This window comes from Astatotilapia calliptera, chromosome 1 (genome assembly GCF_900246225.1).
Source record: "Astatotilapia calliptera chromosome 1, fAstCal1.2, whole genome shotgun sequence".
Classification (NCBI taxonomy): domain Eukaryota; kingdom Metazoa; phylum Chordata; class Actinopteri; order Cichliformes; family Cichlidae; genus Astatotilapia; species Astatotilapia calliptera.
Genome location: NC_039302.1, coordinates 27,870,047 through 28,113,839, shown reverse-complemented (window position 1 = coordinate 28,113,839; position 243,793 = coordinate 27,870,047). Strand labels below are relative to the sequence as shown.

Genomic DNA, 243,793 nt, shown 5'->3' with positions numbered 1-243,793 from the left:
TTGGCTTTAGATTGAAAAAGAGTTCAAACTGTGAGACCTAAATCTCTTCTGGTGCATAGACTCATGAATATGACCAATAATAATAATATGGAACCTTTGTATAGTAAGTAGCATCTGTGATTTCAAGCAAAGCATCCCTGCTCGTGCCAGCTTCTCATTTGGCAGTGCAGTCCAGTTGGCATACTCAGTCATTTTAAAATTCTTTGTACTTGTTTTTTTCCTTTGAAATATAATCTTTTTTTTAAGAGTTGAACGCTCCCTTTCATCTGTGGTGATGACTACATGTTACAGTTACCATGCTTGGAATACTTCAGAGGTGACACGAGTGTTTATGAAGTCACTCAAACACGAAATGAGGCACACTGATGTAGACGAATTCTGAATTGGGACAAATTCAGCATACTTTTAGATGACCTAACAGTTGCAGGTATTCTACGTTTCTACTTTGTCAATCTGCAAAGGCGTAGGAGAAACAGCTGAAGTTCTAGTACATAAGGTTTAAATAGTTGTGACACAGGCACACTTCACACCTTGTATATACTTATATGTTGGCTGTTTGTCAAGTCAAAAAGGAAAAGAAAACTTCACAATGAAAATCCAGTGAAAAATGTATAAATGTTGCTGTCAGTGCAGACAAGATGAAACCGTAACTTATTTAAAATAGTATCTATTTTTCAAAAAGCTCTCCCTCTTTTACTTTCCAGAGCACAGCGTGCCTCAGATTGTGGTCCAACCCCACAATATATTTATGTAAGCACTTCTGCTACTCAGCATTTAACTTAATTTGAACATGAGGTTCTAGGAAAGTAGTAATTTAAATGGGGACAGCTGTGCTCTTTAAATTTTAGTACATGGTAAATGCTCTTTTGGAAATGTACTTTCTATCCCTTTTGTTTAACAGATTCTTCTGCGTAAGCATCCTTTCATTACAACATGAATAATTTCTGTCACATCTATTAAAAGTAATGAGTCTAATAGGAAGAGGCAAATGGCAAATTCACCCTTTCATAGTTACTGGTGATTTGTATTCTGTTTGTGATGAAACACCTGAGGCCAGTGACTCCCAGTCCAAGTACTCTGGATCTAGAGTTCGGCTGATTTCAGTCTAATCATGAACTGATTCACACCAGGGACTGCAAGTGACTGCAATTAAGTTGGCTGTAGTAAAGAAAACCAGCTCTGCAACCAGGATTGAAGACTGCTGTTTAATTGGTTTATTCATGGAACCATGGGACAGGCCACTTCATCACAAGTTATCAAGATGCATGTAAATAATTTGTGCTCTAGCCATCGGTCAGCTACCCAGAATTTAAGCATAGCGTGTAAACGCCTACTAAGAATTCAGCTCACTGCGAGCGTCCTTGCATCATTTTTACGATCTGCTTGGTTTGTTCACCACTTAAGAAGAAAACACTGCCAGCATTTTACACTGTGTTTTATTTCTCCTGAGGAGGTTCAGCAGTGCATTTTGTATGCAGAGGTTGGAGCAAAACATTAAACAGGCAACTGCTGTGGTGTTTTACCAATATGCACTCTTGTAAGCTAAGACCAGCACTTCAGGAACAAAGCTGCTAATGGCTGTGATGTTTGATGAATTTTTGAGATGCCATTCAAACCATCGGCCTCCATCAAAATCCACAAAAGCAGGCTTGGTATTGTGTCAACTTCTATTAAAAGTGGCTTTGTGTTTATGTTAAATAGTAATCGAAATCCAATACATTGCACAACCAGACCAGACCTAGAAAGTACTTGAAGTTAACCTGAGCATAATGCATAATATATAATGTGTAGTGTAAGTGTAATGTTCTGTCAAAAGGCTCAACATGTTACTGCAGCTTTAAAAACTGCTACAACAGATAGGTTATTTAATTAATAACAACAATGGATTTTAGAGAATTTGAATGTAAAATACTGACATTTTTATTATATAAGTCAGGATGCTGTGTACACAAACCCAGCTGAACCATCTTGTTAGATATTTGTTAAAAAACAAACTCTTCAGGTCATAGTTTGTGTTGTGGATTTTCAAGGATGCATACCCAGCTGCGTCCTCAAGGACAAAAGAGTTTTGAGTTGAGGTTTTGAGGTTAGATCAAAATTCCTTGAATGGATCATTATGTGAAAGTGGAAGAGGAAACACGCAAACAAAATAAATTACTTGAAAGTAGCTGAATAACACTTCTCTGTGAATGACAAGCAACCTTACTGGGCATGAAATGCCAGTGCAAGGATTTAATGGAGTCAGAAAATCAAGGTTTTCTATGGGGGGGGGGGCAGAAAAGCCAAGCTACAATGAAGGAGAACAAAAAGAAGCTTGGGTTGTCAGAAGTAAAGCCGTATTCCGAATTTTTCAAGAATACGAGCTGTGAATATGTACTGTAAAGTCTTTGAAGGGATTTTTACACAGCTTTTCATAGTTTTCGTAGCTTTACTGTTCAAAATATGACTAATATTTACAGAAAGGAATCGAATCAGGGATTTATACAGCACTTATTGTGTTCTTTGTACCAGGGATCTGTGGTAAGATTGAAATGAGCCTGAAGGCAAAGCTCTTGATTTAACTTGGATAGAAAATAAATTTGAAGATTCAAGACCAAAAGAAAGAAAAGGTATAAGGGGGGATAGGCTGAGGATATCGGATTTGAGTTGCACCACTGGGCTTTTGTTTTAAAATGAGCCAATTGAGGCCTCCAGTCAGTGGCCTCTACTGAATTCTTCCCTGTGGAGTCATCCTGAGGATATCCAGCTGGGAGGAAACCCACCTGGGCAGACAAAGAGCATGTTAACCTGGGATGGTCTTTGGATCTCCCTAGGTTCTGGGGTACGTAGCTGAGGATAAACACCACGTAACTACTAGAAGTAGATAATCAGTAAAAATGGATGAATCACTGGAGCCACACACTCAAGTCTTTGTGTTATCCTCTGTTGTCAGAATCGTGTTATTGGCTGCATATGTACACTGCTCAAAAATAAATAAGGGAATACTTTTGGCATTAATAAAATTAACAACATGTGCACTAGAGGGGCAACAATTAGAAAACCCCCAAAATAGAAAAGGTTTTGCAGGTGAAGGCCACTGGCAGTTTTTCCCTACATATTTTCTCTGACTGACCTCCAGGATGGCACATTAATATGTGCTGGTGCCAGAAGGTTTGCTGTGTCTCCCAGCACAGGCTAAAGATCATGGAGAAGATTCCAAAAGACTGGCAGTTACTCTTGGAGAGCTGGATAGCTGGCCATAAAAGGTCCCAAACCGTCAGTAGGACTGGTATCTGCTTCTTTGTGCGAGGAGGAACAGGACGAGCACGGCAAGGATCCTACAAATGGTCTGGTATGAATATGAATGTCACTGGTATGAATATTTCTGACCAAATAATCAGAAACCTCATTAGGGTGGCCTCATTAGGGCCAGTTGCCCAGCACTGTGTAGCCCAACTGGCTTTTGACATAGAATAGCAGAATAGGCAGGTCCACCAATGGAGACCTGTGCTTTTCAAAGATGAGAGCAGGTTCACCCTGAGCCTTTGTGACAAACGTGAAAGGGTCTGCTGCTACTACTGCACATTCACCCAATGTATATAATAAATATAAAATACACACACACACACACACACACACACACATACACATATATATATATATATATATATATATATATATATATATATATATATAAGTATATAAAGCATTTGTAAAAATATAAAACCATAATATACATAAAACACAATTACTTAAAATAAATCAATAAACACACAAACACTTTAACCAGTGCTTTCTGAGACTGGATGAGTAACGGGAACCACTCACTGTCGGATCTGTAAGTGCTAAAATTATACTGTTACTCGAACCATCCAGTCGTTCTCTAAAACTGAACATTAACTTTCTTAAAAGTGCTTTAAAAGTCCAGACACCCACAGCTACAAACATCTGACTGGCACTACCACTTCTAGGTATCCTGCAAAGGATTCTCATCGCATCATTATATGCAACATGCAGCTTCTGCATGCTACATTGTTTGTAGGATGACCACAAGGGGGCAGTATATAGTGGTGTGCAATACGCTTTAAACAAAGCCACTTTAACTGGAAGTGAACAAAAGCTGAATTTGCGTGCAATAGTATTTGCCTGCACATAGAGCTTACATCGTTGTCTGTATATGTCATCATCATCATTCATTTGCTCAGTAATAAAGTGACCGAGGTATTTCACCTTTTTATGAACTTCAAGAGTTTTTTGTGCCAGTTTAAACAAAGGGAAATTTAGCTGTTTATCCTGCTTGGTTCTACATATCAAAACAGCACTTTTAGCAGCATTGTACTCAATGTCATATTGCACACCATATTCAGTACAGACATTAAGAAGATCCTGTAACCCAGCACTGCTTGGACTAAAAACAACCAGGTCATCTGCATACATAAGATGATTTATCAGTGCTTCACCTAATATACACCCAGTGTTACAGGCTCTCAGCTGTATGGACAAATCATCGACATATAAATTAAATAAAATTGGAGACAAAATCCCACCCTGTCTGACACCATTGCTGACACCAAAGGGGGCAGAAATACTGCTTCCCCATTTAACCTGCATGTTCTGATGAGCGTACCAGTAAGAGAGAATCCTCACGATGTATTGAGGAACTCCCCGTGTCTTCAATTTATCAAAAAGTTTTCTGTGGTTCACTCGATCAAAAGCCTTAGAGGCATCAATGAAACACATGAGGACAGATGAATTTTTAGCCCTATACAACCTGACTATTTCCTTGAGTGCATATATGCACATGTCAGTGCCGTGCTTTGGTTTGAAGCCAAACTGATTATCCAGAGAAGAGATAAACACACTAACTCTATCAAACAGGATTCTTTCTAACACCTTAGATAAAATACTGGCTAGTGCAATCGGCCTGTAATTATCCAAACAGCTCACTTTTGCAGCTTTGTCTTTCATAACTGGTACCAGTAAAATACACAGCATTGAGTCTGGTAATATGCCATGAATCATAAACCCAGTGAAACAGAGTGCTAAAAGAGGAGCTAGCCTTAAACTAGCATGTTTTAAATGTTCTGCAGTGATGTGATCCAAACCAGAGGATTTATTATCAGACAACCTATGAATGGCTTCATATACTTCATGTGTCCTTACACTTATTGTGTCATTACTCATGTCAAGATTGTCCTCATATGGATCACTTTTTATACAGTTAAACAACGCACTGTAATGCTGTCTCCATAATGCTGCAATGTTATCTGCCCCAGAAACACCTTCAACAGTTGATGGTAGAGATGGTTTACAGTTATTAAGAGCTTTCACCTCTTTCCAAAAATCTGCCGTATTATTACACAACATTTTCCTGGCCAAAGAATCTGCTCTCAGCATTTGCTCATTTTTAGTTATAAAGCGAACAGCGTACTTATATCTGGCATTCGCACATTTTTTCTGTTCAAATTCTGGGCCTTGTTTAGGTCTTCCAGCCATGGCCCAACATTTATAAGCTATGCGAGCTTCATCATGGTACATGGATACATGTTCTTTCCAGCCAGGTCTGATGTTAGGTTTCTTATGCTTATATTGTTTATCAAGCAGTGTACCACTTTCATGCAGAGCAGTCACTATATCATCATACATGGAGCAGAGTAAATGTTTATGCACAGCATTCTTACAGTTGACATCCTTGCACAAAATAGCTTCTTTCGGCAAAGAAATGTTGTTCAGATGTATATCGGTATTACTATGATAAGCTAAGAAATCATCTTCACTACAAGCTGACCAGTCTAATTTTACACTGGTAGCAATATTAGCAATATTGTTTCCAGTTGTTGCTGGCATTTGTTCCACATTCACAGTAAAACCAAAAGGTATATGATCTGACACAGTTACCTCATACCTAATAGTCATGTTTGCTAAAGCTGCATGTCCATCAGCTGTACAGATACAGTGGTCCAGCCATGATGTACTATGCCAGGCTTCACTTATGTATGTATAGCTATCTGCAGGCAGTAACACTTTGGTAGACAAGATAAGATTATTAACTTGACAAAAATGAGTTAAGTGGTCAGCAAACTGAGAACTGCTGTCTGTGAGATCAGCATTAAAATCACCCAAAACATATATGCTGTAAGTATCATTGTCTTGAATAAATGCATTAATAAAAGCCAGCCTACTGAGGTATTCTTGCTCATTTTGACAAGATTCATAGGGAGTATAAATATTAAGAATGATAAAACTACTATTGTTCTGTGTATATTGTATACCAATACACCAGTCTACATCCAGTCTAATGGGCTTTATCACAGGGTCTATTTTTTTGTCCCAAAGCACAGCAACCCCTCCAGGTATTCTGCCTCTGACTATAGCTGTGCTGAGATCAGTTGTTGATTCCCCCACTCCCAAAAAACTTGCATTTAGACAGTTAAGTTTTCCCAGGTCCTGTTTGGACAACCATGTCTCCTGCAAGCATAAAATGTCACATTCTGCAAGCAGACTGTCCACAACAATCCGTCGAGCTTTGTCCCCTGCACTCTGTCCCAAACGTAGACCACGACAGTTGTAAGATAATACCCGAATAGACATCTTCATGTTGATACGTTGGTACCAAAAGGCGCAGTTATCTCCCCTGCTGGATCCACTGAGCTTGGCACCACCGTACCGGGCTTACGAGGTTCATAAAAACGCCGGACCAGAGCCCCTTCAGGCCAGAGTTCAGGATTGTACATTTCACCCACATCATTACATTCAGCAGTAACCTTGAAAGAGCCGAACCTGCTACGTTTACTAGCAATTTTTTGACAGGTCACATCTCTTAAGTTTCTCTCTCAAATACAGAGCAAGAGTTTCTGCATCTACATCCAGGGCAAATTTAGTGGCAAACACGCTCACCAATTTAGTTTTCACAGTTCTGATTGTACTCACAGCTCCAGTGCCGATAATCGATACAGGTCCAGGCCTCTTATTGTGTCCAGTGGTAGCAGCATGCATTCCTGAACCTGAATTAACCTTCTCCAGCTTGAGACGAGGCTTGCCATTTTTCACAACTTTACTCCATTGTGGAGAGCATGTAGAAAGCACTGTCTCAACGGGATCCTCCGTTGTTGCTGTAGTTTCCATATTACGGCCTCGGGCTGTCGTCGGAGCCCGATCTTGACCACATAGCAACATCTCCGGACAAAACGCTGACACTGTGCTTGTTGTCCCAGTCCTTGAAGCAGCCAAAGCTCCGGCTCCCTGCCTTCCGCGCGGGCCGCCTTTACTTCGATTCCCCCACCGCTCCTCTGCGTGTTTCCCCAGGGGAAAGTGGGAAGCGGTCCCCGACCCCTGAGCATTCAGCATAACAGGCTCAGCCGGTACCTCAGGCTGACACTCAAGAACAGTCACACGTTGGTCGACCTCCACAGCATTGGTCATAACTTGCTCGCAGACATCCGCCTGTAGTTTAACTACATGTTTTAAAGCACCCACCTCAGCACACAGCTGGTCCATTCGCCGTAGTAGACAACACACATCCATGCTGGAGTATGTAACAGGCGGCAGATCATCCAGGTGATGAGAGACAAATCTTGGGATATTCTCCCCACACTCATTCAGCACTTTAAGACAGAGTTTAATATTGTTGGCGTCTTTATGCTGTCCTTTATATCCAACGCACCGCTGTGAGGTAGTGGGGCAGAGCTCAAACAAAACTTTCTTGGAGGCTTCAATCCCCTCGGATTCAAATGTGTTCGTGGCCAACAACACAATTTCATCCTGACTTAAAGTTTTGATTTTTACAGCAAGGAAATTAAGTAGTTCATCCTCTACAATTACCCTTCCATCAGTTGTTTTATATATCTCTGGTTTTAATCGTGACCGTTTGAAAGTCGGAGCTACGTCTGCACCACCACCTGCTACATCCGCCATATTAATCAATTAATATTAATATATATATATATGTGTGTATATATATATATGTGTGTATATATATATATATATATATATATATATATACACACATATATATATATGTGTGTATATATATATACACACACATATATATATATATATAAAAAAAAACACCCAGCACGCCCCTGCGGGCGGTTTATCCTTCAAGCTCGGGTCCTCTACCAGAGGCCTGGGAGCTTGAGGGTCCTGCGCAGTATCTTAGCTGTTCCCAGGACTGCGCTCTTCTGGACAGAGATCTCCGATGTTGTTCCTCGGATCTGCTGGAGCCACTCGCCTAGCTTGGGAGTCACCGCACCTAGTGCTCCGATTACCACGGGGACCACCGTTACCTTCACCCTCCACATCCTCTCGAGCTCTTCTCTGAGCCCTTGGTATTTCTCCAGCTTCTCGTGTTCCTTCTTCCTGATATTGCTGTCATTCGGAACCGCTACATCGATCACTACGGCCATCTTCTTCTGTTTGTCTACCACCACTATGTCCAGTTGGTTAGCCACCACCATTTTGTCCGTCTGTATCTGGAAGTCCCACAGGATCTTAGCTCGGTCATTCTCCACCACCCTTGGGGGCATCTCCCATTTTGACCTCGGGACTTCCAGGTTATACTCGGCACAGATGTTCCTGTACACTATGCCGGCCACTTGGTTATGGCGTTCCATGTATGCCTTGCCTGCTAGCATCTTGCACCCTGCTGTTATGTGCTGGATTGTCTCTGGGGCATCTTTACACAGCCTGCACCTGGGGTCTTGCCTGGTGTGATAGACCCCAGCCTCTATGGATCTTGTGCTCAGAGCTTGTTCTTGTGCTGCCATGATTAGTGCCTCTGTGCTGTCTTTCAGTCCAGCTTTGTCCAGCCACTGGTAGGATTTCTGGATATCAGCCACCTCCTCTATCTGCCGGTGGTACATACCGTGCAGGGGCCTGTCCTTCCATGATGGTTCCTCGTCTCCCTCCTCTTTCTTGGGTTTCTGCTGCCTGAGGTATTCACTGAGCACTCGGTCAGTTGGGGCCATCTTCCTAATGTATTCTTGGATGTTCGTTGTCTCATCCTGGACTGTGGTGCTGACACTCACCAGTCCCCGGCCCCCTTCCTTCCGCTTAGCGTACTGCCTCAGGGTGCTGGACTTGGGGTGAAACCCTCCATGCATGGTAAGGAGCTTTCTTGTCTTTATGTCAGTGGCTTCTACCTCCTCCTTTGGCCAGCCTATTACCCCAGCAGGGTACCTGATCACGGGCAGGGCGTACGTGTTGATGGCCCGGATCTTGTTCTTACCATTCAGCTGACTCCTCAGGACTTGCCTGACCCTCTGCAGGTACTTGGTGGTTGCAGCTTTTCTAGCGGCCTCTTCATGGTTCCCATTCGCCTGTGGGATCCCCAAGTACTTGTAACTGTCCTCTATGTCTGCAATGTTGCCTTCTGGTAGTTCAATCCCCTCAGTTCTGACTACCTTCCCTCTCTTTGTTACCATCCGACTACACTTCTCCAGTCCGAACGACATTCCAATGTCATTGCTGTATAGCCTGGTAGTGTGGATCAGTGAATCGATGTCTCGTTCACTCTTGGCATACAGCTTGATGTCATCCATGTATATATATATATATATATGTGTGTATGTATGTTCTTTCTCTACACCCCCCCCCCCCCCCAATTTTTTTGCACATGTCGAGGAGCGTGTCAGGCTACATTTCACTGTGTGTTATACTTGTATAACTATGCATGTGACAAATAAAGAACCTTGAACCTTGAACCTTGGAGAAGCTGTGGAAAATGCATGACCAGGTTAGTGGTGGATCAGCGATGACGTGGAAGCTAGCCAATTCAATCCTGACTTTCATTAGGTATCAGGATGAAATCACTGGACCCACTGTCAGACCCTATACTGGAGCAGTGGGTCCTGGGTCCCCCTGATGCACAATATGCAGGCAGTTCCTAGAGCAGGGGTCCCCAACTCCAGGCCTTGAGGGCCGGTGTCCTGCAATTTTTAGATCTCACCCTGGGTCCACACACCTGAATCAAATGATTAGTTCATTACCAGGCCTCTGGAGAACTGCAAGACATGTCAAGGAGGTAATTTAGCCATTTGAACCAGCTGTGTTGGATCAAGGACACATCTAAAAACTGCAGGACACCGGCCCTCAAGGCCTGGAGTTGGGGACCCCTGTCCTAGAGGATGAAGGAAGTGATATTGTTGACTGGTCCCCAGACTTGCCTGACCTGAATCCAGTACAACACCTCTAAGACATTATGTTCATCTGACACCATCAGGTTGCACCTGAGACTGTGCGGGAGCTCAGTCATGCCCTGTTCCAGATGTGGGAGAAGATCCCCAAGACACTATCCATCGTCTCATTAGGAGCATGCTCCAGTGCTGTCAAGCACGCACGCAAGCAAGTGGGTGTTATAGAAACTGAGCACTATTTTGCCTATCCTGACATATCTTTTTTTTTTCACTTGGATTTTACAGTTGCTTTTGAATTCCGCCCTGTGTAGGTTGGTCATTTTCATTTCCATGGTTCCTAAAACAAACCAAAGTGTTTTTTGAATTTGAATTTTGAATTGAACATTACCCAGTCCATATCAATATATATCAAGTATGGTCCCCCACCCGCACTGACATCTCAAAGTGTTTAAAGCATTTCATTTATTTATTTATTTATTTTGTGTCCCGTTTGGATCTTTAGCCATCAGAATTATTGTCTTAAGGCCAAGAAAGATGCCAAGCGGATTTATTTTACCATTTATTTATTTTGAGCAGTGTATTTTTCCCTGCTGTGATGTAGTGTATGTTAATCTTTTGCTCAGTTATTTCCATAACATGGCTCTTGACAAGTTCATTGTCTTTATCAATGACATGACAGATATTTTTGTAAGGAGTTTTGCAGTATCAAACATGAGATTGCTTTGAACAAGCAAACATACAAAGCTGCAAAAGTGACATCAAAGAACATTTTTGTGATTTTTTTATTTTTATTTTCCACGTAATCAGCAACAGTGAAAAGTCTAATACCTGACATGATGGTGAGTTCTGATGTTTTTGCTCTTCCAAGAAGCACTGTGTGCCCCATTTTCTGCATGCAATTAATAGTATTTGACTGAACCTCTACTTCCCTGAAACACACTTTCACATCCAAGTTATTTTTTGTTGAGGTAAATACTTAGACAGGTGCAAACTGCACCTGACCATATTTCATGTTTGGTACTTGTTTGTTTGAAATCTTGGCCACTGAATCTGGAAGCGAGCCAACCTTTGGATCCTCCAAAACAGAATGAAATGGCTAAATCCCCGCTGCTAACTGAACTCGACATGCCAGTTCATCAAAATGCTGTCATTTGCCAAACGAATGTGTGAGTCAGGGAAACATGCCGTCCATACCAACATGAATGTGCCTTTTTTCCCCACTCACAAGCTGCTGATCAGTGAAAATGTACTGTGGTTTAAGCAATGCAGCCTGGGTCTCTGAAGCAACCAATAAAAAGAAAAGGTGAGTTTTGTTATTGTTTGTTTGTTTTATTTTGGTTTTCAGTCCTTTATACATTACATAATATACTACACATTAAAAATATGCTAATAATCTGTTAGTAAAGACAGATTATTAGCATTATTATTATTATTATTATTATTATTATACAGTGACCACAGAGAGATAGAACATACATTTTATACATAATCACAAAACAACAGACATTTTACCCATGACTGACTGTGACACCTTTCTATACCTTTCTAGTACTCGGGTGGATTCCCTTTTTGTTCAAAACTACCTCAATTCTTTGTGGCATAGATTCAACAAGCTCCTAAAAACATTCCTCAGAGATATTGGTCCATAATCAATAGCATGAACAGAATGGATAGTATCACACAGTTACTGCAGATTTATCAGCTTTGTCACGATGCTAATTTCACTTTCCACCACATCCCGAACCAAAGATGCTCTACTGGATTCAGATCTGGGGATCATTTGAGTACACTGAACTTGTATTAAAAACTATAAATCGAGATGTTTGTGACATGGTGCATTATCCTGCTAGACACAGCTTTCAGAATATGGGTATAGTGTGGTAATCAAGGGAGGTCAGTGTTTGGAGATATATAGAGAGAGATATTGGAGCTATAAAAGAAAAATCTTTCCTTAGGTTTACTTCAGGGTTTCATGAGTTTACTGTAAGGTCCTGTTTATAATTTGGTTTAGCAGTGTACCAAAGCACATGTAAATATAAATGAATTGTTGATTAAAATAATGACATCACTTTTAAGGTTATCTGTAAGATAGGCTGAGGTAGCTTCAGCTGTTGCCTAAACTTTTTCAGGTTCAAATGTCGCAAATCAGAGTCTGTTTTACATATGGTATTTGTGTCATTGCAAAAGCCTCTTCACATTTGTCTAACATCTCTCTTGTGAATACTGGCAATCCGATTTTTTTTTTTCATGAGGGTCTGCAAATGTGGCTCTAAAGAGTGTCCCCACTAACTTCTATAACTTACTAATTAACATAAATGGAGATGCTTTACTGAATAACCTTTGTCAGTATTGTACAATAAATGCACTCAGTCAGTGTTTCCTTTTCTCTACTGTGTGCAGAATTGAATATAAACAATTTAGATTTTAGTTGTATTTCAGTTGTACTCTACAGTGTCTCCTCTGGGTAAAAGTATTTAATAAATAATGATCAATCATCAAGTGTGCTGAACAGCAAATAAGTAATGACACCCTTGTGGTCGGCCTATTGAAACTGCAGCTTTGACTGACTCCATATTGCATATTTGATTTCCCTCCTAAATTCTATTTAGAATTTCATTACCTTTAATAAGAATGAAGTGATATCATGCTAGATTTTATTCCCTTTCTAAAACAACTTCTTCAAATGTGCTGAAGTAAATCACTTGCCCAAACTTGGGAAAACAAAAGACACTGCATAGGCAGAGGCTTATTTTAGTAACTGGAACGTGTGCTTTGTCAGACTCATTCTGTTGTGCTGGGCTAGGCCGTCCCTAATTAAAGTGTTCTGCTCTGTAGAGCCCCATACTGGTCCTGAGCATGCAGAAGCTGTCTTATTCTTTCCATCCATCACATCTACTGTAATTACTTTTGTTTACAGTGGAGGAAACGGCAGCTGTCTGATTAGAAGTTATTGGGGAGATAACTCATAGGTAATTTAGAAAGAGCGCTTAGCTTCTCTTCTGGATGCAGATGAATCATCATATGAAGGGCGGGGACGATGTTGAGACGATCTTGGAGAATGACCCTGACAAACTACCACAGTGCTGTCAAATTTCCAAACCATTTTCCTCTGGAGTTGTACCTTGTTGTGTTCTTCCAGTAGTAGTCATGATGGCTTCTCTTTTCCTGAGGCAGGAATAAAATCTTTGCAAAGTGCAATTAGTAGTGCTCACTCATGGGTTTTTTTTCCCCTCACAGAGTGAAAGGATGTTTTTTTATATTGTTTTGAGGGGCAATCTTAGCTCTAAGAATTTTATGATTTTACTGAGATAGAAATGATGGAGGATAACAATAATCAGTTTAAACTGTGAATTAAATGCATATCAACAAACAAAACACCCAGCACGGTGCAGCATTTGTTTTTAGTATGGAATGCCACTTGCTCTTTTTGAAATATGCACTGCATGGGTATATATTACAACAGATTTATCAGAAAAACATACCTTTGGGTCAACAGACACTGAGATTTCCATTACTGATATCGAAAATCAATGTGCAGTATCAAAATGGAAAATTGATACTGTAATATCTACTTCCAATACGGGAAAAACGATACTGCAACAGCAGTATCTTATTGGATTTTTTTTTTTTTTTTTTTAGATCCTGCTGCAATTTTAGAAAATGCCAAATACCTCCAATAGATATTTTTGCAGCTTTCACTCGTGCATTACATATATCAGATAGATGATGATGATTAAAAAAAACCAAACAAAAAACATGAAGTGCGGATGATCTGGCATGAATTATCAGTGATGTAACCTGGAGTCAGCAAATGTTTTTTCAGCATCATACATTCTCTCCCAGGTAACCCAGACGAGAATCATCCTACCCCAACTTACATCCCAGTAACAGTTGTTCACAGATGTGCCCCCTTGATCCATAGCCATCTAGTAGCTTTCTCTGCAGCTTCAGTACATGATTTAATGACCCTCCTTTTATCTTGACCAGTGATGCCTATAGAATCACCTTACAGAGCAAATGTGCAAATGCTTGACAGCCCATTGCCACATTCTTGCAGGGGTTCACCACCGTTTCCTTAACAATGCATCAACAAGTTCCTGACACATTTTCTGGGGTAGTGTTAATTCCATTCTTTGGTGGATTCAGATACAATGATCATAACTGGATTAACTTCAGCTGCTTCCCTAGGGTCACTGCACTGAGGACCTAATCTTGAAACAAATGATAACAACTGTCTCTAAGGCCTTCTGGGCAGCTGCTCAGAAGGGGTTCTGAGGAGCTCTTTCCAAAGCCGATGGGAGGAAGGTGTCTCACTCCTGCCCCAGACTGATTGGTCTGGAGGATTTGGTAGTGCATCATATACATGCTGGATCAGGAAACTTATACAGCAGTAGTTGGATGTTAGAACATGAGATTTTCTGCTGCACCTTTCCATCTTGTCCAAGCTCATTGTTGTCCCACCCCGATCATCTTGTTTGTTTGACCTTTATCTATGCTGAGTCACTCTTTGCCCTGAAAAAGTTGTCACTGGTTTTTGCCCATAGGTACTTCTGGTTTTAGTGAAGTAGCACATTACAATGGACCCCACCTAAACCTTCTGTCTCAGCCATGACTCTGCCACCTCCAGAGATTTGCTTGTGTTCCACTTCCTGCCTGTTTAAATGTGGATACCCGTGGTTGCCATTTTTAGGTTTCTGGGTTCCCTGCACTATAAGGCTTCCTACATCTGTGACACCATGAACTCTGTGGTAAAGCCACTAAAACCTTCAAGATGTAGATGCTGATCTTGCTCTCCACAAAGACTGTGGTAATGAGCACCTCAAACACTTACAGAGGCCACAAGATCTAGGGTAGTATGAAGTGCTGGTAAATTCAGGTCTTGAATCTCCTGGGAAGGTCTGATTTGTCCGTCTTGGTGAACCAGGCCTCAAGTTATTCTTCAACTTAACTTAAACTTACCCTAGCCCAGGTTATGAGCTTCACTAGTCCTTGAAGGATCCATCTGCTGCTTGGGATTGATCTGATGAACATAAGGTAGGCCATGACAGCCTTCATGGCCTACCTTGAGAGAAAGAGAGTTGCAGTCTGCATTGATGCCCTTTTCAAACTGATGGTAGTCTGATGTCCCTGACCCAGCAGTGACTGTTTGTCTGAAGTTGTTATAATAATCAAGGATGAGGTTTTTGATTTCACTGGGAATATGGTGTCAGTGTGGAGCTAGCTCAAGACGTTTGCAGGGTATGGATCTATACGGGTTTGCCAGATACAGCCACAATACAGTTAAGTCCCCTTTTCCTTTGCATGCCACCCGACAACTCCCGTACTATTTTTAACAGAGAAGAGACTGAGCCTGACTCTGTTGTTATAGGATACTTTTGAATGCACAGTTCTTGATGTACCATGGGTGCTGTATGACCAACAATATCAGGTACAACCAAAAACATTTTTCCTCAGTGGCAAATATACTGCAATTATTAATTTTCAGCCTCTAATAACTAATGATTAACAAATATGGATCTTTAGTCATACTGCATCTTGGGATTGACTGTTGTCCTTGAGAACTGGCTAGGTTCGCCCAGTTAATAGCTATAACTGGACTATCGGCACAGCTAACATTGCTTTCACAGTGATTTAATCCGATATGCTAATCAGGCATCAATATAGCTAGGACAAACACTTATATGTTAACAAGGGATATAACATTCATACTAAAAGCAGGCAAATGTGTATATTACACAAGGGGTTATGTATGATCATAACATACTTGCACTTTGTTTATTGCTCTTTTTATCTGTTGTGCCAGGAGTGCTCTGTTGATCAATGGGACCAGAAAATAAAAAGAACTGTCTGAAGAAGGCTTCTGATAAACTATTGTGTTCTATACATCACATGAGTATTTTCACTTCTTTGTACTGCCTCAGTTTAGTCCTTGTTTGGACCATTAATTTGTTGTTCACTGCCTCTTCATGTATAAATATTATAGCTCAAAACCAGTTTCAATGAACTTGCTGTTGTACAGCAGATCCCCTCCCTTGCCAAAGTGTTAGATTAATTACTTTGCTTTAATGGGCCCCACTACTGGGTACTAGTAATTAAAAGATAATGATTGGTCCCTTTGAATGTTACAAATAAAGATGCACGAACTCATTTGTGTTATTCAGGTTGTTCAATAAAAGATTAAGCTCAGTGTGGGGAAGTGGAAGCTGTGGTGGGGGTGTTGGAGCTACTTGCTATTTCAGCCAAATTATCCAAGCCTTCCTCTGTTGTCTTTGCTCTCAGGAATCCACATCTGATAAACTTTGGATTGTCACACTTGATAAGAATAATGAATGAACACTGCTGTTCATTGGCATTCATTTTCATGACCCGCTATGCTTTAAATAGCTGGAGGAAAATAAAAGTGAGGTCATTTGACTTTTATATTGGGCACTGTATCTCTTTCCTCTACTTTTTTTTATTGGAAGTTGACAGCTGTGTTTGGTCATGAAAATTAGTTCAGTTTCCCTCAGGAGGATTGTTAAAACTCCTCATGACCCTGCTTTAAATATGAAAGTGTGGCATATCACAGTGAAGCCACTACATGTTTTTTTCATTCATGTTTTATTTGCTTATAAATGAAAGCTGGCAGTTTGAGCTACACAACAACAATTGGCGGACTAAACATAAGGATCATATGGAGCATGTTTCTATACACAAAAAAGGTGTGGCATACTCTACTCCTTAAAGAAGTAACCAGAATGAATTTAAGGTGTTTGGATAGATGTTTTAATGCCATCACTTTATTCTTCTGTTATAATCTCTTATATACCTGGATGTTTTTTCTTTGAATTGAAAAGAAGACTTTTGTGTGAGGTCACATTTAGGGTTGTTTTTACATCAATACTGCAAAGTTGAAAATCCACCAATCCCGTGACAGCTCTTTGCAAGGTTGACATTTTCTATGCATGGTCTAAACTGATATACTGTAGTTTTGATGTGTAATGTTTTTTATAGACATATAGACCCTGCTTTGAAGGCATCATTTAGCTCAGTTCTCAGATTCTGCTCAGCTGCTCAGGGGAACCCTAGATGTTGAGGATCCATCCATCCATCCATCCTCTTCTGCTAATCAGGTTGCAGGAGGGCTGGAGCCTATCCCAGCTACCATAGGGTGAGAGGCAGGATACACTCTGGACAATGTACCATTCTAATGGAGGGCTAAGACAGAGAGATGGACAACCATTCACACTCACTTTCACACTCATGGGCAATCTAGAATCACCAGTTAACCTAACCCCACTTATTGTATGCCTCTGGATATTGGGAGAAAGCAGGAGTACTCAGTGTGAAGTTGGCATAAAGCAACAAAATACATAAAAATATATACATTTCCCACTGAGGCCCAAACTTCAAGACAGACTCTTTGTGAAAGTTATGAAATCCCCCAAAGTCAAAGGCAACTGGGAAATCTTCAGTAAGCATACACTTAATTTGTGATCAGTCAACATGGCTCTCAACGTGTCTCAGGGGCTCATTTTATTTTGAATCAAACATCCCTGTCATTGTCTTGATTAACTAGAGGAGAAACTGTTTGTCAAGTAGCTGCTTTATGAAAAAAAGAAGAAGAAAAAATCGTGCTTAAGAATGGAACTTTCTATCTCAGTTTCACGGCCTTTGTTGCATTTACAAACCAGTTAGTATGATGAACTGTGCTTTGGTTGATACAGTGCATTTTCTTCCACTGCTCAGTCATTTATTGTCCAGCACAAAATATGGTGGCTAAATGAGACAGATTTAAGAGTATAGATGTAAAGGAAACATCTAAATGTGTTTTTACTCTATGTGGTCATATATTACTGTAGTATAAGAAATACTTTCTGCAATCCTTATGGGAAGCTTTAGGGTATGTATTTACTGGAAACAGACATGCCTGAGACTGGTACTGATTTAACTTTTGCACAAAAAAACAAAACAAAACAACTTTTTAATAACTGTGTGTGTGCTGGAGGGTGGGGGGGGGGCCTCATTTTTCCTCTGAGCAAGTCTAGCACATTAGCTCGACACTTTTTCCTTCAATTATATCTATATTAAGCCTGACTAAATCCAGATTTAATGCCAGAAGTCTTCTTTTGTCATCTAGAATGATAACTGAAGTTATATATCATGCATCAGCAGAACTATGTGGATTTCATTTGCGAGTTTTCCTCAAGTCCTAAAAGCAGCATATTTTTATTTTATTTTATTTTTACCATAAATGATAAATAGGTTAAAGGCATCAAATTTGACGTCAAGAAGTGCATCTGTTAAAGGAAATGACATTTGATTTTCATAATTCTTAATACAACACATATAATGCTCAGTACTTTAAACAGGAAATGTAATTTCTTGCCCACAGAGTTCATGTATTACTCCCACTAGCCAACTGCAACAAGCCACAGACAGATGGCTAGATTTGCCATTTGTGAGTAGTGTGCATTATGTGACTTTGAATTTTTGGTAATTGAACATCAGATTTTAAAAAAGAGACCAAAGGACTGCTCACGACTGATTGGGCAACGATCCACTATCAGGTGCCACAAAAATTGAGACGCAATGGAAGGACTCACAAACAAAACAAGTAATTAATGCCTGCACCTGAAAGGCACCGTGTTATACGTAGACTAGCACACTTGTACTTGCATCTCAGCAGGAGAAGAGACATGAGGCAATGGAAAAGCACTGCTGCGTTCAGTCCTTCTTCCTACTGTTTGTCATCACCGGACACACTGGGAGCGTGAAAGAAATGCTTCCCAGCCATATGACAGCATGTACCTCTGTGATGTCGAAATATGCTCATTAATTTTTTCGCGCTGTCATATCTGACCAAATAATTTTTTTCCTTTTATCTAAACTTGCATGTTTACAGCCAAAGTTAGGATCCTATTTTTACATGTTATTTATATTATTAATTTGTGAGTTCCATATTTTTGTGATGAATACAAATGTGCAGTAACACTGATTGGTTTCTTGAGTGAGTACCACTCAAAGCCAACAAGTGTTCCTTGTTTGCCTTTAAATATTCATTAATGCTCTTAAATTTACAACACCATGTGAAAGAACACACAGATAACTAAAAACTTCAGCAACTTTTAAGGGTTTCAGCTCTTTTTAAAACAACATTCCAGCCAGTAGCTGAAGTGGTGAAAAAATACATGTGTATGAAACTAAATACTGAAGCAACCTGTTTATTTTTAAGTTCTTTATGAAATGTGTTTTTGCTGCTTCTACCTGGGTGTTTTTTTTAAATGAATCAATGAAGAAGCATTAGTAAATGAACATATCATTTGAGACACTTAGAATAACCAAAGTTTACAAAAGAGAGTTCATATTCTACTTAACATTTAAAAGGAATGACAGTTGATGGGCTCACATCAACTGACCAGGAAAGTGTTTTAATAAGGTCAGCATTGATGCATTTTCCCATAGAGTTCTATAGGATAGGAAGCCTGTTTGCACACACTGGGGTTGCCTCCTGGTGGCCACTAAAAAGCATGCAGATATGAGGTTGATTTGGCTTCTCCTTTCAGACTAGTCTGAAAGGTGAAAGGTTAGCACGGGTTAGCACAAAAAGACAGATTTGTGCTTGGTCTATTTGTTTCTTTCTTGTAACAATGCTTCTTGGCAATACATCTTATACCCTTGCAAAGCCTTTTTATGTCCTCTTACTTTTCTCTAGATTTTTCGTGTTTTCTCCTCTCGGCATGAAGCCCCGAAAAAGAAATGAAGTTCCTCTGATGACCACTTGAGGCTGTCTCTAAAAGCGAGTCAGTCTCAGCAGATTCATGTGTTAAAATTCTCAGTTTTTGAAAGCGTACTTTTACAGACTAGTAAAAAAAAATTGGGCGTCTTAATTATTATTTTATTTTTTCAAATAAAAATACATCGTGACGTGGCAACTTTCCTTACATCTGCTGTTGAAGCCAGTCTTGTCTGATACGGCTCACCTCGCTAGTTTGACTTTTGTGGCGTTTTTGGAGGATTTTAATGAAATCGTCTGACATTAAGCCTACGTTCACACTGCAGGCGAAAGCGCATCAAATCCGACTTTTTTGACCCTATGCGACCCATATCCGATCATGGTATGACAGTGCGAACGGCACAAACGATATTTTCAAATCCGATTAATTCACTTTCGTATGTGGTACTGAATCCGATACATATCCGATGTTTCAGAAAGCGACTGCTGTTTGAACGGTCATGTCGCATTAAATCCGTCTTTTACGTCACTGAGACAAGACGCCAATTATCAGCGCCGGAGAAGACATCGTGAACGCCTCCTGGCCATCCAGTGTAGATGTCAGTGAAACTGTTGGGAAGACAACGTGAACATTTTATTTGTACTGTATAATCTGCAGATTCTGACAGAAATCTGCAACTAGCCTTTGAAGCACCGCTCCTCTAAAACAGCAATAAGGATAATTATTAAGTTATTTACATTATTATGTAAATAACTTAAAACAAAAACTGGGAAACGTAAAGTCCGAAGTCTTTATATTAAGGGCCATCAGTCAAACAATACTGTTTGCTCTGGGTCTAAACAGAGCGCGTTGTGTGTGACGTCTTCTTTTGCGCATGCGGGCCGCTTTAAGCGTTTAGACTAGAGCACGTTTGCTGTCGCATTTTATTTGTAGTGTGAACAAGCAGACAAAAAAATCGGATTTGATCAAAAAATCGGAATTGAGCATTAAGACCTGCAGTGTGAACGTAGCCTGGCTTTCTGTATGTTACAGCCTGACGAAGAAGCGAGAGGTGAGCTTTCAGCTGTCTAATTATGTATCTCGGTGCACCTGTGCATTTATCGCTGCAGCTTGCTAAGCAAATTAGCTAGCACGCACGAGCAGCACCCTGTAAAATATAATTAATCCTAGCTAAAAAGAGAACTAGATTATTAAATTAATAAAGTAAACACTAAAATTATACTTAGCTAGCATTAGTGTATTGAAGAGCTTTTTTGTATATCACTTGCCAGTAGATGATGGTCCAGAATGACGCCAGAGGTCAAAAACAGTAAACTAACCCATAAAAGGGACACTTGTCAATTTTTTTTCTTTTTGTTTGTATTTGAAACCATTTAAGACAGTGTTCTTGCAACTTTTTGGTTAAGTAAAATCCATATTCTTCTACATTATTTTTGAATTTTTGTAAACAGGAAATGCGCACAGGATGTGGGATCTCATTCTGTAAGACTTTTCTGAGGTTTGGTTCAGTCTGGTCAGGTAGGCACTTATTTCTTGCATCTTTCTGTGAATATTGTGTCTGAGAAATTGATTGATTTTCTGACACTATTGTGTATATTTTGTACCACGATAACCATATCTGTTGTAATGTGTGCATCAATCAGACTCGTGATGGATGGTAGACAAACACATTTTTGAAAGATCCTGTTTTTAGTGTGACAGATACAAGATTGCCAACCATTAGCCAAGATGGGATATTGCCATTGTACTTTTAATTCAAAGTCTTCTGAGATTTAAAAAAAAAAAAAGTGTTAGAAAAGTGGTTTTGAAAACACTGAACAGGTAATTGCAGATAGCACTCTCAAGTGCCTCCATAAATGGCTTTTGATTTCAACTCCAGGCAAACAGGAGCTTTCCATTAACAGCATTTGGCAAATCAACATCTTGAGGTATAATTATAAACATGTTTCCAAGAGAAAATGCTGTAATGGTGGCTAGACAGCATGTGTTGATAATTACATTGTGGATAATGGACAGAGGATAGTAGCACATTGCAGGCGGTGCTGGACCCAATGGGCCATGATAATTAACCAAAATCTTAATGACATCGGGAAAAATGATTCCTCCCCAGCTCGTATATGATAAATGTTTAATGTTTCATTACAATAATGATGGGAATGCAAAATGCCAAACCACTGAATGTCAAACTTTTGTCACTGTTGTCTTGTAATTAGAGAAAGCTCCAACTGTCTTAACAATTTCCCAGAGCAGCCTCAGCCAGCATTTAGCGCACTCATGAATACGTGGTGACAGGGAAGGGAATTGTATGGAGAGCATAGCCAGTTGCAGAGTCTAACAGTAATTTAGCGTTTGTGTCCACTGTGTGAATCTTAATCCTTTTGACAATTAAACAGTTAAAAATAATAGATCTTTTTACAGCATGCTCTCCTTTGTGTATATATGTTTCTTGTCATCTGCAACTTAGTCTGCTGGAAAGATAGAACTTTGTCTATTGTAGTATATTGTAGAAGTGACAAAGTGAACCACAGTTGTTTTGTAGAAATGCATTAGTCAGGTTATTTTGACCATCCCGCCTCTCTGTAAGATTGCTCTACACAGTCGAGAAATCCCTGTTCAATTTCCGAGCTGGCTGTTTTAACCCACATAGACTCCAGTGGGAGATGTGATCAATACACTGTACTTGACTATCATTATCAAGACTTATATCTCCTTCAGTTCAGGGCTCATTAAATCAGAGGACCACATTTTTCTGCCCGGTGTCTCACCAAGGCTCTTGAGTCACATTAAGGTCTGATTTACGCGTCTTTAATGATGGGCCACTCTTAATTAGCTGGTGGCACAAAAACGCAGCCGCTTCTGAAAAGGATGACCATCTAAGGCTCTGGAAGATGTTTGCTTCAGGCCACACTCAATCTGTCATCCGTATCAAATCGTGCTCACTTTGCAAAAACAGCTTCCACTGGTGACTGTGGCCATACCTCATATGTTGAGAGATGCCAGAGGCAATAATGAATCCTTGCTGAGATTCCTCCTTCCCTTGCATCAATTCAGAGTGCCAGTTATGCAAGGCTTTTGGTCTGCAGCAAGGTCTCTAACTTCTCTTTCCTGAAGTATCTGCTGTCAGACAGAGGACACTGATGAGTTCTTCGCTCCTTGTTTTGGTCACAATCCATTGGCTCCAGCCTGAGAGGCTTTCTATATCATTAGCAAAAAAATAATTTAGTTAGTTTAATGGAGTGACTTAGACTAACAAGTTGTTGCAACAAGAGTACCCTGAAGTGACTTGAGATATATTACCACAGTAGTAGTGGTTGCTCATTAGCTCCTTGCAGTGTTATTGCAGTTTGGCTCATGAGAAACCTGCATAATATTCATGCACGGCTGTAAAAGAGAGACGGCTGATAAATTGCATAATAACCAGATTAGCAATATGTCACACTAAGCCTCTGGCAAACAGCAAGGGAATTGGGAAGATTCTACCCTTCCTGTGAGATGAGAAAGATATAAATAGAAACCTTGAAGCACAATTTGTCAAGTTACATGAGCAGAAATGCATTCCCCTTTCTGCACCACCCAAAATATGTACGCACCCTTTGAAGCAGATTTCATCAAGTCGTAATGAAAATGTTGATGTATCTGTGAAAGCATTGACAAATATCTTGTTAAAGGTCACATTCATTTCATAACCTTTATTTTGTGATCCTTGGCACATTGGGTGACTTGAAACAATCTTTTATAAGATGAAATAAACTCTGGTCATTGTAGTGTGATAATGTGTTCCATTAGGCCAAATTATCTGTGGCTGTTCAAAATGATAATTCTGCCTGTTTGGAAGCCTAGAAGTGGAATTGTATTGTGCAATTTAGTCAAGGTTGATGGCCAGGCACTTTGTTCCCAATGAAGTTCCAATTGTCACAGAATCTGATGTAAGGCTTCCAAAATGACTTTGTCTTTTTTTTTTAATCTAAGAAGGGAGTACACGAATAAAAGAACATTTCACTCTTTGAAACGCTTCATTCTCCAAAACACAATGAAAACAGTACATTGCAAAGCGACTAGAGCAATTCTGAAGCACTGTGGAAAAAGGGCAGATGGCAGTCTGTAACTGTAGATCTAGTCTCTGTTTGCTTTGTAGTCTCTTTATGAAGCTCATTTATTAAATGAGCTTCATTCATTCTTTTAAAGACCAAGTTAGACCTTCCCTTCCTTTACATTTCACCCTCACAAACTTGGCCACAACACTTTTCTCCCACTTTTTAATTATATGTAGCTGTTTTCTGGTGCACCATCAGACTCTGCAATTCACCTGTTTACTTTCTGTCATAGTACTATTAAATATTTGCGGGTCCTCTCCCTAGTGGAAGTGGTTTTTAGAAGGCAACAAATGAAAAACGTGTGTGTTCCAGTGACGTTGTGAACAAGTCAAGCCATGAATTTAGAACAGGATATGGGCTCGAGGGTAGCTGTTTGGAAAGTAATTACATCAAAGGCTGTTGAGGGAATATTTGCGACACAAAAATTGCTGCTGATGATAAGCAGGGCCCCACAAGGCAGTAGTTATGGACTCCTTGTGGCCAGTGCACTGTTGTGCTTTCTCTTACAAAATAATAATTTATCTTACAATGATGAGCCCACCTGTCTATAGTTACTATACTGAGGAGTGAAACTGTTGGGCTGCTTCTTGTGCCTCTTCTTGTACCCAGATGCATAAATTTGTCTGTGTGGGTTGTGAGGGTTTTTATTTATTTATTTTTTTAAGAATGGCAGCACTGATATATTATACAGTGTATGTGTTACATATGTTTCTTCATATCATCTGGCAGAACAAAAGGCAGAAAAGATTGTTGGGCTAAATGAAAAATGTTGTCAATGTTTTAAGAGTAGTGTTGTTCTGATTCTGGTGTTATACCCTTAGCACTATCTGCTTTATGTTCCAGTTTGCATCATTGTAGCTGGTGGTGGAGAGCCATGCGGTGTCTAAATTGTATGTAAGTTGGACACTGAAATGATAAAAAAAACAACCAATTAATGAATAAATATATATCAGATTTTTTTTTCAAACTCCTTAAAAATGGCTTTTGGCCATGAAAATCCAGTATCACTGATTATTTTAATCAGGATTTTGTTCTTATCTTTGAATAAAACTCTAATGTTCTGCTTGATTACTATCTCAGGAGATTTCTGGATTCTTATTCCTCACTTAATGTTATTGTTGTCAGTTGAGATGATGTAAGCTGTATGATGTTGTTGCGTCCTCCTCGTCGATGTTGCTGTATTACTGGATTAGTTGTTAGACGTTCATGACCTCTTTCTGTACATTTACTGACTGGGTTTCGCCTTTAATAGTTGAGGTGTGTGTGTGTGTCTGCTTCTGTAATGTGCAGTAACACCCCCCAAGCATTAGAGCTTGTCAGACGGTGCTGACCTACATAGTCACTGTTGAGTCATGGATGCAGAGGTTGGTTTTGACAACCTTGCATAGTTTTGGTTGGCAAGAAATTGTTGCCCATTCTGGGTGGCCGTCAGTGTGCTGTGTAAGGGAGTAATGAAATCTGTTAAACTTGTTACAGAGGCAGTCAGAAATTACATCATCATCATTTCCATCATCCTTTGTTTGCCCACACATATTATATAAGCCATTATGAGTTCAGACAGAACAGAGTTAGCAGTGAGTGATGACAATCAAAAGATTTTAGCTAAGACAAACAACTGTTCATTTAGTATGCAAGTTATATTTATTATATTGCAATCGTTTGCAATTCCACTGCACCCCTTCAAGTTTCAATGATAGGAAATATAATATTCTCTGTTGTTTGGTGGGATATAGGAAGTCCTAAAGCACAAACACTGCAAAACTATAATATAAATGACCATCACTGCAAATATTTCCTTTTATTTATAAACTCTATAGGCAACGTTGAGTAGTAGCATATCTGCAATATTGTTATCTGTGAGTACAAGACATTGTTCTCTTGATCGTACTTGGGTAATTATAACTGAGTGAAATAATGCCAGTGTTGCAAATTCTTTAAAATTGAAATAGAGTCAGGCAAAGAATTTACAGTACATGGTTCCAGAAACTGAAAAACATCTGGCATAAACTCATTTGCAAAATTTAAAATCTGATTTTCATTAACCAGAGAATATGTGTGGAATTTTGTTTCAGGGAAATTGGTGTGAGAGCTTAAAGGGGGCTCAGTGTGCATTGATCCTTTACGTTATCTGAGAGACTGTGATTTTGGAGTACAAACTACCTAGAATAGCCCAACAGTTTGATGTACAGCACAGTACAGAAGGTCATCTTGTTATTCTACCAGAACTTGTTGCAGAGTTGAAAGTTTTAATTGAGGCTACTTTCTTTGTGAGTTGAGATTGGAAAACTTGAAGCACAAACCTCAAATTAGACCGTGCAGATGGATCACATATATTATTCCTGCTTTAACCAACTTAAATGAACGACCCCTAATACATCTCCTGGGAAATGGCGAAGAACAGATTATCAGTATCCCTGCCTGGGACACCTGAGGCCCAATGTGAAATCATATCTACGAAAACACACAGGTGTGGTTCATCTTGTGTAAGGAGACAGTTCTTGATTGGTATAGATTACATATTGCTTAATGCGTATCAGAATAGTGAAAGTGTATGTTTTTGAGGCATTTAAGTATAAGACAGTCAGTCAGTGCTATTTAGGTGGCCATTAAAGCATGGTAATATTCTTTAAATGCTACGTGTGTATGTGTTCCTGTGTAGCTATCTTTGTGAGGACCGAAATTGCATTCTACTATACTTGTGAGAATCAACAGTCACTCACCGGTCCTCACAAGTTTGAAGGCATTTTTGAGGCTCAAAATGTGGTTTTAGAGTCAGGCTGACAATTAGGTTATGGCTAGGTTTAGAGTAAGGGTTAGGGTTAGGCATTCATTTTTGATGGTTAGGATAAGGGGCTAGGGAAAGCATTATGTCAATGAAGGTCCTCACTAAGATAGCTGAATGAGTGTGTGTGCGTGTGTGCGCGCCAGTACCTCCAGTAGCTGTACAAAAATTGAGCCTGTTATGCTTCCATAAATAATTTCTTATTTACAGTAACATCTGATTTTAGTATTAGTAGTATTTTGATTAAAAAACTGAGGTTTGGCCACATCATCCTTTATGGTGAACTGACTCTCATAAACACGCACACACACATAGCTAAATATATGTGTGTATATATATATATATATATGTGTGCATCTTCTTTAATCTAGTTACTACAGTATATCTATGCTGTGTTTTATTGATGTATTTGATTTACTGCTTAAACTCTTGATTGAACTTAATGTTAACAAGACATCTGACAGTCTCTAGATTTCACTGAAAAGAGCAGCTGGCATTTTTTTTTCCAGCTTCTATCTACAGATTTTAATTTCTGAGGAGAGTGATGCATGTTGGTCACATGTGAGTCTAATCTTAAATCATGGACAGAAAAGTTGTGAAAATTTTTAGAAAATGGTTTGTTCATTTTTAAGAAAAGAAAAATGATGAGAAAGATTAAAGAATTATTATTTTAGTACTTTTGAAACAAATTTTAATTTCACAGTCAGTGAGCATTTGGATAATGGCAAAACAGATATGAATTACAATTATATTTTATTCTGACGGAAAGAAATTAAATGTGCTTTCTTATTTTAAAAAAGTTCATTTATTGTTGTTTGGAATTTATTTATTGTTTTGTGTGCGTGCGTGTGCACCAGAGTACATGTGTATGTGGGAGTAGAAATGGGATCGGTGTACAGAAGCAGATGTTTTCTCAGGGGGTGTGTGGCACTCTCAGCAGTGTTTGGAATGGGATACACGCTGTGCTCACTGTAATTGGTGCATGTGTTAAAGCCAAACCTTCCTAAGGTCCCTTGTGAAGTTTGTTATCCTGCTTCCCCACCTTCTTCCCAGTGGATTGGAATCCAGGTCGTTGCACTGCAGACACTGAAACTTGCACATACTGGCTGAAGGAAAAACAAGAAGGCAGATTATACTGAAAGGCACTGACATTCCCAAAGCAGTTGTTTGTTTTGAATTCACCATATATCTTCTCTATGTGCTGATCGCATCACTGTTGGATTATTTTTTTTAAACCATTATTTAAATGATCTAGTAACAGTTTCATGAACAATTTATATACTGAAGTGTTTCTGTTCTCCTCTCCTTCATCTTTCTTTTGATTAGCTGCAACTATCTCTTCCTGACCCAATCTTGCCCCTCTCTGCTGCCACAGCAGCACTGGTTGATGCCTGACAATGTCTGAAACAGTTTAATTGGATAGATAATCATTCTGACCAGACTATTCAGCTTTCCCATGCGGGTTTTCTTAAGTTTTTAGGTACCGTGTAAGTGAAAAAGATTAAGCTTTTTACATGATAAGCTGTGTTTTTGAAATGATCCCACACTTTTTGAGTTTGTTCTCGTTATAATTACTTGCCTATTATCAAATGATACCAGGACCTGCTGTGTCTGTGAGTTTTGACTTTTTCTTCTTTGGTCAATTGCTTTCAGAGTGGAACAATCCAGAGGTGTGGACTCGAGTCACATGACTTGGACTCGAGTCAGACTCGAGTCATTAATTTTATGACTTTAGGCTTGACTTGAAAAAATGTTCTAAGACTTGTGACTTGACTTGGACTTTTACACCAATGACTTGGGACTTGAATTGGACTTGAACCGGTTTACTTGAAAAGACTTGATATTTTACCCCAAATATAAAATTTAACATGCATATTATATAGAGATTGAAAATGTGACGTCATTCACGGGTAGAACCGCAAAGGATTCTGGGAACTCGTGGCAAGCGGTACTAGCGCACGCAGGCTTTCAATTAAAATCAGTCACACAGCGATAAAAAGAAACACAAAAATGTCAAGAAGCCGTTGTATTATTAACTGCAATAGCCGGTCGCATGACAGCCACGGGAAGCCGACGGGTAAAGAGATCGGTTGTTATCGGATTACGTCGTTGAAGAGAAATTGTTCGAGCCATGTTTCCGAAGTAACAAAGACGCGACTGGATTGCAGCCATTCTAAGACCAAATATAACGTCCCAGAACACTCCAGCTCACAGGTTAGTCTGCTCCAAGCATTTACACGAAGGTCAGTGTTTTTTAGTAGTTAATACGTCATTTTTCTTAACATAATTGGTGATATAGGTTACAAGTAAGTCTGGCGCTGAACAGAAATTGTCGCGCTATGCTCCTTTATTTATTGTGCATAAATAGTGAATTGTCCTGACACAATATTGTGTTTCGCTTCTGTTATTATGGTACATTGACAAAAACATATACTTTTATTCACAGGATAAAACAGGTTTTTTGTATCACTAATTGCCCAGTACGATTACAGCATACAATATTGTTGTCACTGCTACATTTCTGTGATGGGTACCAGAAATTATTTCCACTTCTAATTAATTACCATTGAGCTCAAAGGTCCTATTAATAAACGGTTAAGGAATGTGTATTTATGACGACAATTTGTGAGACTGGTAAACTTATGATACGTACGATGGTCTTTCGTTCTACACGGTGCATTTCAAGGTCCTGTACCCATCCGTCGGTAAACTGTACCTGGGCTTGTTGCAGTGACCTGAAGTTACTAAACTTCATGAGTGTATGCACTCACTCCAAGAACCGTATAATTATAAATATGCATATAAATATGCTAAGATGAGATAGTTGACTTCATCTAACTAGCAAATGTTGTCCAGGCTACGTTGGTGATGCAGTTTTTTTTTAATGTGTATGATATTTTTGTCATGCGATTTTAAAGCCAGTCCTACAAGCGCATCCAAGAATAACATGCAGCTTATCTCAGAACTGTCGGTGAAAATTATTCTTGGAGCTAGGTTTAATTGAGCTGCATTTTAAAGAGGTGCAATTTCACAATTTGTGTATATTTTCTAAGTTCACTATTTTGTTTAAAAGACTCGAAAGGACTTGAAATTCAAAGTTTCAGACTTGTGACTTGACTCGGACTTTTACACCAGTGACTTGAGACTCGACTCTGACTTGCCTGACATTACTTGAGACTTGACTTGAGACTTGAGGATAAAGACTTGAGACTTACTTGAGACTTGCAAAACAATGACTTGGTCCCACCTCTGGAACAATCAACCAAGGAGTCAGATTGACTTATGTTTGCATGGCTGTGACTACAACCCTACTTTCTACATCTGAAATATTTTCTCTTAGCAATTGCAGTTTGGACTCTGAGACCTTCACAATAGATTTTTACACCAGACTGCTGGCTTTCTAAACAATAATTATATGCACGATTATTTGAAAAATAAACTGCTTGTGCAACAGAAAAGTGAGTTTTTAGCAGTCATCACCTTTCCCTTAGCCATCCATAAATTTTGTGGATAAGCTGAGGCTGCAGTATATTTATTACTAAGTAGAGACTGTTGATAATATTGTCATAGTCTTATTTTTAACAAGCTTTGAATTTTTCTAATTATTGTGGTTCTCATCAGTATGCGTGTATGTCCCTTTCAGATGCCTTTAGATATTATATGATTTCACAAATGTGATGACTTTCTTTAGAATGAGAAATCATTTTGTTATTTTTAAAACAGATATTACAGTAGAGCAGTGGTTGGCACCGTCACTGCAAGAATGCCCTGTGTTCAAATCCACCTGCCGGCTGATGTCTTTCTATGTTGAATACTCTGTGGAAGTTCTTCCACAGTCCAAGGACATGGTTATTAGGATAACTGGTGATTCTAAATATGCCATAAGTGTTAACATTGATCAGTCTTTATGCTTTAGCCCTGCAATAGCCCTGGTGACCTGTCCAGGGTGTACCCTGCTTCTCACCCAATGACAGCTGGAATAGGCTGTCACCAGACAAGAGGCTATTTTCAGAGTATTGCCACTACTGATTAGGGATTCAGTCGATAAGATCCCTCTTACTTGTAAAAACTGAGGTTTTTGTCAGAGCCAAGATAAAATCCCCAATATCATAATAAAGTGTATGTGTAACTATTTTTGTTAGTTTCCTGCACTCAAATAATACACATTTTTGTTTATCGTGGCTAGAAATAAGTATCAAATGCTTTACTGTCAAATAACATAACAAAGACTCATTTAAAGGCTGCCTTTATTCTATGCACCCTTTCTGAGCCAGAGAAAAACACTGACTGCCAACGCTCCACTAATTTAGCTCCAAGCCATTGTTTTGCAGAGTACAACTGTCAGAAAATGTGTCAGCAATGATTTGATGTTAACTGATGAATTGATAATTTTAAAGTTTTAATATTCAAAGTTATTAATTCTCATAATGACTGTTTATAATACATGTGAACTGCTGTTCTTAACATAACAGTAACAACATTTCTGTAAGAATAATGAGTGGATAAAGGCTGGGTTTTATAAAGGGCACCAATGAACATTGATACAAAGAGTGCAATAACAAAAGACAAATGTTGGTTTTTTTTTTTTTGTTGTTTTTTTTTTTTTAAAGAGAGACCACAAAGTGAATATAAATGAAAAAAGGAAGCTATATCTGGAGGCCAACTGTAAATGTACAGCAATGTGATCTCATAAGTTTCTGAGAAATGGAAAATGATTTCAAGCATTTGTCTTGAAAAAACAGTTAGGAAAGCAGTACCGTGATTATATAAAGTGTGACATGAGACAAGCTGTGGAGGTCTTCTCATTTTGTTCTGGCAGTGTTAACGATCACCAAGAAATTTTTCCTAACAACTTCTGATATTCCATAGAAGAGTTATAATTTAATGCCCTTATTCCTAATGATTTTCAGTGAAGCTCTGGCAGGTGGCTGGTCGTGACACTTGCTCTGTGCTTGCCAGATTACAGACAGGATACACCCTGTAAATGGGAGAATATTTTCAGAAAGATGAAAAGAATTAATTTAAAACGGTGCCTTCAACTGAAACAATATGTCAAGTGAAAATTACCTTCAGGAAAGAAGATTACTGAGAAACATGGGCAAAATGTTATCCATCCATCGATCAATTCTGCGGAGGGGGGCTGGCTATCCCAGCTGTCTTATGCTACGTTCACACTGCAGGACTCAATGCTCAATTCCGATTTTTTTGTCTGCTCGTTCACACTACAAATAAAATGCGACAGCAAACGCGCTCTAGTGTGAACCCTCAAAGCGGCCCGCATGTGCAAAAGAAGACGTCACACACAACGCGCTCTGTTTAGACCCAGAGCAAACAGTATTGTTTGACTGATGGCCCTTAATATAAAGCCTTCGAACTTTACGTTTCCCAGTTTTTGTTTTAAGTTATTTTGTTATTTACATAATAATGTAAATAACCTAATAATTATCCTTATTGCTGTTTTAGAGGAGCGGTGCTTCAAAGGCTAGTTGCAGATTTCTGTCAGAATCTGCAGATTATACAGTACAAATAAAATGTACACGTTTCTCCAATGTTGTCTTCCCAACAGTTTCACTGACATCTACACTGGATGGCCAGGAAGCGTTCACGATGTCTTCTCGGGTGCTTCTCCGGCGCTGATAATTGGCGTCTGTCTTGTGTCAGTGACGTAAAAGACGGATTTAATGCGACATGACCGTTCAAACAGCAGTCGCTTTCTAAAATATCGGATATGTATCGGATTCAGTACCACATACGAAAGTGAGCCAGATCGGATTTGAAAATATCGGATTTGTGCCGTTCACACTGTCATACCATGATCGGATATGGGTCGCATAGGGTCAAAAAAGTCGGATTTGATGCGCTTTCGCCTGCAGTGTGAACGTAGCCTTAGTGCGAGAGGTGGGGTACACCCTGGACAGGTTGCCAGTCTGTCGCAGTAACACATAGAGACAGACAACCATTCGCAAGAACATGTAAACTCCAAAAATTTCTAATTTGTGTTGTACAGTTGTTTCATTTTTAACCTTAATTTATATTTTATTCCTTCCTAGTTAAATTTACCCTTTTTAATTTTTCATATTTATTTCCTATCTTATTCATAGCCTTTTCCTTTTTGTTTTCTTTAGGTCACAAGCAGTTGTCTAAGCATTTCACTACATATCGTACTGTGTGTAACTGTGTACATGACAAATAAAGTTTGAATTTGAATTTGAAACGAAAAATCCTGGCCTGATAATGGAATTGAACTCAGGACTGCTGTGAGGCAGCAGTGCTCAGCAAAATTATAAATTATTATAATTTTTTTTTTTACTATATAAAAATTGAGAGTTTAAAAAGGATCATCTATTACTTGTAGCCCATGTGAAACATTGTCTTGCTGTGGTTTTCAGTCATATCACACTGAACTACAGCAACTGTAAGTGTCTATTGTATCAAATAAATATTTCAAGCTTCAACATGATAAGGCCCTCTTCCTCTGTGTCGCCTCTCCAAGGCAGCTCTTTGATAACAGATTCCTCTCTGCTCAGAGACGTCATGATCTGTCTTTGACCCAAAAGCATCATCCAGATGCACTGCAGTTTCACACGCTGCGGACGGCTGTCATATGAAGTTCAAAAAAACACATCTGAAGCATGCAATATTTATTGCAATATCCACAGAGGGGCTTCCAAAGACACAACTGTTGCAAATAGCACTTACGCTTTCACAATAACCCTAAGCCATTTCTAACAGACGTTGTTATACCCAACTGAGTGCCCTTGTCTTACTGGTTTAAAGGGATAGAGCTACAATAGAAATATGACACATGTACTACCAAGCATCAACAAGAAAAGGAAAGTTTAAATCACAATTTGATAATGGATGGCTCTTTACTTATGAATCTGTGCCAATTTACTAGTGGTGTGACAAGTAACTGTTTCCTTCATAAGCCCTTGGCTAAAATTACTTGAAGATCAGCTTTTTAGTTTACACTAACCATTTCTGATTTAAAAAAAAAAAAAAAAAAACACAGCTGATTTTTGTGGAAGGGGAGAGAAGACAAAAAGGAGGGTCGTAAACAGGCAGGTAAAAATGTGTAAAGTAATGGTTAGAATGCAATAGCATGAATCCAAGGCTATTTTAGATAAATTTAGACAGGTAGCACATGTAATGAGGGGATAATGATTAGTGTGACTGGTGTGAAGAGACATCACTGGGATGTGATGTTGGAAAGATAAATAAAACAAGTAAAACTGTGTCTACACTGCTGTTTGAATGTGATTTAAATATTAATTAGGCACTTTTAGTCGACATTTGTCGTTGTAACTTGCTTTGATATAATGCTGATAAGGATTGAAGTGTCAGCAGTTGTTAAGTTCAAAGTATACCCTTGTTATCATGTCAGTTTAATTGTCATTTGCAGCCTGAACAGTGAATACAAGAGTTATAGCAATGGGCAACTAAAATTATAGAGTAAATTTAATTAACTGAGCAAGAGAGATATGATAAAGTAGATAAATAATTAAGGATCTGAATTTAAAAAAAAAAAAAATGAGAGTGATCTTAAATACATTTTTAGATGTTTTTACAACCTCATTGGGTATACAGAGATAAATCTCACCAAATCTTGCAAAGTCAAAGAAGCAATGGGTGGACTCTTGGAAGGGGTTTTGCCTTGGGACTCCATAGTTTTCCCGGAAAACTTGAATGCTCATTTGGGCAATGCTGTAGACGCCTGGTAACTGAGAGAAAAAACAGTGGTGTTTTGTTGGTTGACTTCTGTGCTAGACATAGGCTGACTTGAATCAAACCATGTTCAAGTACAAGGTGGCTCACGTGTACTTGTTACCAGACCACAAGTCAATAATTGATTTTATGGTATTATCTGAGTCGATTCTGTAATTCCTTGGACCCTCGATGGAAAATAGGAGCAGAGCTGTAGAGCTGCAACGATAGATATATCTTGATGGAAAATAAACTCTACAAGTCTTTGTTTTTCCCTTATAAGGAATATCTAGTATGGTGACGTTAAGTGCTAAGGTAGTTGATGTGTCTCAAATAAGCTCTAGATGCATAAAACAAAAAGACTGATGCTACAATAATTGGCACATCTCAGAACAATAGCTCCAGTGCTTTTTGTTTACTAATTATATGAATCGTAGAAGGACTATTACACAGCTGTCCTGAATTATTTTCATCTAGCTTTGTACTTTTTGTAGGGGGTGGGGGGGGGGGACATGGCACTGTGCCATAACTTCACCTTCAAGTGCTTAAACATCAGTTGGATGGCTTGCTTAAAACCAGCCTTCAGGAAATGTAGCTGTGGTTAAAAAAAAAAAAAGAAGAAGAAAAAAAGAACAGTTGCCATGGTGACGCAGTGGCAGATGGGTCAGGAGAGCTGGATTTTGGTTTCTATGGGCCACAAGACTTCAGATGGGGTGTGGAGTGGCTAGAGCTGTAATGAGTGTTGTTAGGTATGTTGACAAACCTGCTGATAGGCCTCAGTAAGGTAGGCGTGGGAACTGACTCTACAGCACCCTTTATCTCATTAATCTTTTGGAAAGAATATTTCAGAACAGGGACAAGGTTTGCATGGAGTCAGCGCTGATTCAACATACTTTTCATCATATGCAGATGGGTGTCTTTAATTGTTGCACCTAATTTCTAATGCGAAGAGGAATTGCATACGAAGATGTGCATTCAAATGAAATATTCAAGACTTGTAATGAAATATTCTGTCAGTTTGGAGTTTCTATCGGTGACTCTGCCAATAGAAATGCTTTCAAGAAGAGAGGCCGGCTGCTTTAATGAGCCTCTGGGCAACAACAGCCAGCCCTCTAAACTCTGCCTGTTTGTTTAGTGGCCTTTATTTTTTGTCTGCTGTGGACTTTCATAGCAGGATGATAGACCAGATATTGAATTAATAGGTTGTTGAAATTCTGTGTGTCCCTTTTCTGTCCTGACGGCATGCAGGAAGATCATCATCTTTTTTTTTTCTTTTTTTTTTTAAATACCAGATTCTCTGTCTTGATCTGTACTTCTGATATGCACAGTAGCAAAGATAATCATGTCTTGGGGGCATATAATGTATTGCATTTTATCTCTAAAACACATTTTCAATTAATAGGGAGATGGGAAATTGATACTCCATCAAATTTGATAAAAAAAAAAAAAAACAAGCAACAATGTTCTTCTGTTTTTTTTTAATCCACATTGCTTAATTAGAGACACACTGGATATATTAATTATGCCAAGAGGAAAGGAACTGGGATGTTAAATTAAATCACAATGCAATGGCTCATCTACAAAAAACAAGCACCCTTTTCAAGGTTTGAAATGTAATCACAAGAGTTCAAAGAGAAGTTGAATTCCAGTGGCCTTGATTGTATCTGGAGGTGAAACTGCAGAGAGGAAGAGCAGCTTTTTCTACTCTTGGGATATCCTTATCAATGTTGGCTATAAAACATTACCCGTTAAGAAACTACTTAAGTCCGCCTACTAAAAAAACACATAATAAAGAATTTATTCTACAAAGCAGATAAACTTTTGATATATTACGTAATCAAAACTCTTTGTTAAAAATCTATTGGTAGTATTTTACATTCCCTTTAGAACAATTACATTTAGTAAATTACCTTCTAATCACCAATTTTCTTGCATTGACCTTGATGAAAGTTGTTTTACTTTGCAAGTTCTTTGTTAAAATATGGACATTTTTTCAGTGCCACACAAGACAAATGATGTTGCCTCTAGCTTTGTCTTTTAAAAACTAAAATGAATAAAGAAATAAATAGAAAAAAATACGTAAATAATTACAGATTTAACTTGATATACAGTCTAGAATTTTTATTCAAGGACAGGAGACAATCTTCACTTGGTAAGGACAGGAATTACATAGCTGATAAGTGAACAGTTGCATATAAGATACAGGCTTGTATGTGGTAGTAGGTAAGGCATGAGACAGGTGAGACAACTTTCACAATGGTGTCTGTCTCTGTGTGGAGCTACAGTTGCTTCTGACAGTCTGCGTTGAAGATTTGTTGTTGCACACTGGCACACTGAACCAGAAGTGTTTATTCTGAACAATTCAAGCCTAGGATTTTTTATTTTTATTTTTGGCAAACATGGGTCAAAAAGTCAGCGAAAGAGACAAGGAAAAAGCCAATGCCCTGGATAATAAAGTAGATATAAATCTGCTGTGCAATATAAAGCGCCTTGAGGTGACTGTTGTTGTGATTTGGCGCTATATAAATAATATTGAATTGAATTGACAAGACGTACCTTTTGTGAACTATAATGAATTAATAAACCCTGAATGATTATTTAAAGCCACATGTTACGTAGTTCCTCTTTATTTGTTCTGCATTACATTAATTTTGAATTTCAACTGTGTTGAAATAAAAATTGATTAAAAAATGTGTATTAGACAATTACAGTGATGTTGTCTGCATTTGAGTCCAACCTAACCCTCTTTAAGGTCTGCTAAAAATTCTTGTATGAAGGAAAACCCCTGTGTCGAGTTGTGGAAAGCATAAAACCTGGCTTACAAGTTTGAGGCGATGGGTGATTAGGTCGGGCCACCTAAACATCAGTGAAAAGTTTTTCAAGTGTTTTGCTTAAAGTTCTCTGGTCTAATTTATCTAAGGACAAAGATGCAAACACGTACATGTTTGAATCTGTAATACAATAATATTATTTAAGCAACATAGGCCCTAATAAATCATTGCAGAAAAGAACCCGATCGTATATATAGTGTAATGTAATTGGCTTGTCTGCATGCACAGAATGAAATTAAGGTTACTTACATTGGCTGTTTAGTGATTACAGATGATTTATTGGGACTGTTTAATAAGTAAACTAAAACAATAACTAATGTACAGAACATCCTACTTTTTCATCCCAAGAACATTGAAAGTTATTACAGAGACTGTTTTTAAAAGCTGATGAAAGAAAAATGTTCAGCTGTAACACTCTTTCCTACTTCAGTATTAATTATAATTGTAATATTTTTTTCACTATTGGTCCATCTACAAAAGGTTTCTATGACATAGGAATAGCTCAGAGTATAAAAATCACTCATCAGTGTCACTGTGTCAGTGTATAGCATCGCTGGGATTTCATATGTTGCAATAGCTGTTTCACAGTGAGTGTATGTTTGCTATATTTATTTGTGGACTTAGAGCCTCCGTTGTGATTTCTCCTGTCTTTTAGCTTTAACTGCTCCTCTCCAATATTCAAGCCCTCCATCTTGGCCTTAATAGGATCAGTGATGTAACACATGTACCTTAGAATCCTGCGTTTCTGGAAAATTGATAGTTCTGAGGTGCAGTGTGTTCCATGATGCTTTTACCAGTTAACAAATATTTAATATGCCATTGTGAGGAGAGAAAATATATGAATAATGCATGGATCCAGACTACTGTGTTTTGCTAGCTAGATATTTAAAGTAGGACTTTAGTCAGTGCTTGAAATGATCAAACCTTTTCACTCAGCTGTGAGGGATACATCTCTTTGGAATGTGTGAAAATAGGTGTTTTATAACCGGCTTGTCAGCATTAATGTAAGGGCCTGTATGCACTAAAAATCCACTGAGTGGGGCCCAAATCTTGTCAATCAAATCTTGACTAAGAATTTTAGCTTTATGTCACCACTATTACTACTAGTATGCTTTGGGCCAATAGCATTACTGGTGGTCCTTTGGTCATGGTGTGTTCCTGCATAATTTCTGCATTGCAAAGGCAAATTTGAACACTGATAATGGAAACAAGATAATTGTTTAATTTTGTTCAGATAAAACATTGTAATTGTGTGTTGTTGTTTTTTTTTAGTTTTTTAGTTTTTTACTATTATATTTTTTTCTCAGTTTACTTGAGAGTTGATGTATTGTCAGTTTGAAATGTTTCAAAATTTTCATTTTCCTGCTTTTCAACATAGTTTGCATTTACTGTACTAGCAACATTTCATTAGGGCTGGAGTCTATCACACCTGTCACAGGGTAAGAGGCAGGGTGCACCTGGGACAAATTTCCAGCTCACAACAGGTAAAAAAAAAGAAGAAAAAAAAGCATGCTTTATAATTTTTTTTAATGTAACTATTACTATTTGCTATGCATTCCCTTTTTATTGTGATTGAATTTGAAAAAATACTTTTACATTTTAAAATTCCTTACTGTTTTTTTTTCATTTTTTAGCTTTAATATATATCTGTTTAATCTGGACATTGGCAAAAGCACTACAAAAGAAACCTTCATCTGTAAGGATGAAGGTTTCTTTGCCTTTCTTTGCCTTTTAATCTCTAACTGCAAAACAACTTCTCTTGTGATTTCAGTATCTGTTCTCTACCTGCCCCTCATTTTACCTGCTTCTTTGTGTTTCTCAGGTGCAGCTACCTCTCTCAGCATCCCAGCAGAGGAGACATAGTTGCTGCATTGGAATGAAGACTTCTATTTGACATTGATGCACCTTTGTGGTATTATATGCAAATTGACTGGGATAAAGGCGGAGGCTGTTTGATGTGCAAATGATGAATTTGGGGCACTGAAAATGTGCATACCACTGCTTTTCTGTTAATTGCCTTCCCTGTGGAGTCCTGAAAGTTTATTAGAAAAAGAATGAATGTTAGCATACAGAGAACAGTTTTTGGATATCACACTTTAAACCAGTGAAGGATGTAGCTTATTCAATATCACAACTCTGAATAAAATCATACGCTGTAATTTCTTTTTTTTTGGTCAACCAGAGTCCATGTCTTACAGTCATATAGGGGAAAGGCTTTTAGCCCTTTTTGTACTGTTGCAGTAAATGTAGCCAGTGTAGGAACAAGTTTGTTTCTTGTACTGGTTCAAACTGCAGTGAGAGCCACAAAATCAGATACATTATCTCACTTTAATTGATTCTCACCATACATAAAAGTGTAATAACTTGATGTACTTGCACTTTCTATCCATCTCAGTTATCACCACAGCCTAATACCCTACACTCCGAAAGAAACAAACAAAAAACCAATAGTTCAGTCTACATACTGTCAGTACCAGTCGAAATGCACATACCTAACCAAGCTTTGATCAGTTATAGATGTGTGTGATCAAAGACATAAAGTGCATATGACTTGCATAATACATTATCCATTGTTCTGTTTAAGTCAACTAAAGCACATCAAACGGGTTGCATAGAGGTCTGCTTACAGGCCTCTATGCAAATCCTTTTTGATATTACTTTGAAGGCAAAAGAACATGGCTTCCAATGCATAGAAATGGATTGATTCATCCATTGCTTTATTTATTTTCTGCTGCTTCTTATCTGAGCCTGGGTGATAGTCATGGGGGCAGCAGTCTAAACAGAAGCCCAGACCTCCCTGTCTCCAGTCACCTCCCCCAAATCATTTGGGGACACGTAGGTATTCCCAATCCAGCAGAAAAATGTATATCGTTCCTGCCTCTCCTAGGTTTGCCCAGGACCTCTTGATTGGTAGCTAAACTCTATAAACAGATATCTACAAATCGATATATTCAACCTGTGCACAAGAGACAAGTTCATTTGAAACTTCGCAGTGTTAAAATGTTTGATCCATTAGCATTAAACAGTAAGTGGTGGATGTCACACAAAGTCAGGCCCAAATAGAATTGCAACTAGATAACCAGAAAATTATAGCACCATCTTTTATTCATTGAGTAAAGTAAGTCTTTCAGTGCGTGCGTGCGTGTGTGTGTGTGTGTGTTTTTTTTTTTTTTTTTTTTGTTTTTTTCCCCCTCCAAAAAAAAAAAGAAAAAAATCATAGCATTCACTGATGATTGAGATCCTTAGAGCTATCAGCAATTGTTCTGAGCTGAAAGCATAAAATTTTCTTTGACATCAGGGTTTGCTTTAATCCAATATGACATGTATAGTGAAACGAAAATGTATATGGACTATTGTGTGCCTTTTTTATAGTCATGTCTAATAAAAAGATGGTTCGATTAGTCAAACACAACTGTAACTAACAGCATTAATAGTAGCTATATTCCATTTTCTATTCCTGGTGCCAGGGCCCTGAATGCTGTCTCACTGGAGCACTTGCGTGGAGCTGAGACAGCATTCATGCTATTTTCTTTCTTTCACTTTTCTTTTCTCGCTACATGCAACATTAGCAGTAGTGAATTTTGCTGAAGCATGAATTTTTTTTACATTTAATTTTATTGGACTTTTGTATAGGTGGGTTTTAACCACATTTTAAAGGATGAATGATTAAGAAAGTTAATCTTGTTACAATATACTTAGAACAAAGAATTGATCTGTATAATTTCTAAAATTCAGGGTATACAAGAGATTACGCACTTTTTAAAGGATTCATTTAGGATTATATTTTATTTTTGGTATTTAACAAAAAATAAATAAATTAAAAAAGAAAATCCAGTGAAAAGGTCATAACCAAAAAAGGTATTCAGTCCATCACTCAGCACGCTTGACTGTTTGTTATGCTGAGTTGCTTGCAGAGGGGTTTCTATTTTGTTACTTTTTGGTTCCTTTTTTGCAGGTAGTGTATAGGTTGACAGACATCCACTTGAACAAGTTTAGTTTTCCCAAAAAAGTCAATTATCCTGCCACAGTTTGGCTTGTAGCAAGCATTTACAGTAGTCTGTTTGTATTTAGTTTTTTCTAGAACCAAACAGTTCTGAGAACATGCTGAGGGTAACTACCCAGCTGTGGGCTGCTCAGAGAAATCATGCTTCAGGGGCTTTTTTTTTGGTTCACATTTGCACCACCAATGGAGTGTCAAAATGATTTAACATGCAGCCAGGAGTTGGTACAGGAGTATATAGGCTTGATAAAGCTGGCTTTCACAGTCAGTCCAGTAGTCTTTATCCTGTTCCATTTTAAGACCGATGTCAAGAGCTGTTGCTTGGCTAAGGTTTTACTTGTGTTTATAGAGGGTTTTTTTTTTTTTCTCCAAAAGGGAATCATTATGCAGCATTATGTATGGTATCAATCAACATATACTTGGTTCACCCAACGTTTCCTCTCTGACTTGGTGAGAAATAAAACCTAAAACTGATAATTGCGCTCTTGGCCTACAGTGAGGAATCAAAAAGGGCGTCTTTGGAAGAGATATAAAAAGTATTAAAAGCTCCTCATCTAAAAGGGTACTGTCTGGTCAAGTATACCAACTGATATAAAATGGTGCTATTTTTAAAGTCAAAAGGTGGACACAGAAAATATTAGATTGATGTTGTTTATGTCTGTTTATTTACCAAAAGTGCAATAAAGAATCTGGCAATTCATTAATGTTTCAATTTCTATTAAGGCTCAAATAAGAGGCAGAAAATGGATGAATGGATATTTGGACGAATGGGTAAATTTTATTTATTTATTTATTTATTTTAAGTTCAATAATGCATTTCTAGGAGCAATTGTGTTAAATATTCATGATTTCAGTTATGATCAAAATAATTGTGATTATGAATTTTGCTCAAGCCCAAGAGCAGCTCTAGATGTAGTATATTCTGAAGTTCTTGTTTAATTATTACTTTAAATCAATATTTTTAGGAATTTACTGTGTAAGTAACACCCAAGAGTACTGCATATGAACTCGCATGCAGTCTTAAATCATACAGTACATAACCACTGTGATATTGTTCTAATTGTTCAATTTTTTATGTCTGGAAAAACTGATTTATTTTGAGTGAGAGTGCCCCAACAGCAGATTGTCAGAGAGGAAAACAGGCAATTTGTGAATTCTCAATGATGTTCTTGCACTGTGCTATTGGTCCATTGCTCCAGCCCCACTGTGATTTACTTTCTTGCTGCATTGAGACTGTTTACTGGCAATATGTTAAAGACACCAACTCTGTTCTTGTAACATTGCATGCTTAGTTGCTTGGTTGTCAGATTTGATGATATATTAAGGTATTGTTTATTAGCCTACAAGCCTATAAAGAAAAAAATTAATGTTTTGATAGTTTTGGTATGTTGAAATCTGTATTCATTTTAAAGTTGCACATGTCTCTTATCAAGATTTATCTAGTATTTCCATTCAAAGCAGGAGAGTGCACTGTCTCCTCAGTGCTGAGAAATTCAATGCATCACAGGCCAAGTTGCAGTGTACTGAGGAACTAAATCATTTGCTCTCTTAACACGCTCACAGCTGCTTGTAGATAAGGGGTTGTCTTGTGTTTTTAAGCAGATATTTGACGAAAGATGGTTGTTTTCTGTGCCCACTGAGGAGTGAGCAGTAAAAGGAATGCAGTAAAAATTGCCAAGGTTGACTAAGGACAGATAAGAGTCACAAATTTATTATAATTAAGTAGGCTGCCCCTGCCTCTCAAGCTGTTGTACTCTTTACTTCCATTAACAAAATAGCAGACATGAAGAGCAGAGAAGAGTAAGGAGAGATAAATAAATATTGATCAGTTATTCACTGCTGAATCTAAATAAGAGGAATGTGCCATGGTGAATCCTAGCAGTTTGAGTTTCAATTTTACTTGAAATACAATGGAAAGATTACTTGTTTGACAGCTATACTATACTATCTTTTTAGTATGTATAGGGACAAGGTTGCTCACTGATTCTTACGAGCACATATATTGAAAGCAAACCCATACCCTAACACCTAAGGATAATGGCAGTGATGCTTTTTTGTAGCCTAACCTCTGTAGCTAGCCAAGGAATTGCAGCTCATATAAACAAATCCAGCTTCACTAACCCCTCAGAACATTGCTTGTATTTCTGTTTCCATCGTAACAGCAGTGTACTTTTCAGCCAGAACATTCCATATCATCGTTATTGAAAAAAAAAAAAAAATCTGTGTACAACTGTGTTTTTTGTTTTTGTTTTTTTTGTCCTGAGTAGACTGGTTCATGTATCTGCACTTGCCTCCAGCATTTTACATGTTGTTACTGTTCAGTTTCTGTGGTAGCTACATCATCTTTGATACTATAGAAACGGTACGTGTCTTGTTTTTAGAAATTTGACATCAACTTAATTTTCTTATGACATAATCTCTGTACATGAGCCAAACCTTTTTGCCTGAATGAAATAAATCACAAAAATTGGCATTAAATGTGATTGTGTGCATACCTGCTTGCAGGTGTGTGTATCAGTGCAGTGGGGGTGTAGTTATGTATACAGAACAGGTGACAACACAACCCCTCCCAGAAAGAGAGGACTGACCCTGCAGTATGGTGGGCTTTGTGATTAATGGGGGGGGAGTGCAGGAGGGCTGAAGCATGATTAATTGAGCTCAAGACCTCATCTGCAATATTTTGATGAAAATGAAGAGAGGAAGTAGGGTTGTTTTGTGTGCAAGTGACAGTTGTGTGTGTTCATGTTTTTGGGGGATGGAGGGTTGTATGGTAAGGACAAAGTGTCCTTTTGATTGCATGTGTTCATATACAGGAGTATACCTAAGTAAGTGGTTTTGTGTGCGTGCTTATGCATGATGATTCTTTTTTTTATCTTCTCCCTTTTCCATATTTTGTAAAACTCAACAGTAACAGGCATTCATTCTTCTCCTTACAAGTGTACAAATCATTTAACCTTGCCAAGAACAAAACTACAGTTTACAGTTGAGCTTTTGATAAAGTTTAAGTTACCCTTGCCTGAGGGGAATGACATTGTGCTCCAGTAACTTTTATCTTATTCTGTTTCACGACTTCCTCAAGCCGTGCAGAGTTACGAAACCGATCCAAAATGGTGAGGATACACCTTGAGAGAGAGCATTAAAACAGCCTTTACAGATGAGCTGCAATTATCACTCAGCATGTTAAGGGCTGAATTGTGCTCAAGAGGAAAGTCACTCTACTGCATTTGCCTGATTGAAAATCAGTTCTCATAAACACTGCAATCACCTTTATAGTCTGCCCCAGACAGTTTGATCCTCAGGGGCTGTAATAAACACCCATGGGAATATGAGGTGACAACACAGTTGCCGTTATGTGATAAGTGAGAAGTGATAGCTTACATTGCCATGAATGTATTTCCTTCAACTGATAGACCGAAGGATCTAATTAGTATGTAAGCTGCAATGGGTACTGGTTAAGTTTTCGTACAGTATATATAAACATACAAATTTTTCTGCTCTTTCAACCACTAAATTGCCCTTTTGAAAGCTGATGAGTACATGCCACCTCCTTGTTTTTATATAAATAAACTGTAGTAAAATGAAATTTCATGTACACTGATTTTCATAGTGTAGTTACTATTTCTGCCTCATCTGTCATTTACTCAAGAATACAAGAAGCCTAATGGCAGTGCAGTGCTCAGCTTGGCTCAGTCCAGTATGATTCAATACGACGATGATGTATCTGACTGCATCCTTTCCTCTTGTTTTCAGTGATAGTATTATTAGAATATCACAAACATAAGATTTATGAGACTGAAAATATAGTTTTTATGCTATACTACCCCTGTCTTGAAATTGGTGCCGATCAGGCCTGGCACAAGAACAACTTGCTGTTGTAATCCAACCTCCGTCTATCCATTCTTTTTTTTTTTTTTGAGAAGCAATTAATACTCAAAAATAAAACTCACAACATATGCAGTGTTTTGCATCATCTTGTGCCATCAGTCAAAATTCTCCAGATGGGGCTAATAATATGAGTTACCTTTCGTTTCCTGTAAAAGAAAAACAAACAAAAACAAAGTATAAATAGAAGCTGAAAGAATTATTGAGATTTAGAATGACATGTTGCATCTGTGCTCTACAACTCAATGTGACAGGACTAACTGCAATGCTGTTTTGTTTTTCTTCCAGGCCAGTCTAAATGCAAAAGGGATGCAGACTGAGAAAGGATGATGAATTCTCTTCTTAGGGTTGCTCTGACTGTATATCTCAAAGAAGCGGGCTTTAAACCCCCTAAAATGGATCCAATTACGAAGAGGGCTTTTTGGTGATGCTTGTGGAACTGTATGTAATTGTGTAACCCTAATTTTCCTGGCACGGAGGCTCTGACAGAGGCCTGTCATCTCCTCTAAGGCTCTTCTTTCAGGCACGATGCTGAAATGAGATCTCGTCTTAGCTGCAGAAATGCTGAAAGTAATATAACGGACACCAAGAGAACAAAATCACCTTCTTACAGAGAAATCCCTTAGAAGAAGGGCTTTAGCTTCCATATCTACACTGGTCTCTCAGCTGACATGATGCAGTGAAGAGGGCTGTGTGATATCTACTTATAGTGCAGTCTTACAGATGAGAAGAAATTTTTCATCTCTCAAAGCACTGAGAAATTTAATGTTGTCGCTTTAAAAAAACTGTATTCAGTGAATAGTTGTGTAAATATATGCTCTTGAAAAAAGCAAAATTTATAAAAGCCTAATGATGGAAAAGGACCAGACGGGCTTTGGTGGCTGTCTAAATTCACCTTTGTGCACCCATTCCACCTGCCTGTGTCTCTCAGACCTCATAATCGGCAGCAGCATCCTCTGGCACGGCAATCTAATGGCTCATAAATGTTTTATAGCAGTGCATGATCTAGCTGTTCTGTATCTACCTCTGCTATTATGTGTTCTTTGAGAGAAAGAGATGAAAAACAGTCAGTTCCCTATGAATGAATGGATTTTAGTAATATTTTTTTAAATTCATATATAATAATGAAACTCTTTCATTTTTTTTCTGTCACTGAGGAACAAGAGCCACGTTAACCATACTGATATTCTTCTGATGATAATGAATTGTTTTGAATAGTTGGTTTAAGTGTGTGTGTGTGTGTGTGTAAATTACTGCAGATAGTAGTAGCAAATCTTCTGCCTTTGATCTTTGTAACCATCAAAGAGATCCGACCTCCCAAAGTCAGACAGCCAGCAACATGCAGTGCTGAATTTCATATGCTTTGAGAGAACGTCAAACAGCATCTCTTCATTTCTCCCTTGCTGGTCAGTAATCTCTGTAAAAGAAATACTATGAGACTGCATAGATAATAAACTGCCAGCTGCTAGCACATACTTAGCACAATAACAAATGTAAAGGCGAACTACTACATGTAGCAGTGAGTGTAAAAAACCAAAAAAAAACAAACAATTCAGTTATTGTATGGCCCAGTTTGATCTTTTCTTACACTCTTATGACAATAATCCTTTGTAGTAAAAATACCCATTTGCTTTAATTGAATGGAGTAGAATGGAATGCTTGATCAAACTACCGTAGCTTTTTGCTTCACATTAATAATTACTGCTTTTAAATCTCTGTGATTGAGATGGTTAGATTTGTGTTTTTTCTTTGGTGTTGTCTGCCAAGGTGTGCTAAGAATTAGGCACTTAAAAATCAAAAACTATATACAATCTTCCTTTTAGGGCAGCGGTCCCCAACCCCCGGTACCGATCCTGTGAGTCACTTGGTACCGGGCCGCGAGAGTTGAGGCTCAGGTGTGAAATGTATGGTTTTCAGGATTTTTATCAGTTTTAGTGTTATTTTGTTATCGTTTTTATCGTTAACTCGGTTTTCCTGGGTCTTTTCACTTGTGTTATGAATTGGTACTGGTACTAGTTTTATTTTGTTGTATTTATCCGGGACACCATGAACCGGCCCGTGGCGCAAAAAAGGTTGGGGGCCGCTGTTTTAGGGTACTCTTCTTGTGTATATCTGGGTGGCTTCCAGTGCAAGTTCAGTTTTTAGAATGATAAATTGTAAAGTATTGTGATCATGTCTATATTTTCATCAAACTAAACATAGATAGTAGTCATCAACTGTCTCAGAAACTCAATCCATTTTCATTTGGTAAATCACCACTGGTGGTAAAAGTGAGGTCTCTGGCTGTGGTCCAGCAGTTTTCAGCTTCAGTTCTCAAAAACATTCACAAGGATGTGCAACTTTATTTCATCCTCCAAGGTAAAACTGTCAACTTAAACACGTAACATCCTAACGTATCTGAGTGTTACGGTCGCTGACCTCTAGTGGCTCTCCCTCTGTAGAAGAGTTGTTTTTCTCCTTTTCTTGTGTTGCAGGTCTGCCTCATGAGCCGCAGCTGAGGTGTGTTCCAGCTTCCAGGATGGAGTTGATGGCATCAGTCACCCGGTTTCCTACTTCTCAGCTAAGTTCAAGCCTCATCAACTCAACTATTCCACCATTGAGAAGGAAACCCTGGCCATGTTGCTTGCTCTGCAGCATTTCGACGTGTACGTGGGGTCAACCACCACCCCTGTCATGGTTTATACTGACCATAACCCTCTGGTATTCCTAAAGCACATGTACAATCATAACCAAAGATTGATGAGATGGGCGTTGCTTGCTCAGGAGTATAACATAGACATCCGACATCAGAGAGGTGTGGACAACGTGGTGGCTGACGCACTGTCCAGGACCCAGTATTAACCCCTTAACCCCAGTAACGGACCTGGTGGCAGTTGTTAAAGGTGTCTGTTTACTGTATGTGATATTTTATGTGGGGGGGTGTTACGGTCGCTGACCTCTAGTGGCTCTCCCTCTGTAGAAGAGTTGTTTTTCTCCTTTTCTTGTGTTGCAGGTCTGCCTCATGAGCCGCAGCTGAGGTGTGTTCCAGCTCGTCAGCCACGGCATATAGGCTGCCATCCTAAACTGCCACACCCCCTGCCATTTTCCCCATGTTGCCAGAGCTGTGAGCTGTAGAGTTTTGGGCAGCGGGCCTTTGTGTGTATGTGTGTGAGAACTTACCCTCTGTGAACTTTGGTTTTCCTTTCTTTTATTGTGAGCGAAGGTGTGCCCTTATTGTGATAATTAGTTTGTCATTGTGGAAGCAGGTAGGGGTTCTCTGCCATTTTTGTTTCACCTGTTTTCTCCTGGTTTGGTTAGACAGGGAGCTCAGCCATTGTATTTTGTTTTTGGTTAGTGAGTACTTGGTTTTGATTTCTAGCTAAAAGGGGGTGTTTTGTTTATTGTTTTGGCCTTGGAGACCCTGAAGAAAAGAGCTTCCCTGTGTTTTTGTACTATAGTAGTTTTAGGCAATAAATCTTGTATACTGACATCTCTTTCTCCAGTAGTTCATGTGTTCCCTTTCACTTTGTGTTACCCCTCACTCCAGTCGACACTCCGTTCATTAAGTGGGGCGTAACACTGAGGAAAGACCTTATCTGTGACACATGCTATTGTGTGCCAACACACTGTGCATTGGAAGAATGTTTTTTTGGTCATACCAACACAATCTTTGCTAACCACCAGCCCACTTGGCTGTTAGCAAGTTTTTTCACTTCTCCAGAATAAAAGTCAAGCTGATGGTTCACTGTTTTGACACACTGGAGGAAATCTAGTGCACACAACAGAGGCACAAGTGCAAGGGGACAGAACAAGACCTACTCTGAGTGATCTAAATATAGCCACCGTGCTGGAAACCCTCTCTGAACCTGCTCATGAAGATGAACTTCAAAGGTAGATGGACCAAATTTAAATCAAAGTATACATTTCATTTTTATTGGCTAATTCTTTGGTCACACATTATTTTTACAAGTTACTGCTGGAACACCGTATTTTCCCAGTGGAGACCATGAAGATTATACTTCATCATATTGTGTAAATATCCTGCCAAACTAAGCCAATGTGTTGTGTCCTGGTGTATGATTTTCTAGTGTATGTCTAACTTGTTAGATTTATGCAATATCCACACTTGTTCTGCTTTTCTGTGGTGCAGGTCTCGACCAAAACAGACAAAGTAACCTCCTAAAACAATCACTCAAATATGATTTCTGTACATATGCTGCACCAATCACAAATATTTGTGCACACAATTTTCAAGTAGGAATACAATTAAATGTATGATAAAGATAAGTCTCTTCACTGTAGGTAAAGATAAGTCTTCCTTATCCATTTAAACTTCATTTGCATTAATGTGGTGTGCTGTTTGCCTTTGCCAAGCAAATTGAAAAGCTGTTCCTTCAAACAAACACGTTCTGTAAATAGTCGGGGAAAAAAAGGTCTCAATCCTAAATTAACCAATTTTTCATTATGCTCTAATAGCAATGGCTTTTAATTAAACATGCCTTTCCCAAAATAAAAATGCATTAAACAGGCATGTGCACTATTAAATTGTTATTTTCCCCACTACTAATTTGCTGGACTGGAGGCTGGTGGTTGTAAGTTATTTTTGTCTTGTCAAAGTTACAAAAGTATTTAAACTTTTCTTTACCTTCACCCGAGCATATTTTTCCACACATAAGCTTTTTAGGGTCAGAACAATATTTACACTTTTGCCACCAGGGAGCTGTTAATCTGTGGCTTGCACTCCTTGCTGCTGAAATGACTCCTTCCCTGCGATTGCTCCAGGAAATTAAGCTTATTTGACTGTTTCCCATACAGTGATTCACTCAGAGGAGCAGTATCTCTAAACATAAACTTAAAAGTTATTATGCCTTTAGATACTGTGTGTGGGATTTATGCAACTTCTTCTTAATTTGTCTCTGCAGCTTATTTAATGTGGGGCGTTTGAAGAGCAAGTTTAAAATTAGTATTTTTTCATCCCCTGCGTTGCTCTTCATTTAGCTGAATTGCAGGCAGTCATTGAAATTCTGAAGACAATGGGTAACCCTTTAGCTCAACCAAGATTTGTAATTTAACACAGTGAAGTTCAACATCCACAATACAATCTCTGCGCACCCACAACAACCACCGACCTGTCTTCTGTTTGTGAGATTTATTCAAATGTTGTTTTGAAGCTTTCTCGAGATATTTGCTACAGGCGGCTGGTAATTGTACACAGTATGAATTGTAGACACTGATTACTTGTTTGTTTCATAACCGGGAAGAGACAACGAAGTGAAGAGACATTTACAATTGATCTGTTTGCAGAGCCACTGCAGGATTCAATTTGTTAACTTTGTTAATGTGTTGATAGTTAAGCTAAGCTTTTACCATTCACCTATATGTCATTTTGACTTATTTAAATACTTATTGATTGCTTTTTACGTAATGTAATTTTCAGGTTATTGTTTTGATCAGTCAGAATTCCTGATGGTAAAGCTACAAAATGTAGTGGCTGTCATACTTCTCCTTTTGAAGAATGGGCTAAAATGTGAATGGGCAGATTCACATTTACAGACTTCTGAAGACCCACCAGAGACCACAGTAGCATCTTTACATTCACTCGCATTTTAGGGTTACCAGTTAACCAAACCCCATGTCTCTGGACTGGGGGCAGAAGCCAGAGTACCCAGAGAGAACTCACGCAAACAGGGAGAACATGCAAACTCCACGCAGAAAGGCCAGATGGTGGAGGCAAACTCAGGGTGTTCTTGCTGTGAGGCAACAGTGCTAACCACTGTACATCTGTGCTGCCTCTCAACACATTTATAAAGACCTCAATTTCTTAAAACAGTTGTGAATTATTTAAATCCTTTTTTGTTATGTTGCAGCAGTTCTTATGTTGACATCACCAGTTATTCAGCAGCAACATCAGCGGCATACTTTTTTAAGTATGGCAATTTCCTGTGTGAGAAACAGAGCAAAAATTACTTTAGGGTAGTTTTTTTATACATGTAATGTAAAAGACTATCTCTGCAATCAAGTCTTGCCCTGCTGACGTAATGTTAACCCATCTTGCACAGCTGTCAGCCACATCTAGATTCCTGTGAGGGGAAATGACAAATATTTTCCATTAACAACTAAATCACATGATAAAGGAGAAAAAATAAATGTAAATTTAATTACCCTCTATGCTTTTGTCGGCATTCATGCGACATTGGGAGTCTACTTGTGGGAATTTTTCGTTCAGGAGACATTGATTAATTATGCCACACACAATTAGCCTATCAAATCGAGTGTGTCCTCCTCTCCTGTGGAAAGGTGATGTCAGAATTTTATGGGGCATTAGGCAGTAGTGCTCCTTGTGTTTTCTCAGAGCGCCCTGGAGAGAAAGCATTGGGGGAGGAGTGCATTTGCAGGCTGTTTTTGTATGAATAGGGAATCATGAGGCCTGCAGGGTAAAGAGAAGACTAACTGATCCTTTTAGACCAATGTCAATACTGATACCCATCACTGTTTGCACTCCCAGCAGGGTCCATGGCCTGCCTGTAATGTTTGTAGCATCTCTGTGATTGAGAGGAGAAATGACAGTGAGACAAATTAAGAGAGCAGGCAGAGATTGCTGCCCTATAGCTCCTCATTCCAGAATGCAAATTGTCTACTAATACGTCTACGTTTTTTATGCATTGCATAGATGGAATCGCTGGGAAAATGTAGAATAATCACTCCTAACCCCATCTCTGTGTAGAGCACAATATAATTTATAATCTAGCACATTTATCCGTAAGCAACATTTTTTTCAATATATGTGAGGTCTATTTAACAATTCTCAGCTCTCACCACGTGTTTCTTTATGGAGGGCCTATGGTCAGTTTGTCAGACTTACCAACATGTTGCCTCATCAGTTTAAAAAGAAAATCTTGTGAAAGTTGTAATCTGCAATTTTTTTTGGTGATGAACAACGGTTGTTGCACTCTGCTGAGGAGAGTTTTCAAACAGTGGAATGAGGATATCCACTGTGTAATGGCAAGTGCTTTATACTAAATGATCAGTTCTTGTATTAAAGTCATTATTCTTGTACATGAAATACAAAAGCCATTCTTTCAGATGCGTTATCAGTTAACACCTCAATCCTCAAAACCAAAGGCCGAACGTATAAACAATGTGTATACAAAAAAATGACCTGCTTCTTGTGTGAATGGGTGAGTGAGGCAAATTCTGTAAAGCACTTTGAGTGCTCAGAGTAGGAAAGCACCATATGAGAACCAGTCCATTTACCATTTACAAAAACTGTTACTTATAGAGATGTCTGGTGAGAATGTTGCTGTCTCTCTATCACACACATGGGTGCATCACACCATGCATACACCTGATATGATGAAGTGGAAGAAATTAAACAACATGGTATTTAATCAGTGCGTAAAATTCAGTGTAGGATTGTGTAAAACTCAACTGATTCCCACAAATTAAGTACCTAAATTCCCACTAATTTCCACACACAGTTATACCAATCTAATTAAGCCTAGTGGTAGCACCGGTGTGGAACACCTGGTTCTTAATATTGGTTTGGTGAGGTTTTTGCTCATGTTTTTCTTTTTTTTGTTTGTTTTGTGTTTTTTCCCTCTCCCCTTCTTCATCTAGGTCATTTACAAAGTGAATCATCTAAAGGCCTTTACACACCACGCAGGCAATTTGCGGGGATGCTGCGATATGAACAGGGACTCAAACCAGCGACCTACAGGGTTGCTAATGTGCAACTGAAACTTAGCTCCCCACCATTGCATCACAGGCTAGAAAAAACCCAGCTCTTGAAGTGTACCCATTTCGATTTTTAAAATGAAATGAATTCCAAGCCCTGTTCACTGAAAGCCAGTTTCAGAGTTCACATTTAACAACATATATTAAAATATTTTTCTTTCTCTTTGCGCAAACAGGAATATGTTCAATCCAAATCTAAATTAGTTACTCTAAATTCTCTCGGGCCTCTTTTTTTCCCCTGTTAATATTACTTATTTTGTAATTGGGGGTGCTCTAAGTGGCTCCAGCAGTGGCTAATGATATGTCCCATGTGTGGATGTAGTTTTACTGGCTCTCATTCGCTGCTTTTTTAAAAAAAAATGTTTGTGATCAAAAATGTAGACCTGAAACCATCATTTATTTTTTACCACCTCTTCAAACAGTGTCACGGTTTAATATTCACTGAAAATATGCTGATTCTTTGCTGCTGTATTAATTGCTGCTTGAAATGATTTGTGGCATAAAGAGCAATTTTTAAATGCAAATGAAGAATAAAGTGAGGAAAATCGGCATCCATGGGTAAAGATGGGATTGAAAATCAAGCTCTTGCACATGTGTAACATTTCACAATGATTGGGTTTTATAAAGGGTGCTTATTTGTACTCAGGGCTTTTTAAATCTAAAGGAAAAATGCATGTGCACATTCCTGTCCAGGATTTTATGTGTTGGAGCCTGAATGTGTTAAATAGTGAAGTGATGCAGTTATGATTTTACTGTACAGTGAGCACATTAATGGCCATTTTCTTATGTTGAAGGGTTGCGTTTTTGCAGTATGTATGTATTATTCTCCTTCTGAAGTCCCTGTGCTCTTTCAGTAGTTAAATTTTAACGAGCAGAGTAATGATTCACGTGTGGAATTAGTTTTGCATTTCTAATTTATGTATTTTACTGTAAATGACCACTGTAAGCAAGTGTGCCTTATTCGTGTCTTATCTTCTAATGAGGACATCATAAAAGAGCATCTTAAAGTATCAAATACATTTCTTAGGGATCTCATAACAAAATTCCTTCAGGCAAGTTTTGAGCTTTGTCTTTGATTTTGCAAGACTACACATTATGGTTCTTTGTCCAAAAAATGTGCTACAACTTCACAGCAGTGCGAGAAGCCTCAGTTAACCTTGTCGTCCTTCATCTCTTTCATATTTCACATCCATTTTTAAGATGACAAACCTGAATGTGAGGGTCTTTTCCCTTTCTGGGGCCTTGTTTTTTTTAAATAAATATCTAAAAATGTTTTGGCATGTCGTTCATTATCCATTTTTCCGTTCAGTCTCTGTTTTGAAGGTCAATTTACAGTTAATTGGTACAAGTCATGGTCATGGAAAAGTATTTCCATGACAACCATTTGATATATGACTGACTACAAATGCACAAGACAACTCAGCAATCTCCACACATCAGTTCTGCATGAAAGACAGTTGCTGATAAAGGAAAAAATTAAGAAAAAAAAACACTCCTAGTAACATCTGTGTTGATCAGCCAAGCAGTTTAGCTCTCTGAATAAGCTTCAGCTTTTAACCTACTTTACTGGGATCAGTTTGTGTGCATGTATATGTATCCTGTGTAGTATCTTTGCTGTTCATAGGACTGCAGATTCCTGGGATCTGCTAGAGCCACTCACCCAGTTTGAGGGTCACCCCTCTCGTGTGCTCCGATTACCAAGAGGACCCCAGAGCGCTTCTCTCAGCCCTGAGTATTCTCGTGTTCCTTCCTCCTGACGTTGCTATCACTTGGTAGAGATACATGTATCACTACGGCCATCTTCCTCTGCTTCTCCACCAATACTATGTTTGGATGGTTGGCTATCACCAGCTTTTCTGTCTGTATCTGGAAGTCCCACATGATCTTACCATGGTTATTCTCAACCACCCTAGGGGGCATATTCCATTTTGACTTTCGGACTGCCATACCATATTCGGCACAGATGTTCCTGTATATTTGCCATCCACTTAGTTATGGTATTCCATGTATGCCCTGCCTGCTGGCATCATGTAACAGCACCCTGCTGTTATGTGCTGGATTGTCTCAGGTGCATCTTGCCTGGTGTTGACCCCGGGCTTTATGAATCTTGTGCTTAAAGTTTGTTCCTGTGTTGCCATGATTAGTGCCTCTGTAGTGTCTTTCAGTGGTTGGACAAAGCTGAACTCTCAGTATCAACTACTTCTATCTGCTGGTGGTATATGCTGTACAGGAGCGTGTCATTCCATGATGGTTCCTCTCCTTGCTCCTCTTGTGCTTTTAGCTTTCCTCGATATCTGCAAGGGTAGCGCATTTCCCTCAGTTCTGACTAATTTCCTTCTCTTTCTTATCATCCGACTACACTTCTGCAATTCTGAATGACATTCTGATGTCATTGGTATAGATCCTAGTAGTATCAATCAGTGAACTGATGTCTCGTTTACTCTTGGCATACAGCTTAATGTAGGGGAAGTGGCTAACGATTGCTCCATTTTGTAGTTGGTACCTGTTGCCAGTCTTGTTGATGATCTGACGGAGTAGGTACAGGCCTATGCAGAAACAGGTGTGTAGTGTGGACAGGGCATCTCCTTGGTAGATCCTGCACTTGATGACTTGTGCAACTGGCTTGAAGCTGGCCTCAAGTGTTTGGCACATCCCCATCCAATTCATGATGAAGGCTGTTAGGGTCCTGTTGATCTTGTACAGTTCTAGGGATTCCAGGGGGCATTAGGCCATAGGCTTTCTCGTAATCAATCCAGGCAATGCACAGATTGGTTAGTCTGTTCAGTCTACCACTCTGTCTACCAGTAGCTTCTTTTTTGGCTCAAGAAGCATTTAGTTTCTGTGTGAATCATGTCACGGTCTGGTGCTGTCCAGCCCTTCATGTTTGAGACCCTTCCTTGGATGTCTGCCACTGTGATGGTTACTGGACTGTGACTGATCTTGGCTCCACTAGCCACTGAGCATTGTTGCTATGGGTTGCATCCTTTTCCCATACACTTTTCCAGTATTGCTCCATCTCCAGCCTTGGTGGGGTTGTTCTTATATTGTTCACCTGCCACTCCACTGAGAGTACACCTTGGATGGTTTGATGGACTCAGCTGACTCTCTGGTATACGTCCTCAAGCGGCTACTGCTCCTTGTGGCTCTCCATTTAATATGAAACATGGTAGTACACCTTTCTTTGTGGTGAAGGGTAGTGGCTTGATGAAGTGTTAACACCCCCCCCCCCCCCCCAAAAAAAAAAAAAAAAACCCAAACAAAAACAAACAAACGAACAAACTTGCCAAGCTTCTTTTCAGAGAGCTGTGATAAAAGTCCATAGGCATGGGCTGTTTGTGCCAGCATGAGCTGGCTAACATAAGTAATCATTAGAGCGATATTATATGATGAATAAACGAACACTTAGATGAATGTTGGATTTTATGGTGATGCTGTTCACCGTGCTCTGTCTTGTGCAGGTAGCCTCGGGGAATAAGGTCTTCTGTATTGTTGGGAGTAATAATTGTTTCATGCAATAAACATCACTCTGGTGCTGTTATGATAACTCCTTTAAGCTAAGACAAGTGTGCACACTTCCCTGCTCAATGTTGTTTATCCACACATTTAGTTCATAGAACATACCATGAACAACAAATACCGTGAAGAGACTAAAGTGACTACTATCTAAAAACTGCTTAAGTAGTCACTCTTGGTTGTAAGGCTTTATTTTTTAATAACAGAATAAATTTTATGACTCAAGAGAACTGTTGAATATATAGTGTTTTTTTTAATGTACCCTATGTGTGAAGAACAGGAGACATGATTATGGTTAATGAGATTTTAAGCATGAGAACCACCTTTTGTTTTATTAATGAGATTCTGTGTTTATCCTGACTTTGTTGTGGGAGCCCAGTGTCAACAGAGGTCTAATGTCCTTATTACCTTGTCCAGGAGGACTGTAATAGCTGTGCCTAAAAATGTAACGATATGGCCAAAAAAAGCAAAACTCGGCCTAATCCTCATTTTTTACCTTAAGCCAAGTTTTCTCCTCTTCCAGATAACACAACTGCTAGTTCTCCTCTGTTAGTTCCTGCACCTACAACCTGCTGTTGTTTAATATCAACTGCATAGCTTCTGGAGTTGGGTGGTGTTTAACTGATTACATTTATTTTACTCTTGTAGAAATTGCAGAAATATGAATTACTATCATAACTGTCTTTGGTGTGGCTGCAAGTAGATGAAGCTTTTGTGCAGATATATAAAGTATATGTTGCCAGATTTACTATAGCTTTTCTAAAATTGCTGTGTGTGTGTGTGTCCAAAATCTTACCTCCTCTGGCCTCCTTTCTGAGATAGCAGCCAATAAATATGTCACTCTGAGACCAAGGCATGGCTCTGAGGGAAATCTCAGATCTCTCTCAAATCAGCCGTTAGAAAGAGAGAGACAGAGGTCAGCGAATTCGCAGTTGTTTTCTGTGCATCCCCCACTTACCTACAACCATCTGCCCCACAGCCCAGCCCACTTAACCAAACTAAAAGCCTTTAGGAGAAGGAGTGGGTCTACAGTAGTAGGGGTCAAGCTGTGGCCTCTCCTCCTGTACTGTCAAGAGTGCTTTACTTTAAATCCACCTGAGGGATGTCTACACATTCGTATCTATGACATTATCTTCATACAAAATGGGCACTTTAAAATTGTATGATGAGCAGAATTTCCATAATAGAAATATTCAATTCAATTCAGTTTTATTTATAAAGCGCCAAATCACAACAACAGTTGCCTCAAGGCGCTTTATATTGCACAGTAGATCATACAGTAATAGTTACAAAGATAAACCCAACAATCATATGACCCCCTATGAGCAAGCCCTTCTGGCGCGTTAAAAAAGAAATATATGTTTATTGTTCCTTTAAAGGTTCTGTAGTATATTTAGTAACATTTCAGTAAAGGCAGTCCATTCTTTCCAGATTTGCCTGAAAATACAAATACTTACAGAAAAATGCTGTTTTTAAGGGCAAAAATAAATTATTGAGAAATTTAAGTGTGCCAGCATAGAAGTGCAAAATATATATATATATATATATATATATATATATATATATCAAGTCTTTAATTACATTAAGGTTTAAAAGGGGTGTTGCTAAAACTTCCTCTTTTTCTTTTACACTATTATTTATGGAATTCTAACTTGTATTAACACCTGCTCCAACTTTGGTGTGTTAAACTCCAGTGTTACTTAGTACTAATTAGCAGCTATGTGCTTTCCAGAGTTAGCTGGTGACTTGGTACTTTAACTGCAAATATATCCAAATATTGTAATTTCTGGCTCCACAAAGTCATCACCATTCACAATAAATTGGTGATGCCCCAAATTTATTTATTAATATATTGCCTTGTGCTTGGTTAGTGAAGTTCTGTTATGTTCCTTGAGCTGAGCATTTTAGCTCTTTATTGCTGTTTGGATAACTGGATGGGATAAGTGAGTGGTTGATCTTATTAAGAGGCACAATGCATGCTCGTATGATCAACGACAAGATAGACAGCACCCCACCCCCTCAAACGCATTCCCTGCTTTATTCTTTTCTACTATAATAGGAGCCATATAAACATCATTTTAGAATGATTACATTTTGAAACAAGCAATTGAGACCAAAAACTCATCAGGGAAGGGTCTAAGGTCAAAGGAACTGAGAGTGTTTTTCTGTAAATCTTTATCTATAAATCATTATCAAACAAAGCAGGTTAATGCCACTTCTATTTACTTAAGTTTTCCTACCCAGAAGTGGTCTATTTTAGTTTATTAGTGGTCTATGACCTAATATTTTTCTATTAACTTAAAATATTAGAGTGCATCTTTAAGTGAACAAAAGCAAAAAGTGAAGGACATTTTTGTTTTTGACTCTATAATAAAGTCTGGAAGGATTTTGAGTCCATGCATGTGTTTACTGATAGAGTTTTCTGTCTATTCTGGTCTTTAGGTGCTTGGCATGAACAAACTGGTACTTATATAAAACATTGCATTCCATTGATTATAGCTGTTTACCGGTTGGAATTAGTGAAAGATTTAAAAAAAAGCATAACTGATGTGTTGGTTCTCTCTTGGTAAACACCAATTACTGGCTCTAGCTTTTGTTTGATTACAGTCAACTAAGGTTTGATTGCAGACATAGCTTTGTTTACCACCTAATATTTGCATGACGAGGTAATCAAATTTCATAACAGAGGAGTATAGAAATGCCTCAGACAGGCCTTATTATTTTTTCATTTCATGTGATTTTTCTAAGCTTTGATTACAGAGAATTGATGGTACTTTGGTTGCTCTTAAGTCTCCTGTCAAATGCCACAAGGTTTCTAAAATTCCAATCTGCGAGTGGGATATTGGGCCATGTGGGTCATGACAAATGCACCCTTCTGAAACACTGAAATAGCAGCACATATGTCTCACACAGCTTCCACTGTATTGTAGCTTGTATGGCTCACATCCAGTTCTGTCAGCCCATGCGACTCAAATGCATTGCCTTTATTTTCCACTGTTTTGATTTGGTTCCATCTGTTACCACTCAGTGAGGGGCTTAAGATATTATTTGACACCCAAGCTTGAGGAAACATGCAGGCTGCAGACCTTCGTAAAATGCTGTAAGTTTGTCTTCGAAACACGAGTAGCTGAAATGCAGGAAATCTAACAATATGTGTCATCATTACATGTTAGTACTGGCATGCAGACCTGCTGTATAATGGCTTAGGATGATCAAGGGGCTCTTTCAAGATAACAAACTGTAATACTTCACAAACAAGATAATTACAAGTGTTTGACTGAAACCATTGATGAGTTGGACATGAAGTTCAGAATGCCAAGAGAGGACATAGGTTCACTTTGTAAACTTATCTGTGAGTGGGTATGGGGACAATACTTGCAATCTGTTCATCTCTTCTTACCATGCTGGTGGGAACGTAATTACTGTTGATGATACAAATAAAATGTGCCACTTATGGACTTCTGTGTCACAATAGCGTCCAATCAGACAGGATAATGTGCAGTGTTATTTTAGAGGGATTTTCACCACACTCTGCTGAAGTTTGTTTGAAGTAAACATCTGGCCTTTTTCATTGATCAGGTTTTTTGTGAAACCTGCGTCATTTCTCAAAGTCCCATTTCAGTGCAAGAAGTCTGTCAAAATCCATTTTATACATGCAAAAATTTAGCACTAAAGAGTAATATTATGGGTTTTTTTATTTTTACAAAAGTGAGTTGTGGATGACTGTATCAAATACCCCCAAAGGCCCAGAACTAAAGTGAGAGCTGTTGTAAATGTGTTAAACCGAGAGAACCTCGTAAAGTAAAACTAAGCTGGGAGTGGGATGACTTTTACTAGTGTGTTTAGAATCTAAGGGCTTTAAGTCCTCAAGAATTAGGAGGGAAATTTTCGTTTGACAGCCGAGGAATGCTCTTGGCCTCTCGTGTGTTCCATGTGTTAGCTCTACTGTGAAATGATACAGCAAAATCAAAACAGTGTCCTTACTGTGAAAGCACAATTTGGGTTTCTGTAATCAGGTTTTTCTCTCAACAGCTCTCAAAATATGTGCCGACAAACAGAAGAGGGGCCACTAAATGGGGACACTGGCAGGGAGTGTAATGCACGATGAAGATTTTAAAAAGGAGTAAGTATCAACTTAAGTGTTTCCTCCTTTCATGTCATATTCTTATTGGTCGTGTAGCTAAGGTACTGTTTTGCCAAATGATGAAGGGTGAAGTGTATGGACCGCTGTGAAAGGATGATATTCTTTTTTCCCCCTCCGTGAGTTTACGCTGGATCTCTACCACATATAATCTTCTCTCTGATTTCATTACCAGTCTTTAGCGCATCTGTTTAGTGATATCAGTGCTGGAGTTTACTCGCCATACACGTTTGAGAAGTTGACTCTGATTTTGAATAAGATGTGTACTGTTCTAATTAGCATCACGCAGAAACCGACTAATGGAAAACTTGAATTGACAAATTTGAATTGACATTGCTTTTATAATTTGAGATTACGGGTTTTAATAAAACACCCTATTCATGCCTCATTTCCACTCATCACCAGCTGCTGGGTCAATTGAATAATTAAGAATTTAATTAAACTTCAGTTTGGATCCCTATTTTCTAACACAGTCAAGTCTTGTAGTCTAAGCATAAGTAGCAGAGATCAAATAGGGAAGGGATGATGTGCCAAGCAAGAATTTAGTGATGTGAGCTCTATCATGCACTAAAATGGAAAGGTCTGAAGTGGCTTATCTATTTGATCTCTGAATCCTCTGGTTCCACTCCACAGAGTGGGGCTGTTATTTTTCTGCTTGCCCATATTATACTTCAGATTTCAGTGCAACCCTCTATGTATGCAGCATTTCAGTCTGTATTATCCCTCTGGACTGCTCCTCTCATCATTGCCAGCATGTAATACAATACTTTCTATTGACTTCTTGGGAAGCAGCTCTCGCAGTGAATTGACTGTGTTGCTGTGACCTAAAGTAGGCTAATTTTACTCAATGGTGCATGAGTAAATGTTAAGTGAAGCTACTTTCGATATGATAATATTGCATCAGTATGTATCACCATATACCAAGGCACTTTTTTATCATTTGCTGTTTTTCCAGTATTGACTGTCTTTGGGTAGGCATAGTATTGCTTTACAAAGACCCACAGAGTCCTTGTAAAGCGCTGAGTATTTAGTCGTAATAGTACAGCATGTTCTCCCAAAGTTCTGTGGTATATATATTTATGCATTATCATCAGTAAAGTGCATAGTAATTTTTTGTTTTCAAATAACTCGGAAGAGTCTAATTTAGCAAAATACTGAAAATGTAAAGTATTGGACTTCAGGTTTATGGAGGACTGATATTTAAGATAAACCTAGCAAACTGATAGATCAGCATTTCAGCACCTGAACTGCTGAGGGCAGCACTGCTATAAATCACTATTTTCCATCAACACAGGACTGCTTCAAAAGAGCTAATCATCATTATTTTTAATTCAGTAAAAGGCTATTATGAAGTTAAACATATATAGAGCCAAGCATTACCTTATGCTTGGCTCTATATATGCTTAACTTCATACAGCTTTAGGCTTTAAAAATCTCAAGTATTTGTTTAAAATGTAATTAAAAGGTTTCGCAAACATAAAATGTGTGAAAATGGTGTTAATGATTTTAGCGTAACGTAAGAAATAGTTCTATTTTTTATTTTTTGTAACAATGTCACTGCAACAAAAAAATAAACAAAAAATGTACTATCAAAATAGTGGACACAAAAAAATCTAGTTCTTATGGGCCTGCATTAAAAAAAACTTTTAAGTGCACGTTATTTCCAACCAAATCCAATTAACATGCAGCAGAGAATGAAGTAAGGGAACTTTTAATCAACTGTAATTGCACTGTCGCTTTCAACTTAATGTCAGTAGTGGGTCCTATTGGTGCAAAGTAACAACATACTCTTCAGACACACACACACATACACACACACACAAACAAGTACGTATGCATAAAGCCTTTCTGATTTACTGCTTTGTACACATTGTGCTGATACTGAAAATCACACTATGCATCACAGCACCTGATGAATAGACCCAGTGTAAAGTTATAGTTGGGTTGTAACCCTATGATATATGCAGGTTGCAAAGCTGCATGAAGACTGCTTACGAATAAAGTAGTATTTCTGGGGCCGATGTAAAACTGTATAAAAGTGCTTATAACCACACTCTGTCAGTAACTCCACGGGCTCAGTGACTGTAACCTGTGGAATATCCTCTTTATTCAAAAGTTTTTCAAAACCTTTTGAGTGTTTTATACAAGACTTACTGAAGAAATTATTATGAGCAAATTATCCTGTAACTGTATCTGTAAGAAAAGAAAAATAACAAGGGCATGCATCAGTAGATTTTGGTGTTATTTATAAGGCACTTAGACAGGATGGCTGCCTTCATCCTCTGTATGCATTCTCTAGGTTCTGCAAAAACAATTAAAAATAAAAACAGGGACTACACTAGTTTCTTATTCATTTTTTAACATTTTTTAGTCTTTTCAAATGATACATAAAGACCAAAGTCTTAGGACCAAATTTTAAAGCTGTTCCCCCAGGCTTTAACTATAAGATTTAGAAATAGCGGTGCAGTGCACACTATAGGTTATCATTAAATTTTCTTATCAGTAGCGGGTATACCGCCCTGTATGTAACTTCTCTCATCAGGCTTACATATCTGAGTCATGGATACACACACACACTTGCATGCTTTTTAAACTGCAAGTCCTCACCTCATCCTTATCTTTACATGAAAATCATTTTAAAGCAACTACAATATTGGCTTTATTTTCGCAAGTTTCTCCTCCACTGTATTACTGCCCTGCAGATCCCTAGATACCCCCATTTCCTTTTTAAACATTATTTTATTGATCTTTATTGCTAGTACCCTGAGTGATATAAACAGAAGGTTTGAATGTTTGTGTATCAGTTGGATATGAATAAGAATGATCCTAAAACCCATAAAGCAAAGCTAGAATATAATGAAATAACAAAATCAAAGAACCAAAAACACAAAACACTGGGTCAACGACCCAGGGACCCTAACAATTTTTAAGCTCCATAGATGTTCGGGCAACTCACTAGCTGGTTGTATTGTTTCATTTTCACTCATATGTATTCAACCTTGCAGTTATAGTTAGCTGTGATTTGGGCCTTGTTGGAAAAACTTCAGTTCAGCTGTCTTGAAAAAGAAACACATGTCAAAAAGAACATTTAAAAAGTGTAGCTAGATGTGCATTTCAATGTAATTTGTTATGTTTTTCATGGAACAATAGTTGTACCTCTTGTATTGTTGTAGATGGCATCATACTGTAGCAATACAGTGCAATAAATGTTTTCCTCATATTTTTCAGAGTGCACCCAGCAACTGACAAGTTGACCTTGAATGTATAATGCAGTAGATGAAGCAGTTATTCTAGACAAAGCTGGTTACAACAAAATTCACAACCTTAAACCTAAGAATATGCCGAGATTGTTATCTTTAAGCGTTCTGTCCTAAATCCTGGAAAAGATTGAAGTTATTAGGGGAAAAGTATCTAAAATCCTTTTATTCAGATGTCTAAAGGTAAGGGCAAATATGTGACCACAGTGGGGTTTTTTGCCAGTTAGGAATAATTCCCTACTCTAAGACGGTAGATAAATACGGGTTTATTTTATTCATCTGCTGGAAGCTGGAAGTCAGAAAACAAGCTGAAATAACACATATCACAACCCATTTCTTTGCGATTAGCCATGCTTCTCAGCCACTAAAGGGATTTAAGACACGATAATAAAGATAAAAAGGAAACATTAATGATTTTGTTATGTTAATTAAAGGCAAGAGGATTAGCAACAACACAGGAGCCTTGTAAAGAAATAAACAGACAGGGACTCTGACATTTTTCCAAAAACATTTATAATAATAAATGAATTTGGTCCATGCTGTGATCAAACAAATTGTATGGGAATGGGGGGGGGGGGGGTAAAACATGAAAAAATTAAATAAATAAATAACACTTCTCACTTGTCTTGAGGGGCAGTTAGAGTTTGAATTCTGTGGTGTGTAAAAGTGTAGCATTAGTAGTGTGCACTGCTGGTCAAAAGTCAGCAGCTACTGAGATAAGTTGTTAATTTGTAAAGAAAAACATTGATTTTAATAAAAATTAAGAAATTGATGAGAAATGTTATAAATTACAGTTAATGATTAATAATAAATAATATTGCCCTGTCTATACAGAAAACATTCAGATACTCGCTTTCTGTAACCACTTTTTTTTAATGTTTAAAGATATTGTTAAAGACTTTCTTATACATCTGAAAACTGTTGTAATGCAATATTTTAATGCAATAGATTTGGCTGTTTAGGTATCTGGAGCATCAGACTATGTGGATTCTGAAAATGATCCAAAAAGATCTAAATCTAAATATTGTTGGATTCATAATTACACCAGTCTCTGCATTCCCAATATACACATCTTAAACCTTGGGAGAACTTAAGACAGAACAAATGAAGATACAGAGTTCTTAATGCCATCTGTCAAGCATGGCAGATACTTTTTATTGGTTGTAAAAATGAAGATTTCTACAGGATAAAATTAATTTTGATCAAGGAAGGCCATCATTCCAATTTGCTGTGTCAAAGCCTTTGGATGTCACTTTACTGGAGGCAATTTCCTTCTACAATGACCCACATCTCACATCTCCATACTCTGCTGTAAACTGTTAAGACAAACTGCTAACAGCTTGTATTTTGTCTATAATGGTGTGGCCAAAGCAGTCACCAAATCACAGTCCTAATGTTGTCCCTCTTGTGGGAAGAGCTTGATCGTATGATATGCAAAAAAAATGGCAATGAAACCAACTTTCATTGCCAGGAAGCTTTTGAAGGAAACATGGGGGAAATGTCTTCATTTACTTTAAACAACTGACAGAAAATAGTCTTCAAGGCTGGCATATGTGCCGGTACAATAGCTATGTGCAGCTTGCTGTTCTTGCACAGTGCCAGGTGGCTATAGAGGGAATCTTTGGGGATGTGACTGTTGTCCATGTGGTGGACATGACTAAGCCAGCATCTGTGTTGCCTGAGCAGCCTGTACAGGCTGGTGTGGGACAGAGCCCGAGATGCAATGGAGGCAGTAGAAATGGAAGGTGTTGAGCCTGGTGCCACCATTCAATAGTGTGCTGATGTTGCAAGTGCAGTAGACTTTCATCAGAGAACCATCATAAGAGTACCCATATGGAAAAGATATATATAAATCTTATAAAGTTTGTATCTGTCTTGTGTGAAACTTGTATGAAAAGCATGTAAGAGTGAAAACAGATATAAGATCCCTTGAAAAATTATATAATGAAACGTGTATGTTTTGGATACTTACTAAAACAATGTATGAAAGTAATGAGAAAGTGGCCACTTTCATGAGTAAATCATGTAAGCCTTATATGATTTATATGGCCACTTTCATGAGTAATCACATATAAGTTTTTACTATTTCTTTTCCATATGGGTATGCACAGGGAGAACATGCAAAGTTGACTAAGAAGCTCTAGCTGGAGCTTTCCTGTTGTGAGGTGATCCATGCATCCATATGCCACGCTCACCCCTGTATATGAAGAACGATATTAATACTACTCAACTGATTATTTTTGTTTTTAGCATCATTGCAGTATGAAAATATACAATAAAATTTAGTGAAATGCACTGAACAGCAAAATTAAATGTAACGTGTGCTAACATTTATCTTTAAGTAGGTGTAGAGCAGACATTTTGACTTGTGATATTAATTAATGTACTTGTTTTTTATCTATATACACTGTCAAGTGTCTTCTTTGAAAAATGTAGTCTGTTGAAGCTTTCTTTATTCGCTTACCCAATTCCATTTTGCAATCAATGGTGCCCTTGTTTATTCATAATTTCAGCGCACCCTTTCCTTTACTGCAGTGCACTTTTTCTCTTCCATAAAAGCTCAGAGCCATCGCTTTTTACCTTATCCACCGGATGTTCTTTTCTGAATTTACTGACTGCTTGAAATGTACACCACCCCCTGATGATATCTCTTATACTAATATGACTGATCTCAAATTGTCTGAAGATCTTTTTAACTCCTTTGGAAGACTCATAGTACCCAAAGTATTTGTTATGCAAGGCCTCAGAGAACTTGGAGAACACTATACAGTGGAAAACAGAACCACAGACACTTTTAGAGGTTTAAATAAAAAAAAGTTCTACTTGACTCTCCTGAGATTCTTAACAGTCTCAACTAATCTCAAACACCTCATTCAACTTTTATGTTTTCTTTTTCATTTAATTACTCATTGTTTGTTATTTAAAAGATGGAAATAAATACAATTATAAATTGCTGTCATTAGATTAAGAATATTAAGTTCATAGATATTTTTTTGTTTCCAAGATGATTATCTGGAAAAAAACAAACATGAAATGCATTTTTGTGAAACAATAACTGTATGTATCTGTGCATTGCTAATATATATTTTTTTGTAATATATCAATTCCTAAAGCACTTTCTGGATGGATGCAAACTGCATTTCATTGCCTCGTAGAGCAGGGCGATATGGCCAAAAATATTTATCACGATATATATTTGAAAATTTGCGATAACGATATAACTGACGATATAATTGATGCGAGACAAAATACAACTCCACAACATTACTAGCGCAAAAAGACAACCTTCCATTTATTTTCACTTAAACAAGAAGCTGGTTTTTATGTACATTAAAGCTTTATAAAAATGTAACAGTGCAAATGCAAATTCCTTGCTGAAAGTTTAACCAAAAGGCATTTCCAGTAGAAATGGGCTGACATATCCTGAGCATAACCATGTATAATATCCACTGAAGTTAAAAAGAGGTGCTTTGCAACATTAAAATGCAGTGTGCAGTATGTATTTTTTGGACCATAAGGTGCACGGGATTATAAGGCACATTAAGCGAAACAAAGCAGTCAGATAAATCAAACTTTATTAAACTCATTCTTCTTGCTTCCTCCACTTCTGTACCATTGATTTATTAATGTTGAATTCTCTGGCAGCTGCTCTATTCCCATGTTGTTGCAGTATATTAATGACTAACCTTGTATTGTGGATGGATTATCTCAGTTGTTCTCCTGACTGAAGTTTGGTGTTTACAGCATCCTGCCATGCGATTGCATTTGTCTCTAACCATGAGGAACCTTCACGTTAACTTTTATAAGTGGAAAAGTGTTAGTGTTCGTCCTCCAGCTTCACTGTTTATGTTATGCTAACATAGCTGTGTCGCTAGCGATCACGTAGCACATCATACCAGCTAGCCCAACTTCAGTAACCCTACAAACGTCACTGCTGTTTAGTTTCCTGTCTTCATTTATGTTGGAAGTGATAGCAGAGCTGTACGTTTGAATTTTTTCAGAAATCTCTCAGTCAGAACATGCAATATCATGCTTAGGTAACTAGCGAAACTAGCGAGCTAACTTCCGCTAGCTTGCTGCTAACTTCTAACTCCGTTAAATGTAATAAATTTTGTTTTCATGGATGCCTGGAAGTTAAACTTCATAGTTACACCTGGTAAAGCAGCAATGCTGATCGTTTTATTAAAGATGAAAGAATTTAGACAGTTTTTAACTCTCAGTGATGCTGCAGTGTTGTTTGACCTGAAATATACGGAGTTTTAGACCCAGATTACTCCCAGATTTAAGAGCATCTTAGTCCGACAATAACGACGGCCGCTTGCATGTTCTGCAAAAAAATGTGCTTTGTCGTGTATCTGACGGACAAACACCAAACCAGTTCCACATCACTGAAGTTGCACAATTTTTACAAACCAATTCTGGTTCATCTGTTTCACTCAACAATCGGCCATGTGTGTATGAAAACAAAGGCACTGCGCATGCGCGTTTTACTCATACTCTATCGCGATATTTCATTTTCCTATCGTTGCCTAACATTATACCGGTATTACCGTGAACGGTATAATATGGCCCAGCCCTATTGCCTCGTACTTGTGACATATGCAATTACAATAAATAAAGTTGAATTCTTAATGTTGCATTAAGGAAAACCAATAGTTTGCTTAATTTATTCAATAGAAGTAGTGTAATTTGTTTGTTTTCAAGTGTCAAAGAGGAAACTGCAGTCCCCGATCACATATAGTTTGGGACTCTGAAACAAATTATGTTCATTAAGTAAGAAAATGATTACAACCCATTAGTGAGGCTGCTAATCAGCCCACTACTGTAACCTGCAGCTGTGCCTGCCTGTCTGAGCTGCTCTTTGCTCTTTGCCATTCAAACCGTTTCCCCATTCAGGTTTATACATACACCATTTCTACTGTGGAAAAATATAGCACTGTCAACACTATATATGTTTCATTATTTATGTTTGTGTCCTGGACGTCGTACTGAGAAGATTATTGGTATTAATATATTTATCCCATATTTATCCCTGTGACCTGCTATGTATACAGTGTAATCTCCTATAAAATTTAAATATGACTGTCCACAGACATTTAAACATTTTAATGCAATAAAACTTCAGCAATACTCTGCTGTTTAAAAAAAAAAAAGGCATACCAACATTCTTCTTCTTCTTACCCCTCTACTTTTGGAAATGAACACCTTTAACACCTAGAGCACGCAAACTAAACATAATTATCATAACTACCTGAGATTGCTCTCACAGTGCTCTCCTTTTTAAAATTCAGATTTGCAGCTGTGGCAAATGTGTTATTTTTTCCTTGTAATTTGTGACATCATTTTTTAAATATAATTTCACTTTTTTAAGTGTTATTAAAGGTAAATAATAGTTTAAAAACTTTGTTGATTTGACCTTTAACAGCTTTGTATTTATATAGAAGGTCAGTATTTGTTTGAACCAGTCTGTTGAGGGTAGGGCTGGGCCATATCATACCGTTCAGGGTAATACTGGTATAATGTTGGGCAACGATAAGAAAATGAAATATCGTGATAGAATATGGGTAAAACGTGCATGCGCAGTGCCTTTGTTTTCATACACACATGGCGGAAAAAGCATGGCGGCAACGGAGAATGAAAAGGGCGAAAACGGATCGTTGAATTAAACGGATGAACCAGAATTGGTTTGTAAAAATGCTGCAACTTCAGCGGTTCACTGGTTTAGCTTTTGTCCATCAGATACACAACAAAGCACTATTTCTGGTATCGCATGCTAGCGGACCGTCGTTATTACCGTGTTTTTGGGAAAATACGGCACATTTAAAATCAATCCTTTGATTTTTCTGAAAATCGACAGTAGCCCTTATAATCCCGTGTGCCTTATGTATGAATTCTGGTTGTGTTTACTGACCTCGAAACAACTTTATGTGGTACACGGCGCTCGAAAATCTGTCACATTTTAGTACGACTTTGCTACGCTACGAACCCGCACCGCTTGATGGATTGTCGGAGCATTACGGCTATCGTAGGCAGGAGCCTCGCGGAGTGATACGTACTGTACAGTACGTACGTAATATTATGGCTCCGGTAATATTATGTTGAAGCACGTGCTTCAACATAATATTACTATGTTGTATGTGTATAACCTCTTTTTTTTAAGTTTTGTGGATATTATACATGGTTATGCTGAGGATGTGTCGGCCAATTTCCACTGGAAATGCCTTTTGGTTAAACTGTCATCAAGGAATTTGCATTTGCACTGTTAATTTTTTATATAACTTTAATGCACATAAAAAACAGCTGCTTGTTTAAGTGAAAATACATTGATGGTTTTTTTTCTTTTTTGCACTAATAAAGTTTTGGAGTTCTAAAGTATTTTGTCTAGTGTCAATTATATCGTCAGTTATATCGTTATCGCAAATTTTCAAATGTATATGGTGATAAATATTTTTGGCCATATCGCCCTGCTCTATTTGAGGGTAATTTAACCCTGCTGTTGTTAAGAGCAGAGATGGGCAGTAATGCGTTACTGTAATCCGATTACTTTTTTCAAGTAACGAGTAAAGTAAGGGATTACTATTGCTAAAAAGGTAATGCGATTACTGTTACTTTCCCGTAAGCATGCCGCATTACTGCGTTACTAAAACCGTGATTTTTTTTTTTTTTTGCGAGAGCGTCTCATGACAATGACGTGTGTTTTATGTGCATCTATTTAAAAGAGTGAGTAAACACAAAAAACTATTTTATTTTATATGCTGGAATATGCAGAAAATAGGTTTAAATGTTAAACAAATTTCTTCCGGTCAGAGAATGTTGCATATAATTTAATGTTTGCTTGATGCATAAAGTTACAAGATTGTTTTAAAACTTTTTCATTTGATTACATTTTGTATGATGGATTATGCAGAAAAAAATAGAATTGGGCTAAAAGATCTATTGCTTTATTACCTATTCAGGTTGTAAATCATTTTTTTAAAAGTAACTAAGTAACTAATAACTTTTTGAAAATAAGTAATCGATAAAGTAACGGGATTACTTTTTTTTGGGGGGGGGGGGGGAGTAATCAGTAATTAGTTACTGATTACTTTTTTCAAGTAACTTGACCAGCACTGGTTAAGAGACATGTCAAAAAGGGTTTGATAGATTCAGTGAAGTATGGGAATCCTGGTTCATGGTTATGTTTACTCACACACCGGAAATGCACGGTCAGCATTAATGTTGTTCATTGTGCTTTTCCTGTCTGCCATGAGAAAGAGGTCTATTAGGTGTTTAAAGGTTAACGATGAGTATAGCGCCATAGATGCTTTTGTGGACACACCACCTGCTGTACACTGTTCGTCATGGTCACTGATTTGTAGACAAATGTCATGGAGAGCTGTGGACAAATGGAAAACCTAGTTGCTGAAAAATTACAGGTAGTGTGAAATGTATGAATCATACATGAATGTATGATTGGCTCACAGATTATCTCAATGTCTGAGGGGTTAATAATTTATGGTCTAAGTTAAAAGTTATATATACACTGATTATTTTTATGTATTTATTTATTTTTCATTTCCTAACATAATGAAACTGCCTGGCTTGCATGGTCTTTACCGAGGTTACCAAGTTTTGCTTCTGGGTGGATAAGGTAAAAATCACATATGAACGGTTCTGCTCTATGGAATATTTTATAACCTTTATCAGTATTCTAAATGTGTGCACATAATTTGTAAATCTCCTATTTTTAGAGATGGCTGTGAAGATGTGGGCTTTTAATTATTTAGCTGCTAAAGCTTATTATCAGGGCTGTTTAATGGGGTATTAAAGTATTAGTCTGTTCTTTAAGAAAAATAATATTTTGTCCTGCTCCTGAAAACATTTTTTTGTAAATCTTAACAGAACCATTATTGAAGTTATATTTCCACCTGGGCAGTGGGTGGCTCTCGCCATTTAAATTATTTTAATTTCCCAACCATTCGAATGTCACGAATATGGTCTTCAGCTTTGGGATTGGCTGCCTGCAACAGCTAGCACAAGCTGGTAGTCTGTGTGCCATAGCTGATTGTGCCCGGGCTCCCACTCCTTTTTTTATTCTCCTTTTCATATTGAGGAAAACTGTTTCTACATTATACAACTTCCCTCTAGCAGCCTTCTATTGAGGAAATGCAAGCTGATCTCCAGTGCTATCAGAAGCAGGTGTTTGGATCTGCAGGAAAGGACTACCTTGGTGTGTTCATCTCATCAGAGAGCAGGACTTGCTTAATGACAGACTGGCTGAGAAGAAACAAAATGACTTTATCTAGTGAGGTAGGGAGCTGTGAAGAGGGCGTGGGATAGGGAAGGTGGCTAGTGGTATGACACTTCAGGGAGCACACCCCATCCCGGACATGCCCATAAAATGTATGAAAAATGATTAGGCTGTGACTAATTACCCGTTTAGTGTCGTCGAAAGTTGTTAAACAGACCATTGCCTTTTAATACCTAAAGTAAGGAATGGGATTAATTAAGCAGAAATGTATTCTTCTACTCTGCCAAGTCTCTTTCTCACAGTCTGTAAAAACACTATGTGATGGGGTTTGCACCTCAGGGAAATAGCTGGTAATGGCCTGAGAAAGGGATCTCCTTTTCTCAATTCAGTACTTTTTTTTGGGTGACTGAATGAATGAATAAGTGCATGAGCAGCTGCCTCTATAAAATGGAGGGCATAGGGAAAAAAATTAAGTTTCTAAGGCATAGGATTTATGACTGCACAACTGTTCCCCTCAAATCTATGACTACTGAATAAAAAATCCATAATGGCTTATAATGTATTATATCATAATATACAGTGTACTAGACATATAAATGATTAGGGCACTGAAATAATACAAATTGTTTAAAAAAAACAACAGCAAAATAAAACAAAACAGTGTGCTGTTATAATATAATAATACACATGGGGTCCTTCTGCATTATTTTAAGGTCCTTACCTCACAATATAAAGTGCTTCGAGGCCACTGTTGTTTTGATTTACATACATAAATAAAATTGAGTTGAACTGAACCTGTCTAGTCACATGACGGCCACGTACTGTCACATGAGTGAGTGGTATTCACGCTTCATACCAACAGCAAGCATTTCATAATCACAGCACTAGATGCACCATCACCCCTATTTTAGGGTGAATTATGAAACACTACAGATGCTTGTTTAAAATGCTTTAAGACCTAAATAGTGTTTGAACTTGAGGCTACTAGGGTTCTCAGTTATTTATACTGTTTGAATGATATAGCCTAAAAAGGTTATTTAACCTCCTAAGACCCAAACTCTTCCACGGCATGCATTTTTAATTTCTCTTTGATTATTGGGCACATTAGGGCCCGATGAATGTAAAAACAAAGAATTACCAGATTTTTTTTTTTTTTGCCTGATTTTTTTTGTTTCTAAGAGAAATGAGAGCAACATATAAGGATATTCGTTTGAAATTGCGATAGAACAGTAGCATTATAATGTCCTTGTAAGTGGATATCAGGCCCTTGTAGAGCAAAATTGAGTATTGTGGTCTAAATAACCCAGAATGTGATGTCCACATATGTGGACGCCAGGTCCTAGGAGGTTAAACACACACATATGTACACAAGACCATATTGTATGGTGTAACCTCTGTGTACTTTATCAATTTATAAATTCAACTAAAAGAATTGTAAAGAAATAAGCTACATATGTTTCCTTAAGATGCTCTGATCACCAAGAGCCCAGTTAGTGAGTTACCTGTCAGTCTGGATGAGTTCATGTTATTTACACCTTATTTGTGGCTTAAAGGTTAGTGTGACAGTTAAGTGTTGCACTAAATTAATGTAACTCTACCCACTATAATGCTAATTGTAACAAAACTGTGGGAAATGTTCTTACCGTATGGTAAAGAATTATCCAGCCTACCATAATCTATAATGGAATCTGTAGTGGAAATAAGAAGATCAATATCAGCTGAACAGGTGAAAAAAGTATGAAGGTACAATACTTGACACCTTTTTAAAACTACTTTAAAAACTTCTTTGGAGTTTTTAAAGTAGTTTATGTTTTATTTTTTGTTTATTTGTTTGTTTTGAAATGTCTAAAACAGCTGCTAGCAAAGAAAAAAAAAAGAGTTCAGCTTTCACTGCTCTTTTTCAAAACTTTTACTATAAGTCAGAGCAGTGGGAATATATTTTCCCCTAAAGATTTCTATCAAATAAATTGATAACGAGTAGAGTATCTAGATGTTCAAGGTCTGTATTGGCTAACCGCGTTAACACTGAAGTATGCCAGTATGTGTGTAAGAAACAAAATCAAGATGAGTGTTGTGTGTGTATCATACTGTGAATAATTTGTCTGCCCCTCATTAAAAGTTAGCAGCTACCACATTCATTATTTGACAGTTTCTCATACAGTGCCTGGAGCATTGTGTTTTTAATTGCAATACTAATAGGCCAATGGCTGTGACAAACATGATGTGGTGCAACATTATCAACACAATCGGCTGTCATATAAATCCTGTAATTAATGAAAGTTGTTGCTTTTAAAAGTCATGTAACATAAAAAGTACAAATTTTGGTAAGTGTTGTTTCCCAGAATAGCTACATATTTAGCATGTAAAGTTTAGTGGCTGTAATCTGCTTTGTATGAGGAAAGATATTATGCACTCGGTGGCATAGCTGAGTTCGATTTTGATCTAGTTCTCCATTGTTATTGGTTCAGTTTTTGTTTGTATGAAAATGAGCTGTAGCTGGATGCGCCTTAAATTTCTTGTTCAGGAGTATGTCTTCCTGTGCCTATTATGATGACAACATAAGTTATAGCTATATATAGTATACAGTTTAATGTTTGCTTGACGATAATTCAGTGTGGAGTGAATTACCAGTTAAACAGCGCTTCTATTCCATCCTGTGCATATTAAGACAACATAACATTGATCTGGTACAGGTGTTGATTAAACTCTCCACACAAGAGCAAAACTCATTTGATAGCTGTTTGCTATTTGGAAGTTTTCAGCTATCAATGAAACAGTATAATAAGGTCCATAAGCATTTGGACATCTACAGACTGTACGCCACCACATTGACTTTTAAATGCTGTTTCATCACATATTGACTGTTTAAAATCCAGTGTAGTCATGTACAGAGGCAACATTACCATTCAGACTAGAACTTTTGTCTTCATGGAAGACTTTTCTTATGCACACTTGCTGAGCTGTAGTATTGGGGGTAGAAATCTTTGACAGTTATTACTGCACAACTGACTATTTAGTTAATTAAGCTTATAGTTGAAACTGATTAGCTAAGGAGCTGTATTGAAGTGATTTATTATAGTGCAATGCACGTATTCAACTGTGAATGGTATGGACAAGATAACAGGACTCATGGAACAGAAAAAAAGACCTCTGAACCGGTTTTGGAGTAAATTAGGGTCAATGTAAAACTATTTGTTAGCACCAGCATTTGCATATCATATCTGGCCAGGCCACTTATGCCCTATGTATTGCAGTAGGAAGTGTAGTAGTTCCTTCAGTAGTCTCAGGATGCTTATTATGTCAGGATTTGTGCTACAAAAGTTGCGATACTCAGCAGGAATTGCATAATAACAACACATTTCAGATCAGGAGACTCTGTAAATCAGATTCTTCAATTAATGTTAAACCACCTTGGATGAAGCTGGAACACAAATTAGGCTATACTAGCCAAGGGATCATCAAATAAGGCTTTATCTTGTTCATCTATAGCAACGAGTGAACATACGTGAACTAATATCAGCTGAGCAGTGCATAAAACCAATCAGTATCTTAGCTTTTACTTTTTCTCTTTACTCTTATTTATTTATTTATTTATTGCCACTATATACCCTGGTGAAATGTCATTTAGATATGAATGTATGAAAAATATAGATAGTGCTCAAACTTACAGAGCACCCACTACTAGCGTATGCAAAAAGGTATTCATAATTCGTACATTTCCCTTGGGAATAAGATGTTGATACAGCTAGCTTTTTATAGCTCTGTGCAAGGTGGTAAATTCAGTCTGGAGACAGCAGAGATAAGTCTGTCAGCTGCAAGATTTACATTTTACATGCTCTTAATGTCCTGGTTTGACTGCAAGGATGCCAGAAACTCTTGCCAGATTGCCAAACACCAGGCCAGAAAAGGGCCCACACAGCTACTTTACAGCTGGCCTTCTAGGCTTTATAGTCCATGGTGATGCACTGAGGACACAAGCAAAAGAGAACATTGATTGGCCAGCTGGACAAGGCCAAGATGCCATAACTTCAAACTTCCGACTGATTGATTTTTATCCAAGTTGCATTACAAGCCTATTGCTTCCTTAGGATCAATTTTAACAGAAAAGCAGTAGATCTTTGTTTATAATGCAGCTTGGCAGGTCACCAGTTGTGCTACATCACTTATTCCGCTTTATTTAACATTTTTTTTTAAATGTATAAAATTTAAATTATTTAATAATTTCAAATTAGTATCTATAAAGAGGGCCAGATGTATTTTCAACATAACAAATTTTTGTATTGATTTTGACTCTGTACATTAGCAATCATACAATCAGGTTTGATTGAAATGCAGACTTTGCTCTTTAATTCAGCAGGTTTAACTAAAGATTTGCATTAACTGCTTTGGAATTGGAGCCATTTTACAAGGCTCAAAAATAATAGGACATTTGACTGACAAGCAATTTTATGGCCAGGTGAATCATATTCTATTATAATTCAGAGTTCATTCTAAGTTTTGAACTTGCACATGGTAGCTGTTGACTGGAATTCTGAAAATGACATCCAAAAAAGATGCTAATGCAAGTGATCGCAAGTGGTTGTCACTGGTCTAAAATTAAAATGAAACCTATCAGAGCTATAGCAAAAACATTAGGATTGGTTAAATCAGTTAAGAGAGGGAATGCACTCGTCAGCTTATTAACAACAACATACCCGAAAGAGCGCAGGAGACAGCTAAAATGGATTGCAGAATTCTGTCCTTGGTCAAGAAAAATCCTTCTCGAAATCTAGTCAAGACAAAAAAAATTATCAAGAAGATACGCGTTTCATTGTCACAGTCTGCAATCAAGAGAAGCCTTCATTTATGTAAGTGCAAAGGGTTTACAAGTTGCAAACCACTGGTTAGACTCGAGAACAGGAAGGGCAGATTAGACTTTGCTAAGAGGGGATCTTTGTACAGATGAAACCAAGATCAACTTGTACCCAAATGATATGGATAGAAAAGTATGAAGAAACTGAAAGGGTTAGAGTTTGGAACAGTTTGTGATCTGAAGTACAACCTCATAACATAAAACCTCGTCATTAAACATGGGGGAGGCAATGTTATGGCATGTATTGCTGCCACTGGAACCGGCTCAGTGGTGTTTATTGATAATGTAACTTACTGATAGAAGTAGCAGGATGAACTGGAATTCTGAATATGACATCCAAAAAACATGCTAATGCAAATGATTGCAAGTGGTTATCAATTAAAATGAAACTTATCAGAGCTATAGCAAAAACATTAGGACTGGCTAAATCAGCAATCTGATGATGTGACTTGCTGATAGAAGTAGCCCGATGAATGCTAAGACCCATCCAATTTTACAGCTCAAGAAACGTTGGTAAAAACATTTTTACTGTTTTGTGTGTTTTATTCACCTTTGTAATCTAACAGTAACTAGTTTTTTTGTCCAGTAAATATAACAATAATTGCATGGTATTATAAGAGTAGTAATGAGCTTTAATGAGTTATGACTGTAAAGTATGGCAGGCCAACAAAATAATTGGCTAAGCCTAAAAAAAAATCAAAAAAAAAAATCTGTGTGCTTAATTATGGACTAAACTTACACGAAAGCACTGAAGTTGTAATTAATTTTGTTTATTCCTTCAGTTTCCTTCTAGCACCTTATTTAATAAAATCCCTCAGCTATTAATCTTTTGACATACCTCTGAGCTACTTTGTGCACTCATGGTGGCTCACTGACAAACCAAGCCTGACATTTGACTAATTGCAGTCATTTCAGAGTGATCACTGCTATAATGTATTGGAAATGCACAGCAGCGTAACACAACATGCAGGCACTTCTCTCTGTCTGGTGACCCACTTTATAGTTTGAGTAAAGGGGAAGCTGTTAAAATGCTAAAAGATTCTTCTCATTAAGTACAGTTGTAATTATTGCAATCAGAGCCTTTTTACAAGGTCCACTCTCATTTTTGCAAACAGAATGCAGGAATCAGTCTATGGTACATGGTCGTGTAGCACAGCTGAACTGTAGCTTTCTCCCCCTCCCTTCTGCTCCACAATGGAACAGCAAAAGAATGACTCTTACCTGTCCTTGCCACCTTTAAAATATCTGCGTTTTTGATGAAGACCTCAGTTAGAGCCTCCTGGGCTAGAGCGGAGAGCTCATTACAGCCAGAGGAGTGGAGGATAGCGGAGAGAATGAACAGAGGGACATAATTGCGTGTGTTAGTGTGAGAGAGAAGGAGAGAGAGTATAGGGTGTGGACTGTGGAGAAAGTACTAAATATGAGAGACTGGGAAAGCCCTTTGTAAGGTGAAATAAGGGGCACTTGGGGACTTGCCGTATACATTGCACCTGTCTTATCATCATTTGACTCTTATTTGTTGGTCTTGCAGTGCTAAACTGTCAGCAATTCCCTGCCTTCTTGGCCTTTACCTGTAAGATCTCATGGAAATGCTGACAGACTGCCAAACCAGAGCTGTCTAGAAAAGGCTGCTGCTGCTTTTACTTGACTTCCATGCGCTGTCAGAATTAGATCTATATGCACAGACCTGCACTTAGGTAGTATTTCAGACTGACACTCAATTAACAATGGATTTCTCTAAATTATTCTTTCCTTCCCGTAGTTTAGTAAGAACTTGGTAATATCTGTTTTGTGTTCATGGGGGTTCCCTGTAACATGCATCTCCCATTCCCGCAGTGTGTCAGTAATGTTTCCTGTAATTATATATTTTTCTGGACCAATTCAATTGTCTCTTGATGTATTCCTCGCTCAGCTGAGCATGTCATTACACACATCATTTGTGTGCAATTTAATGCAGTATGCAACAAGGTTATATTTCTATGGTGGTTCAATTTGAGGGCTCTTAGTTTTTCAGCCACAATCATTTCTCTGTCTTTTTTTTTTTTCTTCTTTCAACTGGCTTTCAAAAAATTGCCTCCGCAATGATTCTGCACTCCTGCCTTGCTCGGTCATGCCACATTTTAAATTCACATTGGAAGATATTCCAATTATCAGTCAGGTAATGTGATGAAAATGGTAACTTTCTGTCTTTAGCCTGGGTGTGCTGATCAATTATTATCAAGTGCATTACATAATGAAATTATATCCATCTGTTTGGTATTTCTCTTTCCCCAGATGGAGCAGTTGTAGGAATGATCATTTTTCGTTGGCTTTTGACTCTGTGCAGTAACAGGAAAACTAAATACACCCTTTAAGCTTCAATCCGGTTGTTCAGTGATGACGCGACGAATCCTACTTCCGGGTCTAAAGTAGTCTGCGTTTAATATGGCTTTTGTGTTGTTAACATGTTTAATGTTATGTATTTTCTTCTATTTGATCTCAAAAAGCTCCTAAAACAGTCAGTGATCACTGTTGACCTCCCTCGGCTTTTATTACCGCTAATCATTTATTTAAGCTCAGTTTTTAAAACCTTAGGATGTAACTACAGCCCAGCCCATGCAGCAATATATGAATGACTAACCTTGTATTATGGATGGATTATCTCAGTTGTTCTCCTGGCTGAAGTTTGGTCCTTTTACAGCATCCTGCCATGCGATTACATTTGTTCCTGACCACCGAGAACACTCACGTTAACTTTTATCGAGTGGAAAAAAAGTTAGCTTGTTTATATTATGCTAACATAGCTGTGTCGCTAGCGGTCACGTAGCACATCATTATACACCAGCTAGCCCAACTTCAGTAACCCTACAAACGTCACTGCTGTTTAGTTTTCTGTCTTCATTTATGTTGGAAGTGATAGCAGAGCTGTACGTTTTAATTTGTTTCCAAAACGCTGCAGTCAGGACATGCTATATTGTATTTAGATAGAAGCTAGCGAGCTAACTTCCTGCTAACTTCTAACTCTGTTAAATGTCATAAATTCCATTTTCATGGATGCCTGGATGTTAAACTCAATTGTTACACCTGGTAGAGCAGAACGCTGATCATTTTATTAAAGATGAAAGACTTTAGACAGTTTTTCAACTCTCAGTAATGCCACAGTGATCGTTTGATATATGGACCTGCAGCGGAGTTTAGACCCAGACACGGCTAGTGACGTCAGACTGAACAACCGGATAGGAATTAGGAGGTTAAGTAGCTGCCAGATACTGTTAATTAAATGCACTTGATTTAGTCTTTAATAACTGACTAAACACATTTAAAATATGTGTGTCTGTTATAAAAGCAGTTTAATTGTCTGGACTATTCAGGTGGGGAAAAAGCCTTTTCTCTGGAAAACTGAACGATAACTTCAGTTTTCAAAGTTGCATTTGAACAAACCACAAAACTTTAGGAATTACTAACGGTGGGTATGCACAACTCTATGCGTAAATTGTCTGCACGAGTGTTTCACAGAAAAATGTGTTTTTAAATATTTTTGCGTAATTATGCTTAATTTTGCTTTTTGGTCATCATTTACAGTTTTGCAAGGAATCATAACACGCAAAATGCTCAGAATTACAATAAAAAATGCACGTAGGGAAAACAAAATACTAAACGGAAAGGAGTAGGCTTTAACCTCCCTCTGTCCATTTTTATCCGCTTATCCGGGACCAGGTTGTGAGGGCAGCAGCATAAGCACAGAAGCCCAAATGACCCTCTCCCCAGCAACTTCCTGAAGCTTATCTGGTGGAACATCAAACACTTCTCTTTAACGATAAGCTCTCTCTTTACCATCTCTTTATCTTGCTTGACTAGTGTGCAGCATTTACATTGCAGCCTCAGTCAGTTTAAACATATTCTGTTATTCCATATCTCATTTCATTGTATCTTACATGTAAAAATGACTGTCATTGCTAGATGTTGTTATCTATGGTATAATTTTTTGGCTTCATCGCATTGATGCTTGAGAATCTGGATTTTTTTTTTCGTTTTTCTTTTCTTTTTTTTAATTGCATGTAGTTTCTCATGTGGAGCTAACAGAGATAACAGACTACATGACCCTTGTCCTTTACCTATATTCTTCTTTTTCTTTTAGTCTGTTAGTGTTTTTCATATCATCTTTGATTCAATTTTTTAAAACTTGAGATTGAGTGTCTAAGGGGAAATGATATTCAGAACTCCTGTTATTTTTAGTCTGAAAGTTTCTATTTATTCATTTTGTTTTGTTTCCATTCCTGTGGAGATACTTTGGAAACTTGTGCCTCTTCTGACTTCCTCCTTGGACCTCAGACAATATTATTGAATTTTCTACCGCCAGACTGTCTCCTTATTACTTGCCTTAGATGTGCAGTCTTCTTTCTTACAACATCATCACCAGTTTCTCAGCTTTACCAGGAGGTATGCATGTATGCATTTCCTTATATAGAGAAATTGGGTAAGGCCAGCATGCGGATAGTTAGCAAATTGTATGGAAATTCCACAGGTTATTGGTCCCAACAATTCAGATTTGCTAACATACCCATGGTGGTGAGAACAAAATGTCCTCAATGTCCTGTGGACGTGCAAGAGATGTTTGGCTGCACCTCTCTTTCAAAAACCAAACCACAACAGATTAGCAAACATACCTCATTTCAACTGTCAGTAGGTGGAGGGGAGATGATCTTTTGGGCTTGTTTTTCAGCCACAGGGCCTTGGGTGCCTTGCAATCAGTGGGTTGACCATGAACTCCTCTGTATAGCAAAGTATTCTAGAATGAAACATGAGGCCATCTGTCCCACAACTACAACTTAGTCAAATTGGATTGTGCAACAGGAAGATGAGCACAGCACAAAATCTACAACAGAATGGTTAAAAAAAAAAAAAGAGAATCAAGGTGTTGCAGTGGCCCATTAAAAGTCCAGACCTCAACCAAATTGAAATGCCGTGGTGGGATCTAAAGATCTAAAGGGACCGGTACATACTGTAAACAAATGCCCACAAACCTCAGTTAACTGACGCAATGTTGTAACTCCATCCTGTAAAAATAACTGTTGCATTAGACAAGTAATTTTACTTTTTTCCATATCGCAGATGATAAAAGGACAATTTGCCACCCAAAATTAAGAGTGATAGCGGCAATATGTAATTTGATTTCCTGTCAAGTTTGTTTCTAGGGTGCACATTAATATAGTGTTTCCTACCCATAGTCTAGTACAAACTCTAGAATTTATTGGGTATCTTTACTTGATCAAGGCCATATAGTTATCGTCTCTTTGACCTAGAATAATAATTGGGCTCCTTTGACCTTCCATTGTTTTTTATTACATATATATCATCCTGATAAATCATAATGGCATGGTGTATGCAAAAGTGACTCTCATTAACTTTAATTACAGTGTGCCAAGTCATCTGAAGGCACTGTTTCGTCCCAAGAATCACCCAGATCCTCCCTCATGGCCACAGGCCCTGTCCTTCATCACCTGTGAAGGTGTATCTTATCTATTACTCCTGAATGGCTATTCATTAATCATTCCCTGATTCCAATCAGATGGTACTTGATGGTTAACATGGCTTTGTTTGGCCATCCTTCAGATGGTGGTATTGGTTTTTGGTTGACCATGGCACTATAGATCCTGCAGCCTATTGCTACTGGTACTTCTGTGTGCATAAGAGCAGCATTCCCCTATATATGTAGAAAACTGAGCCATGTAACTATGTGCAAACTGTTCGTCAGGAGTGTTGTGTTCTTAGCCTGACTTTGATATCCAAGTGTTTTAAATATTGGTTGGAGACCATAATCCTCTACTCATTGACAAAAAAACTTTCTACTAGTTTGACCAGAAACTGAGATGCAAAATTACCATCCCATCTCTTTGTCAATCACTAGAAGATGCTTGATGTGACTAATTGCCACAAATAGAAAATGGTGTGTGCAATGGAAGGAGATTGCAGGTAAAGAAAAAAAAAAGAGGGAGATACAATAGAAATAGTTTGCTCTTGTGGCAGGATATCAATGGCACAAAGATGAAACAAATCAACCTTAGGTAGCCCCGGCTGTTAGCCAATCCATAGTAATCAGTGAGACTGCATTGAGCTCTCCGCTTCACGGACCCTTACCAATCAGCAGAGAAAACACAGATCTGTCATCTGTTTTCCTGTGCTCACTGATGGAGACAAAGGCCAGTGAGAGTAAAGTGTGGTAATTATTAGGGGTGCAACGATACACAAAATCCACGGTTCGGTTCGGTTCGATACTTTGGTGTCACGGTTTGATGTTTTTTCGATACAAAAAAATGTTCATGCCTTTTTAATTTGTCATTTATTAAAATTATAAATATAGATTTTTAACTTGAAAGTACAGTTTTAAATTTAATGTTGCTGAAACAACAAAATAATAATAATTTTAAAAAATCCATCTGATCGAGAAATCACTCATCTTTGGAAAAGAGAATTTATTACAGAGAAATGGCTCTTTCCAAAATAAAAGCTATACTATCCGCTTCTTCTGGGCTATATTCTCAGCAGCATATTAAACATATCAGGTCCCCATAAGGACAATCATGTGCTAACGGCTGTCTAAATGACTCGGGTAAAGTTTGTAGCATGCATGCTTTTTGTTTTTGTCTGCTTTCACTTGTCTTTGCACTAAGATGATGTCAGCGTAAATGTGCAGTCATATTCGTTGTGTTCCCACTAGTGCTGTCAGCGTTAATCTCGTTAAAATGACATTAACGCCATAACGCGGCAAATCTCCGTTAACGAGTTACCGCGGATCGCCCCGTGCGTGGGGCTGGACGGCGTCAACACGTTAACAAGCTAACTGTGCTAATGCACTAGTTCCCACCAATTGAGCATTGCGTGGCACATCCGAAATACTGTTTTACTTTTGTCCATGACACACTTACCATCAGGGTCATGCTTCACATGAAAACCAAGATAGTTCCAAAGGCCAGATCTGAATGAGGGTGGGGGAGGTTCAATGTCGGGTAGCGTTGAGGCAGTTGCCATGTTGCAACGAGCTTAGCTTCTGTCTTGCTAGCTTGTGCTGTGCTCAGTGGATCTGCACTCGACAGTGCAGCCTCGGCGGAGTAATCGAACGCAGATAACATAGGCAGCATCGTCAGAAGAAAAGCTGATAAAGTAAATAAAATTATCTTGTATTGTTCGATACATATGCGTACCGAACCGAAAGCACTGTATCGAACGGTTCAATAGGGGTGCAACGATAGTAATTATATATGAAGGGTGAGTAAGGAAACTGTGGCCCATGTATATTTCTGCCATAATGACCTTTTAAAGTCTTTTGTTCCCCACATTATTTGTCAGTCATTCAACAGTGTCCCGCTGGCTATCATTAGAAAATTGATTAGGGATTTGAACTAATGCATGCCCACTGCTAATGTCATAATACAGATGGCATGACTCACTTCAGCCTTGTTAAGGAGATTTTGTCTAATCTTGTCTTATGGACTAGTCTGGCCAAATGACTTCCAGAGGGATGTGCTGTGTCTATTTGTATTGATCCCCATTAATTGCTATGACAGGGAAATATAAAATTGTATGTTAGGTGTAATTCAGAAAATACCATGCATCTCCTCAGAGAGTGTGTAGACATAAAGGCAATGACGATACAGACAGAGACGCACATGCACACACACATTCACAAACACACATCTGTTTTTGTGTCTGGTGGCATCATGAAATGAACTTCCTGGTAGGCAGATGATTTGGCATCAGTGTGCTCAGGTTTTCATAACCTTTGGATGCCTCCCACCCTTGTCCTACAGAGAACCGAGGACAAAGCTCTGTCCTATTAGAGATGAATAATGAGCCTGTTGGCAAAAGAGACGTTGCTAATGTTTTGCCCAAAACTCTAAAATCTGTCCCCAATGATAATGTATTCTATGCCTGTGCCAAACAGGTCTATATTTGAAAAAGTGATTTCATTGCAGATATGACTTATAAAACCTGTAGAGTGGAAACGCATTGTAATATCTGGCAGGTGTGTAGGCATCAAAATAAGGGCTTAGTTTGTTTTCCTGTAATTGATGTCTTTCCTGTGTGGTGGCATAGCTTTGTTTGTTTATGCTAATAAACAACACCAACTTGGGAATGTGGAATAATTCTTTATAAAGTCTTTAGGGTAATCCTTTGAATACAAAGCTTATTTACTTCATATTTTTTGCAATATTTCATGTTTTTTTTTTTTTATTAAGTGGAATAAGAGAGTGTATGGTAGAATAGTATACTGCAAGCAGAGTCTTCCTACCGTGAAAGGTTATGGTCATCAGAGGCAAAAAGGTCAGCTTCATGGGAGACAAAGAGGGTTTTCCTATAAAGACTGCAACATTTAACTTTTTCTTTTGAAACTCCAAGTCAGGGACCATACTCACAAAGCTGTTCCCCAGGGTAGATTATTGCTTTGTAGAAGAAAATCTTTGAACGTTAACGTTCTCTGTTTTTTCACCATCAACTCTCACTCTTGGACACACAGTTTTTGAAATGTCAGTTCTTTAGGGCAACAGTTCTAATTTTTGTTTCGCTTAGTGTAAGTAAATAGATCTGACTGTGAGTTTTTGTTCAGAGATCCCAGGAGAGTGGCATGCATGCTCAGCAGAGAGACTTCTCACTGCAACCTCCCTCGAACATATTGATCAGGAATGCTTATTGGCGTCAGCCCTGTGAATAAAATGCTGCTCTATTGAGTTCAGTTCCCCACTGGGCAACTGAATGAAGAGACAAAAACCTTTAGCACTTTTTTGTGGACTGCTATTCAGCTCAAATCCTAAGCCTAATGACGTCACCGGTAGGAAGAGAAAAATTGAAAATGGCACCTTTGTAAACTGCACCTTTTGAAATGACAATGTATATATCTGTTTTTCTTTTCTTTTCCCCCCCTTTCTGTCAGTTTTATGTTATGTGTTGCAGCTTCTCCAGCAGATCGAGAAGAGCGCCGGATTTGGTGTTTATAAAATCAAGGGCAGATAAATAGTGTTGTTCTCCGGCTCTTCACTCAGAATCATTTGTTGACATCAGTGAGAAGAAGAGGCTTGACATGTGCATCCAGATACATATCCCTGCTGGAATCAACCATCCCATTAACATTTAAAACCCTGGAACATGAAAAATGACAGTGTTTATACAGATTCAGTGTACAGAATGAGCAACCTTCTGTATCCACATTATAGCAATTTTTAAGTTATAGTGTGGTGTGAGGAGTGGGAAATAAACTTTTCATATTTTTATTCTTGTGATTTTAAGCACTTAAATGTTGTGGGAAAAATGATTGTTTTTTTTAATCTCTGAAATCATTTGAAATAATCCAACATGTTGAGTCCACTCAGTATGTGTTTTAAAATTAGAACCTTTTGATCTGCCTCTAACTTTTCACCCTTTTGATCTGTTTGACTTCAATTCATCGTGTTTTCCCTGAGCCTCAGAATGACTTTATGTAGTCAAGTGATTTCCCATATATCATTTATTTATTTAGTAATTAATTTATTTGTGTATTAATCTATGAGCTATGTATTTAATATTAAATAATGCACAGTCCTTCATGAGATTTTACGATAAACTTCGGGCTTTCTCAGTGGTCCTTTGTTTTCTGTTTGGTTGGAATATAGGGCAGTACAGTTTGGGTGCTCTTGTCAGAGACAGTTTGTGTGCTGCTATTTCGTAACAGTTTTTTGCGGCAGCCGGGGTTTAAGAGACCTTTCCTGGGTAGTGTGTGAGCTCCTGTCGTCCCCTTCACAGGTGAGGAGACATAAGAAGGGTCCAGACAGTTATGGAGGAGTGAGTGCTCAGAGGAAGAACGTTTGGGGGCAACTGAGCTGGCCAGGAGGCTGGGCTCAGTATCGCTATCTGGTGTAGCATAGCCACTCTTATCCTCTTGTAACTCCTCTTGCTCCTCCTCTTCATCATCGTCACAGCACAATGCATGGTACAGAATTTTGTCACTGAAGCGGACTCTTTCTCTTGTGCCAGAGGTACGGGAAGTCTTGTGGCTGTGCGTGGAGCTGCTGGCCTCCTCGCTCGATGAATCTGGAGTAATAATGCGTGGCCCATTGGGGATGGGCAGCCCGCCATTCATCTGAGAGTAGACAGACGCAGTGGTGGGGGGTGGGGTGGGGGTTTGTGTTTGGGTGAGGTTGGTCCCACGACCCATCTCCTGCTGTGGATCTCCTGGTTGCCCGCAAGATCTGCGAGCGGCTGCACCAGCAGCCTCCAGATAACTGCAGAACTCCCAGCTGTCAGAAAGGACATCTGCATTGAGGAAGTCCAATCGGAAGGCCTCTCCCAAGCCCCGCTCACTGCTGGACGTGCTGCTGGCTGTGGCCACGGTCCAGTCATCTGGCTCCAGGTCAAAGTCAAAGTCAGACGTTAGTTTATCGATTTGACCCACCACCTGTGAAAGAGAATAAACAGTTTTAGGTAAAAGATTTTTTAACCTTAACAGCCACAAAGATCCAATCATAAATCTCTGAACAATGGTTCATATATTTAAGAATTGCTACTAAATTTTTTATGTTGTGCCAAGATTTCCAGAGAATGAATCAATAGCCAACTGTAGTGACTTTTACCTCATGACCTCAAGTTAATGATAAACTTCTCTAAAGCTAATGGATTAGTTTAAGCAATATCTGGTGCAATTATGTCTCTCTTAGATTGAATTGCATTTACTTTCCTAACTCCTGTTTTGGAATCAAGATCTAATTCTACTTCTTGTTCGTTTACGACCAAGCGCTTACAAAAATTCAACTTGACCTTTACTTTATGTTTAGTCCTATAGTAAGTAGCATAAAGTGCATTTTACCTCCAATATGTCCTTGTTATCATTTACCTCCAAAGGCCTCTGTGTCCAAAGGTAAGCTTACGAAGGCAAAATAATTAGGATAAAAGCTAAAAGTTACATTTCTGAAAAAATGATGCGTAATAATGTATATTAAGCTTTATATACATAGCAAAAAGTGCACGTATCACCTGTTCTGTTTTGGCTGGACTTTTATATGCTAACATAATTAGAACACATAGCATGTGCACTTTTGCCATTTTTGCATATTTATGTCATGAATGCATATTGAAAAAGAAATATTTTTGCACTTGTAGGAAAAAAATGCAACGAGGGGATAATGGTCTTACTTTTTGCAGACACAGTACATGAATAGACCGACTCCAATTATATGAAATCTCTAGATGTTTCGCATGCCCCTGAATTGCCCCCCACTGGGAAGTTTAACAAAAGCCAACATTTACTCAGTTTGCCTTTACAGCTTGCCATTACTCTCTTTTGATCCATAAATCTATAATTGTTTGTTCATAGTTTGGAAATTGTCTTTATTTCCACCAAGCTTTTCCTCAGACAGGTGTTAAAAAATTTGCTTCATGTTATATTAAGACAAAATTAAACAATCCTTTGGAATGAGCCTGTAGCATGAAAGAGACTTGAGACAGAAAAGGCACCACGTGCACCAAAGAATCCTCTCAGACCAAGCTGTGTATCCTAAATCCAGTAGCTGATTCATTTTAAAATGAGATAAACCTTCTTAGACCTATAGCTTTACAGTATGAACCCCTAATCCAGTGCTTTTGATGCCTGCACTTTGATGTTAATTGTAGTGCTATTGTAATGCCCATGTCAAACAAAATAAACTCAAATGTTCACCTGCTGCACAGAAATGTACCACAAAAGCATTTCATTTATTGTTACCTCAAAATTAACCTCAATGCCTTTGTCATCAGCTTTGTCATTGAGTGTTTGATGAATAGAAAGCACTTCAGTGGAAATCATGCTGGTTTGCTGACAGCACCTAAAATCCGAGCCCTCTATACTTGACATTTTAGCACCTTTAATCAGCATGTTCTGCTCTCAACAACAATCTATTGTGAAATGAAAACACTCAGCATTCATGTAGCTTGTAAATGATACATTTCCCCAAACTATTCAGCAATTAAGCACAGTGTTTTGAACTCAGAAAACTTTTTTTTAGAATGTGTACACCTCGATTTGCCCTGTAATTGCTGCCGAACAGCAGAGAAAGTGTAGTTTCACCCTGAGATTTGTTGAATATGATCTGTTTTCGCCCCCCCATAATTATTTGCAGTGCTTGCTTCTTTCTGACTCTTATGACTACAAAATGAGTATGCTTGTATCAAAAACTCCAAGTCTTATCTCTGTATGTGGAATTGCTATTGTAATTCATTCTTTGTCCAACTTTAAAAGCTGTAAATTCAAACTTGCTGCTCGTGTGCTCAATAAAAAGCTTAAGAATAAAACTGAATCAATCTTCCATCCTAAATTTGGCTCAAGCATGGTTAGATTCTCCTTGCTGCTGTTTTATCTCAATCCTGAATTTTTCTTGGTGCTGATAAGTCAAAGCACCTGCATTTTGAATCTGGCTGCATACCTCTGCACGCACAGCATTGGCTCATCTGTCAATGAGCTTCTCTGCAGATCTGCCAGTTATGGCATCATGCACCTCATGAGTACCTGGACTGTGCTTTTCCACTGGCATGCTGCCCGGAGGGAACTAGGCTGTATGAATCCTCTAATCCTTGAATTACTCCACCTGTTTGCTGTGTGATTTGCAGACTTTTACTCATGGAGCTGTTAATGTAAGATGTTTTCAGGGCCAGAGGAGTCTGAATAGCTTTGTTTACTTGATTGCAAAACCTAATTTAATCAGTGTGTTAAAAGAATAGCTATCAGATGTATTTCTCAACCCTGCTATTAAACCCGAATTTATTATTGTTTGGTTAGTAGTTATTGCCATGAGCAACAAGTCATTTTTATATATCTTCTAATTTGCGTTTAAACAGATGGAGCACTTACAGCATACCGTGGTAAGTTCAGAGAAAGGTAACAGGTAATGCACAAATCGAGATTCTAGTTGCCAAATACATAGTGTTTGCTGTACCTCTGCAGTGACCCTGAACCTGCTTATTTTCTATTTTAAAAGGCATTCCTGCATGCTTCAACTGTTTAGCGTGACCTCTCCCTGCAGTATGTAGTGGGCTAATTTAGCTTGATAACAGTTTCAGCCTGAAGGATCTGCTGATTCTTTTTGTCACAATGCTGCACATGCTCAATGCAACAACAAAGAAGTCTAGTCTCTGCTTTTTTTCCTCCAGAGTGTGTGATGAAGGATCTATGGATGGAATTGGATGAGAAGATTATTTTAGCACAAAGGATGAATGAACACATAAGGAACAAGTTATTAACACTGTGCACAATGTGTTGGAAATAGCAGATGCATTATGAGAATGCATTACGAAGTAATTATGAAACGTGTAACACGGAACTTTATCTCATGTGGACATCACTGCACGTGGGTTATTAATCATATACTGGAAAAATAAATAAATAAATGAAAGCATTCCAGAGATCATGTACACAAACAAGCTATAACCCCCCCGTGCGTATGGTTTTTATTGTCTGAAACATAGGCCTACAAGGTAAATAGTTGTTAGCTCATAAGGTGCTTATATTGAGTTCTCTTTTGTTTTTATTTCCTCCAAAAATGTAAAAATTCTGGAAGCTTAAAGTTGTGATAAACCTCTGGAGTCAGGCTGTGTATCCCCAACAGACTTCACGGCACATTCATACTACAAAGTTTATGATGCGGTGATGGCATATCCTTGTGACTGAAAAGACTCCATTTGCAACACAGTTAAGCAGTAATGTGTAGTATAAGCATGGATATAAAGTGCTGGGGATTAGACTTTAACTTCAGTCTATAATTTTCTCTCCATGCCTCTGCTGACAACTTCACTTACTTGCTTTACTGTAAATGCTGTCTTATAGAAGCTATTAAAAAGTATGATGACTATAACAATAACTATGATTTTCTGTGTGGGAATGGTAAGCAGAACATGATTTGTTTATTTTAGATTAACGGTTGCCCAGGAAGAATCGCACACACAAACTGAGTAATAAATGGCATTGTAATTTTTTTTTCTGTTTCATTGCACACTATCAGCCAGCAGTCACAAGTCAATTGAGAGCATATCACCTGATCAACAGAGAGTTGAGTCATTTCAAAGCTCTTTGAGGTGCTTTAAAAGAGAGGCTGCCTCAGTAGCATCAGGTGAGGTTTTATTACTGTACCTCAACACCTGTCTGAAATGATGGTCTGGGTAATTGAGGGTCAGACTGAAAGAGGGCACCCTCCAGCCTTGTCTGTAACAGAAAGGCAGAGTGACGGAAAAGACAGGCAAGGATTATCTAGCACAGATTTGTGTAAAAACTATTAATGAAGCCCCCCCTCAGGAGTGGTGATTTTTCTGTAATATTCAGCACCACCTGGTCTCTTGATTTATTTATTGTAGCTGGGCACCTGATTTCTTTCTCCCAAAGTGAGTGTCTTTTCTCTCTTACGGCTAATTAAAATTGTACCAGAACATTAGTACTGTAACATTTTTTCCCAGATCTGATGTTTAATATGTTGTTGAAAATTTCAGACAGAGGTCAAAATCAGCAAATGTGAAAATTTAGGTGTGAAATTGCCTCTGATGAGGAGGGTATATTTACCACATGTTCTAATCACTCAGTTGGTCTTTAAGCAGATGTTTAACTGGAATTGCTTGTTTTGATGCGCATTGATGGTTTTCTGTGTGGAAAGATTTTTGTTAGCTGTCTAGTAAACAGATGGGAATTACAATTCTTTGCAAGTCTTACATAAAAGTGCATCTTTAACATGTTTCTAATGATGCCAGTAGAAAGGGTATCTGGTTTTCCATATGCATTACATATTTTAGTGTTTACCAGAAAGTAGAAAACAGCTCTGAAATATGCTATCAGTAGCAATGCAGTTTGTACATATGTAAAAAATAAATCAGGTGTGAGTTACCAAAATAAATGAGACATAACACCCTCACTGGGTTCATTTGAAATGCACGCAGTATGAGTGAATTTTCTGTGGATCACTTCATTACGCTGTGTTCAAGTGGCCTCTCTCCATCTGTTCCTGTGCCACCCGTTCTTCCAGGAGTCATTTTCAGAGCAGACTGAGAGAAGTTTGCAGTGCTTGTTCGTTAATTATGCAGCATCCAGCGTCTAGCATAGCTTTGCTTTTTTTTCATGGGAAAATCTCAAATGTTCAGAGGCGCTATTCAAACAAATCTAAGTGTTATTTCTTTCTCAACATGTCACAATAGATTTCCAGCCCTCCACTGTGCAGCACTTTCAGCACTGAAAGCGGTTAATGCCAGTTAGGAAGTCTCAGCAATTATCAAAATGGCCTTGCATGCTGGCTTTGTAAGTAAAGGCTTCACAAATATTGTTTTAATGCAGTTAACTCCAGCAGTTTTGCAGCTCCTTCTTACTCTGTATCCTCTCCTTATTTCCCCTCAATTGAATTCTCCTCAAGCCGAGAAGAGGGAGGCATCCAAGCCACTCATATTTTTGTGATATGGTTTATCTTATCCCCCAGAACCTAATTTATCATCCCCGACTTACTCTGAAAGGACATATTTACCAGATTCACTAGCAAAATTGTCCAGTGACTTGTAAACTTGTGCAGTCTCTTCCAGACATCTTTATTCACTACTGGATAAAATGGAATTCTGGGAGCATTTTAAAATTTGTAATGTACTGAACATTACCCTGCTGTATGTGAAGAACATGCAAGTATTTCATATCTGCACAGAATGTTGCTTGGCTTGAGAGTTTAGACTTCATTGAGTAAAAGCTTCGGGAAGAAATTTACACATGACATTGTTTGCTTGGAGTGTGATTAGGGTTGCGCATCGGGACAGAGTAATGCAGTACCATTGATAACAACTTAACCACAGTGTCTCTGTTTCAAAACGGAGCAAACTGCAAACTAATTTATGAATCACTTTAATAAAGCTTAACATTTTTTCAGCTGCCCTTCAGAATATATTTTTCCAGACTGTGTGAACTTAGGTTAATGCAGAGGAATAGATGCTGCATCATTCCCCCCTAATCATATGCATGAAAGGAGACGGGGCTGCTTAACAGAGGGTTTGCAAACGTGATTCAGATGACAAATGAATATCCGTTACTCTTCATGTCAGATAATATGCACACGCAAGCAAGGTCTTGAAAAATCTTGTGTAACATAAAAAGTGGATGAGAGACAAGATCCAAAGCATTGTCTAGTCTCAGTTTTGTTTTTTTGTCTTGTCAGATCCCCCAGTTTTTATTTTATTTACAGTTGAATAAAAATGTTTTCAAACATACAAAGAAAATCTGTTGATATAACAGGTGTGAAATACTTCCGTTGTGCTGCTTTGCCGTTAGCTTCCCCCATGTTTCCTCAGCTCTCCTGCTAGGTGTGCTAAAGAACAACAGTGATTTGAACAGTTCATCACATTGTTACAGTATCTTATTTATGGTTTTGAATCTGGAGCAGATAGTTATCTGATCCAAATCAGTGCAGTTTGGTGCATCCCTCTAATCACAGCAGAGTCAATGGTGTCGCTGATTTACGGTATGATATATAATACATTAAGTATCTTGACAGACCTAATTTCAGCTTATTTATCACATCAGAATTTTCCCCCTAAAATCTGTATTGACATCTTACCCCAGAAAACCTATTATCACCCAGTGTGTAACTGAATCATTGTGCCACTGATCTTGGACCGTTCTGTGGGACATGTTACAAAAATTAAAGAAGACCTACTTGAGATCGGTTAGCTTCTCATGCATTTCCGTTGTACAAAATTCCATAGTACTTTGTACTAGCCAAGTATATTGAGCATGGTCGGGATTTGAATACAGTTCACTCTGCAGACCAATGAGTCACTGGGCAGAAGACATTGCAGACAAGCTAGGGGGACCTGATTAGGGTCAGGCCATCTTGATTGCTCAGATGTATTGCTTAGTGTTGGCACAGGGATAAATGTCCTTTGAAGTGTTCGCTGGAAGCATTTGGTGTAATTATCCTGTCATGAGAGGGGCTATAAGCTTGAGACTTCATTAGGCACATGCCTGCTGCTTTTTCATCTTTTCTCAAAAAACACTCATCTTTATGGAGGCCTTAAAGTGCTAAACAACGCTGTGATGAGCGTACGGCCAGTACCTCCTGACAACTCACTAATCAAAAGCATCATTACAAACTTCAGCACATAATGGGCCTCATTTATCCCTGTGGGGCTTTAGAAGAGGTGGGCTTCTGAAGTCCCTGTAGGCCTGGGCAATCAACCACTTTCTTGGCCAAATTTAGGTCATTAGACTGTTAGACTGGACTGTCTTGTATTCGAACTCTATGGCAAATTTGGAAGGTTTATCATATCATACTTCGAGCGGCTATGGGTTGTACAATCAGTGAGGGAGGAAAATGGGAAGATTGTCTTCCAGCAATAGGGAGGTAGCAGATGCAGCATGTGTTGGTGCTGGCAGAGCACACTGATCATTTATTGAGGTTCTCCTTCATTGCTTCTATCCGTGTTGAGAGGCCTAGTGCCGGTAATGACCAGAAAAAGATGGTAGGGCCACGCTACGGGGCTCCTCAGTCTGTCTGCTTCCTTGAGATAGCAGGTGGATTAGGCCTGTGTACCGTCAGGTCATGCTGGTCACATGCAAGGAAAAATGGATCATGTGAGTGCAGTCAGGCCACACTGACCCATTTTAATGACTCAGAGTTTTTATTAGCAACATGGTGTCTTTCTGTCAAAGGCCATTGAAGGTGTAAAGCGATAGTAGTTTATATGTGTTTTTGTGGGTTGGGTTGAAGGGTAAATGTATTTGACCTGCACTGGAAAATGGGGGGAATCTCTTGGGCAGAGGGTAGAATACCACAAACTGCAAGTCTGTCTCCATGCCAGCCAATAAGCAGATAATAAGTGTATCCCGACGAGGGGGAGATGGGGAAATACACAGTCCATTCTATAGCTGCATGCTTATCCCATTTTATGCCAATGACTAATCATAATTTCAATGTTTTAAATAAATTTAGATTTAGCGTACTTACAGTTGATCTGATTTGTTACAGTAACAATTTCTCATGTAATTCCTACTATGGCAGTAAATTGGTGTAAACATGTTACTACATTAACATATCACAGCAGAATATAAACACATTTTCTGGGCTGTCAAAGCTCATTTGCATCAGGCGATGTGCATAATCGAGCAAACAGTTAATGTTGATGGAATATTAAATATATACCCATCTCATTACTGACTGAATTAATATGTTGAAATAATTGAAGTTGGGTGCATCTTGGGGTTTGAGTTATTTATTTGTGCTGTATTTTAGTGGAGAGCACCGACATATATAAGCAGCAACAGTGGTAGTCCAAGCTTTACATCGTTTGAAATGGTTTTGATCAGCATTGGCCAAAATAGTCAGGCAAACAAAGATGTATATCTGCATGTTAGTCTCCATCTTCTAAATTTGTAAATTCTAATAATCACTTGTAAAACACCTCAGAATCAAAATGATTTTATGAAAAGAAACAGGAAACAGATGCATGAAGGGGCGGACAGATTGAAAAGCCAAACAGAAGGTGAAAGACTGACAGGGAAAATAATCATAATCTTCATGCAGTTTTATTTTTACTTTTAACTTATTTTTTTATTCTTCTGTCTGCTTTACTCCTGCTTTTCTATCCATCTGTGAGGACATATTCATACCTTTAAAAATATGTTCTACAATAAAACACCATTTGCACCTCTCACATTACCACTGACATGCAGATTCACACATTGCCATTGATCACCTGCTCTCTTTCTGTAATTAAAAGTCCTTACAATGCAGTCGTCTTTCCTGGGTTGTGGCTGAAAATATTGCCTAACAACACATCAGTAATGAAGCAGGAGTTACTTTTTTCCCCCCAACTCTAGGAGTGTAAATGGAATTGCAAACCCAGCACACCAAGTTGTTAAAAAACTAACTTGAAGACAAAGGGTTTTTTTAAACAGGAGACAACATGTTTTTTTTCTCTTTCCTTAAAAGAATCTGTGGTCAAATCTATCAGCTCAGTTAGTGGAGAAGTAGAACAGGCAGCTGTATGTGTGGTCAGCTTTTGAAAGATCTGATATGTGGATGTGTAAATCTCAATGACTCCACCCACACAGCTTGCTGTTAATCACCCGTGTATCATGTATGCCAGCAACTGAACTTTATTGCAAAATGTCTCATCTTCTGCCAAGACAATGGGTGGTCTATAAAGCCTTTATCATATCACAATATTTCAAGTACAGGTGATTACAACTTGCAGGCAGCAGCATTTATAAATGTATGCAAATTGAGGACATTTCCATCCTTCTTTTCCAATAAGCTACGGCCATTAACATACTACCTAATTTTAAGTGTCAATCTCTTGAAATAAGGTGCTGGGAGCAGCAGCATTATAGCGCAATAGTAGCAATACAGCACAAGTCAAATTTAAGCACAAACGTAGATGGGGTAGTGTTTTCCCCAGAAAGTATAAAATAACTGCTTAAAACTTTAACATAACAAAAATGAAGGTAACTTAAGCCTGTAACTCTTCAGGAACCTCATAAAATTATAAAAGTATTTTCTGCTTGTAATGATGTAACTCTGAGAAAAGTCTGGGAAAAGCCGGGCTTTTTAACCAGTTGCTTACAGCCCTGCTTTACCACCATATAGTAATGATTTCGATCCACTGTTTGCTCTTCCTGTCATACGGAGTGCAACTAGCGGAAGCATTTGGTGGAGTCTAGTCTGCAGTATGTGCATTGACAGTTCATTGTGATAGTACATATTTTGAAGAATGTATTAATACTTTGGACAAACCTACTGAAAACTGCACAGAAATACCATTTTCATATCATGAAATGTTTTCTGAACTATTCCAAATTCATTACAAGCAACATTTGAACCCCTACAATATATATTACACACTAAGTACTGAGAAAGTAAAAGAAGCTGAGAAACAGTGGTGTCTGACAGTGCATAGATGTTCTCTTCCTTTTTTCAATCCTGTCTAAAACAGTAAATAAAATCAAGCAGCAACATCAAAACAACATAAAAAGGACGCCTTACCAAGTAGAAAGGTCTACTAACATGCACTGAGCGCAGGAGATTATGTTCCTCCACCTCTTTGTTGCTACGTTATTGGTGCAAAATTAGTTGCCTCATACTAGATAAATAAGTGATTTGTTAGGGTCAGTGTTTGTTAATAATGTTTGTTTGTGATTTAAGTGATTTTTAACAGCTTGTCATTGTATGGCCACAGAACATTTTCTATTGTATGTTTGCATGGAAGTTTAAAACAAGCCCATTGCTGATAATCAGTGTCAATAAAGTAAAAATGGTAATGTTTTTCTGTCCGATTGATTATAAATGTCAAACATTCATAAATAAATAACCAGTAACACTATCTATCAGGGGTGCAACGATATTCGTATCGATATTGAACCGTTCGATACAGTGCTTTCGGTTCGGTACGCATATGTATCGAACAATACAACATTTGTAATTTATTTTATCAACTTTCCTTCTGACGATGCTGTCTGTGTTGAGCGCTCAGTGAATCTGCGTTCGACTACTCCGCCTAGGCTGCACTGTCGAGCGCAGATCCACTGAGCGCTCAACACAGACAGCATCGTCAGAAGGAAGAGCGCAGGGCAAGCTAGCGAGAGAGAAGTTAAGCTCTCCTTGCAACATGGACCTCCCCCACCCTCATTCAGATCTGGCGTTTGGAATTATTTTGGTTTTCATGTGACGTATGACCCTGAAGGTAAGCGAGTCATGGACTAAAGTAAAACAGTATGTTGGATGTGCCATGCAATGCTCAATTACATGGGTGGGAACTAGTGTGTTAGCGCAGTTAGCTCGTTAACGTGTTGGCCGTCTAGCCCCATGCACGGGGCGATCGTTAACGGAGATTTGCCGTGTTGTGGCGTTAAGGTCATTTCAACGAGATTAACGCTGACAGCACTAGTGGGAACACAACGAATATGACTGCACATTTACGCCGACATCATCCTAGTGCAAAGACAAGTGGAAGCATACAAAAACAAGCAAGCATGCTACTAACTTTAGCCGAGTCATTTAGACAGCTGTTAGCACATGATTCTCCTTATGCTGCTGAGAATATAGCCCAGAAGAAGCGGATAGTATAGCTTTTATTTTGGAAAGAGACATTTCTTTGTAATAAACTCTCTTTTCCAAAGATGAGTGATTCCTCAATCAGATACAGGGCTCGCAATATCGCTAGCCCGACGTCCCGGGGCTAGCGATTTTTTTTTCAGTCGGGCTACCAAAATCTATCTCTGCCCTGCCCGTAGGACGGAAAAATATATGTCAATGCTTTTGCATTCTTTCAGAAATGTAGCTGGGTAATTATGTCATTGGCATCGGTGAGCCACTGTCAATATGTGACATATTGAAATCGCGTTTGAATTTGCGCTTGTTTTTTTTGCTTTCAATTTGCAATCGTGCGAACTGTGTATAGAGAGCGACAGCACCGATCTGTGAGTGATGATAATTTGTGCACCAATTCCTCTGACATCGTCTTATTAATTGTTAGCTTACTATGCAAACATGACAAGTGAAATCTCCCGCAGCAAGCTTAAACATGTGAGAGGTTGATCGCGCAGAGAATCGCTGAGCTTATGTGAGTGCATGTGTAAAAGCAGCAGGAGAAGTTATGACAAATCAGACTATAAGGCAAAAAGAAAGTGCAGCTTTATGGTTTCATGGACAAATGAATTTCTTTGGCTGCAATATGATGAGCTAAATAACCAGGGCTGCACATAAGTGGTCCGCAGGTGCGCATTCGCTGTCAAAATAAAAAACACGCACAAGGGTTAGGGTTAAATTTAAAAACTGTACTTTTGAGTTAAAATATATATTTATAATTTTAATAAATGACAAATTAAAAAGGCATGAACATTTTTTTGTATCGAAAAAATATCGAACCGTGACACCAAAGTATCGAACCGAACCGAACCGTGAATTTTGTGTATCGTTGCACCCCTACTATCTATATATTTTTACATAATGCATCTGCCATGATGAAGTCTTGAACAAACATTGGGCTAAAGTACGATAAATCAACAGACTACTTGCTGCATGTTTCAGTTCACTGTGACTTTCAGTTCACTTGTTCTACATTTCATTTTGTTTTAACATAAGCTTAGTTTCCATTGCAGCTAAATGTTGTCTGACAATGGCTGAACTGTTCGGGGCTGAGAGAGCAGCAGCTAACCCTACTATTAATACAGGGCATGCAATCAATATGCCAGTGGCATTTCTAGGTTTCCTTGGCCTGCAGCGCTTATCTTAATGGAGGTGTGCTCCCATTTTCTTTTATAGTGTGAACACATATATCATTACCCAACAAATATAGCTAGATCTACAGGCCTTTGTGAAAACACTGAGGCACAGAGGAGAAAAAACCCCCAAAAAACTAATGCAATTTATTTTTATTTTAACCTTCTCTCTGAGCCTTTATGGAAGCAATGATGGACCTCAGGAATATTCAATTGCTGTTTCACTTCTGCTCCATCTTCTTTGGCCTTTAGTGAAGATTGGCTATCCAGTGTTTGTGGCAGCATTATTACTCAGAACCATACCACAGAGGATGATGCGGTGTGCATTAGTGGGCAGAAACACATTTCTGTGGAGAAGCATTTTCATTCATCCTCCTTCAAGCTTACCTGGAGTTTCCTTGAAATGATACATGCTTAGTCAGATAGTACATTGTCCTACTAAAAGAGTGTGACCATGTTCAGGTGCAACTGCTATGCCAGCCAAGGATGAATAATTTGTAGCTCCTGAAAACTTTGCAGCTGTTTGAAAGCAAACTCATACAATATGGACAATGACAATCTTTGCCAGAATGACAAATGCTAACCTGCTAATCTCTATCATAATAAATCAAATCATCTTATGACCACATTTTTAACTCCTGTTGTAGATCAACTCTTTTTTGGGGGCTACACTGTTTACCTGGGGAAAGAAAGTCTCTTCTGACCTCTTATCAACAAAGCATTTTCATCCGCAGCCCTTTAACTGTGACTCACTGTCTGGAGGAGTGAGGTGTTTAAAATAAGCGTGGTATCTTACCTTCCCACAATAACCGCTATGCTATCCTATTTACAGTGATATATATTATCTAAAGGTGTTATTGACATAATCCTCAACTTTAAAATAGTTCCAAAAACACACATCTAAAAAAGACACATCTCATTTAGTACAAATACATTTCCACAGTAAATACGTGATCTTTCAAAAGAAATGTCTCTTTAATAATTGTGCTAGTTTCCCCTGAATTACAGATTGAAGCAGAGAACCCTCTGCACTGAAGGCTTCAAGATATAACAACATGTGCCTGCTCTATTAAGAAAGACACTGCAGATTAAATTTGTGTACTCGTAAAATGTTTGTTTGAGCTCTTACACCCAAATGAGTTTTACTTGTTGAGGTGCTACCACTTATGAACCAGAAAATGTGCCCATATCTCTGTGAAATCACCCTGGCTTCTGTTACTGTGTTCGCAATGTCCAGTGGAACAAATCAATGATTGCTCTCTTGATGAGAGAGTTTTGACTATAATTTTTTTTTATAATAGAATTGTTCTTGTGAACATCCATTTAATACTTTTACCATCAAAGGTAGAGCCCAGTGTTTCTCTTGCAGGTGTGTAACAGCAGCATCATTATGCTGGAAATCAAACAAGCTAAGACCATGCACTTACACATGCTTTGACTGAACGATGATAGCGCCCCTCCTTCCCCACCGTGGTTATGAAGTAGGCCACAGATATTGGCGTGGCTTGCTCTCCTACCTCTTTCTCTCAAAACAATTTGTCATTGCTTCCAGGGTTCTGCCATTTCTATCTGTGACAATCTGTAGGGCGGTCGCCTCAGAGAGTGACAAAACCTGTCACAGTGCGTCACTTTCACTCTCTCTTTGGCAAGCGGCAGGACATCTTTGAGTTGGCAGCACCTTTATCAGATATGGCAGTTCCTAAAGCTCTGCCTATAACAGCAGGCAAGTTGGAGGAAAAGAGCTGGTGACTTTACAGAGACCTATTTGCAAACAAAATCACTGGGAGACATTTCCCACAAGGCACCATCTGGCTGCCACATATACCTGCCTCCATCACTCCCTTGCCACCACCGGGTTTCCTATTTATAGGAACTCTCCTGTCCACCCACCCAAAGAATGCATCTTGTAAAACAGCAACTAAAATCTAGCAAACTGTAGATATTCCTTCAGGCAATCAATCATCAGGGTGACAGATGTCAACACATCTCCCCCTTAATGTGTGGATAACATCTTCTTAACAGTCTGCTGTCGCTAACAATGGAAATGAACAAGCAGCCGGCTTCTTGCCAGACTTCGCAGAGATAGCAAGTCCAGCAGTGACCTTCTTTGTCATTATCTGAACTCTTCTCCTATATTTAGCTTGGCTCTAAGTCGCGAGACAAACTGTGAAAACGACAGAAACGCCTAAACTGAAGGTACCGTGTATGATATAATGTTTGTGTATTCTGGATTTTCTTTAGCAGAATTTGCGATGATTTTGGAAGTCAGCTGTCAACCATCATTGAAGTATCAGAATTATCAATAAAACAATTAGTGTTTCTGTAAGCGTTGTAGGTTGCATTCTGATTATTGGTATTATGTTATTGAACGTGCATCCCCAAACGAGCACAGAATACTGAGAGCGAAACAGACGTGCACTTGCAAGCTTGTTAGACATTTGCAGTATTTTGATATGGTCCACAGTGACTACGTTTTGAATGCTTTAAGGACACTCACAGCAATGTACTACTTTGATTGGAATGCTGAAATGTTAAATATAATTAAACTTAAGCAAATAAAAACTGCAAAATTCATCCTGACTAATAGATGTTCTCTCTGCCTCCATGCACTCTTTATCATGTTTTTATCTGCACATTTCACATATCCTCCCCTTTATTTTTTTCCTAATCCAAGGTTTTATCATCTGAGAGCAATACTGAACTTTAAACAACTTCCAATGTAAAATACAGCCTATGAATTAGTCATCAAAATCCAGATGTTTTGTCATTGTTCCCCATTAAGTAAAAGCCTCTTTCTTTCTTTCTCTCTCTCTCAGTTTTGGATAGATTTCATCAAGCATCTCGTCAAGAGAACAATTAGTCAATGTGCATGGATCAGTTCCTTTAATTACATATTGAAATACTACCCATAAGCCCAAAAACATATTGATTACGTGCCTGAAATGAGGCAAGAATACATATATGTCCCCCTTGGAGAAATATCACAGCCTATTTTCTGCTTAACAATTCTCTTGATTTGTGATTTAATGTGTCTATCTCTTTCTGTGTGTGTGTCTCTTGATAATTATATGTTGCCGAGTTGGCAGGGAAACACGATGGTGTTTGGAGAAGCGTTACCTCGGTCACACAACCCCTTTGGGCAAAAGGAGCCTGGTAAACACATCTCACAAAAGTGAGAGGAAAGAAAATATTTAACTAGGACAGTATTTTATTGCATATTTAAATAAATAAATAATTTAAAGAATACATTTAAAATTAATATATGCATGACTCATTTGTTTTATACTAAGCCAGAAGTCTGCCCTCGTGCCCTTTTTGGCCTGTCAAGCTCAAATACGGCATAGTAGACAGTTTAGGGGCAAGAAATCCACGGCTACCCAACCCAAATATCTTCTGAAGTCTGAGGGGGAAAATGCTGTCTGTATTGACCTCTGTAAACTCTCCTGCTGAGTTCTTGGTCTTAGTCACTCATTTTGAGCCTCATTGAATAAAAAAATAAATATGATTTTGTAAATCTTTAATAATGTTTGAAAATGGAGACTTAACAGCGGTATTGTTCAACTTGTCCATTGGCTACCAACTGGCCAACCACAATTGTTTCACAGTCAAACCCACCTCACCTTATCACATGCAGTTTTTTGCAACCAAGATGGTGACCTCATCTTAAAGCTTAAAGCTTAAAGCAACTTGTGATGTCACAGTAGCTATGTCAGTCGTTCATACTGCCCCTGGTTTTGCTGTGGTATTAATAAAACCAACACAAACACACAGTGCAGCGGGGTTCCCTTTACCTGCATTCTCCAGGGACATTAAAAGGGGCAATTACAGCAGACAAATAACCAATGTACAGTGAAGGTGAACGACAGGAGAGGCAATTTCCCATTCTTTTCTCCTCTCACTTCATCTCCGTTTCATGCGTTGAATTTCTAGTCCATAAACACTGGGCCCATTGTACTGTTGTGTTGACACAAATTGGAAAGAGTGAAGAATGGAGATGTATTGTTCTACGTAAAGCATATTCATCTTTTCAATAAACTTGGCTTTGGCAAGGGAAGAGAGAGTGCGAAGTCAGGCGCAGCATGTAATTAGTTGGTAGAGGTATGGTATGAGGGCCTTGTTGAGCCATCTGTGGAAAACATTTTTGAGGATCGTTCTGACTGAGATTTTGTCGCTTCGTTGTCTTCACCTGCACTTGTCCATGACCCCCTCTCCTATATGCTTTGCTTGCCAGCAAATCCCATCCTCCAAATCTACTGTTTGCAACTCTGCATGATACAACAATCGGTGTTCGCCAAAGCACCTTCTGATACATTCTCCTCGCTTTTCACACACACCGTTCTACAAGGTTCCTGGAAACATTTGAAAAGGGGCTTCATTAATAATCCATGGATTTTGTGTTCATGCATAAATGCGGCGCCAACCTACAAGTGCAAGTCCGTAGTTGGCCACTGTTTTGACACCTTTCATGGGTTTCTCGCTCTCTTTCTTGCAGCCGAGCTTTGATTGATGACAACAAAAGGAGTGGTGAAATCTGAGGGCTGGATGGAGAGATAACTGGCTGGCTGAGAATGACTCAGTCTGTAGCACAGAGTCAGTCTGCTGCAGCCTGGAGGAAGAGACAGCAGTGCAAGAATGAGAGGGAGCAGGAAAGGGAGAAGGTATCACAGGGTAAATGAGGCCTTGCAGTTTGGTAGTGCACATAGCTTCATCATCCTTGGCTCATGTTTGGGAGGCAAACATGACTGGGCTAATGTTGCTTTATTTGAGGAGAGAAACATCACAGAGTCAGAGTGATGTGACCAAACACACAGCAGGGCCTCGCCAGCAGCATTCTATCTAATCAATCTACTGTGGGAGGACAGAAAACACACAAACAGCATGCACTCACAGAACACACACACACAACACCCCCCCCCCCCCAAAAAAACAAACAAACAAACAAACAAACAAACAAACAAAAACAAAACAAAAACAAGACTACAGTATATACACACGCATTCTCATACTCATAGCTAAACTCATATCTTCTGGCAGATACTCATACACCCACACAAACACATGCATCAATCACTAGCTCTTTTTTCCCCTATAAAATAAAAAAACACTGTCATAAAGGCACAACGGATATATATGTACAGTGCACGCCAAGTCAGACTGACTGCCAGACTGGCTCATGTTACTTTGATCCTGATGGGAAATGGTGATTATTTGAATGGCAGCATGTCAATCTGACCTCAGGGTTATTGAGATGTTGTTTTTTAATAGACCAGATATAACCCAAAAAAAATGCATATGGCAGCCCTGACTGCATCTATGACATCATCATGCAAATTCCCCTCTTACGTGACCTTGGATTTATCTGCACGGACTCAGAGAACACGTGATGTGATCAGGTCAGTCACGACAGAAAAAAATGTCCCCATCCCTTGGCCCTTTGTAGTCATCGCTTATGAATCGTATTTTTTCTCAAAAGGTGATGGCTGCCAGTAATGTTATACTGGTGGGAGGTGCAGTGTGGACATTGGTGTTGGGGGCTCTGGCGTGCTCTCCCTCTTTAAATAGCCCCAGATCTAATCTGCAGACAGCAGCAGAGTTCTGACAGATCTTGCCTTGGTGCCTCCTCCCACTAGGTGACACATTCTTTATTTATTTTTGCTCTCCTCCGCTCTGGTATTCACTCCATGGAGCACTAGCCCCTCAAGCTATTGTCAGTTCTGTTCTCCATCCATGTCTGAAAAACCAAATGGATTTACAGGGTTTACTGTCAACCCCTCCCTTTTTCTGGGCTTATGAATGTGGCACAATCTTCTCTTTCCAATCTTTTATTTCCACACTATCTATCCCTTCATTATGACTTGTTCCTTCTTCACTTTGGGCCACTCCACTGACACTGCCTTTTCTTTGTTTGAGCATTTCTTTTCCGAAATGAATGTAATAATATGTCCTAATCTGAGCATGATATAGTAGATTATCTTAATAAATAAAGTTTATAATGCATTAACGGTTCTCATGAGCGTTTTAAACCTTAATACAAGAGAGTGCCTCTTTTTTTCCCTTTAAAATCAGTAAAAACCACAATTCTCTCATTACTCTGTAATAAAAATGATAACGTAGGTCTAACCTTAATGAAGTATTCATTTTAAATCAAACTAAACCTAGCCAAAATGTAACTATCATCTTGGTAGATCGTAATATGTATTTGTTTTCCAAATGGAGATTGACAACAGCGATGACAAATAATGTCATCTTGTTAATACGGGTGTCAGATCAGGAAATAGTTGTTGTTCTGAAGGGCAGTAATTTCGTTAGTCAGTTTGGAGGACTTGAGTGGTTGACACCAATGTAAAGCTTCTGCTCCCTTAGGCTGCAAATCCTAAAATCTGCAGTGAACATCACTTGTCGGATATAATCAATGCAAATTAATAAGTGGTGGTAAAATTGACATTTTCAGTTGCACATTTTTCATATACTAGATAGAAGAAGCACCTTAAGTGGAACCGCACACTTTATTATATGGCTGAGAAATGACCAGATCTGCAGATTATGATGGCACATAGAAAACTGTTCGCGCCATGCAATTCTAGTCAAAAAGCTGCTATCATTTTATAGTAGTGAGATATTTTCCTTATAATCTGTGTGAAGTCACTGTTCAGTATCAGGTTCACTATTGCACAGCCACAGTTCTCAAAAAGTTTGGGATCAGAAATTTAAATAAAAACTGAATGCAATGATTTGCAAATCTTATAAACCCATATTTTATTTACGGTAGAATATAGAAAACAAATCAAATGTTGACAATAAGAAAATGTGCAATTTTAAGAAAAAAATAAGGCCATTTTAAATTTGATGACAGCAAAACATCTCAGAAAACTTGGGACATTGGCATGCTTACCACTGTGTAGCATCCCTCCTTGTTTTAACAACAGTCTGTAATTGTCTAGGAACTAAAGAGAACAGTTGTTGGACTTTTTAAGAAGGAAAGTTGTCCCATTCTGATGTAGGATTCTAACTGCTCAACAGTCTTCTTTGTATTTTCTTTTATTTTCTTTTTGTTGCTCCAAATTGATTAAATTGGTAAAAGGTCTGGACTGCAGGGAGGTCAATTCAGCTCCTGGACTCTTCTAATGCAAAAGCCATGGGTTGTGTGATTTAGCATTATTTCACTGAAACCTTCCATGAAAAAGATGCCACCTGGATGGGAGCATATATTGCTCTAATAGCTGTATACATCTTTCAGCATTGATGGTGCTTTTTCTCATATGAAGGCTGCCAATTTTATAGACACTAATGCACCCCTGTACCATGAGAGATTCTGTCTGAGTGAGAGGGTCCTTCACCACCTTTTCCATGTTTTCCAAAAAGAATTTCTGAGTTTAACTCATCTGACCAAAGAGCAGTTTTCCACTTTGCTTCAGTTCAATTTAATTGAGCTTTCCCACAGAGAGGATGGCAGTGTTTCTGGATGATGCTGGCGTATGGGTTCTTTTCATGATAGAGCTTTCACCTGCATTTGTGGATGCAGGTGAACTGTTTTCACAAACAGGGATATCTGGTGTTTCAAGTGTTCCCGAACTTATGCAATGATTCCCATGACAGAATCATGCCTGTTTTATTGTTTTTTGGCCTTTATGTGCAGAGATTTCTCTGGATTTTGATTTTTTTTAGATGATGACTCCAAAATGCTTTTCTTATATCAAATTCAAAATAAGATTTTTTTCATGCAAAGAGTTCTTGTTGAACCTTTCACGTTTTCTTTTTGTATTGTAAATAAATATGGGTTTATGACATTTAAAAATCATTCTGTTTTTATTTTCATTTTAACAGCATCCCAACTTCTTTTGGAATTTGGATTTTAAAAGCCCTGCAGAGACTGGCTTTAACTAAGGTGCAGACATGAAGTTGGCCATAAATAAGTGCAGTCACTGTAGAAATGCCTTATGAGGAGTAATACCTACTGTCTATGCTCCAAAATAAATTAGCAAACTGGCAGGAAAAGCAATATTTCTTAAACTATATTTTTTCAGACTTTGATTTCTTCATCCCAGAAAAACAAACAATTGGCAATTGCGAATAAAGATTCTGAATCATACAAATTTGTTTGTAACATCAAACCAACATGCACATTTTTCAGTCTGTTTCTGTCATTTAAGGCAAGTAGCCCTCCATTAATAATTCCTGCTAAGTTTCATCTAGGGGTTTAAGTGTTCAGGCAAAAGTAACCACTGCATCAGCAGAAGACTTCAAAGCCACTAGATAATCCTAAGGCAGTGGTCTCGTCATGTGTTTCCTTTTTATCTGTTTCAATGTAAATACTGTACATACCACCCCTATTTATTCTGTGGTGACAAGCCTGGAAACGAGCTCATATACAATGCCGCATCATATCTTTGCTTTGCTTTTCCGTGTTTTAGTAAAGGCAGCGACCATGTGCACTCTGCTGTGATCAAAGACAAGAAAACAAAGACTATAGTGTGATGACGTGGTGAAATCCATTTCTATGAGATATTCTCTCGACCCTCCTCACTCCATGCACAATTAATTTGATACAAGCTAGAAGCGTAAATCCTAGATGATTATGCTGTGTTCAGGACAACAGCAATGAATATTTTCATCTTCCCAGGACTCAAGAACAGCAGGAGATGAGGAAATTAGTTTTGTTGTATTATGTAGATGCCTGCTCATTTTGCAGCATCGGCAGGATTCAGCAGTTGAGACGGCGGTATTAGGGATGGGGTGGGAGGTTAGGCAGTTAAGGTTGTTAACAGTAAAGCACACATCAAATTTCACAGTACACACTTTCGTCTATTTTCTTTGTTTTTTTGGAATGAGAGGTATTCCACGTGTGGTCTGTGGATGATTGTCAGATTGAGTCTCTTGGGCAGTATATTATTGGAATAAGAATATAATCGTTGCAGACCACCCAGTCTTCTCTCCTTAGACCACAAGCACAATTAAAGGCACAGTCTTGCAAGCTGGGAAGTGGCCAGCTGTTCTGGGTTAATAGATGGGTTTGGCCAGACGTCTGCGAGGTGACCGCTAGCTGGCAGCCTGCTGCTGGATAAGGTTGCAGATTGTAAGTGGACATGTACTTTGCTTCCCTCTGTGTGCAGTTGTCGCTGAAGATGATGAAGCACCCTGAATTTTCCCTCCTTCACTGTCTGCAGCTCTCTTGTCTCGCCCTTATTCTACCCTTCCTTACCCTTCTTTCACTAGCCAAGGCCGAAGCAAGCATGCTGACACGTAGGCACTATCCTACTGTACCAGCTCCCTGACTTCAGACCCCAGATGGAGTGTCTCTGTTGACTCAAGGGAGTTCAAGGACTGAAAGAGCATGATAATAAGAAAAGCAGAGCATGAGAGAGACTGCAGAAGGCAGAAACCATGCCCTTTCATAACCCACGTCCCATCTTTGAAAAGAATAACACATAGTGTCAACAGTGCTTACTTGGCACTGTCCTACTGTACTTATACTTGCACTTGCCCTCAAACCTGGAGTTAAATCAGTGAAGGCACAGTCATGATCCACTTTAACCTGGAATCACATGAAAGGGCATGCTAAAATATGTACATTGCTCTAAATATTCACCCAGTGTGTCCTGGTTACAGCTATTTCTTATTTCAGCACTGCTCTGCTTAGCTTAGTGGTTTCATTTGGCATCTGCTCTCATTACCAGAGCAAAAAAAAAAAAAAAAAGGAAGGAAGAGAGAACAAGATGGGGGGTTGGTGTGTTCGGTCAGGCACTAATGTTACTCTAGCTTTTCCTGTAGTTGTTGGAGTAGTCTTGTTATTGGTGTTGAACTGAGGCCTTGGTCAGAAATGAACAGTCCTGTGGGCTTCAGGCTGCACGAATAACTAGCGAGGGTTCCCATCCAAGCACTTAGAGTAGAATGAATTATCCATGTGTTACTTTTATGTTATTAAAAATCAAAGATTAAAACATGCTATGTTTGATTGACAAGTCTTTTAATATGCACAAAGGGTTACCATTAATCACAACACAACAGTTTTATTATGTCAAAAGTTTGTCTACATCAGCAGTGTCTGTAAATGTTAGATTACAAAAAATTCTGAATCCAGAAATATGATTGATCGGGAAAAACAAAATGCTGATTTTTTTCCATCTGCAACTCTTCAATGATGTATGTGACTATACTGTATCTGCTCAATTATTTACATAGTCAAACAAATGGCTGGGCTTCAGAAGTGTTCACTGCATCTAATGCAAAATGAAAGGAAATCAGCGTATGCTAGTGGAGCAATGAATAATAGGTAATGTTTGCAGAGTGTCTGATAGATCCCATCAAAATGCATATGAAATATTCATTTAATGGGCTACACTTTATTTGGATAGTCCAGTGGTGAAAATCGGCATCCCATTAAGTGACTTTAATGTGTCGCTAAAATGCCTAAGGTGTTTCAAAAGCTGCTCATAATTGTGTGAGAAGGAGTCAATATATCTCAGGGCTACAGTTAAACTTATGGTTCGGGTTACTTTAGTTGTACGATGTTCTGAAAGCCTGAAAGCTTTAATGCAGTAAAAAAGAGGGAGGAATACAGGAGCGGAGTCTCTTGCAGCTCTCTTTGGCTTTGCACTGGCCTTATTAGTATTCTGTCTGCAGCAGAGGACAATGGTCTAAATTTAACCAGAAAAATTTAGGGAACTGGCCTCACCATCTTTAAGAGAACAGAGCTGACCAGACCTGCATTGTTCCCACACCTGCTGGAGGACCAGTGTTTGTGTTTTTTGCCTGTGGTCATAATTCCAGTACTTGAGCAACAGTCCTGTATCTAGACTGGATTGGGTGCTTCTAATGACATGCCTCAGTGCTGTTGGCAGGGTGCTTCAGGCCCACACTTACACCAGCATATCCTACTGTTGTATTGCTGGGATTTTGCTCAGAGATGGCTCATTAATAAATACGTACTCTCTCAAGCTGCATGTCATTATTGAGATACACTGATTAGTAAGTAACTTGAAAATGTATCTCAAGACCTCCAGTATGCAGACGATTGTGATTGGTAAACTTGTGTTTACAACTGCAACCATTAATAAGTCAGCACTTAGTGATAGGTATTGTATATAACCAATTTTAAATTGGTTCCAGTACCAGACTTGTCTGCACTAAATTGCTGATAAACACCTAGACAACAGTAACGGGTATCTGTTAGGGTTAGAATGTTACATATTCAAGAAGACATTTGTTTTCCAGCGGAAAGGTTCTAATTGATGACATTTTCTGCAGGTATCATTTTCCTCTCTCTGACACATCACAGGCATCGAAGAGATGATGAATCATGGGGACAATTCAGAAAAAGTCAACAATAATATTCTTCACGTCTTAACAACTACTCCTTTTACAAAAATCTTTGAGAGTAAAAGGCCAGTAAAAATCATTTTTTCACAACACCTGCCCAATAGCGCTTAAATAGTTACCAAAATGCTACTCTGTTTTACACAAACGCAATGGCTTGTTAGGCTTATTGAATCAAGAGCAGGCTGACATGAAAAACCCCACCCCAAATAGTTTAAGCTTAGTGTGAGATGTCTAGACTAGTACCAATAAGAATGTCAGTGAGGAGTATCTATTGATAAAGTCCTAACAGTACGCAAATAGGACAAATGGAATAAATGCGAGAAAAAAGAAATCAGAGTATTCTATGTAATGTCAGAGCAGCCATAGCTTTTAGTCACTCATCTTTCTATTGTCACCCTGAACATGTCACTACTGCCAGATAGCAAAGGCATATCCTCATGCAATCACTGCAGTCCACCCAACTCATTAGCCTCCAGATATCCAGCACTGATCTCAGAAACATACCGTTCTGCTCCGAGTAATGAAAGTGGCGATAAATGGAGAGCTATGTGGGGAGTGGGAGAAAGTGAAAAAAGAAAGAGCTTCCATCTATCAATTAAATGACAGGGGCCAGAGTGTATGTGGTGAATTAAGAGAATTCGATGGCCCATTTTTCCTCTCACAATGGAAATCATCAACACTAAATACAGCAATAGCAGATGAAGGCAGGAAATCCAATAAAGTATAAAATAGATGGAAAATACAGCCACTGGCTGCCGCAAAAGTTTATAGCAGGTTTGTCATGAGAAAAATTCTCTTCTGCTTTAAAACGAAGTGTCACTATAAGAAGTTGCTTAGATGCGGTGTGGTGCACCTTTCATCAAAGTAATGATGTTGCTAAATTGAACTGCTATGTCAGATTATTTCTTTCTTTATTGCCCTCAATATTGTGAGCACACACCACCACTCGCAAAGGCCAACATTTTCTCCAGCAGTTCTGAGCAATGAAACACTTCTGACAGTTATTTTGACAATCTGGTGTGAAAGGAGGGTAAGAAGTGGGTGGGTGGGCTGTGTGACAATGTTGTTAGCAGTGCCAGCGCTCCTTTTTCCGTCCTTTCCTTGAAGCTTGTTTTCGCTTTTAGTGGTTCGATGCCCCTCAATGAGATGATACCCGAGGCAGCCTCCATTTGTTTGTTTTTGTCTTTCCTCTTTTTCTTTTTTAAGATTATCAAACTGAAATTATCTGCTGCTTTTCCCTTTGTCTATCAAAGTGAGTTACATGCATATTGAGAGTGCAAAATAAAATCCAGTACATTGATCTTTTTGGATCAGAGGTTAGTAAAAAAAAAAATCTAATAATTTTCAACCTTTGTATATCTTATTTAAATAAACTGTTCACAATGCCTGCATATATTATTTATTTAATTGTAATTTTGTTCAGGGATGTGGTAGAACGCATTTTGAAGCCCCACATACAGATGATGTGTTTTGATAGGCTATGTAGCTTAGTTTAGCTGTGAAACAAAGTTTATTCCTCAAGGATATCCACTCGTGTCCGAGAGTTAGAGATCAATAGTGTATCCTCCGCCTCTACTAGGCTCACTGATTTTTAAAAAAAGAAAAAGATGTATATTTGTGAAGTGAAAGTAGCATTTATTGATCTTTATCCCTTTTTTTGTGTCCAAGTGCATAAAATCTGATGCAATCAATTTTAAGTAATTACTCAGATTGCAATTTTTGCAGCAAACAGCATGACAGGTCAGATGATATGTATGAAAGAAATGTACGATGAATAGTATTAAGCCAAAAAACATGTATTAACCCGTGTCAGTAATAGTAACCACCTCTACATTATCTATCATCCATCCACCATGATTATCTTATCTATTAAGACAGCCTCAGAAATGAGAAAAGCCATAGTTTATGGCTGGTTTGGTACTCCTTTCCACTTTGTGAGCACAAACTCATACATATGTATAGGCTTAGGCAGGCAGGCAGGAGTGGGCTGAGAACAGCATGAGGCTGTGTTTTGCACTGTGTATATCTAATTGCCTGACCACCAACAGTTATAGCCAGATTCAAATCCAACACTAAATGTTTCCTGAGCTGTTCCCTGCTTCCCAATCCCAAAGCCAATCTCCCTGGAGCCCCATGGTGGCGGGGCAAAGGCCCATCTACCTGTGGCGCATAGAGGCCGCAGTCAACCTTTAGCAATCTGTCAATCAGGCAGTGACTGTCAGAATGAATTTCAGCCCATCAAGCCCCTGCTACTTCTCCTGCAGAAGTTGGCTTCAGAATCCTTGCCCAACTGCCAATGCTATGTCCCTGCAATTAGGCTGAGGAGAGGTAATGGTGTCGCCCCCCTCCAGGTGTCTGGATGGGCTGCATCTGGTCAAAGGAGGATAGGGATGTTGACAGAGTGCACATTTCTCAGAGGTGTACTTGTACAGGAGTGCCACAAAGCCTTCATGTGGTTACGTCAAAGTAGCAATTTAAAAAAAACAAATCTTTTTGCTCCAGGCATCAATTAGTGGAGTTAAAGAGCTTTGTGTGAGATTTACATTCACAGCTATGTTATGTTCAAAGGTCATCCTGTCTCCAGCTTGTTTCAAAGCAGAGCATTAAGAAAAGGTTTTAAAATTACAATCTTTAACATGTCTCTTACTCTTTTATTTACACTGAACAAAAATATAAACGCAACACCTTTGTTACTGCTCCCATTCCCCATGGGATGGACGTAGAGACCTAAAATTCATTCCAGATACACAATATAACCATCCCTCCCAAACAGTGGTCACAAATCAGTCCAAATGTGTGGTAGTGGGCACATCTGCTATATTGAGATAATCCATCCCACCTCACAGGTGTGCCACATCAGGATGCTGATCTGACATCATGAGTAGTGCACAGGTGCACCTCAGACTGCCCACAACAAAAGGCCACCCTGGAATGTGCAGTTTTGTCTCACAGCAAAATGCCACAGATGCCACAAGCAATGAGGGAGCGTGCAATTGGCATGCTGACAGCAGGAATGTCAACCAGATCTGTCGCCCGTGCATTGAATGTTCATTTCTCAACCATAAGCCGTCTCCACAGGCGTTTCAGAGAATATGGCAGCACATCCAACCGGCCTCACAACCGCAGACCTCGTGTAACCACACCAGCCCAGGACCTCCACATCCAGCAGGTTCACCTCCAAGATCGTCTGAGACCAGCCACCCAGACAGCTGCTGGAACAATTGGTTTGCACAACCAAACAATTTCTGCACAAACTGTCAGAAACCGTCTCAGGGACGCTCAACTGCATGCCCGTCGTCCTCATCGGGGTCTTGACCTGACTCCAGCTCGTCGCCGTAACAGACTTCTGTGGGCAAATGCTCACATTCGATGGCGTCTGGCACGTTGGAGAGGTGTGCGCTTCACGGATGAATCATGGTTCACATTGTTCAGGGCAGATGGCAGCTGAGAATGTCCCAGTTCTTGCATGGCCAGCATACTCACCGGACATGTCACCTATTGAGCATGTTCGGGATGTGCTTGTACCAGTTCCCACGAATATCCAACAACCTCGCACAGCCATTGAAGTGGAGTGGACCAACATTCCACAGGCCACAATTGACAATCTGATAGACTCCATGCAACGATGTGTTGCACTGCATGAGGCAAATGGTGGTCACACCAGATACTGACCGGTTCTGGGTCCCCAGACCCCCAATAGCGCAAAAAACTGCACATTCCAGGGTGGCCTTTTGTTGTGGGCAGTCTGAGGTACACCTGTGCACTACTCATGATGTCAGATCAGCATCCTGATGTGGCACACCTGTGAGGTGGGATGGATTATCTCAATATAGCAGATGTGCCCACTACCACACATTTGGACTGATTTGTGACCAATGTTTGGGAGGGATGGTTATATTGTGTATCTGGAATGAATTTTAGGTCTCTACGTCCATCCCATGGGGAATGGGAGCAAAAAAAAAAGTGTTGCGTTTATATTTTTGTTCAGTGTACATATGAGGCCTGATGGTTAGATGCCTTTCCCTGAACTTCACTGACAATAAAGTAAAAAACACTTTGTAACAAGTTATTAAAGAGTTAAGAATTAGCACCAAGTTATCTTTCTTTAATACATTTTAGAGCATCATAGTGACAGCTCAGCAAAGTTGGGGCTTTATCTTAAACAGAATGAGAGGGCACATACATCAGAACAAATTTGTATGTTAAGTGCTGTATGTACTATGTGCACTAATATTTTATAAATATCACATATTAAAAGGAAAAAATAATCTCCAGTAAAAGTCATTGTGACTTTAAACGCTTTTTTTAGTGTTTGCATTGTCCTTCGTAATTTAAACGTACAGAAAACACAGATCCCTTTAAAGTGTGTGTGCGCTATCATAAATTTAGCCACTGGCAGCCCATTTAATATTTCCTCCATTTAGGTCATAGCAGATGTCATTGACTAAATGTAGACCACTGCTATTTATGGTTGTTACAAATGACTGTGCAAAGCATTAGTGACGCAAGACAGATGGATCCGATGCTTCTTGGGGGCAAAGGACTTGTGAATTCCAGTATCAGTTAAAATATAAGTAACGTCTTCAAACAAGCAAGCGCACAGATGGGTAAAGAGATTTTTTTCTTTCTCCTTTGTGAACCCTGGCAAATATGCTTTGATTAACAACCTCTAGTTGTCAGAAGCTGGAATGACGTGTTAAATGGATAGCTGTTTATTTTTATTCTTATTATTTTTTGAGCATCTGCAACTGACTTGCAATCATAGAATTATGGGATGAACTGCTGACCCTCTGGCTCATGCACCCCAAAGAGACACCCCCACCCTTTTTCAGAGCTGCGGCTCTGAAAAAGAACTGTTGTCTGCAGGCCAAGAGATAAGCCTTCACTGTGTCTGTCTCTCTTTTCTTTTTCCCCCGTCTGTCTGTGGCTCCACCTCTCTCCTCTTCGATTTCACACTGCCGCCTTCTCTACTTCATCTCTTGATTTTTAGTCTGTAAATATTTTCTCTCCACAGACAGACCCCTATACAGTCTGTTTTGGACGTCGGATGCTGTGCTGTTCTGTATCCTCGTCTTCTTTGTTTTGTGCTGACAGATGCCTCCCCAATCAAAACCACCAACGGGTGACCTGTGTCTTCACCCTCACCTGACTTTGAAAGTCCTGACTTTGGGCAAACCACTCCATCAAGCTGCCCTCTTTGCAAAAATGAACAGCTGATTCTAGAAGTTATAATTTCAGCTATGACCTTAGCAGCCGCTCCTGAGGTCATCAGTGCAGCTCAACTCTGCTTGATCATTCCTCACCACCTCCTTACAATCCATATCAATGGCTCTAAAGCCAAACAAGGACGGCCTCTAAACATTAGGACAATTAGTCACGTAGTTTGCCTTTTGGGAATTCACAGATGCACACAGAATTGGTAATAAACCTCAAGCAGCAGAATGAGCTTTACGATTTATGTGGTAGTACAAAAAAATGTATGACAGTCATTCCAGTCATGATTGACCCTTACGGTGTGTTCACACCGAACGCGATGGACGCGAATAGAGCGTCAGGTTTAGTCCTTGATCACATGGATTGTAAGGATTTTTTTACACTGGTCCACACATTGATAATCATACTGTTTTAATGACTAAACTATAAATCTACCATTTTTATTTTCAAGAAAGACCGCAGAATGGATTAAATATAGGATATAACATTTCTTCATTGTCATCATATGTCACCATAGCAGCAAGTGTGGTTTAGTAACTTAACACTTAACAAAACCCGTCCATATCTTCTTCCAGCCAAAAGGTCATTTTTAGTATCTCTACCAACCATCTGATTTCCATCTGTATTTGTATGTCTGACTAGAAGCCTCAAAACTGTGACTCATAGTTGAACTGAGGGTAGCAGAGAGGGTCTACTTGTCAGGCTCTTCTTTTTTTTACATTCCTTACCACACACAGCATGCAAATATAGATTTTACTGTGTCAAAGTGAATGTATTGTATGTGTTATGTATGGCTTTACACCTGAGTTGGTGTTTATGAATATGAATTTGTCATGCATAATGAATTCTCTAATGAAATGACCACAGTTAACCATGGACTACCGTAGCAGGGTGGAGGGTTTGATTATATTGTGTGATGTATTTTCAGTGTAAGCTGAAAGAATAAGTGAAAGTACTAATTACACGAGGTCAGTACAATCCTGCTAATCAGTCAGTCAGCCAGTCAAGCTTTAATGACAGGTATCAAGATGAACATCACATCAATAAAATCTTAAAGTGGCTTTTCTGTTTGTTTTTTTATCTTAAAATCAGTACACTTAGTCATCCAGAAGACCTTAAAATGCAGCTGTTGTTATTAAGGGTTCACTGTTTTTCTATTGGAGCATGCATAAGTGCATGGGTTACATCAGCCCATGCACTCAGCAACAATTTTTTCAGTTTAATATATAATATCTGGGAAAATATTTTTAAATTACCTGACTACCCGAGAGCACAAGATCTTATTGAATTCATTTTGTCATGTAAAACATTTAGTAACATTTAGTTTGGGGACATTCTATGTATTCTATGTACTACTAATCAGCATCTTCTCATTAACGTTAGCATTTATTCCTTTCTTTGTAAGTTATTTAAATTAAGATACCTCATTGAGTGATTATATGCCTAATATTCTCCAAATCCTTATTTCAGAGATGTTAAAATGCATTAATGGTTTAAGTAATAATTTAGATAGCTGGATGGTCATGCAATTGATAATTACAAATCTAGCTAATGAGGCTGAAAGTTTTTGTATATAATAGAGTCATTTTACAACAGAAAGGGCTTCCCAGAGATTTGAATAAAAAAAAGTGATCACTGGAGACACAAGTGGCCATAAACAGTTTCTTTATGTGACACTACAACACAGCTGTCACTTATTTCACAGTGAAATGAAGCGCCGGATCATTTGAATCCTGCTCAGGGCAAGAGACAGAAGATATTTTCTATAAAAATGCATTAATGAGCATTATTGTATCAAAAAAGAGTCCATGACATAAAAGAATAAAAATGCTTACAACAAATGATTACTGTGCCCACCTTTCTCAAAAAGGGGTTTTGTTGTCCTTTAGTGTATACGTTTTTATTTATAGTCAAACATTTGACATAATGCAGACATTGGGTCTGTGGATAATTACAAATGTGAGTTTGCTTGATGCCATGTAAAAAGGCTGAGGTTCAGTATTTGCACGATTTTATTAAAATTGGGTTCTGGATATAAAGCACGGAAAAATTATATTTCTTTTAATCTTCCTGTTACTTTAACCTCTTTCTAGGAATTAATATATATGGGGTTTTTTCACATGAAAAATGTATGAAAATATATCATTGGCATAGCACAATTATGAAAATAGAGCAGACACATAATTGTTATTTTTAATCTATTTTTGCATAATCATAATGAGTATTTTTCCAGTGTTTATCTCTCTAATCAGAACCTTGTAACTTATGGTCCTCACAGCCCACACAAACCTGCAGTCCCCTCGCCAGACAATATCCTTAAAAATAACAGCAGACTTAAGACTCATTATATTTTTACCCTCTTACACCTTGCTGCATTGCATAAAAGTCCGTATTCTTCGTCATCTTATCACCATAAACCGCCAACTACACAGGTGACTGCGCAGATGACAAAAAAAATTAATCACCCAAACAGTTTGTTGACAAGTTATGTCCCCTTCTGCTCTTAGCTGTGTGTCTGAATAATTAGCCTGTCCTCTCTGCTGTGCGTGTTTCATTTTTGCCTGCCCTGCATTAGATAGTGTGTTGTCATGCTATTGACAATGACAGTGGTGGCAGCCATCCATGCCGTGCTTCTGTCAGTGTGAGCTGCCAGTGCAAAGCAATGAGAGAAACAGAGTCAGAGGACGGCTCCAAAAACACAGAGCTGCTTTTGAAGGCATTGAATTTAAAGAGATTTGAAGGTGCTGTTCTTTAGAATGACTGTAGTATGTGTTAACATTACCAACATTATGAGACAGCCGAGATGTAATGACCTGCCATTACATCTTGCTTTTCAGAGAACAAAGTGTTTCTTCTATCACAGAAGAGCTGAATTTATTCTGGAAGTCTAACTCATTCTCATGGCCAACTTATTCACCTGCAGCCTCAGCACCTGCTCCACCAACACTTACTGGCACAAGCCTCAATCTATGTTGGATAGATGGCTTCCCTTTGGATACCATCCGCAACAAAACCTAATACCAGCTACCCGGTATGCAAGCCAACAACTAGCCACCTCGCCAAAACCGTTAAAGATGTAGTACACAAAGAAGTAGAGAGGAAAAAAAAACGCATTAATGTAGGAATGTAGAGTCATACACACGGACTCTCTTAAGTACTTGTTAATTCATTCAGCTCTCAGCATGCAAAAAGGCTCCCTGAGTGGACAGGTGCTACGCCTTGATGAAGATCTGTGTGTCATTCTGTTTTGCTTGGCTTGTTTTCTATATGAATGCTTAGATTTTGTGATTCATAGATTTAGTAAAGATGTCTATGAGGCAACTTTGCAGGATTCACTGTTTTTGTGATGATTAATATGGTTGGCTCTGTAGTACTTGGAGCACTGTGTAGCTGGAAGGTAATGATATCATCCCAAAAACTGCACATCACTTAAGGTCAGTAGACATCTGCATTCTTTCTCATTGTGAAATATAAAACTTGACTTGCATACTAAATGAAAACAAAAAAATTGAGATTTATTTGATAAGAAGGTTCTGCATAGGTCCACAATGGAGATTAGCATAGCATCAGACATTGTAGGCCACCTGCTTAAATATTCAGACAGATCAACTCTTTACAACGTGAAGTAATTAATGACATTTAGATGTTAAATGGATCCTGGGCTAGTTGGCATTAATTAGGGGATTCAAAATAATCCCAGTAAGAGAATTTAATGTTATGGTATTTGTAGAGTTCCGATGCACACATTGCAAGGTGTGTTACCTTTGTATTTCCTATTATTCCCAGAGCCTGTGATCTTGCAATCACAGAACCGAGTGCAAATTCAGCTAATCCTATTTGCCACCACACACAGTTGTGTCAGTTTTATGCTGAATTTCCAAAACAGTGGAAACAATATAAAAAAAATCTACTTGAAGTAAATGTTACGAGTCTTAAATTAAATTTCAACCTTACCAGACAAACTTAACTGGCCACTAAAATCCTGATCTAAAGAAAAACCTACTCTCAGACTGTGAAAAGCCCCTAACAAGCTCTTCTACTTCAAATTTAAACAAAGCATTTCCAAAGTGAGACAAACATCGACTAAAACCAACCATTTTAGGTAGGAACTTCATGAAAGAACCAAACAGGATGACACTAGGCATAAGCTTATCCCTCAAGAACATTTGCATTTCTAGTTAGCCGTTGGGGGAAATAAAGTAGCTGAGGTGTTTAAACATTAAAAAGGATAAGGGTGTTTCTCTGAGAACATTTTTCAAGATGTAATTTAATTTCCCTGTTGAGCAGACACTGAATTAAGAATTTAAACTAGTTTTTTAATAGTATTTGTAATCTGTTTTACTGTATATAGTACACCACATCTGCTGTGATTTGTATCAGTAAAAGAAACAGATCTTTGTGTATGTTCAAAAGAACATAAGGCCTGCATTGCACAGTAACGTAGCATTTTTAAATTGTATAGTTTAGTGAGGAATTGTTTCCATTCTAAATACTCAGTTGCTAGAAATGGGTCTGGTAGTTTTGTTGAGGAAAAGCACATGGTGTCCTCAGTGACTTTTTACTCCCATAGTGTTCTCATGTTGCCTTGGCAAAATGCTTTTCAAGAGCCAAATTGAGCCTTCGATAGGAGACATGCCTCTTTTATACACTCTGTTATCATAGTACTGAAGCAGTAATTTTTCTGCCGTCATTTATCCCCAGAAAATTCTCTACAGGTTCTGTACCTATATTCATCACATATCCAAAGTTATTTTGTGTAATAGTAATGAAATTAAAAATATGCAATATAAAAAACAAAAAGATAGTGGAAAAAAATACACTTGAGTACATATTGTCAGAAACTTATGTTTGAATGGTAATAAAACGGCCAGATTCAAAATTAATGTATAACTCAATAACTTTCTTACAGAATAATTGACCATTTGTGTTTTGTGATACTAAAAACTGTACAAGTTATCACATAAAGGTGTTTATGGGATAATGGAGAATAAAACCTGGCTTCACCTTACCAGAGGACTTTCATCCTTCTTAAACTCACAAAGTGTAAATTCATCAACTATATAAAAGAGTGAAAGAAGTAAAGACAACACTGGCTTGTCCCTGAATATGATAAATGTTCCTTTATATAATTATTTTTTGTGCAAGACCTTATTTGTTTAATTGTGACAGATTACTGCCAAATTTTAGAATCCTTTTTATTATGATTCATTCTGAGTGATACAGTTAAGTGGGCTGTTGCTCGAGCACTTTACAATTAAAAACTTTGCTCAGTAAACTTTCCACTGTACAAAATGCTACTTTTGGACTAATTAGTAAGTCAAGTAGGGATCTTCTTCTTGACTTACCTTGTTGCCACAGCAGCCATGTAACCCTAGCATCCTCCTCTATCATACCAACCATTGCAGGTACCTCTCTCTCTAAATCCATGACTCTTTTCTGTGGTCTTCCTCTTTTCCTTCTCCCTGGCGTCTCTCCCTCTTCTGTACATGACCAAACCACCTCAGTCTTGTCTCCAGAACTTGGTTTCCAAATTGCTCAACCTGAGCTGTCCCTCTGATATTTGTACACATGAAAAAATCAAGTTAGATAGCTTTACAAACTAATAGCTGATACTGATTAAAAATAAAACACCCAATTGCATTGTCACAGCTGCATTCTGGCTCTATATTGTAAACAACACATTTTTAATTATACTAAGACAGTGTGCAACATTACACATGCCAAGCCAGAATTAGAAGTGAGTCATACTGTTGTAACTTGTCACACAGTTTCTGGCAGGATTTTCTAACATGCATAACAAAATACCAGATGCACAATAATTTTCCTATGGTGGAAATATCAGAAATGCTGAATATCAACAGCACTAAAACACCTGTTGTGTGTTATCTGAGAGAACCTGTTTGGTGTTATGTGTCAGGACGGATGTGTAAAGACTTGAGCCCTTGAAAGGCTTTAGAAATGGTCCAGTTGCTTAGTAGTGTGCCATCTAACTTGAGCTATTTCTGCTAGTGAAAACTGAACAATCTCATTCGAAACTGGGTTGATTTACGATGCATCACAGACTATGGCTAAAAATAAAAGGAATGACAAAAAAAGCCTCCTGATGATCCCTCAGTATAACACAGTTCCAAAGATTGTAGCTGGATTAAGCTGCACCGCTGGTGAGTGGGTTGGTCCATGCTGCCCTGAGCGTTTTTACAGGCAATGGAAATAGAGAAAAATATAGCGCCTCTTCAAAATCTGATCATAATAGTAATCGGTTTATTTTACATTATGTGTATCTCAACAGTTATAAAATCACATATCCACACCTTAGTAAAACGCAATCTGATGGCCTAATGGAGAGAAAGCTGTCCCTCTGCATACAGTATGCTTTGACACAATGAAATGATGTAGCTATTCTTGGAGGCTGCTTGTGCACTTCGATGGATGCCATTTTTCACACCATTAACTACAGTCTACTGGTTTTATTCACAGCACAGAGATAGGCCAAAACAATCCTAAACACGCCCACGAACGAGCACAATTGCAACAATTGATCTAAGCTGTTCCACCCAGTCTATCGCAATTCTGTGCAGCAGGAGAAACCGTTATCTCCATCCGCCCTTCATCTCTCCCTTTCTCTCTCTTTTTTCCCCTCAGTATTTCTTTGCTTTGCCTGTAACACCCTTTTTTCATCCTGTTCGGCTCTATCCTTGCCTTGGGACAAGCAAAAGGGTTTGTGGCTGAATCACAAAGTACAAACATGCATGGTAAACATTTTCACTGTAACTAGCCCACAGTAGGTGTGTTAGCTGATAAAAATCACTGAACACAACAAGCACAATTTTTGGAGTGTTTATCTCAGCAGAGGTCTAACCTAAAGCCCTCATTACAGTCTGTGCTGAGTGCAGGGTTCATGGAGGGAGGCAGAGCTCAAAGGGCCAACTAATCCAGTGGGTCTCATAGGCACGGTGGGCTAGTCAATATGCTGGGCCTGCATCCGAAAGAATGCTGGAGCTCCACAGCAGAGCTAGGTAAAAGAGTCTCTGGGGAATGCTTTGCGTGGTGCAGTTTTTATTCTTTCCACAGCTCTCAAGGTTAGATGCCGTTTAAGTCTTAACACATTGTTTACCACTAGTCCTTTCCTTCTTTGATCCCGTTGCAGTTCTCAAAACCGCTTACTTTTAAATATTGTGATCGTGCAATTAAACTAAAAACAAAAGGTAATGTCCTTTTATTAAAGCAGTGATCTTTTTGTCACTTGCTAACAACTGTGGACATATCCGAATTCATTTAAAATCAGCCAATTGTTACGTGCGCGTGTTGTTGGTTTGTTTCTTAATGTGTGTATGCAAATTCACCTGTGCAGGGGCTCGGCTGTGATTGGTGGACCTAAGGAATGGCCTGATGTAACTGGTTCCTGCCGTGGACGTAACTATAAAAGGACGACTGAAGAGCTGCGGTGTGGGGGGTGTGGAAAACTTCCCGTGCACTTGCCTCAGGTCCAGACGGAGCAGCCGCAGCCGCAGCCGCAGCCACTTAGTTAAAGTCGGGCATGTGTGTGAAGTGCGGATCAAGTAGGGGTGAGCTGCCGATTATTTTGGGAAACCTTCTTTTCTCCTGTGTACTTTGACCAGGGAGGTCAGACTGTGTCACTTCTTTGTTTTCTTTTCCTTGAACAGGTCAAAGGGGAACCGAAGCCTAGGTTGGGTTTTGTTTGTTGTGTTGGCCTTAGCTCACCCTGAAATCATACACTTCCACTACCGTGTACTGAGTGCCACTGCTGTGAATAAATTATTGTTAAAAGTCCGATGCTGTGTCTGTTTGGGCGTGGGAAGTCGCGGGACACCCCGCTCTTGTTACGGTCATTTCGAGCCGGGTTGTAACACAGTCAGTAGATGATCTGGTTTTTCACTGAATCCAAAAGAGCAATTTCTTCAGTCCTGAGAATAATTGAACCCTTGCTTCCTTCCAGGAATGGACAAACTCATGGGGAGCTCAGCTCAAGGCAGCAACACAGATGTGGAGATGGCAGGGTGTTCTGAATTCAGCCCGAAAAAAAGGTACCTGCTTTTTCTTGTTTTCCTGAGCAAGGAGAACTCTGCTGGAGGCACGTCACCAAGTTTAATTTAGGAATTTAATTTGCACACACAAAAGAGGTCAGTCAAGGAAGAACAAATTGACAGACACAGCAGGCGGGTACTTGTCATTTCTTCCAAATGGCTTTTAATAAGATGAAACACTTTGGCCCAGGTATGTCAGGTTGAAGGGCACTTTTCTCTCTGTGTGTTTTTAAGCTTTTACTGTTGGCAACTGAGTATCGTTGACCTGCAAGGAGCAGCTGGTCGGCATGTTCACATGTCAGAGACTTGGCCCAACCCTGCCTCAATCTAAAGTAAATGGATTCTGTAGTGGAGAACAGGCTGGGCCATCCTCAGTGGAGATCACTGGGCTGTGGTTAACTGGGTAGTAAAATCCACAATGCAGTAAGCCAAGTCAAAATGGTTGTTTTGTGGAAAATGATACATCAGAACACAGCTTTGTGACTTATTACATTGTAATTTCTTATTGTAGGCGTCTGTTTGGACAAACAAAATGAATCCCATCCACGTGCCAAGTTGATTAGCTATCATGAGTATTAATAGAAATAGACTGTTTTTTTTGGTTTTTGCTCTGTAGTAAGTCCAGCACGATGGCATGGATGTCTTAGAAAAACATTTTAGTTATTATCCTGAATTTTCCCAAGATTTCATTTATCATTACGGCTATATTTTTTAATTTGTTGTAAAGATATTTCATTAGACACGTGTCAATTGGGGTCAGATCTAAAATTTGGAAATAAATGGAACTCATCTATTTTATCACATCACTCTGCAGTGGCCCATTTTCCACACAGGGATTTCCTAATGCCATTGCTATGCCCTTAAATTTTGCAAATATTCTCTAGTAATAGGCTCAACAATGTTATGGTATGAGAGTGTGTTTACCACTGTCCTCTATATTGTTCTACTCACTGAGTTAAAGTGCTAGTGATTGCAAGAGCCACTCTTATGGTTAAATGTTGAAGTGTTCTTGCTAAGCAGTTTTCTGCTCCCTGCTCTGCTCAGCAGCAGCAGCAGCAGGGGAGGGAACAGAGTGAGAAGAGGATATGGCTTCTTCTTCTTCTAAAAAAAGAGAAAAAAAGGCCCTTTGATTTTGGTTTGAGTCTCCCTTGGGCTGCCTCTGGGTTTGGAACAGATTTCATTCAGCGCTGAGCATGGTAGCTTCAGCAGAGGGGCACTGTGCCCCCACCCCCACTTCGACATGTGTCATAACTGGTTTCAGACTTGATCAGGAGACACAACTGGCTTGTTGGCTTGGCAGATGGCTCTGAGGCTGAGGCCAGGTGCTTGGTTACCTCACTATCCACACCAGGCTTTAATAACATGGCATTTACGTATGCCTCGCACATGAAAACAATATAGTAGCCTTCCCGATCAGATAATTTACATGGCAGTTTTCTTTGACAGACTCCATTTTAGCACAGATGTCTTGATTTGACAGCCAGGCCAGAGGGATCATGCAGATGGTATTGGGTGATGAATAGAAATTAAATAGACCACCCATTTGTGCCGCATGCATCTGCCATTTAGAGGCGAACTTAGCTTGTTGAGCACAAGTTCTCTTGTTAAAAAACCAGCAAAAATTAAAAAGTAAAAGATGCTGGTGCTAATCACAATGAAAAACGGTGATGACTGCTTTTTGTTGTTGTTTTTGTTTGTTTTTGGTCACTTGGAGCCTTTAATGACACACTGAAATCCTTATTATAAGATTCTGAAACGGCTTATTGACCAGTCCCATTAATGGAACTGTTACTTAATACATCATCACTGGGGGGGAAAAAAAGCTGACATTTGGAGTACACAGATTTCACCTGACGCTTGCCTTTTGTTGCTGCCTCTGTCCTCCTCCTTCAGGGTAGTTAGTCGCTCTTAAGCATTACATGAACATACGCATAAAGCTACCAAAAGCTACCATCACTCTTATTGCCTGTTCTTATAGTCCTTATCTTCAACGCTATGCTGCTCTGTTGTTTGTTAATTGTCCCTTGGGGATAAATAAAGTCTTCTGATTCTGATTCTGAAAAGGCTGACTGATCGAGGCCAGTTCTCTGGATGTGTTATCCTTCTGATAATTGCCTGTTTTTCTAGCTTATATTCTCTGCTCTCTTCCTGATTAGCTTCCTGTGTTTAAATATCTTGAGCTTCAATATAATTTGCCAAAACCTTTTACGTTAGTTGATGCCACTGGTGCTTTTTTATTAGTCCTTTATTTATCCAAAAATCGAATTCCCAAGAGTGACTCATGGCAGACGTCATGGCAACAAAAGTCAAAATACATGTACCAACATAAGTGCATTTAAAACAAATACAATACACTTTTCCTCTGCCTCAATTTTATTTCTGTAGCACTTCATTAAATTCTTTTAATTTTAATCTCCAATTTCCCAATTTTTCCAATAACCCTCACGGGTGCACTCTAACATTTGCATTTCTGTATTTGCCTTTTTTTTTTCTTTTAAAATTTTTATTTGAGCAAAAGTTAGAACTCAATAACTTTCAGAGGTTACTTTGCATTCTGTTTGCTGCCATTTTCGCAAAAAGTCCAAGGTTGACATGATATCCAAATGAATTATTTCCTCTAGTCTCGCCACTCCTGCCAGTATTATTACTACAAATGGAGTAGTTTATCAGTATATTACCTTCCAATGTCCTTCCTTTAGGTCCTTTTCATTTTACCTGTCATGGAGCCTTAATGGGATTCACAAGTAAGACAGGCTGCAGTTGACAGTAATAGGCTTTTGAAGGGAGCAATCTTGAAAAACTACTCGTGCTCCGTGTTACATTTTTCTTCAACATGTGAGGAAGATTTGCTGCCTGAGACATTGCTGCAGCATGGAAAGGAAAACCTTGATGTTTTACACACTTCCAATTTCAAGATTTGTACCATAATCACATTTTTATGTACACTAGGATTATTCAGAATTTATACTGGATAAGTTCACGGTTATATTGGAATGTGCTTATGGGTAGTTTTAGTAGTATTATCATAATCGGTTATATTTATGTGAGTATATAACCATATGGCATGGTTTGCTAAAATGTTTAACACAAGATCTGAGGAACTATATGTATTGTTCTGTGTGCAGCTGGTGCTTTTTCACTGACTGCCATGTTATTTAATTTGTATGACTTAAAGGTGATTGTAGTGTTAATGTTTGAGCCAAATGACTAGCGTGGAGAAGAATTCTGTATATTGTGTGAAGATTTTGCAGAAGAATGCCTTTATATGAAAATTTGCTTGAGATTGCTTTTTAATTTAGCAATCATTGAGTCTTTCCTGAAAGTTTCCTGAAATAGCTCCATCTTTGTGAAATTTGTTTCCAGAAATATTTTGTTTTTATAACAAATAAAAAAAAACTGAATGGCATGCACTTACTATACTGTAAATTTGCATAATACGGATTTACATTAAACTTGGTGAGTTTGTTTAGGCTGTATGGGTGCTCAAACTGTATCAACAATTGCGAACCTATATTTGCTGTCATTTAAGATGTTGAGCACATCCTCTGTTGAAAGAATCCTTATTGATGGGGATGGTGAGGTCTGAAAGTCAAAACCAGTAAGACCCAAAAGTGACCCCATGTTAAGTCTTTTTCTCGCTTTATGAGAAATGGTAGTCACTCGTGGGAAGACTGAGTGAAGGTGGAGAAAAGCACTGAGTCATTTTTAAACTGTGCCTTATTTTCCTCGTGTATAACAGCACATTGACTGGGTTTAGTGTTTAAACAGCAATTTAATGGATGTTTATTCGTGCCAATTATCTAGTGTTATATTGAGTTGAGAACCTAGATGGTGATGACGTCTCTTGGTGGAAGGCTACAATTCTGCAGTGATACTTATTTTTAAAAGAAAACCTATATTGTTCTCGAAGAGATTCCCCTTAGAATTTTTCTTGGATTTTCCTCGGTGCTTTTTTGACATCTTTTGACATCTTATTTTATATAGAGTATTGAAAGTGTTCTCCTTTTTTACTTTACCGTAATCGACTAAAAACGCAGAGGATACATTATTTAACTGTAGGTACATAATACTATAAAATCCAGACAGTATAATTAGAAAACCTCCCAAAAGTAAGTGTTTTAATTCATGTGACATTTAACGTCATTGACTAAATGATCTAAATGAACACTGCAGGCAATATGGAGGAAAAGAAAATTAAATGTAGGTAGATTTCTTTCTTTTTTTTTTGGCAACGTGACTAATAATGTGTTAAAATTAGATGTTTTAATCGCTTCTTGGTTTCAGCTTTTGACCAGCTGGCACAGTGACATGGTACATATGTGATCTTGAGCTTTGAAAGCGGTACCGTGAAGTAAGTTTAGTAACACACTCGTAGGTTCCCAATATCTGGGCAGCTTTTTCCTTTAGAATGTCAGCTTTAACTCCTCAGAGCTCTTTCTTCAGCTCCCCAAAGACCTTGTGGGTGATAATCAGTCATTACCGCTCCTCCACTGAGTTATTTATTTCACTACATTCACACTGCAATTCATCATTTATTTATATGACAGTTGTTGTCTATTATAGTGTTCCTTTCATGTGGCCAAGAATGAGAGATTTTGTGGAACATTAGGCTTCCATGCATCTGATAGCACAACACTGATTCTATTTCTCCATTTCCCTTTGATACAGACTCCCACCCCAAAGGTCAGTTAATTGTAGGATATTTATACCAGTATCACAGTTGCTACTTCAGTTAATATGATTCCTTAACCATTTTAATATGTGGGAATGTGCTCTTCCAATAAAAAATGACATTTGAGCCACTTTGCAGAGCCTTCTCTAATGGGGTCTGGGATAAGAATGGTAATATGCACTGGAGCTGGCAGAGGCACAGCCTGTGTTTTTGTTTATAAATAGCTCCAGCCAGCATTATTCCACTTGCAGTTGTCCCATAACCATCAATCACTTCTGCTCATGGGCCGACTTCTGTTGTTCACCAGAGAGAAGGTGCACTGCAAGCGGTGCCCTTGCACCTCCAACTGTGCAAGTACATAAAGTAGAGCGTAGTGAGTAGGACAGAGCTGGGAGTCAGGGAGAATGTGGGGGGGAAAGGTTCCTGTGGGGTGATGAACTCAGTTATGATAGCCACCCACACCCCCTCCTTCTTCGGGTGATTATATGCACCAACATCCACCATTTTGCCTTTTTAACACATTTAGACACACGTGTCGATCCCAGAAGCAGGTGGGAGGCTAATCATGTCATGAGCTTGGAGGATATGGAATGGGTCGGACAAAACTGTTTACTGAGGTTTCATTTGTCTCTGTCTATATCTGCCTTCATCTCTTTCTGCAGAAGAGCTTTCCAAGAAGAGCTCACATCTTTGAGGACACTGCAGGATCCTACAGAGATTTCCCACATAAACAGATGTACTACTGATTATCAAACATCACGCAGATTTTTTTTAAGTCTACGTGGTTGTACGTGCATATAACAACACTCACAGTGTCTCTTTGAAGATCCTTGTTCAGACCTTGTGGCGTATACACACGCACACACACTAAAATGCACATATTACAGTGTTACCATGGCAGTTTCAAAAATACAGTAAGAATCCAGCTGATTCTTAACAAAATGGTTATGTAACTATTGCAGCGCTAAGTCATGTATCTTATCTAAGCCTGTGTCTGTATTTCCTTTCAGCCTGGCTTTGCTGCTTTTCAGCAGCTTTTCACATCTACTGTACCTCCCACAAGACGCCAGTGAACACATGAAGGACATTTGTAATTGCCCATAAGCAACTGTGTTCTTGTGGGCTTATTGTAAGAGCAGAAAAGCCTTGGTGTGGTTGTAATAAACAACATTCTTTTGTTACAAACACACAGAAAAGTTAGATCTCATCACTGTCAAATCTTAATCAATATCTCTATGCTAGAAAAAGAATTTTACACTTAATTTAATGCAGCTTACAAGAGAAGCACGCCCACCTGGCACCCATTATCTCCCTGCCTGCTTGTCTTCCTTACTATAGTCCTCTCTAAATGAAAAAGCGTGATATTTATAAACTTATTTTGATGCTCACCTCCCGGAGTTCCTTGGCCACATCCTTGAGCTCTTTGAGAATTCCTTCCAGCTGATCAATCACCATCTTCATGTGGCTGCGGATGCGTTCTCTCGGGCTGGGGGTCTCAGAGGTGTCCCGGGCCGGAGCTCTGCTGAGGGACATCCTTTACAGGGTGACGTGGAGCCAGTGGCCAACAGGCTGAGGGCGTGGGGGAGCCGAGTCGGGGTCCATGTCTTTGGCTACAAGGAGCCTCAGTGCTACTGATCCGAACAGGGGCCCCGGCCACGCAGGGAGACCTCAACATCTTAAAAGCACCTCGGCAGCCAAAACACCTTGCCTCGCCAGCACTCTCGGCACAGGGTCACACTCTGGCATCCATGCCTTCTTGAAGACACTTCCAAAAATGAAGAGAAAAGGAGCATGGGAAAAGTCAAATGCTGTAAATCCATCGAAAAAGAAGAGGGAAAATTCATGGGCTAAAGCTGGTATGAAACTCTTACATAATCATGTTGAGCCAACTCATCTCATGTGTCAGTGTATATATTTGAAATTGTTCTCAAGGAGATGCTATTTAAAATGCCTGTCTATACAGGGAAAAGACTTTTTCTTTCTTCCATTTGTCCTGAACACTCTTTTTTACATGTAAAACACAGTGGCATAATGGCAGGCTAACATACAAAAGTGAAAACAGGAAAAGGGTTCACGATAACCTTTTTGAAATAGAAAAAGAAAACTCCCAGCAGTGGCTCGATTCTCAAAATGATCGTGTTCTATTTTATTGGTAGCGGGCCAAGATTTGCCTTCTAAAAATAGTCCATTAGTGAGGGCTACTGTTTAAAAGACAGAAAGGACAGCTCCTGTTTAAAAAAGAGATTATTCCTCTGTCAAGTGTGGTGTAACCTCCTCTGAGGAAAAAAAAGACTCTCAGTAGAAACTCACATCAAAATAAACTCTGCTTCTCATCCATTTTCTTTGCAGTTGATGACCTAATCATGTTGTCCTTCATTTCTTGTCCATGACAGGGAGAAATGTAAAAGTGGGTCTTTTCACACAGTGTCAAATCTCCTCCAAAATGCAGGGCTCATTCCAGGTGGCGTGGGATCAAAATGAAGTGATTTCTAAGCCAGTGCAGTGTGACTTGCGATGCGAATTTGTGGAGGCATAACAAAAAACTCATTGTGCCAATGAGACACAGTAACAAGCTGACTTGAAGGCAAATGAGCACCTTCCTCTGGAATTTCGGTGATAGCTTGTCTTATGTAAAAATGTTTTTGAAGTCCTTTCTCAAAAGACTGACCCACAGCTGTCCACAGGGGTGTGCCCAAAAACCAAAGGAGCAGAAAGAGAAAAGGATTCTCTCGTCTCCTTCAGTTGTTGCTAAGGGAACCCGGTCTGCCTGCTTGTGCTGTGATTGGATAATTATTTTACTTCTTATCCGTGTAATGTATGTTTTCTCTGTGGACTCTTTTCAGAGAGGCAGAGAGCTCCGTGCCATCCAGCAGGACAAGATAAATCCCATGAAAGCTTCCCAAAGGAGCCCCAGAGAACAAGCAGGGGGGAGAGCTTCTCGCCAAATCCAGGGCGATGCCACTGCCACAGGGTATGCTGGCCAATCACACATGGCACCTGGTCATACAGGAAGGAAAGCAATCACTTATTCGTTCATGTCTCGTCTTCTTTTCTTTTTTAAAGCTTGCTCTAAATCATAGCAGCATGAAAAGCAGCATCAGTCGGGTGAATAAGACTCAGATATGGTCAGGGATTAACTGCGTTGATTATTTCTTGCTTCTGTTAGAATGCATCTCGTACTTCAGCAGCACTTGCCTCACCTCCACATGCTCACACACGCTCACACACGCTCACACACGCTCACACACATCCGCTGGGACGCACACCTACTCACCTTTTCTGTGCATCACTTTGCTGTTGCTATGCCCAGAGCTTACTGTCCAGGCACAGCAGAATCACCGAAGCTACACACAACCTGCTGGTTCTTTAGAAGTCCCTGTGTCGCACACACCAACATCTTCTCTCCTTCTTGCCGTTCTCACTCCCTCTTTTTCCTCTCTGTCTTACACACGCAGACACACTCCCTCTCTCCCTTACACACACACACACACACACACACACACAGAGTTCTCCCCCCTCCTCCCGTACTTACTGTCTTGACAGAGGGAGAAGCTTCTATTAGCAGGGTTATTTCACTCTGAGGCTGTGGCTCATCAGAGGAGGAGTAGAAGTGGAGGATGAAGCTGTGGAGGAGGAGGAGGCAGGAGGCATGAGATGGGAACGATGAATGGCCCTGATAGCACTCTGAGAAGGGAGAGCGGACGCCGAAGATGACTAAGAGCCAGAGTGGCAAGAAGAGCCCCTGCTTCGGATTGTGATGCTGCTGCGGCCGCTACCATCACTCAGATAGCTATGCTGCCGTAACACACCACCCGTCATCCCCTTCAGCATTCGCCTGCATCGGGAGGCAGCAGACAGATCAACTGAGCTGCTACTGTGAAAAAGGAGCTGTGTGATTCTTATGACAGCCTCTCCCTCTTTGTCTATCGGCCTGGTTTGTCTCTCTCTGCCTCTCTCTCACACTTCCCTCTCTTTCTGTCACTCTTTCTCCATCCCTGTCCCTCTGCCCCTACGCCCTCACTGTGTCCTCGCTCACTGCCGGATGAAGGGAAGCTGATGCCAGAGTTTATCGTTGGGCTCAGGCTCCTGCCAGCACCACTCGGCTCTTCTGCTTGGCTCTGTGGAGGAGGGGCTTGGTGCTTTAAAGGCACAGTGTATCACACAGTCCCTCCTCTGCCTCCCTCCTGTCCTGTCTTCTCCTCTCTACTGGTGTCGACACTCCCTCACTATCTCCTCTCACACTGCCTATCTAGCCTTTGTCACAGTTCTGTCGAGGGTGTTATCTCTCTTAAATCAAGATGAAGTCTTCCTCTGCTGCCAGACAAGCAGTCTCCAGGGACAGGGTGTCCAAAGAACCCTGGCTGTTGCATCATTAATATACAAAGCAGGTTGGTGTTTGATGACCTCATCTCGCTGAGAGACAAAAATAGGAAGGGAGGACCAAGCTGACTTTTTTCCCCCTCCCTTGTCCTCTTTATCAAAATTTATATTTCTACACAATGCATAGCCACACATAACACAACCAGAATCAACCTAAAATGAAACTAATATTTTAAAAGCCAATTGAAAATGTCAGCTTCCTGAAAATGCAGTTTTTGGCAGATAGCTGTGGCGAACAGACAGAGGCTCTGTGCAGATGCTGATATATAGCTCTGTGGTCACAGAGGTCTGGTAATTGTTTTTAGAGTTCAGACATAAGGTCTGAACGGAAATACAACCAGAGCAACTATATTTAAAAAAATAATTAAAATCATCAGCTGTGACTGTGTGACGCTGATTTAAAAAAGTGATAACAGCTGCAGTGTCTACAGAGCATTTTTAAGCCACATTAGCTGTATGCAATGATGTTGCCCTCAATCTTTTTATTTTGTTTTTATAGCTAGCTAATGTAACCTCTAACATATAACGTTAGTTTAGTCATCATAATCATAGTGTCGATACTGTTTTCACACACCTGCCTTACAGTAAACAAGCAACTCAACCCTATCACTTCCACCTACAGTAGTATGCCCCAAAAGTTGATTCTGTTCATCTGGACGCAGCGTTTTCAGTGGGAGAAACATTTTGTCGCTCATCCAAGTGACTTCTTCAGTCTATACTGGTATATATAGGCTGCTATGTTCAGTATACTCGTATGGCTTCACATTCTTTGGTATAACTGTCATGGGAAATGCCGAGTTGATTCAGGGTACTTGGGTCTTTCATGCAGAGGAATTTGTTTTGAAGTCTTCTGTGGTTTCTAGTACCAGCATCACAGACATTATGCTGATGCTGTAATCCTAATTACAGTATTAATTATCTTTTGTTGTTTTCTTTGATCAATAAGTGATGTAGTTTGGCTTAAAAATAATGTCATAAAGAAATGCTTCAAAGTCTGCATTATACTTTCCTAAGTACACAGTCACGCTGTGTCATCCTAGGACTTCATCAAATTTTTAATATGTCATCACGTTCAAAAGTACATTGTGGTTCCATGTGGCGATAAGGGAGTGGATCCTGTTCCTTTTCTTTTTTCATTCACACATGACTGGTGCAGTGTTGCACAGACAAGATGCTTCTCACAAACTGCTCCCTGCAACGAACAGGTGTCCTTGAGCATGTTTCCTTTGTAGCTTCACTGCTTCGTTTCTCTGCACATATGGGAGGCTTCCTTCTTAGAACACAGCAACAGTTTGCAGCACTTTTTCCCCCCAGTCATTTTCTTTCTTCGTGACATTGCAAAAATCCTTTTTTGCTTGGGTATGCATGGTGTATTTAATAGAGCTGTGCCTAAAAGAGAGAATGTAAACTAATGACCTCTCAGTAGAAAGGCACAGGTGCACAACGCAGATAGCTCCATGACAATGATGCCTTGGCTGGAATGGAGTTGGATTATTCCCCCCTGTAAAATATATATTTTTAATGCTAAGATCATCACAAGTTGTGAGTTTTACTAGAAATCTGGAGTGAGTCCAGCAAAATATTGGTTCCACTTAATATTTCTGCCTTGGATTTATTGTGCCATGCCGTTTATAGAGACGTTTTATGGAACGTAATTTTTTTCTAGTTGGGCACAGGCTGACAAACACAAAGATGCATATACACAGAGATACACACGAATACGTGCAGGCAAAGACCCACAAACGTACACACCAAATACATATATAAACAGCAGAGTGGGTAGTATCTGTGAGAAACTATAGTAATAGTTTCCAACCATAAGAATGAAGCCAGGAGAAATTTTATTTGCATTGCATTGTGTATTTCCAAACAAGTTCCAAACCAGTAAAGTCAAAATATTTCTCATTTAAAAGACTCAAGATGCTTTTTTCAGGCTGTGGAGGGGATTTGATATCTTCATTACAGTTGGATGTCTAGGTAGGAGGAATACTATAGTATCTTGGAGTAAAATATATAACCGGAGGAAACAGAGAGGTTGGCTATATTCTAAAATAATGAATTCAACCTACCAGTGCCACAGAAATTATATGTTGTCTTTCCTTTCTTTGATTTCCACAAAAAACAAATGCATTGTTTCTTTTTGTTGGCCAGGTTCAGTCTTGGCAGTCTTGTCATCACCTTGAGGTTGCCAGGAAATTGGCAGAGACTTCAAGAACTTACTGTCATTTGGATAGAGGTAGGCTAGCTGTTTCCTCAGTTTTCCATATTTGTTTGAAACTTTGTCCTGGCTTGTAATTGGTCTCATATTTACAGTTCTACACAATAATACTGCAAGTACATATAGGCTACCCCATCTTGGATAAAACACTAGCACTCTCTGGGAAAAAAAGATTTGCATTGCATAATGAAAAACATCTGCAGAGAAAACTGCCCCAAAAGGTAACAGATGTGCAAACAGTTGTGGCCAAAAAAACTATCAAGCCATCAAAAACTTGGATGGCAAAGTGTTTTGACTAGAAAATATACTTACATATTATTAAGTTTAATAAAGATACATATACTGAAAAAATCTTAAAAGTAACTTTGTTTATCACCTTGTTGATCTGTATGGTATTTGTTCTCCCTCTATGCTTCTGATTGCACACCCTCCATTCCCTAGCAATAATTTTCTTTTCCTTAATTATCAGCTATTTACTGCTGATACGGAGCCATGCCTTCTGCAAAGACATAAGTCTTATGTGCGTAAACAAAACTTGCTTTTTAGTGGACCACAACTCTTAATGCTTTCATTTTTTTACAGTAGCAGTGGCTGACATTGTCCCTCTCCTATTCCATTGAATTTCAGAATACAGTATGTAATTATGCAGCTGCCCATTCATAATAAAGTGGTCCTTCTGGTTTGATGCTTAAATAAACTAGCAGAATTCGATTCTCTTTTTAGCAACTATGTTTGTTACTTTGTGTGTTGGACCTCTGCAGTAACAATCAATTTCTTTTGGTAGAGATCCCCCATTCTGATCATTCATCAAATAAATCCCGAGCTGGTGTTTTACTCTACTCTGATAGATTTGTTGTAATATTTTTGAGATTTTTAATCACTTGGAGACATATGAGAAAACACTGCCTCCTCCCTCATCTGCCAAGTGATAAGCTACAATCTAAGGTATTGTTCTTTTAATTAATCCTTATCCATTATGCTTTTCCCTCTCCTGACCATTGTGTGGCGCTGTTGTGCAGTTGTGGCATGTTGCATTTTATTTGCCTTGATTAAAGACTAAAATGGTCGACAGACATTAAAAAAGTTGAACGTTTCTTGTTTTTTGACTGATGACCTGAAGTGATTATTGTTACAGGGTACATCCACTGTGTTAATAAATCAGATGAAACCACGATGCACGAACTCTGGGGATTAATGGACGTTTCAGTGCACATTCACCATATACTCATGGATTAAGCGCCACCTGGCACTTAGTTTGTGTCATAATTTTGTTAAATGTATGTATAGTTATAGCATTTCAACTGATAATTTGCACACTCTCTAAGAGGTTTAAGTATTTTTCTATGTAATCTCTGCAAATCATAGTTCCATATTTGGATTTTTAGCTTTATGGTGACTGAGACGGATTTGAGAATCTAAGGAATTGGAAGGCGCATCTGGCATTTAAAATATGCATGGATAAACATAGACATTAAGGCTTGTTTACAATTTCCAGTGTTGTCCTTGATTTCAAACAGACAAACACTCGGGGACAGAGAGCTAGGACCCAGTCTGTCTTACAGTGGCACCACCATATCCTCTTGCCTGTCTACTGACCTTTTGATATTTCATCTGGCATCCTGTGTGTGTTCTATCTCTGGGTGTATGTGTTGTGTGTCTGTGTGTGTGTCTTTTTTTGTTGTTTTTCTTCCCCCATCTACAGAACTGTGCATGTAGACAAAAGAACCCTGTGATGGAGCAATGCTCTCAAACAGTGAAATGAAGCTTAAGTGTTTGATTGATTTTTCTTATTTAAAGTGTGGATGTTGCATGCAGCTACACTAGGGGCCCTGGCAAGAGAAAACCTGTTGTCTCATTATAAACCATAGCCCTGTTTCATATTCAAGCCACGTTTGGAGTTGAAATTTTCAATTGTGCTATGTCTGTTAATTGTATTTAATTATAGCCATGCACTATTTACAGTGTGGCTTGGCTGGGGTGGGGCCATTAACAGCAATGATAAATTTCATGCTAAAAGCAAATGAAATTTTTTTTTTTTGCATGCTATGGTTGTGTTGTGTTGGAAATAAAAACAGAATACAATGGCTTGCAAATTACAGACCCATATTTTATTCACAATAAAACAGAAAACAAATCAAAAGTTTAAAGTGAAACATTTTACTATTTAGTGAAAAAAATTGGATCATTTTGATTTTGATGGCAACAACATGTCTCAAATTGGGATTGGAGCTACAAAAAGATTAAAATGTAAGTAGTACTAAAAACAAACACCTGGAGGAACATTTTCAACTAAGCACGTTAATTGGCAACAGGTCAGTAACATTACTGGGGTTTTTTTTTGGTTTTTTTTAAAATGGTGGAATATCTAAAAAGTAAAGATAAGTAAGATACTACATGCATTACTGACTATATAAACTTCTGTGTGGATAACACTGTACCTACCAGGACTGTACGGTGTTTCTCCAACAACAAACCTTGGATTACCCCAGAAATTAAAACCGTCCTCAAGCAGAAGAGGAGGGCCTTCAAATCCAGAGACAAAGAGGAGTTGAAAAGGGTGCAGAGAGAGCTGAGGGGACTGATAAGGAATGGGAAGGAGAGCTACAGGCAGAAGATGGAGAACCAGCTTCAACAAAACAACGTTGGTGAAGTCTGGAGAGGCCTCAGAACCATCTCGGGCCACAAACAGCAGAACTCTCTGCCTGGGAGGGATGTGAGATGGGCAAATGAACTGAATCATTTCTTCAACAGATTTGACTCAGCCATGAGGCAGTCTGCAACATCGGCTGCAGACTCACCCACCCCCACTGCTGCTGTTCCACCTCAGACACTTCACACCTCCTCTATTCACCCTGCTCACTCCCCCCCACCCCCAACAACAGCATCCAATACACACTCAACACAAGGCTCCAGCCTGTCTCTCTCAACCACCCAGGTTAGGAGGGAACTGAGGAGGATTAATGGCAAGAAGGCAGCAGGTCCAGATGGCATCAGCTCGAGGGTCGTCAGGTCCTGCGCGGACCAACTGTGTGGGGTGATGGAGCACCTCTTCAACCTGAGCCTGAGGTTGGGAAGAGTCCCACAGCTCTGGAAAACCTCCTGTGTTGTACCAGTGCCAAAGACTTCACGCCCCAAGGACCTCAACAGCTACAGGCCGGTGGCTCTGACATCCCACCTGATGAAGACCCTGGAGCGGTTGGTCCTGGCTCAGCTTCGGCGCCTAACAAGCTCATCACTGGACCCACTTCAGTTTGCCTACCAGCCTGGCATTGGAGCGGATGATGCCGTCATTCACCTCCTACATCGTTCCCTCGCTCACCTGGAGACCGCTGGAAGCACTGTGAGAATCATGTTCTTTGATTTCTCCAGTGCCTTCAACACCATTCTTCCCTCGGTTCTAAAGGACAAGCTGGTGAACTCTGGAGTGGACCATCACCTCACTACCTGGATCCTGGACTACCTCACCGACCGACCACAGTATGTGAGGACTCAGGGCTGTGTGTCGGACAGGGTCGTCTGCAGTACGGGGGCCCCACAGGGAACGGTTCTGGCTCCGTTCCTCTTCACCATCTACACTGCAGACTTCTCCCACAATTCCACCCAGTGCTTCCTGCAGAAGTTCTCTGATGACTCTGCAATAGTCGGCCTCATCACTGATGGGGACGACAAGGAGTACAGAGGTCTGACCCAAGACTTTGTGGACTGGTGCCAGCTGAACTACCTCCAGATCAACGCCAGTAAAACCAAGGAACTGGTGGTAGACTTCCGCAGGCACAAGCATTCTCCACTGCAACCACTGAACATCCAAGGTATGGACATTGAGGCTGTGGACAGCTACAGGTACCTTGGTGTTCATCTGAACAATAGACTGGACTGGACTCATAACTCAGACGCCCTCTACAGGAAAGGGCAGAGCAGGCTGTACCTGCTGCGGAGACTCAGGTCGTTTGGAGTGGAGGGCCCACTCCTGAAGAAATTCTATGACTCTGTTGTGGCTTCTGCTATCTTTTATGGCGTGGTCTGCTGGGGCGGCAGCATCTCTGCTGGGGACAGGAAGAGACTGAACAGGGTGATCCGAAGGGCCAGCTCTGTTCTAGGATGCCCTCTGGACCCAGTGGAGGTGGTGAGTGACAGGAGAACGGCGGCTAAGCTGTCATCCCTGTTGGACAACATCTCCCACCCCATGCAGCAGACTGTGACAGCACTGAGCAGCTCCTTCAGTGGGAGACTGCGGCACCCACGGTGTGGGACGGAGAGATTTCGCAGGTCTTTCCTCCCCACTGCTGTCAGACTCCATAATAAAGACTTTAACTGATCAAGCACACACATCCACACATGTGCAATAATACTAAGTGCAATAATCCTTTCTGTCATCGTTGTATTTTTACTCAGTTGTATATAGTATTTGTATTTGTATTCTATTTTTATCTTATTGTATATTTATTTTATTTTATTCTACTGTATATAGTATTTTATTTTATTCTATTCTGTACAGTTGTGTACTGTATTTATTCTTATTGTATTCTAATTTTTGCCTCATAACTTTTGCACTGTCCACTTCCTGCTGTGACAAAACAAATTTCCCACGTGTAGGACTAATAAAGGTTATCTTATCTTATCTTATCTTATCTTATAACAGAGGTTCACCACACTGCAAAAAAGCCTTCTTCTGATGTTGTTTTGATTTGCCACTGTATAAATTGAATTTAATTGAACTGAATTGTGATCCAGCAACATTTGCCAGAGAAGGCCTTCCTTATTTCAGCAACACAGTACTAAACCGCATACTGCATCTAGTAAAACGCCATGGCTTCGGAGTAGAAGCCTCCAGGTGCTGAAATGGCCTGCCTGCAGTCCAGAACTTTCACCAACTGAAAGAATTTGGCACATCATGAAACAAAACTAGGAGAAAGAAGAGCCCTGGGGGCTGTAAAGCAGCTATAATTGTACATCAGGCTAGAATGGGACAGGATTTCCCTCCCAAACAACAACAACTGGTCTTGGCTTTCAGACATTTACTGACTGTTGCTAAAAGAAGAAAGGGTGTTACAAAGTGGTAAACATTGCCATGGGGCGGGCGGGGGCGTGGTGTGGCGGGATGGGGTTTCTTGAAATTAATGTGTGTTCCTTATTTCTTGAAATATATGACAATGTTGCTACTGTTAATTTCAGAAAATAAAGTGGAAAATTAAGTATTGATATATATTATAGATAAACTATTATGACAACTCAGCTACATATTGCTTTTTTTGTGTGATGTGGGCTTTAGTAGTGTATTAGATTTTATGTGACATTTTGAACAGAAATGTACGTGGTAAATGACTGCAACTGTAGCTGAGTGAAATGTACCACATCTGCCTGTGAGCTTTAAATCAAATGAATTCCAAAAGTACCTCAAACTGTACTTGACGCTTTTAATGTGAAATGGCAACAAAAAGTGCTCAGCTCCCATTAACTCCACCACAAGAGCATGAGCACACATGACGAGCCCATCAGTTAACTGTGACTTGAACACAGCACGATTGAGGATGGGGACTGTCATGGTTCTTCCCTGCTTATTATGGGTCACTGTGGTTATCTCCTCCTGTGAGGATGCAGTGGAAATAGAAATGAGCCCAGCACGTTGAGACATAATGTGGCTTCCATTATATATGCTTTCACTGCCTTAAGGATAGAAAGCCATATGCGCTGAAAAACATGATTGCAGTATTCTTCCTTCAGTAACTGTCATTGGTTGAGGCAGGGCTGGACTGGGACAAAAAATCGGCCCAGGCATTTTGACTAGAGACCGGCCCACCAGGTATTATAGGAAAAACCATAAAGCCTTTGAATGAAAACAAACGCTGTTGTCACAGTGATGTACGCTGTCTTGTTGGTATATATGTATCAATCTAATAAACTTAAACCTACAACATCCTCCCTATTCTGGTATTCTAAACAGTACCGAAAAGTAGACTGCTTGGTCGAGTTAACCTCCTGAACTATCTACAACACATGGTGAAAACCTGAAATTAAGACAGAGAAGGCTAGAGGTGAGACATGATCATTACTGATGACAGATTTAGATATATTTTCATAAACCATTCATTTGCCACATCAATAAACAGCATGGTAGGGCAAAATATTTTTTCTAACATGGCAACCTTTAAAAAGTGAAAGGAGATAGAAAGACAGGTGAGAAAGAATAAAACTTAATTGACTTTTTGATGGCATTTTACACACAGTACTGGTACATTATCTAGAAAATGTGGGAATATACTGGCATCATATACGGTACTTAGTTACTTCTGAAGAAAATTTGATGGGACCCTAAAAAAATTAGTATGTGCAGTAATGGATTTCTATACATTTTACATCAGATGAAAATGTTTGTTGTAAGATTCAGATAATTATTTGTTAAAAGTAAGACATTTTAAATGAGAATAAGAAAGAAAAGTATTTCTTTGTGCCCCCCTTTTCCCTGTTAATGCCCTACCTGGGCCCCTGGCAAAACTTTGCTAGACCCGCACCTGCACAGTTACCAGCTGTTGGCTACTTAGAAAAGGATCCTGGTGTTATTTGTCTCTCAGAAACAGTTCATAACTTCCCTTCAACTCATTCATGTCACCTAAAAGGTAAACCTGTTTCTCCATCACAGCTCTGATGATTCAGTAAGGACATCTCCTGGTTTCATCTTCATGTTTCCCTCTCACCACATATCCAAACCGACATCATGACCAGCAGCTTTACAGCTGTGGCTCCAGCAAACATCAGCTGATACTAGAAATTAATATTAAATAAATTCTAACAACAGCTGATCAAGCTTAAACGTGCTGCTGTTGTTTAGCGCGACATCCACTGGTTTCTTCTTTCTGGCGCAAAGTGAGCGATAAACAAACGAGAGAAAAGCCGATCAGCTGATCATTGATCAGTTTCATGATTGAAGTAGAAACAGGAGAGGGAGAGAATGAGAGAAGAAGAGGCAGCTGTGCAGCTCCAGCTTTGTGTCTTTTTCATTGTAGCTGAAGTCCGGGACAAACTGCGTTCCTTTTCACCTCAACACGAAACGCGCAATATTTTCTCTGAATACGAGACGATTCCGTTTTTTAAAACGGAAACTCTAATAACTAACCTTACGAATAAAATAAGATAAAACAAGTTCAACATCAATAACATCATAGCACCCGCCCAGCAGTATAGAAACTCCGTCATGCTAGCTAGTACGCAGTACGAGTTATTGTAACTGACTGTAAAAAGCCAGCATAACGAAAATAAACTCCACCTAAACTTGGTTTATATCTGACCCAGATAGACTGCAGGTCATAACTTCTTACCTGAAGTTCAGTTCACCGCCTCGGGTCTCTGCTCCTCCTGCCTTTCCATCATCCACCTGCCAGCGTGTTGCATCTGCTGGCCTCCACCACTTGCTAATGTTACTGAATCTGTGGAAGCTCTGCAATAGCCACCACCAAACAATTGAGTTATTTTTACACACCTCCCAGCATCTGGCCAATCCACCACCTTTCAGTGTTTATATCGTTACGGGGAAGAAAAAAAACAAAAAACAAAACAAAACATCGGCCCATAAAAACGAAAAATCACCATCGGCCCACCGGGCAAATGCCCGGTATGCCCGATGGCCAGTCCAGCTATGGGTTGAGGTATCTCTTGTGAATGTATTTACTGCTGTACTGAAAATCCATGTTGCATCTATCTATATGTGAGATGTGCAGACTGGTCCTGTTTGTTTAGGTGTTTTGATGTTTTTTAATCATGGAAAAGTTACAGTTTAGTCAACTAAATTCTTCCCATACACAGTTGAAACCATTAGTAATAGTGTATTAAAGGGTTAAGGCAGATAACCGGTAGGTTTCTTGGTTCATCTTTTCTTGTGTTGGCAGATTGTCTTTGATTTATTTTACTTACTTTTACTAATTGTAAAGTGAGTTTTGAATGAGCTTCTAAGAAATGTACAATTGAGCAATTTAGCAAAACAGTAGCAAATTTCTTCATCTTGCACTTCTGATGGTGTTAAAACTTTACATTGTCACATGTGTTTATGTCTTGTCAAACCATTGTCTGTCTTTTGTCTGTGATCCAAAAGATGAATGGGATATCTAAAGGAGAGGAATTCAAAACTACAGGTCATACAAAATACCTTGAATATAAAGTTATGCAATTTACATTCATTCATTGAAATTGCTGTTTAATCTAGCAAAGTATGTTTTGTCATTTTCTTTCATTTGCAATGTAAAGAAACCTCCACAGTTTAACTAATAGGGAAAAACTGTTGACACCTGCAGATGTAAACAGACAAAAACCACTTTTTTGTGTGTGTTCATATGTGTATGAAAAGAGTTGCTAATTTGCAGGTGCTACTCTCATCCCCAGTTTGCTGCCCAGAAACACTTACATTAGTTGTGACAGCTGGTATCTCTCATACGTCCACAGAAACTGGATGACCATTTGTCATTCAAAAACATTGTGTTCATGGAAACCAATGACATGTTTACCAAAACATTCACAGCATACGTAATAAAGGCCCAAATTTACAGAAAGCTTAGAAGAAAACATAAGCCAAAGTAATATTTAATCCCATAATTTTTGTTTCACTGTTTTGTCCTATTATCATGCATCAGTATAAAAGTCAGCCCAGTTCTATCTGTATCTTCCTTTCTAGTCTTTCTTCACTTCCCCCGCGTGTTCACTTTGCTCAGGATGCCCTCTGTGTCTCCTTGTGAAATGCTAAGTAGTCATCCCCCTTTAACCCTGCCCTTCTCTGAGAAGCTAAAGTATCTTTTGTGTTCGGTTTGCCAAGAGCTATAAACAAGTGTAATAGAATTGCAGAGGGGTTAGCCGAGGTAGCCGACTGTGCATCTCCCATCACCCCTGGCTCCCCAGCCGTGTGCTAACAAGCCCAGCAGCATCATTGTGAATTCATAACAACTCGCACCAATGTGGGTCATCTCTGCTGTCTCCACATTTTCCTTGTTGCCCCTCCTTCTCTCCCTTTTCCTCGTCTTACTTTTCTTTTTGCACACCTGTTTGCGTATTTGACAAGTATGTTTTGTCTCACTGCTGCAAAAGACTTGAGAAGACAAATATTATTCTTGTGTAAATCTACCTCACTCAAAGAGAAAATAATCCTCACTATCCTCACTAGGTGTTTGTCACCTGTTCACGCAAGCTTAATTAAACAGAGTGCTCTGAAGTAGGATATTATGGGGGAAAAGCTTCAACAGAAGGAGAGAGAACTGCTGTCATTTTTCTTGTGTCGTATCTGTTTGATCTGTTTGATTTGTTGTCCAACATACTGAATCATCTCTGCCCTCCAGGTATTCAGACATTACCTGTGTAATAGAATTGCACTGCTGCTGTGGCAAACGTGGTTTATCTTTGTTGATAAAAAGTAGGAAAAAGGTGTTGAACAGTGTTGATCTTTTATCCTTTGCATTAAGGGACAGAATGAAATGAGGTCTGATTAAGATTCCAAAACCTTACTTTTACTCCTCCAAACCTACCTCTTGTCATTGTGAACTATTTGGAAATAGTTCAGTCTTTGTCTTATCTAAGAGTTACAGACTGGATGTGCAAATATTATGTGCGTCAAAAATATTTTTCAGACTCACCTGTTCTTAATGCTGCCATTCTGACTGTCTAATCTTACAAGATGATATTTTTTTTTCTCGATCAAGCTCGAGTTTTCAGATTTTTTTATGCCAATAAACAGATTTGACTAGTTGGACCACTGCATCTGTAGTTAGTAGAAGTATAGATATGTGTGTTTTGTGCAAAGCTAACTGAACCCTTTGCTAAATTAATATATTAATAAAATAATATTAGGGCACTGAGGTGCTCTGAGGTTTACCGCTCTTTCTGGATTTTCTCAACTGAATTCAACACGACGTAAGCAGATGTTTCATGAGTTGTCCTGGCTAATTTCCACTACACTGACAGTATACTGTTTATGCTGTCTTTATACTAGATGCTATTAAGATAGATACAATGAATGAATCTAAGCATCGGCAGTTTAAATTCAAATCATTTCTAACCTAACTCTTATCATGAACACCACAGCAGCTGTGCACCAGTCCAACACAGTGCTTTGCTGTAAATTCCTCCAAGTACAGAAAGCTAACCTATAATATTTATCTTGCACTAAACTGAAGAGCATTGACATTCAACATTTGAATAACACAAAGTTTGTATGCCTCAGTTTGTTCCCAATATTAAAAAAACATAACTTCTCATCATATATAAATCCAATATCCGATTTAACAAATCGTGTACGTGTGTACGCTTTACATTTCCATTTGATCAAATACCACTGAGCAGGGCAGTCCTTTCATTTAACTATAACCTCTCTTCTTCCTCTCCTGTCTTACTTACATCTTACTCCATCTCTTAGTGAAGTCATATCTCATTCTTTTCTCTTCCTAGTAAACACGGCAGCTGTACATTTAGCTAGTAGACACAGTGTGCAACAAACTGCACACAAACAGTTTGTGTGTTTGCTGATGTTTATGAAGCTGATGGAAACGCTGCATTTGAAATTACTTGCCACTTAAAAACATTAGTCCCTTTATGCTCCTCTTCTGTAGCAGGACCTTAAATGCTGAAGTACCATAACCACAACTTATGGACATCTGCACTCCTTCTGGTGTTGTGCCAAAAAAAATAAAAAAGCCACCAGCTCACTCTGACTGTAGCTCTATAAATTATGCATAAATTATATGGTTTTGCTTCCTTCATCTTTTTCCACGTGATTGATTTCATGTGTTACTGTTTAGGCTTAAATCGGTTTGATGTTTGAAGGGGTGAGGTGTTGGGAAATAATACCTCCCCTTAAATGTTGTAAACCTAAAGTAACAAACCTGATTGAAAATGTGAGGAGTTGAAAGTACAAATATTTATATTAAAATTTAGGGATTCAAAGTAAAAAGTTAAATAAAATTTAAAAGTACTTACCAATATAAGAGAAAGTATTTGCACTTCATTACTTCTCACCACTGCAAGTATGAATATCTGAAGCTTACACAATTAGCATCAAACTTTAAAAGGTCTTTTTGTTAGTAATTGTACAGAGACAGAAAATATTAATTGATAATTAAACTATATTTTCGTCCAGTGTTATTGTGTTTATTGGCTTTTTGAGGGTTTTCTTTTTCAGTAGAATTGTGTTATCTGCCTCACTGATCTCTTGAAATACCATAATTACCATTTAACTGCTACAGAATTTCTGACTTTGTGTTGTTCTTTGTCTTATATCAGCAATAATAATTTGCTGGCACTATTCAGCAAAGCACAAGTGCACAGGGAAATGCTGTAAATTAAATGTGCACCTGGTGTCATTACTAATGGCTTTGCTCTAACAGATCAACCCCTGAGACAGTTTTCCTAATCAGCATCAACAAAGTCCTCACAGTACATCACACCAAACCTTTAGGTGGTGCCTTCTCTATTCCTCAAGAGGAGTCAGTTAATTCAGCTATTTTGGGTCTGAAAGGAAAGATGCAGTCAGGCAGTAGAGGAGGTAGCTTCTCAAGTGAACGTGCCAGTGAAAATGAATGTGAATATGAAAATGTATTGTGAGGCTAAATTATTCAGCTCAACCCTGATGTCTACTGCCAGTTTTGTTTCATGGCCTAAGGCACCCCAAGTTTTTCTCTCATTGCCATGGTCTGGAATCTAGCAGGAAACACCAGACACCACCAAAAGTGTGATCCTCTAATAAACATTTGCACTGTTAGGTTGCAGGCAGCCATGAATTACATTAATCAGTAGAACAGTGGATCAGTGGATTCATTATCATCTCAAATTCACTTTTTACTCACGCACTCCGCCTCATTATGGTTTCATGGAAAATCTTTTGTTTGAAAGTTTTTTCTTAATGATGTTCACAAGCAAAGTAATGCCTATATGCTCCTTTACATCAGTATTATCTTTGCCTTGGCTTGACTTACATGGTTGCAGTTTTCTTGTAAAAGCTTTACAAAGCTGTAAACATAGCTTAAAAAAGCTAAAATATTTCTGAATAATGTTGATCTGACTCACCTGTGGGGCATATGAAATATCTCCAATTGTTTCAACAACAAGATTACAGATTGTTACAGAATTGTCATGTTGCTGTGACATTTCTCATTTCTTTATCTGGCTTTTCTTGTCTTGCAATCAAGGGGCTCACACCTGCGGTTTGCTAGAATTTGAACTTTAAGCTTATAATAACAATATATAATGGTCCATGTTCACTGAATGGAGTGGAAGTAATTGTTAATGTTGAAATGTACTCACTCACTTTTTATTATTATTTGTAAATATGTGTACAAATGGTTGGTTTTTTGTACTGTTTTTATCAATAAATCTCAGCAACAAAGGACCTACACCCATGTGTGTTGATTTCTCCCTAAGACGGCAAACTGAAACACTCCAAGTTGGTGACTTTTGGAGATTTATTTCCCTGGATGATTGAGAATGCATCAAGATGAAACACAAAAGGAAGTTCACAGCTTTTAGCAGCTCCCCCACCCCCTCATCCACACACCCCCACTCCCCTCCCTCCAGAATTCCCAGCTAACAACCTAATATACATATGAATGACTAGCCAATTTAGCTTCCACTTGGCTGAAGCTAAAGCTTAGCTAAAAGCCATTTGGCTGCTCTCCGGGTTTTAAAGGTAGAAAAAGCCAAATGGCAGTCCGTGGTGATGTAAGTGTTAATGAATAATAGTGATCATGCTTGATGTAAACGGCCTCTCTGATCTTTCTGGTGTTGTCTGTGGTGTCCTTGTTAGTGTCATTAACTAATTTCCAGCTGAAATTACAACATGTTTACGTCAGTCTTATAGCCACTGGTAACAGGAGATTAATGTTTAAGACTCTTGTAACAGCATCTCCATGAACAACAACATCATCACAGCTGGGTTCAACAATTCGGTGCCTACTGAATGTGTCAGAAGAGTCGGCACCTACTGCAGTTCTTTATTACATACAGTTGACAAGAAGCACGGAAAGTAGAAGTAATCCACCATCAAGTAACATGCTTGTATAGGTAGTCATTAGATCAAATTAAGTTGAATTTGCCAAAGACATCACTAAAAAAGAAACAGTGTTTTATAAATATTTTCATTATATATTCATTATAATAATATCAGTTAAAATCCTGAGAGTTGGGTAATCTCCCCAGTAGTGATAAAAACTGCAGTTAGTCTGATCCAAATAACGTTCACTATACAGGTTGGTGAAGCTTCAGTCTGTCGGCAGCTGATTTCAGGCCAAGTGAGGCCTCCACCCTCCAATTCTCCCTGCTCTCATCAACACATCACATAGACAGAGTGCTGTGCTCCTCTATCCTGCCGCCCCTCTTCACCGACTCATCACAGCCGCTCAACATGTGTCAGGCTAGCCAGCAGCCTCCATCTGTCTCCCCTAGAGCCAGCCAGCCATGTCCATCCAGGGGAGCCACACAGGCAGAGAAAAAGTAATTCCCAAGACAAAGTGCGTTATGCCATGCAGCCGTTCCCCTTGAAAATGAGAACTCCATTTGGGGAGCTGGGGTAGTTTAGCAGACAGGCCACTTGCTTGTATGTCAGAGACTAGGAAACATAGCCCCGGCCATGCATTGGAGGGCTGCATGGCTTTAGATAGTGAGAGGAGATTAGTCATCCTGAGCCGCATGCTTTTATGGTGTGTGGCTTCTTTTAAATATAGAATAGTATAGAATAACAAACACATGAGCCCATACACACACAGACAAAACTGTGTGTATGTCTGTGTGTGTGGACAATACCAGCTGCTATAAGACTGTTTATTGCATAATAATAATAACAATAACAACAATAATAATAATAATGATGATGATGACAATGATTATGTTTGCATATTTGCGAGTGTTAATTACTGATGTTTTTCCCATTTATATGATTTTAACTTGATTAGGTATTAATATTGTTTTGCTTTTTGGGCTCTGTGGTGTTATGTGTGTGTTGATGCTCCGGTGGGAATGTAATTTCCTGCAAAATAATTTATAGAGGATTAATCTATCTTTCTAATAGATATTTTGCATGCATTCTGTACAGTGCCACAAATGTATAGCACCGATTTTGTGTATATCACCTTCGTCATTAACATCAATAACATCATTAAAACTACATTAGTGACACCTTTAAATATTTTACTAACTTGGCAACAAGTTTAATCTCTTCAAATGTATTTTTATTTAAAACATGCAGTTAACAAACTCTCAGTTGGCAGTTTTGTAAAACAAATACCTCTCATGCTCTTCTCTACCTAGTTTCTCTAATGCAACTGCTCGCTCTCTGTCACACACATGCAAAGCTCACACACAACATCTCAGTGGGTAACCAAAGGAAAAAAACAAAAAGATTAATACCCACTGTGTGTTGTCTTTTGGGATTTGAAATTTTAAATATCTAAATGCATGGAGCAGACATTAATGCCTGCATGCACTGTGCTAATAAGAGCATGAATAATATAGACAATAAGAAGGAGAAAACAGGGGCTGAATGTTACTGTTAAAGCTGAAAGATGTAGCAGCCAGGAAAGGAAAGTAGAATCTTCAAGCAAAATGGATGGACTTTTTCTTGTTCTTATCTATAATACTCATCCAAAAATTTACAGTAGCTTTTTTGATAACAAGCTGACATGGAACCACTGGCAGTCTCTTGGTTGTTATCGTGTCACTTGCAACAACCACATAGAAGGAATCCTCTGATTTCGAGTAGATTTTTGGAGCAAAGTGATAAAAGCAAGATTGTAATCAAGTAATTTTTAAGGCCTTTTCCTTTTTTGCTGTGACCTGAGCAAAGTCAATAAGTTAAGTAGAGTACTTTCACTTTCACAATTTGATTTATCTCTGCTTACAGTACAGATTGTCAAGAGAGATATACAGATAGGGGTTGGAGAAATGAAGAAAGGGGTGAAATCTTTCAGCCACAAAAAATATCAGTGCCACTTGCACAATGACAGCCATATAAAACACTTAGGGACACCTTATCAGTGTTCTGCTTAAAATTAATCTTGCAGTTTTGATTTATTTTTAAAGTCAGATTTTCTTGAAATCTCTCGAGGCAACTGAGATGCCATTTAAAAAGGTGACATTACCCCCATTCCACTGGCAGTCTGCTTATTTACTTATAAATCATATTTCAAGGCAGACTGAATAATTAAGTGACTTATCAAGTTGTTTATGCAGAGCTCATCCGACACTGTCAAAAACTTCACTTTGGGTGTGTGAAAGCTAAAGAATTATGAAAAACAATTACATTTTTTAATGGAAGGAGAGTAGAGTATGACATTTAGCTAAAAAAAACATATACAAAGAAGTCTCTGCACACTGACATTAAGTTATTTATAGTATTATTGTAGTCACATGTTTAAGGTGTTTTATTGTCACCTACCGTATTTTTCGGACTATAAGGCACACTTAAAATCCTTTAATTTTCTCAAAAATCGACAGTGCGCCGTATAATTCAGTGCGCCTTATGTATGAATTCTAGTTGTGCTTACTGACCTCGAACTGATTTTATGTGGTACACGGCGCTCAGAAATCTGTCAAAAACTGTTTTAGTACGACTTTGGTAAGCTACAAAGCCGCACCGCTTGATGAATTGTCAGAGCATTACGGCTACCATAGTCAGGAGCCTTCAGGCCCCAAAGTCAAACGAACACTGTGGCATCACTGAGAGTTAAACTATTCTTTCAACTTTAATAAAATGATCAGTTTTGCTACCAGGTGTAACAATTAAGTTTAACATCCAGATATCCATGAAAACAGAATTTATTAAATTTAATGGAGTTAGAAGTTAGCAGGAAGTTAGCTCGCTAGTTTCTACTTAAACATGGTATACCATGTTCTGACTGAGAGATTTCTGAAAAAAATAAAATGTACAGCTCTGCTATCACTTCCAACATAAATGAAGACAGGAAACTAACCAGCAGTGACTTTTGTAGGGTTACTGAAGTTGGGCTAGCTGGTATATAATGATGTGCTACGTGATGGCTAGCGACACAGCTATGCTAGCATGACATAAACATCGTGAAGCTGGAGGCTGAACGCTAACTTTTTTCCACTCGACGTGAGGGTTCCCGATGGTTAGGGACAAATGCAATCGCATGGCAGGATGCTGTAAACGACTCAAACTTCAGTCAGGAGAACAATTGAGATAATCCATCCAAAACATGAGGTTAGTTATTAATATATACTGCAAAAACACGAAATAGAGCAGCTGTGAGAGAATTCAACATTAATGAATCAATGGTACTGAAGTGGAGGAAGCAAGAAGAATGAGTTGAGTAAAGTTTGACTCATCTGAGTGTTTTGTTTCGCTTAATGCACCTTATAATCTGGTGCGCCTTATGTATGAAAACAGACCCGTTCATCGACAGTGCACCTTATGGTCTGAAGAATACGGTATGTAAAAAGCATTCAAGGTTATGCTGAAATTCTCAGTTTTCTTCCACTAATGGCCAAAAGGAGAAGAACATTATCCAATTTTGTTTTACGTATCTAAAATATCCGCTACCTAATTCTCCTGCACGAATCAGGGATCATAAAATTTTAATAGCAGCACTACACCCTTTATCTGAAACTGGAACATGCAGTAAATTCTGGAATGTTCTCGCTGTTGTTTTGTCAGCCTTCTAACAGCTGAATCTCCAACAGGCACGTATGCCTTTCCTTTGCACAGATCTCCGTCTATTACAGCATGCTCAGCGATGACGCTGATGGTTTTTCTGTGGAGAGATTGGGCTGGAAGAGAATCTTGCTGACACGCAGGGTAGTTTTTCTCATGTCTTATAATCCCAAAAAAGGGCCATTCATTATATTGCCCTCTGAATTATATGCTTAGTATTAATCACAGAACTCTTTAGCTGAAGCTCCTCTCAGTTTAAAGATGGTTTATTGTATTGCTGAAGTGCTAAATACATGAGCTTCTGGGTGTGTACTTCAAGCTTTGCTAATGTGAGTTGGTTTTCATTTTTAGATTTACCACTGTGCTCATATATGCATTCTTATTCCTTCATAAGAGGGAAAAGAAAAAGAGAGAAATGAAGTGCTTCTGAGTTCCATTATATGTGGTGGCTGAAAGCAGCCTCTGATAACTTGTAAGTGCATGGAGGCCGCAGCTGTGAGGAATATCAATAGCAGGGAGACAACGGAGTGATTGTTTGTCAGTGTGTGGTGATGGTATGTGTCTGTGCTCATGGGGATTTTGTGAAGTGAATACATCCATTTCTTTCTTTTTCTGCACGTGTGTGGCTGTGTAAATCTCTGCATGGATTCGAATCAATTTACATGTATGCAGTCAAATACCTCTACGTTGGCTGGTGGAAGCGGGGGGATGTGTAGCATAGATGTGCGGCTTTATTCTTCATCTTTTATAAACCACTTGAGTGTCAGGTTTCCCTTGAAGACAACAGGGGTTCTAACAGGGTGCAGTCATTCAATCCCAGAGCCTGTCACTCATCTCCTCACTGTTCATACAATGCCCTCTGCTCAGCTGTCTTACTGACCAGCAAATAATGAGAAGTGACAGCCAAGGACAACCCTTTGCTCAGCCACAGCCTTGGAATTGAGTCACCATGCAAAATAGAAGCGTACCCACAAACGCACACATGCACATACACTGAGGCAGCCAGATGCAAATTTCCTCAGACTGGCATGTGTGCATACAAGCCTGCACAAAACTTGCACAATCCCCCATGTTAAGAAATTAATGTTAATATTCAACATCAGCATTTCCCCTAGATGCTGGTCTGCTAAATATTTAATAATGCATTTTATTGCATATGAAAAAAATGCATTTTGTGTGTTTAGTATTAACAGTAGTAGTAACAGTCTGGTTTGTTGACTAGGGATGGGTACTGGTATGTTCTGACATAAACGGTAGTAACCAGACCGAAAAGCAGCACACATTTCGGTGCTTTATTTTGGTGCTTTATTTCGGTGCTTTTTTTCCCCTGAGATGCAGTGTTGCCAACTCCTCAGTAAGGAAAATCGCTATTGGTTGTCCTAAAAGTCGCTAGAAGTCGCTAAATGACGTCATCGCCTAATTTGCATAATTGGTCATGCTAATCTAATTGTAACCTATGTTGTTGGAGAGAGAAATAACATTGTGGAAGAGACATAAAGTGAGTAAAAAACGTCCTAAATGCATTTAGAGTTTATTTAGAACTACAAATTAAATTTCTTTTAGCAATTATTGTTTTTTTTTATGTCACAATTCCAACCCTGCTCCTTTACCCGGGCTTGGACCGGCAAAAGTGACCCGAAATAGGCACTCTGGTGGAGTTACTTTGTGTCTGTGTTTATAAGTAGTTTTAAACCTTGTGATCCACAAAACAGCATAAGAGTAAAAGAACTGACTGCGTTACAGCACCCGCTGCTTGTTGAGAGTAAAAGCGATACGCGCTTTCACGTCTTTTTTTAAAGACGAAAACTCGCTAAATATAGCGACAAAGTTGCTAAGTTGGCAACACTGCTGAGATGTCATACACTTTGGATTCTAGCCAATCATTTTACCTTTCCAAGGATAGGCAGGCCGATGTACATACGTTCTTTTAGAGCAGAGCTACAGATTAAAAATGCCCAAGGCAAAGTGGTCAAAAGTCTGGCTGTACTTCACAGCAAAAGATGCAAACTCAGCAACCTGCAACAAGTGCTTTAAGGTGATACTGTGCAAAGGAGGTAACACCTCGAAACTGATGAAACACCTGGCGATGCATAACATTTTTTTAAAAGCAGAGAAATGCACCGTATTTGATAGCTTGCTGCAAGACCGAGCATCGAGCACATCTACTCCCGTTGTGGTGCCTGTTATCGGACCCGGAGTTAGCAACATCCCCCAAGTGCTGCTCAAAGCAAAGTACCAGTATGCTAAGCTTATCTCTTTAACATTGCTAATTATTGATTAAAGGCAAACACATTAAAATGCACTCACACATTCACAAAGACTAGGATTGCGGCACAACCTAAATTATTGTCACGGTGTGACGATGGAGTTGCAATCTTGTTGCCTTTGAAATTGTTGCTTCAAAGACAGGGCAAGGTCTGCAACCACTCGCTGTCACTGCCCGTTAGATGTGGGAAGTAACTAAGTACAAATGCTTTGTTACTGTATTTAAGCAGGGTTTTCAGGTATCTGTACTTGAGTATTCATTTCTGTACTTTTTACTGCTCACATTTTCAAAACAGGCACGTCACTTTTGATTTGAGACAGTTGATGGAAGCTTTTATTTCCCAGCACTGCGCGCCTTTGAACATCAAACCGATTTGAGCCTAAACAATAATGCATTAAAGGCAATCCTAATGGTGTATCAATCACCAGGGGTTATTGCAAATCAAGAGATGAAAGAGGTAAAAATCATATAATTTATGCATCATTTATAGCGCCATAGTCAGGGGGGTTTTTTGCACTCATTTTTTTGAATGAGTGCAGATGTTCATAAGTTGTGGTTGCGGTACTTCAGCATCAAGATTGCCCTATAGAAGAAGAGCGAGCATAAAGGGAGCACTGAAAATACTGTGCAGTTTAGTGCAGGATAAACAGGTTAGCTTCCAGTAATGTGATGGATTTAAAGTGTGTTGGACTTGTGCACAGTGGTTGTGGTTTTCATGGTCAGAGTTAGGTTACATTAAGAGTAGCAGAGATTAATATGAATTTTAGCTGATGATACTTGGATTCAGTCACTTAATTCCAACTTCATACAAACGTTATAGTGTCTAGTGTAAAGACAGTTAACTGATCACTACACACTAAGAAAATCTACTGTAGCTTACAATAGAAATTATTGAGAGCCATGGCTGAGCCACTACAGATGATTTTAAGGTCCCCCCACCTGTTGATTCCCACTTTAACCCCTGACTGTACTCTTTTTCCTGTTTAGGTGTGGAGGTAGAGCTGGGCGATATAAGATTTTTTTCATATCACGATATGTTTTTTTCATTTCAGGCGATAACGATATATATCACGATATAAGCCAAACAACTATATTTGTAGGATTTAAACGTGCCGTTGCTCACAAGTAAAATGTGAAATAATCAGCAGCTTATTTTTATTTAAATATTTATTTCCCATAATAAGTTCAACAGGGTAGATGTACTTAAGGAACATGAGACTTTTTCAGATAAATAAAGGCAAATATTGCAAACTACACAAAAGGCAGCCGCTAAAGCGTTTAAGATTCAAAATAGAACAAACGAAACAGACTACTAAATTGTCAATTCCACTTAGAAACAAAATATTAATTCTAAAAATAAATCTTAGTTTGTTTTACAGAAGAACAAACAAAATTGACTAACTTTTGTCAATATCAAATAAACTGAGAACTAAAAGGAAATTCTCAATCTCTCCTTGTTGTATAGCTTAGCTTTTCAAACAGTTTTAACAGTTACTTTAGTCTGACAAAAGCCGAATGACGAATTAGCGCTTCCAGTCAGAGACTGAGGCTACGTACACGGGTATTTTTGAAAACTGAGATTTTCCGTTTTCGTTTTAAAAAATAATCCCGTCCACACATAAAGGCAGAAATGAAGGAAAACGCTGCTATGAACATGCCAAAGCAGCAGGTGGCGCTAGATTCCTAACCGTGCAGAAATGTTGGCCAATCAGAAGTTTAAAAGCCTCGGTGGGAAAAAGTAAACAAAGCTGGGGCATAGAAGCAGAACCGAGTCATATGTGTGGAGGGACAGTAACTGTGTGTATATGTAAGCATTTAAGCACCGCAGAGAGTAGAATTAACAGTAACAGTATTGTAGAAATTCATTTCACCATGAGAGCATGAGGGTGGGAATGGATGTTTGTATATGTGTGTGCCTGTATGTCTGTGTCTATATGTCAGGTTGGGTGTCAGGCGCCACCTCTCTGGGGACATTTCAGGCCCTCCAAGGTTTGGAGGCCTATCTCCCCCCACCACCACTTCCCCTGCCAGTGGCGGACTCCCTCAGACATTGGTGTGTTGGTGGTTCTTTGTGTCCGGGGATGGGCGTCCAGGTACACACCGGCTCACTCCTTGGCGGCCGCTTATCGGGGCCTGGAGCCTGGGGCTCGCTCGGGCCACTTCGGAGGTGGGGTGCCCCCGGCCTCTCGGCCTGGGGCTCGGTCACTCAGTCACTGCAACTCCCCCTGGCTTCTGCTCCGCGGCTGCTGAGTGAGCCCTCATCTGGGACTCTCCTCAGCTCTTTCTGGGACAGTGGCGCGGCTGCCCCTCTGTTGGTCTTCCTTGGTCTCTTGTGTTCTGGGGGCCTCTGGATGTCTGGAGTTTTGATCTCCTCCATACCTGCTTCATGCCCTGGAGGACGGGGCTGTGGCCCCCCCACACCCTCTAGCAGATCATTACATGAAGGAACCTTTAAAAAAAAAAAAACAAGCACGTCCATGCTCACAGGTGTACACACGGGTGATCACACACACAAACTACACCCTTTTTGGCTCCTACCTCAAAGCACACTGTGTTCTGTTGATCTTATGTGCTGCACAATAATGTTTAATATTTAGTATTTACTGTCATATTCCCATATATCATTGTGATGTTGTTTATTCTATTACTCTTGTTCTCTTCTGCTTGTTTTCTTTTTTCTTTCTCAGCAGGTGATCCAGGTGATTGATATATGCATTTTTTTTTCTCTGCCCGTTCTGTTGGTTTTTGTCTTTTGCCCTTCTCCCCCGTCCCTCTTCTCAGCTGTTTCTCTTTCCCTCTTTCTTTCTCCCCTTCTTTCCCCCAGTCAAGTCTGTCCCGTATTCAGTAAGTGAAAATAAAATTTAAAAAAAAAAAATGTGAATGTAAACACAAAAAACATTTTATTTTTTGTGCTGGAATGTGCAGAAAATAGGTTTAAATGTTAAACTAATTTATTCAAGTCAGAGAATGTTGCATATAATTAAATTTTTGCTTGATGCATAAAGTTAAAAGATTAAAACTGATAAAACAAGTTAAAAAAAGAGACTTTTCCATTTGATTACATTTTGTATGATGGATTATGTAGAAAAAGTAGAATTGGGCTGAAAGATCTATCGCTTTATCACCTCTTCAGGTTGTAAATCGTGTTTTTAAAAAGTAACTAAGTAACTAAGTAATTAATTACTTTTGAAAATAAGTAATCAGTAAAGTAACGGGATTACTTTTTTGGGGAAGTAATCAGTAATTAGTTACTGATTACTTTTTTCAAGTAACTTGACCAACACTGGTTAGGAACAAATGCAATCACATGGCAGGATGCTGTAGTTACATTGTAAGGTTTTAAAAACAGCTTTTAAATGAATTGTGGTAATAAAAAACAAGGGAGGCCGAAGGTGATCACTGCCTTTTTTTAGGGGCTTGTTCAGATTAAATAGAACAAGATACAAAGCATTAGAACATGTTAAAAACACAACAGCTCTGAGTATTTTGGACCTGGAAGCAGGGTTCATACATCATCACTTAAGGACCGGATGTGCTTCTCGCTCGTATTCCAAGGTAGTCTGGAAATTGGCCAAGGAATTACTTTTTCTTTCTATTTGTGCTGTTTTGTTTGTCCTGTTTTGGGTTGTTTGTTTTTTTTTGCTTGTTTGTTTTTTGTTATGGAGTCTCAAATAAAATAGAAAACCTAGAAAAAAAGAAAAAAAGAAATTCATTTCACCGAAACAATAACGTGGCGCACAGTGCGACGTCAAAAAATGCGCACACCTTTGACGCTGCGTTTTCTCCGTTTTTCTAGTCCACACGTAAATGCAAAAATTGAGTTTTCCAAAATATCCACCCTGGCCGGAGTTTTTAAAAATCTTCGTTTTCAGTGACCAAAAACGCCGTTTACGTGTGGACGAAAGGTGCAAACGCATAGAAAATTCTGCGTTTTCAAAAATACCCGGGTACGTGTGGACGTAGCGCACCAGTTTATTGTATTTCCAGACTTGTTTTCGGCACAATTTACAGTGAACGCTACTCTGTTTTTTGTCAGACTTGAAATAGCCGAAATACCTTCACACTACGGAACTTCTATGGCTCTTCCGTTCGACAATCTCTCCGGCATTGGAACCATCATCTGTTTTCTCTTCGGTAACCTTCGGTCACGCTCGGTTGATTTTTCTAGTCGGCACACTCATTTCCTCCATTACCCGGGCGGTACGGTGGCTGGCTGCTTCCCAAACAAATACACATGTGCGGCTTGGCACTAGTGCTGTACGTAACAAGTCACGTGACGTGACGCTGCGGCTGTGATTGGTTCGGCTCTGCGCTACTTAATTTGGATTGGCTGTTCTTTTTTTTTTCTTTTTCTTTTTTTTAAGAGGACAAGAGCGGCGAGGTCTATCGCAATAGTTTAATTTTTCTATCGAGAAAAAGTTATATCGCAATACATATCGTTATCGTTCTATCGCCCAGCTCTATGTGGAGGCAAAGTCACTTTCTACAATGTAGGCAACAGAAAATAGAGCTATTTTTAAAATGTCTCCTTCTTTTTCACTGCTCATGTTCTATATAGCTGATTCAAGCAGAGTGTATTTGAAATAATACATGGGAATGCAAATGTTAATATATTTTACAGTATTAATGTAGCACACGGTTCTGTTTGCTTTGTACAGAAGTAGCTGGTAGAAACTGAAAATGGGCTACTTCTTACTTTCTTACTTTGAGTACATTTCAGAGGCTGTACTTTTTGTCTTTTACTTGAGTAAAGGAATTGACTCAGTACTTCAACTTTTACCAGAGTATAATATAAGTATGTTCTCTTCCACTAAAGTATAGAATGTCTGTACTTTTACCTTTTCTGTTTGTCATCTTCAAAGTGACTTTAGTGGTCAAAATGGAGACAAAGCTGCAGTAAGATAGAGTTAGTCTGCTGTCAGTTTGCATTTGAATGGGGTCAAGTTGTCTCATTTTTGTCTATTTGTGATAATATGTTGATGAACTTTCATAATTCAGTTAAAATAACAGCAGACATTTGCATTCAAAAGAAAATCACATTAAGTACTTACATTTAAGCTCCTTTTCGATTCGTACATACTTGGATCAACACGTTTTTCTGTATTTTCCATTAGGTACCATGTGCTTTTTTTAGTACCTGCTTACCCGGGGTTCCAAGTGATCCGAACAGGTACTAAAATGTGAGTTGTCAGACTGCATGCCAACGATTGGCTGGTCAGTAGCATCACTCGATGAGTCATGAGAGTGCTTCATTCACGAAAATTAAAACTGCCATATTTGAAACAGTGCAACGAGGGAAATGGCTACAAAAAACTACGCCTTGGTCTCAGAGTCTGATGAAAAGCCACAGACCGAGCAGCAGGTATATTCTTGCCTCGATGTCCACTTTTTAAAGCGTTTGTTTTGCATATTAATTACATCGCAGGACACTCGGACGTGTTACTATGATGACAACCACACAGGTCAGGTAGTACCGGATTGTAATGGACAACCAGTCGATCCGAGTCGAGCTGTGGTGATCCGTGGCGAGTTGATTACGAGTAGGTAGTAATGAAAAAGGGGCTTTAGAGTCTAGCCATAGCCTCACAGATTTGAAACTGAAATTCATTCTTAAATCGTGATGCAGTTGCTGCAGGATGGTGATTTAACTGCTAAATGATATTGGTGCTTGGCAACCTTGGTTTTATTTAGGAATATAATAAACCTTTACCAATCAGTCTGTGAGTGATTTGCGTCAGAGTTGGGCTTCAGTTGTTTTTAGAGACATGTTGCCTCACACTAGGTGGCCTGTGTAGTCACTTTAAGATCAATTGCAGACCTCTTGCCCATCTCATGAAAAACTGCCTGTCTAGGATGATCTGTTTAACCTAATTATGGGCAAAATATTCCTCCAGCTGCTGATTGTTGTTAGTACCACTTATTTTTCCAGCCTTTTCTTACTCCAACTTTGAGACATGTTATTTTCTGTCTTTTATATCTTTTTATATTTTATTTCTGTCTTGCATATCATTGCATTCTGTTTCTATTTGTATCTTCATTACAACCTCCCAACTTTTGGGAAAAATGTACATTCTCAACTGCTGGGAGATCAGTTGGTCCCCACAACTAGCATGTGAAAAAATTTAGTGCAATCACTCGCTCAACCTGCTCCTCTAGTAGCAGGTTGAGCTTTGGATCCCATTTTACTTTAGTGTGCCATAAGTACTAGGTACTAGGCAAAGTGTTGCTGCCTAGGAATGACTACATGAAAGCCTACACTTTATATGCTTCAACATGCTAAAAAAATACTTTTTCACTATCCACAAGACCATGTAAAATAATAATAAAAGCCAAAAACTCGCCTTACTTTATCATAACCACTAACACACACACACACACACACACACTTCTGAATGGGTTAACCAGCCAGAAGTGGAAGACACTCGCTGTCATAAATGACAATGGGGACTTGATAATTACAGCTTACTGCAGAATGTGCTGCACACAGTTCTAACCCTGACATGCTGAATTCAACATCAAACATCTGCATATTTAACTTTAACCCACAGGCTTATGTTTGCTTCAGACACCCCTATTTGAACGATAACATGTCCATGTCTATCTACATCAATATTTTTTTAATAAGGGTAAAAATCTTGCCTGCAAAATGTACTTTTAATTATTTCATGTAACGATGCAGAATGTTTTTTACTAAACATAATATGGTTATTAAAGTGCTCTTGAAATAAACAGCAGGAGTGTTCTGTGTTTATCTTGTTGATGCATTATTGATCATCCCGCCTATTATTCCTGGCCAAAACAAGAGTTAAGGTGAATCTCGCAAGTCTCCCAGGTGCTAAAATTGATACTAATGGAACTGCATCTTATTTATAATGAGACAGTGCTATGGGCCCTTCAAAAGCAAGGTTGGCTATATTAAAAATTTATCAGTGAAAAGTACCTCTCCTACATTTAAGTATGGTGTGTTGCTGAACTGGTAAAACATGCATTATTCAAGAAACAACTCAGATCATGTTTAGGCAATCTGATGAAAGTGCAAAGCCCACATCGGGCTGATTTAGTGGTAGCATTGCTAAATACAGAGTGACATAACACGGCAATATGAGGAGCAAAATGCAATAAAATCACAAATTAATAATGAATGCAGACTTTTGTTTCTGGTGGTGAAATGGGACTTGACTTTGTAATTTTCCTCCCTAATTATGGCAGAATTGTGTACTTCTAAAAGCCAGTGCAAATTTTAAAAGCCATGGGAATTGTTGATACAGGTTTTAATGGCAGAATTTGCAATATCTTTGCATATGCTTTTGGGCACAATTTAAATGGAAGCCTTTCAAGGCACTTAATTTGTGGTGTGGGCAGTCCAGAAGATTCAGTAAAAAGGAGCAGACCTTTTACTGTTATGGAATTTTGTGCTAATAAAATGGCTTCATTTTTCAGACATGAAATGAAAAGAAAAATAAACCTAACCTTTATAGTGAACAATGACTGGCTACATTGAGATCTTGCAGAGACACTGACATATCCAGACATGAAAGTAGCGAGTCCGGGATGACTTCACAAACTTTAGTGAGCTCCAGCAGTGGCAAGCTCCCTGGGGCACGAAACAGATCGTGCCTCACACAAGCTGGATTGCGTGAGGCCAGAGAGATGCTTGGCCTTGGTACACAGAAGCTGAGGCCTCGAGGGCTAAAACACCAAGCAATAGACAATGATGTCCTCTATCCGTCTCTCTTCTCAAAGCCGATTAGAGTACTGGAGGGCCTAGGAGAAGTGACTATATCATCCCTGTCCGTCTGGAGACAGCTTTTTCTCAGCCAAACCTCCAGACATGGACTGAGAAACCTCTGCGGGATTCACTTAAAATCACACAAAGAGTAGTTCAGTTTAAGACACTTTGCATCAATGCTGATGGTGGTTAACCTTGAGGGAAAGTCTTTATTGCCTCAATCAATTAGTCAATATATTGACAAAAACAAAAATACATTATTGCATTTAAGTGTCTCTGAAACATACATATATATATATATATGTGTGTGTGTGTGTGTGTGTATATATATATATATATATATGTGTGTGTATATGTGTATATATGTATATATATATATATATGTATGTGTTTGTTACTTAAAGCCTGTCCAAAGGAATGACAGATGCTCGCAATCAGGGTGGTTTGTTGTAGTAATTGCCAACTTTTAGATTTGAGTGGGTAGAATAAATTTTTCATTGACGTCTTTGCTTCCTTGTCATGTGTGGACGCAGCCAGTCTTCTCAAATAGAACCAAATAATAGAAAGCCTATAATTCCTGTCAATCTCTCTGCAGTGTTGGGATGGAGGGAGTCACATGTGTCCAACAGGACTCTTTAGTGCTTCATCCAGTAAATGCCATAAATACTACAGTGAAAATTATACCCCAGTCACAAATAACTGTTGACATTATATTGTACACAATGCTGCAGGTGGGGGGTGGGGGTTAAGGAAAATTATGAAATAGCACTTACAGAACATGGTAACATGTACATGCCTTAGTCTTGATTTAATTATGTCCGTTTTTGCCTCAAATTAACTTAACAATTGACCTTGTCCAAAGAAAGTTCTGGCACAAGTTTGGTTTTCCACAGCACACATACAGTATTAGTTCAGTTAGCAGTAGTCAGTTCATTCATAATATTCAGTTCAAAATTCTATTGGAATTCTATTTAGTTGTGATTGTTATGTTTAGTATATATATATAGTAATAGTTATAAATATTTTGTTAGCAATTCCTGAGTTTGGCAGTTTATCTAAAAGACTTAATAGACTGTACTGTACAGCGAGTCTCGCATTTGGCTTTATCAAAATTATATAGTTTCTTTTATTTGGTTTTATTGCTATTATTACTTTTTACATTAATTACTTTAAGTTTTAAAATGACTTTAATGCAAGTTTACACTTTTGGCCCATTAAGTGTGTGCAGGTCTATATAAATGTGCAAATTCTTCTCCATCACTTCCCTTAGCCACTTGCCTGCAACTAACTCTGCTCTCTCCTCATGGTTCTTTCGTTAGATAGAAACAGTAGACAGGCCCACAGTGCAAACTGTTCTTAACTGTACTATACTGTTCTCACAGCACAGGGGAATGTAAAGGATGTTAAAAAAACCCAAAAGAAAACACCAAGTGCATCAAAAGAGCCACTGTACTACAGAGGAACAACTATGTGCTTTCTCATCGCAAAGCATCTAAAACTGTTACCGGTTGTTGAGAAGCTCAAACTTTGACGTAATATGTTGTCTCTCTTCCACTCCAAAGATGCCTGCTGTGTCATGCATTTGTCTGTTTCATCGGGCGAAATGGAGAAAATACTGAGTCACACTGAACTAAAATGAATTTGTGTACATAGATAACAGGAGACTTACTTTGATTACACACCTTGAGGCGACTGGTGTTTTGATTTGGTGCTAGACAAATGAAATTGAACTGATATCAGGCAACTAATGGTTTGCCAAAGTTACATAAACCTTGTTTTTGATTGAATGCAAAACATTAGCCGAGCTAGTTGACAGGATTTGTTCCTAAGTTCCAATGAAGCTTATCCATGGTGTTTTCAGCTCTTTTTTCTTCATGCTTTCGAGTGTATAGAGAAAACACATATAGAGAAATACCAGTTTCAAAAACGTGGTTTTCATTAGAGGGTACCTTAAATAGCATTTTCTTTAAGATAAAGCCCAGGAGGTTACACATTAGTCAGTCCTAATATTGTACAGGTCAGTATGTTTGCATAATAAAGGAAACAAACAACTGCAAATTGCTTCATAGCATTTGTAAGGTTTTTTTGACAGCCAAGAGTTATTGCTGTCATGGATGATGGGCTCAGAAAGACTATCTGAAAAATCCTAACTGTCAGCGAAAATAATTTTGACCACTTGTAACAGCGTAACAGATGAGAGTTTGACTCTGTAGCTAAAAGACAAGCTATGGGTTTTTCATATTACCATCATCCATGTTTCACTTATGGGGTTGTGCCATTGCTAGGGCCCCCTCTGTGGAGTTTGCTCCAGCTTCCCTCCACAGTGCAAAGGCATACACGTTAGTTTAAATCTAAACTGGTCCAGACTTGGATCATCAGAAGAGAATTGATGGCTGGATTTTCTCTGGCGTTTAGGACTTCCTTGACCTTGGATTAACAGTAGCTCATCTTACTTTCACAACAGTACTAGTTTAAGAGCGTTTACTTTCTCCGATGCAGTGGAATTTGTATTAGAATGAGTTGATTTCATCACACTTTTAAATCCCTGACTTCTTCAAGCATCCAGACTGTTTTTTAGAATAGTCAGTAAATTCAAATTCAAATTTTATTTGTACTTGACTACTATCTAACTGTAGCTACCTGGGTATGTTTGTTTGTTTGTTTTTTTTGTTTTTTGCATGCACTATTGACTACCACAAGGTTGTTACTCGACTTACAACATCTTGAATGCAAAAAGAAAGAAAGTTCTGTTAACTTTTTAAAAATCAATGCAATACAGAGCAATATTTTTCTTTGGAACAAACCATCTTTGTCTGACTCTTACTCTGTCTCTTTGCTCATCTGCTTGTCTAGCTGATGTGTCTATCTAGAAATAGCTTGCATAATAGAAAGGACCAAAGCAGTGCTCCGCTCTTTTGTTCCTTCTCATGTTGTTCTTACAGCTAAGAGGGAATAGCAAAATCATTCTGCTTTGTTAACACTCAAGTCAGGCTTGCAATACTCTGTTCTCAAGAAAATATTCACCCCGCACTCACTCTCTTTGTCTGGCTTGTTCTAGGTAACCTTTATCCTTTTTTGAGGGGGGGGGGGGGTCTTTATCTCACACATACGCACACACATACACAGCGAGACACTGCTGTCCGGCAAGGGTCCATTATCAGACTTGGCACACATGCATATAACTTGTTAGTCGAGCTAATATTATATAAAGTACACTGTAAAATGAACAACAAACAAGAGTTGTTTAAGGTTTTCTCTCTTTCAAAAATATGTCCCATACCTGAAATGCAATGTATAGTGCAGATTGCCATCTAGCTATATTTCTTATCCAGCAACACTACAATAATTGAAACCACAGACAGGAAAGGTAAAAAAAGTTCATCGGAGGAAGCCCTACTGCCAGTTGTTTCAGGAAATGACCATGCAGTACAGATAGAAGTGTCAACCTAATTAGACCCGAAAAAGCATAGCTCACCTAACAGATGGACAAGCTTCTGTCTTGGACGGTGCTTCTGTTCTGCTTTACTGACACATCTAAACCGTGCATGATATGTAGACTTGCATCTGTTTGCACACATAAATTTGCATACTACTTAGGTATGATGTTCCAAATAAATTCAAATTTGTTTCTGTTGTATTCTATCTTTTGTTACACATTGTGTTTCTCCTTATTTTCTGTTACATTGATGAATGTTCATATTAAACTTGGACAGACTTTGAGATAATGAGGTCAGTGTATGTCAAAGTATTCTCTGTGAATCAAAGATTAAGGCTTCAGACTGGTCTAAATGCTCATTTTTCTATTCGTGGCTCAATATGATGTCAAGGAAATTGCATATTTTTATAAGGTCTCAGCTGTTCCCACATACTCTTTAAAACCCACAATGTTAGAATAATATTTAACATTTGAATTATGTTAAAATAACCGTGGTCTTACAGGTAGCGGAAAAGGTGAACCTAAGCTGCCAAACAAGAAGACCAAAGACAGGCCCAGAAGAAACAAAGATTTATGTGTCTTCATTTGCTAACCTACCCTAGCGGAGGAAAGGGAAACATTACTGTGCTGAAGTTTTTTCCAATTCAGCATGTCATATTGAAAGGTATACCACTCCATGATAGGTGTGAAGTTAAAGGTGTGCAGCTTCAGCAGTCTGTTCAACAGGTTTATGCTGCATGTTGGATTTAGACTATGCAATATCAGCCCAGCAACATTATGAGATGCCTCATAATGTCAAAACAATATGTTTCACAATGTGTTCTGGTATTAATGGAATTCACTGTTGCTGTTTTTATTTGTTTCTTTTTTTTTATGTATGCTTTTCTAGTCCTTTCTTACACTTTTCCTGCAAGGTTGATACATTTTTGCTTTAGGTGGCATTCTTTATCTTTTTCTGGAGGCGTGTTCTTCACGCCCCCTTCCTGATAACAAATTGGAGATTTGTAAAGGGTTGCAGTATTATTAGTCAGTGACCGAAGTTTAATCTGTCACGTCTCTTGTGCAAGTCTTGATCATTTTTTACATTCATGACTCTGTAAGCCTAATCTAATGGCAGTTGAAGGGTAAACCTATCATTTACTTTGTGTTTTATCAGTTTTACATTTTCTTCACTTTTTGTGACATTAACTGATAAATCAAAACTCAGCATAATAAGTTAAGTAGTACAACGTTTATGAAATTGTCCACAGAATATTTAGTCTTTTTTTAATCTACTTTCTAGTGCTACTTGTTTTCTTATGCTACCACCTTGCCAACCTTCAGCTTCACTTACTGTTAATCAACTTTCCTTCAATGTTGAGGGACTTTTAGAGCAGCACAAAACAATAAGCAGAACAAGCAGAACGCATGGCCCACCCGTTAATGGTACTATTTCATTCCATTTAAAGGGGCTATATTCAACCCAGCTGTTTAAATAAGCATTGCTAATGTACCTCTGGGGCTTGGTGATGGGCATTATCTACCAAGCGGGCTCCATCTGGCAGGCATACTGATTTTTATTTGTATTCCCCTACTGTTTTCACTCAAGTTTGCTTTATAGAGAATAGGGCAACAATACCGTAGCTCTGCTGTAGTTTGAGGATCACAGGGGTTCTCCACCGAACAAAACAGTGCCTCAGCTAGGTCTAACGTGTTCTGCTCCCAACTCGTCGAATAAAAACAGATCAAGAATATCTTTCCAGACAGTCAAGGATATTTATGTTGACTGGAAGCATGCAAATCAGTGACTAGAAACAAGAGGCAGTTCCTCTAAAGACTGGCATTTGTTTTCCACAAGAGATCTTGTTGTTAGTTGAGGAAACGTGGACAAGATTACAGCCCTCTGAGCAGGAATGCCACATTTGTGTTTGCACAGCTACAGGGGTTAGATCTCGCTACAAACCAGGGAGTCCTAGACCGGGATGATGAGCTTGTGAGGTCTGTGTTCAGCTTGGTCGGTTTGTCTCTGACTTCAGTCTTTAGAGAAATGTAATTTGCATCACATACCTCACCAGTCGACTCTCCTGTTTTATCAAAGCATTTTTGGAGGCATCACCCCTTCTGACTACTCTTGGTCTGGTTGTAAATGTGCAATGGCATTTATGCTTTAAGATGGAATGCACTGGTGAAGGCAATGCCTCAGCTATTTTGTCTCAAAAGCAAAGTATCAGTTTCAATTTTTTATGATTCTATGCACTGTATATTGTGGCGCAGCTCAGTTATAGAGGAAGGCAGACATAGTGTCAAAATTACTTAACCCACTGGAGAGCTGATTCTGACCCAGTCTGTCAACACAGTCAGAGGTATGCTTCTTCCCTCTCCATCAGTTTGCCTTTCACAGAGAAGAGGCTGCATAAGGCAGATGAACCAGCATTAGCTAGCCTAATTGGACATGAAATGGTATTGGCCTCTAGCTATTGCGGTCCAAGTTGATCGTGGCTTGCCATTACACATTATCATCTCTTGATTGAGGATAGGTGAACATGGATTATCATTGAGGCTTGACATTATGATAAATGTCCTCTTTCTGATACTTAAAATCTGTACATGCTGGAACCATCCTGTGTTCTGTTATGGTGATATATGAGGAGGGGCATTGTTCTTCAGAGTGCATTCCACCTTATGCATACAGCATGTTTCCAGTTTCCATCATGCTTTCACAAAGTGCCCATCAAGCATGGTACCAAGAAGAAAATGACTCTGGGTGTTCAGTTTCTGCTGTCATTCGTTTGAAAGAAACACTGCAGAGGGCTTAGAGGCTGTGGGGTTATTTTACACTGCAACCGATGAGCACTACTTACATGGTGATTGCAAACTGCACCAGCATCCAATTTTCTAAAATGAATTTGCGAATGCCCTCTCTCTCGTGCTCATGCATGTGTTATAAGTGTGCTGTTGCTTAAAGATGACTAGATTATCTTATGTTGCAAATCACAGCTTGTATGTTGCAAGTTTCATGAAATTGGCCAAGGTTCAAGTCAGCTGTAGAAAACATGTAACATAGCTTTATCTCAGCCCTACTCATTGTTCCAGCACTGCACAAAACCGACAGCACATAGTGGCAATTTTGTTGGACAAGGCCATTGTGCATCTGTCTCAATATCCTATCTCCAAGCAAATCCACTTGCCCTCCCTTTTGCATTCTGATATATTTTCTTCATTTAGTACACGCTTACAGTAAGTGCCTACCAGAATATAATTTTTTAATCTGGTTAACGCAGATTCTGAGTTAGATTAATGGGGGATTCGTTATTAGTAATACAATTCACAAATACTCGTTGCAAATCATGTACCAGAGTTGCTATATCCATTTCTTTCATTCATCATCTGCTGTGATTTCTTGGATGAATCCTCTACAATTATGCAAGTGCTGAACAGAATACGTATCTGACATAATTAAGATAAAGCTTCTGACACAGCAGCGGAATATAACAATGGTTCACCATCCTACTATGGTTTTAGAATAAAAAATTAAAAACATTTTACACTGATTAAAAGTTTGGAACCTGATTTGACTGTTTTACGTGTCCTGGTCTCACTTTTTTCTTTGAGCAAGAGAAGATATTTCTCTTGGTTTACAAGTTACTGTAACATAAGAAATATAGTTTTTGCAGTAATTTTAGGGAATGAAAACAGTTAAATAGAAACTTGTTTTTCAAATAACTTGTGATAGATGGCAAGTTTCACTTACTAAAATTATATTATCGAAGCTCCGCCTTATTTCTTTATTTTTTGGGGGGTGGGAGTTTAATGGACATCTAGTTAGGGGATTAAAAAGCAATGGCATGTGTTTTTCCAACTGACCATCCAATTCAGCAGTCAGACATGTCCACAAGTGAAACTACTCAAGAGCAGTAACCGCTAAACATAAATGCATAAACTTGTAAATAAAATGCACATTAAAGTGAAGCATTACAGCTTTTTTTCGAAAAAGAGGTTCTAAACTAAGTGTAGTCAGTCAAATCATTTATAGTGGTATATTGTGTATTTGATAATTACATTGTGTGTAGTCTTATGGAACTCTGTCATTTTGTCCTGTGTTTTATGGTTATTTTAAATGTACAGCTGTTGTTTTTAAATGTGCTGTAGAAATACACTTGACTTGAATTGAACTTTAAATATAGCACACTGACAGTAGTGACCATGAGAGACAGAGATATACAGTATATGACTGACAAGCTTTATTTAGACAAATAGAAAAGCAAACTTCATAAATGCTTGTAGTAAGTTATAGTTTGGATAGAACACCATAACTCTGGGATTTGACGCTGTAGAGTCCTGTCATTCCTTCATTCATTTAACCCCTTCTCCTTCTCTTTTCACCTTTGCCTGGTATTGATCTCGGTTCATGGGAGCGGTGATGCATGGTGACTAGACGGAATAATTATCCAATTTCAACTCCATCGCACAGGAGAGCACATTACTTTGCTGTAACCTAGACCACCACAATACAGACCAATCAGCTGACAGATTACACTAGGGACAGTGTGATCTGCAGTAATTTATTTTAATTTTACCTGGGGAGCCCTGTGTGTCAACTGAAAGATTTTACCATCAGTCTGATTGACAGATGACATAATCTCTTGATGGATAGTTCAGAAGCAGGATGTTGATGTTGTTGCCAATGATTACGGCTTAGTTTTGTGTGCATGGGTGTTTTTGTGTGAGTGTAGGTTTGTGTGTTCAGCACACGCTCCACTTGGGCATCAGAGAGTGATGAGCCATAGAAAGCATTAGACATGTAATCAGTAAGGCTGTTCATCTCTCCATTTGGGTGAGTGAAATCCTGAGGGGCAAGTGTAGAGTGTGCATACCCCCCTGAGAGCCCAGAGTACTGCAGCTTCTCATGCTTGCCTTTTTAGGGCTATTTAATGTTCACACAAGAGAGGAACTGATGCAAAAAAAAACAAAAAACCCAAAGCCCAGAGTAGATTTTGCTTCATATCACTCTCTTTCTTTCTGCATCTGCTCTACATTGCGCACAATCTTGCACAGTCTCTTCTACTTTGTTCTAGACCACTCCCTGTTCGTCTTTCCTCACTTGCTTATACAACCCCTCCTCTTCCTGTTGAGCATTTCATTATGCAGTTGTTGAATATACTGCAACCAATTGTGCCAAAGGAGTTGGTTTGCTATAATATGAAAATCTGACCTCATCTTGCCGAGGTCATGGGCAATAAACACCTGACAAGAGGGTGGGCCGACAGCGCTTCAAATTCTAATTTTCTCTTAGCATCTTGTTGGTTCGCAGTGTTACCAGGGTCAGCTTGCTTTCCCCTCCCTGTGGTCAGTTCGAGCCAGAAGAGTGTGGAGCATTTTATTTCCAGGCCTGTGCCTCCCTCCCTTAGCATCCGGATTTATTGATATTGACCTTTTGCTGAAATTAAGCGTGTAGATCCCTGAGCAGCAAGAGCAAAGTTTAAACCAATTAAAGAGCACTTCACCAATCAGCAAGTCAAGGCTAGATCTGTCTCACAGGCGGGCCTGGTAAAATTAATATTAATTTGCACTGTATCAAAACCTGTTCACAGGGGCAACACTGCCTAAGTAATCTGATTAGGCGAGTCATCTAAAAAAGACCAAAGGATAACCTTGAAACACTGTGACAACAATGATAATAAAGAATCTGATCACATAGACCCCCACAAGGGACCTATATAAATATATCAAAAAATGGTTCCTGTCTGAATGCAAAACAAATGTAATTATATTAATTAAGACAGGTATATGCATAATTGTTTGCATTCCAAGTGACTTTTTATTCTCTCTTTTAATGAACAGAGGAAAGGAAATAGTGATGTTTGAATGTGACAGGACAACAATTCTTAGATATGTGTATTTCTAATTTTCATGCACAATCTGAATTTGCACATAAAAGAACTGAATGGTAATGCTGGGGAGCCCTATTGTAAAGGGATTGGCAAATTTGTATATTGAGGGAGGGTTGAGTAAATGCCAATGTATAGTTTTTCTGAGTACATTTACATGCCAAATAAAGCACATTTAAATGTCTAACTGTGCGACTAATTGTGCTTTTGTGTGTTTTCACATGCATGACCAAAACCTAATATGGTGAAAGATTTTCTGTCAAATGTGCCATCTGTACATGTAGCTGTTGCTCTCAAATGATTAAGTCAGAATCTGTCCAAAATTGCATTTACCTTTAAAAAATAACAGAAAATAAATGGGTTTTCTAAATGAGTTTGCACCCACATCACTCTTGAACTGTGAAGAGATCCCTTTAAGTGTGGCGTGAGTTCCTGCTCGGAGTGAAGAGTTCAAGTATGTTGTTGTCTTTTTCACTGTGATCACAAGTGATTGGAGGAGTAGTGTGAAATTGACAGAATTGGTGTTTAAACCCTCACCCGCAGTTCAGTGATTGTAAGTATTTTGTCATCGTTTTAAGTTCTTTTGCTGTGTGTCCTCTGCTGGGTGTCTGGGTTCAAGGGTTGAGGAGCTTAGAAATCTGGAAGGAGCTCAATAATAAATTGCTATTACATTACCTTGAAAGGAGGTGGCCATTTTGTTAAAAGTGCAGGTAGTAGTAACAATAGAACAGCGCTGTGAACAGCAGATGCTACCCTTCGACCTTCTCAATCTGTGGTTAGAGTGCTGGCTAAGAGCCTAGCAGCCACTTTCCAAAATAATTCTGTTAGTTCCAATTCTCGCTGTTCTGATGGTACTTGTTGTCTTTGAAAATGGGTCCGAACTCCTGTGTCCTTCATGCGTGTACCTATCAATCTTGTCTCTTTAATATCATTAGCCAAAAGCAGATTTTTTAAAGGTATACCTTGCTTTCCTCATACAGATCCTCTTTTTAGTAGTAGCTCTTGAACATCTGGAGTAGATAGCACTGGATGTGCATGGTCATATATATTGGTGTCTTACTTTTTTTGCCTATTCCTATGTAGCCCTGTTTGCTTAGTTAGGTGTTGGAGAGTCAGTTTGAAGTTCTCTATTCTGCTCTAAGGCCCAGCTTCTCCCCAGGTGATGGCTGTGTGTGTTCTGCATACAAACAAACCTGTCACTCTGAAAGACATGGTGTACAGTTAAGCACAGCGCCATGCTACTGTCAGATTACAGAGACACCTTTAACAGTGCTATGCAAGCAGGGAAAAGAACATGGAATTGTGCCTTAAGTGCATTTTGATTGCAAACGGGGACCTGGAGTTGTATTGGAGTCTCTTTGAGGGCCAGCAGGAGGCCCTGCTCCACAGCACATCAGCAGTGGTGCAAAGCTCTGCCTCTTGTTCTCATCAAACTAGTGTGGCTTGCCTTATGTATGTGCATATTTATATCCGTTTGCATTTATTCATGAGTTTATTTGTTCCCTTTAATGTCACGAGAAGCTGACTTTTGGTGGTGGACTTGGCTGTGAAAAATCCACTGGAATTGGATCTTTTTGACTCGCATCGAATTCATTTTCATATTATTAATAAAACATAGCACTGTTTTTTGTTTAACTTTAGTTGCAAACATTCTGAAAAACTGTTATTATTTTCTCTGTATTTATTAGGACAGCAAGATAAATATATCAAGACTAATACAACAAAAAATGTAATTTCTGTATATTTATATCATAAATGATAGTACTACCCCAATGTGCTAATGCTTCACATATCTAGACACATACAGATGAAGAGCAAATGCATTAGAAACACAAATAAAACAAATAAAAATATAGCTATGATTCAATTAAAGCCAGTCTGTACAACATATCTTTTTATGCAGCCTGTACTAGATGAAAAAGACACTAATAAGGCAGGAGAAAGACTAGCATCAGCTACAGGTCTCCTTTTGAGAGATAGCCTGCACTATTTGAACATATTAATGTTTTGTGAATTGTCCATTGGCAAAGCAGAGATACCACAATGGTCACATTTGATCCATTTCATATTATTTATCCTAAAAAATGGTCTCTTGTCTTGCGCTCTAAGTAGACTATTGATCATCTGTTGTGGTCTGTCCAATACATCTGCTTTACATAAGCAGATGTATTGTGGGGTACAAAAGTACTTTACTAACCCCAAGAATTTGAAATTAGTAAAGTACAGTGAAGTTTAATTCAGGGGAACCTAATCTGTTCTCGAGCGAGTCACGTTTGAGATAAGATATCAGTACATATGAAATTACTGTATGCTGATCAGTCAACTCTTTAGGAAAATAACAGCATCGTTCCAGAGCTGCATGGATATTAAGAGGGTATCTAGGGCAACAGTTTTTAGAGGACCTCTTAACCCTTTGGCTTTTCTTGATGAGCATCAATAAGAAACACATTGATTAACAGATACTGACAAAAACCCTGTACTTGCTGACACTGTAAGTCTTAAAAGTGGCCCCACTTGTTTAAATTATGTTTTCCATATTCATTCTGTCTTTGCTCATAAGACCATTTAGCATCGGCAGGGTTGCAGAATAAGAAAGAATAAGGCTTAATGATGGGGCAGTGATATTGATCAACCTATTAACCTTTTGTTTAGATTCTAATTTGTTTTTCATGTCCATATTTGTGATTGGTCATGGGGTGCTTGGTGCTTTGTCATTCTTTAAGTATAAACTAGATTTAGGAAACTAGTGTCATCTTACTTAGTTAATAACCATCATTGTATGTCAGCTTGATTTGTATTGCAAAAAAATCACATTGGCAACAGCAATGGCAAAAAAACAAAAAAACGCCCAAAAAACAATACAAAACATAGACAGCTGACTACAGAATGCAACATGGCAAAGCAGCAATGGTGTGATGTGACAAAGCTTCCCTTTACGGTACTTTTATGCACAACGATTTGCTTGAGTGACTGGAATCCTGTCCAACCCCCCACTTTATTGTAGCAAGTATAGAAATTTAACATATTGTAATGTATGTGCTGCTAGCCTAATTTCTTAGTCATCTTCTAGTCACACAACCTAATACAAGTTAGTTATAATATATTAAATCTAAATTGGTTCTTACATATTATCAGAAGAGCAAATTACTGCTATCTTTTTAATTCAATAAAGACAAAATGGATTTTGTTTCCATTAAAAATCAGGTCATTAATTGGCTGAATTTTTGAATTTTCATTAAATAATTACAAAAACAAATGCTTGTTTAACAAACATTGAATGATAACACTCGCATGGTAAATATTAACTGCCACTAAGTAGTTATCAGTAAAGCTGCCAGTTGTAATTTGGAGTGGGACTCTGGTAATAGTGGGATAGGAACATAGCCAATTATCTGCAAAAAGTGCTATATTATAATTCTAGTAACAATGTACTATTAAACTCTGTCTGTCTGACACAAGATAATGAGCGGTGTCCTTTAACTGTCAGGGAAGATTAAGAAGTTATTAGAAGTTAACATTTTTCCAAAAAAAGGACACATTTAACTGTTGTTTCACATGTGTAAATGCATGTACGTCTCACTTTAGAAATGCATTATGTAGTGTGTATCAGTGTTCTGTGAGCGCACTACACAACAAACAAACTTCATCTCTTAATGAGTATTGATTGAATAGTTTCACTTGATGAGGAGACATCTATTTTGCCTCTAATAAGTGCTAACCTCATTAGAAGTTTTGCTTTTTATTTATCGTTCAGTTTGGAATAGTTCTGAAATTTTAGAATATAATGAATGTGACAAGACTGAACATACACAAAAGGCACTTTATAATTTTGCAGAGGTCCCTCTGCATGCACACACTTCACTAAATTAAAACCATGTGAACTTTCTTTTTGCAAATACAGGGAGTGCAGAATTATTAGGCAAATGAGTATTTTGTCCACATCATTCTCTTCATGCATGTTGTCTTACTCCAAGCTGTATAGGCTCGAAAGCCTACTACCAATTAAGCATATTAGGTGATGTGCATCTCTGTAATGAGAAGGGGTGTTGTCTAATGACATCAACACCCTATATCAGGTGTGCATAATTATTAGGCAACGTCCTTTCCTTTGGCAAAATGGGTCAAAAGAAGGACTTGACAGGCTCAGAAAAGTCAAAAATAGTGAGATATCTTGCAGAGGGATGCAGCAGTCTCAAAATTGCAAAGCTTCTGAAGCGTGATCATCGAACAATCAAGCGTTTCATTCAAAATAGTCATCGGGGTCGCAAGAAGCGTGTGGAAAAACCAAGGCGCAAAATAACTGCCCATGAACTGAGAAAAGTCAAGCGTGCAGCTGCCAAGATGCCACTTGCCACCAGTTTGGCCATATTTCAGAGCTGCAACATCACTGGAATGTCCAAAAGCACAAGGTGTGCAATACTCAGAGACATGGCCAAGGTAAGAAAGGCTGAAAGACGACCACCACTGAACAAGACACACAAGCTGAAACGTCAAGACTGGGCCAAGAAATATCTCAAGACTGGTTTTTCTAAGGTTTTATGGACTGATGAAATGAGAGTGAGTCTTGATGGGCCAGATGGATGGGCCCGTGGCTGGATTGGTAAAGGGCAGAGAGCTCCAGTCCGACTCAGACGCCAGCAAGGTGGAGGTGGAGTACTGGTTTGGGCTTGTATCATCAAAGATGAGCTTGTGGGGCCTTTTCGGGTTGAGGATGGAGTCAAGCTCAACTCCCAGTCCTACTGCCAGTTTCTGGAAGACACCTTCTTCAAGCAGTGGTACAGGAAGAAGTCTGCATCCTTCAAGATAAACATGATTTTCATGCAGGACAATGCTCCATCACACGCATCCAAGTACTCCACAGCGTGGCTGGCAAGAAAGGGTATAAAAGAAGAAAAACTAATGACATGGCCTCCTTGTTCACCTGATCTGAACCCCATTGAGAACCTGTGGTCCATCATCAAATGTGAGATTTACAAGGAGGGAAAACAGTACACCTCTCTGAACAGTGTCTGGGAGGCTGTGGTTGCTGCTGCACGCAATGTTGATGGTGAACAGATCAAAACACTGACAGAATCCATGGATGGCAGGCTTTTGAGTGTCCTTGCAAAGAAAGGTGGCTATATTGGTCGCTGATTTGTTTTTGTTTTGTTTTTGAATGTCAGAAATGTATATTTGTGAATGTGGAGATATTATATTGGTTTCACTGGTAAAAATAAATAATTGAAATGGGTATATATTTGTTTTTTGTTAAGTTGCCTAATAATTATGCACAGTAATAGTCACCTGCACACACAGATATCCCCCTAAAATAGCTAAAACTAAAAACAAACTAAAAACTACTTCCAAAAACATTCAGCTTTGATATTAATGAGTTTTTTGGGTTCATTGAGAACATGGTTGTTGTTCAATAATAAAATTATTCCTCAAAAATACAACTTGCCTAATAATTCTGCACTCCCTGTATTTGCTGTGTAATGTTTACATTCAGACTTTGTCTTATGATAAAGATGTTTATGCTATGAATTGCTGAGTAACCTCTACATTTTTTAAAGGGTTCGGTCCTCTCAGTTGGCCTTGAGATTTGTTCAGACATTGTAATGTGTGCGAAAGAATCATATCGGTATGTCGTCACTGGATATTTATGCTTCCGAGAACTGTAAGCATGCAGTAATGACAGTAGTACCAGTAGTATTATTATAAAGACATACTACAAGATCAAAACATGCTGGGTATTGAAGAGAATAAAATAATAAAGTGTTGACTTAAATGCATTCACCTTAAAGGTTTTTTTTTTTTCTGATTTAGACTTCAGGATACTTTCGCAACCTTTCAATCTCATGTTCAAGAAGACACTATTTTATTTGATGTCAAAACAGGAAGCAGGTCAAAGAGGAAAAATAAGGTGGAACTCATTCTTTCAGCTGTGCACATCGAATAAAGCAGATCAAAGTCAAACATTAAGAACAGAAATTCATCTCTGAACTTTATCCTCACTGTAAGTGTGTGTGTACTCCTGTATGTCTGTCTGTTTCTGTGTGTGTGTTTCTTTTGTTATTTCTCTGACACTGACAGAGAAACATCAAACAGAAATACAGTTTTTTTTTTCAAGATGTTTGGTCTGTCACATGAAAGTGATCACATCTATTGGTCTGCAGTGAGATATGACTGTATCCCACTGTACTTTTTTTGTATAAGTTACCAACCTACCTGTACTAGCAAACGTTGTTTTGTAAGGTTGTCAACATTTTTGAATTCACTCTTGGAGCCACTTTCTGTTCATCCCAAACACACATGGCTCAGTATCTATGGCAATTCAATGCAAAGCTGCAGTGTAATTCGCTTCAATGTTTACAACCTTCTCATATAACATTGATCGACGCTGCATGGCTGCACAGGAGGCTTAGTACACACTCTGTATGCTTGGCGGTGGAGTGCTCCTGACCTCCTATTGACAGTTCTTATACTGGGTGTCACCTTGTGGATCAATTCCCTTTGCACAATAGAAAAGCGAATGCCACCCCACCTCTCGGGAGCCACCATGCACAGTATGTCAAAATTTCATATGGAGGATTTTTTTTGGGGGGGGGCGGTAATCGTTTCCCCCAATGCTGGGAATAAATCTGCCTGCAAAGCATTATTCCAATCAAAAACATAATCTCCTAAATGTTTGTATTCATCAACCCTGTCACCTCTGCTAATCCGCGCCTTTGCTTACTTCTCATTGGCATCCTGGACTTAAATGCTGCTTTCCACATAAAGTCATGAATATTTAACATCGTTGCTGACTCATAGAGAGTGATTTTAATGCCAGCACTGAACAAAAGATTTTCATTTTTTAACATGTAAATGTGGAAGAGACAATTACAAAGCAACAACAAGAGGCTTTTATTCCATCAGTGATTCACAACCCTAATCCCTCCTCTCAGGCGATTTGTCCTCCCACTGGTGGAGATTGAAAATGTGACGTGTCTCAAGCTTATGGCCCAAACTGCCATACCCTATTCATACAGTATTTGTTTATTATTCTGTCCGACCTTTATTTTCCCTTGGCCCCATGACAAATCGTGTTTAATATGAAATGTCTTGACTGATATACAGCCGAGTGTGTTTTGAATACAGAGCAGACTCGCCTGCTTGTGTATTCCTGTGTTATATTTACTTTGATGGCAAATAAACAGAACCAGTCATTCTTGAGAAGTGGGATACATTTCAACTGTGAGACCAAAAGGAGGGATGTACCACAAATATTGTATACTGGTGGTCAGTGAGTAAACCCGTAGGAAGTGACCTTTCCAGTTTAAGGTGAAAGGTGAAAGAGAGAGAGAGAGGTCAGCCTGACTATGCCCTCTGTTCATTAGTCCCAGATTAAAGCTAGGCTTACTATAATTCCCTTGTAAAATAGTCTTTGGAGGTTGGAGCCATGATTGATGAAAAAAGCAAGAAATGCTTATGTCAGATCTGCGTTTGCCCTCAGTGGCCCCTTTAAAGTGATAAAATGGACATGTGGTGGCATGAAGGATTATTTGAGAGTGGAGCCTACGATGACAGGCTTTTAATACTAGAGCTGTTATTACAGCTCTAGTATTAAATTAGAGCTTTTGTGAGGCTTTTGTGAAGTCAACAGTTTAAAAGAGTGACTATATAGGGGTGTTTATACCAGTAAAAAGAGCAAAAATCCAAGACATGGTGTGGTTCTGATGATATACCTGAATCTCTGTTGCAGTAATTTGATTTCTTCTCCTTTTTTAATTAAAACGTTACTCCAGCTGAACCAAATGCAAACTCATAATAGTACAATTAATTGTAGGCTATCACATTTCATTTGTCTGTAAAAAAATCTCCCTTGTTGTAGCCTTAATGAGGCAATTGATTTCATTTGACACATATTGACGTCAGTTGTTGTTTCTTTATTTTGCTAAGGGAAATTATGCAGATTACAAGGCGTGAGCAAGGAAAGGGGACAATGCCTTAAGATGTGTCTCACCAGCTGTGTAGCATATGGTATTCTCATGCTTTAGTATACATTATGCAGTGCTCCATCCCACAGTGACTGAATAATAAAGGTACCACACTGTTACTGCTACAGTGACGTTACTAGTTCAGGTGCTTGAAAAATACTCACAATAAAATATCTTGCTTTATGTCATTTCTTAAAGCTAAGAAGTGCTAACCTATAAACTTTATTGTATCATGGCAGCACATTTTCATTTAAACACTATATGATTCACTGACTGAAATCTATATTGTATACTGATAATCATTTCTAGGGTAAAACCAGTCTACTTACATCATGGTTATGTTATGGGAAAGTGTGATACTCTTTCTTAGTTTGGGGCTTCTTTTTTTGCACTCTACTAAACCATTTATTATTAACACCAACCCAAAGCAATTTGCATGGCTTAGCCTTCTCCCTGAAGCTGTTTCACAACACAGCATAATTATAAATCTACAACAGTCACTCAGAATGTCTACACATTTAAGGGCTAAAATCCTCTTTAAACTTGCTCAGCATTGTTAGTGTCATGAAACTATTCCAATATTCCTGTCCCACAAGGCACTTCAGTTATCTGGATTTGTACGTAGCGAGCCAAGGTGTATTGTCTTCCTCTTTTATTATTGATGGCACTGTGCTCTAGCCCCTGACAGAGCAGGATGAACTGGTCTGCAATGAACCTTGCAAAAGAGTCAACGGCTTTGCATCAATCCACTTGAAGTGAACATTAACCACTTAAGTTATATCTCACTGATTCCTGTTTAATCTCCTTTTCTCCTCTCCTTGGATTGAATTATAGCAGGAATATTTTTTTTAACAAGTTATTGTAATGATTGCATGTAAGAAGTATATGCAGTAGGTGCTACATTAAGGTATAACTTATTGTGAAATTTGACAAAAGGTTGTAAATGCATTATGGTATGCAAAGCTACAGTGCTATGAACTATTGCCCCTATTCCTGATTTCTTAGCATTTTGCTTATTTGCCACACTTAAATGTTTTAGATCATAGGTGTCAAACTCTGGCCCGCGGGCCAAATTTGGCCCGCAGCCTAATTACATTTGGCCCGCGAAGCCATACCAAATTACTATTAGAGCTGGCCTACTGGCATTATACAGCTAATATATGTATTGTTTAGTATTAAGCTTTGCTTGTTCCATATTCAGTTATTTGACTTTGTTCCAGTTTTGAATTTTGGCCCACTGTGTATTTGAGTTTGACACCCCTGTTTTAGATCATCAAACAAATTTTATTATTAGTCAAAGTTAACTCAAGTAAATACAAAATGCAATTTTTAAATGATGATTTCATTTCTTAAGGGGGAAAAAAAGCTAGCCAAACCTACTTGGCCCAGCCTTGTGTGAAGAAGTACTTATCCCCCTTGTTAAATTATGAATTAACTGTGATTACTAGGGGTGCAACGATATTCGTATCGATATTGAACCGTTCGATACAGTGCTTTCGGTTCGGTATGCATATGTATCGAACAATACAACATTTGTAATTTATTTTATCAATTTTCCTTCTGACGATGCTGTCTGTGTTGAGCGCTCAGTGAATCTGTGTTCAACTACTCCGCCTAGGCTGCACTGTTGAGCGCAGATCCACTGAGCGCTCAACACAGACAGCATAGTCAGAAGGAAGAGCGCAGGGCAAGCTAGCGAGACAGAAGTTAAGCTCTACTTGCAACAGGCAAATTGAACCTCATTCAGATCTGGCGTTTGGAATTATTTTGGTTTTCATGTGACGTATGACCCTGAAGGTAAGCGAGTCATGGACTAAAGTAAAACAGTATGTTGGATGTGCCATGCAATGCTCAATTACATTGGTGTGAACTAGTGTGTTAGCGCAGTTAGCTCGTTAACGTGTTGGCCGTCTAGCCCCATGCACGGAGTGATCGGCGGTAGCTCGTTAACGGAGATTTGCCGTGTTGTGGCGTTAAGGTCATTTCAACAAGATTAACCTGAAAGCACTAGTGGGAACACAACGAATATGACTGCACATTTACACCGACATCATCCTAGTGCAAAGACAAGTGGAAGCAGACAAAAAAAAGCAAGCATGCTACTAACTTTAGCCGAGTCATTTAGACAGCTGTTAGCACATGATTCTCCTTATGCTGCTGAGAATATAGCCCAGAAGAAGCGGATAGTATAGCTTTTATTTTGGAAAGAGCCATTTCTCTGTAATAAACTCTCTTTTCCAAAGATGAGTGATTCCTCAATCAGATACAGGGCTTGCAATATCGCTAGCCCGACGTCCTGGAGCTAGCGATTTTTTTCAGTCGGGCTACCAAAATCTTTCTCTTCCCTGCCCGTCGGGCTATTGTAGGAAAAATATATGTCAATGCTTTTGCATTCTTTCAGAAATGTAGCTGGGTAATTATGTCATTGGCATCGGTGAGCCACTGTCAATATGTGACATATTGAAGTCGCGTTTGAATTTGCGCTTGTTTTTTTGCTTTCACTTTGCAATCGTGCGAACTGTGTATAGAGAGCGACAGCACTGATCTGTGAGTGATGATAATTTGTGCACCAATTCCTCTGACATCGTCTTATTAATCGTTAGCTTACTATGCAAACATGACAAGTGAAATCTCCCACAGCAAGCTTAAACATGTGAGAGGTTGATCGCGCAGAGAATCGCTGAGCTTATGTGAGTGAGTGTGTAAAAGCATTTCAGTTCTGCTGAGCCAAATAAGACAGGTCAGGGTGAAGAAGTGACAGCCAAAGAAAAGCTTACCACAAAACGGAGAAGTTATGACAAATCAGACTATAAGGCAAAAAGAAAGTGCAGCTTTATGGTTTCATGGACAAAAGAATTTCTGTGGCTGCGATATGACGAGCTAAATAACCAGGGCTGCACATAAGTGGTCCGCAGGTGCGCATTCGCTGTCAAAATAAAAAACACGCACAAGGGTTAGGGTTAAATTTAAAAACTGTACTTTTGAGTTAAAATATATATTTATAATTTTAATAAATGACAAATTAAAAATGCATGAACATTTTTTGTATCGAAAAAATATCGAACCGTGACACCAAAGTATCGAACCGAACCGAACCGTGAATTTTGTGTATCGTTGCACCCCTAGTGATTACCCACATTTTATTGGAAAATTGAGTTCAATTTCACTAGCCACACCCAGGCCTGATTACTACCAGACTTGTTGAATCAAGACATGACTTAAGTAGAAGACATCATGCCACAATGTAAAGTCTTGAAAGGGTTACACAGCCATTTCTAAGGCTTTGGGACTTCAGCAAATGCTGAAATAAATGGTGAGAGCCATTTTCCACAAATGGAAAAAACTTGGAATGGTGGTGAATCATCCTATGAGGGGCCAGGCTACCACAATGACTCAATGAGCACATCAACGACTCATCCAGGAGACTACAAAAGAACCCAGAACAACATCTAAAGAACTGCAGACATATCTTCTCACAGATAAAGTCATTTTTCAGTATTCAACAATAAAAAAAAGAGACTGACATTGACACTGACTCACATTTGCCAAAAAAAACCGCCACCAAAACAAACTGATGATCGCCAAGAATTTTGGGAAAGTAATCTGTGGAGTGACGAGACAAACACTGAACTTTTTGGAAGGTTTGCAATTTGTTACACTTGCCATAAAATTAACACAACATTTGACAGAAAATAACCTTGTCACAAGATTCAAAGATGGTGGTAATTTAATGACCTGGATGACTTGCTATAATTAATGGATCATTAATTCTACTGTCTACTAGAAAATCCTAAAGAAGAATGTCTGGCCATTAGTCCCTGCCCTGAAGCTCAAGTCCACTTGGGTTATGTGGAATTGAGCGCACAGCAATGTGAAACACTCATGGCCAGTTATCACAAATGCTTGATTGCAGTTCTACTTGCCAGTTTAGGGGGCAATTCCTTTTTAACACAGAGTGAAGGTAGGTTTGGACAGCTTTTTTCCCGTAACAAACAGAATCACCCTTTAAAAATACTGGTAGCCACCAATCCTATCCCTCATCCTCCTAGTAGATAAACCAATGGTAAAAATTTTAAAATCCTTGGTCACCTTATTCTCAAGTTGTAGCATTTATTAGTATTTTCAGAACAGCTGACTTCTGACCTTGAAGTCAAAGTCACCGGAATTTGAACTCATCCAAAAGTTTTAGTAGCTGCATCTATGGTATCAAATTGAAGCTATGACGCCACCCAGTGGGGTGTAGACAATACCCACGAGGGGTAAAAGCTGCACTTTGTATTTATTTATTTTTTTAAATAACCAGGTCCTATCTTATCTTAATAACCTTATCATACCATATCACCCCACTACAGAACACAATTTTAGGGATAGCCTGTAGTTTTCAGACCCCTCTTCTGTGGAACCAGTTTCTAATTTGGATTCGGCAGACAGACACCGGCTCTACTTTCAAGATTAGGCTTAAAACTGTCCTATTTGCTAAAGCATATAGTTAGGGCTGGATCAGGTGCCCCTGAATCCTCCCTTAGTTATGCTACAGTAGTTGTAGGCTGCTGGGGGATTCCCATGATGCATTGAGTATTTCTTCTGCGGTCAACTGCCTCACTCACTATGTGTTAATAGACCCCTCTGCATTGAATCATACTTGTTATTAATCTCTGGCTCTCTTCTACAGCATGTCTTTCATCCTGTCTTCCTTCTCTCACCCCAACCTGTCACGGCAGATGGCCGCCCCTCCCTGAACCTGGTTCTGCCGGAAGTTTCTTCCTGTTAAAAGGGAGTTCTTCCTTCCCACTGTCACCAAAGCACTTGCTCATAAGGGATCATATTATTGTTGGGATTTTCTCTCCTGTATCATTGTAGGGTCAACCTTACAATATAAAGCAGCTTAAGGCGACTGGTGTGATTTGTTGCTGTATAAATAAAATTGAATTAAATTAAATTATTTGGGTTATCTTTGTCTAATGTTCAGATTTGGATGATGACCTAAAACATGAGAGAAATCTGCAAAGAAAAACTAATAAAGCAGGAAGGGGGTAAATACTTTTTTACTACACATATCTGGACACATGGAGATAAATTGTAGGAAAATGTCATTCTTGCCTTCTTTGTTGTTTAATGCCTGTTTAAGCACGAGTAAAACTGGATTATCTGCAAAATGTTCACATCTGTGGCTTCCCTTTCTTGTCGCACTAAAAGCTCAGCACTTGCTGTGTTAAAAGAAAGATGGATTCTCTATGTCCTTCACCTCCATTTTTCACCTTGTCTCTGTACCACTCTTTCATTCAACTAAACAAGGCACAAGTGTAGTTCACATGCTTGTCCTCTCTAAGGGGACATTGGTTCATTCATTAAGACGTGAAGCTCACTGTTTTCTCCAGCTTACTTGATTGACAGAACAGCTCTTCTATGCCTCTCTCTTCTCTCTCTCACCTGTCACAGCTCTGTTCATCCCACTGACATCTCACCAGCTCTCTCACCGGATCAAAGGATTAAGCCTGCGAGGACAGCAATTGCTCTGCTTTACCTGGAGGTTAAGACAGCAAATAACTAAAATGTAAATCGCAAAGCAGATATTCTCAGTGTGAATGAGTGTAATAAGGAAGATAGTATTTAGCAATTATGCCGCAATTATGGTGAAGTTTGAAAGTCTGTAATGCATTCACCTATGCACTTGGTCTGACAGTGCTCTCTACAGTTTGACGCTTGACCCGCTTATGCTCTAACAAATGATTTAGATACTATTGAATTGATGCTAAGAAGACTTAGCTCTTTTGTTAGCAGTGCAGCACTGTAAATATATATTTTGTTGCATTGTATATGTTTAAACTTCAACACCCCATTCAAATTGTATTATGTTCACAGATAAACATGGTATAGCCAAATGTGTAAAACCTGGGTCCATGGTGACTCCCATCTCTCACCCTGTGACACCTGGGATAGGTTGCAGTCCCACTGTGACTCTGAACTGGATAAGTGAAAGAAAGTGGGTCTATAGAGCCATAAAGAAAAATATGAATTTTAAAAGATTTATCTATAATCACCAATTTTACTTTGTACATCACCTGACTGATTTACAAATTACAGTATAGAGTGAGACTATTTAACTTGCACAAAGCAGTGGTGACATCAGCCTTGGGTACCAATAGTGGTATTTATAGAATATGGAAAGAAATGACTTGAAGCATCTCCCTTGCGTAAAAGAGGTGATTTAATTTGAATTGAGAAATATGGAGAATATACAGTATGCTTTGCTATACTGTAGCAATAATATGACAAAAACAAACCTGTAGAAGACTAAATGGATCACAAACCTTGTATTAAGTTATTTCTCATAACTTATCCAATCGAAAAGAAGATGTGTAATTGTACAGAAATCTATGATTCTACTTTCTAATGATCTTGTGGTTCCAGTCAGGACTTTAGGGAATCCATAAACCTGCATGTGATGTTACAAAGTCTAGGTCCCTTTTTTTCATGAACAGCATATGCTGTGTGCTAACTTAGCAGGATGACCAAACCTTTGTTCATTCCCCAAATGGCAATGGGCAAGAGATACGGTACAACCTCGACAGCTCTCTGACTTATTTCAGAGCTGAAATAAAATGTAACAGTGCATTCTAATTTTAAGAAAGGCTCATTCTGATGTCTGTTTGCTGCAAGCGTTGCATCAACACAATATGTAATTTTCACATGACCTCTGCATAAATCAATATATTGAAAGGTGTACATGCAATATTATTCCTACAGTATGGCAGCCTATTGGTTTTTCAAGATAATAGTGCTCTGAATGCAACAATAGCAGGATTCTTCCAATTAAATTTGGTCAGTTCCACTCCTAAAAATATTTTCCTCTTTTGTAGTATCGTGCACATATTTTACTATTCATTTCATCTTCATGAGCTTGCTAAAAGAAAGTCTTTGCCAAGCAGCCAAGCAAAGAAAGATATTTGCATATCACTGAATAGTGTCGTCAAACAATGTAAACCAATGGCTCTTGAGCTTTAGTGTCTTTGTTAGTAGCCAAGGATCTGAGGCTCAACATATTCTCGACCACATAAAAACAGAGCATTGTGAACTGAGATGAATGTCGAATTATCTAGAGACCTCATATGAGGGTGAACAACCACCCCTTAAATATCAGTGCTGCTTATAAAATATGCTGAATGTTTAGCCTTCTGGCTTTATTTTGGGGGGTAGATAGTTTGTGACTACAGACAAAAGTACATATGTTGGTATTCTCTGTTAAAGGAACAGTCTGACTCTGCGCAGGTTAGCTTGTAGAATAGCAAAGTGCAAATATGTTTTGCAATTAGTATAGTCCAGATAAACAATGGTTGTTATTTTTTGCATTTTATTTTTAGTCTTAGTCAATCTTTTAGTTTAATGATTGTACTTTTTCTGCACATGAACAAAGGCTGTAGTTGCAACCCCCTCAAGTCAAATATGTTTTTGTCTTACTTTATGTCTGTGGAGGCACACCCAAGCAATTCCCCGGTTGTTTTTTCCTTGACTGTGCTCCAGTGACCCACAGTATGTCTCTTTATCTTTCATGCACACATTTGCAATAATGAGGAAAAGATGGATACAAGTTTTTTGGGTTGTGGCATGATTCTCCATGCAACTGATTTACCACAATGGCTACACAGTTAGGGTTATCAGTGGTTACTGGTTTTGCAAGCTACTTTTTTATTTTCATGTGAACACATTTTTGTAACAAATGAGTGTGTGTGGATAGAAAAATATCTATTTGTGTGGTTGTAGGTCTTCCTCTCTGTATACCTGCTACCCAGCAACTGTACTTTCTGGAAACTATACCATGTACCAGACTGACATTTTTGACATTTTTCAGTGACTTTTCACATTTGCATTTGTGCATGTATTTGTTTGTGCTGTTCCATACAGACTGCATTATTGCTCTATCAGCAGTTGAATGTATAATTCTTATAGTAACCCAAGGACAGTAAAGCAAATAAAAAAGCAAAATGTCAGCTTTTTTTTTTTTCACTCACAAACATCTCTTCTTTTGAGGTGATGACATTGTATGAATAGTGTGTGCTCAGCAAAGGTTTTGATGGACATGGAAAATGAAAATTTCCAGAGTCCAGTAGATTAAAGACTGTGGGATGGAGAGGGTAGCCTTCTTGTTGGTTTGCAAAATCTTTAAATAGGGTCTGATATTTTAAACATACTCTTTTGTTCAAGTGGGAGCAAGAACTACTAAGGCGCTACAAAGAGAGGAGGTTTGACAGCACTGCTCACTAGTCTCATATTATGCAAGTGCTGCATTTTAAAACTTCCCTTGATTGTTGCTGTAGTCACATAAAAATCAAAACTTTTGCACTTTTTCAGTTCTAAACCGTGCATCTAAACCACATGTATGCAGAGTTATTTTCCTTTAATTGTTCTATTTCACTGACAAATAATTGGGCATAAGGGAAGCCTAAATCAGGTCTCAGAGGTGCAAATTGTAATCATGGTCACAAACTGCATCACATCTGCCAATGGGGGTCATCAATTGATGGAACAAGCGGGACCCACATCATTCACAAAAATCAGAGCCAAAATACTGAGGCCACCAAATCAAACACCCTCCATTACTTAGTTACACCTTGAAATTCTGTCCATAGATATTAGAGCTGGTGATGAAGGGCAGCCTGGTTGAGTCTAGTATCTGACGTATTGTGGGAACTGAAAACCAAACTCTTGTCATGACCAAATGGTCTGTAACAATAGGCCTAGTACCCTATATTAACACCAGAGGACCCCCCAAGGTATGCAGTGGAAGGCCTACTCCAAGTCAACAAAACAGAAAAATCTTGTAGTGAAAATAGGTTTATAAAACAGTTTGCAATGCAACTCCCCTTTCACAGCATATTATAAAAACTATTTTGGTGCATCATCAGCATACTTTAGCCTTCATGTCCTAATATTTTTCCTTCTTTAGTGTGAGATTTGATAGTTTGAACTTAGTTAATGCTTTTAATGCTGGTAATCATCACCAGGGATGTGACTTCTCATTAAAAAACATGAATAATTTCTAACCACTGGCTATAACAATACTCTGCGCTGTGTTTAAGGGCAATCAAGGATATGTAGTTAAATATTAACCAATTCCAATTTCAAACACACAAGGGGAAAACGATTTAGAACTGCATAAATTACATTTTGACTCAGATAGAATGTCCATTTGCACTTACCTGAAAAACATGCTATTAATTAAGAAATTTGCAACACCTTTGTAATATGATTTCCTAATTTTACATTGTTAAAAGCATTGCCAACCAACACCTTCTTTTGTTTTCAATTTGTGATTCAGATCCATAAAAGATATCTAGTGTAACTGATCCACCAATTATACACAGCAATTGGGGTACTGCTATACTATAATGAACAAATTAGATATCTGCACTCAGTCTCTTTTTCTAAAGTCTGCCTTTCTTTCTCTGCTCTCAACACTCAGGAAAATATATGATGAAGCAAGTTTTAATTAATACATGAATTAGACAGAATAGCTTAAACCCCTTATACACTAGTCTTTTTAGCCCATACCATTCACATTTATTTAAAAAAAAAAGATTGGGAAAAGTTCAGTTTTACAATAAATGATTCCCTCCATTTTAAAATAATGGTTTTTTTGAGGCAAATATTGATGTTTTATTTATGACACTGGGGAAAATGAGCCAGCTGAAGATTATTTCTTAACCAGATAAAAGTGATGGTAAACTAATTCTGTGGTTACTTCTGGGAAATATTGTTATCATATTTTGGTTTACCATTGTTTTCAATTATATATCCCTGTGGCTACAGTCTGCTGCAGTCATATACGTGGGAGTGCTAGCTTTCACGCCTTATTAGTTGTGCCGAATGAGAGAGGCTACATTGCCTCAGGTAAGGAAGCATGGTGGTGATTTCCTTTTTCTTAACAGCCTTATTGGCATAACTGTGCACAGATCTGTGAAGGCTTAGAATGACTATTTGAATAACTTCTCTCAGTTCAAAAACTTTAGTTAATGCATAATATTTGTCTGGAGAAGATTTTGAAAGTGCAGCAGTTAAATTTTTCACCAAATACAATGAGTTTTTCTATTGTATTGACCTATTTTTCTTATCGACACCCTGTACTAATCAACTTTGACATGATAGACAATGGTCTGAAAAGCCCCTTGGATGATGTTAATACGAGATAATACTGTATTTGTCACAGATTTTGGAAATTGATTTGTCACAGCAAAGGGTGATTTTTTGCTAGTAGTAGTAATGATAACAACAATAATAGTAATTTCAAAATCAATGAAGGAAAATGTAATTAAATTATTCAATTTAAAATGAAAGAGCAGATGACACTGTTAGACCGATACATGGCATTATAAAGAGTAAGATGGTAAGTAGGATTGCTTTGACAGTCTCAAGCACTTTGAAAGTCCTGTGGTTTGCTCATTTAATAAAAACTGATTTATGAATCGATTATGACTCTTGTTTTCTTGTTTTGTACAGTGGGTTTTAATACATCAACAATTAAGAGTAGTATACTTATTATTTACTGCTTATGAAGAGCATGATCTCAATAGCCTACACAGTAACATATTTCAATTAAATAGTTTTCATCACATGAAACTTCTGTTCCTCAATCGTCCCTTTCCTTCAGCAGTCTTTAAAGTGATCTTCAAGTTGTGTCACTTAATGTCAAGTCTTGTAAGGCTGATAATTTGTAAGGCACTTTAGATTCAAAGCACTGCCAACACCTTTCAGGGGTAAAATGAGAAAGGAGATTGCAATGGACTCTGTCCCTTTTCCCAGGGACAGTAAATCTATGCTGAGGGTACTGGAACTGTCTTTGATCACAACTAGTGTTCAGAATATAACACGTCTTCGTTCCTCACAGAATCTGTTATAGTTAACGTAATTTTGGAAAAAATTTGGAATGCAAGATGCACAAGAAAACCACACGGTTTTATGTTTCAAGGGCTGAACATAATTAAGTACATTTCAAACATTCCTTCTTGCTCAATTCTGATGTTTAGATTATGGTTCAATAGTTTCTTCTTTCACACACTACACACATTTTGTCAATATGTGATAACTGTGGTGTTATCATTTGTAAATGTGTTATTTGTAACATTTTTTTGTTTGTAGTGCATTTTTCTATTGCTTATGACACATTAAACGTAGGCCATAGTGGTGTTTTGGGCAAAATGCTCGTAGAACAGGCAGAGCAGGATGGTCAAAATGAAAATACTTATTTGCTGATATGTAGGAATATTTACCATGTTCTCCGTCTTAGCATATAAGCATATGTCAGTTGTTGCAGTTGGTTTGGTAGGTATTTAGTAATGTGATTAGATTGAATTGGATAAAAATATGAATCAAACTAAAGTTAGTTCCAAACATCCTGAGGGAAACATTAATGTTCTTGTCATATTTCATGGCAATCCATTTAACAGATTTCAAGAAATGTCACTCAGAATCCCAAATATCAGCTTTGTGATGACGTTGCATTAGAAATCAGTGGACTGGAAACCATGAATGTCTGTAAATCTCCATATAGAAGATGTTTGAATATCTCTTAATTACATAAAAATTTGTATCTTCTGGTCACTATACCATGAAGTTTAAAAACAGATCATTTAACTTCTGTGGATTGCGAGGTGGGTTTTCCATGGATCCTACAGGTGGTTGATTAGACTGAGATCTGGGGAATTTCGAAGACAAGTCAAAACCTCAAACTTATTTTTCTCCTCAAATAATTTCTGAGCCATTTTTGCTTTGTGGTACATTATCCTATTGAAAGAGGCCACGGCATTTTTGGCAGTAGACCGAGGTCAATATGGTCACACGGATTGGTCTGCAGCTATGCAGCCCCATTCACAAAAAACTGTGATGCTCTGATATCTTTCTATCAGAACCAACATTAACTTCTTTTTTTTTTTTTTTAAAGCCATCTTGTCAAACTATACTGAGTACTCTTCCTTTGTGGAAATTGGCTGGAAAATGGATCATGATCACCTCATCAAAAGAAAAACAGAACTATATACCACAGACAAAATATCTCATTTTTCGTGTACAATAAATTGCAATGAATACCTCAGCGTGTTAGTGCATAATACTGCATCTTTTCATGTGCTAAACATATATGTATCCTCTTTTCCTTTTTTTGGGACGTCCTAGTAGTGTGAAAATGGCAAGTTTTTGTTGTGTGACATAACATGTCTGATACTTGGAATTCTGATGTGCTTGCACATTTTGTGAAAAAAAAAACTATTTTATTTTATGGTTTCTCTGCATCAGAGATACCCTGACTGCGATTATAAAAGCAATTTCACCTCCTGTGTCTAAAAACCCTCAAAGAGTAATTAGCCAGAGACTCCCACCAGCACCCAATTATCTCATCAATTAAGTTTCTAAAAGCAAGTGAGAACTTAATTAGGGAAGTATCTATATTGGCAAGATGATCAAACCCAAAGCTGTCAGTCCCATAAGAGGTGACCAAAGGTCTGGACCACCATTGTGTCGTTCTCACCCTAATGAAATCCCTTTCTAAATTCAGCAGTGTTCCCACTGCAACTCAAATAAGCCTCAGTATCTTACTAGCAATGTCAATGAAACCCTCAACCAAATTTCATCGATATATATACATAAATATATGCTTAGCTATACTTTTAATTTGCACTTTGAACTCTATATCAACCCTTACCTGATATGCTATGAATGTTCTGGTTTGGAAATTAGCCTGTGCAAACTGAATATAAGGGCCAAGGCTAGATCAATGAGCCTTGAATAAATTGGCAGTTTTTTTCCAGTGGAAATAATCAGTTCCATATCTCCTCACCTCAGCGGTGCTATAAATGAGAGGTTTGGTGATAAGACACAATTTTCATTGCCTTTTGACCTTTTAATTATAAGTGTATAACTTTGTAGGAATGAAGGATATAGACATTTAACACTGAATTATGTTTAAAAGTTTACCTTTCTTCTTGGAAAGGGAATTGAGCATGGTGCATCCTGTATATATAAATTAAGTTTGTGTAAAAAATATTCTTTGATGTCTGTCTTATGTGTCTCATTAGTTTTAAAGTGAATCGTATTAAAAGCTAAAACTGAATGCAATTCTTTGACTGCAGTTGCCAAAGCAGGTAGCAGTTTTGTTTTGCTATTGCAGACTTAACCCCCTTTTTTAACCTACAGTATATGTATCTCCTAATTTGGACTCATAATTTGGAATATATGAACTTTTTAGCTTCATGAATATCTTTAAAGGTTTAATGAAATACCACATATCTAGTGTTTTTGGGAAACATAATAGGGCCAATATTTCTTTCACATGATACAGAAGTAATCAAACAAGAATGTCAACAGTCCTGTGCAGCCCCATCAAAGTCCTACATATTTTTCATTTATAATAGACAGGGAATCAAAGAACCCACCCTTCGAACTCTGAGCCAGTTACACAATGTCTTCTGCTGCCCCCACTTCACTATCTGTGTGCCTTTCATCCCATCCTCTTGGAGAGGGACAGCGGATTCTCTTTCTTCTGCTCCTCGGCCTCTCTGTTTGATCTCTGTAATTCAGCTAATGAGGCTGGGCCTCTGGCAGGCAGCTGGCATGCACACTAAAGGCAGCAGCACTGAAATATGCCCCTAGATCTCAGTTAGCTGCACAGCGCCACCCCATCTGACTCAGCAGCCAACTCTGAAACATCCAGATACTCGTTGAACATGGTGGAAGAATCACATTTAATTACCTACCATTGGAAAGTCAGCAGAATTTTGAAATAATCAAATGTAGGTCAGCTTGAGCTCAGCAGTAAAACAACAGGAAGCTATGAACAGAACCTGTCAAGGTGATCTTGACAATTCTTTCTCTCTTGATTTTTTTTCGCACATTTATTCTTATGTCGCCTAGAGCAGAATATTTGTTTAAAATCATAAAATATTTTACCTTGAAAATTATATGATACTGAAATTTTTATTCCCATTCAAGTTTGAAACATGACAGCACCGACTGCATTATTTGAAAAAAAAAAAAAAAAACCCCAAAAAAACCCCCCCAAGTTATTCTAGTGCAGAATATGAAATGTGCTACACAAATTTCTCTCTGGTGTTACAGATTCCCAGATATCTGAGTCAGCAATCACTGAGGCGAGTGCAAGCCTTTCAAAAATGCTAATCTATGATTCCTTCCAGATTAGGACTCATGCAGAGCAGTAAATGCAAAAATATAAGCAGCTGGTGGACATCCTACTTCTGTGGCCTAAGCATCTAAGTAAATGGAAACCTGATGCTGCATCCTTTTATTGTTGGCCTTGAGAAAAGTACAGTCTGTGGGGATATTACAAAAACTGTGTATTACAATTATCATAGAGGACGTTTATGACTATTCCTTGAACAATTTTAATAAATCTTAACTATATGTCTCCTGGCAGTGCCCCACCTTAAAAACAGGTTCAGTGTTAGTGCTCACAAAACTGGGCAAAAAGATAACATACAGTACCTGTGGATATGAGGAAGATTCTCCCATGGTCGGTGTCATTGATGACTGATCTCACTGCTGTTTTAGCATTAGACCTGAGGTTTGTTCACTCAAACTGGAAGCTTCTTTCCTCTTGGAGTGAAAGTATACTGCTCCATTCCATGTTTGAAAGCCATGTCCTAGAGCCAGGCACAGATGGTGTGAAACAAGCCCTGAACTGTAGCGAAAAACCCAAGGCATCTACCTGAGGGCTCACAGGGTGGCATCATAGTTACACAAACTCAGTTTTTACACCACAATGTAGATCTGCTGTAACATGTAGCTTTTTACCCATCAACTGTAAAAGCCTGACAGGCTATTGTTGCGGGTGGATGGTCCGTGCGAACACCTAAGCTTGTGGAAGCAATAAGTTCCAAATTGATGCCATGGGTGTATCTACTATATCTACTTGTTTTTTTAAAAAAAAAAAAACTTTTCCATGACCACAGTCTCAGTGGTAAGACCAACACATCTGGCATAGGGCAGGGTCTACATGAGACAAGGATTTGAATTTTGGATTCTAGTGATGGTGCTTTTGGGTCCATGGGTTAAAAAATTATTGTTTTCAGAGATACGATTGTGGACACAGTCTGTTTTAAGGTGTTTAACCAGCTGGAGGACCTCCTGTGCAACTTTCAAATCATCATTCGACAAAATAATACACAGTTTTCTTAATGAAGTGGATCTGTGAGGGCATTTTGTACCATATACTGTATATAAAGCTCCTTTTTTCCACCACAGAGTATGGCTTTATGCATGCTGCCACAAACAGTCCAATAGCTATGTTTCTAGCATCAACCTGGTCCACTTAATGCTGTGATAAGACATTTTTGTAGTTGCCACTGCAACTGCCACACATGTGATATTAATGATGCAAGCTCAACTGTGATCAGCTGTGATCCATTACACCACTAATAATTATTCAAATATGTTGTTTAACATATCTGTACTGCAAGTATATAGACATGAAATAATGAATATGATGGGCCTGAGTTAATATTAATCATCATAATTCATATTGCTCGTCACAGTATATATATATATTTACATTGCATTCATATTTGAAGAAAAGAAGGAAACAGAAATTGATTGCAATGTTTTCACATACATTCCAAAGTTGGACAAAGATTTAATTAATGAAGTCATTCATTTGTTTAATCAGTCGTGACACAGAGGTTTATATTTACATATTTATTCAAGGGAGAAAACATTATGTCTGAGCCCTTAGCACAAATGTCATCAAAATAATTTGAAATTCCGATTCTCTGCATGAGAGACATCACCAAAGGGAGTAAAACAGGAGAAGGGAACACAGAATAGATAATCTGAGAAAGCATTTAACCAGCAACTTGCTGCAAGTCTCAGGTGGTGTATCCACTTTGTTAGGGGGAGACATATTGTAGGTATGTGATTGTGTAAATATTCCCTGAAGAACAGATCAGCAAGACAGAATGGAGTACATAATGAGAAAGTGTGCAAATACTCATTTGTGCACTCCCTGTATGTTGCTCAAATGGTATAAATTGCATGCAGTGAAATCTGAAGTTATGTTAAGTATGTTTGCCAGAAGGATGTTCTAGCTCAGTATAAAGATATCAGCTACTCCCAGCCAAAAAGTCATTCTGAGTTGCCATTTTGATATACTGCAGTGTCCTTGTCACTTTCTTGACTGTAATTCCATCATTTGCATAATTTCACATAAGTTTCTAAGAATATCATGTTTAATTTGTATTTGGACCTATGGGAAAAATTATAAGTCCTATATAAAGGAAAGTGTGGAAGGGTTTCTGCAGACCTACTTACTCATAAAGTTTGCTTCATAAAATAATAAATGTGTTATAGTTGCAACCTGCCTTTGTTGCAAAACTTTTTGCCACATTATATAACCTTTTATTATAACCTTCATTTGGTGACTTTTTGCTCCTATGTTGTCGTTTCTATTTGCTTATTTAAGAGAGATGATATACATAAATGTTGTATTTCTTAAAAATACAACTTTTTTAAGATGCAAATGATTCAATATATGGACTTCTATATGAACTCCAAATTTGCATGCCATGTCCCTGCTTAGACTTAGATATTTCAGAGTGGCTTTTGTGATCATGTGACTTTTCTTTCCATGCAAAAATGGGGGTTAGGTCACAGGCATAACAACTCTGTTATAGGCCCGGGGGCCACCGCCACCACATTGAAGAAGAGTAGACACAGCTTCTCACATTTGCTCTTGCTCTCTTTTGCTCACACTCCCTCATACACACATAGTAAGTACAAAGATAGCATAGCATATAGCAATAATCATAGCGTCATTCCTGCTTTTGATCAGCACCACAGACAACCACGAGAGTCCGATCTCTGGGGAATCAGGCTTCAGCTATAAACGGAAACCATCCTCACCAGTCATGTTCAGTGAATGATTGGTGAATATTTTTTTTGCTTGCTACATATAATTAGAAATGTTGCAACATAAACTAACACCAGATTGTCCGACTGAGTTGGGTAAAACGCACATCAATCACGTTTGATTGCTCTTGAAATTTGAAACGTGAAACAGCAAAACTAATAGTATCTGAATCTGCTTTGTGTCATAATAGAAAAAAGTTTCTATTTTACTTCATGTTGGTTTTTCCCCATGTCATCCTTTTAATATATGAGCATTTAGGGCTCAGTTTACTTCTTGTCTTTTTTTGTGTTTTTTTCTTTGCTTGCCTTCTCCACCCTGTCTTACCAGAGTCTTATTTTCCTTTCAGCTCTTCGTGTAGGAAAATATATATATTCCATTTCTTTCTCTTACTTTATTTAGCAAACACTCTTAACATTGTTCCCTTTGTCTGTTGGTGACAACTTCACCCTACAACATAACATTTTCGTTAAAAAAAATAAAGTTTTCTTTTCTTTAAAAAAAACAAAAAAAGATCGCTAGCTGTTTTGCTAAACTGAGATGTATCCCGTAGAGCTGCTTGCATGACTATATGCTGATTCTTGATGAAGTTATTATCTAATAGGCCATGTTGTGCACTCTCTACTTGAACTGTACAGGAGAACTTGTCCTTGTAACTGTGCATATGGGTCTCTGCAAGCATGTTACTGATAGGCTTAGTATTTCTTTACATTTATCATGCTCAGTGGTGACAGTCTCTTTAATGCAAGTTCTGAAATTTAATTAATCTGAACTGATTGAGTTTGGGGTGACAGCACATTGCACAATCGTGGGTATGTGGGCGTGAAGACCCAACCATACATAGCTCCACAATAATGAGTTGCAGCAGGCTATCAGTGGGTGTGGTGTTAAAGTGCTGAGCAGGGAAAGTGAAGGTGAGCCCCACTGGACTCATTTGAGAGGAATGTGGTGCTGAGAGCAGCTCAGAAGCCACACAAAAAATCACAATTACACGTAATTACAGCTTGAAAACTCTGGGCAAAGGGGCTCTTTATCTGCCTGTATTGGCTCAGCACTCCACTGTGCCTCTAATTGCTACTCTACTACTTGCATATCTTTTTCCGCGCCACTTGCGATATATTGTTCAGGCATGCACAAGGCACACCTTCCCCATACCTTACAGCTTTGAAAAGCAGTGAAGCAGCTTTGAAAATGTATATCTTTGTAAATTGTTTTCTTTCTCATAACTGAAAACAGAATTTTTTATATCTGCCATATTTGTACATGGTGTATGCACCATGTACAAATATGTAAACTCATGAACAACCCTAGACAGAGCACTGTCTTGTATTTAAATATATACACCAACTTTACTGTGTATGTGCCTATCCGGTTGTTCAGTCTGACGTCACTAGCCGTGTCTGGGTCTAAACTCCGCTGCAGGTCCATATATCAAACGATCACTGTGGCATTACTGAGAGTTGAAAAACTGTCTAAAGTCTTTCATCTTTAATAAAATGATCAGCGTTCTGCTCTACCAGGTGTAACAATTGAGTTTAACATCCAGGCATCCATGAAAACGGAATTTATGACATTTAACGGAGTTAGAAGTTAGCAGGGAGTTAGCTCGCTAGCTTCTATCTAAATACAAATTCAAATTCAAATTTTATTTGTCACGTACACAGTCATACACAGTACGATATGTAGTGAAATGCTTGGACAACTGCTCGTGACCTAAAGAAAACAAAAAAAGGAAAAGGCTATGAATAAGATAGGAAATAAATATGAAAAATTAAAAAGGGTAAATTTAACTAGGAAGGAATAGAATATAAATTAAGGTTAAAAATGAAATAACTGTACAACACAAATTAGAATGAAGGGTAAATTTAACTGGGAAGAATAAGATAAAGATAAATATATAAATTAAGGTTGAAAATAAAATAACTGTACAACAAAATACACAATACACAATATAGAACTATATAAAAATGTATGAAGAAATCTAAATATAAATAAATATATACACAATAACAGCAGCTGTACAAGTATTAACCGGAAATGAAGAATATAGTGACCAGTGTTGTGCAAAACCAAAGTCCAGAAAGTCCAGTGTGTGTGTAAGAACCATATGTGTGGGTCAGTACTGTGTGGTGGTGTGATTGAGAGACCGTATCGCCTGCGGGAAGAAGCTCCTCCTCAGTCTCTCTGTGTTGGTCTTCAGGGAGCGGAATCGCTTTCCTGACCTCAACAGAGAGAACAGTCTGTTGTTGGGATGGCTGAGGTCCTTCACGATCTTCCTGGCCTTGGTCCAGCACCGCCTGCTGTAGATTGAGTGCAGGTCAGGGAGCTCGGAGCGGATGGTGCGCTCAGCTGACCGCACAACCCTCTGTAGAGCTCGTCTGTCCTGCATGGTGCTGTTCCCGAACCAGGTTAAGATGTTTCCCGCCAGGATGCTCTCTATGGTGCACGAGTAAAAGTTCCTGAGCACCTTGGAGGGCAGTTGGAAGTCTCTCAAGCGTCTGAGGTGGTAGAGACGCTGTCGGGCCTTTTTCACCACGGTGTTGATGTGACAGGACCATGACAGGTCCTGCGTGATGTGAACTCCGAGGTATTTGAAGCTGTCCACTCTCTCCACTGGGCACTCGTTGATGACGGGGGTCTGGTAGTTCCTCTCCTGCTTAGTGCTGAAGTCCACTATCAGCTCCTTTGTCTTACTGACGTTTAGAAGGAGGTTGTTCCTCTGGCACCAGTTCTCCAGATTCCTAATCTCCTTCAGGTAGGCCGTCTCGTTGTTATCAGAGATCAGGCCCACCACGACGGTGTCGTCAGCAAACTTGATGATGGTGGTGGAGCTGGTAGTGGCCACACAGTCATATGTGTACAAAGAGTACAGCAGGGGGCTCAGAACACACCCCTGGGGGGCTCCAGTGCTGAGAGTGGTGGAGGCTGAGACATGTCCGCCCATCCTTACTGCCTGTGGTCTGCCAGTTAGGAAGTTGGAGATCCACTGACACATAGATGAGCTGAGTCCCAGATGCTCCAGCTTGGTGGTGAGTGTGGAGGGAATTATGGTGTTAAATGCAGAGCTGTAGTCTATGAAGAGCATTTTAACATAATTCCCCCTTCTAGTGTCCAAGTGAGTGAGTGATGTGTGGAGGAGATGAGAGATGGCATCGTCTGTGGAACGATTTGGACGGTAAGCGAACTGTAGTGGGTCCAGTGTGTCTGGTAGTGAAGAAATGATGAAGTCTCTGACCAGGCGTTCAAAGCACTTCATCACTACTGAGGTGAGGGCTACAGGGCGGTAGTCATTGAGAGAAGCAGGGTGGGGTTTCTTCGGGACAGGAACAATGATGGACTCTTTGAAGCATGTGGGGATCACCGACTGAGATAAAGAGATGTTGAATATCTCAGTGAACACAGGAGCTAGCTGGTGTGCGCAGTCTCTTAGGATATGACCTGGGATGCCGTCTGGTCCTGCTGCTTTCCTGGTGTTCACTCTCTTGAAGGCTCTCCTTACTTCATGCTCGGAGATGACGAGCACGTTTCCGGTGCTGGCAGTATCTTCCTGTCTGCAGCCCTTAGCGCCGCTAACACTAGCATTGTTGGAGACCTTAGCTGCAGCCTCGAAGCGAGCATAGAAAGTGTTCAGCTCGTCTGCCAGAGTCACGGCCGCGTTCGTCATACCGGTTGTTGGTGCTTTATAGTCCGTTATTGTCCTTAGTCCCCGCCACAGGCTCCTAGAGTCACTCTGTTGGAGTTGTGACTCTAGTTTCCTCCCGTAGCGCTGCTTCGCCTCTTTCACCGCCCTCCGCACGTTATATGACGCGGCTTTGTACGGGTCCATGTCCCCCGTCATGAGTCCCGTGTTGTAGGCAGCGGTGCGGGACATGCTACAATATAGCATGTCCTGACTGTGGGGTTTTGGAAACAAATTAAAACGTACAGCTCTGTTATCACTTCCAGCATAAATGAAGACAGAAAACTAAACAGCAGTGACGCTTGTAGGGTTACTGAAGTTGGGCTAGCTGGTATATAATGATGTGCTACGTGACCGCTAGCGACACAGCTATGTTAGCAAAATATAAACAAGCTAACTTTTTTTCCACTCGATAAAAGTTAACGTGAGTGTTCTCGGTGGTCAGAAACAAATGTAATCGCATGGCAGGATGCTGTAAAAGGACCAAACTTCAGCCAGGAGAACAACTGAGATAATCCATCCACAATACGAGGTTAGTCATTCATATACTGTTGCATGGGCTGGGCTGTAGTTACATCCTAAGGTTTTAAAAACTGAGCTTAAATAAATGATTAGCGGTAATAAAAGCCGAGGGAGGTCAACAGTGATCACTGACTGTTTTAGGAGCTTTTTGAGATCAAATAGAAGAAAATACATAACATTAAACATGTTAACAACACAAAAGCCATATTAAACGCAGACTACTTTAGACCCGGAAGTAGGATTCGTCGCGTCATCACTGAACAACCGGATACTGCCATGACAAGTGCTTTGATATCAACAACAAGCTTTTGTTAAATATTTTGTTCTTTTCATGCATATACATGTATGGGCTGGACTGGTACTTTATGCCACTTTTCTACTCAGTTTGAACACTCAAAGTACTTTCTAACAAGTCTTATTCACTCATAAGTGCGTAATTGCATATTTCACCAAGAAAAAAGCCTGTACTCCAATGTGGTCAGCTGTAAATTTCAGTTGAGCTTGAAGCTGTTAGACAAGCCAAAATGCCTTCTGGAGAGTGGTTTTATAATCAGTCAAGACATAGATTGAGGTATTTGGCCACTTTAATCACACTGGATTTTGTTCTAGCATATGGTATAGAAACTGAACATTTAACAGTATTCTTTGATATTTAATAATGGATTACACAGTAGTGGGGATTAGGGCTGTGCGATATGACCAAAATCTCATATCCCGATATAAAACATCTATCGTCCCGATAACGATATAAATCACAAAATATTTAATATTTTCTGAATCTCGGGTAGGTGAAGTGTTTCCAGCTGCGCGTCATGTAGCTGGAGTCGAGTGTTTTAACCATTGCATGAAACTATACATTTTTAGACATAGGTTGTAAAGGCCGCCGTTTTCTTTGTGAGTATTTATTACACAGTGTGCTGCGGGGAAAAGCCTGTTCTAACATTTGAGTCTAAGGTTTATTTTTTAGCACCTGACGACTCTTGGTTTGCTTCTCATCCGTCAATACTCTGCATACTTTTTTACGTGATTCCATTTATTTTGAAAATTCTCAACAGGATCTTGAGCTTTATTGTGAAAGGTTTATGTGGAAAATAAACAAGGGGACATGCGATGGTTTTACCGTCGTTGTTGCTAACGACAACCCATAAAAACAGGTGCTTGTCCGTCTGTAGTGTGGTTATATTAAATTTAAGAGAAAGAGAGAACTTTAAAAAATTTATATAGCCACTGCACTGACCATCAAAACGATGAAAAAAATATTGCCGTAAACAGTTTATTTTGCAACACCACGAAACAAACGATAGCGTAAAATGAAACGATAGACGTTTTTATATCGTCATCCGATATATATCGTTATATCGAACAGCCCTAGTGGGGATACATTTCATTACAGTACTTGTCTTTCAGAAAGTGCTGTATGTAAATTTAAGGATATAATTTATTCCCTGTTAACTTTAATGCCATATGCCAACATATTGCAAAGCAGCTGCCTAAACTCTGCCCCCTCAGAGGTCAGTTATCTTGTTAATAGTGCTACATCTTCACTGGATACAATTCTGGATGCTACGGCTCTTTTGAGAAAGAAAGCCTCAAATCAGAAATACTTGTCTCCATGGTATAAAACGCATCTCAGCTGACCCTTCTCACCCTGGACACAGTCTGTTTGACCTGCTCCCCTCAGGCAGGAGGCTCCGGTCCATTCGCACCAGAACCTCTCGCCATAAGAACAGTTTCTTCCCCTCTGCTGTTGGACACATGAACAATAAACGTACGACTGTTCCCACCACTAACACATGACCCTACGCTGTGTTCACTGCATCATTCCATGTTTTGGCACTGATCACCACCTGCACTCATGTATATATCTTTCTACGTAGCACTTTTAATTCTTATTCTCATGTATATATCTCATGTATATCTCATGCATATATCTTTCTACGTAGCACTTTTAATTCTTATTCTTACTTTTATTTTTTCATGTCTATTTAAGCGCAATTTATGACAGTATGTTTGCACTGAAGCACCGCAGCAATTTCCTAATGTTGTAAACCTGCTCAACATTTGGCAATAAAACCCTTTCTGATTCTGATTTCTGATTCTGATCTCACTAACTTACCTCTTCATTTAGCCTGGGAAAAAGAGTTTGTTGCCCTATAACAAAAAAAAAGCCCTCTGTAAAGCTAGAACATCTTAAGATTCATCACTAATTCCAGAAAATGACAATAACCTGAAAAAAATTATTTTCAGAGTTTATTTGAGCCAAACATTCTTTTAAATTTAACTAGTAAGACTTCATGAATTCCTGCACAGATAAAATTTTAACCATTAAAGAAAAAAATATTCATAACCATCTCAAAGATGTGACCTTATGTCCTCCTATTTTCAATAGTATTGATATTTACTTAGACTCTCTCCCATTGATCTTTCTGGGTAGATTCATATCACAATCTTAAAGGTGGCAGTAATTAAACCTTTACTTTAGAAGGCCATCACTTGACTCAACTGTCTTAGCTAATCATAGGCTGATTTCCAACTATCCATTTATCTAAAAAGTTCTTGAGATTAGAGAATGCCATTAGAATTCAAGTTAGTGTGCAGCAGCGGTTTGAGTCATATCTATCGAATACACTCCAATTTGTTCATGTAAAAGAGGACCCTTCTTTACATATTGAGGTTAGTTATGAAGTTCCACAGGGTTCCATGCTAGGACCAGTTCTCTTTACAGTGTATATGCTTCCCGTAGCATACATTTTCAGATGATACCTAGCTTTGAAGCCAGATTACACACACAAATTAGTTCAAATGCAGCAATGTCATAAAGACAAAGACCTGGATGATCTCTATCTTCCTGCCTCTTAATTCAGAAACCTAAAAAAAACCTAAAAAACCTTCGCTTGACCCAAAATGCTGCTGCATTTCTAGTCCGTACTAGCTTTCTAGTACGGACTAGAAAGAGAGGACATATTTCTCCCATATTGGTTTCTCTTCATGCCCCTATTGCCAGTCTTGGTGGAGTGCCCCCTCCGGGTCGGGGATGAGTTCCTGCCCCAAGTGGAGGAGTTCAAGTATCTCGGGGTCTTGTTCGCGAGTGATGGGAGAAGGGAGCCGGAGATCGACAGACGGATTGGGGCTGCAGTAATGCAGACGCTGCACCGGTCCGTCGTGGTGAAGAGGGAGCTGAGTGTAAAAGCGAAGCTCTCAATTTACCGGTCGATCTACGTCCCTACCCTCACCTATGGCCACGAGCTGTGGGTAGTGACCGAAAGAACGAGATCGCGGATACAAGCGGCAGAAATGAGCTTCCTCCGAAGGGTGGTTGGCCTCTCCCTTAGAGATAGGGTGAGAAGTTCGGCCTTTTTCATACCACTAGCTAGATGTTGAGTAGAGCTACTAGACATTATTTACATCTGCCCCATAAAAGCATCACAGGATGAGAAAAAAAAAGCACGTGATGGGGCTGTAAAGCAGCTGTGGAATGTGATTTTTTTCCTTAATACTGGACAAGTACCTCCATGCCACCAGTGAGAGGAACACTAAGCTGCAGCATGCAAAAAAGTCATTCAACAGTAGCCCATATAACTTGGTTCTGGATTGTTCAGGTTTACTTTAATCCCTACCCACGGTGCTGTTCCGATATCAATCTCAGTTCAGATATCTCAGCAATCTCTTTACTTCTTTGACCTGTAACTATTACTTTATGGCTCAAAAGTAACTTTCAAAATAATGATTCAGGATGTGTGATTTTTAGGTCTTTATCTGAATTATATTTGTGTGGAATGTGTTACCAAATTAAACTGAGCAGCAACGCTGTAGGCCTGCAAAATGGTGATCAGCTCTCAGCTCATCTATATGTTATACAGCGACTCTTTGAATGGCTGTCACAATTAATCCCCATAAAAGATATTATGGCTTATCATTTAAAATAAATTACAAATAGAATGATGGTGAAACAGGGGGAGACAGCTTATTAAATAATATATCCTGTACGCTGTCATTATCTCAGTTGGTAGCTAAACGTTAAGTTGCTGGTCTAATACGCACCAGTAATGTGCTGCTTTTTGTTAAAACTGTAATAGAAGTTGAAGTAAATGGAAGTGTTTAAGACATATAGGTTTACCCAAACTAGCTATTACAATGCAGTTCAGTAAATTATGCTATCATAACCAGTACAATAAGGCAAAATTTGATTTAGATTTTGCCCTTCCATTTTTCCATCTATCCAACAGTCTTCTACTGCTTATCCTGCTCCTATTCCCAAGCCACCTCTTGTAGCTTTTCTGGTGTCCCATAGCTGGCTAGGTGTTCTTTGCCATTGGGAACACCAAGCCATCTGACACCTGTAATGTCTCCGGTGTGTCCTGGATTTACTCCAGTGAGTCCTCCCAGCTGGGCATTATTGAAACACCTCACCTCAGAAAGGTAAAGCATGCAGCCAGGCTTTGGGTGTCCAGAGAAAAAACTGGAAGCATGGTGCTTGTAGAGCCTATGCTGTAGTGGGCAACATGCTTGTTTGCATATTGTGCAGTTATTTGTATTGGTTTGCCATCACTGAAACGGAACTATTATGTTGGACTTGGAGCAAATAAATATTCAAAAACAGTTACTATTAATGAAATGTATAACAGAACGAAGACTTTCAGAACAGATGGGGTTTATACTCGGATTCTCAGAGCAACTGAAATAAGAAATCTGCATATGCCTACCCTGGCATAATGCTAGGTATTGCAGTTGCATTGTGAGCAAACTAGATAATATCACAGAGTATTGGTTTATGTTTGATGGATTAATATTATTATAATATTATTTAAACAGTATTAGTACTTTTATTTGTTATTTTATATTTTGATTTTTCCTATATATTTATAGTTTTATTATTACTAATTGCAGTGTAAATACATTAAGCAGACCTAGTTTTTGCAGTCTGAATTTCTTCATGGCACAATTACTTTCCAGGGAAGGTGCATGCTTTGGTTATAGTGCAATATAGTAATGTAATCCAAACTGTAGGCACAACTTGGCATTAGAGGATCATACTTTGGACAACTTGATTGATACATTTATGTAAGCTAGCCTACAGTAATAATCTTACTTTAAAAAAGCTAAAAACTTGTATGTACTGTATGTTTATTATGTTTCTTTTTAATTTTAATTAATTTTATTGACAGGGATGCTGCAATGCTGTCTGGAAACTATTCGGTTCAAATCGGTTTTGTTTATACACCGTGTTCCAAATTATTATGCAAATGATATTTTTATCTGATTTTCCTAAATAGTTGATTCAAAACACAGTCAGCATAATTTTCGAGTCATCAACCATTTGAGTATAATTCAGATGTTACTGTACAAAACTCCCAATGAAAACAGTATGTTTTTCAAAAATAAAAAACTTAAAATGCACTGTTCCAAATTATTACGCACACAGAGTTTCAAAACATTTTATAGGTTGTAGAGAATTGAAAATGGTCATTTGTTGAATTTGCAGCATTAGTAGATCAATTTTACTGAAATCAAAAGCTATTTCAATCAAAAACATCTTAACAGGTCAAGTTACATATTAACATAGGACCTCTTATTTGATAGCAGTTTTACAATTCTTGCATCCATGGAACTTGTGAGTTTTTGGAAAATTTCTACTTGAATGTCTTTGCAGGATGTCAGAATAGCCTCCCAGAGCTGCTGTGTGGATGTGAACTGCCTCCCACCCTCATAGTTTTTTGTTTCAGGATGCTCCAAAGGTTCTCAATAGGATTGACGTCAGGGAAGAATGGGAGCCAACCATGAGCTTCTCTCCTTTTATGCCAATAGCAGCCAGTGATGCAGAGGTATTCCTTGCAGCATGAGATGGTGCATTGTCTTGCATGAAGATGGTTTTGTTGCAGAAGGCACAGTTCTTCTCTTTCTACCATGGATGAAAGTGGTCAGTCAGAAACTCCACATACTTTGCAGAGGTCATTTTCACACCTTCAGGGACCCTAAAGGGGCTGACCAGCTCTCTCCCCGTGATTCTGGCTCAAAACATGATTCCACCACCTCCTTGCTGACGTTGCAGCCTTGTTGGGACATGGTGGCCTTCCACCAACCATCCACCACTGCATCCATCTAGACCATCCAGGGTTGCATTGCACTCATCAGAGAACAGGACTGTTTGAAAATTAGTCTTCATGTAGTTCTGGGCCCACTGCAGCTGTTTCTGCTTGTGAGCATTGGTTAGGGGTGGCCAAATATAAGGTTTATGCACGACTGCAAGTCTCTGGAGGATCCTACACCTTGATGTTCGCAGGGCTCCAGAAGCACCAACAGCTTCAAATATCTGTTTGCAGCTTTGTAATGGCCTTTTAGCAGCTGCTCTCTTAATCTGATGTATTTGTCTGGCAGAAACCTTCCTCATTGTGCCTTTATCTGCACAAACCCATGTGTGTTCTGACTCAGCCACAAATCTCTTAACATTATGGGAATCACGCTTAAGTTTTCATGAAATATCTAAGGTTTTCATTACGTGTCCAAGGCATTCACCTATTTCACGCTTTTCAGCAGCAGAGAGATCCTTTTTCCTTCCTATATTGCTTGTAAATGGTAGTCTGCTTAATAATGTGGAACATCCTTCTTTAGTAGTTTTTCCTTTAATTGGGCTCACCTGGCAAACTAATGATCATAGGTGTCCGAAATTTATTTCAGTCGTCCAAAGAGCCCTGAAACACAATTCCATCCGTGGGTTTAATTGAAAAACAACTTATTTAATCTTTATGACACTTAAACACAATTTGCATAATCATTTTGGAACGCGGTGTATATCGCCAAATTACAACAACAGTCACCCAAAGCACTTTATATTGTGAGGTAAAGGCTCTAGAATAATATAGAGAAAGCCCCAACAATCACACAGTCCCCTATGAGCAAGCATAGGGATGGGCAGCCATGTGTGGGCGACCAGTTAGATTTGAGGGGACATCTAACAGTGTCACAGCACTATAGTAATACAGTAATTACTGTTAAGTCACATTTAACTACATTTAACTACATACCATAGTTTATGATAATCCAGTCCAAAGTTTAAAAGAGACAGAAATAAAATAGTATATGTGGTTCTGTGTATATCCAACATACTAGATACAAGAAATGTATGTTCTTTTTCAAATCATTTATATCTGACTTATTGCTTTTCTCATTTATTTGATGTTTTTCTTTCTCTTAGTCTTGGTTGTCATTGTTTTCCCTGTGCCTAATGTTACCCCGACTCATTTGCTCCCTTCACAGCAAAATCCAATATTTGAAGATATGCTCCCTGGCTTAGCTTCTGTAAATATGTTTTCAAAATCCCATTTATGTGATTTTTTTTTTTACTTGTGCACATGGAAAGCTTGTAATTAGATTGATTATTTTAATATAGCTACACAAAATTAAAAGGAGCTCAGTTTTCTCAGAAATCATGAACTGTGGTAAAGACTTTCCTATTTCTATGCTATAGATGTGAGCATCAGAAACAATATTTCAATTGAATACAGACTTAACATGCATGCGGTAGTGTTGAATGAATATTGTGCTTGCCTTTGGTCTCTGTTTCTCTTCTGATCTAAGGCGTTAGTGACATAAATCCATCTGTTGCTTGATGGAAGAAAATGTAACTCTTGGAACCCTTTGCATATCATGTTTAATTGGCTTCAGTCTTCAAACAGCTTTACTTTAGATTACGTTTTATCAGATGGATAGTTTTTCTCTCATTTAATAACTCTGTTTCACATCACAAATGAGCAGAATCGCAAACTTGAACATTTTCATCTAAACAATAAAATAAAATTACATGATGTCCATCTATCATAATAAAATATACATTTTCAATGTTATAACCAGCTGAATCAAAGATAAAACATTATTACATTTAGATATTGGCAAGAACACTACAATACAGGACACAGTACACTATATTTAATAAAAAAGAATAATCAAAAATGCCTAAAATATATCATTTTAACCCTGTTTTAGTTTTAACAAACAAGGGAAAGTCGAACTTTCAGAAAACTTTGAAACACCACCAGTTACTCATGCAATTGTCACGGTGGTGGACGGACTCAGGCACAGACTGAGGTAGCATGGTTCAACAATACTTTATTAATCACTCCTGTGCGCTATGTACACGTGCGGGGGGGGGGGGGGGGGGGGGGGACGGACACCAGGGTCCCGGGGATCAATAGGCCGGGGAAACACACTTCTTCATACTTGTTCCGCTCCTTTTCCAAACACTCACACGAGCAACCCACTCACACTCACGGGGTCCAGGAGTCAAAACGGACGGGTCCAGATAAACCTATAAACATAGACGAGGGTAAGTCGGAGGCAAGCACGGGAACAACTGATTCACAATGAAACCAGGCAATACTGACGAGGGTTACTCAATATTCCAGCGACGAATAGCTCAGAGCCCCAGCCTTAAGAAGAGCCAGAGATCAACTGCAAATCACTCGAGATCAGCTGCAGGTGCGTGGGCCAAGGGCGGGAGCCCAATCAGAGCTCCGCCCAGGCAGACAGGTAGGAGAGGGAGAGAGAGGGAGAGAGAGAGAGAGAGAGAGAGAGAGAGAGAGAAAACAACAAACACTTGTGGCCACACTAGGTTGGCCGGGGAGGCACAGGGACCATGACAGTAATAGAGAAACCATTTTGACATCGGTGCAAACTCTTTAAATAACATGTTTTCCTAAAGAGGACTGGTTTGAAATGTAATCCTCGTCCAATAACAGAACTAGAAATGAGATGTCCTATCATAATGTGCTGGTCAGGAAAGATAGTTGAGTGCAAAGTACACTTCGTGTTAGAAACGCTTATATAAGCAGTGTCCTCTTAATTTGTTGGGACCTTTATGAAAGTAAAAACATGATCACCCATTATAATCCAAACCAGACCTAATGTGAGAATCATGTACAAATAAAATTCCAGCCTATTTCAGGTGTCATTGAGCAAGAGCTGACAAATTTAGCAATATTTTAATATTATACAGTAAAAATGCCTTCCACAGCCTTTCTCCAAGTTTAAAATTTGTATTTATTTATATATTTCTATATTTTAGGATTTTTAATTTTTAAATTGTCAATAATCAAAAACTGTGTACTATCAGTTTAATTCATAATCTTGATACTCACACCACATACTGTGCTTGGTTCCAGGTCTCCTACGGGGAGTTTCCCATCTCCTTATCACTTTCACAGAGCTCAAGCAGGGGAGCTGGAAAATCTAATATTCCGCTTCATGGTTATGGAACAGACTTAGCCACTACTCATGGTTTAGCAGTTTTTAATTGCATCAGGGAAAACCATGCAATGTACATTTTGCTCCCTAACTCCAACCCATTGAGCGTAATGTATATATTAGTGTAGGCAGGTGGGGGAGTCTGTGCAGCCACAGCTGTCAGCATTACTGCAAGGTATGAGACACTGGTGGATCCCCACAGGCATAGAGATCCCATGCAAAGAGTTGCTTGCTTTACTGCATACCATCTCCTCTTTTCAGACTTGAGTTGCTATGATTTTAAGCTGAAACAATGAACAGATTTTAAATACAAATATGAGAACTCATTAACTGTTACATAATGATATATATATTTTTGTTGGAAATGTTTACATACTGTAATGACATACAAAATTAGGTACTGTGTAAAAGCACCTAAAAGTTTTATTCCACTATCTGAACATTCATGCCTTTAAAAGGGTACATGTAAAAAATAAAGAAATAAAAAATTCAGCATATTCCAATTCAGTAGCAGCTGTGCTCTCTTCACCACTTTACAGTAAAAGGTGAGCTAATGTGCACCCACACTTCTTGAAACAGCATTATGGCCCTCAAGAGGTTAGTGATCTTTTTTTTAAGATGGTTATCCATTTATATGCCTGGGTCAAGTGCTACTTTGAATTTATTTCTAACCTTTGCTTAGAACAATTTACCCAGGTTGAGGGCACATTTAGATAGGGAAATGGGTCGTATTAAAGCAACAAATAGGAGTTTTAGCATCAGTTGAATAGGGTTTTGTAAGTCATGTTCTGGAGTGGGCACACTTTGGGCTTCTCTTTCCCTAATTACATCATGAAGTCTCCACAAATGGGATTAAGAATTGCCACTAATGGGCAATACCTAGTATGTACTGCTACATAAATGAATCACCAACAGCTACATTAAGATACTAGGGATAAGGCATCCTGTATAGGGACTGCCTTTACAAGAATGACACCAAGCATAAAACAGCTGTTGGTCTGACATTTATAAATTGGCAGTCAACATGTGTGTAAATTATAGGAATGACCAGAAACAATTGTTAAAAGCTTACAGAACGTGTGTATTTAAGTCTTTCTTTTTTCACAGGGTTTTCACAGGTCCCAAATATTGAATAGCAAGGTGATAAACCATAGATGGCAAAAGCATTAAATAGTCAAGTATTAGTTTTTTTTTTTTTTTTATGGGCGATTGCTCAGGGAACACAGACCTCATGATATCATATCATAAATGAGATCTTTCTGTATTACATATCTCCTAATCTGAAAGAGGGTCTTCCAATATAAAATTATTTAATACTTTTTGAAAAAAAAGTTATAATTAATTTGCATTTATATTTTTAATGCCTATGAATATTGAAAGAGTTGCGCTAAATAAACTGTTAGCTTTACTTTGTTTAACAATGTCATAATACTGCATCACTGCATTTTAATCTGCTATATTTGTCTGTAAGAACATTCTTAAAAAACTCTACTGCTGCTTAAAGACCATTTCATCACTTTATATACATTTTTGCTTAAAACTACACAGCAGTTAAATAACTAATACAGAATGATGAGATTTAGTTATAGAATGAAAACTTAAACTTAAACTCAAGCAGCGATGCTGTAAAAGCTGGATGACATAGCTCCACTTTCTTAAGTTGTACAAAAATTAAGCCAAAATTTCCTGTTTGTCAGGTGTACTATGCACTGTGTTAGAGGCTTGTTATTAACTAGTTAGCAGGCTGGATACCTGTGGTGTTCTGAGGGTCAATATGATTCGGTGACCCTCGTTAGTTTATGGCATCCTATTTTAGACAGAGATGACATCAATTGCACACTCCACATAGGCCCAAAAAACAGTAGCAGACGCGTTAACAGAAGTGTAATTTGTTTTTTCCAAAACGCAGGACCCAGTGCTTAAAAAGGGAACATGGTCTCGTGGTGGTTTGTCAAGTCAAGTCAATTTTATTTATAAATCACATTTAAAAACAACAAAAGCTGACCAAAGGTGCTATACAACTTGTAGAATATCAAAAAAATGATATCACAGACATCAATTTAGACAGTGAATAAAAATGGGTTTTTAAATGAGTTTTAAAAAGATCTCATGTAAGAGAGGTCCTAATGTGCAAGGGTAGTTTATTCCACAGTTTCCATAGTTTGGTTAGCATTGTTGCCTCACAGCAAGAAGGTCCTGAGTATGACTCCACCACCTGGCTGGGAGAGTGACGTTTGCATGCTCTCTCCATGTCTACGTGTTCTTTCCAGGTACTCAAGCTTCTACCCACAGTCCAAAGACATGCAATTACTGGGGACAGATTAACTGGTGATTCTAAATGGCCCTTAGCTGTGAATGTTAGCGCGAATGGTTGTTTGTTTCTGTGTGTTAGCCCTGTGTCAGATTGGCGAACTATCCGGGGTGTACTTTAATTAACATTTAAAAAGCAACTTAAAACACTACACATACAGTATAAAAGCTCATTTAAATCATGGAGCCATTTTGGCAAAAACTGGCAGAGATTTAAAATGCCAGTGCTGAAAGTCTAAGATTTGAGAACGTGTTTAGCGCCAACTTGTGCCATGTCACTGGGTTGGTTGGTTGTGTCTAATAGACTTATATTAGTTTATGTGAGCTAACTAGTGATAGAATTGATAAGTTTCTGAGTTGAAATCAAGGAGACGAAAACTTAACAGGATCACTTTTGTGCTGCCTCTTGCTGCAACAATGAGTTTTATATTCCAACCCAAGACGTACTGTCCACTTTAACTGTCTGTCTCTTTACCAATATTTGGCGCTTTGTGGTTTGGCTAATTGCACTCAAACGGGAAAATCCCTGTGTAATTTTTCATTATTACAAATAATTTATGGACACCTATGGTTTGATTTCTTTGAATGTGTAGATTGGATTGGTTGTTACCGAGAATTTCAGCTTACTATCACCTCAAGAATATTTCAAGGATAAAAGATCTGATGTCTCAACAGGATCTGGAAAAACCAGTCCATGCATTCATCTTTAGTAGGCTTGATTACTGTAACAGCATCTTTACAGGTCTACCTAAAAAATCAGTCAGACAACTACAGCTCATTCAGAACTCTGCTGCTCGAGTCCTCACTAAGACCAAAAAAGTGGACCACATCAGTCCAGCTCTGAGGTCTTTACACTGGCTGCCTGTCCGTCAGAGGATAGACTTTAAAGTTCTGATGCTGGTCTATAAAGCTCTGAATGGTTTAGGACCAAAATACATCAGTGACCTCCTGACCCAGTATGAACCTTCCAGATCTCTCAGGTCATCTGGATCCGGTTTTTTATCAGTTCCCAGAGTCAGAACCAAACACGGAGAAGCTGCATTCAGCTTTTATGCTCCATGTATCTGGAACAAACTCCCAGAAAGCCTCAGATCAGCTGAAACACTCAGTTTATTTAAATCCAGGTTGAAGACTCACCTATTCTCAGCTGCATTTGAATAAATTACCAAACCACACTTTTAAGCTTAAATTTCAAAACTTAAATTTTAACTACTGATTTTATCTACTGTTTTTTTTAATCAATTTTAAATCATGCTTTTTATTTGGTTTTTGTTTTTAATGTCTCTGTAAAGCACTTTGAATTACCTTGTTGTTGAATTGTGCTATATAAATAAACTTGCCTTGCCTTGCCTTGGTGAGTTCATGTCAATAGCACCCTTAGAAATAAATTTACTGAATATTAATTTTACGTACTGTATGTATTCATTGTGCTGAACTTAAGTTAGACAATTAACAAGAGTTCCATTGCATAAGTCATGGTTCTGTCTTGTAACCCAAAGCCTAACTTTACTTATACATTTTCCTTAAGAAAGGAACTTAAGAAAAACATATATAATGCATTTGTGGAAAATGCATGAGGAAACATATCTGTCTGAAAACTTTGCAAAGATTTGAACAAACTATGAGACTTCTGGAATAATGTTTCGTCTAGCAATACTAAAGTGGAGATGTTTGGCCATGATGCACAGCACCATATTTTTCAAAAGCAGATACAAAACAGAAATACTTCATACCAACTGTTAATCACAGTGGTAGATTGGGTGATGATTTGAGTCAGCCATGAACTCTGTATACCAACGTATTTTAGATTTAAATGTGAGGCCATCTGTCAGACAGCTAAAGCTTAGGCTGAAACTGGGTCATGCAACAGGACAATTATCCCAGGTGCAGCAGCAAATTTACAACAGAATGGCTGACAAGTCAAAGTCCAAACCTCAACCTCATTAAAATGCTGTGATGGGACTTTAAGAAAGCTGTGCATAAATGAATGCTTGCAGACTTCAATGAATTGAAGCAACGCTGTAAAGAAGAGTGGCCTATCCAACTAAACAAGTATTGCACGATATCTGAGAGTTCTTTGACAGTCAAAATGCCATGCAAGTAGCAGGTTTTTAATCCATGTAGCATTTGTCAATTAACACACGGCTAATACTTTGATAATATACATCCCAGCAGTGCCACAACATTATGTTATTATTATTTTTTTTTTTTTGCTCATATTATATTATGAGCATGTTAATGCTGTTTTTTTTTTTAGTAAATTGTCAATTTATTAATTAGGGATGTTGGTTTTACTGATACACATTTTGTGTAGTTTCCACTTAAACTACACAAAATGTTCTCCCATATATACAACGTGTAAGCTACAGAATAGAGCGTTATTATTCACTCAGAGCTCAAAAATCTACATACCAAAAATGAGTAAAGTCGCACCATTTCACACACAAATAATGCAGAGCCGAGTAAAACACTTTTTACAGTGTCAGCAAAATGTTACTGATCACTGGTGCTGCTAGGACTAACCTATGAATCATGGTTGAGTCATAGGTTTATTTTTTTCTATTCGTTTTTGTTCATGTAATGTTCTGAAAAACCTAAGCTTACCAATACAAAACCACCTTAACTGATTAAGTTGATTACCCTTGGTGACGCTATAGCTTACCTGGTTGAGCAGGTGACCCATTAACTGAAGGTGTTGTAGGGGTTACAGGCAATTTCCTGTGTCTCATTTCCACTGACTTGCTCCCTACCTTCCTGACTCCTCCTTGAACTGTCAAATCAAATATCAAATAAATGCCCAAGTGACAAAAACAAAAGTCTTTAAAAAAAAGATTAATCTGCCAGTAAAACCTCTCAATATAATAACATCCCTATTGAAAATGGAGCTCTTTCCCTCTTTTAGCAGCACCACCACTGTCATAACAACACAGGCAGAAAAATGACATCAACTATATGTACCAACAAGACCAAACCTGTTACAATAAAGAAACAAAGAGCTACATAAGAGAGAATTAAGATGAAAAGTCTTCCTATAAATCTGAAGTCCAGTTTGTACCATCCCATAGTTAAAATCTTTCAAGATGGCCTCTGCCAATCAATCAACCAATTTCAAAATCATGCTAGATGCTCATTAAACCAATCCTCTCCATGGTTGAAAATCCGCATCAAAATTCTAGCAGCAGTAACTTTTGCTGACATTCAGAAGACCCTTCTTTTGATATAGTTCACTTTCTGTTTTTAGAAGGTTGCTTTTTCGTTTTGCAAATTTCTAATCTAACATTGCCAAAGTGGGCAAATAAGCCCAGAAATAATGGCCATGAAAAGACCTAAACCCAGTGACTTTAACACCAGTTACTGGCCCATAAGAAACAATTCAAACATAGATCTGCTGTTGTTAAAACTGTGTTTTCTGGAAGTGTAAAACGTACAATCCATTCAGGATTACATCTGCCAGGACCACTGCTAATGATTCTAGTCAACCTTTAAAGGCTTTAAAGCAAAACTATTGTATCTTAACCAGACATGTAACTTCAGAATGTCATAATACAAAATGTTAACTATGGTGTTCTGCAAGAGAAATGGCAGTGTCATGTAGTTAATACAGTTTTATTTCTACCTCCATGTCAGTGTGCATTTTGTGGTCCAACATTTTAAACCCCTCAACAAAAAAAATCTGAGAGTTCACATGTGTCATATAAGGTTTTATATTTCAGTTTACTGAACTAATGTGAGGTAGCGTCAAGACTTGATCACAGTTTACTGGATGGATGTGTCTGCCCAGACAGAAAAAAATATTCTATTTTTATGGATCCTGCTCAAGGGAGCTGAAGTTTTTATTGAATCATATGGCCTACACTCATGTAGGGAAGGACAAGGAAAATGAGTAGGCTAATAAGTGCCTTTTACACTATGTTACTTCCCCCCTGATAACTAAAGCATTAGACTCTACTTGGGTCTTCTCTTCAGAGTAATCAGCAGTTTGGAAAAGCAATGTGTTAAGATGAACCCTATACTAGCACTGTGACAATCCTATTAAGAAAACACTGTGTGCTGTTAGTGTCACACAAATTGGCTGCAAGTAGTCTGGCTGCTCTCCAGGCATGACTCAAGGTGACGGCAGCAACACAAAAGCGCAAACCTGCTGTCCAGATCAATACAGGCATATTGATGACATAGGGCACATACATTTGTGGTACGATGTAATGAAACCAAAGAGAGCGTAGTTACAAGAAAGAAAGTAAAGTAAGTCGTGTAGTATATTTGTATGCTACTTAGTCAAGAGCAAGATAGTAGATTACAATCCTATCTGTTCCCATACTTTAGCCAGATATGAGTTCCCTAACAATTATCACTCCTCAGAAATGTTAGAAGAGAACGCACACAGTCACACACAGCCCCCTTCTCTTTCTGAAGGTCTGCAAAATAGAGAAGGACACAGATATACTCATGTGCAGTGTGTTAAAAGACTAGGACAAGTGAATAGACATGCTATATTTTAAAAACAGGGAGTTTTTGGCAGCTTTGGTGTATTCCCTGTGCAGTATGGCAGTCTGGGAGCCTGCAGAGAAAAAACCCCAGATGCCACAACAGAGAGAGAAAGAGTGCGGGGTGCAGAATGGTATTGCAGGTCAGTGCTTGCGTCATGAAAAGAATTATAGTTCATATCTCTGGAGCTACGCTCATGTTCCCCTTTGTATTCAGCTCTTGTTCACTTTCTTTTATCTTTTAATGCAACCATTCGTCTCATTGTCTAACGCTGTGGCAGAAAAAAAATAAGGCAGCATCCAATTTCCTAACCAGGGTGAATAAATCATAGATTCTACTCAGAATCCTTTACCATGGCTTCATCTAATCCACTCTAAACCCACGTGTGTTAAGTCAATGATCAGACACGATGTAATTTTTTTCTCTTTTAGTAAAACAAAATTTAACAATTAAGCTATAACATGTTATGATGCATTTTCATTGAAAATAAATTTCAAATAGTGAATCCTGCAAATATAATAGCATATGATTAAGAGCACAGTTTCTAAAAAAGTAAGTCATTTATGGAAATATTGTAGAGCTCAAGGAAAAAAGGACCGTTTCTACTCATTGTTTGCATCCTGAATTGTGTTTGTTTGAAACCATTGAGGATGGATAAACTGTTCTTGAATATGTTGCTGAGGGTGACCTTATCGTGCGTTTCAGTTAGCGATAGAAGAGAAGACAGAATGATGATGAATCTGTTGCATTTGGTCATTTTTGATCTGGGCTGGTGTCCTAGTATCACGTATCCCTCAATAATCTGAAGACAGTTTAGAATATTGGAGACTATTGTTCAGCATTACATTTTGACAAAACAAAGGCCTTTTCTTATCAGCATCTGACTGATATGTTGGAGGCAGTGAACTTGACTGCAAGCGTGGGAGGAGAAGCACAGTAGAGGGCATGTCAGTTGCAATCAAGCACTACAACTGAGTTTTGTGTCAAGGATATCCCGGCTTTGCACTTAAATGACCTGCCTGTTAGGGCCAGATGATAAATGTAAACAAAATGCAAAGGGCTAAATATATATGTATATACGTGTATGTTATCTTTGATGGAAATGAAAAGAATGAAAAGAATTATTATAATCTTATTTTAAATGGTTAGTATGTAATTTAATGATGGAGAAATTAAATTTCCTTCCAAAGCATTGCTCACTTTAGTTTTACTTTTTTCCTGTTCCATTTTCGACATTACTTTGCTTCTCCTATGTGCAGAGAAAGAGGACTCTGTTATCTCTCCCACACTAATTAATTATCATTTGCCCTCTGCAGCTTATGCAGGGTCCATATATTATGCCTGCTTTAGCTGCTTTACATAGACAATCCATCACAGTGACCATCATTCCTAAATCAAAGTTCCTTTATTATTTCACTTTTTTTGGTTAGCATTACAATGAACGTGAAGCACTGCTTTCTCGTTCATTGCTTACAACTCACACTGCATTGCCAAAAATATTCACTCATCTATTCAAATCATTTCCATGGCCACATGTATGATGATAGGATGCTAACAACGCTGTGTAACAAATCTAGAGAAATTTCCTTGCTGCTAAGTATTCTAACAAAGTATTATAACATAGTGGAAGCAATATGAAACGACAGCAAATCACCCACAGTGGTAGGCCACGTAAAATCACAGAGGAGGGCCAGCAGATGCAGAGGCTCATACGTTCAGCAGAGTCAATTTCTACAGCCTTCTAAACTTCATGAGGCCTTCAGATTAGCTCAAGAACAGTGTGTAGAGAGCTTCATGGATAATGTTTCCATGTTAGAGCAGTTGCATCTAAGTGTTACATGACCGAGAGCAATGCAAAGCATCAGATGCAGTGGTGTAAAGCACACCACCACTGGACTCTAGAGCAGTGTAGACGTGTTCTCTGGAGTGACGAATCCTGCTTTTCCATCTGGCAATCCAATGGCCAGTCTGGGTTTGGCAGTTGCCGGGAGAACGGTACTTATCTGACTGCACTGTGCCAAGTGATGGAAGAGGCATCCTGGTGTGAGGTTGTTTTTCTCTAACAGGCTCAGCCCCTTAGATCAAGTGAAACCGACAATTAATGCTTCAGCATACCAAGACAGTTTGGACAATTTCATGCTCTGAACTTTGTGGGAACAGTGTGGACATGGCCCGTTCCTATTCTAACATGACTGTGCACCAGTGCACAGAGCAAGGCCCATAAAGACATGGATGAACGAGTTTAGTGTGAAAGAACTTGACTGGCCTGTACAGTGTCATGACCTCAAACCGACAGAAGACCTTTGGGATGAATTAGAATGGAGACTGCGAGCCAGGCCTTCACTTTTGGAAAAGTGATCAAATATTCCCATAAACACAGATATATATATATATATATATATATATATATATATATATATATATATATATATATATATATATATATATTCTCATGTCATATCAAACCCCATGGATTAAGAATGGGATGTCACTGAAGTTCGTATGCATGTGATGGCACACGGGTAAATACTTTTGGCAATATAGTGTCATTTTAGGATTCACCAGAAGATCACTTTTGGACATCAGTATCAGTGTTGTTGAAGAAGTATTTTGTTTATGATTGCAGTATTCTTTACATTTCCAGCCAGTATGAGCTAACAGCTGTACATCTCAAAATGTAAAAGCAAGTGAGCATATACTGAGAGTATATATTATTTTGAGTAATAAGCCTTTTCTAAACATAAATAGATTACATTTTTCTTCTGTGCCATTTCAGTCACTGGAAACACTAATGGAATTAAGGCCAAACGTTTTTTTTTTAATGTAAAATGTAATTTTGGCATCATGGCTGTATTGTTTCTAAGCACTGTTTCTTTTCTTTGTTGAACTCTTATATTTATTAAAAAAAAAATCTCTCTTTGTGGCTTTTTGTGGTCTGCATAGGTGTTCTATGTGTGTGCTTGTGAAATAAGATTTTGAAAGGCTCATCTGTGTAAAACTTTAAACAAATGCACAATTACAACAGCGTCATAGAACACTCGGCCTACTCTAAATTACTCTAAAATAGGAGTCATCAATCATGCTCATTCAGGACACTGTCTTTAAAACCTGGTTGAGCTTGTCTTAGCATCATAGTGGAAAAATGTTATTAGATCTGTTCAATCGACTTTTGCCTCCACTACTCTTGCATAAGAAATTGTACATTTTGTTTATATAATTTTTTGTGACAACACATTTTGCCTTGTGTACTTTGTCTGCATATAGTTTGAACACTGCATTTTTTTTTACTTATTACATTTAAGCACTCTGAGCTAATTCAACAATTTTGCGACAATTTTGGCAACAGCTCAGAATATGTATCCATGAAAACTACAGAAAATCAAAATCCTTACAGTATTTTACAAGTCTTGTGTAAATTGTGTATTTGTATTGCTAGAGCAATAATAGTGGTTGTCAGAGTTTTACATAATAGCATTCATTTATTTGCATGTAATTGGTAAAGGCTGAAATATAATTTCTTTATGCAACACACGTGTGAATGTTAAAATATGAATTTGTATAAATGCAAATGCCACAATGGTGTTACTTATCCCATAAATGTTCCTGAGCTGGTTTAACCACTGAAATATTTAAATGGCATTGAGGCAAATGCAGACATATTATACCGTTAAGATATCAGGACAGTTTTATCCACAGGGAAATTAGTGTTTATTATCTAACTGGGGTCATAGAAATATATAAAACTGTGCCCTCTTATGGCTAGGATTAAAGTAAAAAAACGAATAAACAAACAAACAAACAAAATAACATGTTAAGGGTGTTTAAGAAATAAAACAACAATGTAAGCTAATTTTTAAAGTTTTCAAGTTAAGGTACTAGTAATAGAAACTGAGTTTATTTCAGACTTTTATAGCTTCATCTAGCATCTATCGTAGGAAATCGCTAATGAGAAATGGAAAAGAAATGTTTGATAAGCTAAAAATAAGGGGAAAGGCTTAAGCTGAATTTTGAAATTTTGCGTAAATCTATTTGAGATTCACTGTTAACATTACACTGACTCAAAGGGTTACTTCACTGATAGTAAAGAATTCATATTGTTTTATCCCTGGACTGTCCAATTTCAAACAGTGCTTTCAACATTCTTGCATAAATGCGATGTAAATTTCCGGCACTTTGTTCTACTGTTTTACTTGAGTCTCACTGCCCTCATAGTATGCAGATGTTTTTAATGAAAAGCTCTAAATTACACTAGCGTATAAAATACAATGCCAGACACAGAAACTGTAAGCGCCTTGTGTTATACAACATTTAGTTATTTACCTGACAGAGCTGATGGAGAGAAAACAAAGTCAAACTGCATATATACATATATATACACATATAAATTATGGTTGCCAGAGAAATGAAAAACAAAGTGCTTAAGTTCCTCTGTATCTTCTGAATGTGTACAAGGTAACCTAAAATGCCAATGCTGAGTTTGTAGCATGTTTCTCCTATTCCAAAGTGGATTTACATTAAAATATGTGTTCTAGGACTTGGTGAAATCATTATCGAGTCCATTTACAAATACAAATTCACAGCAGATGTCGGTAAACCAATCAGTAAAAGAATATACTATGAATATACTAAAAATTATTGGAGTCCATCATTCTTGTTCACACACACAATGAAGCTTTTGGTAGTTCGGTTTTGTTCATCTTCTTTTGGAATTAAGCTGTATCCTTTTAGGCCTGTTTGGTTGAGTGGGTTGTCATTGTATGAGTAATCACTTTTGTTAATGTTCTGCTATTGACCTGGTGAATGCAAAGAGGGACGCTGTTCTTTGTGTAATTTGAAATGAATAGGCTGGCTGCAATAGCATTACTCATCGTCATCTGTAATATTAAAAAAAATGTCTGGAAATTTGGCTTGAGATAGTAAAAATGTATATATCATATTAAAGTTTAGAGCCTCATTACATATTTTCTAAAGAGCGCAACCAATCTGTGCGAGTGTGTGTGTGTGCTGCGTGGGGGTGGTGGGGGGTGAGGTTGATAAGCTGGTAGCTGTCTTTTTTGATAGATAGGTAGAACATGCAAATATAATTGAAATAACAAGAGAAAAAAAACCTTAATAATCATCACGTTTTCATGTATACATCTATATCTACAGAATGTGTGTGCTCGAAAAGGAGTAGGATGAAGTTTACACTTTTCCTGTTCCTACCCCCTTATTTCAAATTTCATTGCTTACAAATCCATATCCAGAATTCAACATTATTTGATCCATATATGTTTAACTATGTACAAGTCTAACACATTGAACATACTCAAATAAAACAATTTTCGGCACGTAAACCCAAACAACAACAAACTACATTTTTACATAAACTAATCATCCTGTGTTTAACACCCGCTTAATCTCTGAGCTTATTTTATATCTATGTGACAAACACCTTAATGAACACTTAAGCTTAGGTTACTCTGGCCTCGATCTATAAAAAATGAGGACACTATGAGACAACTCAGTCACTGAGAGGAAAACTTCCTATATTCATGCAATTTATTATTTTTGAACAATCGTGTGAATTTTTGTATTGATGTACTTTTCTTGATTTCATCTGTACAGGTGTTCCACACACTAACTGTAATGCTGTGATAGTTTACATTTAATTTGATATTATATTTAATTTGATGAAATTAATTTTAAATTAAATTTTCTTCTTTATTTAAGTAATAAACAGCATGCTTCTCCATCATGCCAAGTCAGAAATTTATACATTTAAACCAAACCAAGACACAAATGCAAGACTGCAGCGCTCAATGTGATCATTCATTTTTAAGCTTGACTTTTGTTTACGTTTCAAAGGAAGTGGGACTAGTTTGTCCATCTTTTGTAAATTTGATTGGTTTTTGGCCAACCTTTTCTAACATAATTTGGTGGGGTGGGGAAAACATGCTTTACGGTTTCATAAACTGACAGAGCTGAAGACTGAAAGATTACAGCAAGTGAAAGAAAAACAGTGGTGAATTAAGCGGATTTCTCTCAGCTTCATGACGTGATTTACTTTGTTGAAGATAATCTGTGTTTTTTTTTTCCTTAGGCCGCTGTTTTTTAAAACATTTAATAGTTGAACAAAAGAGAATTCACACACCATTGCCTGAGTTGATGATTTAACACTTTGGATGCCTTCCTATTTAACACAAATACAATAAATACAAATACAAGGGTAATAAAATAAATGTTTGCTACTGTTAGATACTGTATCTGACATACAGAAAATTTAGCAAATAAATAGTTTGGTCTTTTTTGGTCATAACCAAATAAGATGAATAACAAATAAAGAGCTCTTTTATTTTTATTGCTGTTTTTTTGGGGGGGGGTTCACATATTTTTTATTACTTATTTCAAAGTTAAATATAAATCAGTATCTTTTCAAGTGGTCATAGGACCGTGTTTAAATCTGTCATTTGCTTGAGGAAAAAGGATTCTAAAATCTATCATATTTGAAACCAGCTTAATGAAGGGGACTAATTGATCAAAACAATATCATAATTATAATCACGGCGTTGATCTGGGCTCATTACCCATTCTAGATGCAGAAATTTTGTTCAATTTAGTGGATGCTGACAGAGCCACGCTTTCCCTTTCCAGACTGCTAATTTCTTGGTGCCACGTGTACATCATTTGTCTTGGACCAAAATCTATTCTGAATAGAAGGCTTTCATTAAGTCATCCAATAATGAGCCTGTTTGTCAAGTACAAATGCCACGAGTGCTGAGGGCAGTCATTCAAGGGCACATTTTCCATGCATTGTCAATTGTGTTGCTGTGTTCACCCAATAGTAAAGGAAGAAAATCCAATAACCGTTTCCCTGTAGAATATTGCATCAAATTTTAAAAAATAGCATGATATTAAAATTGCTGTGTATGTGTAGCTAAAATTGTATGAAGTGAATGCAGTTTACAGTGTATCCAGTATGTATTTGTGGCTTTTTTGTGTTTATTCTTACTTATTTCTACATTTTCTTTTCGTGTTGCTAATGCATCTCTTTTCTTGCCTTTGTTAAAGCCACAATATACATATTTAATTGACCCCTCAGGTCTGCTCACATGTAAACAGTCAATTCACACTGTGATGGGGTTTTACCCTGTCTGATCAATTCGCCAATCCCAGCAGGGCTTGTCTGTCAGCAGGTTATCTTGTAACAGTGATAACACAGCTCTGATTTTCTTTTTCTGTAATGGAAAGGTGAAGAACTAATTAGCTCATTGGGCTGTTAAATTTCTGCAAGAAAAGGTGTTAAAGACAGATCCTGCTGATGGAAGCCATGTAAGTGTTCAAACCACATGCTGCACAAGGACAAAAAGACCATGGAGTCAGTAATTAAGAAATAGCTTGAAGTAATTTCTCAAAAAATTTTAACTGTTAGAATATTCCTCTTTCACTTAATCTCCTCTTTTTGTCCTGAATATTAAGTATGTAATTCCTTTTACAACTGATTTGGAACTACATCAGTGTCTTTGTCCTCTTTTGCTTTTGCTGTAAAATGATCAGCCACAACATTAAAATCGCTTTCAGGTGAAGTGAATATCACTGATTATCTCATTACAATGTCATCTGTCAAGGTGTAGAATATATTAGAAAGCAATCTGATATATTTAAAGCATGGAAATAAGAAAGTATCAGGATCTAAGTGACAATGTCGGACTTGTGATGGTTAGACAAGTCATAGCAACTCTAAAACAGCCGCAATTATACAGTGGTAGAGCCCGAAAAGGTACTCTATATGTGCCCAAGGCTAACTCATTTGCAGGAGGAGCCAAGAGTCGGTCTGATGAATAACCCACAATGTGCCCTAGGTGTGTTTTTCATTTATCAGGAGAAGAGGACAAAATGCACTATGACTATCTGGTATATGACCTTTCTAAATATTATTCCAGACCATCTATACCCCTTCGTGAAAAGACTAATCTCTGATCACACTGGCCTTTTCAAGACCAGTTTAAGAAACATGTCAGATAATTTAAGGTGTTGACATGGCCTCTAAATTCAGTTCTCAGGTGTTCGAAAAGAAGGTCAGAACTACGGACACCCCACCTCATGATTTAAAGTACTTAAAGGAGCTGCTGCTAACATCTGGTACCTGATAAAATACAAAAGCTCTATAAGTATTCTGGAACGCAAACAGGTTTGTTTGCATGAATGAGGCGACTTACAGAATATTAGGCAGATGCTTTTAGCATTGTAGCTGATCCATGTATACAACCACTGGTGTAGAAACTGATGAAGAACCTTGTTTCCCAACCATCACACTAACCACACCCCTGGGCAGGTGAATGCATATCTGACATATTACATTGAGTCTGTGCAACAGTCTCTACTGCATCATGAGCCAATGTAATATATTATGCCTCTTAAACACAGGGGAGACAGCAAGTAGAGACGTGATGTGCATGCAGCTGAAGTTTGCAACAGAGAATGTCCTGAATTATTTAATACCAAACAAGGTTTGGGTGAGCACAGAGGATAACAGTTCATTTAGGTAATGCATGGTGAAAGCACTGTCAAATTTTCCCCAGATACATTCTTAACACTTCCAAAGGAAGAGAAATATACTGTAAAACCACATTGTGTACTCTTACGAAATATTGCCCGAAGCATTAATTGTAATGAGTTAGAAGTCCTGAAACGGCCTAGTTTTAGAATAACAAGGTGTTATTTTTCTTCTATATTTAAATGTAACAATACAGAATCTTGAACTCTTCCATGACAAAAAGTTGAGCTTATTAGTGAAGTTTTAATATATTTGCAATAATTCTACTTTTATTTTGGAAATGGACTACAGAGCAATAGTAGTGGTGAATCTCTCATATGTGCTTAAGCCTTAAAAATCAATTTAGTACCATCCCTACACCATATATGTCCAGCTGGACATCACTAACTAAAATAAATGATATTTTGTGTCTCAGGCTTAGCTGGCTCAGCTAGCCATGCTTTGCACCGTAAATAAACCGCAAGGTGCAATACATCTCAGACCAAGATGTATTTCCTGCATGTATTTCCTGCATGTACAGCACAATCCTAATCTATCTTCATACTCAATCATAATATGAGCACTGTGGAGTTCTTTTATAGTACCGTATAAAAGAGAGTGAAATAAGTGAGAGTGCTTAGTGTATGTGTCTGTATTAGTGGTGTGCCTGTTGGTTTTTGAGTGACAGCGGGCGCCATTGCCCGCTGGAGATGTTGCTTTATGTGTTTTTTGCATCTCTGCCTTTCATATGGAAGTGCAGTTCTACCCAGTGTGTGTGCAGTGTTGTCTCAGCTTAATGTGTGCTCCCAGTGTTACCACATCTTCAGCCCATTCTGTAAAACACCGGGGGCTGCACAAAGTCATTTTCTGATGCTTATGGTACAAATTTGCAAGCGTGAGCATATTGTATTGCTTCATGAGATAGAAGTCAACCCGCATTTTCCAAGTGTCAGTAAAATAATTCAACTCATTAGGCTACCAACTCTTATCAGTTGTTTATGGGATCACAAGAACTAGAACTTTATTGGCGGGTGATTCCCTCAGGCACTCCCTGCCTTTTTATCAGGGTCTGTATCTCTGTATCTTGTGTTAAGATTACTGTCATCAAGGAGCCCTTTCTCATCTCCATCCACACTAGTTATCACTGTCCCTATTAACACAGAGCACCAGTGAAAGAAGCCAGCAGCCTCTAAGTGATCTTATCAAGGTCATCCCCTGGATAGCGCTGAGGAAAATAAAACAGATAAGAGATCTTCCATAACTTAATTAGCTTTTTATCACACAATGCAATTACAAAATTGTCAAGCAGCTGGTATAAGAGGCTGGGAACACTTTGAAGGAACTAACAATAACAAAGTGGTCAATGCCACTGGGAGAGCGATGGCCCTTTTCGTCTCCTCAGCTAAAGGCTGTAACTCAGTACAGAGGGTAAATCAGATGGAGCAATGTGGTTTATTTAGCATCCATTGAGTAATGGTAGCCCAATGCAGAACATACCATTCTGAGGCCAGAGCACCCACTGAGATGCTGATAAGAGAGATTAATGGTGTTGTCTGAGTGGCTGGCACACGATCAGTGCTTGAGCAACCCAAATCTGACTGCTATCTAAAGCATCTGTATCCCTGCGAAGCATTGAGCTGGATGAGGCAAAAGGACAAGATGTCACATGAATAAATAAAGCGACAAGACTAGGGGGTAAAACAGCCCATTGCCTGTACATTCTGGTCATTGCACAAAACCTGCATTAAGGCAACACATGAGCAAGTGACAGCGAGATGGAGAGAAGGGAAAAGGAATAGGTATAAATGTATAAATAAATCAAAAGGTTAAGCAGAGAAAACAGAGAGTTTGAATTGCAGTCACACTGAATATGGAAATCTTTTTGTAAGTGTGCTCAAAATTTGCATGGAAATTGCATTTTGGTCCCTTGCTCTTTTGTGTGTGTTTCTGTGTGTATATGGCAGGCAGGGTGGAGGTCTATTATCCCTTTTGTAATCTCACCACTGCAAAGAATCACACACTATGTTCTGGATGTGATCAGCTTTTTCTCACACAGAAGTTATAGTTGGAAGTTATACCAAGTGCATTCATTTCATTCGCAAAAGTATGATCAAATTCTTTTGTTTGCAGAGAAAAAAGTGTCTTGGTGGTCTTATATGTCATGTCCGGTTACACTGCAAGAGCTAAAATTGACTTTTAAAGAAATATGGAATAAAATATACATCGCTTTTTTGGTAGTTACGTTTGCACAAATGCTATAAAGTATCTTTTTAAGTTTAAGTGGCTGAGTTGGGGGTGGGACTCTCAGCACTGCTGGTCCTTGTTTCATCCCACTGTCTTTCTTTGGTGGTGGCAAATGTCTATGAAATACTGTTATTTTTCACACTGCATAAAACTTGCAATTTCCTTGTGGCTAAAAGCAAACACTGAGCACTGGGAAGAGATGACATGAAAGCCATTTTCTTTCCCAGCAACAATCAGTTTGAAAATGTCAACTAAACTTATAAGATTTCATTACTGGACTGCAATTACGATACTCTGCATAAACAGCGTCCTAAAATAATCCTACACAGAATGTTTCAGTGTATTACGGTAACATTAGTTTTTTATTTGTTTATTTATTTACTGTTTCTTCATCCATCCATCTATTCTCTTCTATGCTTTTCAGGGTCACAGGTTGCTGGAGCTTATCCCTGCTCTCATAGGGCAAGAGGCGGGATACACCCTGGACATGTCGCCAGTCTGTCATAGGGATAACACATAGAGACAGACAACCATTTGCAATCTCATTCACACCTGTGGGCAATTTAGAATTATCAATTAACCTAACCCCAATAACTGTTTCTCCTAGTCTTTAATTATGCATATACTATTATTTAGATTTAACTGTATAAAACCATTAACATTATCTGAAAATCTATTCCTAACAAATGCTTAGCCTGCCATGTAGGGCTGTTCAATATAACGATATATATTGGATGACGATATAAAAACGTCTATCGTTTCATTTTACGCTATCGTTTGTTTCGTGGTGTCGCAAAATAAACTGTTTACGGCAATATTTTTTCATTGTTTTGATGGTGACTGTAGTGGTTATATTAATTTCTTAAAGTTCTCTCTTTCTCTTATATTTAATATAACCACACTACAGACAGACAAGCGCCTGTTTTTATGTGTTGTCGTTAGCAACAACGATGGTAAAACCAACGCGTGTCCGCTTGTTTATTTTCCACATAAACCTTTCACAATAAAGCTCAGGATCCTGTTGAGACTTTTCAAAATAAACTGAATCACATGAAAGAGTATGCAGAGTATTGACGGATGAGAAGCAAAAAAAAAGAGTTGTCAGGTGCTAAAAAATAAACCTTAGACTCAAATGTTAGAACAGGCTGTTCCCCGCAGCACGCAGTGTAATAAATACTCACAAAGAAAACGGCGGCCGTTACAACTTATGTCTATAAATGTATAGTTTCATGTATCGGTTAAAACACTGGACTCCAGCTACATTACGCCCAGCTGGAAACACTTCATGCAAGTCGAGCTGCCCGAGATTCACAGAATTTACAGAAAATGTTACATTTTTGTGATTTATATCGTTATCGGGACAATAGATGTTTTATATCGGGATATGAGATTTTGGTCATATCGCGAAGCCCTACTGCCATGTATACCTTTTATACTCTGGCAAGTGAACAGACCAACAGGTTGACTGGTACCCAGTGGACTATGCATGTTAAAACATTACATCATTGTGAAACAGTTTCAGGGAACACATACTCACCATAAATAGTTTTTAGCATGTTGTGACCATGTTAAGAGAAATAATATAAAGTAACATATTACTAACACTTCAAATTGTATTTTAATTGTAAATTAAATTTAGACAATAAGCTAGACCAGCGGTCCCCAACCTTTTTGGCGCCACGGACCGGTTTATTTTCACGGACCGGCCTTTAAGGTGTCGCGGATAAATACAACAAAATAAAACTAGTACCGGTATCGAAAAAAAGAAGATTTATTCATAACACACGTGAAAAGACCCAGGAAAACAGAGTTAACGATAAAAACGATAACAAAATAACGCTGAAAACCGATAAAAACCCTGAAAACCATACCCCACAAAAGACCTGAGCCTCAACTCTCGCGGCCCAGTACCAAACGACTCACGGACCGGTACACAGCAAAATCTCCAGTGTTAAATTAACACTAGAGAGTGTCTATATGGGTCCACTCCCTCTGAGTGTTAAATACAACACTGTTGAGTGTTAAATTTTTTATTTTTATTTTTTTATAAATAGGACAGGGGGAATGAATGAGAGAAAGAGGGGGAGAGAAAGAAAGAAAACCAAAGGGGAGAAGAGACGGTGAGAGGGGGGGGGGGAAGAGAGAGAAAAAAAAAAAAGAACTCCTGGGTCACCTGTATGGAGAAAAAACAAACAAACAAAAAAGACAAACAGAGGAGACAGCAAACAACAAAGAGCAACATAATAATAGAGAAAACAAAGCACCATCACAATAAACTAGCTAGTCATAGATATCAATATTTACTAAATAATAAACGATATTGTGCAGCACGCAAGATAGACAGCGCACAGTGTGCTTTGAGGCAGCAGCCAAGAAAGCTTTAGTCCGCGTCTGTGAATACCCATGTGTGCATACCTGTGTGGATCAGCATGCTTGCATTCCAAAGGTTTCTCCATGTAATGATCTGCTAGGGAGTGTGGGGGGGCCACAGCCCCGTCCTCCAGGGTGTGAAGCGGGTATGGAGGAGATCAAAACTCCAGACATCCAGAGGCCCCCAGAACACAAGAGACCATGGAAGACCAACAGAGGGGCAGCCGCGCCACTGTTCCAGTAAGAGCTGAGGAGAGTCCCAGATGAGGGCTCGCCCAGCAGCCGCGGAGCAGAAGTCAGGGGGAGTTGCAGTGACGCGCCCGTGAGCTCCGCCGGCCCCCAGCTGTGCCTGAGTGACCGAGCCCCAGTTGAGTGTTAAATTAACACTTTTGACAGTGTTATATGTTTAAAAGTAACCTGGTCAGTTTTGAAGATTAACAAAGACTAACACTGAGCAGTGCTGATTTTCTAACACTGGAAAATAACTCAAAATGTTAGAAATATTCCAGTGTTAGAAAATCAGCACTGCTCAGTGTTAGTCTTTGTTAATCTTCAAAACTGACCAGGTTACTTTTAAACATATAACACTGTCAAAAGTGTTAATTTAAACACTCAACAGTGTTGTATTTAACACTCAGAGGAATGGACCCATATAGACACTCTCTAGTGTTAATTTAACACTGGAGATTTTGCTGTGTGGCAAGGAGAGGCCCGGGGGTTGGGGACCGCTGACCCTGACTGTGTAGCTGAACTAGCTCACCCTAGCTTACTATTACAAAACTGTGTTATAACATCAGGCAGGATTAATACCTGGCATTTTACTGAAAAAAAAAACTTCCCTCTTGGTGAAAAGCAGGAGCTAAGCATTAAATCACAGTGGAAGTCCATCACATTAGTCAAAAGGGCTACGAGCGCTTGACCTTTGAAACAATGGCTATCCAGATAAAAAATGTATCTTCAAAACAATGATAAGTAAAATTGACATGTTGGACTAATCAACGTTTATCGCATCTTAAAAATATAATTTTGAGGTTACAAATTAGGTGTCAATAACTAATACTTCCTTAAGGAGTGACAGACATCTAGGGTTTGTGTTCTTTACTTCTAAGTATGTACGGTGTCAAAAATCCAAAGCTCTACAAGGCCTTCGGAATAAAAAGATTGAGACTCTTTCATGTAGTGATGGGATTTCCGGCTCTTTTTAGAGATCCGGCTCTTTCGGTTCGGCTCACTAAAAAGAGCCGGCTCTTTCGGCTCCGAACCAGCTCTTCAGGTTGTTTTGTTGCTTTAATTAATTTATTATTAACAATAATATAAAATTATGCACAAAAGGAATTACTAACGTAAAAACAAGTGGTTTTATTTATATATGTTTATATATAAATTATGCGGTGGCCCCTAGAGACAAAACACGTACAAACTCCAAAACACATTTCTAGCATGAACTGAACTTCCAAAGCAGAGCTACTAGATCACTTAAATTACACAATTGAAAGCATGTGTGTATTGTTTGTGTATTTATACACAGGCACTCATATATATATTCAAATAATTTTAAAAAAAGTTCATTTACCTGTTATTACCACACACCAAATCCGGTCGTTGGTACTTGCTGGCTTGTGTAGCCACAAGATAACAAAGGCTCAACACTGCGCCCAGCATCCTGGAGCACTTCTGTTGTCTTTTGTACGTGTTTTGAGTTTTTATGTGCTTCTGAGTTTTTATATGCTTCTGAGTTTTTACGTGCTTCGGAGTTTGTACGTGTTTTTACGTGTTTTGGAGTTTTTACGTGTTTTGGAGTTTGTACGTGTTTTTACGTGTTTTGGAGTTTGTACATGCTTCAGAGTTCGTACGTGATTTGAAGTTTGTATGTGCTTTGTCTCTAGGGGCCACCGTAAATATACTTTTATTTATTCACTTCACATAAAATGTAATAAATAAATCATATAATACAAAAATCAACTATTCACATTTCAAGTTTTAACTATTTAAATTTTCAGCTTTTTCCTTTCACAAATTTAAAGTGAAAAGAACACCTGCAAACCACAACACAATTAAATATAAATTATAATATGAAAACTAAAAGAACATGCATATTCTCTGTCATATGGACCTGCATGAATAAACTTTCTCAATCCTTTATCATCTGCAACCGAAAATAGTTGTGGATGATTACTATACCTTTCTAATGTTGTTGTCCCTGCCTCTCTTTTTCTCTCTCTGGCTCTGTTCCTGTGCTACTGAGTGTAACTACCGCCCCTCCCCCCTCTGCCCAGCGTAAAGCACAAGGCTCGCGTGCAGAGTGAAGCGGAAAAAAGTGCGAGAGAGAGGCTGAGAGAAAGGAAAAAAACAAAACAAAACCACGTGACGGCTCGCGATAAGGAGCCGGCTCGCGTCGTTCACGTCAAAGAGCCGGCTCCAAGAGCCATTTCGTTCGCGAACGACCCATCACTACTTTCATGGGATTTTATTAGATGTTGTATAGCAACACTTTTAATTTGAAAGAATAAAAATCTACAAATGTCTCACACAAAAATGCACATACCAAAGACTGTAAAGCCTTTTTTTCCACCTACTCGGCTTGACTACACTCAACTCGACTATTTGGTTTTGGTCGTTTTCTATTACAGTTGAGTACCATCTCAGTGCGCTTTAGGTCGTTATAGTAACATGGCTGAAGGTCCGAGGACATCATTTGTATGTGACACCAAAAACACAACAATGGAGGAATTCGAAGGAGACAGTACTGTATACCTGCTGCTTCTTCGCTGGGCCATAGTGTTGGTTTTTGTGCAGCCATTTCCATTGTTAAGGAGTTGCTGTCATGACTCATTAAGTGATGCTGTTGGTGTCACATTTTCGAGTCGATTCAGATCACTTGGAACCTTGAAAAAACTAAAAACCGAGTAAAGTCAAGGCAAGCCGAGCCCAGTAGGTATTAGTGGAAAATGACTATAAAAAGTTTGGGCTTTCAGAGAACACATAAAAAACAAGAGTAGCCCAACTTCAGAGCTTGGAGAATGGAAGGGCTACATGATAGAAAGAGAGAGAGGGGGAAAATATTTTAGCACCAATTTAAGCACATCCTACACAATGATTTTGGACATGATGAAAGTTGTTTCTGATGTATTGTTACATTTCTATGCAGCTTTGGTGATTTATTACAAATTTATTATAGATTTCTTGTTGCATATTTTCTAACTTGGACATCCGGCTTTTGTTTCTTTTCATGCGTCCTATCATGTAGCTGTCTATTCTCTTTGAAGTTAGATGTTTAAACCTTTAAACTTTTTAAAAAAATGTGTTACCATATCAGTTCCCTAATACTCTGCATGGGGTGCATGGTGGAAATAATCTTTTTTCCTGTCCTAAAACAACATTAGAGCCATGCTAAATTTGTCATTAAACAGTAGCATACACAAAAATATGACATTTTTAATTTTCAGATACATATGATGCTAACTGTCTGAGTCAAAATGAAAACGGAACACACAGAAACCAAATGGAAGACTGTGAAATGGCCTGTAGTTTTTGTTTTGTTTTGTCTTTAAAAAGAGACAGGATAAGAAAAAGGTAGCTTTGAAAATCTCTAAAACATGATCTCATCAAGTCATCAAAAATTGTGTTACACACAGTGTTGCATGTCATAGTTTAAAAAGCAAACTGGTCAATGTGCAGCTGGACACAATTACATTGAACCCCTACTTAAAGTTATTTCAGCTTATGTGGCCAACACCAGCTAAGGTTGCAGGTAAATCTGTATAGATATTATATCTACATTAAAACTCTACAAAACTCTACACAAAGCTCCACTAGCAATGATGAAATACAAATTTTGGTTAGAGATCCTTTTTACCATTCGTCTTTTTTTGTATTTATCTCGAACTATGTTCTTTGTTGCTTACAGAATCTTTCCTTCTAAACATATCTAAGTACGTAAGTCAGAACGGTATTTTTTCATCAACTGAAACAATTAAAAATAGTTTCAATCCTGTTATGACTCATAGCAATGAGGGTTCCTTTAGATTCTTAAAAATTCGTAATTTATTAATCTAAACCTTATGCGTTAGTTCATATTAAAATGTATTAAAGTGTTCTTTGCAGCTCTTAAAAATGCTAAGACAAGCCACAAAAACAAAGCCATAGGCATCTGTAATCCTATGTATATGCTGCAATTTATTTTCTTAATTTGAGGTTTTCATATAGTTGACGTTAAACCAACTAAGTATTAAATCGAACCTGCACTGAGCTCTACAATCCATAATACTGCATTTTGTAGAATTTAAAGCTTAAACTACTTACATGTTGTTTTATGTAAAGTTGTAGCTTGTTCGCTTAAAGGGAAACAAGTAAAAGTGGCTTTATTTACTAAGTGAAACTGAGCAAATTACTGTGGCTCTTCGTAGTAAAGGCCTTTCTTGTTTCTGGCATTATCTTTAATCTGAATCCTGCTACTGCTATAACTGAAGTTCTAGGTGTGCTGATAACAGAATGTCCAACTGCCACTAGTAAGAGGATGGGCTTTGTCTCTGATTGATCTTCAATAAGGAGACCTCCAATGTGCCTTTGGCACTCTGTGAATGCTCTTCATTGATCACATCCCAATGATAACAATGCATTTTCTTTAGTACTATAGCTTCCAGTAGATGTGATGGGGTGTAGATTAAATGTACATTAAAAGCTTAGCCATTTTGTGGAAAGTATGCATCTGACAGAGAAGCAGATCATTCAAAGCCAGAAAGCCGAATACTATTGATCTAAGGAAAGTCTAGATTTCCTTTTTTCCAATGGATAAGATCTGTGCTGGATCAAGGATGGCCCTGTTTTGTTTAAATAAAAATTGCTTGCTTAATACACTTGACCCAGTGAATGACTTCATTGTTTCCAACGGTGTTTAAATTATTTCTGCCATCTGCCAAGCATACAATGAATGGTAGCCAAATCTGTACCATATTTATCCATCTCTTCCATGCTCTGTGCATCCATTGAGAGGCACTGATTACCCTGATGCATTATTCATAGTCAGTGGGTCTTGGTTGACTGTGTAAAGAAATAGGGTATAATTTAAAGGGCGGGGAACAGAGGCTTGGCCTGTCTTGGAGTGCAGCCTAAGGAGCACGTTGAGATGAAACCACCCTTTTTGTAATCTGCCTGGCATTTATCAACAGGATTGCTCTAATGGGGATGTCATTGGAGGAGGAGAGGAACCGTCTCACTGGGCTTCAGAAGAGGACCCATGATGGAGATGGAGAGCCGTGTAAAGATTAGCCATATCTCCAAATGAGACCTCCAGTCATATTAGAAAAGGGAAATTGTGTTTCTTAATCTGTGTCCTATTTATCATATTACAATAATGGCTACATCCAGGCCACAGAGTATAGTGGGGTGTTGGCCCCACTTACTAACTGATATAGGATCAGTCATCACGTTTCCAATCGCTCACAGTTGGCACACCACTGGTAAGTGCAGGGTAATGATGTCAACAAATTGATTTGTGCTTGTAGTGTGAGCACAATAAACACTAATTGGTTATAAAAGGTTTTGTGAGCATTTCTACGTGCTGATAATGGGGTACTGCAGTGACCTCTAAACCAGGATGTTTTTACTGGTTTTCATTCAAACAGAATTTAAAGGCTCAATTCTGCAGGCTTTTTGGATTATGGTGACAGCTATTAATATATTGTCCCTATTTCTACTCCTCACCATGTATATTTAAGTGTTAGAATTTGTCACTTGTCCATTTACTGTTGTCTTTGTACTACCTAGGCCTTTACTCATGAAAAGTACTGTATGTATTAGGCTACAGTTCTACATACCAACACACATTCACATCCTAATGAAGACACTTACACAGTCTCTCTTTTCATTTGTACATATGAACACAAAGCAAAGATGAAAACCAGCCAAAGCGATTGCTACAGTGGTTGTACTAAATCTATTGAATCTATTGAATAATAGAATTCAATTTTTTCTGCCTATGCTGGATTTTTTTTAAAAACTTAAAAAAAAACAAAAGACATAATAATAACACAAATGATTATTGTTATTAATACTAATAACACAATGAGTATTCAGTTTAATGATGTGTTTTCAGTTTTGTAGCACATTCAGGCCTTCACTGCTTATATGCACAATCTTAGCCAGTTTTACATCTGTTTGTAGAAAATAATTAGATAAGAAAATATTAGTGAAACACAGATTTGTTCATTTAATGTTTATTTGCACATGTGGACTTCCAAAAATCTTCTGTGCAAGAAGTTATCATTTACATTATATAGTTATAACATATTATTATTAGATTTGCATCAAAACCTCCAAACAAGTTTCCTTCCCCATCATATCATGTAGTACAGTACAGTATAAGGGAACTGCTGCCAGACAGCAGCTTGTCAGTGATTAGTCTGGGAACCGGTCTAGCCAGTGATGTCTAGGCCAAGAAATCTGTGTTGTTTATGAATAAAACCATCATTGGACAATAGCTGATGATTTCCAATGCATTTCAGCGAATGCAGTCCCTGTCTTTTTTTTTCTCCACATAGGCTATTTAACTCTATGCAACCAAATCCTATAAAACGTTATATGTCAGTAGCACCACAAAGCTCCTCATATGCACACATGACATGGGCATATCTTGCCTCTCAGTCAAGGCTTAGTTACAACTCTGGACTAATAGAAAATGCAACATCGTGAAATAACAGTGGCTATAGTTCACTATTGATTTTAAAGTGCTTATTACTTTGATGCTAGGCAATATTAATATGCATCTCTGATTTACTAACAATCAAGGGTTAAGCCATAATGTCTGAATAAAGAAGTCAGTGTTAATTTAATGTTATCATATACTTTTTGTATCTAACAATTTTATGTAGAAAACATTTTATCATTTATATGTTGTATGTGTTTTGCATTTATATTATTTTACTATTTAACAAATCCAAAACAGTAAAATCAGGTTAAATGTACCGGTAGCCCAACTTTGCAACTTTGATTTTTGCAGAATAAAGCTTTTTATGTTTTATTCCATGCATCCCACAGAGCTTACTTCCTCCATGTGGTGTTCTGTGAATTGCTATATAATATTTGTGACACTCGGTGAAGCACCCTGCTGTTGTCCTGCGTATGACCCCCGGTACCCATCTGTCACAGCATCTCACCTATCCATTCACTCCTCTGTTCCCCCTGGCTTCTTTGGATCACAGCCAACAGACTCAGATTGCTGTCTTTTACTCCAGTCATAAGGAAATCGAGACTTCAACAAAGGATGTTGCTCCAGTTCTTGTACCCCGGGGTCTAATTTAGGATAAAAGAGTGGTAAATGCCATTTACATATGTTTAATAAAGTATGAAAATATCTGGGGATTACATTACGTGTTTAGAATCACTGTGTGTTCGCCGAAGAACATCTGTAATTCAAGTTTACATGGTTCATTAATCAATTAGTATGTCAACATTGCTGGTTTTGTTTATTTTTTTGTTTTTTGCTAACAAATCCATATATTTATATATATCTTTTTTTTTGCATTCTCTCTAGTATATTAGTATATGGTGGAGGTTTTTTTAATTTATTTTCTTACTAAAAACTTGGCAAACGGTAAAACAGATTTGTAGTGCTCAGCAGTATGAAACAGAGAAAGATTATGAAGTTATGTTGCGGTACAAAGCCTGACAATTGTTTCTCAGGTCAGCCAACCTGACCTAAGAATCAATTCCTTAACTACGCTTTTCTGCCACCTGAAGCATAGAAAATGGTATCTTAAGAAAGAAACACAGGCGTGTGATATAAACGCTTGCTCACAAAAAACCCAGCTGTTTGCTAAATCATCTGTTGAAGAAACTATAGTGCCAAAACTCATTTTAAATACCTTGTGTTAATGCCTCTCATATTTAATCGCTCACTGAACAGATGTTGGGTTCTTTAATTAAGTAACCTCTGAGTTTTGTTACCTCCCAGTAAGTGCTAATGCAATCTGCTTCACAAACCTGTAACTAGAATTGCTGAACATCCTATTTTCCACGTTGCTGAGCTGATTCTAATGATCACCTGATAATGGCCTATAACAGTAATAAGTTCTGAGGTGGTAAAGCCAGCAGTCAACAGGTTTAATCCAACCTGAAATGCTGAACTTTATTGTCTAACTTAAAACATATTAATCATATAGTCAGGAAACTTTACATTATTCAGCTGATGCTGTGAGATAAAGGTTTGATTTCTATTCCAATGAATTTTCTAAAGTTTAGGATACTAAATTAATTCAAAGTACCTAATTAGTGGACCAATAGTGACTATTGTCTCCTGAAGGGCCATAGCCAGAGGCAAATGTTTCAAAAGTTTTTTTTTTTTTTTTTTTACAAAACAACTTGAGGTAATAGCATTTCTCTAGCATTTTAAGTTTGGGCAAAGTAGCAGTGACAGCCCCTGTGGTCCGTGACATTGTTTGTAGGGTTTAATTAAGTCACAGCCACTCTTGATGGAGTTAGTTAAAGTCATGAGCTCCTGTTGACTTTGGAATGGTTGAGTAAAGCACATTCATGTTGTTGCTTTGATTGTTTGTAATCATTAAAGGATCCGGAGAAGTTAAAGGAAGGGTACAGTGGATCCAGTGTTATACCAAAAAGACAATAGCTATCTGTAGAAGGTCTGAATAAATCTGCTGGATTACTTAAACTGTATCCCATCCTGAGTTATGGAAGTTCAACCTGCATAGTATTAAACCCAAACAGTGCATCAAAAGAGAAAATCACACTTAAGATAAGATTTGTGTAAAGAAAGCCATTAAAAAGTTGTAACATTTTAAAAGGTGTTTTTTTTTCAATCCATCTCCTCAGTGAGCACACATTTCCTCAGGGCTTCTGTATTTCTGGCATTGGGACTGATCAAACAAGACATTACATTTAGTAATTTTGATGCATGGAAACTAATGAGATGATTACTGTGTATTAGATACAACTTTAATTCTTATTCCTTTTTTTAAAAAATTGGCAAATATGATACATTGAAAATTCATGGGTGGTCATTACGAACTTATTTCTTCTACTGCTAATCTGTTTAAATACACACACACACACACACACACACACACACACACACACACACACACAAAGACGAAAGTAAATTCTGCACAGCAAATGGGAAATTGTCATAAAGCTTGTTAATTGTATGCAATTTTCAGTTTTTACTAATTTACATCTGTTTAACATTTTAAAAAATGCCGTGAACTGCCAAGCTAAAATGATCTATCATAGCAAGAAATTAACATGAAGCACACTGGTCCAAAATATTTACCTATCATTAAAAAAACTAAAACAAAAAACACATTAACCTCCTAGGACCTGGCGTCCACATATGTGGACATCACATTTTGGGATGTCTAGACCAAAATACTTAATTTTTCTCTACAAGGGCCTGATATCCACTATGAGGGCATTATGCTGTCACTGTTCTATCAAAATTTAAAACCAGTGTCCTCATATGTGGATCTCATTTGTCTCAGAAACAAACATTCGATTAAAAAAAATCAGGTAATTCTTTGTTTTTATATTCATCAGGTCCCAATCAACCTAAATAGCAAAGAAAAATTTTAAATGCATGCCATGAAAGAGTTCAGGTCTTAGGAGGTTAAATTTAACAACCCCCAAAAATGTCATTTTATTATTATAAATTCATTTAATCGGATTTAAAAAAAAAAAGTAACTAAATAAGTCTTTAACATCCGTGTAATTATTGTATTTCATCCAATTCATTTTTGCTGAGAGCCAAAAGGAAATCAGAAGGCTCTGTGGGAGGAAGTCTTTGACACACATTCTCTCAGTAGGCTCCATTAAAGAATGTTCATGATTCATAGGCCCTAAATCAGTTTTAAAGTTTTAGGAAGCCCAGTGGCAGTCTCTTGATATTTCATATAATCAGATGACAGCAGTCTCTTCAGGACCACAGAATTGGGCAAACACGAAGTCTAAACCTGTGAGCCCTGTCTTAGAAGGCTGGTAAGCCACATGGAATCCTCTTACACAGCACCACAAACATACAAGAAGACTGCCACTTACCCATGCAGATTTGTCCCGATAATTTTAACGATGGCTACATCTACAGACACAAGAGTTTGGGCACTAACTTATTAATACTAAAAGCACTTTTCTTAGGATTGACAACAAAAAAGATCTTTACCAAAAACATGATATAGAGAGGTTGGAATAAGTGTGTAATACCTAAAAAGAAAAATTCTGACTCAAGCTAAAAACAACTGAAACAACTTTATATCCTGAAATGTGACAGTGTATAGGGGTAAAATAAAACGTCAGAGTACAGTGGTGAGAATGAACACCATTCTGCTTTTCTCATCCTCTCCCAGTGTCTCTCCATGCCGCGGTAAAGCTGAGGTCAGTTTGGCTTCATTTGCAGCACAAGCTCTTAATCCCTGGACTCTCCAGTGTAGAAAGGGACATGAGGAGCATATGGAGGGCCTCTGATCCTTATTAGTACACGGCACAGACTGCCAGAAAAATTCAGGTAATTTTAGAAACGAGGACTTCTTATAAGCCTTGGTAGTTTTATCATTATTTATCCTCCCATTATGACCAATCTGCAGAGGTGCAAATCCTCTACTTTCTTTTGTAAAAACCTCTTTTTGTGAACATTTTGTCAGATTTAAGGTTTAAATGGGAGATAAGAAATAAATATATGTTACATTTTTTTTCCTAATAATACAAAGTCAGCAATAAGCTGTGCAAATTTAACCAAATTGTTTTGATAATTCTTGTGTGTATGTCTTCTGCAGAAATGCCCTATTTTACACTCACTGCTCATTCATGTCTTAGAGCTGCCCACCAAGACCACAGTCTTTGACTGCAGGTCTCTAAATAGCTCCACTTAAGCCGTTGGGGTAAGAAAGAAAGGATTATTCATTCACTTTCAAAGCCAAGATTTTAATGCTGGTGCAGATTTTTGACCCAGCAACCTCCCAATAACACATTTACTTCCATCCATTTCAGTTTGGTCCATGATTTGACTTTTTCGGGCATATAATGACATAGCTGTAAAAATCTGAAACAAGAGACTATCCAGCTTAGTGAGGCATTCTCCCAAATCACAAATTACTCCATCATCTGGAATAAATCCTTCCACTCTGTCTGAGTGAATAGTACGCAGTAGTCCAAACACCACTACTCTCTGTGCATACTGGCAGCATTGGATGTTTAGCTATTAACATTTGTCTCAAGCTGTCAGTGTTTGAAACGTAACTTCATTGCACTACTGCAAACAATGAAGATATGATTTACCATGCTGGATAAATACGCCGTGCCCCGTAACACAAAATCGCATCTTCATACAATAAGATCAAATCACATCAAATAAATTATGAACGTAATTAAAAAGTGTTCCCAACTAAAACTACTCCTAACTGATTAAACTTATAAATTATCAGCATCTCAGAATTGTATTTTAAAAACAAAACACTAAATATTAATTATCCAATATAGCATGTTTTAAGGCCCCAGATTTGTTTCTATACATAATTAAGTGGATTCATTCAGTGAGTCACACATCTTCTGGGTAGACATAAATCAAATGGCAGACCGTCCATTTATCAAACTGCCTATCAAAAAACACACTAAATGATAGCAACTACTCTAAAAGCACACTGAAAATGTAACAAATTTTTTGTAAATATATTCAATACACCTTCTGTTAAAAATGAATGGAGGTTAACCGTTCAGACAGAGTTTTATATCTTAGTATCTTAGTGTCATTTATGAATGACTTTCCATCTAGAGTCAGTATCAAGTTGAGATTAATTTGTTAAAGAATTTAACTGTTGCTAAGGTAGTGGCATTCCCATTAAACTAAGATGTATTCAATTCAATTCAGTTTTATTTATAAAGCGCCAAATCACAACAACAGTCAGCTCAAGGCGCTTTATATTGTAAGGTAGACCCTACAGTAATACATACAGAGAAATACCCAACAATCATATGACTCCCTATGAGCAAGAACTTTGGCGACAGTGGGAAGGAAAAACTCCTTCCCACTGCTAGTAATAAAATTCGTAATAATTTGAATATTTTTGTGTTCTGTTACCACCTAGGAGAAATATATGCCTCCTAAATGTTCCAATAATTAAAAATGTAGTTTTTGTGTAATGGTGAAAATGATGCTGTGAGACCAGTGACAGTGGTCAAAAAAAGCAAAGCTTCTAACCTAACAAATAAACACTGAGCTTAGTATCAACCTCTCTAAGGCAAAGGGCATCTGTTGATAAAGCTCTAGATGAATAACCTTTTTATAATATACTTATAGATATGCTTTACTTGATACATGTCTACACCATTATCACCTAAGGGTATTATTCCTGCTGTTGTCTTTTCTGTCTCATACACAGCAGTCAGCCACAGTATCCTCGTTGTGCTGCCAAAACAGCTCCAACTCATTAGTGCACGGACAAGGGTTTCTTGGGGTGTCATATGGTGAGTGGCCATAGAGTTTTGGCAGTGAATCATTTAGATGTTGTGGGTTGCAGGTTGAGGTCTCCATGGATCTGACTTGCTTATATGGGAATCTGTATTACCTATCATTAAATGGAGGGATGTTGCTGTCAAAAGGTGCTGATAGAATTGGGGTCTTGGTCTATAGGTCTACAGTAAGGTTAGGGTGTTATGCTGTGTAACATAATTAAGATAAATGCCAGGACCTGAGGTAACCCGGTGATCAGTGTCATATACATTATCTGTCAGTAGTTTTAGTATTGTGGCTGATCACAGAGTTGTTTGGGCGGTCGGTCATATAATTAATTAAATGTCAGTCAAATGTGTATAAATATAGTAATTAGTGTGCAGCGATCTTCACTCATAGTTAGACTGATGTCAGCAATACCAAATAGATCCTACCTGTCATAAGTGCCAATCTAAACTATAAACCTGCCCAATACAGGGCTGAAAATGCCTGAGATTGTCCTAATAAAGTTGATTTATGCTTAGAATAGGAAGAGTGCACCCAGGCTCTCATCATGCATCATCACTTAAATTGCTGCGACCCTAAAACCTTTTTGCCACAATCTCAGCTTTATTTTTGTTTATCAGTATTTTTTAACTTTACCATGAACAAGATGTTGCCTCATGCATTCATAATTTCTGCACCCTCAGAACTTTCTAATGGGGGCAATGTATTTTCCTGCTTTTTTTCTGTACTGTGATCATTTGCATAACTAATCTGGTATTTACATTCATCAATTGCTTCATTAATTAGGTCAGTGATCAAAGCAGAATTTCTCTATCACTCTGCAAGGGAGGGAAAAATGCATTTTGGTGGCTCTCTGCTCAGAGCTCTGCCCAGGAACAAAAAGAAATAAAAGCAGGGAGTTTGGGTTGAGATCTAACGCATAATTTCTTATGGAGAGCCTGCTGAGAGATACTGCACTCTTATGTAACTCAGCAACACCATTATGAAGACAGAGAAGGCAGAGAACCTCCATCTTTAGCCACTACCTCTGGCAAAACAGTCAGATCGCCCACGCCATCTACTGGTGGATAGGTGGAGAGATTTTTAACCACCACTAATGACCACCCAGGGGAAAGGACCAGGGGCAAAAGGAAAACTAACAGTCCTTTCAGGGACTGAATAGAAGGCATTTGAACACTGATGACATGTATGATCCCTTATCGACCAGTATCATTAGTCACAGCAGACAAATCCAGGTTCAGGGAACCACATTGCTGTTCTCCTTCTCTCCTGCCCCTTTGTCAGCAGTGATGTGTAATTTGTCTACCTTCTGCATTCATTGGCCCTTGCTCTTGACAAAGTATCATCTAAAAGACAGGTTTGTGTGTGCTGGGCATTTGTGGTGTCTTGCTTACACACAGTGTAACCACTGAGCAGCGCTGAGGTCCCTGCTCCACTTCTCCAATCGCTCATCTGCTGGCAACACTACATCATAATCTAAAAACACCAAGCACAAGACAGGAAAGGTACACAAATAGAAACTGCTGAACCATCTGTTTTATATGTGTGGAAAAAGGCAAGAATTATGAAATATGTGCAAAATTGAAAAAGGCGTGATCAATTTGATAGGCATGACTGCATTGAAAAATGAGTGTTGCCTTGCTTTAATTGCACATATTGAAGCTTTTGCGCTTCACTGAGTTAAATATCCTATTATTTCACGAGTTCACTCAGTCTTTAAAACCTGCTTAAAACAAACCTTCTGCAAGCAGAGAGACTGTAAATTGTTGTTAAAGGACTCAGTGAGTGACCTAAATGGCAACTGTAACCATATAGTAACCATGTGGTCTTCAAAGGTTAAAGGCCATTTATTATTTTAATTTCCCATCAGGTCATTTTGATTTAAGTAAAAGGTTCAGGTTTTCAGCAGGGTCGTACAGGTGCTGGGTGCATTTTGGACTGTGAACACTCTCACTGTCTCTACATGGGTTTCCTCCAGGTGCTCCAGTTTCCTCTTGCAGTTTAAAAAAAGTGCTTGTTAGGTAACTGGTGATTCAAACTGTAGGTATGGATGCAAGTGTGATGTGTTCTTCCTATGATTTGTTGATGGACTACTAATCTGTTCTTGACCAATGGGATAGATTACAGCCCCCTACCTCTGTCTATCTTCATTTAAAAGTGAATCACCAAATTACCAACTTTCTCCTGTTTCGCTATCCTTCCTCTCTTTCTCCATTGTGACATCAATAACTGTTTTGCAGATGTACCTGTTACAGACAAATAAGGCATTAAAAGCTTTTATAGCCCCTCCTTTTTTTTTTTACAACCCA

General features: G+C 38.6%; 1 protein-coding gene and 1 long non-coding RNA gene across 4 annotated transcripts; one reads left to right on the top strand and one right to left on the bottom strand.

Annotated features, from left to right (window-relative positions):
- The first annotated feature begins 20,810 nt into the window (after positions 1 to 20,810).
- On the top strand, positions 20,811 to 85,771 carry LOC113025262 (uncharacterized). 2 transcript variants are annotated; one of them, XR_003272777.1, is made up of 3 exons: positions 20,811 to 21,346; positions 60,380 to 60,470; positions 85,736 to 85,771. It is a non-coding gene; the product is annotated as an uncharacterized LOC113025262 (long non-coding RNA). The 2 variants fall into 2 exon arrangements; XR_003272778.1 differs by lacking the exon at positions 85,736 to 85,771 and having other exon boundaries at positions 20,811 to 20,879; positions 21,280 to 21,346; positions 60,380 to 61,809.
- On the bottom strand, positions 84,941 to 132,592 carry insyn1 (inhibitory synaptic factor 1). Of its 2 annotated transcripts, none has more exons than XM_026172801.1 (3): positions 131,814 to 132,592; positions 129,671 to 131,278; positions 84,941 to 87,232 (listed from the first exon to the last, which is right to left on the bottom strand). In XM_026172801.1, the coding sequence occupies exons 2-3, from the start codon at positions 129,812 to 129,814 to the stop codon at positions 86,414 to 86,416; spliced, it is 963 nt and encodes a 320-aa protein (XP_026028586.1). In that variant the 5' UTR covers positions 129,815 to 131,278; positions 131,814 to 132,592; the 3' UTR covers positions 84,941 to 86,413. The 2 variants fall into 2 exon arrangements, with proteins under 2 accessions (XP_026028586.1, XP_026028596.1); XM_026172811.1 differs by lacking the exon at positions 131,814 to 132,592 and adding an exon at positions 131,556 to 131,754.
- Between the last annotated feature and the right edge of the window lie 111,201 nt (positions 132,593 to 243,793).

Excerpts from the sequence above, each read along its gene's own strand:
- insyn1 (XM_026172801.1), bottom strand. The coding sequence starts at position 129,814 with ATGTCCCTCAGCAGAGCTCCGGCCCGGGACACCTCTGAGACCCCCAGC. Across the intron at positions 87,233-129,670 it reads TGGCCAAGGAACTCCGGGAG|GTGGTGGGTCAAATCGATAA; the intron begins GTGAGCATCAAA and ends TCTCTTTCACAG.